Raw genomic sequence first — 234,450 nt, 5'->3', positions numbered from 1 at the left:
ACCAATACTTGGAAGCACGTTACCTTCCAAGACTTAGCCAGAATCAACTGGAAATGTTGAAGACTCCAATATCAAGTTCTGAAATAGCATCAACCATACAAAATCTCCCTAAAAAGAAAAGCCCAGGACTAGATGGCTTTAAATCAGAATTCTACCAAACCTTTAAAGAGGAACTAGTACCTATATTACTCAAACTGTTCCAAAATGTAGAAAAAGAAGGAAGACTACCCAACACGTTCTATGAAGCAAACATCACCCTGATCCCCAAACCAGGAAAAGACCCAATAAGAAAAGAAAATTATAGACCAATATCACTAATGAATATAGATGCAAAAAATATTCAACAAGATCATAACAAACAGAATCCAGCAACACATCAAACAAATTATACATCATGACCAAGTCTTTTTTATCCCAGGGTCTCAAGGCTGGTTCAATATACGTAAAACTGTAAGTATAATTCAGCACATAAATAAATTAAAAAACAAAGACCATATGATTCTCTCAATTGATGCAGAAAAAGCTTTTGATAATATCCAGCATCCCTTCATGATCAGAACACTTAAGAAAATTGGTATAGAAGGAACATTTCTTAAACTGATAGAGGCCATCTACAGCAAACTCACAGCCAATATTGTATTGAATGGAGTTAAATTGAAATCATTTGCACTCAGATCAGGAACCAGACAAGGCTGCCCATTGTCTCCACTGCTCTTTAACATTGTAATGGAAGTTTTAGACATCGCAATTAGGGAAGAAAAGGCGATCAGGGGTATCCATATAGGGTTAGAAGAGATCAAACTTTCGCTCTTTGCATATGATATGATTGTATATCTGGAAAACACCAGGGATTCTACTACAAAACTCTTAGAAGTGATCAAGGAATACAGCAGCGTCTCAGGTTACAAAATCAACACTCATAAATCAGTAGCCTTTACATATACCAACAGTAGTCAAGTTGAAAAAACAGTTAAGGATTCTATTCCATTCACAGTAGTGCCAAAAAAGATGAAATATTTGGGAATTTACCTAACAAAGGACGTGAAAGATCTCTATAAAGAGAACTATGAAACTCTAAGAAAAGAAATAGCTGAAAATGTTAACAATTGGAAAAACATACCATGCTCATGGCCGGGAAGAATTAACATTATCAAAATGTCCATACTACCCAAAGCAATATGCAATTTTAATGCAATCCCTATAAAAGCTCCACTGTCATACTTTAAAGATCTTGAAAAAATAATAGTTCGTTTTATATGGAATCAGATAAAACCTCGAATAGCCAAGTCATTACTCAGAAATAAAAATAAAGCAGGAGGAATCACGCTACCAGACCTGAGACTGTACTATAAATTGATAGTGATCAAAACAGCATAGTACTGGCACAAAAACAGAGAAGTAGATGTCTGGAACAGAATAGAGAACCAAGAGATGAATCCACCTACTACTTACCGTTATTTGATCTTTGACAAGCCAATTAAAAACATTCAGCGGGGAAAAGATTCCCTATTTAACAAATGGTGCTGGGTGAACTGGCTGGCGACCTGTAGAAGACTGAAACTGGACCCACACCTTTCACCATTAACTAAGATAGACTCTCACTGGATTAAGGATTTAAACTTAAGACATGAAACTATAAAAATACTAGAAGACAGTGCAGGGGAAACCCTTGAAGAGATCGGTCTGGTCGAGTATTTTATGAGGAGGACTCCCTGGGCAATTGAAGCAGCTTCTAAAACACATTACTGGGACCTGATGGAACTAAAAAGCTTCTGCACAGCCAAGAACAGAGTAAGTAAAGCAAGCAAACATCCCTCAGAATGGGAGAAGATATTTGCAGGTTATGTCTCCAACAAAGGTTTAATAACCACAATCCACAGAGAACTCAAACGTATAAGTAAGAAAAGAACAAATGATCCCATCACAGGCTGGGCAAGGGATTAAGAGAAACTTCTCTGAAGAAAACAGGCTCACAGACATGAAAAAAATTGCTCATCATCTTTAATCATCAGAGAAATGCAAATCAAAACTACCTTGAGATACCATCTAACTCCAGTAAGATTAGCCCATATCACAAAATTCCAACACCAGAGATATTGGCGTGGATTTGGAGAAAAGGGAACACTTCTACACTGCTGGTGAGAATGCAAATTAATACATTCCTTTTGGAAAGATGTTTGGAGAACACTTAGAGATCTAAAAATTAATCTGCCATTCAATCCTATAATTCTTCTACTAGGTATATACCCAGAAGACAAAAAATTACATTATAACAAAGATATTTGTACCAGAATGTTTATTGCAGCCCAATTCATAATTGCTAAGTCATGGAAAAAGCCCAAGTGCCCATCGATCCACGAATGGATTAATAAATTGTGGTATATGTACACCATGGAATATTATGCAGCCTTCAAGAAAGATGGAGACTTTACCTCTTTCATGTTTACATGGATGGAGCTGGAACATACTCTTCTTAGTAAAGTATCTCAAGAATGGAAGAAAAAGTATCCAATGTACTCAGTCCTACTATGAAACTAATTTATGGCTTTCACATGAAAGCTATAACCCAGTTATAACCTAAGAATAGAGGGAAGGGAGAGAGGGAGGGAGGAGGAAGGGCAGAGGAAGGGTGATTAGTGGGATTACACCTGTGGTGCATCTTACAAGGGTACATGTGAAACTAAGTAAATGTAGAACGTAAATGTCTTAACACAATAACTAAGAAAATGCCAGGAAGGCTATGTTAACTAGCGTGATGAAAATGTGTCAAACGGTCTATAAAACCAGTGTATGGTGCCCTGTATGATCGCATTAATGCATACAGCTATGATTTAATAATAAAAAAATAAATAAAATTAAATAATAATAAAAAAGAAATAGAGAAAACTAACTGGGCGTTGTGGCGGGCACCTATAGTCCCAGCACTGCAGGAGGCTGAGGCAAAGGGATTGCTTCAGCCTAGGGAGTTTGAGGTTGCTGTGAGCTGTGATGCTAGAGCACTCTACGGGGTGTCAGAGTGAGACTCTGACTCAAAACAAAGAAAAAAACAAAATTTCTGTCTCAATTCTTGAAATTAGTGTGACCCCCCCCCAATCTTATGAAATGTAAAAAGAGACCCATCCCATTTATGGTCCATAACCTTTTGTCTGCAACTTAAAAGTTTCCAAAGCACTTCATAGATCTGCTTCAGAACACTCATTATATTGCATGCAAATGTCTGTAAAACCCACTCCGCTCCCCAGCTGACTAATTCTTGGAAAGAAATAAGTAAATGTTTCTTATTTATATTTATAGTCTCACCATATTTCCGTGTCGTTGGCCGCCCCAGCGCAGGGGCGCGCACTCAGGTGCACCTGCCAGGCGTCCCGCCGCCGGCGAACTCAGTCGCCGCAAATGACATGCCCGGAGCAGGGCGACGCCTCCGCACCCGCGCTGGCGCCTGCGCTAACTCTGAGCCGACCCGGTCGCCCCAGCCGGTGGCTCTGCCGTTTACGCGCGCTTCGGTATATTAGGACGCTAATCAAAAAAATTTTTTCAGGCCAACCGTGAGCAGGGATCCAAATTTTAACGCAACAGTCTAAGCAGAACTTTTTTTTTTTTTTGTAGAGACAGTCTCGCTTTATGGCCCTCGGTAGAGTGCCCTGGCATCACACAGCTCACAGCAACCTACAACTCCTGGGCTTGAGCGATTCTCTTGCCTCAGCCTCCCGAGTAGCTGGGACCACAGGCGCCCGCCACAACGCCCGGCTAATTTTTGGTTGCAGTTCGGCCGGGGCCGGGTTTGAACCCGCCACCCTCAGTTAAATGGGGCCGGCGCCTCACCGACTGAGCCACAGGCGCCGCCCGTAACCAGAACTTTTATGTCTCTCTTATAGACCCTCCACGAGAGGAAGACGGGCTATGCGAGAGAAAACCAGGAGCTTGGAGAGCAGCAGCTGCGGCCGCCGGGTCGCTGCCCCGGAGAGAGGCCCAGCAGGGGCGGCTGGGAGCCCACGTGACCCGGCGCCCGCGGCCCCGCCCCCCTGCCCGCCGCCCGGGGCGCATGCGCAGCGCCTGTCAGCGATGGAGGAGAGAAGATGGCGGAAGCGGAGTGAGTGACTTGCTGGGACTGATGTCGTAACCGGGGGTGGGCGAGAGGGGCCGCGACATGTTCCCCTGGGGCAGAGCTCAGAGCTTTTTCACAATCAGTGCGGGCAAAGGGAGACTCGAGAGTCACCTTGTCGCGGAGGAGCCCGCTGGGCCCGTGTCAGGGGGCGGGGACGAGCCGCCAGGGCTCGGCTGCCTCCGTCGGGGCTCCCGGGCGCCGTCGGCCCGGCGCGGCGGGACCTCCCGGAAGCGTTCCTCGGCGGGCTCGCGGGCGGGCCGTGCAGCCTCCCTGCGGCTGGGCAGGGCCGGGCAGGGCCGGGCAGGGCCGGGCGGGCGCTGGGGCCTCCTCGCCCTCCCCCGGCGCCGCCCCTCCTCCTCCCCTCCCTCCTCCCTCCTCCCTCCCTCTCCGGCCCCCCTGCGCCCCCCGGAGGTTGGGCTGGGCGGGCCAAGGGGCTGCCGGAAGCGCCGCCTTCGGAGTCGGGCCTTGCCGCCTGCAGCGGGGCCGGGTCTGAAGTCTGGGGCCTTGGGTTTCGGCCACTCGGTGCTGCTGGCGGCCCCACTGCACAGCCGCGGCCGCGTGCGCAGGTTCCGAGGTGCATAGAGCGCGGAGTTACCGAAACTGCTCTTTTGTGCCAGGCCTCAGATGCAGTGCGATGGCTTGGCCGTTCCCGGTCACTGATGTCGAGGCTCATGCCTGGAATTTGGTTTCTCCGTGACCCTTTTTGGTTAATAGTTAGGGTTCGGAGGTTGTTTGAGCAGGGTAACACTGTAAAAACACTGAGGTTGAAGCCGGCGTGCTGCGTGTCGCGGGTACGTGGCATGGAAGTGCCGTGACAGCCAGTGGCTCGGTGAAAACTTTACCTTGTCTGCCACTGGGTCTGTTGGTGCTGGACAGGTACCGTGGGGTGCTGCGGTGTGATGACTGCAGGGCCGCTTGAAAAAAACACCAGAGCTGCATGAAAATGGACTAATTCAAAGAAATGAGTCAGCCCCCTGCATTTTCCTTTCAGTTTTCCTCTTATTAAATGGACAGTTTTTTTTCACATTAGTTCCTCAGAACATACGAATAACTGTTTACATACATGATCTAGAACAAAGAAAATTTGTCCATAAAAGAAACCCTGTGGTAATAGTGTATGTGTACCCAGTTGGTGCCAAATTCCTTTGTGTCTTTTTGTAAAATAGGAAGTGTTCTTATTACATTCTTAATGCTCTAGGGAGAAATGGGTGGGATTTTGTTTCTCAGAAGAAAAGAATGATAAGAAAAGGCAGATAAGACTAATATCTGAAGTGTGCTTTTCACCATTGTGGGACATATCTGACCCTACAGAAACTACTGTTCTCATTTCTAACAATATTGAGACCCTTAGAGTTAACTAAAAATGTTTCAATTTATTAAAACACAGATCATGTATTTAGTTGAATTTTGTACTATATCTCAAGTGAAGTGAGATTGTAATATGGGTGGGAAAAAATCACACAGTCTGGTACAAAAATGTATTTTATTGGCCGCACATGTTTCAATTTATTAAAACACAGATCGTGTATTTAGTTGAATTTTGTACTATATCGCAAGTGAAGTTAGGTTGTAATATCGGTGGGAAAAGATCACAAAGTCTGGTACAAAAATGTATTTTATTGGCTGCACATGAGGAAAGTGACATAATTATGCTGTTTTTAAAATTTGGAGCAATTCTTTGTGAAAAAGATTTTGTAAGGATGTAGGAGGTTGCCTCTCTGTTTCCGATATCAGAGTAACTTGCTCATAAATACAACTCAGTTTTCAGAAGCAGTAAGGACAATGTAACTAATTAGGGGGAAAGGCAGTGCAAGTTAAAAACATTTTTTTGGCTGGGAGTGATGGCTCACGCCTGAATCCTAGCACTCTGGGAGGCCAAGGCAGGTGGATTGCCTGAGCTCAGGAGTTTGAGACCAGCTTGAGCAAGAGGGAGACCCTGTCTCTTAAAAAATAGCCCAGCATTGTGGTGGGTGCCTATAGTCCCAGCTACTTGGGAGGCTGAGGCAAGAGGATCGCTTGAGCCCAAGAATTTGAGATTGGGTGGTGCCTCTGGCTCAAAGGACTGGGGCGCCGGCCCCATTTACCGGAGGTGGCGGATTCAAACCCAGCTCCAGCCAAAAACTACAAAAAAAAAAAAAGTTTGATGGGCGGCGCCTGTGGCTCAGTGAGAAGAGTGCCGGCCCCATATACCGAGGGTGGCGGCTTCAAGCCCAGCCCCGGCCAAACTGCAACCAAAAAATAGCCAGCACTGTGGTGGGCGCCTGTAGTCCCAGCTGCTCGGGAGGCTGAGGCAAGAGAATCGCCTAAGCCCAAGAGTTGGAGGTTGCTGTGAGTCCTGTGACGTCATGGCACTCTACCGAGGGCGGTAAAGTGAGACTCTGTCTCTACAAAAAAAAAAAAAAGTTTGAGATTGTTGTGAGCTATGACACTATAGCACTCTAAGTTGGACAAGAAAGTGATAACTCTGTCTCAAAACAAAACAAAAACAAGGCTGGGCGTGGTGGTTCATGCCTGTAATCCTAGCACTTTGGGAGGCCAAGGTGGGTGGATTGCTTGAGCTCACGAGTTTGAGATCAGCCTGAGCAAAGGTGAGACCCTGTCTCTGTTAAAATAGAAAAACTGAGACAAGAAGATCTCTTGAGCTGGAGGTTGTTGTGAGCTATAACTCCAGGGCACTGTACTCAGGGTGACAGCTTGAGACTGTCTCAAAAAAAAGCACTATTTTTTAATTTTATCTTTTTTTTTTTGAGACAGAGCCTCAAGCTGTTGCCCTGGGTAGAGTGCTGTGGATCATATAGCTCACAGCAACCTCAAACTCCTGGGCTCAAGCGAGTCTCCTGTCTCTGCCTCCCAAGTAGCTGGGACTATAGGCGCCGGCCACAACACCGGCTGTTTTTTGGTTGCAGCCATCATTGTTGTTTGGCGGGCCCGGGCTGGATTCGAACCCAGCTCAGGTGTATGTGGCTGGCGCTTAGCCACTTGAGCCACAGGCCCCCAGCCTAATTTTATCTTTTAAGATAATTTTTTAAAGTATATCAGGTAAACAAAACCAAGCTGGTTAACTTAAGTCCTTAGATATTCTATTTTAATATATAGATCAGAATGACTTTAATTTGTAATTAGTATGGTCAAAGAATGTAAAGAAGTGTTTTAAAGTACTTGGATATTGCTTAAATTTTTAGATAGTTTATTATTAGACTTGCTGATTATTTGTTTGAATTGAATATTCCTTAAAGCTCATAAGGTAGTACTTTTACCAATGTAAACCTTTTGTGTTATCTACCAGATTTAAGGACCACAGTGCAGCTATGGATAATGAAGCAAACCTTGGAGCATCTTCTGTGTCGACAACCACCAGCAGCAGCACAACCACTACGGTCACCACTTCCTCCTCTCGCCTGCAGCAGCCACAGCTCTCTGTGTACAGTGGCTCAGACCGGCATGCTGTGCAGGTATTTCAGCTGTGATGACAAATAGGCTGAGGCTGAGGATCTCATTACTTTTTGCTTAAGCTGTATTGTTTCATATCCTGAAATGTATAGTTAGCATTAGTTTTTTTTGTTTTGTTTTATTTGTTTATTTATTTATTTATTTTTGAGACAGAGTCTCACTGTGTCACCCTCAGTAGAGTGCTGTGTGTTGTGTCACAGCTCATAGCAAACTCAAAATCTTGGGCTTAAGTGATTGTCTTGCCTTAGCCTCCCAAGTAGCTGTGACTACAGGCAATAGCCACAATGCCTGGCTGTTTTTTTGTTGTAGTTGTCATTGTTGTGTTTTTTTAGCAGACCTGGGCCAGGCTTGAACCCGCCAGCCCTGTTGTATGTGGCTGGTGTCCTAACCACTGAGCTATGGGTGCCAAGCCAGTTATTTTTTTTTTTTTTCTTAATTGAGTCAAAGTCTCAGTCTCACCCTGGGTAGAGTCCCTTGGCGTCATAGCTCACAGCAACCTCAAACTCTTGGGCCTGAGTGTCCTCTCACCTCAGCTTCCCCAGTAGGTGGGACTTCAGGTGCCACCTCTACACCCAGCTAGTTTTTCTATTTTTAGTAGAGATGGAGTCACTCTTGCTCAGGTTGGTGTTGAACTCCTGAACTCAAGCAATCCACCTGCCTCGGCCTCTCAAAGTGCTGGGATGACAGGTGCGAGCCACCGCACCTGGCCAGCATTGTTATATTGAAACAACTGTCTTAGTTCATTTTATGTTCCTATAGCAGAATACCATAGACTTGGTAATTGATAAAAAAAAGAAAATTATTTTTCACAGTTCTAGAGGCAGGAGAGTCCGTTGTAAAGGTGCCAGTATCTATCTCATAGGGTCTTTGCTGTAACCTTCCACGGAAGAGTATGAGAGAATAAGAAATCAAATTTGCAGCCTCACGCCTTTTTATAATCTCCATTAATCCATTCATATGAGTGGAGTTATGGCTTAACCACCTTTCAGGGGTCCCAAGTATTTCTACTGTTGTATGGGAGACTGGTGATTGGAAGTGCTCTAGGTGTTGCTGCGATGTGAAGACACTCAACTATGAACTCTAATGTGCAAAATGCCTCTAGGTTTTTGTATTTTATATTGCAACCCAAAATACAGATGTAGGGACATCTGTTAAGGTCTGTAGATATGTTCAGAGGTTCATTTTAAACCCAGGTGACCTAAGAACTCTCAGCAGGAGGATTTGTTCAGCTGGGGAAGGAAATATTTAGTCCAGAAAAGGCTTAAGCTAGTCACTTAAGAAAGTAAAATTTAGTTATTTAGCCTTTATGATAATGGATGTTAGGGCAATATGGTATTATATAAAAAGTGCCTGGAACTTGCAGTCTGATGCCCTTTGTTTGGATGACAGCAGCCTCGGGTAGGAGGCAGAATCCCCTGGAGCCTCAGTAAACTGTAAAATGAGGAAGAGACTGCCTGCTTCATTCGTTTCTGTGAGGTTTGAGTGAAGTATCTGGAAGTGTGTGGGACACGTTACAGGTTTGCAATAAATGATGATAGCTAATACCTGTTGAATAATTGCTCTGAGCCAGACATTTGAAATTGCTTTACATGAACTATCTCATTTAATCATTAGTGCCCCTCTATGAAGTAGGTACTAATATTATGTCCATTTTACAAATGGGAAAACAGATGTTTTAAATATGTTAAATAATTCTCCCAAAGGCATATAGCTAGTTTTTTCACTTCAAAATTTGTGCCCTAAGCGCTCTGTGAGTTCTCTTGCACCTGATTTCTTTTTGTAGAATCCTCATAAATGTATTTTACCCTGGAAATAACTCAATGGTATAAAGTCCTCTGTCTGCTCCAGTTTTCTATGGTGACTGTCCCAGTGTAATGGCTGTTAACTGTTTTATGGTTTAGGATTTGGTTTTCTGAAGTCATCGTGGAGTGGAATCAAAACTATTGTGACCCAGCCATTTTCAGCAGAAATTCGAACTGGAATGCAGGGTGTGCTTTTAATGTTTTGTTTTTTTTTTTTTTGAGGCAGAGTCTCACTATGTTGCCCTCAATAGAGTGCCATGGCATCACAGGTCACAGCAACCTTGGTCTTAAGCGAGTCTCTTGCCTTAGCCTCCCAAGTAGCTGGGACTATAGGCACCTGCCACACAATGCCCGGCTATTTTTTGGTTGTAGTTGTTGTTTTTAGCTGACCTGGGCCGGGTTCGAACCCGCCAGCCTAGGTGTATGTGGCCGGTGCCCTATCCACTGAGCTATGGGTGCTGCCTTTTAATGTTTTTTACCTTTCTCTGAGGTGAGGGTATATCGCCTAAGATGAGTATCTAGATCTTTGAGCATACAAATGATATGATATTTTATTTTTACTTATTTTATTTTATCTTACTTTATTTTATTTTTTATTTATTTATTTTTTTTGTAGAGACAGTCTCATTTTACCGCCCTCTGTAGAGTGCCGTGGTGTCACATAGCTCACAGCAACCTCCAACTCCTGGGCTTAGGCGATTCTCTTGCCTCAGCCTCCTGAATAGTTGGGACTACAGGCGCCTGCCACAACACCTGGCTATTTTTTTGTTGCAGTTTGCCGGGGTCGGGTTTGAACCCGCCACCCTCAGTATATGGGACTAGTGCCCTAGCCACGGAGCCACAGGCACCGCCCATTATTTTTTATTTTTTGAGACAGAGTCTTACTCCCTCACCCTGGACAGAGTGCCCGTAGCATCCACAGCAACCTCAAGCTCTTGGGCTCAGGTGATCTTCTTGCCTCAGCCTCCCAAATAGCTGTGACTATAGGCGCCCGCCATAGGCCCGGCTAATTTTTCTGTTTTTAGTGGAGATGGAGGGGTCTCACTTTTGCTCAGGCTGGTCTTGAACTCCTGAACTCAGGCAGTCCACCTGTCTTGGCCTCCCAGAATGCTAGGATTACAGATGTGAGCCACCTGCCTAGCCCCTATTTAATTTTTTGAGACAAAGTGTCACTCTGTTGCCCCAGGTAGAGTATAGTGGCATCACAACAACCTCAGAATTGTGGACTCAAGTGATCCTTTTGCCTCAGCCTCCCAAGCAGCTGTGACTGCAGACACAGACCACTATGCCAGCTAATTTTTCTATTTTTAGTAAAAATGGGGGGAGGGGGCTCTTTCTATTGCTTAGGCTGGTCTCAAAGTCCTAAGCTTAAGCAGTTCTCCTGCCTCCCTTCCCAGAGTGTTAGAAATACAGGTGTGAGCCACCATGCCTGGCTGATGTGATGTTTTTAATATGCCATTTTGTTCTGTAGTTTTCACTTAAGCTGGCTATATTAATACAAAATAAAGTGTTAGTAGAGCAATGTACATGTAGATGTATCTCACAAATAGCACTAACTTTAGTTCTTATCAGACATAGGGTTGGTTTTCCTAAAATGCAGTTAAATCAGTATTTATTGAACTAAAAGTTCTTTTATGCTCTAGCTTTCTTTTTTAGGCCTTCCAGTTGTCTTCACCCTCTGTTCTTGTACAGCGGTGTTTTTCAACCTTTTCATCTCACAGCATACTTAAACCTGTAGTTAAACTTACAAGGCACACTTAAATTATGTTCATCAAACAAAAGGAGTTAAGGCGGGGTGCAGTGGCTCATGCCTGTAATCCCAGCACTCTGGGAGGCCAAGGCAGATGGATTGTCGGAGCTCAGGAATTCAAGAGCGAGGAATTCAATTCAGCCTGAGCTAGAGCGAGATCCCGTCTCTAAAAATAGCTGGGCGTTGTGGCGGGCACCTGTAGTCACAGCTAGTGGGAAGGCTGAGGCAAGAGAATCACTTGTGCCCGGGAGTTTGAGGTTGCTGTGAGCTGTGATGCATGGCATGCTGTGGAGGGTGACATAGTGAAACTCTTGTCTCCAAAAAAAAAAAAGGAATAAAAGAAGAGTATATTTAGTATGCTTCGAACTTCTTTCAAAAATAATTTAATTAATGATCTTCAAAAATTTTCATGGTGGCTTTTTCCTCCTTCTGTATTTCTTTCTGTCTAATAAATCCTATTTTTCCCCTGGGGGCAGGGAGGGGGAGGATTTTCATGGTACATGTAAGATGCTCTTGAAGTAGGCCAGTTGAAAATCAGTGCTGTAGAGGAATAAAATAAGAACATAATGCTCTACCTTTCGCTTGTATTTACTCACTGCCATGAGTGTAACCTTGAATGCTAATGAAAAACTGCTAACAAAAATTACTGCATTTTGATAAAAATATGTGTCAAATAGGTTATTATCTCAGTTTGAGTTTAGAATTTTGTTAGGGAATTAGAAGAACATATACAGATTAATCTGACAAAAAAAGACATACTGTTTTTAGTCTGAATCCCTTAATGCTGATCTGTAGTTCTTACCCACACTGCTTGTGGTAGGAATTTGTAGCAGGTATAGCAGTCTGCAGGGTATCCCTAAAGTTATCATACATAGGGAAAACTCGGTGACTGACATGTAAAGAATAATTTTATAAATACTTTGTAAAATTCTGTAATGAATATTTTGGAAACAAAGGTACATTTAGTTATAATTTCCCTTTTTTTTTTCTGTTTTTGAGGCAGAGCCTCAAGCTATTGCCCTGGGTAGAGTGCTGTGGTATCACAGCTCACAGCAACCTCCACTTCTTGGGGCTTAAGTAATTCTCTTGCCTAAGCCTCCCAAATAGCTGGGACTACAGGTGCCCGCCACAATGCCCAGCTATTTTTTTGATTGTAGTTGTCATTATTGGTTGGCAGGCCCGAGCTGGAGTCGAACCCACCAGCTCCAGTGTATGTGGCTGGCGCCCCATCTGCTTGAGCTATAGGCGCCGAGCCTACAATTTCCCATTTTCTCTGTATATGGGGACTTTATGGATACCCTGTACTCCTCTTCAAACGCAAGCCCTGAATTGATAAAACTACCACTTTTTATCCAAAAAAATCACACCAACATAAATTCTTCTTACAATATGAGAGTGTCTGTTCCTCAGTTAGTTGTAGTATTGTAATATTTATTTATTTATTTATTTTTTGAGACAGAGTCTCAGTTTGTCACCCTGGGTAGAGTGCCATGGCATGATTAGCTCACAATAACCTCAAACTCTGGGGCTCAAAGCAATTCTTTTGTCTCAGCCTCCCTGGTAGCTGGGATTATAGGTGCCTATCACAACACCTAGCTATTTTTTAGAGGTGAGGTCTTGCTCTAGCTCAGGCTGATCTTGAACTCTTGAGCTCAGGCAGTCTACCTGCCTTGGCCACCTAGAGTGCTAGGATTACAGGCTTGAGCCACCATGCCTGGCCTTGTATTTTTTTTAAATCTTTATCATATGAAAGTTATAAAATGGTATCTAGTTCTCATTTTTTTTGTTGGTTTCTTTTGAGACAGAGTCTCACTCTGTTGCCCTGGGTAGACTGCCATGGTGTCATCACAGCTTATAGCAACCTCAAACTCTTGAGCTCAAGAGATCCTCTTGCCTCAGACTCCCGAGTAGCTGGGACTACTATTGGCCACAATGCCTGGCTAATTTTTTTATATTTTTAAGAGAAATGGGGTCTTGGTCTTGCTCAGGCTGGTCTCCCAACTTTTGAGCTCAAGGGATCCTCCCGCCTTGGCCTCTTAGAGTGCCAGGATTACAGGTATGAGTCACTGCGCCCAGCTTGGCATCTTAATTTAATTCGTAAGTTTTTTTACTTACTAGAGATTGATTGTTTTCAAATGCTTATTGGACCTTTTGTGAATTGTCTATGGTATAGTTTTATTTTTTATTTATTTATTTTTTTTGAGACAGAGTTTCACTATGTCACCCTCAATAGAGTGCTTTGGTGTCACAGCTCACAGCACCCTCCAACTCTTGGGCTTAAGTGATTCTCTTGCCTCAGCAAGTAGCTGGGACTACAGGTGCCAGCCACAATGCCTGGCTATTTTTTGGTTGTAGTTGTTTAGCTGGCCTGGGCCAGGTTCATACCTGCCACCCTCCATGTATGTGGCTGGCACCACAAGCACGTGCAATATAGTTTTAATTTGTACAAATAGTGAATCCTAGTGATTTGTAATTAGAAGAGAAATATTTTAATAAGCTTGATAGCATTGTATATTAAAATAGTGAAATTTTAAACAGCTGTTTCTTTTTTTTAAGCTGTTACTTTTTTTATACTTGCATTTTATGGTTTAAGAATAAGGTTAAGATTATGGCTGGACATTGATTCAGTTGACTCCTCACAGGTGATTCAGCAGGCGCTGCACCGGCCCTCCAGCTCTGCCGCCCAGTACCTGCAGCAGATGTACGCGGCCCAGCAGCAGCACCTGATGCTGCACACGGCGGCCCTGCAGCAGCAGCACCTCAGCAGCTCGCAGCTGCAGAGCCTCGCCGCCGTGCAGGTGAGACGGGTGGACGAGGACGCAGGAGACCAGGGTGTGTTATCTCGGATAGTTAATGAAAATTGCATTATTTCAGAGTGCTCAGATGTCCTGTGATTATTGTTTCTGAGGAAAGAATATTAATAGGCTGCCAAATAGAAGTTGAGGGGAAAAAAGAGATAGGTTTTTTTATGTTACTCTATTGTTAGCTTTTGTCTCACTGTTTTTTAATTCAAATTAGAGAAATGCTACACAGCTGCATGGTTCTGTGTATGAAATTCTATGTGCAACAGTGAGTACTTAGGGTGACATGACTTATATTTTAACCAAATGTAAGTTTTTTTTTATTTATGTTAAGTAACTTATGCTCATTTAAAAAAGGGCAATATAACGGTTATAAGAGATAAATAAAGCAGAGGTGTTCTTTTTCTACACCAGCAGCTGTTACCCACTTTTCAGTGGTAGCCACTGTAACAATTTAACATGTATCTCTTCAGAAATTGGCTATACAAAAATATATTTATCCATCTTTCTAAAATCCAATCAAATTATTCCTTCTGATACCAGGACGATCTTATGACTAAATGCTTGCTTTAAAAAGGTTTTTGTAATTATTGTTCTGTCTATTTAAATAAAACTCTGAGATTTAATCAAAAATCTCACCAGACGAAGATCTCAGTAGCCTGAAGCTGAAAAAGGTTTATTTCTGTTATCAGCAGAGTCTCAGCTGTTGCTGCTGCTGCTTCGTAGCGTAATTTTAAGTAACATCATGGTCATGGTGTGAGTTAGGAAACTGAGACCCACACTCTTAATGTAGCTCTGGTTTCTTGTTCATGATGTTGGATGGTAGTTCTCCTGCAGAGATGGCAGAGTGGTGTGGACTGACGCTGACAGCAAGTGCAGCTAAGATAATAAGATTAGCCTTTGAGTCCCTTGTTTTCACAATTTAGCATTTTCTTTTCTTTTTTAAAAAAATCTGAACAAAGCTTTAAAGCCATCTTGACTGTAAGAGTTGTTTAATACGTTAACCTTTTATGATGGTTTAATACATAAACCATTTATTGTTATAGTTTCATATTATGGTACCAGGAAGTCTTTAAGTTTTTACTAAATTCTTATAAGGGTCTTATTATTTTAGGCAAGTCTGTCAAGTGGGAGACCATCTACATCGCCCACTGGAAGTGTCACGCAGCAATCAAGTATGTCCCAGACATCTGTAAGTATCTTAATTTTTTCCTGGATTTAAAAATTTGATTTTTTTTTTTTTTTTTTTTTTTACAGTCTCCCTATGTCACCCTTGGTAGAGTGCCATGGCATCATAGCTCACAGCAACCTCAAACTCTTGGGCTTAAGTTATTCTCTTGCCTTGGCTTCCCAAGTAGCAGGGACTACAGGCGCCCGCCACAACGCCCAGCTATTTTTTCATTGTCATTGTTGTTTAGCAGGCCCAGGCTGGGTTCGAACCCACCTGCCTCTGTGGATGTGGCCGGTGCACTAAACACTGAGCTATGGATGCCGAGCCAAAATGTAATTATTTTTTTCCAGAAGTAAACTGTTACTTTTTATGAAGATGTTGTTGTGTATTTGTTGCATGCTCCTTAAGTAATGAGTGCTTGGAAATACAAATGAGGACGCTCAAGAATTCAGATCTGTCCAGGCATGGTAGCTCACGCCTGTAATTCTACCTTTGAGAGGCTGCGGCGGGTAGATTGCTTGAGCTCAGGAGTTCCAGATCAGCCTGAGTAACAGTGAAACTGCGTCTCTACCAAAAGGAGAAAAATTAGCTGGGCATCATGGTGGGTGTCTGCAGTCCCAGCTACTCAAGAGGCTGGGGCGGGAGGATATCTTGAACCCAAAATTTTGATGTTGCTGTGAGCTGTGATGATGCCATGGCACTCTACCCAGGGCAACAGAGTAAGATTGTGTCTCAAACAAAACAAAACAGTCAGAACTAATGTTAAACTTTACAGAAATCTCGATCTTATATTTTTTTCATTGTTCCATGATTTTAATAGAGGGATTATAGTTTCAGCCATTCATTGAGTAATCATATATGCCAGGCGTTGCAAAATACAAAATATATTTTATCTCATTTATCCCTAACAAAACTCAGTATACCTGCCACCTCCGGCATATGGGGCCGGCGCCCTACTCCATAGAGCCACACGTGCAGCCCAGATTTCTTTTTTTTTTTTTCTTGAGATAGAGCCTGAAGCTGTCTCCCTCGGTAGAGTGCAGTGGCATCACAGCTCACAGCAATCTTCAACTCCTGGGCTTAAAGTGATTCTCTTGTCTCAGCCTCCCAAGTAGCTGGTACTACAGGCACCTGCCACAGCACCTGGCTATTTTTTGGTTGTAGTTGTCATTGTTGTTCGGCAGGTCCAGGCTGGATTTGAACCCGCCAGCTTTGGTGTATGTGGCTGGCGCCTTAGCCGCTTGAGCTACAGGCGCCAAGCCAGGAATTAAAGATTGACTTGATCTGTCTTTCTTCAGCTAAGAGTATGGCTTTTGCTGAGTACATGCTGTGGTCAGCATGTATCTGTAGTTATTCTTTTCTGGCTATTGGCATGAAATTTTTAATTTAAAATATTCTTTTTTAGGGTGGCGCCTGTGGCTCAGTGAGTAGGGCGCCAGCCCCATATACCGAGGGTGGAAGGTTCAAACCCAGCCCAGCCAAACTGCTACAAAAAAAATAGCCGGGTGTTGTAGTGGGTGCCTGTAGTCTGGCTACTTGGGAGGCCTCGGCAAGAGAATCGCCTAAGCCCAGGAACTGAAGGTTGCTGTGAGCTGTGTGACACCACAGCACTCTACTGAGGGCCATAAAGTGAGACTGTCTCTACAGAAAAAAAAAAAAAATTCTTTTTTAGCATGAGAGTATCCTGGAGTATGAACAAAATTAGTTTAAAAAATCTTGATTTGAGCTGGGCACGGTGGCTTTCACACCTGTAATTCTAACACTGTGGGAGGCCAAGATAGGCATATTGCTTGAGCTCAGGGGTTTGAGAACAGCCTGAGCAAAAGTGAGACCCCGTCTCTACTAAAAATAGAAAAATTAGCTAGGCATAGTGGTGCACACCTGTAGTCCCAGCTAGTCTAGGGGCTGAAGCATGAGGATCGCTCAAGCCCCAAGAGTTTGAGGTTGCTGTGAGCAGTGACACTACGGCACTCTACCCAGGGTGATAGAGTTACACTCTGTCTCCAAAAAAAAAAAAAAAATCACTTGGAATGTTAGACTAAAGAAAATGAAAGATTTGAGTTGTGTAATGTAGCTCTAAGCATTAATACTGTAGTTACGGTTATTGAAGTTAGATGTCTTTGGTTAATACAATGGTAGTTAAGGAAGGGAGTGGTAAATATTTTTTGGGCTACTGAGATAGACAAACTTTTTTTCTTTCTTTTTTTTTTTGGAGATAGTTTCATTATGTTGTCCTCGATAGACTGCTGTGGCATCACAGCTTACAGCAACCTCAAACTCTTGGGCTTAAGCAATGCTCTTGCCTTAGTAGCTGGGACTACAGGCACCTGCCACAATGCCTGGCTGTTTTTTGGTTGCAGTTGTCATTGTTGTTTAGCAAGTGTGGGCCGGGCTGGAATCTGCCAGCTTTGGTGTATGTGGCCGGCACCCTACTCACTGAGTTACAGGCGCCAAGCCTGTAGACATATTCTTTATTCTGTGAAATACTGGAATAATGTGAGGGCATATACGTATAGATAAATTTTACTGAATTTTTTTTTCCTTCACATTATTTAAAGATATTCTTTTGAACAGTTTTGCCTCATTATGATTTCATGTCTGTGACATTCATGGAAGTTATTTTTTTATTTTTTATTTTATTTTATTTTTTGAGACAGAGCCTCAAACTGTCACCCTGGCTAGAGTGCAATGGCATCATAGCTCACAGCAACCTTCAGCTCCTGGGCTCAAGCGATTCTTCTGCCTCTGCCTCCCAAGTAGCTGGGACTACAGATGCCACCACAATGCCCGGCTATTTTTTTGGTTGCAGCCGTCGTTGTTTGGTGGGCCCAGGCTGGATTCGAACCTGCCAGCTCAGGTATATGTGGCTGGTGCCTTAGCCTCTTGAGCCACAGGCACAGAGCCTATGTTTTATTTTTTATTATTTTTGAGACAGAGTCTCGCTGTTTCACCCTCAGTAGAGTGCTAAGGCGTCACAGCTCACAGAAACCTTTAACTCTTGGGCTTAAGCGATTCTCTTGCCTCAGCCTCCTGAGTAGCTGGGACTGTAGGCACCTGCCACAATGCCCAGCTATTTTTTTGTTGCATTTGTCATTGTTGTTCAGCTGGCCCGGGCTGGGTTCAAATCCACCAGCTTTGGTGTATGTGGCTGGTGCCACAGCCACTGTGCTAAGAGTGTTGAGCCTTTTATGACATTGTTAATGCTACTTGTCATGAACCAGGCAGCATTGTACCATGAAGTCTTCTAGAACCTTTGAATGGGTAGTGGGGAAAAGAAGTTAAATAGAGAAAAGTGGAAAAAAGGAATAGGATCATATTTGTTTTATTTACTCTAGGTGAGCTGCTGCTCAAGGGAGTTAATCAGCAGTACAAATTATAATGCCCAGGGTAGCTTAGTATATTTAAGTAAATGTTCAAAAGAGGACAGAGCCAGGTAACAGAAATCTCTTTAAATGATAGGCCAGGCACTGTGACTCATGCCTGTAATCCCAGCACTCTGGGAGGCTGAGGCCGGGTGAACTGCCTGAGCCCAGGAGTATGAGACCAGCCTGAGCAAGAGTGAGACTCCATCTCTAAAAATAGCAGGGCATTGTGGCATGTATTGGTAGTCCCACCTACTTGACAGACAAGAGAATCACTTGAGCCCAAGAGTTTGAGGTTGCTGTGAGCTATGATGGCACAGCACTCTACCGAGGATGACAAAGTGAGATTCTGTCTCACAAAAAAAAAAAAAAAGTGATGATAATGAGCTGTCAGGTGGTAGTCTAGTATTTTGCAGTTTTGGTTATTTTGAGGTGGTTTCCAGATGACAGTGAAGCCATAAGGACAGGTCTTGCCTCTAGGAGAAAAAAGGGCTCCACGGTCACCTGTCAAGTAACCAGCCCAGTAGTTTGGGATTTAAAGCAGGAATGAGATCCCAGTAGGGAAATGAAATATTAATTTAAAATCAAACTAAAAGTTGAGTTATCCTTTCTGGGGAAAGTATGTACAGGTTGAATATCCCTAATGTAAGAATCTGAAATCTGAAGTGTTTCAGAATCTGAAATTTTTGAATCCTGATGTAACACACAAAGGTCCCAAGTGTTTTGGGTAGGAGATGCTCCACGTGTGTGTGGTTTGGAGGAAAGCCTTGGTAATTGAGTGTGCAGGTGACTGGTGTCAGCATCCTCTTCTTTCCCCCAGTTAGGACAAGATGAAAGTTACCAGTAGCAAGTGTGGCTCAAAAACTAATTGGTACTGAGCCTTTAGGTTTGTCTTTGGTATTTCACTTCATGGGGTGAAGATTTAGTTAAATTTGAGTTTGCTGAAATGAAATTTAAGCCCATTAAAAACTCTGTTACTGTCGGGGTGACGCCTATGGTTCAAAGGAGTAGGGTGCCAGCCCCATATACCGGAGGTGGCGGGTTCAAACCCGGCCCCTGCCAAAAACTGCAAAAAACAAAACAAAACTCTGTTACTGTCAAAAAAAACCAACATAAGCAAAGTTAAAAAATAAAATAGGAGAAAATATATTTCCATCATGTATGTCAAATGGCCAATATTTCTAAAATACCAAAGGTTCTTTTATTGTAAGGTGAACAATGAGTAATTGCAAAAGACCTTAAGTGGTAATTTTTTTGGGGGGTGGTGAGGTTTGCAGTTTTTTTTGGCCGGGGCTGGGTTTGAACCCGTTACCTCCGGCATATGGGGCTGGCACTCTACTCCTTTGAGCCACAGGTACCATCCTTAAGTGGTAATTTTTAAAAGAAGGACTATTTTTGGTTTTTAGATACATGAAAATACACCTACCATTTAATAATAAAGAAATACAGGGTGAATATAAAGTTCACCCACAGTTTACTATGTTAAACTACTTTAAATTGTACATGAACTTTATGTCCACCCTGTATATGTAAAAATAACAATGATGAACCATTTTCACTGGTCAAATTAGAAAACAAGGAAAAACATTTAGCAGTACTTGTTGGCAAGGATCTGTAAAACTAGGGACACTCACATGCTGTTAGTGGGAATGTAAATTGGAACAGCTTTTTTGGAGGATTATTTGGCAATGTGTGCATGGCATTTCACATAGCACTCTAACTTTTAGTGATATTAAAAATGACACAAGAAGGGGGGCAGAACCTACCCTACAGGTGTAATGAACACTCTCTGGGTGATAAGCACACGCATAGCCACGACTCAAGCATTACACTAAAGATATTTGTTGGTCAGGTGGAGCGGCTCACTCCTGTCATCTTAGCACTCTGGGAGACTAAGGTGAGTGGATTGCTTGAGCTCAGGAGTTTGAGACCAGCCTGAGCAAGAGCAAGACTCTGTCTCTAAAAAATTAGCCAAGTATTGTGGCGGGTGCCTGTAGTCCCAGCTACTTGGGAGGCTGGGGCAGGAGGATCTCTTCAGCCCAGGAATTTGAGGTAGATGCCATGGTATTCTACCTAGGGCCACAACGTGAAACTGTGTTGCAAAATAATTTCCACATCTTATTTTGTTGCTGAGATTTTTTTCCATTTGTTTCAGGTGTGCTCATAACTTCGTGAAGCATTTTATGGTGGCTTTAAGATTTTGTCAGAAATTCTAAAGTATTTGTCATCTTGGTGTTGACACCTTTTGTCTTTTTTGTTCAGTTTCAGTTTTTCCTGGTTCTTGGTATGATTGCTTTTTAGCTTGAAATCTGGACATTTTTAGTATTATGTTACTTAAACTTTTTGTTTTGGCTGATTTCTGAATGGGAGGGTGTGTCTTCTCCTTACTGCCAGAGTGGGTATGAGCCCAGGTACCCCATTTGGCTTCCATTGATACTTGAAGGGATGTTCTTCACAGTTGCTGAGTCACTACTCCACGTGGTTGCCTCTGCTGTGGCAGGTGCATTGGGATGGTGTGGTAGTCATCATGTGACCGGGAGGCAAGTCCTGGCTCTTTTCCTGGTCTTCTCTGGCACCAGCCCAGTGGAGGAGGGACTGGAGTGCTCCAATACAGCCTGATGGAGTGAAAGTCTGGTTCTTCATAGCTGTGGGTTGTAATGTTTGGCTGGAGAAATTTTCTAAAAGTTTTCTGTGTTAAGCTGTCTGTTTCCTGGTCCTTTGGATAAAAAGAACAGGGTTTTGTTGGGGTTTTTTGTTTGCATCTGTGGTGTTTCTGGGTTGTTGACTTTTTCAGTTCTGAGTGTGGCTTACAAGAGAGAAACCCCCTGGGGGACCTACCACCATAGTGTTTGCTGGGTCCTAAGGTTTCTAGCCAGTCTGCTTTTCTTCACTTTTTGGGGTCGCTTATGTTTATTTTAACATGTAATATCAGAGTGTTAGTTGTGCTTAGCAGGAGGAATAGGGAAAAGCATGTCTAGTCTTAGACATGCTTTCTTGTCTTTCTGGAAAAAGAACTCTTGTCATTTAACTTATTTTTTAAAAGTTACACCTCTATCTGATTATGCAGTCAGAAAACCTGTGATGATAACACTGCGAACTGTGGTCAGTGGTTATCTCTGAGGAAGGAGTTTAAGGAGAATTATTAATTTTTATATTTCCTAAGTAAACTGAGACAAATGTATAGACTGAAAGTGACCATCACCCTTCAGCAATTCCATTTGCACTAATAGAGTTTTGTGTGAAGCTTTCCTATCCTATCCTATGCATTTCTCTCTGTAAATGTAAATAGGCCTGTTGTTAAACTTGTTTCACTGTAAGTGAAGTGCCATCCACACACACGTGTATACATACTTTCTCTGTAAATTTTTGGGCATTTTGAGCTGGCAAGAGTTATGTGGCTAGAAACTACAATAATAAATTTTTAAGTCTATCAAGGGCTACTTGTATCTTGTTTGCTTTCCTTAGTGCATGTTGACCCTGGAATTGCATTAATCCCTCGTGTTTTGACTTTAATTCAAAGGCCAGTTAATTTTATGACTTATTTATTCATATGTTCATTTGGTCATCATATAGTTGACATTTAATAAATGCAAATGCCTTTCTAGGTGTTGAGGGTACAGGGTAACAAAAATCTGTCCTCATGGGGTTAGGGATAGACAAACACTGAACAAATAGGTGATCAGACAGAGACAAGTGTGGCAGAAAAGATAAAGCCAGGCAGGCACAGGGGTGGGGAGGGAAAGCCTTGGTAACAAGGACGGCCTTGTTGAGCAGGGGAAGGGGGTGGGCATGCAGAGCAGAGGGCAGTGTGGCTGGAGTGGGATGAGAAAGGGAGTGTGAGTTAGAGATGGCCTCAGAGGGACCTGTAACCCTGGTCATGAGGAGATAGTAAGACCTTTGGTTTTTACTCAACACAAGTTGGGGTGCTCCTGGAGAGCTGTCTGGTAGGGAAGTGAAATGATCTCACGCTGGTTTTAACACCACTGCAAGATTGAGAGTATGTTCTAAGGGGGCAAAGACAGAATCATAGAAGTCAGTGGTTCTTGTAATAAGGCAAGTGAGAGATATTGGCATTTGGACCATGATGGTGATAGTAGAGGTGGGGAAAGGTGGTATGAATATTTTCTTCTTGAACATTTCATTATAGAAATTTGGATATATTTTTGAAAGTAGGACTAACGGTATATTTGATGCCATTGAATATAAGATGTGAGGAGTCGAGTACTTTTGGCCTCAACATCTGGAAGAATGGAGTAGTTAGAGGAAGTACCGGGAAGAAAATGAAGAGTCTGGTTTTGCGCATGTGGAGTCTGTGTGGTAGATATCCACCTGCCAAATAAACATTGGACATGAGTTTGTGTTGTGTGAGAGGTTTGGTGATGTCTAGCTCAGGTCACGGAAAATCTATTCACAAGGACACCTGATGGCTCCTCTGTTATGTGTCCTGAGTGTGGGGTTGGTGCATGGAGGTTAGGAGGGGCCTGGGTTATAGTCTTAAATTCTGAGACTGGTAATGTGACTTAAGGCAAGTTGTTTAACTCCCCGTGCTCCAATTTTCTGTAAAATTAAGTTGACTGAATAAATGGTTTTCAGTATTTCTTGTGAATGTCTCTTGATCAGGGAGGTTTTATAAGTGGTGCTGTAGACTAAATTGTGCTCCCTGCCCCCCAGTTCATATGTTGAAATTCTAACCCACGGGACTGTATTAGAGATAGGGCCTTGGAGGCGGTGATTGGAGTTAAGTGAGGCTGTGGGAGTGGAGTCCTAATCTGACAGAGTGGTATCCTTGTAAGAGAGGAAGAGACAGAATCATCTCACCGCCAGGCGAGGACACAGTGAAAGGTGGCAGTCTGCAGGCCAGGAGGAGAGCTCTCGCCAGAAACTGGGTCTCCCAGCACCTTGTTTGGCTTCCCAGCCTCTAGGACTGTGAGAGATTTGTCAGTTTGTGTTTTACTGTGGCATCCTAAACAGAACAAGACGGTGGGGGTTCCCTTTGGGCCTTACCTGGATAAGGGCCTTACCTTGAACTTCAGCTAGTCAGAGCAGTTCTGTGATCTGCTTAAGTCTGGAATTCTGAATAAGATTGGGTATGAAGAAAGGGTTCTATTGAAACAAAGGTTTGCAAACTGGTGGTTTAGATGTTAATCTAAGATTCTGTCAGTGTTTCTTAAATAGTTTGTATTATAAAAATACATGTGCCTCTCACGTAGTAGGCACATAATATTTGTTGAAAGATGACTTGGTAGGAGTCATAAGAATATACAGAATCAGACTGGGCATGGTGGTTCATGTAATCCTAGCACTCTGGGAGGCCAAGGCTGGTGGATTATTTGAGCTTTTTGAGACCAGCCTGAGCAAGTGCAAGACCTTGTCTCTACTAAAACAATAGAAAAAATGAGGCAAGAGGATCACTTGAGCCCAAGAGTTGGAGGTTGCTGTGAGCTCTGACGCCAAGGCACTCTACCTAGAGTGACTGCTTGAGACTCCGTCCCAAAAAAAAAAGAATACATAGAACGAGCTAGAATGTATAAACGCATGATATTAATGTTAATTCTTGATTACTGCAAGTGGATTATCTTTAACGCAAAGAAACATTTTAGAATGTGTACTGACTGCCTGAAACCGGGTTGTAGAAGAGAGTCTCATCCTGATCTCAGCCATGAGATTCTTTGTTTGCCACTTATGAGAAGGCTGCCGGTCAGCAAGTATATTGGCCAACGTTGTGCTGCTTGCCCCCAGCGCACAAGTCAAAGTCCCTTCCCTTGGGCAGTGATGTTCATTAGAAAAACTACTACTAGATGTGTCAGTTAGGAAATACCAGAGTGAGCAATTAAGTGATAAATACCATAGGAGTTTACAGAAAAGAGGCCTTCCAGGATTCCAGTAGTGGAAGGCTTCTTGTATGAGACTTTAGGCTAAGCTTTGGAAGATAGTTTGCAGAGAAAAGGTCTCACTGGCTTGTGACCCAGAAACAGCAGAGGTTAGTTTCATGTGTCATCATAGGATTTTGTGCTGGTCTTCTACACTCTGAGGATAATCTGTGCCCATATTTTTTGGGTGCCCACTTTGCATTAGGCACAGTCATGGCTGCCAACGATTCACAGTGAAGAAAGGTTTTAGACTAGAGCAGAGGTGTTCAATCTGCAGCCTACTGGGTGCGTGCGGATTTTTTGAGGCCTGTTTTGCATATGCGTGGTGTCAGATGTTGAAAAATATGCACAGACCTTTCCTTTTGCTCATCAGATGTCGCTTGTGTGTGTGTGTGTTTTTGAGACAGAGTCTCACTCTGTCATTCTGAGAAGAGTCCCATGGTATCATCACAGCTCACGGCAAACTCGAATTCCTCAGCTCAAGTGATCTTCCTGCTTCAGCCTCTTGAGAAGCTGGGACTAAAGGCGCCTGCCACCATGCACAGCTAGTTTTTCGGAGAGATGGGGTCTGGCTATTGCTCAGGCTGATCTCAAACTCCTGAGCTCAAGGGATCCATGCGGTTGCCTGAGTGCTGGGATTATAGGCATGAGAGTTGTTTGTGTATTTAATATGTGGCTCAAGGCAACTCTTCCAATTTGTGGCAGAGAAGAAAACAGATTGACATCCCTGCACTAGAGTATGTGTGTACAGTAATTAGAGGACAGTATGATAGAAATTTTGTTTTGCTGGAGTATCTTCTTTCCTTTTTTTTTTTTTTTTGTGGTTTTTGGCCGGGGCTGGGTTTGAACCTGCCACCTCCGGCATATGGGACTGGCACCCTACTCACTGAGCCACAAGCGCCGCCTTGGAGTATCTTCTTATAATTTTCTTCCGAAGGGTATGTGGAGGATAAGCTCAATCCTTATAGACCTGCAGATGCAGATTTCTTCTCCATATGGTTTTTTTGTTTTGTTTTGTTTTGTTTTGAGACAGAGTCTTGCTATGTAACTCTCAGCAGAGTGCTGTGATATCACAGCTCATAGCAACCTCAAACTCCTGGGCTTAGCAATTCTCTTGCCTCAGCCTCCCAAGTAGCTGGGACTACTGGCACCTGCCACAATTGCCTGGCTATTTTTTCTTTTTTCTTTTTTTTTGAGACAGAGTCTCAGTATGTCACCCTTGGTAGAGGGCTGTGGCATCACAGCTCACAGCAACCTCAAACTCTTGGGCTTAAGTGATTCTCTTGCCTCAGCCTCCCAAGAAGCTGGGACTACAGGCGCCCACCACAGTGCATGGCTATTTTTTGTTGTAGTCGTCATTGTTGTTTAGTTGGCCTGGGCTGGGTTCGAACCCGCCAGCCTTAGTGTATATGGCTGACGCTGTAACCACTGTGCTACAGGTGCCAAGCCTGGCTACTTTTTCTATTTTTAGTAGAGATGGGATCTCACTGTTAGGCAGGCAAGTCTCAAACGCCTGAGCTCAGGCAATCCACTTGCATTGGCCTCCCAGGGTGCTGGGATTATAGGCATTAGCCACTGTGCCCAGTTAGTTTTTCAACACTGAACATATTTTAATACCATTGAATATGGAAATGTATCATCCTTTTAATGTCTGAAGTAGTTCTCTGTGTATGATATACCTGATTAATTCTGACCAGTCACACGCTGGAGGCAGCTCTGGAGTCGGCTTTGGCTGAGGGGAGTACTCTGGGCCAGAGACCCTCTGCAACCTCCTTTTGGGGGCACTAAGGTAGTTGGGAGTAAAGTGGCTGTTTCTGGCATACCAGGTCTTCTGACTCCTAGAATTAGTGCCAGTGTGGAGAGAGCTTATAGTAATAGAGTTTAGTGAGTAAATTGCCTTGTGTAGCGGGGCTTAAGGTGTGAGGTGACAAGATCACCAAGGCTTTGAATGTGAGGGAATCAGGAGTGTCGGATGGAACTGACGGAATAGTGGAAACTGGGAAAGGCATCTGGTTTAGGTCAGCAGAGCAGAAGACAGAAAAGGAAAACCTGGAAAAGCTGATTAGACCAGTTGAGTTTTAAGGATTGTTCACTATGTAGGTGGGGATGGACTGGGGCATGGTGGGTGGGAGGATGCCTTATAGTTGTGGAGAGGAAGGGACTTTTTTTTTTTTTTGGTAGCGACAGAGTCTCACTTTGTCACCCTCGGTAGAGTGCTGTGGCATCACAGCACACAGCAACCTCCAGCTCCTGGGTTTAGGGGATCCTCCTGCCTCAGCCTCCCCAGTAGCTGGAACTACAGGCACCCGCCATAATGCCCGGCTATTTTTTGTTGCAATTTGGCTGGGGCCGGATTTGAACTCACCCCCCTCAGTATATGGGGTTGGCGCCCTACTCATTGGGCCACAGGCACTGCCCGGGGAAGGGGCTTTTTTTGTTTTTTTGAGACCGAGTCTCAAGCTGTAAACCTGGGTAGAGTGCTGTGGCGTCCTAGCTCACACAGCCTCCAACTCTTGGGCTCAAGTGATTGACTTGCCTCAGTTTTTTAATTTTTTTTTAGTAGAGACGGGGTCTTGCTTTTTTCTCAGGCTGGTCTCAAACTGGTGAGCTCCAACAATCCACCCACCTTGGCCTCCTAGAGTGCTGGGAATACAGGGTGAGCCACTGAGCTGGAAGGGACTTTCTAGACCAGCTGGAGAGAGATTTCTTGCCCAGGTGACTACTGATCTCTTGGCCCTGGGGAGGGGGGTGAGTGAGTATTAGTAGATAGATGCCTGAAACAGTGCTTTTTATGTGGAACTTAAAGCAGATGTGACACTTATTCTTTGACCTCACAACTTAGGCAAAGTATTAATAGAATACAGGTGGCCGGGAAGTTACTGTTCAGCCTTTTTCCTCTTTTCTTTTTTTAGAGAAAGAAAAGCATTCTGTTTGTATTCATAATTAGTGCTCTGCTTCCTTAAGAGGCACTCCTAGGCATTTTCGTTAGTAGCCAGTCAGCTTTAAGGAAGGCTTTGTGTAGATATCTTTAGGAGTGTCTTTAAAAAATTCAGAATATTATGGAGGTACAAATGTTCTGTTCACATGAATTGCTTTTGTACAATTTGAGTCAAAGCTATAGGGAGCCCTCACCCAGTAGTGTGTCTTGTACCTATAAATGTGGATTTACTTATTTCTTTCTTAATGTTTTTCAAAAGAATTGATAACTGAGGCTCAGCACCTGTAGCTCAAGAGGCTAAGGCTCCAGCCAAACACCAGAGCTGGGGGGTTGGAATCCAGCCCAGGCCTGCCAAACAACAGTGACAACTACAACCAAAAAATAGCCAGGCGTGTAGCAGGCACCTGTAGTCCCAGCTACTTGGGAGGCTGAGGCAAGAGACTTGCTTAAGCCCAGGAGTTGGCAGTTACTGTGAGCTGGGACGCTATGGGCACTTTACCCAGGGTGACAGCTTGAGGCTCTGTCTCAAAAAAAAAAAAAAAAGAATTGCCAACTGAAAAAAGTGCTAAGGCATTATTATTGCATAGTGACCAAAATTAGGGAGAAAGCAGGATATTTTAAAAAAAAGTATCTTGCATGCTAACATACATGAGTCCGAGAACTTGGGTTCAGTTTTACTTTGCTATAAGGTTTAATCTTTGTTTTTTTTTGAGATAGAGTCTCACTTTGTCACCCTCTGTAGAGTACTGTGTCGTCACAGCTCACAGCAACCTCCAGGTCTTGGGCTTAAGTGATTCTCTTGCCTCAGCCTCCCGAGTAGCTGGGACTACAGGTGCCTGCCACAGCGCCTAGCTATTTTTTTGTTGCAGTTTGGTCAGGGCCGGGTTGGAACCCACCATTCTCAGTATAGAGGGCCGGTACCTTACTCACTGAGCCACAGGCGCTGCCCCGTACATGGTTTAATCTTTGGAGCAAGGAGTATCCATAATGTCCCTATGTAGATGGTACGGGAACATTCATTTTTTTGAGGGGCTTATTAATAATTGATTATGCAGCACATCAGAAACAGGAGTTGCGCTGTCACAGCCTCCCTGCACGGGTGCCCTGCTGTGTCAGGTGCTGCAACAAACTGTGTTTTCCTCTTGGTCTTATTCTCTCTGAGTTGAAATATTACATGAAAACTCTGAATTATCTTTTTGTTTGTTTTGAGACGGAGTCTCACTATGTTGCCCTTGGTAGAGTGCCCTAGCGTCATAGCTCACAGCAACCTCAAAACTCCTGGGCTTAAATGATTCTCTTGCCTCAGTCTCCCAAGTAGCTGGGACTACAGGCGCCCAGCACAACACCCAGCTGTTTTTTTTTTTCTTGTTGTTGTTGTCATTGTTGTTTGGCAGGCCTGGGCCAGGTTCGGACCCGCCAGCCCCCATGTATGTGACTGGTGCCCTAATTGCTGAGCTATGGGCACTGAGCCACTATGAATTATCTTAACATGACATGCATTAACTTTAAAAATTTTTCTTGAATGAGGTAGTTTCATAGATATTGGATGTATAAAGAGGGAGTAACACATGGTCCCCACACTTAAAGAAATTACCGTTTAGAAGGATGAGAGAGATACATGCTAAAAGTATATGGGCAATGACAATTAGGCAAAAAGGAGGGGAAATAGTTTTACTTTGGGTTATAGGATTGCCTGGAAAAACCTCCTAGAGAAGGGGTCATCCATTAGGCAGGGGGGTAGGGAGGGGCTCAGTGGGGTCAGCACCAATGCCTGTGCCATGGATCCCTGGGACTTCATGACACGCAGGTAGCTGGCATGGCTTATCTGAAGGGTAGGAGGAGGTGTCGCACTTTAGAAGATTCTTAAATGGGTAATTAATATAATTAATATTAATAAAATCAGGAAAAGATTATCTACCAAGTAGGAGGAGGCAAGATTCCAAGGAGAGGGATCAGGTGGCGCCCGTGGCTCAGTGGGTAGGGCGCCACCCACATACACCAAGGCTGGTGGGTTTGAACCCAGCCTGGGCCTGCTGAACAACAATGACAACTGCAACAACAACAAAAAAAATAGTCTGGTGTTGTGGCAGGTGCCTGGTGATGAAATGCCACCAAAACACAAAACAGAAACATAGTCCTATGAAATAGTTTCCATAGGCAGCGTCCATAGCACAGTGGTTAATGGCACCGGCCACATACACTCAGGCTGGCAGGTTCGAACCCAGCCTGGGCCTGCTAAACAACAATGACAACGGCAGCAGAAAAATAGCTGGGTGTTGTGGCGGGCACCTTTAGTCCCAGCTACTTGGGAGGCTGAGGCAAGAGAATCGCTTAAGCCCAAGAGTTTGAAATTGCTGTGAGCTGTGATGCTACTGTTCTCTACCCAGGGTGACAGCTTAAAACTCTGTCTCAAAAAAAACCAGAGCAAGGGATCGTTCGCAGCTGTTAAAGTAATCTAGCTGAAAATGACCTGGGCCCAGGGTCTCAAACCAAGTGGTTAAAAATCAAAGTGGAAACCAGCAGACTGGAAGGTATAGAAACAGTAAGACCTGGGACTATGTGTGTGTGAGAGAGGAATCAGGGTGATTTCTGGATCTGTGTTGAGGGCATTTCAAAAAATGCCAGAGCTGTAATCACTGCTTAAGTATGTTGAGTTTGAGCAGGGAAGAGGCATCCAGAAGTGTGTTGTAGGTATTTGGAATTGAAATTCCAAAGAAGAGTTTATAGTCAGGAATCGAAGCTGGCTGCAGTGGCTCAAGCCTATAGTTCCCAACACTCAGGGAGGCCAAGGTGATAGGATCCCTTGAGCTCAGGAGTTCGAGACCAGCCTGAGCAAGAGTGAGACCCCATCTCTCCTAAAAATAGAAAACTAGCTGGACATTGTGGCAGGCATCTGTAGTCCCAGCTACTCGGAGGACAGGGCAAGAGGATCCCTTGAGCCCAGGAGTTGGAGGCTGCTGTGAGCTGTGTTGCAACAGCACTCTACCCAGGGTAACACCGTGAGACTCTGTCTGGAAAAAAATATAATAATAGAAATTTAAGAAAAGTGTTATGGATGAAGTATGATCATTTTGGGGATGGTCAGAGAGAAGAGCTGGTGAAGACTTAGAGGAACAGTCTGAAAAGAATCCCCTGAGTTTGTGTCAGAGTTGCTGCTGCTGATGGGGTTTCAGTGTTGTGTTACCAGTAAGATCTGGGTTGCAGAAAAATTCCTTAATTTTTTTTTTTTTTGAGACAGAGTCTCACTTTGTCACCCTCAGTAGAGTGCTGTGGTATGACAGCTCAGAGCAACCTTCAGCTCTTGGGCTTAGGCAATTCTCTTGCCTCAGCCTCCCAAGTAGCTGGGACTACACCTGCCACAACTCCCAGCATTTTTTTTGTTGCAGTTTGGTCGGGGCCAGGTTCAAACCCGCCACCCTCGGTATATGGGGGTGGCACCCTACTCACTGAGCCACAGGCGCCGCCTTTTTTTTTTTTTCTGTAGAGACAGAGTCTCACTTTATCATCCTTGGTAGAGTGCTGTGGCATCACAGCTCACAGCAACCTCCAACTCTTTGGCTTAGGTGATTCTCTTGCCCCAGCCTTCTGAGTAGCTGGGACTACAGGCGCCCGCCATAACACCTGGCTATTTTTTTGGTGCAATTTGGCCGGGGCTGAACCCGCCACCCTCGCTCGGTATATGGGGCCGGCACCCTACCCACTGAGCCACAGGCACCACCTTTTTTTTTTTTGTAGAGACAGAGTCTCACTTTATCGCCCTCGGTAGAGTGCCGTGGCGTCACACGGCTCACAGCAACCTCTAACTCTTGGGCTTAACGCGATTCTCTTGCCTCAGCCTCCCGAGCAGCTGGGACTACAGGCGCCCGCCACAACGCCTGGCTGTTTTTTTGTTGCAGTTTGGCCAGGGCCAGGTTTGAACCCGCCACCCTCGGTATATGGGGCCGGCGCCCTGCTCACTGAGCCACAGGCGCGGCCCTATTTTTTTTTTTTTTAACAGAGTTTCAAACTGTCGCCCTGGGTAGAGTGCCGTGGTATCATCATAGCTAACAGAAACCTCCAACTCTTGGGCTCAAATTATCCTCTTGTCTCAGTTTTTCTGTTTTTTTAGAGATGAAGTCTCACTCTTGCTTAGGCTGATTTTGAACTCGTGAGCTCAAGCAGTCCACTCACCTTGACCTCCAGAGTGCTGGGATTACAGGCGCGAGCCACTGCACCTGACTAAAAAATTCTGTATTGTATTTATGTATTGAATTATAGATTTATATATTTTACTAAAATTATGAATACTTAAAAGATACATATATAAGGGTTAGATAACCAACTCTTGTGTATTATGCAATTTTAAAACTTTTTAAAAATTATAGACTCGTAGAAAGTTATGAAAATAGTAGAGCAGTCTACTTATGTAACCTTTACTTAGCTTCCTACAATAAATATACATCTTAACAAATGCCCTGGCACAGTTCAGATGCCCTGGGATGGATTATAGAACCACACAGGGAGCATAAATCTGGACTATGGCAGGCACTGTGGTCTTCAACTGCAGTCCCACCACTTTGGGAGGGTGAGGCAGGAGGATTGCTTGATGCCAGAAGTTTGAGACCAGCCTGAGCAACATGGTGAAAAAATATGAGCGGCATCTTTAGAAAAAACAAAAGCTTAGCAGGGCATGGTGGTACACACCTGTAGTCACAGCTACTCAGAAGGCTGAGGCAGGAGGGTCCCTTAAGCCCAGGAGTTTGAGGCTATAGTGAGCTATGATCTTGTTACTGCATTCCACCTTGGGTGATAGAGCAGCACCCTATCTCAAAAAAAAAAAGAGAGAGAAAGAAAGAAAGAAAAAACTGGATCTGTATCTCCTTGATGAGGCTTTGGAGTTTCATTTCTCATAGGGACCTCCCAAGCCCCTCCAGAGGCAGCCGGGTAGATGCAGGCTCCTTTTCGCTGTTCAGGGTATGTGGGTGGAGCTGTTCCAGCTCCCTTATCTTATATTGAGTAGCCCCGTTTAGGATCTTGGCTCAAAGTAAGGGTTTCACTTACAGCCCTCTCCTGACATAGGCTCATAGTTGGGTCTTGTCTATAATAGGTCCAGTATATGCCTCTTGTCTGCCTTGGAGTCAAATGGAGCTTATTATATCTCTGGTTTTGAGTTTCTCCCTTTCTGGCACCTGAGACTTTCCCTCTTCCCAACCCCCTTTTGAGTTCAGCTGTATAGTCTCATTTTTCATATTGATCTAGCATTCTAGGGAATATGTTTGGGCACTGGAATTCTAGGGAGTATATTTGGGCACATAAATGTATTAGCCTAGTTTGCCCTCTGCTTGAATCAGAAGTCTAATGATTTTTACTGTTTCTTTCTTTTTTTTTTTTTTTTGTAGAGATAGAGTCTCACTTTATGGCCCTTGGTAGAGTGCCGTGGCATCACGCAGTTCACAGCAACCTCCAACTCCTGGGCTTAAGCGATTCTCTTGCCTCAGCCTCCCGAGTAGCTGGGACTACAGGCGCCCGCCATAACACCCAGCTATTTTTTGGTTGCAGTTCAGCCGGGGCCGGGTTTGAACCCGCCACCCTCGGTATATGGGGCCGGCGCCTTACTGACTGAGCCACAGGCGCCGCCCTACTATTTATTTCTTAATTTTATTCTGTTTTGTTCCGCAAAAAGGATTTGAGGTCAGATTATATTCTCTCTTTAAAAATGTTTATGTCCTGGGTGTTGGCAATGCCACCACACAAGTCACAAAAAATTATTTTTAAATAGATAATACATGCATGTGACCAGAAATTGGCAAGATTTTTTTTTAATTGTTTTTACTCTTTGAGGGTACAAAGACTTAGGTTACACTGATTGTTTGTTAAGTAAAGTCCCTCTTGTAATTGTGTCCTGCCCCCCAAGAGGTGTGCCACACACCGTGACCCCCTCCCCTCATTCCCCGGCTCCTCACCTTGTATTAGATCATCTACTGACTTCATATTAGAAGTGAGTACATCGGGGAAAGATTTTTTTAAAAAGGGATATGCTTTTCCTTTCTCCTGTTTCTCTACCCACTCCACTCCAGTTTGTTTTTATAAATACAACCAATTACTGGTTTTGCATATCCTTTTAGGGATCAACTGTGCCCTAGTTCTTATTTCCTGTTGAGACAGGGTCTTACTCTGTTGCCTTGGCTAGAGTGCAGTGGTGTGATCATAGCACACTGCAGCCTCAAACACCTGTGCCTCTGTATCTGGCCTAGTTTATTTGTTAACAGCAGTTTAAAGTTACATTTATAATTTAAATTTGTGACCAGTATTCACGATTTTTCCATTTGTTTGATAAGTAGCAACTACATTTTCTTCTGTGAGTGCTTTTAGGTCAGAACTTTAATTATATGTTACAAGTATGTCTTTATATGTGGACAAATTTTATATGTGCTTTAAGTTTTATTCACAAACTCCTCAGAATATGACAGAATGTTAGCTAAATGTGGTGGCTCTTGGGAGGCTGCAGCAGGAGGATCACTTGAGGCCAGGAGTTCCAGACCAGCCTCTGCAACATAGTGAGACCTTGTCTCTGCAAGAACTAAAATAATTAGCTAAATATGGTAGCACACATGGGCCATACCAGCTACTCACGCTGAGGCAGGAGGATCACTTGAGCTTAGGAGTTTGAGGTTGAAGCGAGATATGATGTCACTGGGCTCCAGCTGGTGCTTCAGAATGAGACCCTTTTTCCATAAAAGTGATAGAATAACAAAATAGTGTAAACCATTGGTTAGAATATTTCAAGTTATGTGGAATACAGTGAAACATTAGCTCTATTTTTTATTATAATTCTTTTTTTTTTTTTTTTTGTAGAGACAGAGTCTCACTGTACCGCCCTTGGGTAGAGTGCCATGGCGTCACACGGCTCACAGCAACCTCTAACTCTTGGGCTTACGCGATTCTTTTGCCTCAGCTTCCCGAGCAGCTGGGACTACAGGCGCCCGCCACAATGCCCGGCTATTTTTTTGTTGCAGTTTGGCCGGGGCTGGGTTTGAACCCGCCACCCTCGGCATATGGGGCCGGGGCCCTACTCACTGAGCCACAGGCGCTGCCCTATTATAATTCTTAATTGATAAATAATCATCCATATTTAGGGGTATAGCGTGACTTCAGTACACATATACTATGTAATGATCAGATTGGGGTAGTTAGTTAGTAGGGTGTGCCTCCCCCGCCCTCACAGCAAGCCAAGCTCAAATCTTTCTCCGAGCTCAAATGTTAAGAGATGATCTACCGGGCGGCGCCTGTGGCTCAGCGGGTAGGGCGCCGGTCCCATATGCCGGAGGTGGCGGGTTCAAACCCAGCCCCGGCCAAATAAAAAAAAAAAAAAAAAAAAAGAGATGATCTACCAAAATATTTTAGTGTTTAAGGACTTGAGAGAACAAACTGTCTTGATAAAAAGATAAATGTTTGAGTGTTGGAAATATTCAAAATCCTCTTAAAAATATGGAATGCTTCATGAAGGTGCATGTCATCTTTGTGCAGGGGCCATCCTGATCTTCTCATCCAATTTTATTATATATGCTGCCAAAGTGAGCACGGGCTCTACTGTTTTTAGAGGCAGTGGAAATGATATTTTAAGATACTGGAAATCTTCCTGAAACACTTTGTGGATAGTCTTAAAAACCGTTCTACTCACCTGTCCATGCTATCATTTGCATGTGTGCAGATAATTGCCCTGAAGTTCACAGTGTCAAAGACAAAGGCATGTCCTTTGGGTTCCTTAGCACACTCTGTACCAGGGGTGGACCACCTGCACCCTGGCGTGAAGCTTAGTAACATGGAAGCCTATGACCTAATATGTTTTCTTCCTTAGATCAACCTCTCCACTTCTCCTACACCTGCACAGTTAATAAGCCGTTCCCAAGCTTCCAGTTCTACCAGCGGCAGTATTACCCAGCAGACTATGTTACTAGGGAGTACCTCCCCCACCCTCACGGCAAGCCAAGCTCAGATGTATCTCCGAGCTCAAATGGTAAGAGATAGCTACCAAAATTTTTTAGTGTTTAAGGATTTGAGAGAACAAACTGTCTTGATTTGATGAAATAAGAGGCATTATTAATATTTAAGAAATGTTTTATTTTGTGTCTATGTGCTTCGCTGTTGTTACATTTACAAAAATTCTTTTAATAGGGCTTCTTGGTATCAAATAGTAATTTTTAAACATTGGGAAACTAATAGAGATTCTAGAAGTGAATATTTTAATATTAAATTTCATCTATGTCAAATTTTTTTTTACATTTTAAACTGAAATTAGGATGCATTTTATAATTAATGGCATCTTGTAATTGGTGCTTACAGCGGTACATAAATTCATTGTATAATATTTGATAAGTTAGATTTGATGAAGTAGAAATGTTAAAAATTAAGTTAACTATAAGTTAAAATTTATATCCTGGGTTCTTCTGAAATCTGGATTGGAATCCCTGATAATTTCTCAGATGATTTTTAGCTTTAGTCATTCACATCTCAAGAGCTGTAAGGTTGTTTGTATTCTTATGCTCATAACGTTACTTTGCTTACTCTGTACATGTATTTGGGAAACTGCTGACTAATTAATTGTTGAGCTTCTTTAAGGAATGTAGAAATTAGCTGACATTTATTTTATTTGATATCTTCATAGGAAGACAAGCTTTGTCCCTAACGTAAATCGACTTACATTCTTGCTTGTCCAGGGAACTGAAGATATACGTGTGTCTGGATCCCTAGCTCTCTAACATTACCAAGAAAGTTTCTAGTCATATTTATAATGGGAAATAATGACATGACTCACCTCTTTTTCACAGATTATTAAATAGACATTATCATAGTTCTGGATTTTTTTGTTATGTTATCATATTTAGTAATATGCTTTAAAAATGAGGTCAAACCCTTTGAAATGGTTGCTGTTGGCCATTTGGGACATCTAAAACCAGTTTCAGGTGGTTACAGATAGGTGGAATAGCTTCTCTTCAGGCCCAGTGCTTTCCGGGTGTTTGTGTTGGAAGTCACCTTTTCATGACAATAATGGCAGCTGTCCTCCCATGTCCATTGGGGAGGGGGGAGTCCAGAACACATAGAGGCACACGGTGGACACCCAAGTCCAGAGACGCACAAACCTCTTAGCAGTCGTTGCTTATACCATCTTACCTGCGTGTGGAGTTGATGCACATCCTTGTGCACGCTTTAAATCATCTCTGCGTTACTTATAGTACCTTAGATAAGGCAAATGCTATTTAAGTTGTTGTTACACTGTATTGTTTAGGGAATAATGACCAAAAACATCTATACGTGTTCAGTACAGACACAGTCATCTATTTTTTTCCCCTAATTTTTTTTCAATTCATATTTGAACTCCCAGAAAGCTGACTATATTTTGTTATTGAATTTGCCTGTTTAATGAAGAACAAAAGTTTAAAAGAGTATTTCAATTCTGGTTTTTGTGGAAAAAAATTAATAAAGATCACTGAGTTGATCATTTTACCATTAAGTTAAACATCAATGAGGAACTGAATACTTGATATAATTTTGAAATAGAGTATTGACATGTTCTTTGAAACACAATATACTAAGTTGATTTGGATAATCTGAGTGGATTGCATTGCCTTAGAAGTTAATGGCATTTGTTTCAATATGGAAAAAGAAATTGAAAGTTATGAGTATGTCTGTGCTTTTTTTGGTTGTGAACCTTTTTTGCACGCTCTTTTCTTGTTGAATTTTGACATGTTTTAGTATAAGGATGAGTATTTCTTTACAAATATTTTTAAAATCAAGAGCAGCCCGGGTGTGTCCCGTAGATGCTTTGTAGCTGAGTGAAATAATGTGGAGTATTATGTGACGTAGTCATCCTATGGTAAAGGAGACTGAAAGGCTTTTTGGTGTTTCTTTTTATGTTTTCTACTACAATTTAATTTGTGTCCCAAAATAGTGACTGTGCTTTCCATTTTGGGAATCCTACCACAGTAAGATCCTGTGGAACTAGGAAAAATTTAAGTATAATAGCTTATTTGGGACACAGTTTCGTCTGAGGATTTTATTTCACCAAAATATATTTTCTTTTTTGGGCGCTGATTTATTTTTCTACTCATCAGAATCGTGAGCTGTTTCAAAAATGTTTTTAATTTTTTTTTTTAGTTCTTTATTATCAGAAACTTCTTCGTCGTGTAAAATCTTTTGCTTAAGAGACAGTCCTAACTGCATTGTCTTTCTGTCAGATTTCAGTCTCTCTCGCCTGCTATACATTGTGTGTGGGATGTGTTCTTTTTGTCTTAGGGTATTTTTTTGGTTTTCTGTCTGTACAGCTGATTTTCACACCCGCTACCACTGTGGCCGCTGTACAGTCTGACATTCCTGTTGTCTCGTCGTCATCGTCATCTTCCTGTCAGTCCGCAGCCGCGCAGGTGAGCTTGTCTGGTTCATGATGTGGGACTTGAGACCCGGCTCTGCAGGGCTCAGATAAGCATGGCGCTTGCTGAGGTCACCAGTGGTGCCAGTGCTCCCTGTCATGTATTTCAGATTGAAATTTAATCAAATACAATGAGACCATCAACAAAAAACTTATGTTCTGTAGAAATTATAATACCATTAAACATAGTATTTAAGCATCTGACGTTGGTCAAGGTTAATGAGAGCTGCTAATGACATTGTGTGCTTAGTTTTGTTTTAAAGCAGTTGCTTGAGATATTTTGAGATATTTTGCATCGATTCCTTTGTAAGCATTTATGTAATAATTAAATTAAAATGGATCTTATGCTTGAATATGAATTAGACAAATTTAAAATATAAAAAATGGAGTAGGATACTACTTTATTTTGGTACTATGGAAAAGAATAAAACTTAACTTTTCCTAATACTGGTCACAAAATTAAATTTAAGTAGAGTATATACCTAAAGGTAAAACTATAAAATATCTGGAAGAAAACATAGGAGGCTATTTTTGCAACTGTAGGGTAGGCAAAGCTTTCTTAGGGCACAAAGTGCACTAATCGTAAAAGAAAATAATGGTAATTTGGAGTTTGTCAAAATAAGTTGTTCTTCAAAAGACATATTACAAAAATGAGTAGGCCAGCTGCATATTGAGGGAGAATGTTCAAAATACGTATGTCTGGGAAAGGACTTGTACCCAGAATATGTAAGTTACGCTTACAACTTAGATCATACGCAGTTCAATTAGAAATGGGCAAATGAATTGAACAGACACATCAAAGAATGTACTGAAGGCCAATAAATACGTGAAAAATGCTCACCAGCGTTATTCATTATAAAAATACAAGTCAGAACCACTGTACACTCCCCAGAATGGCTAAAATGAGGAAGACTGATAATAGGTAGGTTGTTATGAAAGTTTTGAGACTTTGTTATAGTCCTTTACTTCACTTACAGGAAACACAGTTGACAATGTCCTCATTCATCCAACCTGCTCTTATGGGTGTTGCTGGGAGGCTTCATTTGTTTCTGGACAAATTTCACTTTTCTTGATTTTTGTGTAATGACCCAGGTACCATTTATTGGAGAAAATGTGGAGCAGCCAGACTTCCACACATTGCTGATGAAAGTGTACAATGGTACAACCACTTTGAGGAACAGTTTGGCAGTTCTTATAAAGTTAAACACACACTTAACTTGTGACCCAGCAGTTCTTTGTAGGTTTGCTGTGAGACATGTGTATAAGGATATACACATCCATATAAAGACATGTAAACCGATGTTTACAGCGGCTCTATTCTGAACAGCCCCACATTGGAAACAACCAGATGTCCTTCCGCTGCTGAGCAGATAAAGTTTAATACACAGTAGAGTACTGCCCTCAAATAGAACAAACTACTGATACATCTCAAACGTGTTTAGCAAAAGAAGCTACCCCTGAGGAATACATACTGTGATCCCATTTATATGAATTTCTGGAACTATCCATAGTGAAAAAAATCTGATGAATGGTAGCTGGGGCAGAAGGAGGGGGGAGATTGATTGCGGAGGGGCATGAGTGAACTTCTAGGGTGATGGAAATATTCTGTATCTTGACTGCGGGGGCAGTGGCATTTGGTATGCATGGATGTGAAAACTCATTGAACTGATTCGTTCATTTTATGTAAGTCACACCTCAGTGAATCTGGTAACAATGCATTAGATTGAGTGAATTTTAAATAAAACAGTTGAGTAGAATATTACATACTTAGCAACATACTACTATATATTTTTTCATAGTACATGTTTTAGACTGCACATAGCAGAAATTGGCATATCTTAGGGTACATCCTTGGCTTCTTTTTTTTAATTTAATAATACCAATCTTCTGGTAAAAAAATAAAAGAAAATAAAAAATGAGATAGTAATATTCCTTGTTTTTTTCATAGAACCTCTGTGTATATTACTTCATTTAATAGAGGTACATTTTATGCATGAATATGTAAAGATGGTGGCAGTTAAACTAGGGTTTCTCCTGACTTGCTTGTTGACCTTCCACTAATCCCTTAACTTTATTAGACTTTTCTTTCCATATTTACAAAATGAGACCTTTATGTTTGTTAATGTTAAGGTTTTTTCAGCTCTAAAGCTTTATACTATCTTTGTAGGTGGATTTGTTGAAATGATGATCTTCCTGTTCTCTTTAGTTTTGGTTTTATAAAACCTAATAGAGCTTGACCATAACTTTCAGAGTATTTAATTTAATTAATTAATTTATTGAGCCAGGGTCTCACTTTGTCACGGTTGGTAGAGTGCTGTGGCGTCCTAGCTCACAACCACCTCACATTCGTGGGTTCAAGAGATCCTCTTGCTTCAGTTTTTTCATTTTTAGTAGAGATGGGGATCTCACTCTTGCTCAGGCTGGTCTTGAACTCCTGAGCTGAGGCAGTCCACTCGCCTCAGCCTCCCAGAGTGCTGGGATTATAGGCGTGAGTCACTGTGCCCCACCCAACTTTCAGAAAATTTTAAATTTTATTTTTTCATTTATACTTTGTTATAAGATTTTAGTTTGCAAGATGCATACAATAAAACGTGGTAAAATAAATTGAAGGCGTGTAAGAAAAAAGTATAAATAAAACTGGGAAAGTGGCCTGTAGGTAGGAGTGAGATTGCTGCTCCACTGACGTCCATGAAGCCCTGTGTGGCTGTGTGACATCAGGCAAGTCAGTAAATGTCTCATGTCATTCAATTTTTAGGGTAAGTTGAAAGGTGAGTAACATGTATATTTAGTGTTTTGAACATTATAAACAGTTTTTTTGTTTTTGTTTTGCATAGGCAGGGACAGGAAGGTTTAAATGCTGATGTTAGCTACAACACTTGGCAGCTGATTTTTTGGACAAGGTCATAGTATAATGTTTGTAATAAGTATGGACTTTGGAGCCAGACTGGGGTCAAATACTTGCTTAACCACTTTCTTGTACATCCTTAATCTCTTACTTCAGTTTCAACAACATACAATAAAATAAACATGTATAACTTATACTTCCTAGGGCTGTTGTGAGGTTTAAATATGTTAATATGTGTAAAACAGAACAGTGATAGTTCATGCTCTCCAAATATTAGCTCTTGTCCTTGCTAAGCTTCAGTTTCTTCACTGTAAAGTGTAAGTAACAGCTCAGAGTTAAAAGGAATAAATGGGACAGTAATCAGAGTAGTTAACGCAGTGCCTGCCACATAAGTTTTTGTGCCCACTGGTTACTTTTGTTATACCTGTTCTGAAGATGAGGCACAGAGTTGGTTCTTAGTTTTCAAGTAGCTAATAGTAAAGCAAGAAACACAACCATTATCAGTTCCTTAGGAAAATACAGCTATTTCTAACATTTACTCTACAGCTATGGTCCCATGTCCTGGGGACCTGTTAGAACAGCTCAGCAGCAGGTGGTGAGCAGCATAGTTCTCCGTGTCACAGCCACTCCCCATCACTAGCGTCACCGCGTGAGCCCCACCTCCTGTCACATCAGTGCTGGCTTAGATTCTCACGGGAGACCTACCCCTCCTATGAACTGCCCTGGGGAGGGATCTGGGCCATGCTGCTTAGGAGAAGCTGGTGCCTGATGATCTGAGCGGGGCCGAGGCAGTGACTTCAGCGCTGGGGAGGGCTGCAGGTTCAGGATGGGACCATCTAGCTGCAGAAGACAGGCTCAGGGCTCCCACTGATTCTGCATTATGGTGAGCTGTATCATTATTTTGTTATATATTACAATGTAATAATAGAAATTGCACAATAATTGTAATGCACTTGAATCATCCTGACTCCTGCCCCCAGTCTGTGGAAAATCTGTCTTTCAACTGGTGCCTGGTGCCAAAAAGGCTGGGGGCCTCTGCTCTGGAGTATGAACAGCTGTAATGGGTATGGCATCGAAGTAGCTTGTAAGAGTGGACTTTGGGGTCCAGTGTGATGTGTTCAAGGCCCGTGGCTCTGTGATCTGACTTAATTCAAGGATGGATTTTTGAGGAACTAAAGGAATAGGTTGACCTTTCGGAATTTCTCTGTGAATGTTACTTTTCTTTACTGTGTTTTTTGAAGTGGCAGTGAATGAAGCTGACAGGGGTGGGTGATGCTAATACTTTGTACACTCTAGTGGTAACTTTCCTCAAGGTCAGGACTATTAATTTTGAAAAAAATTCTGCCTGGGCACAGTGGCTCACATCTGTGATCCTAGTATCCTAGAAGGCCAAGGTGGGTGGATTACCTGAGCTCAGGAGTTCAAGATCATCCTGAGCAAGAGCAAGACTTTGTCTCTCAAAACTAGCTTGGTGTGGTGGGGGGCACCTGTAGTTCCAGCTATTTAAGATCTCTTGAGCCCAAGAGTTTGAGGTTGTTGTGAGCTATGATACCATGGCATTACCCAGGTGATAAGAGTGAAACTCTATCTCAAAAAAAAATTTTTTTTTGTTTTTCTGTTCTACTTTGATTTTTAAAACCACATTTGCACTTTAAAAAACTTTGTTAGTTGGGGAGGTGCCTGTGGCTCAAAGGAGTAGGGCATTGGCCCCATATACCAGAGGTGGTGGGTTCAAACCCGCCCCGGGCAAAACTGCAAAAAAAAAAAAAAAAAAACTTTGTTAGTTATTGGGAACACCAAATTCGAAATTTTATTTTAATACTCTTTAAGGTACAGAAGTCTATATATATATATTTTGGTTAGTATTGAACTTCTTTTTTTTTTTGAACTTTTTTTTATTAAGTCATATATGCATAGATTATGAATACATTTATACCTTTGTGGGATTCAATGTGTTGATTATTTTTAAGGAAATGAGGTGAAAGCTATGTTAATTAGTAGGATGTAAGCACTCCAATTTGTACAGGTATTGAACATTTTTAATAGCATACTGGAAAAAATAAGTTTGGAATCTCTTACCCCATACTATTTGAAATGCTTCATTCCTTTTCTTCACCATGCCAAAGCAAAACATTTTCAGAAAGACGTTATAGGACATTATGGAATAGTAAGAAATCTTACTTACCAAGTCAGTCTGGACAATGTTGTTAGAATTAAGGAAAAAGCCTCTTGGTTTTAAAAGCTGGACATTTCCTTGTACTGCCAGTGACCGGCTGTTCACTCTTCCTCACCACATGCGCCAACAGCGGGTGCTGAGTGACTTCCACAGTGCGTTAGGTTCCAGTTTGGTAACTGATGTGAGAGTGTGTTGGCGTGGTGGGACTCACTGTACAAAAGAGAGGTGTGACGTTAGCAAAAATAACTCCCACAAAAGCCAAAAGTTCTTATAATTCAATCCTAGGAGAGGTTCATATGACATGAAAGTTGGCCATTAGTGTGCCCTTATAATCTTTATCATAGAAAGGATGAGTTTTCTCTCAAAGGGAAGCTCTGTCAAGGAAATCTGAATATGTGATCTTTCCATTAAAGGCTAAATTAACTTTGTAATACACTTTGTCAGCATAGTTTACATATTTGGAACTTAAACCATGTTAAAATTTAAGTCAAGATGACCATAGATAGAACAGCCGTATTATAAACTTAATATATTCATATAAATAATATGCGTGTTTATTCATATGCATAGTTAACATATGTAAATATATACACATTTCCTTCCAGAATCCCAGAAAATAAAATGAAAATTAGAAAAAGAAGTATATTCTGTAGAAAAAGGTGTGCTGCAGGTCTTGTGGTTCATTGTGTAAATCCTTTTATTGTGAATATACTTTTCATTTAAAGTAACACTTTTACATTATCGACCTATGATTATGATTGTTATAGATCAGTTGTGGCAAATGCTGAATTTTATATTTCTCTTGCTTCCTGGGAGATTCTAAGGTGCCTTGTCAGATGCCTATTCAGAGTTTTTGGATAGATATGAACAGATTTTAATGTTGGCCTAAGAAAGCCAAAATATAAGTACCTACCAAAAACCCATGTAATGTATTGTATCTTCAACAGTTAGATATAAGAGAATACCTCAGACTTGCAGGGTTTCTGTGTTTGCAGGACTGAACTGCAGGGAACACAGAAATGAACAGGAATGTTAGGGCTGGCAGCTACCAGCAGAGTCTGTGTTCCACAGACACAACATGTGCTCCTGTCTCTAAACCAGCTAGACATTGACAGTGCTGTAGGGCTGTGTGACCCAGCCTTTATAGGAATATTGTTGTAAGTGGTCTAGGTTGGAGGGAGGGTGCATGGGCCTCTACCATGGCCTTTCCGACTGTTTCTTGGGGAGGGCGCATGGGATTTTACAGGGCTTGGAAGGATGGATTGGGCTCCAGGAGACAGCTTTGGGGTGGCACTGAGGCAGAAGAGGCCCTGGGCTGAGGGCTGCAGTGAGGGAAGCACAGCTGGGTCAGAGTGAGCAGGACAGTGTGGTCAGAGCGAGGGCTGCAGTGAGGGAAGCACAGCTGGGTCAGAGTGAGCAGGACGGTGTGGTCAGAGCGAGGGCTGCAGTGAGGGAAGCACAGCTGGGTCAGAGTGAGCATGACGGTGTGGTCAGAGCGAGGGCTACAGTGAGGGAAGCACAGCTGGGTCAGAGTGAGCAGGACGGTGTGGTCAGAGCGAGGGCTGCAGTGAGGGAAGCACAGCTGGGTCAGAGTGAGCAGGACGGTGTGGTCAGAGCGAGGGCTGCAGTGAGGGAAGCACAGCTGGGTCAGAGTGAGCAGGACGGTGTGGTCAGAGCGAGGACTGCAGTGAGGGAAGCACAGCTGGGTCAGAGTGAGCAGGAAGGTGTGGTCAGAGCGAGGGCTGCAGTGAGGGAAGCACAAGCTGGGTCAGAGTGAGCAGGATGGTGTGGTCAGAGCGAGGACTGCAGTGAGGGAAGCACAGCTGGGTCAGAGTGAGCAGGACGGTGTGGTCAGAGCGAGGGCTGCAGTGAGGGAAGCACAGCTGGGTCAGAGTGAGCAGGACGGTGTGGTCAGAGCGAGGGCTGCAGTGAGGGAAGCACAAGCTGGGTCAGAGTGAGCAGGCCGGTGTGGTCAGAGCGAGGGCTGCAGTGAGGGAAGCACAGCTGGGTCAGAGTGAGCAGGACGGTGTGGTCAGAGCGAGGGCTGCAGTGAGGGAAGCACAAGCTGGGTCAGAGTGAGCAGGACGGTGTGGTCAGAGCGAGGGCTGCAGTGAGGGAAGCACAGCTGGGTCAGAGTGAGCAGGACGGTGTGGTCAGAGCGAGGGCTGCAGTGAGGGAAGCACAGCTGGGTCAGAGTGAGCAGGACGGTGTGGTCAGAGCGAGGGCTGCAGTGAGGGAAGCACAAGCTGGGTCAGAGTGAGCAGGCCGGTGTGGTCAGAGCGAGGGCTGCAGTGAGGGAAGCACAGCTGGGTCAGAGTGAGCAGGACGGTGTGGTCAGAGCGAGGGCTGCAGTGAGGGAAGCACAAGCTGGGTCAGAGTGAGCAGGACGGTGTGGTCAGAGCGAGGGCTGCAGTGAGGGAAGCACAGCTGGGTCAGAGTGAGCAGGACGGTGTGGTCAGAGCGAGGGCCGCAGTAGGGAAGCACAGCTGGGTCAGAGTGAGCAGGACGGAGTGGTCAGAGCGAGGACTGCAGTGAGGGAAGCACAGCTGGGTCAGAGTGAGCAGGACGGTGTGGTCAGAGCGAGGGCTGCAGTGAGGGAAGCACAGCTGGGTCAGAGTGAGCAGGCCGGTGTGGTCAGAGCGAGGGCTGCAGTAGGGAAGCATAGCTGGGTCAGAGTGAGCAGGACGGTGTGGTCAGAGCGAGGGCTGCAGTGAGGGAAGCACAGCTGGGTCAGAGTGAGCAGGACGGTGTGGTCAGAGCGAGGACTGCAGTGAGGGAAGCACAGCTGGGTCAGAGTGAGCAGGACGGTGTGGTCATAGCGAGGGCTGCAGTAGGGAAGCATAGCTGGGTCAGAGTGAGCAGGACGGTGTGGTCAGAGCGAGGGCTGCAGTGAGGGAAGCACAGCTGGGTCAGAGTGAGCAGGACGGTGTGGTCAGAGCGAGGGCTGCAGTGAGGGAAGCACAGCTGGGTCAGAGTGAGCAGGACGGTGTGGTCAGAGTGAGGACTGCAGTGAGGGAAGCACAGCTGGGTCAGAGTGAGCAGGACGGTGTGGTCAGAGCGAGGGCTGCAGTAGGGAAGCATAGCTGGGTCAGAGTGAGCAGGACGGTGTGGTCAGAGCGAGGGCTGCAGTGAGGGAAGCACAGCTGGGTCAGAGTGAGCAGGCTGGTGAGGTCAGAGCGAGGGCTGCAGTGAGGGAAGCACAGCTGGGTCAGAGTGAGCAGGACGGTGTGGTCAGAGCGAGGACTGCAGTGAGGGAAGCACAGCTGGGTCAGAGTGAGCAGGCCGGTGTGGTCAGAGCGAGGACTGCAGTGAGGGAAGCACAGCTGGGTCAGAGTGAGCAGGACGGTGTGGTCAGAGCGAGGGCTGCAGTGAGGGAAGCACAGCTGGGTCAGAGTGAGCAGGACGGTGTGGTCAGAGCGAGGGGTGCTGTGAGGGAAGCACAGCTGGGTCAGAGTGAGCAGGACGGTGTGGTCAGAGCGAGGACTGCAGTGAGGGAAGCACAGCTGGGTCAGAGTGAGCAGGCCGGTGTGGTCAGAGCGAGGACTGCAGTGAGGGAAGCACAGCTGGGTCAGAGTGAGCAGGACGGTGTGGTCAGAGCGAGGGCTGCAGTGAGGGAAGCACAGCTGGGTCAGAGTGAGCAGGCCGGTGTGGTCAGAGCGAGGGCTGCAGTAGGGAAGCATAGCTGGGTCAGAGTGAGCAGGACGGTGTGGTCAGAGCGAGGGCTGCAGTGAGGGAAGCACAGCTGGGTCAGAGTGAGCAGGACGGTGTGGTCAGAGCGAGGACTGCAGTGAGGGAAGCACAGCTGGGTCAGAGTGAGCAGGACGGTGTGGTCATAGCGAGGGCTGCAGTAGGGAAGCATAGCTGGGTCAGAGTGAGCAGGACGGTGTGGTCAGAGCGAGGGCTGCAGTGAGGGAAGCACAGCTGGGTCAGAGTGAGCAGGACGGTGTGGTCAGAGCGAGGGCTGCAGTGAGGGAAGCACAGCTGGGTCAGAGTGAGCAGGACGGTGTGGTCAGAGTGAGGACTGCAGTGAGGGAAGCACAGCTGGGTCAGAGTGAGCAGGACGGTGTGATCAGAGCGAGGGCTGCAGTAGGGAAGCATAGCTGGGTCAGAGTGAGCAGGACGGTGTGGTCAGAGCGAGGGCTGCAGTGAGGGAAGCACAGCTGGGTCAGAGTGAGCAGGCTGGTGTGGTCAGAGCGAGGGCTGCTGTGAGGGAAGCACAGCTGGGTCAGAGTGAGCAGGACGGTGTGGTCAGAGCGAGGACTGCAGTGAGGGAAGCACAGCTGGGTCAGAGTGAGCAGGCCGGTGTGGTCAGAGCGAGGACTGCAGTGAGGGAAGCACAGCTGGGTCAGAGTGAGCAGGACGGTGTGGTCAGAGCGAGGGCTGCAGTGAGGGAAGCACAGCTGGGTCAGAGTGAGCAGGACGGTGTGGTCAGAGCGAGGGGTGCTGTGAGGGAAGCACAGCTGGGTAAGAGTGAGCAGGACGGTGTGGTCAGAGCGAGGACTGCAGTGAGGGAAGCACAGCTGGGTCAGAGTGAGCAGGCCGGTGTGGTCAGAGCGAGGACTGCAGTGAGGGAAGCACAGCTGGGTCAGAGTGAGCAGGACGGTGTGGTCAGAGCGAGGGCTGCAGTGAGGGAAGCACAAGCTGGGTCAGAGTGAGCAGGACGGTCTGGTCAGAGCGAGGGCTGCAGTGAGGGAAGCACAGCTGGGTCAGAGTGAGCAGGACGGTGTGGTCAGAACTAGGGCTGCAGTGAGGGAAGCACAAGCTGGGTCAGGGTGAGCAGGATGGTGTGGTCAGAGCGAGGGCTGCAGTGAGGGAAGCACAGCTGGGTGAGAGTGAGCAGGACGGTGTGGTCAGAGCGAGGGCTGCAGTGAGGGAAGCACAGCTGGGTCAGAGTGAGCAGGACGGTGTGGTCAGAGCGAGGGCTGCAGTGAGGGAAGCACAGCTGGGTCAGAGTGAGCAGGACGGTGTGGTCAGAGCGAGGACTGCAGTGAGGGAAGCACAGCTGGGTCAGAGTGAGCAGGACGGTGTGGTCAGAGTGAGGACTGCAGTGAGGGAAGCACAGCTGGGTCAGAGTGAGCAGGACGGTGTGGTCAGAGTGAGGACTGCAGTGAGGGAAGCACAGCTGGGTCAGAGTGAGCAGGACGGTGTGGTCATAGCGAGGGCTGCAGTGAGGGAAGCACAGCTGGGTCAGAGTGAGCAGGACGGTGTGGTCAGAGCGAGGGCTGCAGTGAGGGAAGCACAGCTGGGTCAGAGCGAGGGGTGCAGTGAGGGAAGCACAGCTGGGTCAGAGTGAGCAGGACGGTGTGGTCAGAGTGAGGACTGCAGTGAGGGAAGCACAGCTGGGTCAGAGTGAGCAGGACGGTGTGGTCAGAGTGAGGACTGCAGTGAGGGAAGCACAGCTGGGTCAGAGTGAGCAGGACGGTGTGGTCAGAGCGAGGGGTGCAGTGAGGGAAGCACAGCTGGGTCAGAGTGAGCAGGACGGTGTGGTCAGAGCGAGGGCTGCAGTGAGGGAAGCACAGCTGGGTCAGAGTGAGCAGGACGGTGTGGTCAGAGCGAGGGCTGCAGTGAGGGAAGCACAGCTGGGTCAGAGTGAGCAGGACGGTGTGGTCATAGCGAGGGCTGCAGTGAGGGAAGCACAGCTGGGTCAGAGTGAGCAGGACGGTGTGGTCAGAGCGAGGGCTGCAGTGAGGGAAGCACAGCTGGGTCAGAGCGAGGGGTGCAGTGAGGGAAGCACAGCTGGGTCAGAGTGAGCAGGACGGTGTGGTCAGAGTGAGGACTGCAGTGAGGGAAGCACAGCTGGGTCAGAGTGAGCAGGACGGTGTGGTCAGAGTGAGGACTGCAGTGAGGGAAGCACAGCTGGGTCAGAGTGAGCAGGACGGTGTGGTCAGAGCGAGGGGTGCAGTGAGGGAAGCACAGCTGGGTCAGAGTGAGCAGGACGGTGTGGTCAGAGCGAGGGCTGCAGTGAGGGAAGCACAGCTGGGTCAGAGTGAGCAGGACGGTGTGGTCAGAGCGAGGGCTGCAGTGAGGGAAGCACAGCTGGGTCAGAGTGAGCAGGACGGTGTGGTCAGAGCGAGGGCTGCAGTGACGAAGCACAGCTGGGTCAGAGTGAGCAGGCCGGTGTGGTCAGAGCGAGGGCTGCAGTGAGGGAAGCACAGCTGGGTCAGAGTGAGCAGGACGGTGTAGTCAGAGCGAGGGCTGCAGTGAGGGAAGCACAGCTGGGTCAGAGTGAGCAGGACGGTGTGGTCAGAGCGAGGGCTGCAGTGAGGGAAGCACAGCTGGGTCAGAGTGAGCAGGACGGTGTGGTCATAGCGAGGGCTGCAGTGAGGGAAGCACAGCTGGGTCAGAGTGAGCAGGACGGTGTGGTCAGAGCGAGGGCTGCAGTGAGGGAAGCACAGCTGGGTCAGAGTGAGCAGGACGGTGGGGTCAGAGCGAGGGCTGCAGTGAGGGAAGCACAGCTGGGTCAGAGTGAGCAGGACGGTGTGGTCAGAGCGAGGGCTGCAGTGCAGAGCACTGTGGCAGTCTGAGAAATCGTTAATATATGTATTTTTTGTACTAACCTTTAGTAGTACAATGATTATTAGCCCATTTATATTAATACTGATAGGAAGTTTCGGAGAAAAATCAGAAGACAGCTCCTTGTGGCTTTACTGTTCTAAGTGACTGAAAGAATTTTTTGTGAAAACTTTGATCTGAAATAAACATTTGTTTGATATTTGCTGTTGGCTGAAAATTGTACTTGTCATTTGGAGAAATGTAGCTTTGGAGTGAGAGTCACCCTTGTACTTGCAGAGCAGCCGTGACCCTGAGAAGCACTTAGAAAGCAGCAGCTCCCCTTGACCTCGCCACCTGGGGATCCTCACAGTCCCAGGCAGCGTGAGCCCCAGTGCACTCGGGGTGCTCTAGAGGGGCCCGAGGGGGGCAGCTTCTGCAGAAGCACTTTCTGCCCTTCTGTCTGGAAACATTATAAATTTCGGGTGAAAGCGATTGGAATAATCCCTGTTCTGTCCAAACTGGTGGTATGTTTAAAGTTCAGAGAGGGGCCACTTCACAGACCCCCTGGGGGCCACAGGTGCTGGTGCTGGTCAGTTTAAGACCCAGTTTCTGAGGGGATGAGTGTCCAGTAACAACAAAATTCAACTAAATTAAAGCTGGATCTTTTTGAAATGCTTTTTACACTTGTCGCAGTAGGGTAGGTAATTTGAATTTTATTACAAGATTAGTGTCCTGTGTACAGTCTCTGCAGTTAGCTGTTAGCTGTCAGAGGCAGGTGCTGCAGGGTGAGGTTTTAATGCTCAGTCCATCTGCTCTAACATCGTCTTCGTGACCCTGTCCCTTCCTAGCCCCTCTTTTCTTTTCTTTCCCTTAATGTCTTTTTTTAAGACTGTACTTAATATTTAAGATGTGATTACTTAGACTGATCTCTTTAAGAAGTAATCAGTTTCAAGTGCTTGTAACTTTTTGTGTGAAAAGCAGCATTTAAATGTGTTATCACTATTGTCAGAATGGTAATGATCACTATGTCAGTTAAAACTGTCTCTTTCATCCTATTTTCTGTTATGTGGTTCTTAGGTTCAGAATTTAACCTTGCGCAGCCAGAAGTTGGGTGTGTTACCCAGCTCACAGAATGGTCCACCAAAAAGCACTAGTCAAACTCAGTCGTTGACAATTTGTCATAACAAAACAACAGTGACCAGTTCTAAAATCAGCCAACGAGATCCTTCTCCAGAAAATAACAAGAAAGGGGAAAGTCCAAGTCTGGAATCACGAAGCACAGCTGTCACCCGGACATCGAGCATTCACCAGTTAATAGCACCAGGTGGGATGCAGTTTTTGTTAAATAGTTGCATTGTTCATTTTCTTAAGAGTAAAACAAAGGATGTTTGTTACTTGAACAAGAACACTTTTAAAGCATTTTGAAATGCAAATCTCTTAAGTTAAAACAAAAGACCATCTTATATGTAGCCTGTAAAAAGAGAAATTTTTTTTTTTTTTGAGACAGAGTCTCACTTTGTCGTTTTAGAGTGCCCGGCGTCACAGCTCACAGCAACCTCAAACTCTTAGGCTCAAGCAGTTCTCTTGCCTCAGCCTACCCAGTAGCTAGTACTACAGGCACCTGCCACAACGCCTGGCTATTTTTTTTTTTTTTTTTTAACAGATGAGTTCTCGCTGTGGCTCAGGCTGGTCTGGATCTCACCTGCCTTGGCCTCCCCAGAGTGCTGGGATTACAGGTGTGAGCCACCGCACCTGGCTGCTTTCCTTCTTAAAGATTTGTTTTATGGTACAAAGTCTTCTTTATTTGACTTCACCCTGTTTTACTTGTCATACTCACTCTCTTAATATGCCAACATTCTCTACGTGACCAAGTGTCAAAATCTTAGCACTGATTCTCCTAGTTAGAAACTTTTTCTCTGAATTTCTGTAGCATTTTATGGTTCTTTTCTTTCTTCTTTCATAGTTATTTATGAACTTTCTGATCTTAGCTTCTCTACTAAACAGTAAGTTCCTTGAAGATAGGGTAATGAGCGTTTCTGTGTGTGTCAGTCACTGTTTCAGCACTTTAGTTTATTAACTGTAAGTCCTTTTTCACATTCAGCTTTTTATCCTTATATCTTGGCACCACTAAGGTGGGCAGTATGTATTTATTGGATTAATGGTTCATTTTTGTTCATTTCAGTTTTGAAAATAATAGCCTTTCTCATTAGCACTAATTAGACATCACTCTGCTTAGAATTATTAAATCTGAATCTTAGATAAGTAAAGGCTATGATAAAACGTATGAATCTTCATGATATAGTTAGATATGAATTATTGTGTGAACATATGTTTGCCAGGCTCTGCTCTCTATATGGCTCCTAAGCTGGGTTTTGGTTTTGTACTGTCAGGCTCAAACCAGCCTCTGGTCAGTGTTGGCAGGGTCGCTGTCGAGCAGCAGTGACCCTCTGCTTGGAATGACTACATAGGGGACAATTTCTAATAATTCCTATAGTTTAGATTACAGTGAAGGGCAGGTTAATTTCCTTCTAAAGAGAATGTTACTTTCAGAGAAGGCTGGGGAACTCTTTGAGGGATGGCTCAAGCAAAGAGATCTAATTTTGGATTTTCAGTCCCTCTTAACTCCCAATATCTGGTTTCAAGTTGCAACTTACTCTTCCCTCTTTCCTTCATGTGTGACAATATCCTTATAGTTGGCCTTTCTCTGATGGCCAGTGTTTTATGTAATCATGGTGGAGACCAGTAAGCCAGAACCACCAAAGACCTCAGGTGAATTTTAATTCCAAATTCAGATCTTACATGTGTTACTGAAACTCCAGTTTTCCACAGTGGTGTTGATTAGAAACACAACCATGCAGAGCAGCCTCCACCACGTGAACTTTAGTAGCTGTCAGGCTTTACCTGCAGTTATTCAGAGCAATTCATATTTTCTAGCAAGGCCACAGCTGTATTTTTTATTCTTTCAGTTTTTCTGCTTTTATTGGTGGGAAGTTAATCTGAAGCTATTTTGGGACATTCTATAATTAGTAGTTTGTCCTTTTCCTCAATTAGAAAAATGTTTTTTCAGGTCATTTAAAAACTTTTTTTTTTTCTCTCCCTCACACCCCAGATGCTCAGGCTGGAATGCAATGAACTCCACTTCTGAGCTCAAGTGATCCTCCTGTCTTAGCCTCCCAAGTAGGGGACTACAGGAGTACACTACTGCACTTGGATAATTTTTCTGATTTTTGTAGAGATGGGGTCTAACTATTGCTCAGACTGGTCTTGAACTCCTGCTCTCAGGTGACCTTCCTGCCTTGGCCTCCCAAAGTGCTAGGGTTCTAAGGTGAGCCCCTGCACCTGACCCTTTCAATTCATTTTTTTTTTTTTTTTTTTTTTTGTAGAGGCAGAGTCTCACTGTACTGCCCTCGTGTAGAGTGCCGTGGCGTCACACGGCTCACAGCAACCTCTAACTCGTCGGGTTCCGCGATTCTCTTGCCTCAGCCTCCCGAGCAGCTGGGACTACAGGCGCCCGCCACAACGCCCGGCTATTTTTTTTTTGTTGTTGTTGTTGCAGTTTGGCCGGGGCCGGGTTTGAACCCTCCACCCTCGGCATATGGGGCCGGCGCCCTACTCGCTGAGCCACAGGCGCTGCCCCCTTTCAATTCATTTTAAATGTAAAAAAATCTACTTGTACTGTAGTGTAGTTTAATTATAATAATGGACATGGCTATTGTTTCCTTAAATGTATTTTTAGGCTGCTGATTTTTTTTTTTTTTTGTAGAGACAGAGTCTCACTTTATGGCCCTCGGTAGAGTGCCGTGGCATCACACAGCTCACAGCAACCTCCAACTCCTGGGCTTAAGCGATTCTCTTGCCTCAGCCTCCCAAGTAGCTGGGACTACAGGCGCCTGCCACAACGCCCGGCTATTTTTTTTTTTTTTTTTGGTTGCAGTTTGGCCGGGGCCGGGTTTAGAACCCGTCACCCTCGGTATATGGGGCTGGCGCCTTACCAACTGAGCCACAGGTGCCGCCCAGGCTGCTGATTTTCTTTATCCTTTCTCCTGGAAGGTAAAGTTTTCACCTGATACTTAGTAATTCTATTTTGAATACATGAACTACAGGCAAACATTAACCTTCACATATCTGGAAGTAATTATGGACTGCATTAGTGCTGAAATTTTTAAAGTGGTTTTTAGAGATTTTATGAAACCAGTCTCAGTGAAAAAAGTTTCTTGGAGACATAAATTTAGTGTGTAGTTAAAGGCCCAGCTTTAATCAGTCTGCTCTGGGTGCCATGATGAAATACCATTGGCTGGGTGGCTTAGAGCACAGAAATGTATTTGCTCATGATTCCGGAGGCCCACAGGGCCAGTTTCCGGGCTGTCTTCCTGCTTGCAGATGTCTTCATGTGGGTGTGTGGGGCAGAGGGGAAACTTTCTACTGTCCCTTCTTCAAAGGACATAAATCTATCATGTCAGGGCCCCACCCTTAAGATCTCATTTAACCTTAATTTTTTACTTGGAGGTCCCATCTCCAAATACAATCAGTCACATTATGGGTTAGCGCTCCAATATATGAATTTTGGGAAGTGGCACAAAAGTTCACAACAGGGCCCTAGAATCAGGGTCCTGGGTTCTTTAGACCCAGTAGTGACCTGGATAGCTAGATGATTTCAGGTGGGTCACTCAGCTACTCAGTCCTTTAGTACCCTGTTTGTCCAGTGTGGTGGTGGTTGTAACTATTGATTGAAACACGTTACTATAAATAATAGTTATGCATATGTGAGATGATGCTGACCATTAGTTCTCCAAATATAAAGTCAGTGTGACTTTTTTGTAAAAAAAAAAAAAAAAAAAAAAAAAGTCTGTTTTTTAAAATCAGAAACTGGCCCCTGTAGAGCATGCCTGTCATCCCAGCTACTCAGGAGGGTGATTAGAGCCCAGGAGTTCAAAGTGTCAGTGAGCCATGATCATGCCACTGTAGTCCAGCCTAGGCAACAGAGTGAGACCCCATCCCTAAAAAAAGTAAAAATAAAAATAAGGCCAGGTGCAGTGGCTCATACATGTATCCTGGTGCAGTGGCTCATACTTGTATCCTTGCATTTTGGGAGACTGAAGCAGGTGGATTGCTAATCTTAGGAGTTGAAGACTAGTATGAGCAAGCTTGAGACCTGAGTGCTTGTGGGTGCTTGTAGTCCCAGCTACTCAGGAAGCTGAGGCAAGAGGATCACTTGAGCCCAAGTTTGAGGTTGCTTTGAGCTATGATACCACGGTACTCAATGACTCACATGGCAAGTGACTGAGACCCCCATTTCTTAAAAAAAAAAAAAAGAATTAAAAATAAAAACAGAGAAGTTAACTCACATGATATTCCCTAGTGCACTGGGGCTTTTCTTGTACTGAGGGTATTGTTTCAAATATCCTCATAATTTTTCTTTTATTTATGTGTTTGTCAGTTAGACTTACAGACTAACATAAAGTAAGTAAACTTAGTTTGATTTCTGATTCAAGAAATGTTTAATTTAGGTGAAAGGATAGACTATTAATCTATTCAAATATTAGCTCTAGAATATCAAAACGTTGCTTACTAGCTAATGCACAGAAAGAATTGTTACTCTAGTTATCTGTAATATCCATTATCTCAAGACTATGATAAATATATAACTTAGAAAATTAAATTAAGGCTCGGCACCTGTAGCTCAAGTGGCTAAGGGGCCGGCCACATACACTGGAGCTGGCAGGTTCGAAACTAGCCTGGGCCTGCCAAACGACAATGACAACTACAACCAAAAAATAGCCAGGCGTTGTGGTGGGTGCCTGTAGTCCCAGCTACTCGGGAGGCTGAGGCAAGAGAATCACTTAAGCCCAAGAATTAGTGGTTGCTGTGAGCTGTGACGCCACAGCACTCTACCTAGGGCGACAGCTTGAGACTCTGCTTTATTTTGTTTTCAGAATATTACAGGGATAGGCTGGGCGCGGTGGCTCACGCCTATAACCCTAGCACTCTGAGAGGCCAACATGGGTAGAATGCCTGAGCTTATGAGTTCGAGATCTGCCTGAGGCAGAGCGAGACCTCATCTCTAAAAAAAGCCAAGTGTTGGGGCAGCACCTGTAGACCCAGCTACTGGGGAGGCTGAGTCAAGAGAATCACTTAATCCCAAGAGTTTGAAAAAAAAAAAAAAAAGAGTTTGAGGTTGCTATGAGCTGTGACGCCACGGCCTTCTACTGAGGGCGACATAGTGAGACTCTGTCCCCACCCCCCAAAAAAAGAATATTATGGGGGAACAAATATTCTGGTTATGTGATGAATTAAATTTCATTTTTTTATATTTTGCTTTTTTTTTGTTTTTATTTCTTTGAATTAAATTTTATAAAAAATTTCTTTTCCTGGGTTAAACAATGCAGACTCTTCATTTCAGCTCAAAGTTGGAAACTCATTTAGGAAGCTTTGTAAGTAATTACCTTGACGGTTAGTTTGGAAGCATGTTTAACATAGATTAGAAAGGATGAGACTTACTTTATGAATTTTAATACAGCATTTTTATGATCCATCTTTGTATACATTGAACTTGTTTAATGATGATACTTTTCTTCTCCACCAAAAAATAAATCTCAGTGTATAAACTTTGCTAAAAGTTAATGTAGACACTTTAGTGACCTATAAAATGTAGGAAGAATAAATCGTGTAGATTCAGATTTGTGAATCAATTGTCTTAGGCAGTTTAGGTACTTACCACAATACAGCTTATTTTATGAAATTTTTAGTTTTCTGAGGAAAGTATGTTTGTTACTAAGTTTTCAAATCACTGTGTGGAACTCTTTATTAGAGTTCTTAAGATTGTGACCTTCTAATGTGAAAACTTTCCTCCATTAGATATTTAAGATTTCTGATATTTTTGAAATTAATACTAATTGTCATTTTTTTCCTCTCACAGCTTCATATTCTCCAATTCAGCCTCATTCTCTAATAAAACATCAGCAGATTCCTCTTCATTCACCACCTCCCAAAGTTTCCCATCATCAGCTGATATTACAACAGCAGCAGCAGCAAATTCAGCCAGTCACACTTCAGAGTCCAAGTCAAGACCCACCCCCGTCCCAGCACTGCCTCCCGCTCTCCAACCACGGCCTTCCCGCAGCTCCCAGCAGTGCCCAGCCGCAGCACTGTTCTCCGATTCAGAGTCACCCTCCTCCTTTAACAGTGTCCCCCACTCAGTCACAGTCAGCACAACAGTCTGTGGTGGTGTCTCCACCACCCCCTCATTCACCCAGTCAGTCTCCCACTATAATTATTCACCCACAGGCACTTATTCAGCCACACCCTCTTGTGTCCTCCGCCCTCCAGCCAGGGCCAAATTTGCAGCCGTCTGCTGCTAATCAGGTACAACCTGCCACACAGCTGAATCTCCAATCCCACCTTCCACTCTCGGCTTCCCCAGTCGTGCACATTGGGCCAGTGCAGCAGTCAGCCTTGGTGTCCCCAGGCCAGCAGATCGTGTCTCCAACATCACACCAGCAATATTCAACCCTGCAGTCCCCTCCAATCCCAATTGCAACCCCTCCGCAGATGTCAGCCTCTCCTCCAGCTCCACTCCCACCTCTGCCCTTGCCGTCTATGCAGTCCTTACAAGTGCAGCCTGAGATTCTGTCCCAGGGCCAGGTTTTGGTGCAGAATGCTCTGGTGTCAGAAGAGGAGCTGCCGGCTGCAGAAGCTTTGGTCCAGTTGCCGTTTCAGACTCTCCCTCCCCCACAGACTGTGGCGGTGAACCTGCAAGTGCAGCCACCGGCACCTGCTGGCCCACCAGTGGTAAGCCCTGGGAGCTCTTTGACTTTCTTCTGAAATGGAAGTAAAAACGGTTTTCTACCACACTGTTACAATTGCTAAGATTGTTTGAATTTAAACAACTTGATGTTTCCGTATGTCAGTATTCTGACAAACATGCTGTATGGGCAAAAAAACCTGCTGTCTGTCTAGTCTTGTTGCATGCTTGATAACTTGTGATGGTTATTAAAGTCCCTCTTTAATTTTATTACTATTTAAACAAATCCATCTGCTATCTTTACAGAGTTGATTTTTTTTCCCCAAGGGAATGCATTTGAACCAGTGTCATCTGCACAAAGTTTTTTCTCTTAAGGTGATTATCCTTCATAGCTCCCTTCTGTCGGCTTGTGTGTTCTTAACGTACGGTTTATGTAGCCTGACCTTTTTGGTTTTGTGCATTCTGAAGTCCTGGGCCTTTAGGGGCTTTTGTTTTGAGGTGGAGGGGTATGTTTGTATGATTTGGGTAAAATTGTAGTTTGTAAAATATTTTGTAAATTAAGTTTTTTGTAAATTAGATTTTATAAATCTAATTTTATGAACTTTTTTCTGGGAAAAAGTTTAACTTTGCAAAAATAATTAACTCTGGCGGGGATGTCCAAGGCTTTTTTTTTTTCCTCTGTTACACATTGGAAAAAAAGAGTTGTCTTGGGCCACACATTAAATACACAAACACCAACCAAAGTTGATGAGCACAAAAAGTCCGTGCACACTTTTCGTGATACCTGACACCACAGATAAGCAAAAAAGTCCTCACAAAATCAGCATGCAGCTGTCCCTGCAAGGTGGACAGTCTGCAAGGGTAGACCATTTTAAAGAATTATTAAACTTACACTTCTTTATTTCTACCAAGAGAAAATATATACTTAAAATATTTCTCATTTAGGAAGCTGAAAAGTCTCAGTGGATAAATTTAATACTGAGGATAAAAAAATCCACTGAGGAATAAAAGTTTTAAATTACCAAGATTGTAGTGAAATTTGTAAAAATAAAGCTCTAAAAATGGTTATGTTGCCTACAAAGGAACATTATCTTGAAAAATATTTTTCTTTAGACAGTCTGTAAGAGACTTCATAAAACTTATAAAATAACTTAGTATAAAATTGAAATAAGGTCTCTGGCTTGGCACCTGTAGCTCAGTGGCTAGGATGCCAGCCACATATACCGGGGCTAGTGGGTTTGAACCCAGCCCAGGCCCGCCAAACAACAATGACAACTACAACCAAAAACTAGCTGGGCATTGTGGCAGGCACCTATAGTCCCAGCTACTTGGGAGGCTGAGGCAAGAGAGTCGCTTAAGCCCAAGAGTTTGAGGTTACTGTGAGCTGTGATGTCACAGCACTCTACTGAGGGCGATATAGTGAGACTTTGTCTCAAAAAAATAAAATAAAAAGTCTTCTATATGCCTTGTATTTTCCTAGTTGTTTTTGTTAGGGGAAATGTTGGAGGAACACATTTGGGATTAAATATCAAAAACATAACACTTTAAAAACTAATTAAAGCTAAAAATTTTAAGATCCTATTTTGTTGCTTCTTGCCATAATCCCATTTGAGACAGAGCCTCAAGCTGTCACCCAGGCTAGAGTGCTGTGGCATCACAGCTCACAGCAACCTCCAACTCCTGGGCTCAAGCGATTCTCCTCTTCCACCTCCTAAGTAGCTGAGACTACAGGTGCCCGCCACAAAACGCCCAGCTAATTTTTGGTTCTAGCCATCATCGTTGTTTGGCAGGCCTGGGCTGGATTTGAACCCGCCAGCTAAGGTGTATGTGGCTGGTGCCTTAGACTCTTGAGCCACAGAGTGGCTTTTTAAAATTTTAAAAGATTCCATTTTGGGAAGTTTTTCAAAAAAAAAATGAAATTGATAACTTTCTTTGCTGTCCCTGGTGTGGTCACTGTGCTTATTCTCATGTTACCTTCAAAGAACTTTTACCATTGAGGAATAAAGCTCTAATTATTAAACTGCTGTATCTTATCTTTCACCAAATGTATTATTTTTTTTTTTCTATTAAAACATTTCTTGGGCGGCGCCTGGGACTCAGTGAGTAGGGCACCTGTCCCGTATACCAAGGGTGGCGGGTTCAAACCCAGCCCCGTCCAAACTGCAACCAAAAAAGCTGGGCATTGTGGCAGGTGCCTATAGTCCCAGCTACTGGGGAGGCTGAAGCAAGAGAATCGCCTAAGCCCAAAGAGCTGGAGGTTGCTGTGAGCAATAAAGTGAGACTCTGTCTCTAAAAAAACAAACAAAAGAAACCCATATATTTCTTTACAAATTTTACTTTCCTGATTGTATCAAATACTTAGTAGTGGAGAGATACATTTATTTCTTAAGAGATGTGAAATTTTGAAAGATACAAGTGATTGTCAAGGTAAAAATCAGTATTTTTTAAAAAGATCATTTAAAAAAATGAGTTTTTTTTTTTTTTTTTTTTGAAACAGTCTCACTATGTCACTCTTAGTAGAGTGCTGTGGCGTCACAGCTCACAGCAACCTCAAACTCTTTGGCTCAAGCCATTCTCTTGCCTCAGCCTCCCAAGTCCCAAGTAGCTGGTACTACAGGCACCCACCACAATGCACGGCTATTTTTTGTTGTAGATGTCCTTGTTTAGCTGGCCCGGTTGGGGTCTGAACCCACCAGCCTCGGTGTATGTGGCTGGCTCCGTAACCACTGTGCTACAGGCACAGAGCCAAAAAATTTAGTTTTTTTAAAAATTAACATTGGGTATAAATATGTTGAGGGTAGCCTAATTTAGAACTAATGAGCAGATGTTCCTCAGTTTATTTAGGAAAGGGAGACATGGGGATAATGGACTTTACGGAGGTAAGTGTGGCAGTCTTTGCTACTTTAAGAATAGGTACCGTTCTGAGCTGAACAGTGATTGTAATGTGCAGTTTCCTAATGATCTAATGAGCCAAATCTTTACTACTCTGCTTTCTTTCAACATTTTAGTTGTTGCATTTAGTCTTTTTTATGTGGATCCTGCCAGAAGTGTGTGACAGATTTGGTTTTGCCCACTTCTGTTATTCTTTAACTTATCTTGTCTTTACTTGAGAGGTTTGAAAGTATGTGTTGTTAGCCTTTTTTGTGTGTGTGTGTGTTGTTAGCCTTAACTGTGAAGAATGAAAGTATTTTATAGTATTTCTTGATAGGTCATTTCACAATATGCTGTTTGTGTTATGGCGATTAAATGAAATTAAGCTCTTCCATTATTTTTTAAAAATTAGAATTCTATGCCCAATTAAGCTTTGATTCCTTAAAAGATACTGTAGCAGATACTGGGATAACATGCGACTGCATTAAGATTTAAGAGTTTCAGCATTTTAAGAAAAGGTAATGTTAAAAAAAAAAAAAAAAGGTAATGTTCTTTGGAAGACAAGTAACATCTACTAAAGGAATGCTACTCAGATAATTGAACTGAATTAACGTCCCCATACGGCAGGCATCTCACCATCATGACCCCTGCAGCAGCTGCCTCTGGGCACTAGGTTTTTGGTTTGTTTGTTTTTTTCTTTCCCCTCCAGACACTTTTGTAGAGGATTTTCCCTATATTGGGCATTATCATGACCATACCCTAGCAACTATACAATTGCTGCATTATACAATAACAAACGTCCTTCACTTCTGAGACCCAGAACTGAGACAGGGACTCTCTCTTGGTGAAGTCTTTTCCAAATGCAAGGTTAGGGTTGTGAACAAATAGTTTAAATATTTTGCCTGCTTAGTAAAATTATGAGTTAACAGTAGGATTTTTTTTTTTTTTTTTTGTGGTTTTTGGCTGGGGCTAGGTTTGAACCCGCTGCCCCTGGCATATGGGACCAGCGCCCTACTCCTTGAGCCACAGGCGCTCCCCAACAGTAGGATTTTGAAGTGGAAAAAAGGGCAAAATAATCTCCCACATTTTATTCTTAGAGGCTTGCAAATATTTTTGTTGCTTTTCAGTTATCATTTGTTAGACCATCTTGTAGATGAACCTCATAGTCTCCTTTATGACACATAGTTTATGTAGATTTCAGAAAAAAAATTTTTTTTGAGACAGTCTCTGTTATCCGGGATAGAGTATGGTGGCATCATCATAGCTCACTGCAATCTCCAGCTCCTGGGCTGCAGTGATCCTCCTGCCTCAGCCTCTCAGGTAGCTGGAACTGTAGGTGTGCACCACCATGCCTGGCTAATCTTTCTGTTTTTTCATGAAGGTGGGGTCTCACTGTGTTGCTCAGGTTGGTCTCAAACTCCTGGCATCATGGGACCCTTCAGCTGTTTTCTCCCACAGTGCTGAGATTATAGGCATGAACCCCTGCATTTGGTCACTTATATATATATAATTTTATACACTTCAAATCATCAAACTTTGGCTCAGAGTTCCAGATATTATATTTGTTATAAAATTATATTTTGATGTAAAAATACATAGAACATTAGATGTCACTGAAAGTTCTTTTTGTGAATATTGAAAGGTTTTTTTTTTTGTTAACGTTTACTAGAATATTAATTAGTTTAGTTAACTAATCTCGAAAAAACTCTAATCTTTGTAAATTTAGGTAATGGGTTTTGTACATTAAAGAATGGAGATGAGCTATCTTGTGACTTTGTTTTTAGAAACTTATCTTGATAATGGTTAAGTAAAATACGACAAATTAAAATGCCTGCATCAGTCTCTAGCAGTGTACTTTGAACATTAAGCCTCATTGAGGATCAGTAGGATTGAGTTACTTCTGGTTGTGGAGCTCCTTTCAGAGTGCCTTTGATTCCTTCTTCTTAAGTCTAGTCTTTATAATGGGATGACAGTGGTTAAGTTAAAGACTTAAAGCTTTCCCCCGTAAGTATGGAACAATATTAATGAAATTAAAAATATGTCAGATGACTTTAGGGTATGTGTATTTCAAGGAAATATATTCTGTTTACATATTAGGTTATAAAGATTCATTAGATTCTTGAGTAAGGCAAAAGGAAACAGATAAAGTTGCATACATTTTTTTGTAGATTCTTAGACATACCCTTCATAATTTAGTCTTTAATTCACATGATCCCGATAGGGAAGAGCCGGGGGTATAGGCCTCTTCACAGTTCGTGTCCTGATGTAGTGTGTATCATTGTGGAGATTTATTTAATGTGTCCGTGAGAAATAACTACTATCTATTTTGATTTAAGACAGACGTTAGCAAAAACAAGTTTATAATTCCTGAGATAATTGTTTGAATGTGTAAATTAAAACTTTTTTTAATTCTCAAAATTGTGCCCAGACGGAACTGTCATCTTTTAGAAACTTAACGAACTTTGGCCTAGATGCTGATCCACAGCTTGCTTTACTGAAATATCATCAAGTATTATGAAAAATTTCATTTTAGTAATTTTGAAGTTTTACAAATTGCAACTTTTCAGAATAGTCATTTTGCTTTGTTTTTAAATGTAATACATTTAGATTTTTCTTAAAACTAAGGTAAGAACACCTTGTAAATGTACTTTTGGAAATGTCAGGGCAACGTGGCTTGTCATTGCAGGTGTATCAAGTAGAAGACGTGTGTGAGGAAGAGATGCCTGAGGAGCCCGACGAGTGCGTCCACATGGACAGAACGCCTCCGCCACCCACTCTGTCTCCAGCAGCCATAACGCTGGGCAGAGAAGACTTGACTGAACACCCTTTGTTAGGTGAGGAAAGGGCCAAATATTGGAGAATTTTTCCATTTGATATGTGCTAGTAATGAGAAAAGTTTATTTTTTCTCTGGAGACCACAAACTAATTTGTTACTATAGTTAACTGTAACAAAAGATATATTAAAGGGTTATTTTAAATGAGGAACAATTAGTTTATTAAAGAGTAAATAAGAACTTCTTGCCTTAAATTCTTTAATAGCAGGGAGCGTAGTAGGTTATAAATTGTTCAATACCACCTAATTGAAAACTTATTTTAAGTCTTCTGACATTTAGTGGTTTATATAGATGTGTTTCTTGTGTCTGTTCCATTTCATGTATTGAACTATTTCAGCCTTAAAAATTAAAATAAATTGGCCAGGTACAGTATCTCCTGCCTATAATCCTAGCACTTTGAGAGGTTGAGGTGGGAGGATTGCTTGAGGCCAGCCTGAGCAAGGGTGAGACTCCCGTCGGGTTGATGACTTGTGCCTATTGTCCCATCTACTCCCGAGGCTGAGGCTGAGTGCTACTTATGAGTTCAGGTAAATCTCCTGTAAGCTCTTCATCACAATATCAAAGTTACTGTGTACTCTAGGCATTTTACTGAAACATTAGGATAACTGAGAGCCTAGTGCCTAGGTCTTGAAAAAGGTTTGTTTCGTGTTATTTAAATTTACGGATATTTTATTTAGGTCAGGGATTGGAAAACTCCTATTCACTTCCTTTCTGCTGCTTATTTTTGTATAACCCAACCTAAGGGTGGTTTTAAAATTTTTGAATAGTTGGAAAAATATTGGCTGGACACCCATAGCTCAGTGGTTAGGGCGCCAGCCACATATAACCGGGGCTGGTGGATTTCAACCAGGCCCGGGCCTGCTAAACAACAGTGACAACAGCAACAGGAAAAAATAGCCAGGCATTGTGGCAGGCACCTGTAGTCCCAGCTACTTAAGAGGCTGAAGCAAGAGAATAACTTGAGCCCAAGAGTTGGAGGTAGCTGTGAGCTTGATGCCACAGCACTCTACCAAGGGCAACATAGTAGGACTCTGTCTCAAAAAAAAAAAAAACAACAAAAGTTGGAAAAATATCAAAAGAAGGATGAGAAGGATGATAGTTTGTCATGAAAATTACATAAAATTCTAACTTCATCATCTATACAAATAAAATACTGCGGGACATAGCCATGTCTGTTTGTTCAGATATTATCTATGGCTGCTTTTGTGCTAATAACCACTAAGTTGAGTAATTGCAGATGATATGGCCTTTTATTGAGTTCTTTACGAACCCCCAATCTAAATAATACCATCTTAGTGCAGGACTTGTTTTAAATACAGTAGAATCTCCATAGTTGACCACCTCCTTAAGCTGACCCAGTTTTCATGGACCGGACAGGCACCACATGTACTCAATGGAAGAATAACCTCTATGTATTGACCGCTTGGACTGTGAAATACAATATCAATTAACCCTCTATAACTTGACCAGTTAAATGCACTCCACACCAAGGGTGAGGAGGTATGGGCTTTGCCCTTAGTTGTATTTTTTCTTTAGTATAAGTTCTTTTTTCCTGTTGTTGTTACTGCTGTTGGATTAGGCCTAATACCCTCTTATTTATCACGTGTTGTAGAAGACTTTTTCAATATGAAGGACTGGTCTGAATTGTAGGTACATCCTACAGTATTGAAAAATTTTACAGTTGATGGAGACATGATGGCCCAAAGGAAAGAACTCAAAGAGCTGACACCTAAGGAAGAGGTTGACCTTCTACATTTTCTGGAAAGCAGCAGATGAAGAAAGATGGAGAAACATTTTGGTGTTAGCAAGACCACAGTCAGCAACACCCAAAAACGTAAACATGAGCTCCCCGAGGGATATGGTGAGGAAAGCAGAGACCTACAGCAGAAAAGGAGGAAAACTTCCTCCATGAATTCAGTGAAGCCAGTGAAGCTGGTTCAGACAAATGAGTGCAGTTAACACCTGAATCTCCAGGCCAGTGATCCAACAAGTTGCTGATCACTTTGGGCTGGGCCTGGTGGTCTCCTCACTCTGGGAGGCCAAGACAGATAGATCCCTTGAGCTTAGGAGTTCAAGATTAGAGTGAACAAGAGTGAGACCTCAACTCTGCTAAAAATAGAAAAACTAGTCAGGCATAGTGACAGGCACCTGTAGTCTCAGCCACTTGGGAGGCTGAGGCAGGAGGATCACTTGAGCCCAGGAATTTGGGGTTGCTGTGAGCCCTGATGATGCCATGGCACTCCACCCAGGGTGATACAGTGAGAGTCTGTCTAAAAAAAAGAAAAAAGAATCCGTCACTTGGAGATCAAACAGATGGGAATGGATGACTGGTGGTCTATTTGAGGATTGGGTAATGGGTATGGACTGAAGGTTATTGTGAAGATTAAATGAGAATAAATACAAAATTCTTAAAACAGTTTTTGGGAAAGAACCAGATATGAACTACTGTTGTTAGTGTTTATTTTTGAATTATCTTTTATTTTTGCCTGAGCAAATTGCTAAAAACTTAAAATGACTTTTTTTCCCCCAGAGCAAGTGGAATTACCTGCTGTGGCATCAGTCAGTGCTTCAGTGATTAAGTCTCCGTCAGATCCCTCACCTGTTTCTGTTCCTCCGCCCCCACTTCTGCTCCCAGCAGCGTCCACAAGGAGCAGCAGTGCGCAGGGGCAGGGCAGCACGCCCAGCACGGATGGCCGGCCGCCACAGGCCATCGTCAAGCCCCAGATCCTCACCCACGTCATCGAGGGCTTCGTGATTCAGGAGGGGCTGGAGCCATTTCCTGTGAGTGACAGGCATGTTTTTGTGTTTGTTACTCACATAATATTATTTCTAAAATTGTCTATTCTCTAATGAAAACCTTGTAATTTTATTTCAAAAAAGTTGTCAGTTTTTATCTAGAATTTGTATATCTATATCTTTATTTAAAAATGTATATCTAGCATTTTACTCTAGCTATTTAGGTATATAAACTAGGGAAAAAGTGAAACAAATCTAAAGATTCAGAGGTAGTATCAGTTTTATAATTTTTGGAGAAAGGTAGTTGGAAGTTTACTTCGATGAAGAAAACATTTCTATTTTTTCTTTGTAGGGAGACTGAAATGACCCTTAAAGTGCCATTTAAAAATAGTGCTTCAAAGTGTGTACTACTTTGAATTTTAATTTGAGAGCAGGAAAAGTAACTTCCCAATGACCTAATACATTTATAGTCATCCAGTTGATGGTTTATAATTAGCAAATAGATTTTCTCATTATTCCTAAATTCCATCCTTCAATCAGATTTCAAAAATGCTTTAAAATGTTCACTTCAAAATGGAGAAGATGTTCTATGACTGCAAGTCCTATAATTTGAGACTAGCTGTACATAATTTTAGAATTCTTATTAGAAATGTGACTTTAGGCTCGGTGGCTCAAGTGGCTAAGGCACCAGCCACATACACCTGAGCTGGTGGGTTCGAATCCAGCCTGGGCCGCCAAACAGCAATGACGGCTGCAACCCAAAAATAGCCAGGCATTGTGGCAGGCGCCTGTGGTGCCAGCTACTTGCGAGGTGGAGGCAGGAGAATTGCTTGAGCCCAGGAGTTGGAGGTTGTTGTGAACTGTGATGCTATGGCATGCAGGGCAACAGCTTGAGGCTCTGTCTCAAAAAAAAAAAAAAAGAAGAAGAAGAAATGTGACTTTAACATACATCCACAAGAAACTGAACACAAAGGCAATTGATTGGGTAACCATCTATCACAATGTAAGATTTTAACCCATGAATCTGAAAATTCACTTGATTCAAGGCCTTCAAAAGAAATAATTTATATGGTAATACTTAGAGATGAAGATTTTTCCTTAGAAAAGAAATCAAAGATAGGTAGACATAAAGACTGTACAACTAGTCTCAAATTATAAGACTTGTAGTGATAGGGGACCTCTGTTTTGAGCTAAATGTTTTAAAGCATGTAAAAAAATCTGATTGTGATTTTCCCTCTCTGACTCCCTGCTCTTTGCTCCCTCTCTCTCATGTTCTCATCTCTTTCCCCCCATGCTCTTTTTTCTCTAATATAAAATAAACTTAGACTTTCATATCCAAAATAAAATAAAATAAATCTTATTGAAGCTGGGTGCCCTGGCTCATTCCTGTAATCCCAGCACTCTGGGAGGCTGAAGCAGGCGGATTATTGAGCTCAGGAGTTGGAGACCAGCCTAAGCGACAGTGAGACCCCATCTCTAAAAATAGCCGGGTGTTGTGGCAGGTTCCTGTAGTCCCAGATACTCGGGTGGCTGAGGCAGGAGAATTGCTGGAGCCTGAGTTTGGGAGTGCTGTGAGTCATGACACCATGGCACTCTGCCATGGGTGACAAAGTGAAACTCTGTCTCCAAAAAAAAAAAACCTGATTGAAGGCTGAGATTTAGGAACAGTCTTTTTCGCCAGTCACATCCTGTGTAACTTTTGTCATACTCAACCCTTCTGGTTTTCGTTTTGCTCATCTCGCAGAGATGATACTTTGCTTCTTAGGGTTGTTGAGAGAATTAAATGTGCATGAATTATTATGTGTAGTGGCTGGCACTTAATAGCTACACTTGTTGCTATTTGTTATCACTACTGATAACCATAACTTTGGTTTTTGCAGAATAGAAAAGTAATACATGTTCTAAATGGAGAATTTGGAAAATATTCAGAGCAAATAATCCACATTAATACCATAATGTGTGTGTTCACGCATTTTCACATAACCGAGATCGTTGTATACAGTCCTGCTGCCCTCACTTAACAAACTCGAGCATTTATTCTCCCACATCATTACTAGTGTTTTGGAGACATTATGAAAAGTAATGTAATATTCTGCTGTATGGACATTTGTAACTTATGTAATCCATTTATTACGGTTGGACATTTAGGTTTCCGTTTTTCATTATTCAAATAGTTCTGAAAGGAATGTCCACACTTTAAGTATGTTTCTTAGGCCGAATCCCCAGAAGTAGAGTTATATCATGTGCATATATCCCTAAGACTCCTGATACATACTGCCCAACTGTTTTTAAAACTATTACTATTCATTCCCCAGAAGTATATGCCTTATAACATTGAATATCAGCTTTTCAAAATAACTTCCACAAATTTTACTTGAAGCATATTGAATGTCTAACTGAAATGAACAAAATTAAAATGTTTGTGGGTGGTTATATCTAAGGCTAAATGTAGAAATTCCAATAAGCTGTTGTCCCTGTGGCAGAAATCAGAGACTTAACCAGCACTAGAATAAGAGGCTCTAGTCATCCTATCCCAGGGCCTTGGCAGTGATTATATAAATATTTTTGGGCTGCGTTGTTTCAGCTGAAAAATTGTTTTGTTTTTTGCAGTTTTTGGCTAGGGCTGGCTTTGAACCTGCCACCTCCGGCATGTGGGGCCGGCACCCTACTCCTTTGAGCCACAGGCACCGCCTTGTTTTTGTTTGTTTTTTTAAACGCACAACACCCAGCTAATTTTTCCATTTTTAGTAGAGATGGGGGTCTCACTCTTGCTTAGGCTGGTCTTGAACTCCTGAGCTCAGCAATCCACCCGCTTCAGCCTCCCAGGGTGCTGGGGTTACAGGCTGAGCCGCCTGTCTGTTTGACTTTGGAGCAGCCATACTGCTGGTGAACAAGAAACGGAGTACTCATGCCAGCCTGCCCAGCCTTCTCAAAGGGCAGAGCACTTAATGAGCAGATATGATTAGCTGAACAAGCAAATTATCCCCAGATAGCATTCATTTTGAGAAGCTTTTAAAAAACTAAGTTATTTCTGAATATCTTTTTAGATAATATTTAATTAATATTCTCTCCTTTTTAAAGGTGAGTCGTTCATCTTTGCTAATAGAGCAGCCTGTGAAAAAAAGGCCTCTTTTGGATAATCAGGTGATAAATTCGGTGTGTGTTCAGCCAGAACTACAGAATAATACAAAGCATGCTGATAATTCATCTGATACGGAGATGGAAGACATGATTGCTGAAGGTTTGTGGATTTCGCTCAAGACACCCTTTAACTTTGACTTTTACTACTTGGATCAGGATGTGGATTTTTATTCTGTAGATTTTCACTTGGACATACTTTTATTCTCATATAGTACATTATTTCACTAAAATCATAGAAAAGCTAATTTAATGGCCAGATAACTAAAATAACAAAATTGGTGCAAGTTTGTACAGTGTTTTATTTTTAAGGTAGTATGATTGGGAAAGTTCCAATATACATAAGATGAGACAGTTCAGAATTTGAGCATCAAAACAAGCAAGTCTTTGTCTTCATTTTCTTGAGTGGACTAACAAACAACTGTTGTACTGAATTTGCTGAAACATTCAGAACTTCTGGGTTGTTTGGTTTTAGGCTTTCCACATTCTGATGTTTGATGTCAGGTGGGTATTACAGTTACTCACATGAGGGATGAGCCACCGCCCCCAAAAGCTGATTGCATTTGTTCAGAGAGAAAAATGACTAAATCTCAATGTCAAGTAATCCTTTCTTATGGGCTTTATTCTAATGGTGACTATTAGAAGTCAAAGTGTTGTCTCGGTGCCTGTAGCTCAAGCGGCTGAGGTACCAGCCACATACACCAGAGCTGGCAGGTTTGTATCCAGCCTAGGCCCGCCAAACAACAAGGACAACTACAACCAAAAAAAAAAAAAAAACTAGCCGGCCATTGCGGTGGGCACCTCTAGTCCCAGCTACTTGAGAGGCTGAGGCAAGAGAATCGCTTGAGCCCAGGAGTTGGAGGTTGCTGTGAGCTGTGATGCCACTGCACTCTACCCAGGGTGACAGCTTGAGGCTCTGTCTCAAAAAAAAAAAAAAAAGAAGTCAAATTATTATGCTAGATGACTGAAGGAAAAACATGAACATGAAAACAATGTATTTTATATCTTAAGTTTGCTATTTAAAAATCAGCCAACGCTTGTACTGTTTTTTTGGTGAGGCTCTAATATGTTCTATAGGAGCGTTTTGTGGACTATCCATGATTAATGTTGATTGTCACCTTGTAATTGATGTGGTTCAGTTTAATGCTGTAGCATTTAGTATAGCTAGGGGCATACAGTAATGAATTAACATCGATGTCTAGATAATTATCAATCTATCACCATATTTCATCTACATTTTATTCATCTTCAAAATATTTTTAAAGCATATATCATGTACCTTTGCTTTGCTAAATTAAGCAAACAGATGTTGTCTTTGCCCACAGGTTTTCTAACTCTTGACAGGTTGGCCCCTCTGATAGTGTTAGTACTTTATAAACTGTTGCAACGTATGCATCACTGTTTGGCTTCTTTGAACAGCAAAGAGCATAATGCTGGTATAAACATCGATTTTTACTGCTAACTTATATTACGAGCTCAGTTTCTTTTTTTTTTGAATTTAAAAGAATATTAACCATGAAAAGTTTCAAAGATGTGTACAGTTAGAATTGTATGATGAACATTTATCCTCAGATTCATCCATGATTTGCTCTGTTTTGCCACATTAGCTTCATTCGTTTTCTTCCTTTTTTCCTCCTTTCATCCTCTTTGAAAATCATAGCCCTGATTTTATTTCACCGATATGTCCTTCAGTGTGCATCTCTAAGACTATATATAGTTTCTGGTAACTATAATGCCATCTCACACGTAACAAAATAGTAATTCTTGGTCCATATTCAGATTTTCCTAATTGTTTAAGAAAATGTCCTTTCATAGTTAATTTGTTTCAAATCAAGATCCAAACAAGGTTTATATTGTGCCTTTTATTACGTATTTCATTTAATTTCCACATGCTTTCAGTTACACGTATTTTATCAGACTTTTTTTTTTCCTGGATTCAATATATAATTTATTCAGAGAGTGAAACATTAAATTTTGTGTCCCAACTGAATTAATACATGATTTTAATACAAATTAATTGAATTTTTCTTCTATAAGAATATGAAGAGTTTATATTCACCTGACAGACACCTGTAGACTATGTCCCACTGGGGATGGAAAGCAGCCAAGAGGAAGGGGAAGTGCTCTTCTCCCTGTCACTGTCTCCATGTGTCAGCCAGCTGCAGCCAAGCCGTTAATGAGGTGCCCTCGTGTACACACGTGTGGGCATAGGAGTCTTCTTAGGAAACGTCACTACAAATTTCATAGTGCTCAGACCGTAATGGACACAGCACATGCTAGGCTATTCTGGGACCAGAGGTACATATTAAACACAATCCTTCCCCATCTCAAGGAGCTTTTAATCTAGTTTAGAACTATAGAAATCTCCAGGATAGCTAAGGAACAACAAATGGTAGATTTGCAATGAATTACACGGACAGTAAGAAATTAGAACTTTAAAACTAGCCAAGACGACTTCCCGTCTGGTAAATTTCCTGTAAAGATGAGATTTGACTGGGGAGGCTGGGCGTGGGGGCTCACCCTGTAATCCCAGCACTCTGGGAAGCTGAGGTGGGTGAATGGCCTGAGCTCACAGGTTTGAGAGCCTGAGCAAGAGCGAGACCCCCGACTCTAAAAATAGCTGTGAGTTGTGGTGGGCCCCTGTAGTCCCAGCTATCTGGGAAGCTGAGGCAAGAGAATCGCTTGAGCCCAGGAGTTGGAGGTGGCTATGAGCTGTGATGCCATGGCACTCTACCAAGGGCGGCAGAGTGAGACTCTGTCTCAAAAAAAAAAAAAAAGATTGGACCTGGGTCTTGGATAATGATGCATAGATTTAAAGTAACAAACAGGAAGAACATTTCAGGTTAGATACCATGAGTAAGTGCACAAAGGATGTGTAAGTCCCGGGTTACTTCAGGAGGCTTAGACAAGAGGTCTGGGTCAGAGGTGGGAGGAGACACTGCAGAGCTGGACTCTAGGGGCTGTGCTGTCAGGAGGCCGGAGGTACTTTGTTGTCAAGGGAATGGTTACCAAAGATTTTTAAGCAAGTGATAGAAAAAAAGAGCGTTTTGGGAATTGCTGGCCATCCGTAGGATGTGTGTGGAGGTTCGGCAGGTGGGGTAGGAGGCAGGAGGGCTGACGGGAGACCAGGTGACACAGTGAGGAGGGTCTGGGAGGTGATTCACTTCATAGGGAAGAAATGTTAGCGTATGTTTTGAAAATATTTTATAATTTAATTTTCCAAGGTAATTTTATAATCTTAGTGTTTCTCTTACTATGTACTTCAATGTTTATGGGGAAAATGGTGAGATCACTTATTGAGTGGCTTTGGTTTTAGTAGCATATGTGGGGATACAGTTTTAGTGTAAAAAGTTTGTGGTAAGGAGTATTTAATGGAACCAAACTAGTTCTGTTCGGACTGGTGTAGTTTCTGGTAACTATAGGTATAGGTTCTGGTGTGTCAGGACCTTCCTGTCTTCCTTGGTGACTCCCTGCTCACTGCTGCTGGTCCTCACATTGTGCCAGGTCTTTGGGGAAATTAAAAAGTAACTCCACCTACAGGGACCCGTGTTAGTCAGGACGAAGGTTTGGCCACTCTGGTAGAGACCCAGAATTAGGGATTAAGACAGGAGTTTGACCTCTGACGTAACCACAGGTCAGCCGCCTGGGATCACTTGGCAGCTCCATGGTGTTGGCCCCGGGGTCCTGCACTGTCCCTGGGGCTCCCCAGTTGCTGTGTTCATTTTAGGACGGCTGATGTTCATGGTCACATTCTGACCAGTGAAGCAGGAGGGCGCCGTCTGGAAGGTGTGCACAACTCTTCATCCAGTGGGTTGGACTTAGCCACACCTGGGGCAGATGCTGCCATTTACTCTGGGCAGCCGTGTTGTGGGTTCTGTCCTGGTGGGAGAAAAGCAGAGACGGGTACTGGAGGATTCCAGCCATCTCTGATATGGAGTTCCACTTTTACTAGCTAAATTAGCAAATTTTTAAATTTGTTTGCTCTGCAATTTCTCATTCACAAGATGTAAAAGAATAACTTTGGTAATATTACTGTATTTGTACTTAGGTACATTACAACAGGAATTTTTGAATCTGTTAATGTTGCTCACTTCTATACAAGAAGTTAAACTGACATCTTGTTTTTGTTAGGCTGTGAGCTGTGAACCATCCCTGGTATTTGCCTTCTCTTGCCAGCAAAAACATCTCCTCTCCTTCATAAGATACCCTAAGCTATTATCAGGTGTTGTACCATGTCTGACAATTGAGTTTGTGAATTCATCCTAGAAAAAGTGCTACAGACGTGATTGCTGAGTGTCACTTCACTGTGGTCACCTTCTAAGTGCTCCCCTTGAGAAGCTATGTCCATGCCAGTGCCCAGTCCACCCTTCGACCGTTCGAAGCAATGTTGGAAGTCTCTGGAATGACCGAGTTGTCATCATATTACCCTTGATGTTCTGAATGTCATCGAAATGTCTTCCTTTCAGTATTTCTTTTATCTTCAAGTAGAGAAAGAAGTCATGGGGGCCAGATGAGTTATTTGTTTCCTGGCTACAAACCCCCTTGGGGATGGTGCCCCGCGAGCTGGTGCCGTTGTCGCAATACAAGGGCTGCAGTCGGCCGAGTCTTCAGTCAGGATCTTCCAACTGCTCTGCCTGCTTCTCACCGCAGATGACTCTGATGCAGTGGGAAGTTTGGCAATGTTTTCCTCAGTTTGCTTGTTCAGTTCTGCTTGTTACTGGGTGCCCTGAGCTGGCTTTATCAGTGACACTTTCTCTCCCTCAGGAGAAAAACATTTAATCCATTTGTACACTGCCGTTTTTTTCGTGTACTAACATATTCCTGTTTCACTGCCAGTCTTGCTAAATTTAACAAGAAATTTAATGTTTTTTATTGCTCTAATTCAAACTCTGCCATTTCTTGTGATGGCACACATGCTGCACGCCACTCAGCAGGACACCACCACAGGTCAACACTGACACAGCTGTGAGGCACTGACACGGCTGCGAGACGCTGACACTGCTCTGAGATGCTGACACGGCTGTGAGACACTGACACTGCTCTGAGACACTGACATGGCTGTGAGACGCTGACACGGCTGTGAGACACTGACACGGCTCTTAGGCGCTGACACGGCTGTGAGACGCTGACACGGTTCTTAGGCGCTGACACGGCTGTGAGACGCTGACATGGCTGTGAGACGCTGACACGGCTCTGAGGCGCTGACACGGCTGTGAGACACTGACACGGCTGTGAGGCACTGACACGGCTGTGAGGCACTGACACGGCTCTTAGGTGCTGACACGGCTCTGAGACACTGACATGGCTGTGAGGCACTGACACGGCTGTGAGACACACGGCTGTGAGGCGCTGACACGGCTCTGAGGCACTCACACAGCATGTCCGCACATGCTGCCAATGTAAGCACATGGTGGCAGGTTTGTGAACTTAATTGTAGGCCTTGTACATTGCTATGTTAACGGAAAACCTTTGAACCAAAGCTGTCAATACACATTTCGCTGGGACAGCTTGAGGAGTGGGCCCTTGAGGGCTGAAGCTGTGGCAGTGGTGGCTGAATGGGAGGTCCCTGTGTATGCTTTTCAGAGTCACGTCGGGTTATAAGCATGACACAGTAGTAGGAACAGTGTCCTGAAGTCGTAGCAGGTGTTCTGAGTGGCTGCACCTCTGTGAAAGCCACCCGAGGTTATCGGAAGGGGCAGTTTATAGTTTACTTGTTTTGAGGCTGTTTCTTCCTCATTGCTACTAAATTGGTGATTTTTGCTTATGAAGACAGTCCTGAGAATTTCCTTAAAGTGGTTGCTGGTTAGTTCACCATTCTGTTGGTCAGGGCATTGTGTTTGGGTGTCCTGCCATTGTCAAACACGACTTCGCAGCTTGTTCTCAGTGGTCCTTCTGGCCTCACTTGGTGGAGCATTTTCCCACCTGCTTCTCCAGTGGAACTGGGATACTGTGAGTGGCGGGGCATACTAAGCACCTGCCTCCCGTGTCTGCACTTCCAAATGCTAAGACACTAGAGGTGCTTTTCTTCACGAATCTTGGTTAAGCAGGTAACAAAGGGCACATACAGGCCTCACAGCCAAACACTCGAGTTAGTAAAGTGCATTTGCTGCGTATTTTATGTGACTTGGCAAAGGAATTTTGATGATGCAAGAACACGGCAAAACTTAAGAATTTAACAGGTCTACCGAGGCTTTCTTAGGAATTTCTTACATGTCATGTACTCTTAGTTCCATTCCCTGTTTTCCATATGAGAGCTGTCACTTCCTACGCTTACTCCCTGCTGGGCACTGCCTTCACCTTTGCTTCACTTCTGTGGGGAAGGTATTGTGAGCCCCATGCAGTAGAAAACTGTGGGTCATGAAGATGAAGGTGCTTGCTTACAGATGACCACTCCTGAGAGCTTGAGGATTTAGGGTGGAAGTTTCTTTGGGTTCTGTGCTATTGCCTGAAAACATTAAGAGATGTAGGGGTAGAAAGTGGACATCCCAGCTAACTCACAGGGAGCCTTGACAGAAGGGTCAGAGGCCGGCAAGTACAAAACTGTTTTGTGAGTTTTAAGACTAACCTAAGTTATTTTTAATAGAATATAAATAAAAGAAACTGTTTTATAACTATAATAGATACACCTTTACACTGTGTGTTGTCATTAACTACAGATCTTTCAGAGAGTTATTTTAGGTGCTTCTCTAAAATCAGATTTATCAAAATTTCACCGTTTTGAAGACATCCTTATTCTTTCCAGTTAGAATTAAGGGTTCCCTGCTATGTGTTTCCACAAAGCAATTTACCACATCCCGTGCCCCACGTGCTGCCTTTGAAAACCTTCCTCTTGGAGAATAGTGACTGTGTTCACCTGCATTTCTCTTACTGTTCATAAAATTTGCACATTTTAGGTGGATTCTAAGCAAAAGAACCTTTAAAAATGTTATGCTTATTTATCTAGAAAGAAATTCATATAATTTATACGCAGCAGAAGTACGAGGGAAGTTGCAGAGGTGGTTGTTGGAGACCTTTGCCCTGCCAGAGTAGCTGTGTGTTGCACAGCTCGCTATGTCCAGCTAAAGGGGAGGCTCAACATTTGCTACAGTTAAAATTTTGGAAATTTTTTGTTCCCTTCTTTTTTAGAGACATTAGAAGAAATGGACAGTGAATTGCTCAAGTGTGAATTCTGTGGGAAAATGGGATACGCTAATGAGTTTCTGCGGTCAAAACGCTTCTGCACCATGTCATGTGCCAAAAGGTATTTATGTGCCCTTGAGCTTCCGAAGGACAGACCATCAGTCACTGCAGCAAAATTTAAAAAATACCCTCTGCAGTTTACCAGTAGTCAAACCTAGATTATATATAATGTGGAAGAATGATGTTAAGTAAGCATTATCTGGAACAATCATAATATAAAATCTAATAATACATATTACATAACACTTAAAAATCAGTTTTACAGTATAATCTAATATTAAAGTCACATTCTCCTGGTGGTAAGAATATACTTAGAAGAATCTCTTTAGTGAAATGATCAGGATATTATGGAATACTAGTCAGGATATTATAGAATACTAATTAAATACTTATAGAATATTATAGAATATAGATATTATACAGTACTAATTAAATACTAACTTAAAACTGTGAAGTTCCAGGGCGGCGCCTGTGGCTCAGTGAGTAGGGTACCAGCCCCATATGCCGAGGGTGGTGGGTTCAAACCCAGCCCCGGCCAAACTGCAACAAAAAAATAGCCGGGCGTTGTGGCGGGTGCCTGTAGTCCCAGCTGCTCGGGAGGCTGAGGCAAGAGAATTGCATAAGCCCAAGAGTTCCAGATTGCTGTGAGCTGTGCGACGTCATGGCACTCTACTCGAGGGCGGTACAGTGAGACTGTCTCTACAAAAAAAAATATATATATATATGTGGAGCAAAACTGTGAAGTTCCTGTGAGCTGTGAGTCCTAGTAGTTGGGACTATAGGCACCCACCCTAACACCTGGCTAATTTTTTAGAGACAAGGTCTCGCTCTGGCTCAGGCTGGTCTTGAACTCCTGGGCTCAGCCAGTCCACCTGTCTCAGCCTCCCAGAGTGCTAGGATTATGCGTGAACCACTGCCCCAGGCCCAGGTTCATTATTTTGATATTTTTTTCTCTGTTCAACAGAATCATTATTCTAAGAATTTAAGGTCTTAATTATGTAAATCCAGAGAATTTCTTGCTTGAATATTTTCTTGAATTTCCTAGTTTGCATGTACTATAAGAGCAGTGAGTCTCTGATTCTCAGTATTAAAAAACTCTGGGGCAGCGCCTATGGCTCAGTCGGTAAGGCACCGGCCCCATATACCGAGGGCGGCGGGTTCAAACCCGGCCCCGGCCAAACTGCAACCAAAAAGTGGCCGGGCGTTGTGGTGGGCACCTGTAGTCCCAGCTACTCGGGAGGCTGAGGCAGGAGAATCGCTTAAGCCCAGGAGTTGGAGGTTGCTGTGAGCTGTGTGACGCCACGGCACTCTACCGAGGGCCATAAAGTGAGACTCTGTCTCTAGGAAAAAAAAAAAACTCTGAAAACTTGGGAAAAAGACTGCTTTTCAGGGCATTTTAACTTTCTTGACTGTTTAGAAGTATTTCAGGACATTTAATGCTGTCTGATTTATCACAGTAGTATTCCTTTAGGCGAGCCTGGTTAGCAGGCTGGGTGCTGACGGAGGTGTGGATGAGAGGGAAAGGTGGGCAAGAGCTGCTGTTGGTAATGTGCTCAGCTGTCTCAGGTAGCTGATTATTTAGGGATTAAATGCCACATGTAAAGCTGTTTTCCTCTCAGCTTGTTGGATTGCCACAGAGTCATAGAGGAAAAGGAAGTGGCCTTCAGGACACTGACTCTGTCCTGGGGAAACAACCTACTCATTCCCATAGTACTCCTTATTTCTACCTCCTGATATTTTCATAAAATAGTTGAGGAAGAGGCATTTGGTATCCATATGCTAGTCCTAAAATAGGTGTGAGCAGCAATGTTAATTGGGATGTATTTGTGTATTTCTCTTACAGCAAAAGAGTTTTTAAAATAAGAAGTTACAGAGGCGGTTTCATATGTGCAAGTACAGAGAAATTGCATATATTTTTCTTAGCCGTTCCATAGCTTCTCAGAAGATCATTACTTAGATAATTTCTTTTCACTTTTCTTTCTGTGGAAAGGTTGGCATGCTTGCCCAGGTTGAATCTTTCTTGCTGCTTATTTTTTGTATAACCCTTGAACTAAAGGTTCTTTTTAAATTTTTAGGTTGTTGGGGAAAAAAAATCAAAATAATATTTTGTGACATACAAATTGTATGAAATTTGCATTTCAGTGTTACTGAAAGTTTTACTGGAACACGACCATGTTTGTTCAATATTTTCTTTGTTTTTCCCACCTCAAAGGCAGAGTTGGATAGTTGTGATAGAGTCTTTCAGCCAATTTAAAAGAAGTATGTACTTCTGAGTTTCCTCAGAAGTGAGTGGGAGTAACAAATTCCTTTGTATTTTTACTCTTTAATTTTAGTAATATTTGAAAAATCTTTTACAAGCTGCTTGAGATCTTCCCCCTACTGTGTTAACTTGTTTTTATTCTTTCTTTGAAAATTATTAATCGGAAAAACACAAATTTTAACATTTAAATCATTACTCCATAATTTCTTTTCTTCTAGAACCCTGAATATTTTTTGCTGCTATGGAAATGGTTATCCTCTATATTTTGCAGAAAGATTCCCACTGTCATGGTGTAATCAGGATAAAATATCAATACCTCGTTACAGGTGTGTAGTGTTGTATTGAGAGAGACATTGTGATATGCAGAGAGGCCTCTTTTGACCGTTAGCGTAAGTCAATACACTCAACAGTCTAGTGCACCGTGAGGCGTCCCTGCCCTTGATGACATGTTCGGTTCTTACTGAGTCACAGTTAAATACTAAATGGAGTGTTCCATATATCATTTAATTTTTTTTTACTTGAATTTCTTAGGTACAATGTTAGCTGTTCTAAAAAATTTGCACTTAGTCGTTGGAATCGTAAACCTGATAATCAAAGTCTTGGGCATCGTGGCCGTCGTCCCAGTGGCCCTGACGGGGCAGCGAGAGAGCATGTCCTTAGGCAGGTCTGTAGAAACCTTCTTCACTGTACAACTCCCTCTTCAGAAATGCAAGGCAAGTGCAATGCTGTGTTTTACTTGTACTGCGTTTTCCAGCTTCCAATTACTTATCCATCTGCAGAAGAAGACGTGGCCTCTCATGAAGACTCCATGCCGGCTGCTGTGACAACTCGCCTGCGTAGGCAGGGAGAGCGGGAGCGGGAGCTTCGTGATGCAAGGATCCGGAAGATGCCAGAGAGCAAGGACCTGCTGCCAGCTGCACAGAGCGAGCCCTCTGTGTGGACGGTCGACGATGTCTGGGCCTTCATCCGAGCTTTGCCTGGTAGGTAACTCAGCGCTGCGGCCTTCTGTCTTCGTTGTGCGTCCACACCGAGGAACGGTGCCACCCGCAGCTCGTGCGCACCATCGAGTGCTGTGTGTTACACACGAGCTGGGTGGCCTCCGCTGCTGAAACATGATCTGTTTCCTCTTGTTTATTCCCTCAGCACAACTGTGTATTTTCTCAGCCACCCCCACCCACTGCCAGTCGATAAAAACTGACTAGTCCTGTTTCTGCTGTGACAGCTCAGCCAGTGAAGAGACTGGTGGGGCTCTCCTCTCTCCAGTCTGGTTTCTTTCGAGAAATCAGTAGAGAGACTGAGTCAGATACTTCTTCCCTTCTGCTCTTCAAGTTTTCTATTCTGTTGTCTCCTTGTTTGCAAATTTGATCTTATGACTATATTTTATATTTTTGAAAGCCAATCAAGACCTTTTAAAATATAGTAAGCGTTTCATTTCTTATTTTAAAATACCAAGCTAGTTCTTTTAATGGTAGTTACATTCTTTGATTCTTTTCAGTAAGTAAACATCAAGAGCCCTTCTGAAATTTCATTTTTTAAGTAGGCAGCTTGAAATATCAGTTATGATAGTCATTCTGATATTGAGGTAACTTTCTTAGGTTTTCCTATTCTCTGATTTTGATACTTTGTGCATCAACTTTAGTGTCTTTTTTCCTTAATTCAACAATTGTCTTTTACACCCACTTTGTTAAAAGCGTGGCACCTGGGCAGCGCCTGTGGCTCAGTGACTAGGGCACTGACCCCATACACCAAGGGTGGCAGGTTCAAGCCCGGCCCCAGCCAAACTGCAACAAACAAAAGTAGCCAGGCATTGTGGCAGGCACCTGTGGTCCCAGCTATTTGGGAGCCTGAGGCAAGAGAATCGCCTAAGCCCAGGAGTTGGAGGTTGCTGTGAGCTGTGATGCCATGGCACTCTACCGAGGGCGATAAAATGAGACTCTGTCTCAAAAAAAAAAAAAAAAATGTGGCACCTTTGCTCATGATGAGACCCACACTGGTTATGTAGGTTAAAATGATACATTTTTGTAAATGAGCATATCTTACTTTGACCCTAAGAATATGGAAAATGAGGAGTTAAAAATTTTCTTTCCCTTTGATATTATTGTAAATCATACCATTTCTCTTGGTAAAGCTTTCCAGAAGAATATATCCTATGTGAGCTTATCTACCACACTTGCTAAAATTAAGGTACTTAATTATGTTGCTAATTATTCTTTCTGTGAAGGTGACTAAAATTTTAGAAACAAACTTGTGCAAGAAAATATTCAGAGGCTGGGTCCCTATAGCTCAGCAGCTAGGGCGCCAGCCACATACACCAGAGCTGCAGGTTCAAATCTGGCCCAGAACGTTGACAACTACAACCAAAAAAAAAAACAAAAAAAATAGCCAGGCGTTGTGGCGGGTGCCTGTAAGTCCCAACTGCTTGGGAGGCTGAGGCAAGAGAGTCGCTTAAGCCAGTGGTTCTCAACCTTCTAATGCCGCATCCCTTTTTTTTTTTTTTTTTTTGTTGTAGAGACAGAGTCTCACTTTATGGCCCTCGGTAGAGTGCCGTGGCGTCACACAGCTCACAGCAACCTCCAACTCCTGGGCTAAAGCAATTCTCTTGCCTCAGCCTCCCCAGTAGCTGGGACTACAGGCACCCGCCACAACGCCCGGCTATTTTCTGGTTGCAGTTTGGCTGGGGCCGGGTTTGAACCCGCCACCCTCAGTATATGGGGCCCGCGCCTTACCGACTGAGCCACAGGCGCATCCCTTTAATACAGTTCCTGTGGGTCACAACCCACAGGTTGAGAACCACTGATCTAGACACTTAATTTTGTTGCCAGTTGTTCCAAGAACATTACATACGCAGAAGACTGCAGTGGTGTGATTTAGAGTAACCTGCCTGCTTTAGAGTCTAGCACAAGTTTCTCTTTGATGATGAAATGAGTGTTTCTCAAGTGCTCTGACGGCCAAAATAAGCTTGCTTCTGTTATCAGTTGAATACCTTTGCCAAAATAAGCTTGCTTCTGTTATCAGTTGAATACCTTTCAAAAAGTTTTCTCCAGGACGGCGCCTGTGGCTCAGTCGGTAGGGTGCCAGCCCCGTATGCCGAGGGTGGCGGGTTCAAACCCGGCCCCGGCCAAACTGCAACCAAAAAATGGCTGGGCGTTGTGGCGGGCGCCTGTAGTCCCAGCTACTTGGGAGGCTGAGGCAAGAGAATCGCTTAAGCCCAGGAGTCAGAGATTGCTGTGAGCTGTGTGAGGCTACGGCACTCTACCGAGGGCCATAGAGTGAGACTCTGTCTCTACAAAAAAAAAAAAAAAAAAAAGCCCCTTCTCCCAAAAAAAAGAAAGTTTTCTCCGAATAATACCTATAGCTCGAGGCAAACCCTATCAGAATCTGCCTTGTATGCATTTTTAATGCTCATTTGGACTCTGTAAATTTCTGTGGGAGCTGTTTTCAGCTCACTCAGGGCCTTTTGTTCTCCCTGAGTAGTCCACCCCTGAACTTTCCCCACAGAAGGAGCTGCTCGTAGAGTCTGTACTTTGTCCCCTGTTAGGCGTCCTGCGCTCTTTAATTAGGATACCTGGGTTTACTCCCCCAGAACCCCTTCTCTCTGTGTGTCATCCTGATGGACTGTCTTGGAACTTACATGCAGCACACTCAAATCTCAAAGCCGCTACCAGAATGAAAAATTACTGCCTTGTAATTGTTCGTTCATTAAAAAGTTCTCAGCAGGAACAGTTCTTGTTCCCAGTCACCTGCAGGTGTCATCTATAGTTCTTCCTTGACGGGAAGATCAGTTTACCCTCTGTGAGTCCAGACTGCTCTGTAGGTATATAAAGTGGGAATTATTCTTTAAAATATAGCTATTTAGGCTTGGTACCTGTAGCACAGTGGTTACACGCCAGCCTCATGCACCAAGGCTGGTGGGTTCAAGCCCAGGCCAGCTAAACAACAATGACAACTGCAACAAAAAATAGCCAGGCGTGGTGGGCACCTGTAGTGCCAGCTACTTGGGAGACTGAGGCAAGAGAACTGCTGAAGCCCAAGAGTTTGAGGTTGTTGTGAGCTGTGATGCCACAGCACTCTACTGAGGGCAACATATTGAGACACTGTCTCAAAAAAAAAATATTTATATGTATACACACATACACACACACACACACACCTGTTTACTGGTTTCAGGGATAACCACTATTGGGACTTGTTTATTCACTCATCTTGACTGGCTGGCAAGTGATGCCTTTTTACCAACTTACGTCAGTTTTTGTGCGGGGTGTTTTAACTGTGGAAGTGACTCTGGACACTTGAGACGTTTGGGTGGGACCTGTATGCAGAGAGGTCCATGTCCAGGTTGAGAGCTACCCTGCACGTGTTTCTGGGGTGATGCCGCCGCTGTCTGACGGCCGCTGCAGTCCACGTCCTGCCCGTGTCCCTGGGCTCCTGCTGTTTACAGTAGGTGTAACCATCAGACCCTACAGAGTAGGGTAGGTAGCTCTTAGAGCACTAAAATTATTTTTGAAATGTTTTTCTCTAATGAGTTTCTGGAAGCACACTTGTTTTGCTTTTTTTTGAGACAGTCTTACTCTATCGCCCTCGGTGGAGTGCTGTGGTGTCACAGCTCACAGCAACCTCCACCTCTTGGGTTTAGGCAATTCTCTTGCCTCAGCCTCCCAAGTAGCTGGGACTACCGGTGTCTGCCACAACACCTGGCTATTTTTTGTTGCAGTTTGGCCAGGGCCGGGTTCGAACCTACCACCCTCAGTATATGGGGTCGGCGCCCTACTCATTGACCCACAGGCACCCACCGCCCTTGTTTTGCTTATTTATTTATTTATTATAGTTTTTGTCTGGGGCCAGGTTTGAACCCACCACCTCCAGTATATGGGACCAGCACCCTACTCTTTTGAGCCACAGGCGCTGCCCTGCTTTTTTATTTTTTAAGTCACTTCATTTTCTCCTTTCAGTGCCTGTTCTGTTGGTTAGCTTTAAAAAGTTATGATGTAAAATTCTGAAGACATACATCTTTTTCTTTTTCTCGTTAAGCCCCTTCCATTCTTGGAATTACATTCTCATGTGATCCTGTTATTTTCCCCAAAATGCTTCTGCTCTCCATTTGCTGATAGACTTAGTGTCCCCCTGCAAGGAGACATTTGAGGGCCTCATGGTGGGAGGAACGGGAGCCCCCGTGTGCTCCTCCAGCCCCTTGTTTCTGTTCCACATGGAGCCTCACCGTCCTTGTCACTTTTCATTGGTCCTGTTTTCTGAATCCAAGTAAGTCCTACCCTCTTTCTCTCTCTTCTCTTCTTTCCTGTGTTCTTATAAGTAAGACTGAAGAGAGAAGAACATTAGTTCTCTCATAAAAAGAAGGAAGAAGTCACAACTAGATGCAAGATTAGTCAGTTTTGTCCGCCCAGTTTTGTTGAGAGCTGCCTCTGGGAAAGAAAAGGGGCTTTTCTGTGGTGAGTAATCTCATTTTAACTATGTCATTGCTTTTGTATGGTAAATGGGCAAAAGCATAAAAAATTTGTAGAGAGTATTAAAATGTCCGTTTTTTAAAGTCTAAGAAATTAGTAAAATAGAAATTAAAAATCTGGGTATAGGAAAACAGTAAAGCTATACTAACAGAGGACATGAGAAAAGACATAACCAAGAAAAAGACTGCCAGGTGGCTGGACATACTCGTTTCTCACAGATAGCTCTTCTGTAGCTTCACTTGCTCATGGGGGTGTGTGTGGCGTGCACAGTGCTCTGGGCTTGGATCTGGGGCCATAAGGCAGACATTATCTTACGTAAACATGAGTGTGATACATTTGCAGTAGTAAGGATATTCACCCTACCAGTATTGGGAAATCCAAGGTATAATATAGCCATTTCTGTTTTTCATTATCTTTTTATATTTTCTTTCTTTTTTTTTTGAGACAATCTCACTCCGTCGCCCAGGTGCCCATATTGTCACAGTTCACAGCAACCTTAAACTCTTGGGCAAGCATGCTGGGACTACAGGCATGAGCCACTGCACCCAGCCCATTAGTTTTTATTCTTAAAATAATCTTTACAATTTTATTGTCTCTTAAAAGGCAGCCTCCATGTTTCTGCATTCTTCCTCCCGTGGTTCCTTAATTCATTATCTTCCCTGTTGGTTTCTCTACTCCTAATTTTGAAGTATATTTGAGTGACTTGGGCCTGCAGAATTTGGTAGACAGCAAAAAACATTGGAGGTTCAGGTAGATGCAAGTATTGTTACCTGCTACAGCAGCTGGTTTGGGCTGGGAATTTAAACACTGTTTATTTGGCAGGAGATTGTCCATCAAGCTCCTGATTTCAGTGAGAAGTTTTCTTTTTCTTTTTCTTTCTTTCTTTTTTTATTTTATTTGAGACAGAGTCTCATTGTGTCGCCCTTGGTAGAATGCTGTGGCATCACAACTCAAAGTGATTCTCTTGCCTCAGCCTCCCAAGTAGCTGAGACTACAGGTGCCCGCCACAGTGCCCAGCTATTTTTTTGATGTAGTTGTCATTGTTGTTTGGCGGGCCTGGGCTGGGTTTTAACCCGCCAGCCATGGTGTATGTGGCCGGCACCCTAACCACTGAGCTATGGGTGCCAAGCCCAGTGAGAAGTTTTCTTACCAGAAGTGGAGACAAGCTCAGAGACACTAAGCTCTGAGGAGCAGCTGCAAGTTGAGCAGCATGGTGCGTCCCTCAGCAGCACTGTAGACTGACACCATGGTCCAGAGGGCATTTTTTGTCGTGAGTGAACAAAAATATTTTAGATGTGCTTGGCATTTCAGGGTCATAAATTAGAACAAGGTACAAGTGATACTGAAAGTCATACTCTGATGCTTGAGAAAATATTTCTAGATAATAGCAGAGCATTATATTTTATTCCTCTGTGCCTGTATGTTCAGGATGTATTATTGAAAGATAAGTTCACAAGACATAATACCTAGTTAATCCAAACTTGGCACTCGCGTGGCATGCTTTCAGACGGCCTGTAGACCTTTTCACGAAGGAAATGTTCCACCTAGACCAGCAATTTTCAACTGGTATACTGCAGAAAGTTTTAACAATCATTACTTATTTTTGAAAGAAATTCAAAGCATAGTAGGTATATTCTTATTTTTTACTTTTTTAAAATCAACATAATTTAAGTGTGCTGCAGAAGTTTAACTATAGGGCTAAGTGTGCTGTGAGATAAAAAAAGGTTGAAAAACATCTATCTGACTCTTACTAATTATTTCTATAGTATTTTTTTAGAGCAGAAATCCCAAGCAAATTGCTATACCTGGGATTTTTTTTTTTTTTTTTGAGACAAGAGTCTCACTCTGTTGCCCAGGCTGGAGTACTGTAGTATCACAGCTCACAGCAACCTCAAACTCCTGGGCTCAAGCAATCCTCCTGCCTTAAGCCTCCCAAGTAGCTGGGACTAGAGATGTGTGCCACAACACCCAGCAGTATTTTCCTGTTTTTAGTACAGACGGGGTGTTGCTCTTGCTGGGGCTGGCCTTAAGCTGAAGTGATCACCCACCTCAGCCTCCCAGACTGCTGGGATTACAGGTGTGAGCCACTGTGCCCAGCTGCTTTACCTGGGTTTTGAATTCTTTTCAGAATGCCAGCAGGTACTCTCTTCTTTAAGAGTGAACTTAAGATTACTATAAATAAGTTATATTTGTTTCTCAGCCTATATTTTGGATTGTCAGATCCAGTGAGAGCATACTGTGAATATTATGATTAACATCTGATTGTTACGTACTTAATTCTAATTTCCTTCTTCTGATCGAATTTCAGGCTGCCAGGATATTGCAGATGAGTTCAGAGCACAAGAGATTGATGGACAGGCCCTCCTCTTGCTGAAAGAAGACCATCTCATGAGTGCAATGAATATCAAGCTCGGTCCTGCCCTGAAGATCTGTGCACGCATCAACTCTTTGAAGGAATCTTAACAAAGACACGGAGCTGTGATAGAGCAGCAGCTTTACTCCTTTCACACTGGCTTGTAAGGTAGAGGCCCCAGTTGGCCTAGAATGTTCCACTTACTCTGATGGATGGCCAAGCACATTGGGATGTCTGCATTAAATGCTGATGTTTCTGCTACAGAAGAGAGTAATTCATCATTTTCATAATTAACCAACAGTGATAAAATTAATTTTACAGGTTACATGCAACATTGAAAGACTTGTTATAGAGGGCCATGATATTTTTCAAAGAAATGTGTTATGCTAGATAATTTTTTTAAAGGTGATGTTTATCATTAATATAAAGGGTCCTTTTAAATGTAATGATTTACATTTCTCCTCTTTGATTTGGTTTTCTTACACATTTTTCTATCCTACTAGTTTTCTAAAGGTTGTATGAGAGATATGGAATAATTTAGGAGTCCAGTGACAAAATGGTTTGTCATAAAATCAGTGTGCATTTTTTAAAAAGTTCTTGTAGACAAATATGTTGTCCATAAAAAAGCTTGTGTTCTCACGTGAACAAGGCTGATTTGGAAGTCTGAAGAGTTGGTCTCTGTTCCCAGTTTGACCAGGAGTTTGGTTGAACTGAGGAGGTCTTCCTCTCAGTTTTTGTACATTTGGAGCAGTGGTTCTCAGTGGAGACCAGTTTTGCTCCCCAGGGGCAATGCCTGGAAACATTTTGGTGGTTACAGGTCAGTGTTGGGTTCTGGGGAGGGTGCCGGTGGTGTCCAGTAGGGGAGGTCAGCGCTGCCCAGGATGCTGTTCCTCTGAGTTGCTCAGCCCGAAGCGTCAGCACCAAGCCAGGAAGCCCTGGTGGTACTTGTAGAAGTGATAAGTGTTGTTCCTTTTCACCCAGAGGGATCTGTTTAAAAGATGAGACATAACAAGGAAAACATACACAATTGAAGTATTATTCAGATAGCATTAGTATTCTGCTGATTTGTTTTCCATTTTTTTGCATATTAAAAAAGAACCCCACAAAATTGGCCTGCCAAATAAGGATGAATCTTTATTTAACAGATAAACTCTCAGAAAGTGCTGATTCACATTAATTATCTTCTGTATGTCGGTGCCCCTCTGCTCTGACAAAGGTGCACTGCAGCTGGTCCTGGTGAGCAGCGGCACGGGCTGCTCCTGGATGCTCCAAGGCAGCACCCGCCGGTCTAGCTGGAAGGCACATTCCTTTCTCCATTGTCAACCCTTGCATGCTTCCTGCAAAGCACTTACCAAGTGATTTCTCTTGGATAGTCTGATCTAATTTTTTACGTACATGTTTAAGGGGAAAAAAATTAAAAGCGGAACCTTTCACTGAACAGTGTTCATAGAATTACAATGCTAAAACAAAGTAATGGGAGCTCTGAGAGCAGTATGGTCCTGGACATCAAATGTTCTGTTTGAGAGGATTATGTAGGTTTTATTTTAATCTTATGTCTTAGCTTTACTGTATGATTGAGGTATCTTAATAATTAAAGGCACATACATACATGTCTAGTTGGAGAAGTTCAGATAAGTGGGGAAGAGAGGCCATGAGTTTGTCATTTTCACTGCTCTTTTCAACAAGATTATGTTGAGCTAGTAAAGACTAAAGATGTCGCTAAAGGCATCACAGATACTATATTTATCTTTTGGCTTTGTGTACATTAGAGAATGTTGATTATTTTTATATAAAAATAACAGCGGGTAATTTTTTTAATCTTTAGACACCTCTCATTTGAATGTATGCTTTGTGGGATTCTCTGTGTAGTGTTTTTAAAAAGATGTTTACTGATAGTTAGGTGTAGGGTTAGAATGTCATTTAAGGCTCACGTTCCAGACCTACAATAGCTCGTAGTCTATGTTACATATCACATTTTTAATTATTGGATTAAAGTTTCAAGGAAAGCTAGGTATTCTATAATCAATTTTCATTTACTAGCAGTTAATCATCGTGACACTGTGTTGTATGCTTGACTTATACCCTCACCTTGAAATTTCACAACACAAATATAAGCTAAGTCTTAATAAGAGAGGCCCACTATATGAGGGGAGGGAGGCACAGAGGGAAAGCTCCCCTGGTATTAAGGCTTCTCAGAGGTTAGCCACCATTAATACAGTACTGATTATTTGAGGATAGACTCTAGCAGTAAGAATTCCTTCCCACGACTGTATTATCTGTGGCCTTTGAGGTATTAATTTTGAACCGTTCTGGGTTCTCCTTTTGTTCACTCCCTCTTCTGATGTTTTGTGCTTCTGGAAGGCCCCTGTGCCTAGCACTGTCTTAAATACCCAGGAGGTGCTTACAAGAGGGGTTTCTATCAGAGAATACTTTGCAACCTTAAATTTTACAATCTTAAAACTAGCACAGATCTCCTGTTGTCCCCACTCAAAACATACCCAGAAAATGCACTTACTTTCCTTAAGTGAATTGTTTTCTTTAGAAATGTCTCATTTGCTATTACCTGGTAGTTCTGCTAACGTAGCTGTTTTCTTTCTAGGTGATTTACTCATCTTAATCTCAAAGCTTACATGATGTATAATGGTTATATTCATAACACTAGGTACCCGCCTCTCTCCTGAGCTTTAAGCACGGTGTTGGCATGATAATAGGCGGGGAGAGTATATTACTAATTGTTTCAAGATGTTTTGATTGGGTGAGAGAATGACAGGCAGAAAGGGAGCATGGAGGTTCTACCTAGTTTTATTATTTAAGTTCATATTTTCTGACTTTAAACTGTTGCACTCTTTTTCCCATTGAGGAAAAAAACTGTAAGTTTGAAAATTTATTTGCTTTCAGCCTTATGTTAAACCAAACTGCGAATTGGTTTATAAAATTTTTTATGTGACATTAATACTCATGAAGCCTTGTGCAGGCATGTGTAGGGCACAGCTATGCAGCTTTGAGTAATCAGTGTATTTTGAGACAGAGTTGTCCTCAAACCTGTCACCTTCTGTTTCCAGTAGTTGTGGCGTGTAACTGTTTACCTGGTGGCATTTTAATCTGCTGTGGAATCCTCGTACTCTTCTTAGTCCTGGCTCAAGAGCTGTCACCCAGGAGCAGAAGGCAGACTGGGGGCAGAGATGTTCGGGAAGCAGCTTGAAGACAGGAAAGAGGCAGATGCAGACCTTCCACATGGTTAGTGTAGAGCCCACTTCACCCCTGAGCAGGTTTCTGCTCTTCTGAAGTGAATGTCCCTTTTTTACCTAGTTAAGAATAGAAGTGACTTTTTTATTAGTTATCCCACTATTTGTTTCTTGGTGTGTTGTAACACTAAAACTGTATGAAACAAGTATTATTGTGACCAGACTTCTGAATAGTTTCTGACATGGTTACTCTTCGCGTGCCAGTTATAAAGTTATGATCAGACATTTAGTCACAAATGTAAGCCTTAGCCTGAAGTCTGGTGTAGGGCCCTCTCACTGTCTTGTTCTGGTAAAGGTGTCAAAGTCCATTCTTCTTATTTCAGGTTTCGGTACCACCATGGCACAAGGATGGTCCAGGGCAGTATAGATGCACAGTCTTAGGCTATGTGCCTGTATTTGACGTGAATGGACGTATAAGCAGTTTTTGAAAGAATAAACCATTATAGATTAATGTAAATGATGCTGAACTCACAGCCATAATCTGTGAATGTGTCTTAAAGAAATGTTTTCAACCAGAGCGGCCTGGTTATGTTGTGTAACTTAAAGACTCTAACCCTTGGGGAGTTACAGGAGCATGACAGCCTGCTGGCCTTGAGCATGAGCTAAAGGGGCTGGAGGGGCCTCACCCCAGCACCTCCCCTAAGGCCTCTGACAGCTCCAAGAAAATTTCATGAAAACTTTCTTCTTTAGAGACCTTTTCCTGAAAACCCTTAGAGAGGATTTTGTATTAAGGCTAATTTTAGGGAGGGAGGTAGCTGGGGCAGGACTGTCTAATCATTAATACCTAATAGTCATGTTTCAGTAAAATCTGTAGGCAGTGGGAACTGGCCACCTGTGCAGAATGTGCTCAGACGTGGCTTGTGCACCACGTCTGTAACTAGGGGGGCCTGCTGGAGGGGTTCTGGGTGGAGACCAGAAGCAGGAGGAAGAGCCTTCTAGGTCCAAGAGGAGCAGGTGAGCTAAATGGAGCTGAGCAGTGTAGTTGGCGCCTCTGCCAGCCATGCAAAGTAGTGACTTACACAGCAAGAAACAGGTTATAGGTCTCACGTGTCAGGATTGACCTGTCCTCAGACTCATCCCTTTGCTTTCTTCATCAAGAGGCCTCTCCTCAGGGATGTGGGTATTAATAGTTCCAATGATACAGAAGTTACTGATTTTTGATTTCTGAAAAAGTTTGACAATTATTATAGTTGGAGAAAATTTGTCAAATTCAAAAGTTGTAACTGAGTTGTCAGAATTGCACAGAGTTTCCATTTTCAGATACCACAGTTGAATCAATCTCGTAGATTGTTTTAAAAAGGCATTTTAAGGTAGTGCTTTGTTAGGCTGTGTTAGAGTCCGAGACTGGGGTGACTGAGAGCTGCGGGGTTTCTCTGCTCTCATCCTGCCATCAGTGGAGTGCAAGTGTTCCTCTGCCTTGGGTGTGGGCAGTGTGGATCATCAAGAGAACTGTTTACCCTCCTGCATCAAAATTGGTATTTTATAAATCTGTTTAGCTCATTTGATTTCATCTCAAAATTGTGATTCAACTTAGATAAGCACAAATACATTGTTAGGAAAAGTAAATATGCAATCTTAACTAAAGTTTAATTTCAACTTGTTAAGATGTGCATCTTTTAAAAACTGGGAAGATACTAGAAGTTTGTAAAATGCATCACTGTAGTCTCCTTCGCATGAGCTACAGTATAAGGTACTTCATTAAAAAAAATTTTTTTTAATTTAAAATTAGATTACCTTCTGTGGAAAAAATGTTTCCTAAATTTAAGAATTTTTAAAGTTTTGTATATTAATTTTTAGAACTTAGTGTATTTCAAAATTATACTATGAGAGAAAGCCTTTTTTGGATTTGTCAAGCACTAATACAAAGATAATTATTACCATAATATTGCAAAGAAAACTGTTTGGCTTTTTGTGAACTTTTTCCTAGTGAACATGTGTGAAGAGGGAGCCCAGGCCCTCCCTTTAGACTGGAAGCCCAGCTCCCCCATCAGGCACAGGACAGACCCCCACAGGCGTCCTCTCATGGAAACTTTGTTTTGTGAAGACAGAATATTTCCCACAAATGTTTTGCTTTCTCCTTTTTGTATAGCTTGTGGATATTTCATTTTATTTAAAGACAAGAATTTTAACCTGAAATGTTAAAGAAGTACAAAACCAAGTTCCAGCAAAAAGCTTCGCACCTTAACAACGTTTTCCTGCTGCCTTTCAGAGGGCAGGATTGCTGTCAGTGAGGGTGGCAGTGCTCAGCAGAATCCGCATAAGGAACACAAGATGTGGTGTTTAAAAGCAGCATCCTAAAGAATGAATTTTAATTTGGAAAAAAATTACTATACTTTTAAAACACTATTATGCTAACATGACGTGATTTTCTTTAAATCTGAGTAAGGTACTAAGTCCTTCTAGATTACCTGTTTGAATCGACTAAAGTAACTGTCTTAAGGATTGATAATTGCCAGTTTATCCTCCTTTATGGAACATCAGTATTCCATCCATGTGTTGGTGGAGCTTTAATGGGCAGTGGGGAAAGACAGTGTAAGAATGCTGGGACTTCTAGTCACTAGTGAAACACCAACTTATTTTAGAAAGAATTTTTTAGTCTTGCCTCAAGCACACCAGAAGTGTCCAGAAGGCTGTTTTTTGTTTTGTTTTGTTTTGTTTTAAAGACACAAGGTCTTGCTGTGCTATCCAGGCTGGAGCGCAGTCCTATGGTGATCATAGCTCACTATGGCCTCAAACTCCTGGGCTTAAGAGATCCTCCTGCTTCAGCCTTCCAAGTAGCTGGGGCTACAGGCTCCTGCCACACTTAACTAGTTTTCTCTTTTTAGTAGAGACAGTGTCTCACTTTCTCAGGCTGGTCTCAAACTCCGGAGCTCAAGGGATCCTCCCGCTGAGGCCTCCCAGAGTGCTGGGATTACAGGCATGAGCCACCATGCCCAACCTATAATGGGGTGTTTTTTTTTTAAAGTTGCTCCTATTTAGTTCGCTCCTTTTTAATGGTTCATTTTATACTTAAGAACTTTTGCTGAAAGGTAATTATTTATTAAGCATCCATTTCCTGGGTCACCTACATTGTTCTCCTGAGGATGGAAGTGGAACATCCGCATACAAAAGGATGTGAAGACGTCCTAAGTGCTGCTTGTTAACTGCTGAACACACAGATGCAGACACTGTCACCCGGGCACTTCACAGTGCACACGACTCAGGGGCTGGCCAGTAGGGTCTTCCCAGAGGCCTCTGTGACTTGGTGTGGACAACTCAGCTACCAAATGCACTGACCACAGACTTGGAACTGAAGAGGCACTTTTTATGCATTGGGTAAGGATTAGGCTCTATGAATCTAAGGGGTCTGCATCATGTTACAGTCCCCGCATTTCAAATCCTGCTGTCACTTGACCATATGCTAGGTTATAAAATTAAGACCACCCATTACAGTTTGAGGCCATGTGGCGGCCTGTATTCCCAGCATTGCTTTAACGCTTGAATCTCTCCGCTTGCTGCTGTACAGGGTGTGTGGCAGATGTGGCACCTCTGTGTACATTTGTAACTACGCCAGCTGTTTGCTCAGTATTGGTAGTATAACAACTTCCCAAAACTGGTATCTCTCAAAGGAAAGCACTAGAACAGGTTTCCTGTTTGTTTTTGTTAAAGCAAGAAAGAGTAGACAAAATAAATTTTATTATATTTTAAGGCTATTAAAATATCCACCTTTTAAAGCTGTGTGAGGATCAGGAGTGGAAAGCACATGTGTTACATAGTGAAGGTGCATCCTTCAAGATGCAGAATCCGTGAGCAGGAAACACTCCTCGCTGGGCTCCAGCAGCACTCGGGGAGAGGCCTCGTTAACTGGGTGAAGGGCCCTCCTCACTTGAGGATCTGTGAATCACACTGTGATTCCTCTGTTAACATAGCTTTAAATATTAACTTCAGTTGATACTAACGTTCTCCATAGAAATATAAAATATTAAAACTTTTATACATCATAGTTGCAGGTTTTTAAAGTAGGAAAATGTCCCAATAACTGTTGAGTTAGAGTCTATGTTGGAGTCTTGTAACTAATTGAAAACAGGAATATTAACATCTAAGTAGTCGAACAGTCTTGAGTTTTAAAAAATTCTTCCTGGGTACTGATTAAAATTACTTTTAAAGTGTACCTAATATCATTTACATACTTTTTGTGTATGTATTCAGTTTTAAAAAGTCAACTGAGTATGTAAAGATGGTATAATTTTGGAATTAGAATATTTAAATTGTTTAAGCTAGATTCCTAGTCATCTTATACACAAGCTTGATCTTTATTTTTCCCATAAGGAAAAAAGAAGTCCCAGCAGCTGTCCTCACAGTACGGGGGCTTTGTGCTTGCAGCAAAGGCTGATTTACCACAGCAGTGGGCAGGGCTGGACACTGACAGTGGAGGCGGGGCTGGCATTGCAAGCGTCTTTATGAATTAGTACTTTTATAGTTTTTATCGTCTCACTAAAAAAGTATTTTTTGTTGGTATTTTAACAAAAGCAAATTATTGTGATAAACTTATTTTGTGGGTGCACCCAGTGCACATTAACTGATTTTTTTTCCTTCCTCCTTTTGATTCCTCTCGTTGTTCTAAAACAAGACTTTTCATATTATTAAAACCTCAAAAGGTGGTCTACCCAGGATGAAAAAAGCATCACCAAGGGGAAGGGAAATTTTATCTTTACAGAAAACAAATGTTAAGATTATACAGATGTATTCTTTACATTGGATATTGTATTAAAGTCCTCCTTACAGGAAATAGTTTAGTACTCTTAGCATTAGAGCTCCTAGATTGGTGTTGATAGCTGCAGTTTTAAAATGTATAACCTGAGATGAAGTTAATTTTGCATTGTAAGAGCACATCTGATCTATGTAAAAAGTGTCCATTTGGTGTATTTTTTTTTTTTTAAAAAGCAAGCACTTTCATATTAACAAGTAGCATGTGTATGAATTAGCTTTTCATATTTGTTGTGTGTATTCAGTGAAGTAAAATTGAGCATTCAAATGTTTGTTGATGGCAACATTAACTATTAAAGCACCTTATATTCTGCTGCTTAAACTTGCTTGTAATTGCACCTTTGTTACCCACACATTTTCACATAGAATATTGTTGTAACATTGCTTCATGTGGGTTTGGAAGATGAGTGGGCCTGCAGGATCATTTATTTATATTGTTTGTATTACAATAATATATTGTAGACCAGTTGTAAGTTCTTTTCTTTACGAATAAAAGCCTTTTCCATTTGACTGGTCTATTGAATAATTTCTTTTTTAAAAGCTTGTGAGACATGGAGAATCCTCTGAGCAACGAGCAGCCCGTGGGGCTTGCGATAGTCTCTTTATGTAAAATCCTCAAAGAGTCTGAATCTGTACTAATTTCAGTTTTAACAGGTTTTGGTCCTGTGTTGTGGCCAGTTAGAAGGCAGCACCTTCAGAGCACACAGCCGCTGAGAAGGGAGGGGCCAGGTCTAGCTGCACCACTCAACTGTCTGAACATGCCCGCCCTGCCCTGGAGCTTGGGGTTATTCTGCAGAACTTTGGATACAGTTGGCTGTCTCTGCGCATGACGTTTCTATAGAACGAGGTGATTTCCTGTTTTTTCTAAGTTTCTCTTTAATATTGTGACGCTCATGACAGTGGCTTCTCTTCTCTGCAGTGTTCTTCTGTTAACAGACCTGATAATAGTGGTGTACGGTTCCAGCAAGGCCAGCCATTCCCTGGGATTTTAGATTTGAAGTTAGATTAAGTTGGAATGAAACAACTGTTGAGCTGTTGGCAGCCAGAATGCCCACCGTGTGTGAAGACAGCCTGGAAGCCGGTGTCCTGCAGACTCTCCTAGTAGTTTACCAGCTCATTAGAGTGGCTCAGGTTGGTGTTACTTGCAACTCCGTTCCTAATTATTTCCCAGCTTATCTTTGTAGATGGCTGGTGCTGACTAAAAGACCTGTATGCTCAAGTAAATGAGTTTCTTCACTGCAGGACTTTGAAGCCTTGACATGTTCACAGGCATTATACATTTTCAAGTGACAAATAGTTAGGAAACAACTTTTTTTTTAAGACAGAGTCTCACTTTGTCACCCTTGGTAGAGTGCTGTGACGTCATAGCTCACAGCAACCTTGAACTCCTGGGCTCAAGCGATTCTCTTGCCTTGACCTCCCCAGTAGCTGGGAGTACAGACGCCTGGCACAACCTGGCACAGCTGTTTTTAGAGATGTGGTCTCGCTCTAGCTCAGGCTGGTCTCAAACTCATGAGCTCAGGTAATCTGCCCACCTTGGCCTCCCAAAATGCTAGAATTACAAGGAGTTAACATTCTTTACATTTGACTCGGAAACCATTTTTTTGAGAAATGAGTGGGACTGATGAAAGGCAGTGCAGCAGAGAATGTGGACACTGGGCAGCTTATCCCAGTGCAGAGAGTGTGGACATTGGGCAGCTTATTACCCCAGTGCAGCAGAGAGTGGACGCTGGGCAGCTTACCCCAGTTACCGCACTAGGTGGGACTGAAGAAAGGCAGTGTAGCAGAGAGTGGACACTGGGCAGCTTACCCTAGTGCAGCAGAGTGGACACTGGGCAGCTTACCCCAGTTACCGCACTAGGTGGGACTGAAGAAAGGCAGTGCAGCAGAGAGTGGACACTGGGCAGCTTACCCTAATGCAGCAGAGCGTGGACATGGGCAGCTTACCCTAATGCAGCAAAGAGTGGACACTGGGAAGCTTACACTAATGCAGCAGAGAGTGGACACTGGGCAGCTTACCCCAGTTACCGCACTAGGTGGGACTGAAGAAAGGCAGTGCAGCAGAGAGTGGACCCTGGGCAGCTTACCCTAGTGCAGCAGAGAGTGGACACTGGGCAGCTTACCCCAGTTACCGCACTAGGTGGGACTGAAGAAAGGCAGTGCAGCAGAGGATGGACACTGGGCAGCTTACCCTAATGCAGCAGAGAATGGACACTGGGCAGCTTACCCTAATGTAGCAGAGAGTGGACACTGGGCAGCTTACCCTAATGCAGCAGAGAGTGGACACTGGGCAGCTTACCCTAGTGCACCAGAGAGTGGACACTGGGCAGCTTACCCTAGTGCACCAGAGAGTGGACACTGGGCAGCTTACCCAGTTACTGCACTAGGTGTGTGGTCTTGAGTTTCTCAACCTCAGTGTTTTTGTTTTGTAGAATGCCTTGGTGTCATCATAGCTCATAGCAATCTCAATATCTCGGCCTCCTGAGTAGCTGGGATTACAGGCATCTGCTGCAACATCGTCTGTTTCTGTTTTTAATAGAGACGGGGTCTCACTCTTGCTTAGGCTGGTCTAGAATTCCTGAGCTCAAGGGATCCTATCGCCCCAGCCTCCCGGAGTGCTAAGATTATATTTCTGAGCCACCATACCCAACCTCAGTGTTTTAATTCCAACTGTAAGGAAAGGGTACTAAGCACTCATAGTTGTTTTGAGGATTCAATCAGTTGCTGCATGTACAACACTGAAGACAGTGCTTGGCTCACGGGAAGCACTTCCTGAATCTCGGGTATTATCAATGTTCCAGCACACTAGACGGTGCATGGTGCACGGGAAGCACGTCCTGAATCTTGGGTATTATCAGTGTTCCAGCGCACTGGACAGTGCATGGCGCATGGGAAGCACTTCCTGAATCTCAGGTATTATCAGTGTTCCAGCGCCCTGGACAGTGCATGGCGCATGGGAAGCACTTCCTGAATCTCGGGTATTATCAGTGTTCCAGCGCACTGGACAGTGCTTGGTGCACGGGAAGCAGGTCCTGAATCTTAGGAATTATCAGTGTTCCAGCGCACTGGACAGTGCATGGTGCACGGGAAGCACTTCCTGAATCTTGGGTATTATCAGTGTTCAGCGCACTGGACAGTGCATGGCGCACGGGAAGCACTTCCTGAATCTCGGGTATTATCAGTGTTCAGCGCACTGGACAGTGCATGGCTCACGGGAAGCACTTCCTGAATCTCGGGTATTATCAGTGTTCCAGCGCACTGGACAGTGCATGGTGCACGGGAAGCACTTCCTGAATCTTGGGTATTATCAGTGTTCCAGCGCACTGGACAGTGCATGGTGCACGGGAAGCACTTCCTGAATCTTGGGTATTATCAGTGTTCCAGCGCACTGGACAGTGCATGGTGCACGGGAAGGACTTCCTGAATCTCGGGTATTATCAGTGTTCTAGCGCACTGGACAGTGCATGGTGCACGGGAAGCACTTCCTGAATCTCGGGTATTATCAGTGTTCCAGCGCACTGGACAGTGCTTGGCTCACGGGAAGCATTTCCTGAATCTCAGGCATTATCAGTGTTCCAGTGCACCAGACAGTGGTTGGTGCACCCGTCCTGAATTGGGTATTATCAATGTTCTTTTGCACTGGATAGTGCTTGGTGCACAGGAAGCACTTCCTGAATCTAAGATATTATCAATGTTCCAGTGCACTGGTTTTAGGACACTTTTCACGTAAAGGAAAGTAATCCATTTGTGGATCAATTATCTGTGCATTGTGTAAGGGTAAGTACTGTTATATACTCACACACATGCTTGTGGTTAAATGAATATGTGGGTCATGATGTAACAAACCTATCTTACTATAAATGTCAAAGTTAAAAGCCAACAATTTAGGAAAAGCTAGGTTTAGATTATGCAACATTACTATTTGTAAATGATCAAAATCTATGTAGCTTTTTCAAAAAGTGACTTCACATCCCTTTGCCACTTACATTGCTTTATTCCAGTGATCAACCAGGCACGGTGCCGGGCAGATGGAGACCTGGCCTTGTCTGGAGATGGTCACTGCTGGTGAAGGAGGTGCCCCAGGCTGCTGGTGGGCAGAGGGCCGAGTGCTGCTGAAAACTCTGTAATGTCCAAGGAAGCCCTCACCACAGAAAGTTACCCAGATGTCCAGAGTGCTGGAGATGAGAAGCCCAGCTCACACAGCACAGGGCACCATTACTGTGACTCTAAGTTACAACTAAAGATCTGGCATGTCATGGAAAGCACCTAGTCACTCCCTATAAAGTGCACTACTAAAACCCTTTTATTCCAGGAATATTTGCATTAAAAATTAACTAAATTTATTTTTTATTTTTTTGTAGAGACATAGAGTCTCACTTTATCGCCCTCGGTAGAGTGCCATGGCATCACACAGCTCACAGCAACCTCCAACTCCTGGGCTGAAGCGATTCTCTTGCCTCAGCCTCCTGAGTAGCTGGGACTACAGGCACCTGCCACAATGCCCAGCTATTTTTTGGTTTGCAGTTCAGCTGGGGCCGGGTTTGAACCCACCACCCTCGGTATATGGGGCCGGTGCCTTACTGACTGAGCCACAGGCACCGCCCTATTTTTTATTTTTTAATGGATTTATTTAAGCTTTATTCAAATAAATATGAGGGTACAATTTTTAGGTTATATTGTTCTGACTTCCAGGGTAAAGTTCTATTTGTAGAAGAGCCCCTCACCCAGGGGGTGTGTTATACACCCTCACAATGTGCACATTAGGTGAGATCCTGCCCCACGCCCTCCCCCTCCGCTTCCCTCTGCCCTGGAATTGGACTATAATAGTGTTTTATTGTTCTTAGGAACATGTAATTGTTTATTAATTTCATGTTAGTATGGAGTACATTGGATATTTTTCCATTCTTGTGATACTTTACTAAGAAGAATGTATTTCAACTCCATCCAGGTAAATGTAAAAGATACAAAAGTCTCCATCTTTTTTTATGGCTGAATAATATCCCATGTTATACCACAGTTTGTTGATCCATTCATGAGTTGATGGGCACTAGGTTGCTTCTTTTCTTTTTTTTTGTAGAGACAGAGTCTCACTTTACTGCCCTCTATAGAGTGCCGTGGCGTCATACGGCACAGCAACCTCCAGCTCTTGGGCTTACACGATCTCTTGGCTCAGCCTCCCGAGTAGCTGGGACTACAGGCACCTGCCACAATGCCCGGCTATTTTTTTGTTGCAGTTTGGCCAGGGCTGGGTTTGAATCCGCCACCCTTGGTATATGGGGCCGGCGCCCTACTCACTGAGCCACAGGTGCCACCCAAGGTTGCTTCTATGACTTGGCAATTATGAATTGAGCTGCAAAAAATTAGCTAAATTTAAAATGAGCTGATGTTCTCCTTACATTGAACCTTGAAATATTTTTTATTTCCTTGCTGGATATGATAAAACTGTCTCAAGTCTGTATCTTAAGGTTGGCAGTGAAATCTCAGATTTACCACAGTTTACATTCAGTAGTTTTGGGGGTAACACAAGTATAAGTATGGCCAATGTTGACTCATTTCATCTTTGTGTTACTAACAAATTTTTGTAACATGCAGTGTTCTTGAACAAGTATAAAACTTTTTGGAATTTCGTTTTAAAAGAAAACTTTTTTTAATAAATATCAAAGCTCCAAGAGATACATTCTGAAAAGGTAGGGTAGCTTCAGTACATTTCTTTACATGTCCTGAGTTCTTCCATTGTAAAATCTTAATTTTTACAGTTTTAATTAGTTTTAACATGGCAACATATTAAATTATTATTGAGATGGGCTGTTCCATTTGCCCCAAATTAGGGATTATCAGTGGAATGAAGCAGCACTTCCAGCTGACGAAGGGATCCACAGGTAATGTGACGTGTATTAAATTAAACTTGTGACAATTAAACCAATAAACTGTGGCAATGAGGAAGCTGTTGACAAAGTACAACCAGGGAATGTTCATCTCAACATATGCTGGAATCTGCACTTTGAGTGAAAGAATGATCACCTGAAGCAGGACAAATGGGGACCAGGTACCAAGGAAACAGATAAGGAGCTTAGACAGGAGAATTTTTTTAGAGCTCACTGTGTAACGAGAGTGGGACGAGAAAGGAAAATACAAGATCGTCTCACTCATATAGGACGTTATCCTGATAGCCCGTACCAGGGTGATAACTTCTGACCAGGAGGTTATCAGAGCCACAAATAAAACCCCCAGCATGGACCAGGCCAGCCAGTAACTCTGATTGCTGACGTAGAAAGGACAGGGACGGGAGTGAGCACTCTGCACCTCGAGACTCCGGGAGACACCCGGGTCTCTCAAAACGTAACCCAGGACTGAAATCCAAAGTAAAACTATCGTAAGGAAATAAAATAGTGTTTGACACTTAAATGAAAGCTTGATGGGTTTAGAGAAATTCAGGTAATAATCCACACAAGCTATCAGGATAACTGGGAAATGCAAAAAGCCATAAGTAAAGGAAATAATTTGAGTAAACAGGCAGATGTGGTATCTAGTGAACCTAATGCCTAAAAGTACAAAGTCCCTGAAATAGGATATAACGGAAATGTTTACTAAAAGTAAAAGATCGACAAATGCCAGTGAAATGCAAAAATATTCCATAAAACTTTGACAGGTGTTTTTTCTTCTCAGTCCTAGCGTGAGGATGTTCAGTATTATTTTCCCAAGTATGATCAAGAAGAGCAGACAGTTAATGTCGAGGGGCTGGTGTGTTTGACGTAACTGGTATGTCAAAGAGCAGTTGTCAGAAGAAAGAGCAGTCATAATTTTAGCTAAAATTCAGAAGACCTGCTGGAATACATGTGATGAACACTGCTTTGCTTTATTTTCCATCCCTGCAAAAAAAGTGGCAAAATCTTGATGTTATCTCTGTTTTCAAACTTTATAAAGCAAGCATCTCTAGTCGTAAAAATCTAGTTTAATTCATTTTCCCAAATAGTTAAATAGGAATTATATTGTCTTACTTACAGAATACAGAAACGATGTGTACACCCAAATGGTCCAGAACTCAGATTTTTAAACCAGAATTTTATATATTACTAATGTTTATAAAAGGATAGGTTTTAATAACTTGTAAAAAGAAAAAAATACTTTCATCTACTGGAGCTAAAATCCATGCCAAAAATAGCAGCTTACAGTAATACTCCAAACAACCACTGATAGCTTAAAACCCAGCCCCACCCCACCTAGACAGTGTTGCCTCAACTCCATTTCCGTTAGTGAAATTTAGAGGCTATACTTACTGGGTCCTTCAACATAGCAATTTTCAAAGCTTTTTAACTGCAGGAGCATCCGCATAAAATCTTCTTTTCTCTGAAGCTTAAAGGCTTAAAACAGATGATTCAGCTGAAAATAAGAACACAGGTAAAGGAAAGAAAGATAAGTTTTTATCTTCGGTGTGTATCTTTCAGGTTGGGCCCTTGGAGAGATGAGGGAAGGGGCAGGACAGTCCGGAAACCTGAGAACACTGAGGTGTGGGAGGAGCTGGTGCTGGAGTGACAGATGGATTTGACAGCAAGACAAGGACATGAAGAAAGAGGTCAGAGAGGAGGAGATCAGGAAACAAAGGAAAAGGCAGAGTGGGCCCAAAGTTACTTCTGCAACACTGTTCCGTGTTCATAAATAGCAAAACAAACTCAAAAACTGGGAAAGGCTTAAAAATGATAGAGGGTGAGAGTTGGGCACAGGGGTTCACGCCTCTGATCCTAGCACTGTGGAGGGCTGAGGTGGGAGGCTGTGGTTGAGGCCTGGCAACAGTGAGATGACCTCACTGCTAATATGAGAGCCGGGTGTCATGCCGGCACCTGCTGTCCCAGCTACTCAGGCCGAGTGGGAGGGTCACCTGAGCCACGGAACTGAGGGTTGTAAGGAGCTGTGATCCACCCAGTGCACTCCAGGCAGTGCAAGAGTAAGGCCTTGACTCCTAAAAAAAAATTTAAGAATACAAATTATTACTTATTTGAAATGGACTAAAAATATTTCAGATTTTGGATTTTTTTAGATTTTGGAACATTTGCATTACATCAGATGAGCATCTCTAATATGAAGATCCAAAATCTGGAATGACCCAATAAGCATTTCGTTTGAGTGTCATGTTAGTGTTTAACAAATTTTGGATTCTGAAAAAAAGTTTTGGATTTTAGAGCATTTCAGATTATTGGAGTAGGGATGTTCAAGTTGGAGGTGGGGTACATCCTTATGATACCCTTTTACGCAGCACTTAAGAATGTCTCTTAGGGGCGGCACCTGTGGCTCAGTCAGTAAGGCGCCGGCCCCATATACCGAGGGTGGTGGGTTCAAACCTGGCCCCGACCAAACTGCAACCAAAAAATAGCCGGGCGTTGTGGCGGGCACCTGTAGTCCCAGCTACTTGGGAGGCTGAGGCAGGAGAATCGCTTAAGCCCAGGAGTTGGAGGTTGCTGTGAGCTGTGTGACGCCACGCACTCTACCGAGGGCCATAAAGTGAGACTCTGTCACTACAAAAAAAAAAGAATGTCTCTTAGAGCCAGCTGGCAGCTCACACCAGTAATCTCAGCACTCTGGAAGGTCAAGGCAGGTGGATGCCTTGAGCTCAGGAGTTCAAGACCAGCCTGAGCAAGAGATGCCATCTCTACTACAAATAGAAAAACTAGCCTGGCGTGGTGGCAAGCACCTGTAGTCCCAGCTACTTGGGAGGCTGAAGCAGGAGGATCTCTTGAGCCCAGGAGTCTGGAGTTGCTGTGAGCTGTGTTGCCACTGCACTCTACCCAGGGTGACAGCGTATCCAAAAAAACAGTCTTTTAGGACAGGAGGAACACAGGATTTCACTCTGTCTTTTCTATACTTGTTAAATTTTAAGCCTTGTGAATTTCTTACATGTTAAAAAAAGTAATGTTATTATAAACTTCCAAATATGTTAAGTGAAATGTGGGTTACAAAATTATGCATGTCATCTAACTTTTGTAAGAAATTATACATACATGGAAAAAAACTAAAAAGGTACATATCAGGGTACCGATACCGTTGTGTTATACTTGTGGGGTTTTTTGTATTTCTCAAACTTTAAGGAAAAAAAAAGTCAAAAGCAAAAATGTATTTGTCTAAAAGCAGATAACTGATGATTGAATAATTTCTAGGCAGTACTGAGGAGACTGTCTGAGGGTAAGGAGTTCAGGGTGAGAACGAGCTGTAAGTTCTGTTGACACATTCATGGCCATGAGAGTAAGGGCTCAGGCTGTGTGGTGGGTACTTACTAAGGTGCACAAATCAAGGCCAGGTGTGACAGCTAATGCCTGTAATCCATCTGGGAGGGCAAGGCAGGGGGTCCCTTGAGCTCAGGAATTTGAGACCAACTTGAGCAAGAGGGAAACCCCATCTCTATTAAAAATGACAACTGAGGCAAGAGGATCACGTGAGCCCGAGTTTGAGGTTGCCGTGAGCTACAATGCCATGGCACTCTACCCAGGGTGACAAAGTGAGACTCTGTCTAAAAAAAAAAGCACACACAAAAATAATGAATCTATTTATATACACATGTTGTGTTCATGTAAAGATAGTAATAAAAATGTAACTTTTGATAACTATAAAAGACCCAAACAAGTGCTTACTATGCACATTTTTTTCCTACACTCTACAGTTTAACTTAACTCTATCCAAAAAAGGTCGATCCAGATTTGAGGATGTACAAGTGTGCAGAGACATAGCTGCCAGCCTGACGGATGCTGCCAGCTTGGAAGTGGTGGTGCTCGGAGCGGGAGCCAGGGTGGAGCAAGACGGCATGAAGGCCCCTCGTGCCCAGAGAGAGGGGGAGAGGGGCAAAGAGCTGACGGTCTAAAACAGAATGAGGAAGGAGAATTGTGTGGTGCGCGTTCATAATGACATTTTTTTTTTTTTTTTTTGAGACAGAGCCTCAAGCTGTTACCCTGGGTAGAGTGCTGTGGCATCACAGCTCACAACCACCTCCAACTCCTGGGCTTAGGCAATTCTCCTGCCTCCGCCTCCCAAGTAGCTGGGACTACAGGCGCCTGCCACAACGCCCGGCTATTTTTTTTTTTTTTTGGTTGCAGCCGTCATCATTTGGCTGGCCAGGCTGGATTCGAACCCGCCTGCTCAGGTGTATGTGGCTGGCACCTTAGCCGCTTGAGCCACAGGTGCCGAGCCCATAAAGACATTTTAAATTTGTCTTTAGGATAAAAGGAATAAAATATCTGTATCAAATGATATTCTCCTTTTTGTAACTCATAGATTGAGTAAGAAAAGCTGAGTAGGTAACATCCAAGGGATGGTTCCTAATTTCCAGCTTCCCTGCTGACTCAGGCAGAGCTGCGTGGAGGGCGGCTGCCTGGGAGGGGAGCAGGGGAGGGAGCAGCCGCAGCCACGAAAACAGATGGGTCTGAAATGGGCACATGGGGAGTCACAAAGCTGGGAAGAAAGTGAGGCCTGGGCAGAGACCTGAGGAGATGGAAGGCAGATGAAGGAACTGGAACACAAGGTCCTGGTGGTTTTAATGGTTCCTGAATAGCACGATCATGGAAACCAGTCAAGACTTTCCTAGTTGAGACTGTTTACATATTGCTTAAGCATCCAAACTTCCAATAGAGTAGAGCCTCTTGTGAGACGACCACCCTCAGGACTGCAACAGGCTGGCCACCACGCAGAAGGAGGCCTGCTGTGCTGACCACCACGCGGAAGGAGACCTGCTGTGCTGACCACCACGCGGAAGGAGGCCTGCTGTGCTGACCACCCACAGGACTGCAACAGGCTGGCCACCACGTGGAAGGAGGACTGCTGTGCTGACCACCCACGGGATAACAACAGGCTGGCCACCACATGGAGGCGGCCTGCTGTGCTGACCATCCATGGGACAGCAACAGGCTGGCCACTAAGTGGAAGGAGGCCTGCTGTGTTGACCATCCACAGGACTGCAACAGGCTGGCCACCACATGGAAGGAGGCCTGCTGTGCTGACCACCCACGGGACTGCAACAGGCTGACCACCACGCGGAAGGAGGCCTGCTGTGCTGATCACCACGCCGAAGGAGGCCTGCTGTGCTGACCATCCACAGGATTGCAACAGGCTAGCCACCGTGCGGGAGGAGGCCTGCTGTGCTGACCACCCATGGGACTGCAACAGATTGGCCACCACGCAGAAGGTGGCCTGCTGTGCTGACACACACAGGCTACACATCTGGTCCATGACGATCAGGCCAGCCTGAGGCGGCTCAGCTACAGGGCTCTACCCTACAAACACCTCCTCTCCCCTGCGCTCTGCAGGCTGCTGCTACAGCTCGCCTGTCCCCTCCACGCATCTGGCCCAGTCTGGAAGCATCGGCAGGGCCACTATGGTTTTTCACCCCCCACACCCCCATCTCTGCTTTCTATTTACAACATGATTAGCTCCGGCCAAAGTTACTCTCCATGGACTCTGTCTTAACTGATGATTTTCCTATTTCGGATTTACTGCCTTCAGTAATGTTACGTGGGGTTTCTTGTATTTCATTTTGCTATACCAAAATGTCTCATAAGCGAGCTGTGTGTGAAAGAAAACCAAAATAACCATTATTACGTGGTAACAGTTCAGTGAAACTGGCTCCGAATCCTGCTTAGCAAACAGTAGCTTTCTGCTGGACTGAAACAAGTATTAGATTGAGTATGAAATGTCCAGTTTTCTTAAGTCCTAAGTTTCACAGTTGATACCCGACATTTCACCTTGACACTTCGACTGTTTTGATCATGAAGGCACATCCTCTTTCTTTCAAATTATACATCTTTTTTGTGAAATGGTTAAGTCAAAAACTCTTGTTAGGTGGTGCCTGTGGCTCAATGGAGTAGGGCACCGGCCCCATATGTAGGAGGTGGCGGGTTCAAACCCAGCCCTGGCCAAAAACTACAAAAAAAAAACAAAAACTCTTGTTATTTTTGCATGAGTTCTGTCATGGAACCAGTGCAGCACAGTTCAGAGTGTCAGTGAGGTATGTGGGAAGGACGTGGCTAATGAACACACAGCATGTTGATGTTTTGAGAAGTTCCATTCTGATGAGTTTAGTTGAAAATGAGCCATCTGGGCAGCCTGAGCTCCCAGTGGATAATGAGCTGAAAGCTGTAGAAGTGAATCCATCTTAACTTACCTGTGAATTAGCAGCAAGGTCTCATGTTACTGTTCCAGAATATTGGCCCATTTGAAACAAATTGGCAAGACACAGAAGGTGGACGGATGGGCCCACATACAGTGTCGCAAGCTTGCCCTTCCTTGCTATCATGACATAAAGGCAAACCATTTCTAGGCCATATTGTTATGTGCAATGAAATATGGATTTTGTTGGCTAAAAGCGTTTGGCTCAGTGCCTGAGTAAAGATGAAGTGCCAAACACCATCCCAAACCAAATGTTCCTCAAACAAGCTAAGGGTGTCTGCCTGGTGGTCATCCACTACAGCGTGTGAAACAGGACACGAAACCAGCTGAAGGGATGAAACGCTGAGTTTGCTTGCGGTCAGGCGGCCAGCACTGGTTAGCAGACACGGGCCAGGCCTCTCACCAGGCAGTGCCCGAGCCCTCACCACAGGAGCACTGCTCTAACCAGGGCAGGACCTGGACACGGTCACCACCATGGTCACCAGAGCTCGTACCAACTGACGACTTCTTCCAGGCTATGGACCACTTCTTGTAAGGAAAAATATTCAAGTCTCAAAAATACTCAATCCCCAACCATCTGTGGAAAACGCCCTTTGTGATTTCACCCCCACTCACTCTCCAGGCATCTTCACTGCTGCCGTAAAGACAGCACAATGGCGTCGATGGTTTAGGTGCACACTTCAGCTGCACTCCTCCTCGTCTGAGGTATAATAAATGACACTTTTGATTCAGAGTTGGGCATTTCCATATTTAATAACCACCTAACAGCTTACATTCTTAGTTTTTCCCCAGCTCAGGTTTAAAGTACAGGTAAGACAGGGGTGAGGGACACTCACCAGGCATCCACTCACCTGGTGGTTTCCAGTTTTCACCCACAGGCTAACAGGTTTGGCCTTGGGACCCTTGACACTAGTTGCAGGATAAGATAAATGTTTTTTAATGAAAGATTACTCTACCAGACAAGAATTTTAGGTAAGCAGTGTTTTACAAATTGCTGGCTTAACAGCAGATAGCTGAATTCTCATCTACATTTAATCTGACACCTTATGTAGCTCCTGAAAGTCCTCTGTGCACTCAGGAGTTGACAGTAAAAGGTTAATAACTTTATTATAATGAGAAGTTGTATCGCACAATCTCAGAAAAGTTTAACAAACAGAATGGGAAGACGAACACAGTTAACATCAACTTAATTGACCTAATTTTCAGAGACTGGATATGCACACGTTTGCCATCAGTCCAGTAGGCCTAGTGCCTATGTTGACCCTCCGTACGTTGGCCAGCTTGTCACAGTCCCTTGGGTGGTCACCTACAGAGGTTCTGTGTTTAAGTGACACAGTGTTAAATTCTAGAAGTGAGAGGAAGCTGTGTGTGCCAGGGCTGCTCACGGGAAGGAGGAATTTCCCCACCCCACCCCCGAGTCCCTCCTTATCACTCACCTGTGTCACTGAGGGAGCCTGCTCTTGCCCTCAGATAGGCTCTGGCGCCAGGCCTGGGCAGCTGAGAATCAGTGGTACACATAACATTACCCCAGTGTTTGGTAATCAGGAAAAACTATGTACACACACAGATCAGAGGTAATTCCCGCCAGGCCACCCATGACTGATAAGGTGAGGGCCTTTATAGACCAATGCTTCTCAAACTTGAATGTGGATCTTGTAAATTAACAGATTCTGACTTGGCATATCTGGGGTGGGCCTGAGATTCTGCATTCTGACAGGCTCCCAGGTGGCAGCCCATCAGCCACACATAGTGAAGACTCAGATGGCACGTCTTCCGGAGGGACTCCCGGGTACACGAGCCATCTCTACCGGGTGAGGGTACGGGGCATATTGCACCCTTTACAGTGCCATCAGAAAGGAAACGTGAATGTTCAGAATCTTTGAGTAATTATTCCTATAGGAACTCACCTAAATGTGAAATGGGATCGAAAGTTTTGGTACATTCAACTTAGAATGATTTACAGTATAGAAAATAAGCATTCTTGGCTCGGTGCCCATAGCTCAGTGGTTATGGTACCATGACAGGTCCAAACACAGCCCAGGCCAGCTAAACAACGATGACAACTGCAACAAAAAATAGCTGGGCACCTGTAGTCTCAACTACTTGGGAGGCTGAGACAAGAGACTTGCTTAAGCCCAAGAGTTTGAGGTTGCTGTGAGCTGTGATGCCACAGCACTACCGAGGGCGACACAGTGAGACTGTCTCAAAAAAAATAAAATAAATAAAATCCTCTTACGTTCTCTTGTTCTCTAATATTTTAAGGGAATGACTAAGAAAGTAAAAAAGCATGCACTCATTCAAAATGATATTTATAGACAAAAAAATAACAAGTTTTAATTAGTATGGCAAGTATATGTTAAAATGCTAACCAATGTTTACAAAAGGCTAAAATTTATTAAATTTGTAAAAAACAAAAGCAAAGCAAAACAAAAGAAAAGGGAAATATGCAAAATGTCCATGTTGTTGGACCCTGGAGGGGGGGTCATAAAGATTTCTTCAGCATCTCAGTGGCTGCCAGGCAGGCACCTTGGATGGGGTGATGCCGTTTGTGAAGGGCTCACTCAGGCTGCCTGGAAGAGGTACCAACCTGATAGAATGCCAGAAGGTTGCCATGATGGGATTCATGGCTTCTTTGTGACATTGACCCATATCCCTATGATTGGCATCATTCCTGGGGGCTGAGTGAGTACGTCTTAGAAGTGTTTTCATCTTAGGGACTAGTGAACAATGAGAGTTTAAAAAGCTCACAGAGTAAAAATTTGCCTATGTAGGGCGGCGCCTGTGGCTCAGTGAGTAGGGCGCCGGCCCCATATGCCGAGGGTGGTGGGTTCGGACCCAGCCCCGGCCAAACTGCAACAGAAAAATAGCCGGGCATTGTGGCGTGCGCCTGTAGTCCCAGCTGCTCGGGAGGCTGAGGCAAGAGAATCGCGTAAGCCCAAGAGTTAGCGGTTGCTGTGAGCCGTGTGACGCCACGGCACTCTACCCGAGGGTGGTACAGTGAGACTCTGTCTCTACAAAAAAAAAAAAAAAAAAAAATTTGCCTATGTATTTTGTCAGTTTTTTCTCCCAAGATGTGTTCTAATTTTGAATCAAAGTAATTGTGAGTCAAAATAATTCTGAAGTTAAAGAAGACTTTTCCCTGTAAACTTTCCAGCATACAGTAAAGTTGAAGAGGCTCAGTGCCTGTACTCAGTGGTTAGGGCACTGGCCACATATACCAGGGCTGGTGAGTTTGAATCCAGCCCCAGCCTGCTAAACAACAACAACAACTATAACAAAAAATAGCCGGGCGTTGTGGCGGTCGCCTGTAGTCCCAGCTACTTGGGAGGCTGAGGCAAGAGAATTGCTTAAGCCCAAGAGTTTAAGGTTGGTGTGAGCTGTGATGCCACAGCACTCTAACGAGGGCAACATAGTGACTAAATAAATAAATAAGCAGGATCTGACAAGGGTGGCGGGTGGCAGGTGACCAGGGTACCCACGTGAGGGATGAGCCAGGAGCACAGGCAAGGGGCCTTTGGGACAGCTCCCAGGCTCCCGTGGGCAGTGTGTGAGTGTGGGTGGAGGTGGCGAAGGGCCAGGAGAAGCAGGCTGTCTGCACCCGGGGTGGGACCAGGGACCACGCACAGCCTACCTCTGTCCTCCTCCTGGACCCCCGCAGAAGGAACCTGGGCAAGGGCTGTCAACAGGGGACACCCGCCTTAGGGAGGATCTCAGGAATAAGAGCCCACGTCACCCTCTCCAGTGAAGTAAAATGGAACCCACTGCATGTCCCCATGTCTGGCCTCCTTTCTGGTCTAAACCTCAGTCACCCTTGTACCTATGACAGGTGGCAAAGGCAGCAGAAACAAACGCAGACAGAAACCTGCATCTGGGTGAAGGCCACACTCCACAGCCCTTTCAGAAACCACCAAGCTGACTATCAGGTAACAGTGTAGCACTCTCCCAGGGTGAGAGTTAACCTGCCAACCCAGGAGCTCTGTGATTTCAACACGGCAAGCTGACAGCGCCTCCCTGCACAGGGTGAGGACTCAATGCTGGTCTCTCACCCCCTCCAGATCTGTCTAACAGGTGTGTTCGGCCCAGAGGACAGGCACAGATGCCCCAAGACCCAGCCTCAGACCCTGCCAGGTGGTGGCACCTGGTCCACTGAGGCTGGGCTGCCCTTTGCCTAGGGGTGGGGGTAGGGGCTACTCCCACAGGAATGCCAGGGGTCGCCGTCCCCTCTCCTGTGGGTGCAGTTTCTAATCCATGAACACGGGACAAAGCCCAGCTCTGGCCCAGTTCCCATCGCTGCAGAGTGGCTGCGGCACCTAACACCCTGTGAATGTCACGAGAACATTTCCCTAAGGCCACGTGGCAAACAGATGAGAACCCACAGCTCAATGAAAAGAGGTCAGAGCCAGAAAGAATTTCCTCCCCCCACGTGTGGAAAATCTCCCCCAAATGAAAGTGCAGGTAAGAAGCCTGGGACCCAACAGCACAGTGACCCACAAGGACCCCATTCCTGCTAGGCGCTGTCCCAAGCACCTGGAGAAGTGGGCATGATCCTCACGTCCACCCTGCCTGGAGGGACTCAGTCCTCTAGGCCTGCAGGGTGGGTGTCATCCACACATCCACTCTACCGGAGGGACTCAGGAACAGAGGTTAAAAAGCAGATGAAGGTCACATGGTTAGGTGGTGGGAGGCCCGGGGCCACACCCACTGGGGCTGACTGCTCACCAGGCTCTGGGCCTCGCCTTTGTTTGCTCTGGCTAATGATCAAGCTACTTTCCCTCAGCCAGCCAGTTAGGGACCACAGGAGGGCGCACCCCCCAACACTCTCACCCTGGGTTCGGAGAGTGCCCAGCCCACAGCCCAGCATTCACTAAAGGCTGAGCCTCTGAACCTGTTTCTTGGGGACACACGGGAGCTGGGAGCCCCCGTGTCCTCCAGCCCCTAGTGCCTGGCACACATCAGGCCTTGCACCACAGCTCTAGCAACAAAAACCCAGAAAAAGCAGCACCTCCAAGCCACTCTCCAAGGCCTCTTCCCATTCTCCACCCCCCGCCAAGCACCTCCAAGGCCGTGAATACTCAGAACTCTGGGAAGAAAGCTGAGATCTAGGCGGCGCTTCCTGTCACGAAGCTCCAGACACAGGTGAAGAGACCAAGCCACCTTTGGACTCCAGTACAGAAACCCTGGAAGGCTGGGGGCACATGGGCACCTCCACCCCTCCCCCCTGCAGCGCTTTCTAGGGGCCACATCTAAGCTGTGAGTGGAGAGCAGACTTGTCCTTCTGATGAGCAGAGAAGTGGAGTGGGGCCTCTGCACCCTCAGCGAGGCCAGCCCAGCTCAGAGCGAGCACAACCTCAGCCCCCAGAATCTTTGAGGCAGGGCTGCCTGGTGTCCTGTCCTAGGACCCCCTTCCTGCCCCAGGATTAGTGACCGGGGAGGGGTTTGGGTGGCCTGCCTGCAGGTGAGTTTTGCTGCTGTAGCCCTTTGGCGTGGCAGACTCAGTCTGCGCAAATGAGAAACCAGGAAGGACTCAAGAAAAAGATGCAGAGCTCGGATTCTGACGTGAAGCCTGCACAGCAGGCTGGGGACCGTCCCTTCCTCTAAACAGCACTTTCCCCTCGTCCTTCAAACAAGAGCCCCTCCAAGAGACAGGCACAGGGTCATGAGAGTGCGGCAGACAGCCACTTGGGCCGGTGGGAGCACCTCAGGGCTGGGCAGGAGACCTAGGGAGCACCTCAGGAGGGACACTGAGGCTGGACCCACCACCCAAAAAAAAAGCTTCACTAGAGCTGCCTCGAGGGATTCTGGGGACAGAATACTTGAATCTCCCCATTTTCACAGTTGGCTCCATTTTTTTCTTTTTAACTCTTGCTGGCCTGACAAAACACCTCCATGGGGTAGATGAGGCCCATGTGCCGGTCTGTCACCAGGGCAGCAGGGCGTGGATAAAGGACAGTTTGCTGGGACTCCCCCGGGGTGTGTCCCCTCCTGCCTGCTGAAGATAGTGTGGGGCAGTCAGAAATGGCATAGACGCCAAGTCTGAGGATGGCAGGTCTGAATCCGGCTCCCCCCTTACCGGCAGCAAGACAGTTACCCTCCAGCCACAATTCCCATCTGCAAACGAGGCTGATGATACCCAGCTTGGATCTATGAGAATTACAAATTGAGTGTGTGAAGACCGCATGACTCTTAATAGAACATTTCCACCCAGTCCCTTAAAGAAATGGCTACCCTCGGGCGGCGCCTGTGGCTCAGTGAGTAGGGCGCCAGCCCCATATGCCGAGGGTGGCGGGTTCAAACCCAGCCCCGGCCAAACTGCAACAAAAAAATAGCCGGGCGTTGTGGCGGGCGCCTGTAGTCCCAGCTGCTTGGGAGGCTGAGGCAAGAGAATCGCGTAAGCCCAAGAGTTAGAGGTTGCTGTGAGCCGTGTAACGCCATGGCACTCTACCCGAGGGCCATACAGTGAGACTCTGTCTCTACAAAAAAAATAAAAAAAAAAAAAAAGAAATGGCTACCCTCAATGAATCCCCAACAATAAAAAAAAAAAAAACATGTATTGACTAGAAAGCCGATATATATGTCTTGAATATTAATGCTTAAGGAAAAAGTCTTATTTAGACGATGGAAAAAAAGCAAATTCTAGACGAATTTGAAGAGAACTTTCGGATATTTTCAGAAGTTTGAAGATTCTTTATGCTTTTGATTTCATTAAAATGTAATGACTTCAAAAAAAGAAAGAAACGGCTACCACAAGTGTTAGTCTCAGATTTCAGTGGGCTCATCTGCTCAGGGCCAGCATGCTCCAGCTCCACCACCCTCACCAGTATAGGGGCGGGGGGACTGTTGTCCCGATACCAACACCCTTTCCTATCATTTCTACCCAACAGAGGAGCAACGTGCCTTCCTAATGCGTTTCCACCCTCAAGAACACAGAAGACAGCCACACTGTGGTAATTCCTTCAAATGGTTGTCAGCGACCAACTCTCCAGAGTCCAATCTCCTCTACAGAGGACAGTTGGAATGAGGTCACTGCCTGGTCCCTAAGGGCCCTGCAATTATTTTTCCTCTTTCTATACTCTTTTTTTTTTTTTTTTGTAGAGACAGAGTCTCACCTTATCGCCCTCGGTAGAGTGCCGTGGCGTCACACAGCTCACAGCAACCTCCAAATCCTTGGGCTTAGGCAATTCTCTTGACTCAGCCTCCCAAGTAGCTGGGACTATAGGTGCCTGCCACAACGCCCGGCTATTTTTTTGTTGCAGTTTGGCCGGGGCTGGGTTTGGGCCAGCGCCCTACCCGCTGAGCCACAGGCGCCGCCCTCCTCTTTCTATACTCTTGTTTTAGGGAACTAGACAGGAAATTGAGGTAGAAAATAAAGTCACTTAACAGTTCAAAAAAATGGAACCACAAGCCAATTTCACTTAAGTACCATCAGGAAATCACTATATTTTCCAACCATAAGTAAAACCATCCTGATGATGGGGTGGAAAGTGAGAACTACAGTAAGGACCCCCAAACTCTGTGAAGGGACAGGCTTATTAAAATAAGAATAATCAGCCACTGTCCCCTCCTTTGACAGCAGCCAGTGTCCCCTTGTCTCTCTATAATGGCTACTTCAGAGGGCAGAGCTGGTAGTTGTAAAGCTTTCTTAACTCTTCTCCAAAGGAAACATCACCTGTTTGGAACCGAGGATAGTTTTTAAGACAGTTTTCAGGCCCTGCATTCCAGTGAACTGGATGACCCACCTGGGCAGTGGCTGATGGTTCTGCCTGAAACCAGCTGATTAGCAGACGCTGATCGCCTGGCCCTCTGTCCACCAAACTCTTTTAAAACCCTGTCTCCCCAGATCTCAGAGCTGCGGTTTGAGAAATTCCTCCCCTCTCCCCACTTCTCTGGACGTCTCCTGGGCAGTGGGCAGAGGAATCTCCGTGGGTGGCAACATGGATTTTGGTTAGTTCTCTAATTACTTTGCTACATTCTGGCGTTAATCTACATGGGCAAGGTGCAGAGTGAGGCCAAGGGGGGTTCAGTTAACATTTCAACTTTTCACTGTCAACCAACGTTTGGCTCTTTTTCTCTTTAAATCAAAGAGGCATTAAAATTCAGTTGCACTGAAGCTACTAAAAACTCTGGGTTACCTTTCAGGAAGTAACCGCAACAGCTCTTCCAAATTACTAAGCAAGCATGACGGGACAGAACAAGTAGGAATTAATTACAAGATAAATCTGGAAAAGACAGTAAAGAGCAAGTTAGATGAACACGTTCAGCGGTTCTCAACCTGTGGGTCGGGACCCCTTTGGAACTGCATTAAAGGGGCGCGGCATTAGGAAGGTTGAGAACCGCTGATATAGACACTACTCCTCTCCCCCGCGAAGCCAGGTTGTTGAACAGAACCGTGTCCACACTGCGCAGAATTTCTAGAGTTGCTCCTTTCCTAGATATTTACGTGTGAACCCCAAAGCAAACAAAAAGGCCGTGCAACACGGATCTCTTTCAAGTAATAAGTAGATCTCCACTCATCTCCTGCTTTGTTTTTATAATGTAAACCCTGATGTAAACAAAGTTTCCAAACATGCACAAACCCTAAGTATACACACGGTGTATTCACTAACTTGAACTCTGGGCAATGTGGAAAAACTGCTCACGCACTTTACACGGCCCTCCCCGCTGCAGGCGACTCGGCCCCCCAGGCTCGCTAATGCCCTTTGTGCAAAAAAAGCTGACGCAGCCTCCACCTGCATCAGCTTGATCCGCTCAGCTCTGCGGCGCTCAGCAAACCCCAGGCCTTCTGGGCAAAATAAATGGGCAGCCCCAGAAGGGAAAAAAGGACGGGTTTAGTTGACTGCAGTCTGGAGAGGCAGCCCTGACCCTGGAGTAAGACTCGCAGGGCGGGCGGCAGCCCCGGGTCTCGCCTCCGGCAGCGCCGAGCGCCCCCTGCAGAGACGCCCCGGGACGGCGGCGCCGCGCGGAGAGAAACCCGCAAGGCGCAGCAGCAGCCACAGCGCGGGGACCGCCACGCCCGCCGCCCGCCCTATGGGTCCTCCCACACTTGTCAGTAGCGTTCCCCAAACTGGATTATTTTGAAACAAATCCTCAACCTGTGTTTTAATTTCAGTCTACACCTCTACAAGGGTTTTAGAAACCATCATCATGACTCCATTACCGAAAGTAACTAAACTGAGCTACTATCCTTAAGTCTATCAAATAATCAATACAAACTTCCTTCACCATCTCAACTTTCTACAGAACATTCCTTCACCGAATCAGGATCCGGGGCCCGCACGCCGCCAGCCGCAGAGCGCCCCCCACTCGCGTTAACCCCCGCAGGTCCCGCGAGGTCACCCAGCTGGGCGATGCCCGCCGCAGGTCCGGGGACCTCAGTGCAGACAGCCGCGCTCGTGGGACCACTGACCACGGCAGGGAAACCCCGCCAGCCCGGGAGCAGACACCGCGCCTCTCCGCGACACCCGCCCTTACCCGAGGCGCCTGCACAGCTCCGGGGCTGCGCGGCCCGTGTCCTCCCGACCCGACGGAACGCCCAGGTCGCGGGGCCGCCCGCGCGGGGTGCGGAGGAGCTGCGGCCGGTCCCAGGTCGCCTGGGCGGGAGGACTCAGCCGGCAGCGCGGGGTCACCCCAACTACGGAGAACCGCCCGGCAACCTCCAGCCCAACCCCGGTCCGGGCGCCGTCCGCAGCGCGCCAGGCCGGAACCGGGAGCACCTGAGCGCGGCGGGGGGACACCGCCCTCCACCCGGAGCCGCCCCGGCTCGCGGCCTGCCCCACCCCCCTAGGCCGCGCGGCTACCTGCCCGACGCAGGAGGCCCCAGGTTCCCGGAGGGACGCTCCTCCCCTCCCAGACGCCCAGCGGCCGGCCGGGGCGGCTCGGGGGCTGCTGCCACCCCGGCCCCGCGGCGGGAAGGACGCGGCTAGCCCACGCCCGCACTCACCGCCGACCGCAGTCCGCACCTGCCGAGCTGGCCCAGCCCGGCGAGCCCGCCCCGCCCGCGCTCGTGGCAGGGGCCCAGCGGGCTCCGGGAGGGGAAGCCCGGGCGTCGCTGGGCCGGGCCGGGCCGGGCGGGAGGGCGCCGCCTGCCGGCGGGGGAGAAAGCGCGGCGCGCCCGCGGTCGGGGGTGGGGGCTGGGAAACGCACCTGGCGCTGCTGTCTCTGCCTCCTCCTCCTCCCCCCTACCCTCCCCCTCCGTCCTCGCCCTCCCTCCTCCCTCACCCCACCGCGTCGGGCAGAGCGGACCCGGGCACTTTGCCGCCGCAGGCTCCGCCCTCAGGGTCCCCGGCTGGGGGTCATGGTGAGGTCGGAGGGAGAGTCCGAGAGGAGCAGCTCCCACCTGGGGCCGCGGACTTCGCACTGGGGGGCGAGGACGGCCCTCGCTCCGGCTCGGAGTCCACGTCGCTGGGGGTGGGTCGGGGACGGACCCCGCCGCTGCTCGGTCTTCGGTCGCGGGCGACAACGCCCGCCGGCCCCTCCCCCACGCGGCGCGACAGGTGCGGCCCTTCCCGAAGGAAGCCTGGAAACCAGTGCAGCCAACCGTGCGGGTGCAGGGCGTGGTGTGAGTTCCAGACCGTCCACCGAGGGCAGCCGCGGGCCTGGGGCCACGCTGGGGAGCTACATTGTGTTGAGAAGTCAGCAGTTGTTTTGTAGTAAAGACTAGACGTGCAGTGGACCCTCCCCTGCCCATCTGCGGCCTCCACCACGCGGGTCCCTGAAGGTTCAGAGTCCCGCGTTCGTCTCAGCTTTATCCCGGCACAAGTCTTACTGTTCATTCAAATTTTGGATGCTTTCTAACAGCAAATTCAGTTTAAAAGCATCTTGTTTCTTCTTTTCATAGACTACATCTACTCCACCAAAACCTAGACGCGAGAATAAAAGCGTCAGCTCTGCGTGGGCCTAACAGGCCAGGTGCACCTTCCATTTGGCATGGAACTCTTTTATAAGCAAGAAACGCTTATGCCAATGCTTCTAGTTTGCTTTTTTTTTTTTTTTTGAGACAGAGTCTCACTATGTTGTCCTCAGTAGAGTGCTGTAGCGTCACAGCTCACAGCAACTTCAAACTCCTGGGCTTAGGCGATTCTCTTGCCTCAGACTCCCAGTAGCTGGGACTACAGGTTCCTGCCACAATGCCTGGCTATTTTTTTGTTGTTGCTGTTGTCACTGTTGTTTAGCAGGTTCGAACCCGCCAGCCTCAGTGTACGTGACTGGCCCCGTAACCACTGTGCTACCTACGGGCACCGAGCCCCAGTTTGCATTTTTAATTGTCAAACAAGATATTTTAATGGTCCAGAAACATAATTTTGTTGAATAGCATGAATATTCATCTAATTTAAAAAATAACACATTTCAGCCAATATAGAAGTTTTTAAGTTAAAAAAGTGGATGTACCATAGTATCTTTAACCCATTTCTAGTATTGGATATTGAGGTTGTCTCTAATTTTTTTCAGTTACAAATGACAGGCCTTGAACATCTTGGTCCCTAGGTGTGGTTTTGCTCCCTTGTGTAATCTGACCATTTCTTCCCTCTACTAACCCCTGTTCCCCACAGTCAAGTCCAAGCCACCATCCATCTCTTGACTGAATTATTGGAATAGCCTCCCGAATGGCCCTCCTTCAGCGCATTTTCAGCACAGCTGCTAGACTAGTCATGTTAAAATGTGGGTCAGAGGCTACTCCTCTGGACTCAGAACCTCTGAGCAAGTGCTTCCCACTCATTCAGAGTAAAAACCAATGTTCTGGCCTGATGCAGTGTCTCACACCTGTAAATCCCAGCACTTGGGGCAGCTGAGGCAGGAAGATTACTTGGAGGCTAGGAGTTCCAGACCAGCCTGGGCAACATATCAAGGCCCTATCTCTACCAAAAAATAAAATTAACTGGGTCTGGTGGTGCATACGTGTAGTCCCAAGAGTTTGAGCTGTGGTTGCGCTGCTGCACTCTAGCTTGGGCAACAGAGTGAGACCCTATTTCTAAAAAGATATATATAATAATAAATATATATATATATATTTTTTTTCCGCCAGCTCCGGCATATAGGGCTGGCGCCTACTCCTCTGAGCCACAGGCATCACCCAATAAATAAAAATTTTAAAAATCAAAGTTCTTGCAACGGCCAGCAAGTGTCTGTCTTTATTGCCCTTGACTGTCTGGGTCTCCCCCCACGTCTCTTCTGTATTCTGCCCCAGTCACACCAGTTTCCTTGCTAGTTTTAATGTCCTGGGCAGGCTTCTGCCTTCCAACCTTTGCCCTCGATGTTTCCTTTTTTGGAACTCTCTTCTTCCAAACACCCCCTGACTCAATCCTTTACCTCCTTCCAGTCTTTACTTGCACAAAATTCTTCCCTGACCCCTGACCCCGGTTATGATGCACCTGCTCCCTCCCAGCCCCTCCCCTTGTTTTCTGCCCCCAGTTAGCACTTTCTGTGTTCTGACATAGGTGCCCTGTGTGTTTCCCTTCTTGGCTGCCTTCCCTCCACTTTCCACCCCAGGGTGCCACTCCACCGAGTGTAGAAGGTTTTGTTTATTGCAATGTCTCTAGTACCTTGCACAGTGCTTAAAAAATACTTGTTGAATGGATGAAAATGTGTTTAAATATGTAAGGTAAATTCCTAGAAGAATTTCTGGGTCATAGGGACTGCCAAAAATTTCCCTTTCAAAAGGTGGGAATAACATTTCCTACACTTGGTAGGAATGTTATCCCAACCATATACTTAATGCTTTGACCACACACATCTTCCTTAAAGTTTATTTGACCGGTTTATCAGTCAGAGTCTTAATGATAAACAACAGAATCCACTATAGCTAATTTAAGCAGAAATTTTTTTTTTTTTTTTGTAGAGACAGAGTCTCACTTTATGGCCCTCGGTAGAATGCCATGGCATCACACAGCTCACAGCAACCTCCAACTCCTGGGCTTAAGCGATTCTCTTGCCTCAGCCTCCCGAGTAGCTGGGACTACAGGCGCCCGCCACAACGCCCGGCTATTTTTTGGTTGCAGTTTGGCTGGGGCCGGGTTTGAACCCACCACCCTTGGTATATGGGGCTGGCGCCTTACTGACTGAGCCACAGGTGCCGCCCAAGAAAAATATTTTTTAAAGAGAAGTTCACGGAATCTCTGGGCAGAACAGGGAGCGGGAGCAATGCTGCCCCACACCTTGGAGGCTGCTCCAGTGAAGGCCTCTCCGCTGGTGACTTGGCCCAAAGGCCCAGCCAGCCTGCCGCTTCCCCTGCCTGTTTATATTTGTGGGTTTCAGCCCTGCCCCTCATTCACTCTGCTCTGCAGTTATAATTCTTGCTATTGTTACTGTAGTTCCATATTTAAATAGAGTCAGTACTCACCAACAATCCTTTAAGTCAAAGTCTTCCCGGTTCTGAATTCTTTACTTTACACTGTCTCTGGATGTCTAGAGTTTACAAGGAACTTCCACTTGGAAGGATACCAGGCCTCCTGAGTCCTTTTTCCCTTCAGCTATTTCTTTCCTGGCTAATGCCAGTTTACTTTGTTTTACTCCCAGATTTTTCTTAATCTCTTGAAGCTCTTTCGTAAAGAATATATAGGTTTCTTTTAAATTCTTTGAATGAAATATTTTTCTCAAATGTTCTTCAATGTCTGACACTAAGTTGTACTGTGTATGTGACCTAAATTGCATTCTTTCTGTACTTATCTCTATAGGTGAAGGATTCTATCTGCTGCTTTTGTTCAAAAACAATCTGGAGAGGCTCGGTGGATTGCCCCAGGACACTCCTCCCAAGTCATTTATGTTGTTGTTTTTCTCAGCGGGATAATTGCCCTCTAGTTGAGCAAGTTGCCCAAGGAGGTACTTGTGGCCAAATTTAAAGATTCCTAGATAGTAAATGTTTTGTCCTGGGATTTTGTGTTTAAGGAGGACTAATGAGGCTGCCCGAACTCAGGCTCCCAATAGCTGGGACTACCACTTCACTGAGTCAGAATCCAGAGCACAGAGGGAAAAAAATATGAATTCGGTTGTATCATCAGCCCCACCTTCCCCATGCTCACTTCACACTTTCCTCTGTGTCTGCCCACAGTTCTGTTGCTATTGGATATGCCTTGTTTTGATTTTTAATGGCTAACAGTTATGGGGAGTTAACATGGACGAGGCTTGGTTCAAAGTTTTTATGCGTATCACCTCATTTAATCCTTAAAACTATCCCAGATTTTATCATCCCCATTTTATAGACGAGCCTTAGGCACAGATAGATTGAATATCTTGCTCAAGCCACTCTTTTGTAAATAGCAGAACCAGGAATTGAGTATGTAGAGCCATTCACTCCACCATGGTGCAATAAAGAGACCCACGTTCCTCACGGCGTGACCAGGGCCTGGAAACCAGGAGCAAGAGCCAAACAAACGCTCCTTTGGTTACAGTTGTCCTTTGTTACCAAGACTCAGATTCCCTGTTAGAGCAGAGTTCTCACACCCTCCCCAAAGCCACTGTCTTCACCCACACATCGCCTCATCTCCAGCTGCAGGGCTCTCGGTCACGTTTCTAATCTGTCCACATTTTTCTTCAGCCCAGGGTCTTGACAGCCTTCGTGGTGTTGGGAACATCTGATAACTACTAGATCAGGCACTTTTACAGCCAAGGGGCGGAGTGCTGAGGCTACTCCTCCCTTTACGACAGCCTGGCTGAGGATGTTGTAGCTCTTTCCTGGTCTGGTCTTTTTATTGTTGTCATTATTATTTTTTTCCTATCAGTGGACTTCCTGGAGAAGCCCAGGATGTGCACACTGTAATTCAACTTCTGCCAGAAGTCTTTAATAGTGTTGTTGTTATTATTATTGTTATTTTGAGACAGAGTCTTACATTGTTGCCTCCAGTAGATTGCTGTGGTGTCATAGCTCACAGCAACTTCAGACTCTTGGGCTCAAGCAATTCTCTTGCCTCAGCCTTCCATGTGCCTGCCACAACGCCCGGCTATCTTTACAGGCAGGGTCTCGCTCTGGCTCAGGGTGGTCTGGAACCTGCGAGGTCAAGTAATCCACCCACCTCGGCCTCCTAGAGTGCTAAGGTTACAGGCATGAGCCACTGTGCCCAGCCTTTTAATAGCATTATTTTGAGATTTAAATTGCAAAGTAACTGTCAATTCCCCCACCCCGAGTGCGCTGGGCTGTCTGTCCAATGTAGTGGCCACTTCTCACAAGACAGCTACTAGGCCCTAAAAATGTCACTAATCCAGGGTGGCGCCTGTGGCTCAGTGGGTAGGGCACCAGCCCCATATACCAAGGGTGGCAGGTTCAGGCCTGGCCCCGGCCAAACTGCAACAATAACCAAAAATAGCTGGGCGTCGTGGCGGGCGCCTGTAATCCCAGCTACTCGGGAGGCTGAGGCAGGAGGATCCCTTGAACCCAGGAGTTTGAGGTTGTCGTGAGCCGTGACACCATAGCACTCTACACAGGGCAATAGAGCGAGACTTAGTATCAATAAATAAATAATCAACATAAAATAAAGGAAAGTTGCAGGAAAGTGGGGAGCCCAGTCTGCTGGGTGGGAGAGATGCTTGTGAGTTTTATCTCTGGCCACAAGCTGGCTCCTCCTGGGTGAGGCACAGTATTGGAAACTGCTGAGGGTGACTGAGCCCTGCTTCTGGCCTGAGACAGTTAAACTTCGGCTGGAAAGTGGGCGCTGAGGTGACACGGCCCTGTCAGCACCAGCTACGGTCCCCTATGCCCGTGCAGTGGCAGCTGCAGGGTGATTATCGACCACTGGGGAGTACGGGGTGGTGTCTTAGAGATGTGGGAGAGACTGGTGGGAAGCTGGGGGAGCTGGGGGAGATGACGGGTGGGGGGGTCCTCTCCCCAGGGGCCAGACAGTTGGACACCGGGGAAAGCAATCACCTTCTCTCACTTCAGTGACCTGTGTCAGAGCTCCCTTCAGGCCTGTGGAGTGGGGGTGGCAGACTGTGTCCAGGAGGAACAAGTGTCCTCCATCCGTTCTCTGCCTCAGGACATGCCCTCCACGCCACACTGGGGGAGTGTTCAGTGTCGGGGTGAAACCTCCTCGACACCGAGGTCTTGGGTTGGGGGAATGTTGGCAGGCAACGTCATCTTCAGTGGTGAGATTTTGGGCCAGGGTGATGCTATTTGGAACGTGAGTGTCCACCCAAGTTACGTGGGCTTCAGCGTTTTTCTTTTCTTTTTTTTTTTTTTTATTGTTTGGGATTCATTGAAGGCATAAAGAATTAGGTTACACTGATTGAAATTGTCAGATCGAGTCAGCATTTTTCTTTCTTTCTTTTTTTTTTTTTTTTTGCAGTTTTGGCCAGGGATGGGTTTGAACCCACCACCTCTGGTATATGGGGCCGGCGCCGTACTCCTTGAGCCACAGGCGCCACCCATCATTTTTCATAATTGGTTGAGACAGTGGCCTCCGGAGGGTCTGGCCTCTGGCTGTAAACCCAGGACAACCCCTGCCCTGCTCTCGTGATGGCAGCAGCAGAACCCAGTGCACCTTCCCCGGCGGGGCTTGTTCTGGGCGAGTTTGGGCTCAGTTGGCACGTGGGATGAGCAGGAGCCGGGCCTGTGGTCCTAAGTTCCCAGAGACTGTGTTCTTCACTCACTTCAGCCTTTGGGAGATGAGGGTGAGATCAAAAGTTTATGAAAAACAGGGTAAGGCCCTGGGGCAGCTAGTGGCCCTCAGCAGTTTACCTTTAGGCAGAACTTAGGGAGGTGAGAGCAGCGTCTGCCTGTCAGGTGTGCCCGCCCTTGTTCTGTGTGCCTTGCTGATGGGCTGAACTGCCAGGACTCTGCAGGGGAATAAGGCGTGAGCCAGCCAGGCCTCAGTTGTGGCCTCAGTGCACGGGGAAAGTGGCCTTCTGATTTAGTTTCTGGGTGTGTGTAAGGCAAGAGATTCCCAGAATGTTTTACTTTGGAGGGAATGGAAAAATGTTTAGGTTTGGCCAATAGTTTATAGTAAATGTGAAGACAACGTGTTTGCTGACTGGGACAACCAGAGCTAAGGTGACTGCCTGGAGATGGGCATGTGTGCTGAGTGGGAGCAGTGCCATGCCCTGTCAGGCCACTATATTCAGCCAGTCCTGTGGGGCTTCCCAGGGGGCCAACGGGTCGGGTGCAGAGACAGCTTTCCCAGCGCCCTGGAACTTGGTCAGAGACTGAGGACAGAGAGTGGGGGGCGTCCCCTCCTGAGGTGGGATCTGCCAGACCACCCAGGTTTGGTCCATCTTGTCTTAGGGAGGCCTGCACACCTGTGCTGTGCTAGTAAAGTGCTGTAACCACCACCCAAATCACAAGGGCCAGCTGGGTGTGGAGGTCACAGGCTGGGCTCTATGACAAGCCTCCATACCCAAGACAGCTGGGAGCAAGCCACTCGCTGTTTTAGTGGTGGTAGCGTGAGGTCTGCAGGGCAATATTTGCTATTAGAGTGCCTGGAGCAGCTGGTGGCCATTGTAAGTGGTCCTGAGATGCCAGGAGGCATCACAAGGATTGCTAGAGCCTCTATAGTGAGGGTGTTTGGGGAGCACCAGCAGAAGTACCTGTTTTGTTTTGTTTTATTTTATTTATATATATTTTTTGGAAACAGGCTTTTGCTCAATTGCCCTGGCTGGGGTGCAGGGGTGTGGTCATACGTCACTGTACTCCGCTCCTGGCCTCAGGTGATCCTCCTTCCTCATCCCCCCAAATGCTGGGATTACAGGTGTGAGCTACCGTGCCCCGCCCTGTTGGTTTTGCTTTAGAAGTAAAACTTGTAAAAAGTGAAATAACCTAACTTTGATAGACCAGACATGAGCCACAGGTAGGCACCAGTCCAGCAGGCCTAGTTCCCGTGTGACCAGCTCATGTGTTGGCCAGCGTGTGGCAGTCCTGTGGGCGTCACCTGCAGAGCTTCTGCTGCCTCAGTTGCTGACTGTGTCAGCACATTTGCGCCCAGCATGGGTGTTTTACAGCAGAGGTATATGATTTGCAGATACAGGCCAGGGCACAGCTCAAGTGAGGCATGCTCCTGTTTAGTCACCCTGTCAAGATCACAGGGCAGAGTGTTTAAACTTAGTGTGATTGCAGTTATAATTTGAGCACAGGAATGTTAGTGCATTTTAGTACAGTGGTCAGGAGGGCAGTAGAAAAGGAGACCCTGGCCTCGCAGCACCAACCCCTGTGGGGACGCAGGTGAACTTACCTGGGGTCAGCCCATGCAGGTGAACTTACTTTGGGGTCAGCCCAGGTGATGGTTCCAGCCTGGCTAGGAGTCACCAAAGCAGTAAAGCCCCACATCGCATGGTCCTTGCTGACCAATATGGGGTCCCCTGCTCCCCTGGAGGCCGGAAGCAGGCCCTCTCCCTGGCCAGCTCGCCCTGACAGTGCCAGGCTTACCTCTTACAGCTGATCCAGAGCTGACGACTAGAGAGGCCCAGGGAGCTGGGCCAGCCGTGCCTGGCTCAAGGGGCAGCATGCTCTTCAACAGTGATCGACTGCTCAGGTCCCCACAATCCTGGAAGGGCAGCGGGCAGCACCAGCAAGCGGTGGTATTGTCCCAGGTGCACAGGGCCATCGGTATGAGAAGCCAGCTGTGCACTGGGAGTGGACCAAGCCACTGCCACAGTCCTACCAACTAGGCCAGTGATAGTGAAGTGGGGTGTGGTACTGCCCCGTGACCCCAGCACTTTGGGAAGCTAAAGCAGGGATGGTGGCTTAAAGCCAGGAGTGCCAGACCAGTCTGGGCAGCACAGTGAGACCCTGTCTCTCCACACCTGGCCCGAGGGAGGGATCCATGGGTGTTATTGTCTTTATAGCAAACCCCTTTTTACTCTTGGTTGTTTTGACACTTCACAGATTATCTGGCTAATTAATATTCTGGCTTCTACATACAGCATGAGAAATGACCAGTTTTCAGGTAATTAAATTATTGTCTTTGTCATAGACCTGACTCTTTCCACCCCCCATCCTCCTACCCTCTCCCTGCTCCCTTGTTCCCTGTCCCCAACATTGAGTTGAATTGAGTTTTTCTCTCATGTGGGTATTAAATCATCTTCTGCGTTCATATTAGTATTGAGTACATTGGATTCTTGCTTCTACATTCTTGTGATACTTTACTAAAAAGAATGTACTTCGATTCCATCCAGGTTAATACAAAAGATGTAAAGTCTCCATCTTTTTTAGTGGCTGAATAGTATTCCATGTATACATCTACCACAGCTTGTTAACCCATTCCTGGGTTGGTGGGCATTTCACTTGTTTCCATATTTTGTAAATTGAACTGCAATAAACAGTCTAGTGCAGATGTCCTTATGATAAAATGATATTTTTTCTTCTGGGTAGATGCCTAGTAGTGGGATTGCAGGGAGGTCTGATTTGAGTTCTTTGAGTTTTGAGTTTCTTTCTCTATACTTCCTTCCAAAGAGGCTGTATTAGTTTGCAGTCCCACCAGCAATGTAGAAGTGGTCCCTTCTCTCCACATCTGCACCAGCATCTTACCTAACTCTTGAGGTACCTAACTCTAGGGTGTATGTTGTCCAATAAAAATTATAGGTGCTATTGTTATGGGCTAAGCTTCTCCATTGAGCCCAACAGATAAAAATGGAGTCACCTGTAATAAAACTCCATGTCACCAAGCCCAAAATTATGCTGTCCAACATTCAGAGAAATCAGGAGAGAGAGAGAACAGCCAATTTCCCTAACAGGCCAGTTTAAATCCTCAGTAAGGAAGTTCCCTCTGCTTTAATGTTTATACAAAAGAAGTAGCCTGCAGAAACCTGGTCTTAGTTCATCAGCTGTTTTCTACTAGTCTGCCTCCATCTGCCTGTCCTTGCCTCACTGCTAACACCTTCCTCCTCCTCTGCTGCTGTTTCCTTCCGCTCCTTTCTGTCCATAAAGCTGACCTCTTTTCAGCTCACTGGAACACTTATTTTATATTATAGAGTGAAGTATTGCCTGATCTAGAATTACAAATAAAGCCACTTGAGATCTTTAAATTTGTTGTAGCTTTGTGATTTATTTATTTCTTTTAGCAATCCTTTTCTAACCAAATAACTGGGGGATTTTGGTTTGGTTTTGTTTTTTGAGACAGAGTCTCATTTTGTTGCCATGGGTAGAGCGCCGTAGGGTCACAGCTCACAGCAACCTTAGACTCCTGGGCTTAAGCGATTCTCTTGGCTCAGCCTCTGGAGTAGCTGGGACTACAGGCGCCCGGCCACAAGACCCGTTTAGTTTTTCTATTTTTAGTAGAAAAAAGGCACAGTTGCCTGAGCCTGAGGCCCTTGAGAACAAGACTGCAGAGTGACAGCAGGAACAGGAACAGTGAAGGTGGGCTTTCTGGACATCAAAAAGAGCCTGAAGGCCTGAGCAGTGGACAGGATTACACAACAGGCTGATTTCACCAGTCTGGGCCTGGGGAGTAGCAAAATGGGATCTGTAGTTGGAGAAGCCAGCAGAGACCAGAGCCCCTGGGCCCCTGCAAGCTGTGTGAAGCATCAGAATTCCATTCTAAATACATGAAAGGACAGCACCCCCCATGCCATGACTTCTGGAATTTGCTTTGAATAATCCAAGAACGTTGAGGAGAACAGATGGTGCATGTATGTAGCAGAATTGGCCGGTGGTTGATAATTGTTTTTTTTTTTTTGTAGAGACAGAGTCTCACTCTATGGCCTTCGGTAGAGTGCTATGGCGTCACACGGCTCACAGCAACCTCCAACTCCTGGGCTTAGGCGATTCTCCTGCCTCTGCCTCCCGAGTGCTGGGACTACAGGCGCCCGCCACAACGCCCGGCTATTTTTTGGTCGCAGTTCAGCCAGGGCTGGTTTTGAACCCGCCACCCTTGGTATATGGGGCCGGCGCCTTACTGAATGAGCCACAGGCGCCGCCCTGTTGATAATTGTTGAAGCTGTATGATGAGGACATGGGAGTTCATTATACTCTCAATTTTTGTAAATATTTTACTTTTCTTTTATTTTTTTTATTTTAGAGACAGAGTCTGACTCTGTTGCCCTCAGTAGAGTGCTGTGGTGTCACAGCTCACAGCAACTTCCAGCTCTTGGGCTTAGGCGATTCTCTTGCCTCAGCCTCCCGAGTAGCTGGGACAACAGGCTCCCACCACAATGCCCAGCTATTTTTTTGTTGCAGTTTGGCTGGGGCCGGGTTCAAACCCACCACCCTCAGTATATGGGGCCAGTGCCCTACTCACTGAGCCAGAAGTGCTGCCCAATATTTTACATTTTTCATAATTACTAAAAAGGAGAAACATCCCTCCAGCTACTATGAAGAGAAAGGACTGTAAGGGACCAGCCCTCCAGTTAGACCAGGTCCTGGGGAAGTCAAACCCTGGGCTAGGACGGCGACTGCAGAATTTAAGGGATGGGAATGGACCCAGTGATGCTGAGAATGTGAACAGATGGGCTTGGAGGTGTGAAGAAGAGCAGTGGGGGAGTAGTGAATGGCCCCTGTTCTCTGCCTTGAGTGGGTAGTTGAGTGACCTGCCAAGGATCCCGATGCATTCTCCCCACTCAGCCGAGGGTCAAGTTCATGGTCAGTGTCGTCTGCACGTCTTGCTGTGTGCTCAGAGTGGGGCGGGCAGGCTACAGAGGAGTGGGCGTTACAGACTTAGCAACCCCTCACTGCCTGATAGGAGAGACTCACCTGCCTGTGACCTCACAGCACCTGCCTGTTACCTCACAACATCTGTCTGTGACTTCATAGCACCTGCCTGTGACCTCACAACACCTGCCTGTGACCTCATAGCACCTGCCTGTGACTTCATAGCACCTGCCTGTGACCTCGCAGCACCTGCCTGTGACCTCGCAGCACCTTCCTGTGACCTCATAGCACCTATCTGTGACCTCACAGCACCTGCCTACGACCGCATAGCACCTGCCTGTGACCTCACAGCACCTATCTGTGACCTCACAGCACCTGCCTGTGACCTCATAGCACCTGCCTGTGACCTCATAGCACCTACCTGTGACCTCATAGCACCTGCCTGTGACCTCGTAGCACCTGCCTGTGACCTCGTAGCACCTGCCTGTGACCTTGCAGCACCTGTCTGTGACCATCACAGCATCTGCCTGTGACCTCGCAGAACCTGTGACCTTATAGCACCTGCCTGTGACCTTGCAGCATCCCTGAAGAATAGACATCATGCATTTCAGAGGCAGGGACATGGGACTGCTGAGGTTATGGGCGCGCACCAGGGCAGAGGCGGAGTCCAGTTGGTTCCAAGGTTCATGGCCTTTCCCCTGTGCTGTGCTGGCCCCAGCGAGTGCCAGAAAGGCAGATGAAGGATCCCAAAGGTTATGTCCACTTTGCAGTGGTTTTCCTTGGATTTGCGCCAAGGCTGAACCCCACACAGCCTAGTCCTGCCACGTTTGTGCTGCTGTGTCGCCTGGGAGCCCCTTTGTCGTCTCCTGTTGCGTGACTGGAGACACGAACGAACAGCAGCTTTGCTGTGGGTGTAAACTCACTCCTGTAATTATTAAGTCAAGAAACAGACTACACAAGATGAGATGGCGTGTAGCAAAGATCTTTATTTAGGGGTTGGATTTTATACCTTTCTAGTCACGTACACACTTAATCTATTATCTGTTATTTTCACCATTACCTCAATTTAGCTATCTGAAATCAACTAAAAAGGAAATATCCTGTTACCACATCCACACAATCACTTTTGCAGTAAACATCTTCTTCTAAACACTGACTAATCTCTGGGCAGGTGTGTAAACAAAATCATAAAGAAGAAAGTAGCCACAGGGGAACAGAGTTAATGGAAGAATATCTTCAAGCATTCACTCAGTTTACTCAGTATGAAGTAACGACTGTGTCTTCTCCTCAGGGCAGAGTACCCATAAACCTCTGACAATATGTTGTTAACATACGTCAACCCTCTGGCCCGTATCTCCGAGGAAGGGCGGCATGCCCTTTGATCTCAGGCTTCACGGGGTGTGCAGTGTCAGAGAAATGGCTTATGGAATAACTCCAGGGAAGCCAACTCTGCGTGTATCCCAGGGGGGTCCAGGTCCCTTAAGCCTCTGGAAGAAAAGCAAGTCATTTTAAACTCACAATGAATTCACTTTGTGTGCTTGATGTAGGATATGTTTATTTCTAAATATTATTCTACACCTCCATCACAAACAGCCACAGCCTCGCTTCCTCAAGTTAAATTATTCTTACCCAGACGGTCTGTGTAACCCTTTAAATCTCCCTACCGGAATGGTGTTGGAGAGTTTTGTGTCTCTTCTAGATAGGGCCAGACCGTTGCTGTTCCACGGGAGCAGCAGTCAGAATAGCGAGTTCCCTTCCCTGCTGCAATTCCAGGGATGCGGAAAATGACTGTCCAACATTTATATACCGACATTTATTTACTTATTCAAATCTAAGCAAGTGTTTAGGTAGTAAAGATATATTCAAATGATAAGTTTGTTTCAGTGACATAAGGTAAAATATAGGGATATTCCCCCTTAACTTTTTTTATTATGGAAAGTCTTAAATGTGTAAAAGAAACAAGCAAAAACAAAACCAAAAGAGGAGACCAGCACCCTGGCCCCTGAGCCCCGACCCGCAGCTTAGACCATTACTAACCCCCAGGGGTCTTGCTTCACCCGCTTCCTCCCACCTGTTGGTCCCCAGCAAATCCCAGATGTGGCATCACACTTCTGTCCACCTCTCTTGGGAGCCAAGTGTTTTGTCAAGCATTTCCTGAGACTAATTTGTGGGAGGATTGCCAAGAAAGGCAGGCGTCTTGCCGAAAGCTGTGCTTCTGCTCCCTGGGGAGCACGGCCACACGTGACAGGGGCCCACCTGGGGCACGTCGTCCTGCTCCAGCTGTGTCACGTCGGGGCTTCTGGGCCCCACTCTCCGTGTTGGTGACACTTCTGATGCTTCCTGCTGAGAGTCTCAGATGGTGTTTTAAGGACCCCAGGTCAGAGACTCAGCGGAGGTGGCTGTGGCAGTGTCCTGTCTCCAAGGTTAGCTCCTTTTAATTCAGACCAGTAGCAAGGTCATCCAGGAAAGCTGACTGTTAATATTACCCTGAGGGCCAGAGTCTGGATACTGGCTGTGTCCCCACAACACCAGACAGCAATTAGTGAGTTAGCCGAGTGGGTGTTCCGAGAACGATTGTTGAATAAAGGGAGGCAGGGAGTACAAATCAGAAGAACGCCAGAGATTTAGAAATGGCTGAATGTGACAAACAAGACAGCAAGGGGAAAAAAAACACAGGAGGGGACATAACGATGCCCCCCAGCTGTCCCTATTTGGACCCGTGCCTGCAGGTGGGGTAACTGAGCGGTAAGAGGGCCCAAAAGGTCAAGGGAGCAAGCCGGGTCCTCGGATGGGCTTGCTCTGGTCACCGAGTCCTTGTGAGTGGAAGGGGCGCAACAGAGCAGAGCAGAGCAGAGGTGATGGCACAGCAGGAGCTGGAGTGGTGCCCGTGGAGGCAGGCGGGGAGGGGAGGCTGCCAGGAGAAGCTGGACGGGAGGAAACTGCTCGCCCCAGAGCCTCAGGAACCTGAGAGATGCAGTCAGGCTTTGGTGCGCATCCACCCCCAGAACTGTAAGATGCTGGGTTTGTTTTGCCATGGGCACCTTGTAGCACTTTGTTGCGGCAGCAGTGAGAGACTGACGCGGAGGATGGACACCTCGCTACAGTCCCTTTGCAGGGTGAGCGATGGCGTAGACTCTATCAAAAATGACGAGAACAGTTCCTAAGGTCCTGTGGTCTCTGCACTTGACACTCGTCCCAGCCAGTAGTATAAAGGAATATCCAAGGCTGTGTAATGTATAAGGAAAAGGGGATTATTTGGCTCGTGGCCCTGCCGAGGGCTTCCGAGGCTCTTCCTGCGGGAAGGAGAAGAGGAGGCGAGTACAGGTGGTGGTGACGAGTGGGTGCCACACTCCTCTCAACAAGCAGCCTGGGGGGCGGCGCCTGTGGCTCAAGGAGTAGGGCGCCGGTCCCATGTGCCGGAGGTGGCAGCCCCGGCCAAAAATCACAAAAAAAAACAAACAAGCAGCCTGGGGGGCTCTCAGAGGGAGAACTCAGTCACTGCGTGAGGGTGACACCTGGCTGTTCCTGAGGGCTCTGTCCCTGTGGCCCAACACCTCCCATGAGGGTCCACCTCCAGCAACGGTGATGACATTTCAACCCGAGACTCGGCAGGGCCAGATGAACCAATGCAAACCAGGCAGCCCTGACCTGTCCTGACCCTGAGCAAGTGGCACTGAACTATTAAGGGATCGGAGGGGGGTTTGCATAGTTTTGAAATCACCCTTTATAAAGTTAGCAAAAGGTCACAAGGCGAGAACTGAATCAGGGGCCTGAACTCTGCCAAGTTACGGGCATAGTTTAATATGTGTGTATGTGTATATGTGTGCATATGTGTGCATGTGTGTACATGTGTGTATGTGTGTGCATGTGTACGTGTGTGTATATGTGTGTGTATGTGCGTGTATGTGTGAATGGGTGTGCGTGCATGTATGCGTGTACGTGTGTGTGTGTGCATGTGCCACTGTTACCAGCTTACTTTGTTATGAGTCTTCTCTGCTTAGGAGTCACACAGCTGATGGTCACGAAGCTTTCTTCATTGCTCCCATAGATAATATCACCATTCCAGAACCTAAAGCTGGTCCTTGATCTCCCAGGCCTTGCATTCTAGTGGACCCACTGACCCAACCAGACCAGTGGTCTATACGAGCAACTGACCCAACTGGTCTTGTGACCTGGGAACCTAGCCAGCACAAGAAAACAATTTCTGCTTTCCAACCCTATGAGTTCATCCCCAGCCCTTTGCCCCGCAAACTATCTTTAAAATTCCTGCCCCAACACTCTCAGAGACATTCTTGAGAACTGCCCCCTGCCTCCTCACATGGTGCCTGCAATACTAACTCTTCTCCACGTGGCCCAGGCTTCCTCCCATGCGCTGGGCCCTCGGGAGCAGTGAACCTGGCTGGGCGGTGATGGTCTGACCCAGAGATGTGATTTGTGTGGGTCCCCGGTGCCTGTCTTCTCCTGACCACTGCTCTCTGCTCTCCCAGTGGGGGCTTCTCCCTAAGGCCCGTCTGGACTGACATCTCCCACACAGGTCCTGGAACTTCTCTGATCTGACTCACTTGGGAATAACTTAAAATAGAAAGTGATGGCAGTGCCCGTACCTCAGTGAGCAGGGCACCCACCACATGCACCGAGGCTGGCGGGTTCGAACCCAGCCTGGGCCAGCTAAAACAACAATGGCAACTGCAACAAAAAAATAGCCAGGCGTTGTGGCAAGCACCTGGACTCCCAGCTACTTGGGAGGCTGAGGCAAGAGAATTGCTTAAGCCCAAGAATTTGAGGTTGCTGTGAGCTGTGAAGCCCCAGAACTCTACCCAAGGTGACAGCTTGAGACTCTGTCTCCAAAAAAAAAAAAAAAAATAGAAAGTGACATTTGAGCTGGAACTTAAAAGAAGTGTGAGAATGGGTGAACAGCAGGCCACGTAGAGGATCTGCCTGGGCAGACACAAGGACGTGTGAGAGCCTCAAGTACTGGGGAGTCCAGAGCACTAGAGCACTAAGTCACCAGAGACACATTTGGTGACACTGGGGGAGGTAGACAGTGGAGTGGCTCATTTTTATCCAGAAATTCCAATGGCATCCACGCCAGTCTATGGAATTCTGGCAAAAAATTTCCTTCTAATCTATCTACCTCATTTCTAATTCTTTTTAAGAGCTGCAAATGTCACATAAATTGTAAAAGATTAATTCACAGAGATACCACCTCCAGAATTACCAAGTTATATCAAGTTCTTAGGAAAAGTAACCAATGTCTGGACACAGCAGCCAGAGGCCAGGGCAGAGACAACGGCCTTTATGCCCAATAACTCCCCGCCTGTTTCTGTTTCAACTTTAGCAGGCCCTGGGTAAGGATTTGAGTTCACATAATTTGTAGGCTTATGATCTCAGGAAACACCAACTGGGTAGTGGATCAGAGATGCAAGGAAGGTCTCCCCCCCAAATCGGTTTGTTGAAGTCATAACCCAAAGTACTAATTTTAGAGATGGGGTCTCACTATGTTGCCCAGGCTGGTCTCAAACTCTTGGTCTAAAGATCCTCCTGTTTCAACCTCCCAAAGTGCTGGGATTATAGGTGTGAGCCACCATATCCAGCCACGATGTCCTTAGTTGGGTTAGGGTGAGGTCATACTGGACTGGGGGGCCCTCTAATCCATATGACCAGTGTCACAGGAGAACCGTGTGAAGAAGGCAGAGACTGTGGTGACATTCCAAGCCAGGGAATCCGCAGATTGCCAGAAATCCAACGGCAGTTAGAGGAGAGGCAGGGGACAGACCCTTCCTTCACCTGATCAGGAGGAGGGAACCCTGCTAACATCTCAATCTCAGACTTCCAGCTTCCAAAACAGAGAGACAATAAGTTTCTGTGGTTGAAACCACTTGGTCTATAGTATTTTGTCACTGCAGACCGGAATCAATGGAGAGGCTAAGCACCGGTAAAGAACCCTCAGCACACAGATCTGCATCCCACTGAGGACCTCTGACCACGGAGCATGCCCCACCCTCAAAATCATTACCCAACAGGAAAAGACAGCCTGCAGAGATTTGAAAAGCTATGTCTCCAAGGGAGATATGCAAATGGCCAACAAGTGAAAGAAAAAAAATGCTCCAATCACTCATCATTTCAGGGAAGTGCAAATAAGGCATGGTGAGCTGTCACTTTACACCTGCCAGGTGACCAGAATTAGAGGATGCTAGACAAGTGCAGGTATCCACTTGGGGGAACTGGGACTCTCATTCATTGCTGGGAGGAATAAAAAGGGGTTTGGAAAAAGTTAAACAGAGAATTACCCCATGACCCAACTATTTCACTCCTAGTTGTTACCCAAGAGAATTGAAAAAAATACGTCCACACAAAACCTTCATGCTGATGTTCACAGAGCTTTTCTAGCAGCCCAGAGTGGAGACGACCCAAGTGGCTGAGCAAATGTGGGGTGTCTAGACTAGAAAATCTTATTCAGCAATCAGAGGAATGAATTATTTATATATAATACAACATGAATGAGTCTTAAAAGCAATTTATTAAGTGAAAGAAACCAGTTATAAAAAGCCATGTATTATATGACTCCATTTATATGTAATTTCCAGAATAGGCAAATCCATGGGAACAGAACGGGGCTGGTGAGAGGGTGGAATGGGGAATGATCGCTGATGGGAACGGGGTTTTTTGGACTGATGAAATGTTCTAGAATTAGGTAGTGGTGATGGTTGCACAACTATTTTTAGTGAATATACTACAAACTACTGAATTATACACTTTAAAAGAGTTTTGTGGTATGTGAATTCTATCTCAGAAAGACAATGAGGGATAAAATTTTTTTTAATTATCTGTCTAGATGGGAGGGAGTTGGAGTATTTGGCTTGAGGCCGCTCTTGGGGTGTCTGACTTCCCTGCAGCCTCTGGCCTGATCTGTGTGTGGCCCTCAGTAACCTGCAGGGAAGATCTGCAGTGTGGGCCCTTTGGGGCCGGCGCTGCGAGTCTGGTGGAGGGTGAGGCAGGACTTTGAATCCAAGGCTACCAGGGCCCAAGCCTGTGACATACTTTCTTCTGTCCCTATGCCGTTTCCTATGGGGAAGATGGACATGTGATGACAGAAAGATAGTGAATAATGACTCCCCAGGATTTGGACGGTGTCCCTAAGAGCCAGGTGCTGTTTCAGTGGTATTACTATAAAATGTAGCCGGGAATTGCAATTGTATCTGTGTCTCAAACAACTAATTGCTGAGGTTGCCAAGCAGTAGTGTTTGCCAGGCAGACGGCCGGCTGGAAACAGGTAAATGATTCACACCCGGGGCAGTGTCCTGTAGCCCTCCCTCTGGTGCTCTCCCACTCAGATTTTCATCCTGCTGTCTGCCTCCATTGATAAAGCCCTTCCTTCACCCTCTGTTTTCGCCACATGGTTCTGGGTCAGCACCTCGTCCCCTTCGGCAGTCAGCTTCGTCAAGGAACTTTCCAGGCTCAGCTGCTCTAAGACAGCAGCTCTCGCAATCTGTGGTCTCAGGAAACCTTAACTAAATATTATTGAGAATGCAAAGAGCTCTGTCCACATGAATTGTTCATGTCAATATCTACTGCATTTGAAATTAAAACAGAGGCATTTAAAGTATTAATTTAAAATATTAATTTAAAAACAATAAAGGAGATTTGATGTTAATATAGTAACATGTATTGTAAAGAATAACTATTTTTCAAAACAAAATTTTGTGAGATGAATGGCACTCCGACTTTTCTGTTTGTTTTTTAAGACAGAGTCTCACTTTGTCACCCTGGGTAGAGTGCTGTGGTGTCATAGCTCACAGCAACCACAAACTTCTGGGCTTACGTGATCTTCCTACCTCAGCCTCCCCAGTAGCTGGGGCTACAGTTACCTGTCACCACACCCGGCTAGTTTTTCTGTTTTAATAGAGATGGGGTCTTGCTCTTGCTCAGGCTGGTCTCCAACTCCTGAGTGCAGGCGGTCCTCTGCCTTGGCCTTGAGAGTGCTGGGATTACAGGTGTTTCTTTTCTTCTTCTTGAGTTTTAAGAGCTCTTGGCATACTTCAGATGCAAGTACTCACTCTGTCATGTAGGTGCTTTGCAAATATTTTCTTCTAGTCTACGGCTTGCATTTTCATTTTCTTCTCAAGTATCCTTTGGAGAGTCAAAGTTTTGAATATTAATGAAATTTACTTTATCAAGTTTTTTCTTTCATAGATTGTGCTTTTGGTATGGATCTAAAAATTCATCTTCAAATCTGAGTTCCAGGCCGGTTTTTTTAAAAACCACTGAATTGTGAATGATTGGTTACACAGTATTATTGTTACAGTAGCTAAAATGGATACATAATCATTTAAACTTAATCAAAGCACAAAATCCAATTTAAATAAATCTTTTCTGATCAAAGCATCTCTGGGGTGGCCACTTACTATATCATTTCATAGATGCTGTGGCTTGTTGGAGGTGAGACATCTCAAGCCGGGTGGCTGGGCTTCCACTCACCCTCCACCTTGCAGAAGGCAGCTTCCACCTCTGTGGCTGCTCTCAGCTAACCGTCCCGTTTCCTGTGGCCTCAGCCTCCCACGTTCTGGAGTCTCCGGTCAGCTGCGCAGTTCTGCTGCTCTCCTGCTGTTAACCCAGAGAGAGATTTCTTCACACTGCCCCCATTCCCCCCAGCTGGGCATTTGTTCTGAAATGTGGCAGCATCCTACCTTCTCATGTGCAGCAATAATTTTTGATGTTTGTTTGCATTTCTGTTCCTCTTATAGGTGAGTGGGAATATAGAAAAGACCAGAACTGGTCAATATCCCAGCAAGTTGTCATCAAGCCTACTGCACTGATTAAAGATGCAGGGCCTGGGCCGGGCACGGGGGCTCACCCTGTAATCGCAGCAATCTAGAAGGCCAAGCAGGTGGATTGAGCTCACAGGTTCGAGATCAGCCTAAGCCAGAGAGAGACCCTGTGTCTAAAAATAGCTGGGCATTGTGGTGGGCACTGTATGACTAGCTACTGGGGAAGCTGGGGCAAGAGGATCACTCGGGCCCAAGAGTTTGAGGTTGCTGTGAGCTGTGATGCCAGAGCACTCTACTGAGGGCGACAAAGTGAGAGGCTTGGTCTCAAAAAAAGCAGGGCAGCCCCTGTGGTTCAAAGGAATAGGGTGCTGGCCCCATATGCCAGAGGTGGTGGGTACAAACCCAGCCCTGGTCAAAAACTGCAAAAAAAAAAAAAATGCAGGACATTTGCTGTGGTGACAGGCCGTTCAAGCGGGAGGTTAGGACAGACACCCCACCACAGACTTTCAGGCATCAGGTCCCCGGCCCCTGAGGGAGAACTATGCAGCCAGCCTGCTGCTCTCCACACAATGACGAAGATGTCTTGCTATCCGGACAAGTAACAAGCAGAGCAAGGGTCTAGGATGTTCTGGATTGTAAAGGGGTCATTGGAAAAGGGAATGAGTATAAGTAAGAGTTTACAGTTGTACTTTAAACTCTGGAAGGGGGTCATGTTGTGGGGAACTAGGCAGAGGGAGATTTCTACCTTTTTAATTTTTGGTTTTTAAACCATGTGAATATAATAAAAATATGAACGTTAAAAAAGAGAAAGTAAAAAAAAAAAAGGGAAATTCTCCTGAAGACCCCTGAAATGTGGATGCTGCTAAGCCCTTGTGCAGCACTCTGGCCTCCCTCCTGCCTGCCCCTCTGGGCTCCATCCCACTGTCCAGTCGTCCAGTCCCTCCTCCATGTCTCGGGACTCTCTGCTCACCTCCCGCCCCCCCCTTCTCTCTGAATCCTGCTGTCTGTCACTTCCCTTGAACCTCTTTCTCTTCCCATCAGGTCTCAGCGCTCCTGTGCTGGTGCTGTCTGGCCCTCTCTCAGTTCTGGCTAAATGCCTCCAGCCCTGCTGAGCCCCTCCACTTTACAAAGCAGTCCCTGCTGCACTGACCACTGCTGGTCGCCTGGTATGGCTGCGACTGTCCCTCCCTTGGTCTCTGTGTCCTCCCTGCCCCACTCTGACCTCCTGCAGACTTTCCTCCCAAACTACAGACGGGCTCCCCCTTCTCTGCTCTGAAACGGCCATGTCCCCATTGTCTAACTTAGGCTCAAGACGCAGGCGTCCTCAAACTTTTTAAACAGGGGGCCAGTTCACTGTCCCTCAGACCGTTGGAGGGCCAGACTATAGTTAAAAAAAAAAAATACCAACAAATTCCTATGCACACTGCACATATCTTATTTTGAAGTAAAAAAACAAAATGGGAACAAATACAATCACACCCCCTCATGTGGCCCGTGGGCCATAGTTTGAGGACCCCTGCCTCCCTCTGTTCCTGTTGTTAATCTCACCTGTTTTCATGATTTTACATACCGGCTGATAGTTAGTGGATAATCAGATTCCTCCAGAATTGAGGACTCTAATTCTGTCCTTTCTCCCAATATTCATGTTATTATAACAAGGGCCTGGAAGACGTTTCCACCTGGATGTCTCATCTCAAATATAACATGTTCAAAACTGAACTTTCTTGCCCTACTTTCCAAAGTAGATGATCTTCTAAAGGCCCATGGTTTTCTTTTGGTTTTTCTGTTGCTCAGGCAGAAACCTGGTCTTGTGCTCGCCACCGTCTTCTCTCTGTCCACGGTCCACCCTCGGCCTTCATCTTCTCAGTCATCGGTGTCCGCGCTCTCAACTGCTCCTATTGCCACCGTCACCCTGAGACCACACAGGCTTGAGCTGCCTGGGAAGCAGAATGGCAGCATCAAGAGACTTGTTAAATGCTTCAGGAGTGAAGGGGTGATTACAGGTGGAACCAATAGACTCTGGGGACCAACACACCGGGCCGATGATGACGGGGTTTCTGGGCCTATTGTGAGTTGGGGTCCGGAGGGGAGGCAGTGCTGCTGAGTGGATGGCACGGTGCCTGTGGGACTCAGGACAGTGATGGGAGCCAAGGCTGGGGCAAAAGGTTTGGGGTCGCTGCTGAAGCTGCGGAAATGAACTTGGTGAGACGCTGGTTGTGTGTGTAATGAGCCTGGGCCCAGGAGGGGGTTTCAGAGCTTCAACATCTAGGAAGCAAATAAGGGGAAAGAGTGACAGAGTGGGAAAGAACCAGGGAAAGCTCTGTCCTGTAAGGAAGAGAGAGTTTTAAGAAGGTGCAGGGTGCGGCCGGGTGTGGGAAGGAGTGACTGGGAGATAAAGCAGGATGAAGGCCAGAAAGAGTGTCTGCCGGCACTTCCTGAGCCACTACTGCGGCCTGCTCTATAACAAGGAGGCCCCGGGGTTCTTTTGTTCCTTTCCTGTCTTCTTTAACAGTCAGTGGTTGCTTTCCAGCACCAGAGAGGCTGTACTTGCTGGAACACGCAATGCTGGGGGACTCTGTATCCACCTCACACCTGGGGACTCTGCACCTACCCCACACTCAGGGGACTCTGCGTCCACCACACATCGGAGGGACTCTGTGCCCACTACGCCCCTGGGGAACACACGTCGGCAAGAACTCTTAAAGGTACAGAGTTCTGGACAGGAGCAGTGCGGATACAGGGACCAGCTTGCAGTGGTTAAAGTGAAGTGAAAAATAAGGATTCTTAACAGACAAGCACCAAGGCATGGTGGGAGGGAGAAGACAAGGGAAGCAGCGGACACAGGGTGGACACAGGATGGACACAGGGCGGACACGGGCAGAGACGGCTCCTCCTGACTCTCCTCTGCTTTGGTCTGTCTGACGGTTGCACTGGTGTGTCCACTTTGGTTAATGCACTAAGTCACACACCATCTGTTCCCTTTTCTCTAGGTATGTCACATTTTAAAGTGTATTTCTTAAAAGGTAGCTATGCATGAGTCATGCCCTAGAAAGATTGTAGTCAAGGACAGAAATCGATGTGGTGTTTCACATACTTAACTTTGAACTTCTGTAAATGTTTTAAGGAGACAAAATCAGCACCCCTTGTATTTCTTTTTTTTTTTTTTTTTTTTGTGGTTTTTGGCCGGGCTGGGTTTGAACCCACCACCTCCGGCATATGGGACCGGCGCCCTACTCCTTGAGCCACAGGCGCCGCCCAACCCCTTGTATTTCTTAATTATCCCCTCTGGCTGTACTAGCAACACAGCATTAATGGCGACGGGAAGTCTGTTGCTCACAGTGCATAGCAAACTGCTCTCTGCACCATTCCTGGCTACCTTGATTTGCAGAAGGATCTTATGCTAATACATACTCAGGGACTGAGTTTTATAGCACAAATCTTTGTAGAATTAAAAAAATCCGCATGCTTCCATATTGTATCGAGAGGAAACAGCCAACAGGAAGGAGATGGGATTGTCCTCAGCACAGAACAGAGCATGGCAAGTGGGGCAGGGTAACCAGGGCCAGCACACGGGTACATTTTATTTTAAGCTGCTCCCGTTTAACCCTGACAAACACAAGATGTCTAAAATGCAAATGGAACGCTTGCCTGTACTGCGCCACACGTCGGGGCTGTGGCCGGAAGCCTCTGTAACAGTGGTTCTCAACCTTCCTAATGCCGCGACCCTTAAATGTAGTTCCTCAAGTTGTGGGGACCCCCAACTGAAAGACTTGGGGCAGAACCCCCCACTCAGCCCGGAGCTCTGACCACCCCAATCAACCGCAGGAGTCGTCTCTTGATGCAAAAACGCAAGAGGATTTTTATTCCTGTATATGGGGACTTGATTCACAACTCCTTTAGGAGCTGAGAAATAAAGTCCCCCACAGCAGTTTTTTACAAGCTTATAAAGGCAAAAACTACAAAGTAGGCGGGAATAGCAGACATGCCAGGGACTCTAATAAGAGAGAATACACACACCTGGGATTCTAACTAGATAAGGAGAACTCTAGTTCACTATTCAACTGTCTTAAGACAAGACTAACAGTCAAATATTTACTTAATAGTAAACATTTGCTGAAGTTCCTGGGGCTATCTCCTGGAACAGTTACAAAAGGTCACATTCCTATGGTAGGGAGCGAGAAGTGGTCACATTCTCAAGGTAATATTTTCTTTCATTCCCCCATTTGTTTTTTTGGGAAGTTCTAATCATGGAACTTCTGGCTCTATGTATTCATTCTCATGGCTATCGTCTCGGCGGAGAGACTGGTAATGCTGTCTGAGCATTAATACTTGTACAGCACTCACTCTCTCCCGCACAAAGGTGACTATACGGTTGAGAATGTAGGGCCCAAAGGTAAGAATTAGAAGCAGTATAATAAGAGGGCCTATTAAACTGGAAACGAGAGTGGTGAACCAAGGTGATCGGCTGTACCAACTTTCAAACCATCCTTGATGGGCCTCCCGATCTCGTTGTCTTTTTTCTAGTCTCTCCCTGAGTTTAGACATGGAGTCTTTTACCATACCAGAGTGATCTACATAGAAACAGCATTCTTCTCTTAGTGCAGCGCATAACCCTCCATCTTTTAGGAACAGGAGATCGAGTCCCCGTCTATTCTGCAATACTACTTCTGATAAGGATGTTAGTGACTCTTCTAATTTTGTGATCGATTGTTCTATGGCTTTTAGGTCCTCATCTACAGCTGCTCTCAGTTCTTCGAGATACTGTGGGGTCTGGACAAGCACAGCCGTTCCTGTTCCTACTCCGGCCGCCACCCCTATACCCATCAGGACAGCTAGAGTAATAGAGACTGGTTCCCTCTTCTGTCTACGGGGTCTGAGATAGAATTCTGCCTCGAAGGAACTCGCCTCATGATAGATAACTCTAGGTATTAATTGTACGAGGATACAGTAGTCTGCAGTGGAGTTGAACACTGATGAGGAAATGCACGGGGTTAGCCCGGTGCTGCAAGCCCACCATCCTCCTTTAGGGGGCACTAGATAATAATTGATAGTGGTTGATGGGCTTTTAATGGTCTGATTACACAGATGCTGGCGATTTTCGGGGATCGTGCCTAGGCAAATGCCTCGCCCAGAGACTGCTGTAAGGGTGATCTTGGATCCCCAGTCACAGGAATTATGGGAGGTGGTATTTTGGAAGATACTTGAGAAGGCGATTCCTTCATAATAGGGCGGGCCTGAGGCTAGACACAACCAGCAAGATTCGGTAAGATTAGGGTTGGAAGTATTGAGGACATTGAAAGCCCCCTGTATTAAGTTAAGAAGTCTCTGCCCGGTGCTTGGAGTCTCCGGGGATGTTACCTGGGGAGACAGTTTCGCAGGCGATGGGGCTGTGCTGGCCTCAGTAAATTGGGTGCTCCCCGGAGTCTGGGGCATACGGGGAGAAATAGGCGGCCTAGCTGGCGGCTGCTGTCCTGAGAGTACGATGTTGGGTCCTATCTGGACAGCGACGGGGGTCTCTATTTTTAATTTGATGAAGAAGGTAAATCCTTTATCCCACCCTGACATGTAGAAACGGAATCCCCATGTTCTTCCTTTTATCCAATCTCAGGCTTGTTTCCCCCTCTCCGTGAAGGAAATATTTAGGGGGTTTGACCCTGCTCCGGTACTGCTCCTCTTTACGGTTATTAAGTCCCAAGAGGAGAAGGGGTGCCAGAAGGCCTGCCCAGTCATCTCACATCCCCATTGTTTACAATAGAAATTTTCTACCCCCCCACATCTGTTGGCTTGGCTTCTCGTTCTCCCGTCCCGGGGACAGATATAGAACTCCGTTTGTCGCATCCGGTGCTGGGCGGGCAAGTTGCCACAGCCAGGGGCATCTGCAACGTACTGGCCTTGGGATGTGGAGCCTTGGGTAAGTGAGCGCTTTGTTAAATGGTGATCAAGGCTTGATGGAACCTCTTTAAAGGTCTCATCGGAGATATCCCAATTATCTAGCCCTGCTTTTAAGGCGCAAATATCTGGGGTGAGGGACGGCTACCAGGTCCAAGGAGGGTCTTCTTTTGTAGTACTCCATACTACATCACCAGTCTGAAAGAGAACCTGCCAGGTTAACCTCTGCGGGGCCTGGGGGTTGGGACCGGAGCTACTTATCACCGGGAGTTGTATCAGCAGGAGCAGGGCTACTGCGGCGAATGCGGAGCTTGAGGGGGTTGTCTGTCTTTTCCACTTTCCACCCGGAGTCTGGCCAGCGGTGCTGGTTTGACATGAGATGCGTGGATCCAGGCTGCGATGCCATCGACTTTTATTGCCATAGGGGTTGTGAGCAGCACCAGGTATGGTCCTTTCCACCGTGGTTCAAGGTTGGCTGTCCGGTGGCGCCGGATGTACACCAAATCTCCAACCTGGAACTGGTGAGGTATTTGCAGATCCCCGGGCTTGTAGGCCTCGATCAGCTGGCTCCACACCTCCTTTTGCACGGTTTCAAGGGCTTTTAATCTGGTGTATAGAGATTGAGAGGAGTAAGATTCTGGGGAAGGGAGGTGCTGCATGGCAACAAGTGGGGGGTGAGCTCCATATAGGATTTCAAAGGGGGTCAGCTTGAGAGTGCTAGGGGTGTTGCGCACACGGAACAGGGCAAAGGGAAGGAGGACTGTCCAGTCAGTAATGCCAGTCTCTAAGGATAATTTAGTCATGGCCTCTTTTAGGGTTCTATTCATCCTCTCTACCTGCCCTGAGCTTTGGGGCTGATAAGCACAATGTAATTTCCACTCAAGCCCCAGGATTTTGGCTAAACCTTGATTAACCTGGGCAACAAAAGCGGGACCGTTGTCGGATCCGATTACCTTGGGTAGCCCAAATCTTGGAAAAATTTCTTCTAATAATATTTTGGCTATGACTTGAGCAGTCTCCCTTTTTGTAGGAAAAGCTTCGACCCATCCTGAGAAAGTATCTATGAACACCAGCAAGTACTTGTATCCGTATTTGGCCGGCTTAATTTCTGTAAAATCTGTTTCCCAGTAGCTCCCAGGACGATCTCCTCGGAGTCGTCTACCCTGAGGTAATGTGCTAGGCTGGGTGTTTACTAATTGGCAAGGTCTGCACTCTTTTGCAGCTGCGTCAACGAGTTTACTTAATTCCATAATATAGTATGGGGAGGACTGAACAATAGTTCTTAGATGCTTGGGGCCCAAATGAGTTAATTTATGAAGTTGTCTGAGAAAGGTGATCGCCTGCTCTTCAGGGAGGATGATTTTTCTTTCCAGAGTTTCTCGGATCCCCTCTGGGGATTCTAAGTGGAGGCCTAATCTGTTCATTCTCTCGAGATCCCGCTCCAAATATTTAAAGTGTTTGACAAGTGGGGGTGCTATTTCTTTAAGGCTAGGCCTTAAAGTGTTTTCATATAGCGGCAGGATGTTGAGCCTTTGAGCTGCTAGCTTAGCTTCTCGGTCGGCTCTTTGGTTTCCCTCGGCAACTCTGGACCCCCCTTTCTGATGCCCAGGGCAGTGGATAATGGCCACTTTCTTAGGGAGGTGAACAGCCTCCAGTAGACTTAGGATTTCTTCCTTGTGTTTAATTTCTTTTCCCGCTGAAGTCAGCAGTCCTCGCTGCCTGTAAATGGCCCCATGAACGTGGGCCGTAGCAAAAGCATACCTGCTATCGGTGTATATGTTAACTTTTTTCCCTTCTGCCAAACGTAAGGCCTGGGTCAAGGCGACCAGCTCTGCCTTCTGGGCCGACGTCCCTTCAGGCAGACTACTTGCCCAGATGGTCTGCTTATCGTCCACTACCGCCGCCCCAGCCACCCTTTTACCTTCTATTATGGAGCTGCTCCCATCAGTGAACCAGGTCAGCTGGGCATCCGGCAGGGGCTGATCACAGAGGTCCTTCCAAGTTCCAGTTTCCTCAGCCAGTACTTCTTGGCATGTGTGTAATACATCTTTCTGGACAGAAGTATCAGGTAATAGGGTAGCTGGGTTGAGGATGACAGGCGGGCCAAACTGGACTCTGTCTCCGTTTAATAGGAGACTCTGGTAATGTGTCATGCGGGCATTAGACAGCCACCGGTCAGGGGGCTGTCTGATGATGCTTTCTAAAGCATGGGGGGCAATGACTGTCAACTTCTGCCCCATAGTCAATTTGTCTGCATCTTTTACCAGTACCGCTACTGCCGCCACAGACCTCAGACAGGCTGGCCAACCACCAGCGACGGGGTCTAATTTCTTGGAGAGGTATGCTACCGGTCTTTTCCATGGCCCTAAAGGCTGCGTCAGCACCCCTCGGGCCACTCCTCTCTTCTCATCTACGTATAGGACAAAGGGCTTTGTTACATCTGGTAGAGCCAGGGCCGGGGCTGATAATAAGGCCTTTTTAATGTTGTCAAAGGCCCGCTGTTGGCTGGCACCCCACTCGAAGGGAGTGCCTTCCTTGGTCAAAGGGTAGAGGGGAGCTGCCAGAGTAGCAAACCCCGGTATCCATAAGCGGCAGAACCCCGCAGTTCCTAAGAATTCTCGCACCTGGCGGGGCGAGCGGGGAACTGGAATCTGAGTCACAGTATGCTTCCTGGCTTCCGTTAACCATCTCTGCCCTGCTTTTAAGGTGTAACCCAGGTATGTTACCTCTTTCTGGCAGATCTGGGCTTTTTTGGCAGAGGCTCGATATCCTAAGCGGGCTAGTTCTTCTAGCAATAGTTCTGTGCCCCGATAGCACTCTTCTTTTGTTGTTCCAGCTAGTAGTAAGTCATCTACATATTGTAGGAGCGTCACCTGAGGGTGGGTGGCGCGAATGTGAGCTAGGTCTTGGTGGAGGGCTTCATCAAAGATGGTTGGGGAGTTCTTAAACCCCTGTGGGAATCAGGTCCATGTCAATTGCCCCGTTGTTCCAGAGTCCGGGTCTCTCCATTCAAATGCGAAGATGTTCTGGCTAGAGGAGTGTAGTTGGAGGCAGAAGAAGGCGTCCTTTAAATCCAGGACAGTGTACCAGATATGGTTTGGAGGGAGAGAGCTTAACAGATTATAAGGGTTAGGCACGGTGGAGTGGATGTCTTGCGCCCGCTTGTTTACTTCTCTTAAGTCCTGCACAGGGCGATAGTCTCCTGTGCCGGGTTTCTTGACTGGTAATAAGGGCGTGTTCCATGGTGACTGGCATTTTACTAGTATGCCCAGCTGTAGGAGACGCTGAATGTGAGGCTTAATTCCTTCCCGAGCTTCCTTAGTCATAGGATGTTGGCGCACTGCCACAGGAGTAGAAGTAGCTTTGAGTTCTATGACTATAGGCGGCCTTTCTGCGGCCAGTCCCATTCCAGCAGTTTCGGCCCATGCCCCGGGATATTTTTCTAGCCAGTCATTTACGAGACTAGTCCCTTTCTCCCGCTGCTTTTCAAAGAGTCTATGTTCATCCTCTAAACGCATGGTCAGGGCTGTTACCCTCTTATTTTGGGTTACCTCTGGGCCATCAGGAGTAAAAGTGATTTGGGCTTCCATTTTGGTGAGTAAATCTCTCCCGAGGAGGGGCGCAGGGCACTCAGGGATAATTAAAAATGAGTGGGTTACCCATCCCACTCCCAGATCTACTGATCTTCAGGTAGTCCATGAGTACTGCTGATGCCCTGTGGCCCCTACAACCCAGGATTTTTTCTTGGAGACGGGTCCTGATGGTTCAAGTAGGACTGAGTGTTGAGCTCCGGTGTCTACAAGGAACTCAACTGGCTTCCCCTCCACCTTAAGTATTACCCTAGGCTCGGGGAGGGGTTCCGAGCCCCGTCCCCACTAATCTTCTTCTTCCTCTAAGGCCAGTACTTTCTTGGAGAGTTCTTTCTTCTTTTTTTTAGGACATTCCCTGGCCCAGTGCCCCTTTTCCTTACAGTAGGCACATTGATCCTTATCTAACAGGATGCGGTTATTCAGACTACCTGACTTCTTAGTTCTACCTTGGGTCTGTTCCTGCCTCTTCTCCCCTACTACTGCGGCCAAAATCCGTGTTAAGTTTTTCTCCTGTCTTCGGTCTCTCTTATTTTCCCTTTCTTCTCTCTCTTTCTCCTTTCTCTGCTCTTTTTCTTCCTCAGTTTCTCTTTTATGGTATACTTTCTCAGCTTCCTTAACTAAATCCTGCAAGGTATAGTCCTGCAATCCTTCAATTCTCTGCAGCTTTCTTTTAATGTCTACAGCTGACTGCCCTATGAAAGTCATAGCCACGGAAGCCCTCTGTCCTTCAGAGGCAGGGTCAAATGGGGTGTAGCGCCTAAAAGCTTCCATTAGACGCTCAAGAAACACGGAGGGGGGTTCCGTGGCCCCCTGTATTACTTCTCTTACCTTAGTCAAATTAGTGGGGTGTCTTGCCGCCCCACGGAGGCCAGCCACTAGAGCCTGGCGATAGACTGACAGTCGCTCCCTACCTTCTGCCGTGTTGAAATCCCAGTCTGGTCTGGAGAGGGGAAAGGCAGCCTCGATGATGTTGGGGAGCTGGGTAGGACGCCCGTCCGCCCCGAGTACATTCTTCCTAGCTTCTAATAAAATCCTCTCCCTCTCTTCAGTAGTGAAGAGAGTCTGTATGAGCTGCTGGCAGTCATCCCATGTGGGCTGATGAGAGAACATCAGGGACTCTACCAGCCCAGTCAGGCGTTGGGGGTCTTCTGAAAAAGGGGGGTGATTAGTTTTCCAGTTATACAGGTCTGCGGAAGAAAATGGCCAGTACTGGAGGGGCTGGAGAGGAGGTGGTCCCTCATCTGTTGCCACCGGCGGGGGGCCGTATGCCCTCAGGGGTAGGGCAACAGTAGTGTCGGGAGACACTCCTCCCCGGCGGTGACTCCTGGTACCTTGTGCGGGCCCCAGTGAAGGTTCCCCCGGGGGTGCAGAGGGGGCAATCGCCGGATCCGGCGATGCTGGTCCTCCCTGCCCCCCGACAGGAGCCAAGGCGGGAGGGTATGGGGGAGGAGGGGGTGGAGGGTGGAGGAGAAGATGATCAGTCTGGATTTCCGGGTAGATCTTCTTAGGGGGGTCCGAACTGTCGCCCCCTTTTCTGGGACCGGAAGATTGGACAGCGAGCACCTGAGGATTAGACGGGGGCCTGGATGTGGCAGTCCACGGCCGAACCCAGGGGGGCGGATTCTGCACCAGGTCCTGCCAGACTATGATGTAAGGTTGTTGATCCGGATGAGCTCCCAGTCCTCTCTGAAAAACAATCTCTTTAATAGCAAAAATAAGAGATAAGTCAAAGGTTCCTCCTGAGGGCCAGCTGACGTTAAAAGTAGGCCACTCCGAGGAGCAGAAAGTCTGCCATGGGCCTTTTTTAACCTCTACTGACAGATCACGACCTCTTCTCTTCACTTCAGTCCAATGATCTAGAGTTAAACTCAGAGGGGTTGTCACAGTCTTTCCCATCATCAGTGGATATGTCAGAAACACAAATAACAGAAATAACAGAAATATTACAGGTACAAGGACCCACCTACTACACTTGGTCCTTCACAAGCCTATAACAGAATCAGACGGGCGCGTTTCCCGTAATTTTTGATCGAACAACCAGACTCGACCAGCGCCCTTACAGCAGGAGACAACCAGGCGTCCCTGGTTCTCCTCAGTTCCTGGGGCGTCCCCCAGGGTTTCAGCCTGTGGTCCTCTGGGCACGTCTACTGACCACTGTCCGGCCACTCTCACAAGGTGCCGAACGGCTGCGAAATCGAAAGCGTGCACACAAAGTCAAACAAAAGGACTGAAGACACAGACTAGACAGTTTTTGGGGTACCCCTTTCTTACCTCCAAGGTCGACTCTGCAGGTGAGGGGTGGTCGTTATATCCCGGACGAGCCCCCAAATGAAAGACTTGGGGCAGAACCCCCCACTCAGCCTGGAGCTCTGACCACCCCAATCAACCGCAAGAGTTGTCTCTTGATGCAAAAACGCAAGAGGATTTTTATTCCTGTATACGGGGACTTGATTCACAACTCTTTTAGGAGCCGAGAAATCAAGTCCCCCACAGCAGTTTTTTACAAGCTTATAAAGGCAAAAACTACAAAGTAGGCGGGAATAGCAGACATGCCAGGGACTCTAATAAGAGAGAATACACACACCTGGGATTCTAACTAGATAAGGAGAACTCTAGTTCACTATTCAACTGTCTTAAGACAAGACTAACAGTCAAATATTTGCTTAATAGTAAACATTTGCTGAAGCTCCTGGGGCTATCTCCTGGAACAGTTACAAAAGGTCACATTCCTATGGTAGGGAGCGAGAAGTGGTCACATTCTCATGGTAATATTTTCTTTCACAACCATAAAGTTATTTTCGTTGCTATTTCATAACTGTAATTTTGCTTCTGTTGTGAATCATAATGTAAATATCTGATATACGGGATGTATTTAGGCGACCCCTGTGAAAGGGTTGTTCGACCCCCAGGGAGTCGCGACCCACAGGTTGAGAACTGCTGCTCTGTAACGAGGAGGCCCACGGAGTTCTTCTGTTCCTTTCCTTTCTTCTTCAACAGTTAGTGGTTGCTTTCCAGTTGGATTTGAAAATCCTGGTAGACAGCATTCCAGTGTGGGAAGCATTCCTGTCAGTGATAAAAAGGAAACAGGAAATGAGGTGACAGAGCGCTGTGAAGTCCAGGCTGGCTGGGCGAGCTCTCCCAGTCTTCTGTTCTCTCCTCCGCAGTCTCGCCCCTGATCCCCACTCCTGTTTTCTAAGCAGCAGCCACACATTGTGTGTGTATCTGCACACCCGGGCTCTGCTCTGCGCCTGCTTCTTCCACAAGCCCCTGGGCAGACGCTGCAGGTGGCAGAGACAGCAGCTCTCTGCAGCTCTCAGACAGCAGCTTAAACTGTGGTCTCAGGGTGTGGGGGCCTCTGAGACTGTGCTGCTAGGCAGGGCCCACGGGTTCCTCATGTTTGTGTCTTCATCGTTTGCACACAGTAGTGGCTCAGGAAGTGCTGGCTGACAGAAGAAAGGAAGGGCTGGTGGGTCACATCTTCCAGTTTTAAGATGCTTCACATGGCCCGGGCGCGGTGGCTCACACCTGTAATCCTAGCACTGTGGGAGGCCGAGGCATGTGCATTGCCTGAGTCCAGAACTTTGAGGTTGCTATGAGCTACGCAGATGCCACGGCAGGTCCCCGAGCCATGTCACCAGTCTGTACAGGGTAGGATGAGGAATGTGACGTGGTAATAGGGCTGAACATTGGAGCTGGTTTTCAAAAGTTGGTTCCCTGCTATACAGAATTTATCTAAGTGAAACCTTTAAAACATTCCATGCTCCCCCTCAATGCTGTTGGTTAATAAGATTACTAAGAGATTTTTGTTGGAGGCTGAGGGGAGCAGTGGACATCTCCCGAGAGCTCTCAAACTTTATTTTTTGAGTGATGAAATCCAATCAATTCAATCTGATCAATTGAATTGAATTTTTTTTTTTTTTTTTACATTTTTTGGCCCGGGCTGGGCTTGAACCTGCCACCTCAGGCATATGGGGCCAGTGCCCCTCCTTTGAGTCACAGGCACCACCCAATTGAATTGAATTTGATCAGTCCTTTGGAAGGAGACCAAGTTGGGAGTGGGATGGAAAGTGAAGCAGAAGAAAGCATATGAGAATTTGGGAAGTGGAAAACTCTGAGAATTCTTTTATTTAAAAAGGCCAATAAGAAAAAGCTGTTAGGAGCAGGGCTTTGGCTCTGTAGGCCTTGTGGAGTGCACACAGCTGGGGGTGGGAGTGGCACCTGCTCTGCTCTGGCAGTGTCCGTGCGCTCCCCGCTCCCGGCCTCAGTGCCGGCCTATTTTTTCCTTGTAGCACACTGTGCCAGAACGGCCAAGGGTGAGGATGTTTGTTTGCGGATGTGCAAGTTCGCCATAAAAACTTCAACTTTTAAATCCCCTGAGTTGACCACTGAACACACTGTGATCTGAGTCAGTCTGTAACACTGTTTGGCTGATATGTAGTCTAGGTTGACAGGAACTCACATAAACTGGAGCAGAAATACGATTTGAAGTTATAATCTGGTCGATGATTTGTTCTTCTGGAAAAATGTGAAGTCTCTGGTGTCACACAACACGTTCTTTTCACAGATCATTGATTTCTGGATATTCTTAGTGAAGTGTGCAGGTGGGATCCCGTTTATTTAGTATCTCTTCTCACCTCAGTGAGCACAGACACACACCTCACACAGCTTAAACTGTGGTCTCTGAAGAGTACCTGCTATTGTTTAAATGTCCCCTCCAAAACTCAAATTGAAACTTAGTTGCCATGGTTACGTGTCACAGGTGGGACCTGTGAGAGGTGACCAGGGCCCAGGGGCTCCTTGCAAGGGTGAGCTCGGCGTCTCATGTGCTGGCTCCCCTGCTCTCCGCCCTTCTTCCTGTGAGGCAGCAGCAAAGCTATTGTCAGAGGCCGGTTTCGGGCTCCAGAACCCTGAGCCAAAGAAGTTGCTTTTCTTCATAAACTACCCAGTCTGTGGTCTTGTCACAGTGACATGGTGAACTAAGACAAAATTGGCATCAAGACATTAGGCTGTTGCTGTAACAGATACCCTGGGATGTAGAGGTGGCTTCAGAGCTGGGTAATGGAGAGGGTGGAAGGCTTTGGAGGAGCAGGCTAGGAAAAGCCTGGATTGCCATGAATGGAGCATGGAGGATAGTTTTGGTGAGGGCTCAGAAGGAGACAAGCCATGTAAAGACATTTTGGAACATTTCGGAGATTAAATGATTGTCACCAGAGTGTTGGTAGAAATATGAAGAGCAAGGCTGGGTGCAGAGGCTCACTTTGTGATCCCTGCCCTCTGGGAGGCCGAGGCAGGTGGGTCGCCTGAACTCAGGAGTTGGAGACCAGTCTGAGCAAGAGCCAGACCCTGTCTCTAAAAATAGGTGGGTGTTGTGACGGGCACCTGTAGTCCCAGCTATTCGGGAAGCTGATGCAAGCGGATTGCTTGAGCCCGTGAGTTTGAGGTTGCTGGGAGCTGTGACACCAGGGCACTCTACCGAGGGTGACAAAGTGAGACTTTGTCTCAAAAAAAAAAGAACCCAGAGAGAAAATAAAAGAAATATGAACCGCAAAGGCCATTGTGATAAAGTCTCAAGATGCTAAGGAGGGCACTGTTGGGAGCCGGAGTCAAGACCATCCTTGTTATGAGGTGGCAAAGAATTTGGCTGAATTGTGTCCTCACTGGGAGCTTTCCGGAAGGTAGAATTTGAGAGTGAAGTGCGATTCCTGGCAGAGCAGAGCTCTAAGCAGAGTTTTGAAGGAGCTATGTGGCTACTTTACTGCGTAGAGATGAGAGAGAGAAGAAATTACTTAAATGGAATTTGTAATTAAATGAGGAACAGAACATTAAGATTTGAAAATTTTCAGCCTGGCCATGTGAAGATTTAAGAAGTGTGCCTGTGGCTCAGTGAGTAGGGCGCCGGCCCCATATGCCGAGGGTGGCGGGTTCAAACCTCAGCCCCGGCCAAACTGCAACCAAAAAATAGCCGGGCGTTGTGGCGGGTGCCTGTAGTCCCAGCTACTCCGGAGGCTGAGGCAAGAGAATCGCTTAAGCCCAGGAGTTGGAGGTTGCTGTGAGCCGTGTGACGCCACGGCACTCTACCTGAGGGCGGTACAGTGAGACTCTGTCTCTACAAAAATAAAAAATAAAAAAAAATAAAAAAAAAGAAGTGTGTACGGGCCAGGGGCGTGGCCCAGGGACCATTTGCTGAGGAGATTGGTGGTGGAAGGGTCATGACCTGAAGCATCGCAGGTGCTCCCATCACAGACACAGATCTGGGGAGGGAAGAGTGGTTCTAAGGGAAGAGTATGAGGTGTCTGGGGTGAGGTGTCTGGGGCCTGCTGCCTGGAGCTGCCCCAGTTCTCTGCTCCTGACTCCTGCAGTGCTCCTTATCTGGCCCTGTCATGGCTCCAGGGAGCCCAGGGTGGCCTGACTGACCCCTCTAGAAGATGTGTTTGACCCTGTGTTGCAGTTTCTACTGATGTGCAGAATGCAAGAGCTATGGGGCTCGGCCTCCTCTGCTTAAGAGTTCAAAAGATGTCGTGGACAGCCTGGGGCTTAGGCAGAGACTTGTTACAGAGACAGGCAACTCCAGAGTCCCCACAACGGCACACCTAGTGGAGTCATGGGAGTGAGGCCATCAAGACCCCACAACTGCAGGGCCACTGATTCCCAACTCCTGCCTGGGAGAGCTGCGGGGCCACTGGTTCCCAACTCCAGCCCAGAAGAGCTGCAGGCTGCAACTCCAACATAGTGAGACCGTCTCTACAAGCAAAAACAATAGGTGTGGCACAGTCCCAGCTACTCAGGAGGCTCTGGTGGGAGGATCAATCTGCCTGAGCCCAGGAGTTCAGGGATGCTATGGGTTATGACAGTGCCACTGCACTCCAGCCTGGGCAACAAAAAGAGACCCTGTCTCTTAAAAAAAAAAAAGAAAAGAAAAAAAGTTGCTATAAAGTATCTTGGGACTTATTTTGGATTAAGATACCATCTATCTTAAAATCTCACACAACATGCATAACTTACTAATTCTTTGCTAATGAGGTGGGTATAAGCTGTGAATACTATTAAACACTAAATTATGCTAGATTAAGTATCACTGGCCTTGGAATATGATGTCATAGTCCTGTCTGAAACCGGTGGAGCTGACTGGTCAGATCAGGAGTCTTAACCTGGAATCCAGACCACTAAGGTAGAGATGTCCAACCCATGGCTGCACCCTGATTCTGTGCGGGCTGCTTTGCTTACCTGAGGTGTCGGGTATCACAAAAAGTATGCACAGACTTTTTTTTTCTAATCAGCTTCTGTTGAGTGTTCGTGTATTTAATGTGTGGCCAAGATGACTCATTCTCCGATGTGTGGCAGGGAAGAAAAATAAAGTTTGGGCACCCCTACATGGGATTGAAGGATACAATTCAGAGGATAAAAAACTTGGATGAAAAAAAGGTTTCAGGCCTGGTGCGGTGGCTCATGCCTGTAATCCTAGTGCTCTGGGAGGCCGAGGTGGGTGGATTGCCTGAACTCAGGAGTTCGAGACCAGCCTGAGCAAAAGCAAGACCGCATCTCTACTAAAAATAGAAAAACGGAGGCAAGAGGATCACTTGAGCCCAAAAGTTGGAGGTTGCAATGAGTTAGGATGCCATGGCACTCTACCCAGGGCAATAGCTTGAGATTGTTGCCAAAAATTTTTTTTTTCACTAGACTGTAATTTTGTATTGCTTCCAATTACATATAAATGGAAATGATATGGTTGTAGCAGTTATGACTGTGACTTTTATCGATAATCATCAGGTAGTATCACACTACAGTTGTTGCAGAGATCTCTATTTTTTAAATGCATATCTATATATTTTGATAGTTTACACTTCAATGTAATTTTGTTTCCTTTGCAATCCCATGAATTTCATTTTCTGCATTTAACAATATCTAAGGAGTCCATGGTACAAAAAAAGTTGAAATGACCTAGGGGAACCACTTAAAATGGAATGAAACCAGTGATAGATCTGGCTCCCCAAACTCACCCTACCCTGCCCTCCCTCTAAGGTGAAAGCACGGACCTCTGGACAGTCCTCAAGTTATAAACCTGAGAAAAGATGTCCTTTCTCATGGTCAAATTCTAACTGCATAGAAAGCCATGCCATTACAGTCTCTTTAAAAAATGGAGTAAATGCATTTGGACCTATTCAAAAACTCCCAACTGAAATGTTGCAGCCACCTGCATGAGTGAGGCTTTCAGCAAAGGCAACCTGAGTTCATTTCCTTGTGTGGGAAACTGCACAGATGACACTAGGTTTCCGTCATTAAAACTTGTAGGACACGCACTCTCATGTTTGGGATACTTTTAAAAAAAAATTTTTTTTTTTTTTGTCTCACTTTACAGAGTCTCACTTTACTGCCCTTGGTAGAGTGCCGTGGCGTCACAGAGCTCACAGCAACCTCCAGCTCTTGGGCTTATGTGATTCTCCTGCCTCAGCCTCCCGAGTAGCTGGGACTACAGGCGCCCGCCACAACGCCCGGCTATTTTTTTGTTGCAGTTTGGCCGGGGCTGGGTTTGAACCCACCACCCTTGGTATATGGGGCCGATGCCCTGCTCACTGAGCCACAGGTGCTGCCTGGGATACTTTTTAATAATGTTTGGTGACGAGATTCTGACACAGAGGTAGACTCCTCCCTGGAATTCTCGCTCCCTAGGAATTTCTCTTGGTTTATCAGTCTTGGTTCCAACAAGAAACAGACGGTTCTTTAGAGGACTCTGAGGAGATTCTACATCAATGTGTGGGCATGGAGGAGCTCCCGCAGCTCCAGGCTACCAGTGCAGAACTGACACATCCTTTGCCAGGGGAGGGGAAGCGTAAGGGGCAGCAGCTGGGAGCCAGGTGGGAGGAAGTCAGAGAGGGCTGGCGGCCTTCAGAGGACAGACACCCCTGTTGTCTTCTAATCTCGGGCCAGCACACTCCTTGGCCCAGCCCATCCAGGAGCCAGGAGGCTCAGGAGTTCCTGGCTGTGGTCCGTTCACATCAGCTCTGTGGGAAAGAGCAGATTGGATCAGGGAGGGAGGCAAATAAAATCCCCACCCTTATCAGAAACCCTGCCACAGCACCTGTCACACGGTGTGACAGCCCATGAAGGCTGTGCCTAGTGAAATTCTGGGACGTGGTAAGTTTTCAGATCACTGAGTGAACAAAGACCTGAAGTGTCAGGGTTAGTCACACTCCAGAGAAGAGACAGTAAAATGTCAAACACTGGAGCATGGTTCAGCAATGAATCCTAGTCTGTGGACCAGGTGGATAAACGTCACAGCTTTAGACTGGTGCTCGCTTCTTGTGGGTCTGACATTTCCGTGGTGGCTTTGTGCCACAGGCAGAGCAGTGCTAGGGGAACCTGCTGAATGCGCATGGCCTCGGCCTCAGCTGAGCAAGGCCCTCCTGTTTCAGCTCTCATCATGCGGACAAGTGTCCTTTTTACTCTACTTAATGCCATAATTTTTGCATTTTTTCTTTGTTTTTTTGAGATTTCATTGCTGAAAATGGCTTGCAAGCATCATGCTGATGTGTGCATCCTAAGTGCAAAATAGCTGTGGTGCACCTTGTGGGGAAAACACGCAGACAAACTCCATCCAGGCTAAGTTACAGGGTAGTCAGTTTTGAGTTCAGTGTTAACTGGTCAACTATGTTAAACAAGGTATCTTGGACAGGCCCCTGAGACGCCTGTGTACCAGGAAGTGGGGCGGAAGCCCGGCCTGCACGTCCAGGAGCAGCGGCTCCGGGCTCACTTGCTCAGTGAGCAGTGACCACGGAGCTCAACTACCTCAGAGCACAACGATCAATCCTGCTCACTGTTTTCCATTCTAGCAAAGATTTAAAAAAGAAAATCCAATTTACAAGACATAAGATCATTTGCTTGTCAGTAGCTAACTGGTACTCGTGATGTAAAACCAGAAAGAGAGGAAACACCAACACTCATGCCGGTGCATAATTTCAATGATATATGAATATTTATTACTTTCTTTTTTTTTTGTAGAGACAGAGTTTCACTTTATGGCCCTCGGTAGAGTGCCATGGCTTCACACAGCTCACAGCAACCTCCAACTCCTGGGCTTAAGCGATTCTCTTGCCTCAGCCTCCCCAGTAGCTGGGACTACAGGTGCCCGCCACAACACCCGGCTATTTTTTGGTTGCAGTTCAGCCGGGGCCAGGTTTGAACCTGCCACCCTTGGTATATGGGGCTGGCGCCTTACTGACTGAGCCACAGGTGCCACCCGAAAATTTATTACTTTCTGAATATTCAACCACATCTGTATTACTTCAACTTAAGTTGTCTGAAAGGCCTTAGAGTCTAAAAAATAAACAATTCAGGAGGGAAAAGGAAAAACACCCTATTGGACATACTGACTTTAAGAACCATCGAGTATGTGTTATTCTTCCTACTCAAGACTTAGCCTCTTGTTAATGATTCAGTCCTGCTTAGTTGGGACAATTTATACTCGCTCCACAATAGACCCTATGTTATCCAAAAACTATATACTTCTACTTTCATAGCATAGCAAATCTTTTCTTTTTTAAAGATCGCCGTTCTATTGGGCGGCGCCTGTGGCTCAGTCGGTGAGGCGCCGGCCCCATATACCGAGGGTGGCGGGTTCAAAACCGACCCTGGCCAAACTGCAACCAAAAAATAGCTGGGCGTTGTGGCAGGCGCCTGTAGTCCCAGCTACTCGGGAGGCTGAGGCAAGAGAATTGCTTAAGCCCAGGAAGTTGGAGGTTGCTGTGAGCTATGTGAAGCCACGGCACTCTACCGAGGGCCATAAAGTGAGACTCTGTCTCTACAAAAAAAAAAAAAAAAGATCGCCGTTCTATTAGCTACTGTGAACAGTTCTCCGTGCTGACACATCTAATGTCAGCCAACAGAAATAGCCACCCACTCCCTGAGAGGCTTTCTAATTGTTGTATTTCACAGTACACAGTCCATGCTGAGCTGCGATTACTAGCCCACTTTCCAGCCATGGTGAATGATCATTTCCCCCAGGGGTCACCAGGTATTTATAAACGTTTGTACTAATACTCTGTAAGAGTCCACACACATCCTGAGAAGCTGACTCCCCTGCCTGCCATGCTCCAATGTCTTTAAGAGCAGACACAGCATGCACATTATAAACAAATCAGGATAAATACCGAGTGCCTGGGTATTATAGTAGTCAAGATTAACTAAATCGTTATTTTAGAAAACCCACTCTCATACCCCAAAATTGATACTATGGTACTGGTGATTAAAAAGCTCAGAAACTATGATAATTCATCCTGACTGTGGAAATAAAGTAGCAGAGCTCTGCAAACGCGAGGGGAAAATACCCAGGCACTTAATCAATGCAAAGGTGCTAAGCAGCAGCTCTGGAAGTGATGGCACCTGACAGAGCTGTGTTGCCATCAGACAGCACGTGTCTCTCCACGGCAGGGGCACCTGGCCAGGTCTCACGGGGTGGGTGATACACAGAACATGCTTCTTCACAGTAAGAAACATTAAACATCTTTAGTCCGACACTTAGATGGGGAAAAGCCTAAAGAAAAATAAAAGACTGACATACAAACCTATTTCAAACACAAAGCAAAATGCTCTGGCTGTGACTGAGGAAGTCATTTAATATCGATTCATTACAGTTTGTAAAAGTACAACCCCAAGGAATGATTATGCTCACAAGTAGGTGAGATTTTTCTAAATGATTTGTAACTCAGGTATGCAAAAATCAAACTGCAAAAACTAGTTCAAAACAATTAGAGTCCAATGGTTCTCTTATGTTTTCTTTTACATTCTTTATTTTCAATCGGTATTTTAGAACAGTAAATTATCTTTCATAGCTGTGCCTCCTGGTCTGATAATACAGTACCCCCTTTCTGAATGTAAAGATTTAAAATAAATCAAGTGAACATTAAGGCATACAAACAGCTAATTCAAGCCTGCCCTTATTTAATACAGATCAGTTTTTACTCAGATTCAAATACATGGAATGTTGGCACAGAACTGAGGCTGCTATAGAAAGATCACAGATGGTCTCTGGGTTACGGAAACTTCCACTTCTCTAGAAACATACCCTTATATGGTCTTAATTTTACAAATTTACGTGTTGAGAAATGTCTAATAAGTAACAATTAAAATAAAATGTTTTATTTGTAAATTATGTACAGAATACACTTTATGTTACGACAAGGAAATGGGGACGAGCCACCACGTCCCGACCACACTGCTCCCTCTGTGCTGGAGACGACCGTCTGGATTTCCTGCAGTGGAAGGGGAATTTGTAGCTAAACTGAAGGGGCTGCTCGGTTGACACTACTGGCTTGTTTCCACAAAATGCTTCTAACCCTGCTAACTAAGACTCTTAAAAGAAATTTCCTGATATAATTTTATAATTGAAGAGAAAACTTACCTATGAAGAACAATGAGTTTTAAGCATCTTAAAGAAACTGTGAAATGGCTACATAACTATGCATAATCTGAAATGTTGGAGTTTCTTTATTCCTTTTAAAGTTATTTGATTAGTTTAACAGTAAAAAGCCATTCAACTATCCAAAATGCCATTAATCTAAATGTCATCATAGAAAATGCATCTTTGATAACTGTCAAAATGAATGAGACCCATTTACTGTAAAATTATCAAGTGAATAAAACTCATTAATGGCTTTAAACTGTACCAGTAATAGTACCAATATTCTATACAACGAAAAACTGAATATAACTTCTTGGATGTCAAATACATTTCAGTAAACAGATTTAAAGGATGCTACAAATGCCATGTGTACATTATGACGGTCACCAACGCAGAAACTCAGCCTCTTGTGTAGATCCGTCTCTGCCAGCCCGATTACGACTTTCCCTGTGAGGACTCGGGCGTCTCCTCGGCCTCCTCCTCCTCCTCCTCCTCCTCCTCGCAGTCCCCGTCCGTCTGCTGCTCCAGCTCCTCCTTTGTGATCATCTCAAAGTCGTTCCCATTCCCACTACTGTGCTGGGACCGGTCGTCCTCCCTCCTGTCACTGTCTGTGTCCGAGTGCCGCTCTCCCCCCGAGCCTTCTGTCCCGTGGCTCCCTGCTCCGACTTTCCCTTCCTCGTCTTCCTTTTTCTCACTGTCTGACTTTTCCTCACTGTCGGACTTCTGCTGCTTTCTGGGTTCCGATTTCTCATCTTTCTTCAAGTCTGCTTTTGGTCCTTTGTACTCGTGTGTGTACAGGGGCCTGAAGGAGTCAATGAAGCCCACGTCAGCAGTCAGGTTTGGCAAGAACCAAAAGTGGTGCCTTCCTCCAGTTATGAGCCAGATGATGAGGAACAGGATGCAGCGGGCTGTGGGGAGAAAGCCTCCAGGTGAGTAATTCTAGCCTTGACTGAGGTGCAAGGAAATATTTATTAGTAAAAAGCTGAGAAAAGGCTGGGTACGGTGGCTCAGGCCTGTAATCCCAGCACTGTGGCTGAAGAGGGAGAATTGCTTGAGCTCAGGAGAGCAACACTGAGACCCCGACTCACGAAAAAATGAAACACCCGGCCAGGCACCGCTGTGAGCTTCTGTAATCTCAGCGGCTTCCAGAGGCTGAGACAGCGGGATGCCCACAGCTCAAGTCTGAGGCTGCAGTGAGCTATGAGCCATTGCACTCTGCTCAGGGCATACGGTGGGACTCTGTCTCAGCCAAAAAATAAAAAAAGGCTGAGAAAAGTTTTATTATTTGCACATTCCATACACCTGAAATATGAATATTTAAATCCTGACTAGTATAGCAGCTCTCCCAGTATCTAGAAGTAGAGAAATGTGAAATTACAATGTGATAATGCCAATCTCAGATTACTTCTGGGGCGGCACCTGTGGCTCAAAGGAGTAGGGCGCTGGCCCCAAGCCCAGCCCCGGCCAAAAACTGCAAAAAAAAAAAAAGATTACTTCTGTTTCTACCTGGGCACTGTTCTGTAGAGACACATTTAAGATTCATACACTTTATGGTGTTACAGATCAGAAAACACAGCAGTCATCTGGAAGTTTAAGTATTCATTACGTAGTGTAAGAAAGGAAAAAAAAAGTCAGGGGGCTGATGCCTGTAGTCCCAGACGTGGGAGGCTGAGGCAAGGACCACTGTGCCCCGGTGCACAGCAACAGTGTGCCCCAGCCTGGGCAGCAGGGAGAGGCCATGCTACCAAAAAAGTAGAAGAAAACAAGCAGGACTGCTCCCTGACTGGCCCACGTGCTGTGTACTTCTGTCTTCGTAGGGCACTTCCTCTATAAGAAATACTACAGAATATACATTATACACACATAATGCTTACGACTGTGGTGGCACAGAGGCAGACACAGCACTGTACGGGTTTACTATTCACAGATTTAACTGTTTACACACACATCACTGCTTCTGACCTTGTGACGTGTAAATGAAAGCCACACCCCCTGCACTGCACCTCTGGTGCACCTGCCCTGCCTGAGGACAGGCTGGCTCTGGGTAAAGACCCAGATTAGTGAGCGTCCACTTTCTGATTCTTTTTTTAATCAATTAGGTACATTATATCATTTTTGCTTATTTAAGGACCAATCCTCTCAAAAGCAGGAAACAATACAATGCTTATGACAGCAAGATCACTTAAACAAATAAAGTTAATGAAGTTATTCTTTTGAACATTATATTATGACAAAACTGTGGAATAATGAAATTTGAAGTTTAAAATTTATAATAATAAGTTATCACAAACTCCAGTATTTCAAATAGTTTTCTCTAAATTTACCAATTATATAGAGCTGATTGATTTTTCTCTTGTTTTTTTTTGGGACAGGCTATCACTGTGTCACCTCAGCTAGAGAGCAGCGGAACGTCACAGCCCACTACAACCTCCACCTCTTAGGTTTTAAGTGATCCTCCTGCCCCGGCCTCTCGCACAGCTAGAATTACAGGTGTGTGCCACCACACTTGGACAGATGTTTCCTGTTTCAAAAGGTCATAATGATCATATGAATGTTAGAGACTAATCAATTTCTTTTTTTTTTGTAGAGACAGAGTCTCACTTTATGGCCCTCGGTAGAGTGCCGTGGCCTCACACAGCTCACAGCAACCTCCAACTCCTGGGCTTAAGCGATTCTCTTGCCTCAGCCTCCCAAGTAGCTGGGACTACAGGCACCCGCCACAACGCCCGGCTATTTTTTGGTTTTTTTGCAGTTTGGCCGGGGCCGGGTTTGAACCCGCCGCCCTCGGTATATGGGGCCGGCGCCTTACCGACTGAGCCACAGGCGCCGCCCGAGACTAATCAATTTCGATAGGTTTGGTGTTTTTGCTTTTGTTTTCTTTATAGATAATTATATCACTTTTCATATAAAGTCAGAAAAAAGCTCATCTATGCTTTTTTTCTTCCATTATTTTGCTTTGGACAAATAGAAGAAAATGATTATAACCTTTTTATTTCACAAGAATATAAATATTCTGCAAAACTCCTGTATACTCAGAAAAGGTAAACATGTTGGAAGTAATGATTTTAAGAACAAATTCACTGGCTGGGCTCTGTGGCTCATGCCTATAATCCTAGCATACTGGAAGGCCGAGGCAGATGGATTGCTTGAGCTCACTGGTTTAAGACCAACCTAAGCAAAACATTGAGACTCCGCTGCTACTAAAAAAAATAGAAAGACTGGGTGGCGCCTGTGGCTCAAGGAGTAGGGCGCTGGTCCCATATGCCGGAGGTGGCGGGTTCAAACCTAGCTCCAGCCAAAAACCGAAAAAAAAAAAAATATATATATATATATAGAAAGACCGAGGCAAGAGGATTGCTTGAGCCTAAGAGTTGGAGGTTGCTGTGAGCTATGACACCACTGCACTCTACCCAGGGCAACAGCTTGAGACTCTGTCTCAAAAAAAAAAAAAAAAAAGAATAAATTCACTGGTGGATAAAAAGAGATAATGAATAACTTTTAAGGAGGCTGCATGTTTTTCTACAAATATAATTATGATGCTTTAATAGTTTTTATAGAATTGTTAAGACAGATGGTTCATAACATGAAATCTTGTATCAAATCCAAGAAACAGCAACACAGAAATGGCACAAATAAAACCTAATTTCTTACCACATATGAACTAGGCTTGGCAAAATTCTAACATGCCTTATAGGTTTTTTTCTATGTGGCATGAGATTAGAAAGGGCAAAAAGGGAAGAAGACTCATGGGAAAACTGTGATAAGTATTGTTATACTGTTTCCAAAAATTCTTATTTCAAACGGCAGTATTAACAATGCATATTTGAAGTAACACAAAATATGACTGTGATCAATCTATGACTTCATAGGGTAATACGAAAGAAATATCCAATTTATAAGCGGCCTGCAGATCAAAACTATTTGGAAGTATATTTGGAATTGCCTTTTCTAAAAGAATTCACATAAAATGTTGGGATTGTTCTCTGGTTTAATTTGGAAGATTATTTGACCCATAATATTAAAATTCACTGCATATTTAAAATAAAAAATTATAAAAAAATTACTGAAGAAACAGCATTATAAAGAGCAAAATTATATAACCACAAATTACTGTGAATACTGGTTTAATTAAAAGACAAGCAAGTATAATAATTCTGTTCAGTGGAGCTAACCTTTGCCAAAAGTTTTCAAGTTTTGAAAAGCTTTTTTTAATCCCTTTAAATTTCAGGGATTTGAGAGGCAGAAGGCATCAGTTTTATTCTCATGTCAGATCAGTTGCTGGCTCTGGCCCTTCCTAATGCAGGTGTCAGCATCGCACTAGCCACCTGCTAATGTCACAGTGTTCTCTGTTGGCCAACAAGTGTGTACTGTGCATGCAGAAGCAGCAGGGACTTTCTCAGGGCGCCCACACTGGAGTGGACAGAGCAGGTCTCACTCAGTCAGGGGTCACACAGCCACAACTGGCTGAAGGAAGACACGAGCTCCCGGCACCCACCCTGTACACGGTGAGGCCACTGTGAAGGATGTACATGCAGAAAGACTTCGTTAGGGACACAGGAGAAATGCCTGTAAGTACCTGTCACACGCACACATTAAAAGTTCAGATAATCTTGGTCAAATCATGTCCTCTAATAGGCTTTAGGGCAATAATGCAGGTTTTTTTTTTTTTTTTTATAAAAAAGTATTCCTATGTATTGGTGGAAAAGTTTGTCATTTGGGGAAAATAATCAGAACTTCATACCATATACATGTGCCAACATAAACCCTAGATGAATTAAGGAATTCAATATAATTTTTTAAAATCACTAGACAGCTTTATATATGCTAAGAAAAATTCAAAGTGAAAAATTGAGCCGTCCAGTCTATATGGGAAAATACTCAAAGACTAAGATTATTATTATTTTTTTTTGACACAGAGTCTCACTCAGTCCTCCTGGGTAGAGTGCCAAGGCGTTATAGCTCACAGCAACCTCTAACTCCTGGGCTCAAGCAATCCTGCCTTAGCCTCCTGAGCAGCTGGGACTACTTTTACTATTTTTTTGTGGAAACAAGGTCTCACTCACTCTTTCTTGCTCAGGCTGGTCTCCAACTCCTGACATCAAGCAACCCTCCTGCCTCAGCTTCCCCAAATGCTAGGATTACAGGCATGAACCACCACGCCTGGTCAAAAACTAGGATTTTAAGTAAAATAATATTTGTTGGTTTGCCTTCTTGATTAAGTAGTACTTATTCTGTAATAATTTTCCATTATTGTAGAAAAATACAGACAAGTATAAATGAGATAATTTAAATCATAACTACCACCATTATTCACATTTGGATACATTTTGGTCCAATCAAACCCTGCTCGGCATTTAAATATTACCATTTCAAAAAAATGTTCCCGGCTTGGCGCCTGTAGCTCAGTGACTAGGGCGTCAGTCACATATACTGGAGCTAGTGGGTTCAAATCCATCCTGGGCCTGCCAAACAACAACTACAACCAAAAAATAGCTCGGGCATTGTGGTGGTTGCCTGTAGTCCCAGCTACTTGGGAGGCTGAAGCAAGAGAATCACTTAAGCCCCAGAGTTTGAGGTTGCTGTGAGCTGTGATGCCACGGAACTCTACCGAGGGCGACATAGTGAGACTGTCTCCAAAAAAAAAAACAAAAAAAGTTCCCAATTAAGTAGGATGAAGATATCTCATTATCTTGTTTCACTGTCTGATTACTAGTAATGAGCATTTTTATATGGTTATGAGTCATTTGTTTTTATTCCTTCTATGATGGAATGGCAACCACCATTGCCAAATGATGGAGGAGTGTTCACGTCCTTCGGCAGTTTAGTATTTGGAAATTCTTTTCTAGTGGGGCAAGTGAGTCAGAATTTTAAACTTTTGCCTCTCATGGGAATCTGGCAAATCAATTGTTTAGAAGCACTTATTTAAAATACGTGCATAGAATTGAAATATTTAATACATGTTTCATTCGTCATAAGTCAAAATATAAAAATGTTTTATTGAAATTATGTCTAATAAAAGATCAACCACTGCAAAAATATTAAAACCCTTGCTGTGGCTAAATTTTTTTTTTTTTTTGTGATTTTTTTTTTTGGCAGGGGCTGGGTTTGAACCCGCCACCTCCGGCATGTGGGACTGGTGCCCTACTCCTTGAGCCACCGGCGCCACCCGCTGTGGCTAATTTTTAAAGCAGATTTATTTGCAGATTAAAATATAATAATGTATGGTATATTTCAAAATAACTAAGAATAAATTTCAAATATCCTGCAATAAAAAATGATTAATGAAATGATAGATATGTCAATTATGTTAATTAGTTGATTTAAATATTCTGCATTGTATGTATATCAAAACATCACATCCTATCTCATAAGCATGTACAACTATGATTTATTAATCAAAAATAATACCAATAATTAAAAAAAACTTTAAAAGATGCATTAAACTCTTTTCTTCAGATTAGAACAAATCTAATTCAGCCTGAGTCAGCTTTGGGAGTTGACCTAGGAAGAAGGACCACACACTTCTGAACTTTATTGAAGTTGCAGAATACAGCCCGGACACTCAATACTTACCTGCCTGAAGGGAGTTTTTCTGATAAAAATACTTACCGACAGCGAGGAGGAGAATACTGGCCACGAAGCAGCCTGCACCCACGCTGAGGTAATAGACTCCCACCCTCATCTCTGCTGGCCAGAGAGGGAAGAGCGTGGCGGCTATCACTGCAATTACTGGAAGGAGAAACAACATTATGTAGATAACGTGTGGAAGAACAATTTAAACTGAACGGTTGCGGTAACAGTGAACATATTTCTAAGAGAAAAAATATGAATCATAAACATATTAGAATATAAAATTGCCATTTTATGGGTAAAAACCAGCCAATTTTGAGCAATTTCATATTGTTTAACCTAAATTTCATAATGTTCCTAAATGAAGTTGATTTTTTTTAGTATAAATTATATAATTAGGAAAAAAAGCTATGTAAAACTGTTGGCTCCTTAAGTTATTAACTACGGGCATTTTCAAGCTATGTTTATCTTATTTTTTAAATATTAAAATACCTGCCCACTGAGTAGGAGAGCTAAAAGAAATAACAAAAGAACTTAACCAAAAATGATTCCAAAGATCCTTTCCGGGGAATCTGATTCTGGGATGGAGCTCGGATTATTCACAAACTAAAAGATGTCCCCAGGTGATCCTGCTACAGACGGCTTTTAGTACTTAGAGACATAGCATACTATCATCTCCAGTTTTTTGTTTTTGTTTTTTTGGTAAGGAAAGTGGGGTCACATTAAAGAATTGTAAGAAATTAGAAATGTAGTGATTAGGTCGTTAGTGTAAAACCAAGATTCAAATTCTAGCTCTATCATTTATAAGCTAACAAACCCTGGGCAAGTTCCTGGACCTTTCTGAGGCTAAGGCACATTGTAAGTAATCAATAACTATTAGCTACTTGGGTTGGGTTTAATTGAGTTTCAACTCTCCTATAAAAAAGTTATTTTGAATGAGATCCTATGATATCATATTGATTGAGCTTACTTTAACTGCTATTTTTTCCTGTTTTTTTAAATTGTTCTTTCCTGCAAACTCTTGCCCTGATTTACAGAAATATAAACCCACATTTGAAAACCAAATCAAAAATAAATTAAAAGGTATAGCAAAGATAAGTCTCTCACCCCACTCCTCAGAGGGAGTAACTACTGGTAAGATTATTTATATTCCCAGAGACTGCCTATATATAATTAAAACTGGATACACAGAATTTTTTAATCCAAATGGGTTTATATTCTTCTTACGCTTTTGTGACTTTTCTCATTTAATCTATTCTAAATTATCTTTCCATCAGCAGATGTTCATTACTTTTTCTTTTTTGAGATAGAGTCTCACTTTGTCAACCTGGGTAGAGAGCACCATGACATCCACAGCTCACAGCAACCTCAAATTCTCAGGTTCAAGCAATCCTCTTGCCTCAAGTAGCTGGGACTAGAGGCACACCCCCCCCCCCCCCCCCCGGCAAATATTCAGCTATTTGAAAACAGTCACAGACTGACGGGGGGGGGGGGGGGGGGCGCATCTTGGAGACATGAAAAACAAGCAGTCCCCTCCCCCCTCTGGTATGTGAGTGGTGCAAACTGCCTCATCCCCACTGGGAAGCTGAACTGTAACTTACCCACCATTCTCCTATCCAGAAACCTGCTCTTTTATCCTGCTACAGGTAACAGTGCAAATATTCTTGTGTGTGTACACTTGTGAAAGTATTAGGTGAAAGAGTAAAAGCATTTCAAATTTGAAAGATATTTGCTACATTATCCTCTTAAGTACTGTATGAAGAATTTGGATTAAAACAGGTAATGAGTCAATGTATACACTTTATGCAACTGTAACAGCTGAGGGATAAATTCTCAGAAGTGGAATTGCTGGGTCATTGTACATGATGAACACAGAATTAGACACTTGCCAAACTGTCCTCCATACAAATTAAAACAATGGGACAAATCTATCAATCATTAGTGAGGGTTGATTTTTTCTAAGACATTCACTTTCAAACTCTGTAATCCTTTTAATCACTATTGGTCTAATTTGTATTTATTATGAGTGTGACTGAGTATTCCTTTGTCTGTGAGCTACCTTCCCCATTTTTCTACTAGTTTATTAATTTCTTTTTTTTTTTTTTTTTGGGACAGAGTCTCACTCTGTTGCCCCTGGTAGAGTGCTGTTGTGTCATAGCTCACAGCAACCTCAAACTCTTGGGCTCAAGTGATTCTTTTTCTTTTTTTTGAGACAGAGTCTCACTATGTTGCCCTCGGTAGTGTTTGGTGGCTTCACAGCTCACAGCAACCTCAAACTCTTAGGCTTAAGCAATTCTCTTGCCTCAGCCTCCTAAGTAGCTGGGACTATAGGCACCTGCTACAATGCCCAGTTATTTTTTGGTTGTAGTTGTCATTGTTGTTTGGCAGGCCTGGGCTGGGTTCTAAGCCACCAGCTCCAGTGTATGTGGCTTGGGCCCTAGCCGCTGAGCTACAGGTGCTGAGCCTCAAGCAATTCTCTTGCCTCAGCCTCCCAAGTAGCTGGGACTATAGGCGCCTACCACAACATCCGGCTATTTTTTTTCAGAGATGTGGGTCTCACTCTTGCTCAGGTTGGGCTCGAACTAGTGAGCTTAGGCAATCCACCTTTCTCAGCCTTCCAGAGTGCTGGGATTATAGGCATGAGCCACCGCACCCTGCTGTTAATTTCTTAAAGATCTTTGTTTTAATGTGTTACGAACATTTTCCTTAAATTATTTACCATCTGACTTTACTGAAGAGTACATTTTTTTTTAAATTTCAGCTGGCTTTCACTCTTCTTAGTTTGAAGTTTTTTTTTCTTATTTTCTTTTTTTTTCTATTCTTCCTTTAGCAATTCTCTTGCCCTTTGCCTCCCAAGTAGCTGGGATTACAGGCGCCCGCCATAACGCCCGGCTTTTTTTTTTGGTAGAGACGGGGTTTCACTCTGGCTCACTCCTGCTCATACTGGTCTCGAACCTCCGAGCTCAGGAAACCCACCTGCCTCGGCCTCCCACAACGCTGGGACTATAGGCGTGAGCCACCACACCCGGCGGTACATTTTAAACAACAGCTGTACAGCTATTTTAAACTTAGAAATATTTTTTTATGTCATCTCCGTTTTCTTTTCTAAATTTCAGATTTCACTTTAAAGCCACTTACATCCTGCTACTTACCAAGAATCAGTCCCATGACAAATGTTTTAAAGTGAACTGGGTCATAGATCCACACGTACACCTAGAAGAGTCAAGAAAGGTCAGGTTAGACGGCAGGCCGAACTCCTTAGTTTAGGTCACCCTAAGGCAGCCACCAACTTCTTAATACATGGGAAATACATCTGTTGACTACCCCAGGGACTGTGCCAAACTGGTCGGCATAGGGAGGTGGTCAACATTGGGAACTAGGCCCACTGTGCTGATACGTACATGTGGCAAGTCCAGTCTCTGAAAATTAGGTCAGTTTCAGGAGGTGGTCAGTGTGCGGAGGGTCAGCTATGGGGGATCTACTGTGGTTTTTTAGGGAAACAAATCCCAAAGACCTTTTCTTTCAGGAGTAGTGGTTCTCCTGGCATCCATTTAGTTAGAAAACGGTTGTTGTAAGAAAACTATAAATTCTGTAATGAATTTAAGTAAATTTGTATACATTTACTTACATGCATTTAACAATTTGTTCATGTGTTTTAATCATCATCATTATTTTTTTTGAGACAGAGTCTCACTTTGTTGCCCTCGGTAGAGGGCCATGGCATCACAGCTCACAGCAACCTCTAGCTCTTGGGCTTAGCTGATTCTCTTGCCACAGCCTCCCGAGTAGCTGGGATTACAGGTGCCCGCCACAACACCTGGCTATTTTTTGTTGTTGTTGCAGTTTGGCTGGGGGCCGGGTTTGAACCTGCCACCATTGGGATATGGGGCCGGCGCCCTACTCACTGAGCCATAGGTGCCCTAAATCATTATTTATTCCAATGAAAGACAGGGAGCTGTCAACCTTTTCATCCCTCATGTAATGATGTTTGGGCTAACACGGTTAAGACAGATTCCAACCAGGTTCTACTATAGCTCCACCAGCTCTCAAGTCTACCCTTTCCTCTCCCACTGATAAGATGTGAAGAACTGTTTTTAAAGATCATGCTTGGTGAACATAAAGATTCTATGACAACCCAAACTAATCTCACTGTCCCCTTCCCATGGAGGGCCAACAGCTCATAAGCTAGGAACTGCTGCTTCAGAACTGTATTTTCAGAAAAATACTGATTGTATTTTTACCAGGCTGTTGTTTTATACAGCAGAAATGTACTTCATCCCCCAGACCAGACTCTCGTTGGTCATCCTCCACGAAGCTCTTGTTCATCCTTCACTTTCACTTCTCAGTTGCTGTGACTACTAGTCCCCTTCCCTTGCCCAGCCCCACACTGACTGGAACTCCTTACTGTCTGTCTACCCAGGTACTTCTCTTCCCAACACCGGGTTCCTATCAACCTCTGCCCTTCCTATTTCACTTTGCTCATTTCTCTGGTTTAGATTCAATGACATTACTTTTGCCAGTTTCCATTCTAAAAAAAAATGTTCTTTTAAAAAAATGTTCCCAACTTTAGAAGTTTGGGAGTGCATGCTGCTTTCCACAGGATAAAATCTAGCTTTCTTAAGACTGCAAACACCATGCTTCTGCTCAGGCTGCTCCTTCCCCTAATGTGTCTAACTCCTTCCTGATGTAGCTGCAATCTGCCCATCAGCCTTCAAGGCTCAGTTCCAGTGTTCGGGATCTCCAGACACTCCTTATCCTTTCAGGTTAAATTAATTGTTCATAGCTGGTGTTCTCATACTATGACACCTGGCACACTGTAATATACTAACATGTTTAGATCCTTGTATCTCTGCTACACTATAAATGCTTTCTAGCAATGCATTCTATTGAATTTATCATGCTATTCCCAGCATCCATAAAAATGTCTGGCATATAGCTGATACTCAATGTTTAACTGAAGGTATCTGAGTTCCCATGTTAAAGAAGGCCTACAGTCTTCTACATGGTGGCCACAAAGTTTGTGTGCAATGTAACTTTATGGACACCGTGTACGGCAGCAGTTCTAAACCAGTTCTTATAGAATAATCACCTGAGGACACTTATTACAGATACATACCCTTCTCTCATTCCACTCTGGATATTCACAAGTACATATGTACATATTTTTCTTTTGAGACAGAGTCTTCCTCTGTTGTTCTTGCTCTGGGTAGAGTGCCACGGCATCATATCTCAAAGCAACCTCAAATTCCTGGGCTCAAGCCATCCTTCTGCCTCAGCCTCCCAGTAGCTGGGACTACAGGCACCTGCCACCATGCCCGGTTAGTTTTTCTATTTTTAGTAGAGACGGGGTGTTGCTCTTGCTCAGGCTGGTCTCAAACTCCTGAGCTCAAGAGATCCTCCCACTCAGCTTCCCAGAATGCTGGGACAACAGATGTGAGCCACCGTGCCCAGCACGGAACACATGTTTTTGAAAAGCTGTCCTAGAATTTCAAACACAAAGCCATAGGAGCCACAACTTTACATGTGTTTCTTTTTGTATAGCAAGAAAGAAAATGTCTTGAAATTCACAACAGTTTAGTGGCTGCTATATACTAGTTTATGTAATGGTTAAGTGAGTAAATTAAGTAGTCTTCACGGAAGGCAACCATCACACAAATCTCTTGTTACAAAAGACACAATAAAAACCATCTCCTTGAGCAAAGCATTAAGTAATGCTGAAAATTTCAGGTCTCTCAAGTGACACCTGGCTATATACTGTACAAAGGACAGAGACCAGTTTGTGTTCCCTTTTAATCATTCTGCTCATTTTCTGTTGCTAATAAGGGAAACTCTACATTTTAGCTGGGCAAATAATCAGCATATAAAAAGCACATATCCAAGAGTTTACTTCAAGTGAGCATGACATGGTGACTAGGTTCTGGACAAGGGAAGCCAAACACAACAGAAACTGCAGGATACCTGGGCAGTGTCCCTAAGATGATCTCTGTGAAAAGAAGAAGGCAGGTTCCTTCCCCCCCTTTCTTCTTTAGGATGCAGATATGAGGTAGGCAGTCAATGGGGATCACCTGGTAACCTCACCCAGAAGCCTCAGGCAGAGGAGAAAATGAAGGAAGAGCGTGGGTCCACCACAGAGCTGTCCACCTGAGCTCGCAACCTCTAATTCCACTAATAAGAGAGCTATCTGTCTGCGCTCCCTACCTCTATAGATTCTGCACTCCCTACCTCTAGATTCTGCGCTCTACCTACCTCTGGGTTCTGCGCTCTACCTACCTCTGGGTTCTGCGCTCTACCTACCTCTGGGTTCTGCGCTCTACCTACCTCTGGGTTCTGCGCTCTACCTACCTCTGGTTTCTGCGCTCTACCTACCTCTGGGTTCTGCGCTCTACCTACCTCTGGGTTCTGCGCTCTACCTACCTCTGGGTTCTGCGCTCTACCTACCTCTGGGTTCTGCGCTCTACCTACCTCTGGGTTCTGCGCTCTACCTACCTCTGGGTTCTGCGTTCTACCTACCTCTGGGTTCTGCGCTCTACCTACCTCTAGGTTCTGCGCTCTATCTACCTCTAGGTTCTGTGCTCTATCTACGTCTAGGTTCTGCGTTCTATCTACCTCTAGATTCTGCGATCTATCTACCTCTAGGTTCTGTGCTCTATCTACCTCTAGATTCTGTATCTAGATTTCATTGATAAGAAAGCTGTCCACCTGCATTCCCTATCTCTAGATTCCACCGATAAGATAGAAAGTAGTACCTATTTTGTATTAAAGCACTGTTATTTCAAGTTTCCTATCATTCACACACAGCCCAATCTAATTCTGACTTTTAAAAATCTAAAGTCAGAAAAATCATGGACTTTTAAAAAGAGTAACTCTTATATATGTAAATGCACATTAGATTTATATCAATTACTTTACTCATGAAGGTACCAAACTCGTCTGGAAAACTAGATTTCTAATTATAGGCTAAATACTCTCACCTCATTTCCATCCAGAAAAACTTGATCATCATGTGGCTCAAGTTTGAATTTTTTCTTAGTTTCCTTCTTTTTGGGAGTTCCTGGAGTTTCTTCCTATAAAAATACAAGATACAAGAAGTAACAAAGCAAGCCCCAACATGACATTCATAGAGTCAAAAAATGTTCACTATTTTTAACACAGAAATAAAACTTCTCAGCCCTGGTATTTATAACAGCCCTAATATAGTTATGTTAAGGGGCTGCTGTGCAGTATTCTAAATGTGCTCTTATGTCATAGTGATAATGTGTGCTAATGGTTTTTACTGAATTTTAGTTGAACTTACTTTTTTTGATTCTTCTTTTTCACCATCTTTTTTTTTCTCTTTTTCCTTTTTTGTCTTTTCATCCTTTACACTTTCTTTCTTGCTTTTTTTATCTTCTTCTTTTCCACTTTCAGCTTTTCCTTTATCTTTTTCTTTCTTTATGTCCTTATCATACTTCATTTTCATTACTTTTAGTGCCCGGTGAAAAAACTGCTTCTTTAAAAGCCTTTGGGAAAAAAAAAATGTATGACATTCCATTCCCCAGAAATTGGCAACTCATAAGAGAAAATACAACTAGTGAGCCCACGGGAAATAGTCAACTCCACCAATAATTAAATAGTGAGCCCACGGGAAATAGTCAGCTCCACCAGTAATCAAAAAAACCTTACAGCCAATTATATAAAACTTAACAAATCAGCAATATTTAATTTTCATTTTTAGCTGTATGATTTAGGTATAAAAGAGATTATACATTTGAGATTAACCATGCAAAGCTTCTCTCTGCGTTCCATACGAGCAATCCACCTGGAACAGTGATGCATACATGTAGCCCCAGTTAGTCAGGAAGCTCAAGTGGGAGGGTTGCTTGAGGCCAGGAGTTGGAATCCAGGCTGGTAAGATAGTGAGACCCTATCTCTCTCTCTCTCTCTTTTTTTTTTTTTGAGACAGTCTCAAGCTATGGCCCTGGGTAGAGGGCCGTGGCATCACAGCTCATAGCAACCTCCAACTCTTGGGCTTAAGCTATTCTCTTGCCTCAGCCTCCCAAGTAGCTGGGACTGCAGGTGCCCACCACAACACCCGGCTGTTTTTTTTATTGTTGTTGCAGTTGTTGTTGTTGTTTTAGCTGGGCTGGCTGGGTTCGAACCCGCCAGCCCTCGGTGTACATGGCCAACGCCCTATCCACTAAGCTACGGGAGCCCCCCAATGAGACCCTAGCTCTTAAAAAAAAAAATCCAGGTGTGGTGGGTGCCTTGTAATCCCAGCTACTCTGAAGGCTGAGGCTAGATGATCACTAGTGCCAGGAGTAGGAGATTACAGTGAGCTATGGTCACGCCACTGCACTCCAGCCTGACAACTGAGACTCTTGTCTCTTTAAAAAAGGGAGGTGGGTAGAAATAAACAATTTAAGAAATATTAATAGATTAAAAGTGTTTCCACCATGTGATTGATCCAAGTCATATCTTTTTAGCTTTTTTTTTTTTTTTTTGAGACACAGTCTTACTTTGTCGCCCTCAGTAGAATGCTGTGGCATCATAGGTCACAGCAAACTCAAACACTTGGGCTCAAGCGATCCTCTTGCCTCAGTCTCCCTAGTAGCTGGGACTACAGGTGCCTGCCACAACTTCTGGCTATTTTTAGAGACAGGGTCTTGCTGTAGCTCAGGCTGGTCTTGAACCCATGAGCTCAGGTAATCCACCCACCTTTACCTCCCAAAGTGCTGGGATTACAGGAGTGAGCCGCTGTACCTGGCCCCAGCTGTCTTTCTTGATGCTATTTTTTCCTCCATTTCGTTATTCAGTATGCCACCATAATGAAATATCTTCAAGCAAGAAATAATGAACTATACTAAAGTGAGATTTCTAGACTTCTGAAAAGGACTTTAACATCAAATTAAAAAATGTGCAATGTATGTGGCAAAACACCACGTTATTTCTAATTTTACTAATTTCTCTCTAAATAGAGAACTAGTAAGAGAACTTACTAGAGAACTTTTCCCTTTTTAGCAGTTATTATTTTCTTATACTCTCACTGACTGATCCTTTCACCTAGAATGCCCTTCCCCTGGATAAACATGCCCTTTTGTTCACACCCTCATTTCCTCCAAGTTTTCTATCAACCGTGACCTAACCTGTTCACAATCATCCATTCCCATCCTCCAGTTTCCTGTTATCCTATCCAGGAAGGATAAACCCTATAGAGTGAGTTATCTCTTAACTCACTATAATTTGTTATTTAATTTCAGTCCTTCACTAGAAGGTAAACTCCTTAAGGGTGAGATCCTTGCTTTATTCTTTTTTTTTGCGAGAGAGTCTTAAGCTGTCACCCTGGGTAGAGTGCCGTGGCATCATAGCTTACAGCAACTTCTAACTCTTGGGCTCAAGCAATCCTCTTGTCTCTGTTTTTCTATTTTAGTAGAGACAGGGTCTCATTTTTGCTCAGGCTGGTCTTGAACTTGTGAGCTCAAGCTATCCACCTGCCTCCCACAGTGCTGGGATTATAGGCATGAGCCACCACGCCTGACCTGCTTCATTCAATTTTTAGCCTCACTCCAAATTAAGTCAACCTTTCCTCTTTAACTTTATAATCCTATTCAAGAAATCATACTGCCCTTACACCTCAGTCATCTAAAGTATACTTACAAATCTCATGTTCCAGTTTCAGAGTTTCTGATTTGTTTCTTCCTCCCTGCCTTGACAGCATATAAATACCACAACACCGCCTAGAAGCGAGGCCTCACTACCACCGTCTGCCTGCTACAGTGACCGTCCATTCCTCACAATGCCTGCTCCTTCACGCCACGACACTTGTTAGCTACAAGCTTCCTTCCTGCCTGAATAATCCCTTTTTTTGTTATTGTATTGGGCCTTTGAAGGACCTGTGCTTTACCTGCCTGGCTGGGCTTACACCTGCTGCCCAACTAGGTCCAGGCCACGAGCGTTTCCACAAAGCTAATTTCTAAGTTTCTTCATTCGGACCACTCTGCTTGCCTGGAAGACCTATCAAGGATATAATTACATAACTGTTCCAACTGCCCCCAAATACCATACACCTGTTATTCATATATATATATACGTAAACAAGTCTGAAATGAGACCTTAATGATTAATTATTTATAAACAGAAAGTGGGATTTAAGAGTAGTAATTGGTGCTTGAATATAAAGCAGAGTTTCTACTTCACTTCAGAAGGTCTTTAAAATTTTTATAATGAAAAAAATTATAATTTTGTTTAAAGCACTTGTATCATTTCTAGATTTTCTGCCAGAAAAAATTTTCCCCTCACTTTAGGAGTATTTATTACTAGTCAGTATGAAAACAAAAACATATCCTGTTCATATGTTAACTGAAAAGCCAGCATTTTCTGTTACAGTTTATATTATAGATGCCCATACATTAAGAGTACATATGTATATACATATATAAATACACATGTGCTTGAAATATGTATGTACTATATGATGTGTGATAACGTGGTTATCCTCAAAGCAATGTTATTAGTAATCTGAATTTTCTCCTAAATCATTCTCTACATTTTCAGCTTTCTCAAATTCATATTAGTGGAAAAATTATTACTATTATTATTATTTTTGAGATAGAGTCTCACTTTGTCACCCTCAGTAGAGCGCCATAGCATCACAGCTCACAGCAACCTCAAACTCCTGGGCTCAAGTGATTCTCTTGCCGCAGCCTTCGGAGTAGCTGGGACTACCGGCACCCGCCACAACACCCAGCAATGTTTTTTAGAGACAGGGTCTCGCTGTTGTTCAGGCTGGTCTTGAACCCGTGAGTTCAGGCAATCCACCCTCCTCAGCCTCCCAGAGTGTTAGAATTACAGGTGTAAGCCACTGTGCCAAGCCAAAAATTCTTTTTTTTTTTTTTTGTAGAGACAGAGTCTCTATGGCCCTCGGTAGAGTGTCGTGGAGTCACACGGCTCACAGCAATCTCCAGTTCCTGGGCTTAGGTGATTCTCTTGCCTCAGTCTCCCAAGAAGCTGGGACTACAGGTGCCCGCCACAACACCTGGCTATTTTTTTTGTAGCAGTTCAGCAGGGGCCGGGTTTGAACCCGCCACCCTCGGTATATGCAGCCGGCACCCTACTCACTGAGCCACAGGTGCTGCCCCCAAAATTATTCTTAATAAAGAAACAATTTAGAAAATAAACCACAGAACTTTGGTAGGGAAATAAAATGTTGATGTATTCTGTAACTGTTAAATGAGAATGAAGATCTTGCCCATAGGAGTAAGGGTGAGAGCACGTGTGTCGTACACTGTGCTGAACCGTGTCCACGCTTCTTTAATCCTGAAACCAGCCTCCAAGAAACAACTCTGAGACTAAGTGACTTCCCAGTATCACCCAGTTAGTTAAGGCGTAGAGCTGGTGTTTGAAACCATCCACCTAACTGTGACATTATTTGATTGAAGTTAAATCTATGTTGTGTTCGCGGGGGTGGGGCGGCTTGATTGAAGTTAAATCTATGTTGTGTTCGCGGGGGTGGGGCGGCTGAGGAGGACCATCTGCTCTTGTCAACCTTCCCGCACAGCTGCCCCACCCCCATGAGCAGTTGCTCTCACCCTTACTGCTATGGGAAATCTTCAATCTCATTTAACAGTTACAGAATACATAAACATTCTATTTCATAAATCACTACATTATAGCATTATTCCATTATGTAGTAAGTAGACTTGTTGACTTATTCCCTGGCAAGGCTTTACAGAATGTTTTAACTCATTCTATGCCTAGAAAAATGACACTGACATGAGTTAACCTCCGCAACAATACAGAGCTTTCATTGATTTGGCCTCAAACACACGACACAGGACAAAGCACTAACATGGATCTCTGATATTCTCACAGAACTACTCGTACCTCCCATGTCAGTGTGTTCTACACCCTTGTCTGGATAAATTTTCTTTCATCTCTTGTTTGTTGGATAATCACCTATTTATGTTTCAAAATTTGATTAGAACATTTTCCCTGTGAAGTCATTCTTGACAGTTTCACCATCTGTGCCTTCCTCAGAGTTCACTGCACTGTGATTAGTTATAAACCTTCCCTAACAGAAGAGAGTGAGTGTTTTAGGTAGGGACCAACTCACGGTTACTGGATTCTTGGGGCCTGGCATATAATAAGTATTTGATAAATATTTGCTGAATAAAGAAATGATTTTAAAACAGCTTGTAAAATGTTTTAAAATTGCTTCTGTATTTTCTCACCTCTTAATTTTTCTCCCCAGATTTAAGAAACATTCATCAAATGCCACACACGTGGGGGAACTCCACCAACATGGCAATGGCGAGTATGTCTTAAGTGCCCATATTGTGCTGCCAAGTGACAATAAAACATGGAAAGGCCCTACCACTGTTTCCAGATGTAGCTGGCAAGAGATCCAAAACTCTAACGCACATGAGACGATGCAGAAACTCTACAATGGTGGGGGGCTGAATACATGATACTCATTTGATAAATTCAGTAGAACTCTAGATACACAGGCTAATGTGGGCTGGAAGACCTTGGGAATGCACCTGCTCTGGTAGGATGAAGAATGTTTGTCACATTGAGAGGCCGAGGACAGAGGAGGGAGAATCATTCAGGGAATGTGGCAAGTCACAATCGAAGAGACTGGGAGACAGAGTGAGCTCGGCACATGCACCAACTGAGGGGGACAACTGGACTGATAGGTATGAGGGGCAAAGTCTTGTGGAGCCCACGTTGAGGAGTTCATACATGATGCAGGCCATGAAGGGCTGCAGATCACATTAGAAAGATTGCTACCACCCTACATTTCTTATTCTTTTGTTTTTCCTCAGACTCCATCATGCCCATTTAGTTGCTTCAGAAAATGACAGTAAAAACCATTAATTCCTTGGTGGTTTTATCTGTTACTGGGCAAGAGCCCATGAGGACCAGCCACCACAAGGACTCGACGGTTGTGTTAGAAATGGCTCTGAAGGCCTCAGGTGGAACATTTTAGTGTGGAAAGGACACAAACAACCTGCCACAAATGGGGTAACACCTAATGACAATCTACGTGTCTCTGGGATATTCTCTGCGCTCAGCTCTTCCTGGAACAAGGCACCAAGGCTCTAGAACATCCAGGAGACATGGGCTGACACTGGCTGCTTCCTCAGAGATGTGGGCTCACAGACTGGACATCTGAAATAAGAGTGCTGGCAGCTGAATCAATTTTAATTTTTGCTCCATTAAATGCATCATCATTTCATTGAAGGAGATGGTGCAGTAGGTCACAGGTCCAGCCTGCTGATTCCAAACCCTAGTCTGCCTCTGCTGAGCTCTATGCCCCGGACAAGGCTGTACTTTCTCTGTGCCCCAGTTTCTGCATTTATAGTATCTCTTAATTTTTACACCATATAAAGCCGACTTTGTGTCCGGTAGGAACTTTTTCACTTTGGAGCTAATTCTAATTAGACAATGTTATAAAAGATAAGTAGGCTGCGGCAGTGGCTCATGCCTATAATCCTAGCCCTCTGGGAGGCGGAGGCTGGGGGACTGCTCGAACTCCGAAGTTAAAGACCATCCTAAGCAAGAGGGAGACCCTGTCTCTACTGAAAATAGAAAAATTAGCGGGTTGTCTTGGTGGGTGTATGTAGTCCCAGCTATTCAGGAGGCTGAGGCAAGAGGATGGCTTGAACCCAGGAGTTTGAGTTTGTTGTGACCTATGATAATGCCACAGCACTCTACCCAGAGCAATAGAGTGAAACTGTGTCTAAAAAAAAAAAAGATAAGTAAATATTGACTGCACCACTGTTAGCTCATCCTTACCCCAACAATGAAACTTGTTTCCAAAAGGTCTGTTAGCAATCTCCAGTCTTTGGCAACTAAGAATTTTAAGAAATATACACTAATTCCTTAACACAACAGCTTAAGAAATCGGGTTATGAAATAATGGTTTTTAAGAGGGTTTTTAGGCACCTAAAATAAGTGTTGTTAAACAAAATGAGTGCTGTTTCATGTGCACCACCTTACCAAACACATAAAATAATCTAAAATCTCAAATTTCCACTTTAGTGTCATGAAAACAAAACTTAGTTAACATCTATTAAGAAACACACTTAGAGGCAGGCATGGTGGCTTGTGCCTGTAATCCTAGCACTGTGGGAGGCTGAGATGGATGAATTGCTTGAGCTCATGAGTTCGAGACCAGCCTGTCCAAGAGACCACATCTCTACTCAAAATAAAAAAACCCAGCTAGGCATTGTGGCGGGTGTAAGCCCAGCTACTTGGGAGGCTGAGGCAATAGGATCACTTGAGCCCAGGTGAGGTTGCTGCGAATTATGACACCCCACCACTCTACACAGGACAACAAAGTGAGACTCTGTCTAAAAAAAAAAAATAAAATAAACATACTTAGCAAGTACTACATAAATCAAGGATATGAATAGAAAGAAAATCTAGCATATTTCCGAGAAGAAGGTGATTTTGTCTTTTAGGAACACTACTCACCATCAAAACTTTTTTTCAAAAAAGAAAAAGTACCTACTATAAAAAAAGCGTGTCACTGAGTTGTCTGTACTTTATCTTGAAATCCTCAAAAAAAAAAAAAAAAAGGACAAGGCAGATGCCGCAGCTATCTGGATCTCATGATACCACACTAGAGACTCTCAACAGCACAGCAGAGGACGTCTGGCTGACGGCTCTGCCCGTCACCACCACACAGGGACAACAGGAATCCCTCCAAGGGTTTTGGAAAAAAGACCCCCCCCCCAACCATTTGCAGGCTTTTTGTTCACTGCAGGCACTAGTGTATGATTTTTATTTATTTATTTTGAGGCAGAGTCTCACTATGTTACCCCTCGTAGAATGCCATGGCACCACAGCTCATAGCAACCTCAAACCCTTGGGCTCAAGCTATTCTCTTTCCTCAGCCTCCTGAGTAGCTGGGACTACAGGTGCTTACCACAAAGCCCAGCTATTTTTAGAGATTAGGTCTCACTCTGGCTGGTCTTGAACTTGTGAGCTCAGGTGATCTACCTGCCTTGGCCTCCCAGAGTGCTAGGATTACAGGTGTGAGCCACTGTGCCCAGCCTATGTGATTTTTATCACTTTTTCCTTCAGTAGGCCTGGTAAATATATAAAAAATAATAGAACATAAAAATATATAGTTAAAAATTTAATAGTCTAATACCAAACACATTTCCTAGATACTAAAGAAATTCAGGTTACATGTAAAAACTATGTTTATGCCGTACTATTGCTATATTTAATGCCTTAGGGAGAATAATAAAATAATCATTTATATTATCCTTCACAAAAAATGTACACTGTCTGCTGCAGCAGTTCACCCCCAGACTGACAAGCACACTGCCTGCTGCAGCAGTTCAACCGCAGACTGACAAGCACACTGTCTGCTGCAGCAGTTCACCCCCAGACCGACAAGCACACTGTCTGCTGCAGCAGTTCACCCCCAGACTGAAAAGCACACTGCCTGCTGCAGCAGTTCACCCCCAGACTGACAAGCACACTGTCTGCTGCAGCAGTTCACCCCCAGACTGCAAGCACACTGTCTGCTGCAGCAGTTCAACCGCAGACTGACAAGCACACTGCCTGCTGCAGCAGTTCACCCCCAGACTGACAAGCACACTGCTGCAGCAGTTCACCCCCAGACCGACAAGCACACTGTCTGCTGCAGCAGTTCACCCCCAGACTGACAAGCACACTGTCTGCTGCAGGAGTTCACCCCCAGACTGACAAGCACACTGTCTGCTGCAGCAGTTCAACCGCAGACTGACAAGCACACTGTCTGCTGCAGCAGTTCAACCGCAGACTGACAAGCACACTGTCTGCTGCAGCAGTTCAACCGCAGACTGACAAGCACACTGTCTGCTGCAGCAGTTCAACCACTGACCGACAAGCACACTGTCTGCTGCAGCAGTTCAACCGCAGACCGACAAGCACACTGTCTGCTGCAGCAGTTCACCCCCAGACCGACAAGCACAGTCTGCTGCAGCAGTTCACCCCCAGACCGACAATCACACTGTCTGCTGCAGCAGTTCACCCCCAGACCGACAAGCACACTGTCTGCTGCAGCAGTTCACCCCCAGACCGACAAGCACACTGTCTGCTGCAGTTCACCCCCAGACTGACAAGCACACTGCCTGCTGCAGCAGTTCACCCCCAGACCGACAAGTACACTGCCTGCTGCAGCAGTTCAACCGCAGACCGACAAGCACACTGTCTGCTGCAGCAGTTCAACCGCAGACTGACAAGCACACTGTCTGCTGCAGCAGTTCAACCGCAGACCGACAAGCACACTGCCTGCTCCAGCAGTTCACCCCCAGACCGACAAGCACACTGTCTGCTGCAGCAGTTCAACCGCAGACCGACAAGCACACTGTCTGCTGCAGCAGTTCACCCCCAGACCGACAAGCACACTGTCTGCTGCAGCAGTTCACCCCCAGACCGACAAGCACACTGTCTGCTGCAGCAGTTCAACCGCAGACTGACAAGCACAAGGTCTGCTGCAGCAGTTCAACCGCAAACTGACAAGCACAGTCTGCTGCAGCAGTTCAACCGCAGACTGACAAGCACACTGTCTGCTGCAGCAGTTCACCCCCAGACTGACAAGCACACTGTCTGCTGCAGCAGTTCAACCGCAGACTGACAAGCACACTGTCTGCTGCAGCAGTTCAACCGCAGACTGACAAGCACACTGTCTGCTGCAGCAGTTCAACCGCAGACTGACAAGCACACTGTCTGCTGCAGCAGTTCAACCGCAGACTGACAAGCACACTGTCTGCTGCAGCAGTTCAACCGCAGACTGACAAGCACACTGTCTGCTGCAGCATTTCAATCGCAGACTGACAAGCACACTGTCTGCTGCAGCAGTTCAACCGCAGACCGACAAGCACACTGTCTGCTGCAGCAGTTCACCCCTAGACCGACAAGCACACTGTCTGCTGCAGCAGTTCACCCCCAGACCGACAAGCACACTGTCTGCTGCAGCAGTTCAACCGCAGACCGACAAGCACACTGTCTGCTGCAGCAGTTCACCCCCAGACCGACAAGCACACTGTCTGCTGCAGCAGTTCAACCGCAGACCGACAAGCACACTGTCTGCTGCAGCAGTTCACCCCCAGACCGACAAGCACACTGTCTGCTGCAGCAGTTCAACCACAGACCGACAAGCACACTGTCTGCTGCAGCAGTTCACCCCCAGACTGACAGGCACACTGTCTGCTGCAGCAGTTCACCCCCAGACCGACAAGCACACTGTCTGCTGCAGCAGTTCACCCCCAGACTGACAAGAACACTGCCTGCTGCAGCAGTTCAACCACAGACCGACAAGCACACTGTCTGCTGCAGAAGTTCAACCGCAGACCGACAAGCACACTGTCTGCTGCAGCAGTTCAACCGCAGACCGACAAGCACACTGTCTGCTGCAGCAGTTCAACCGCAGACCGACAAGCACACTGTCTGCTGCAGCAGTTCAACCACAGACCGACAAGCACACTGTCTGCTGCAGCAGTTCAACCGCAGACTGACAAGCACACTGTCTGCTGCAGCAGTTCACCCCCAGACTGACAAGCACACTGCCTGCTGCAGCAGTTCACCCCCAGACCGACAAGCACACTGTCTGCTGCAGCAGTTCAACCGCAGACCGACAAGCACACTGTCTGCTGCAGCAGTTCACCCCCAGACCGACAAGCACACTGTCTGCTGCAGCAGTTCACCCCCAGACCGACAAGCACACTGTCTGCTGCAGTTGTTCAACCGCAGACCGACAAGCACACTGTCTGCTGCAGCAGTTCACCCCCAGACTGACAAGCACACTGTCTGCTGCAGCAGTTCACCCCCAGACCGACAAGCACACTGTCTGCTGCAGCAGTTCAACCGCAGACCGACAAGCACACTGTCTGCTGCAGTTCACCCCCAGACCGACAAGCACACTGTCTGCTGCAGCAGTTCAACCACAGACTGACAAGCACACTGTCTGCTGCAGCAGTTCACCCCCAGACTGACGAGCACACTGTCTGCTGCAGCAGTTCACCCCCAGACCGACGAGCACACTGTCTGCTGCAGCAGTTCACCCCCAGACCGACAAGCACACTGTCTGCTGCAGCAGTTCAACCGCAGACCGACAAGCACAAGGTCTGCTGCAGCAGTTCAACCGCAAACTGACAAGCACAGTCTGCTGCAGCAGTTCAACCGCAGACTGACAAGCACACTGTCTGCTGCAGCAGATCACCCCCAGACTGACAAGCACACTGTCTGCTGCAGCAGTTCAACCGCAGACTGAGAAGCACACTGTCTGCTGCAGCAGTTCAACCGCAGACTGACAAGCACACTGTCTGCTGCAGCAGTTCAACCGCAGACTGACAAGCACACTGTCTGCTGCAGCAGTTCAACCGCAGACTGACAAGCACACTGTCTGCTGCAGCAGTTCAACCGCAGACTGACAAGCACACTGTCTGCTGCAGCATTTCAATCGCAGACTGACAAGCACACTGTCTGCTGCAGCAGTTCAACCGCAGACCGACAAGCACACTGTCTGCTGCAGCAGTTCACCCCTAGACCGACAAGCACACTGTCTGCTGCAGCAGTTCACCCCCAGACCGACAAGCACACTGTCTGCTGCAGCAGTTCAACCGCAGACCGACAAGCACACTGTCTGCTGCAGCAGTTCACCCCCAGACCGACAAGCACACTGTCTGCTGCAGCAGTTCAACCGCAGACCGACAAGCACACTGTCTGCTGCAGCAGTTCAACCGCAGACCGACAAGCACACTGTCTGCTGCAGCAGTTCAACCGCAGACCGACAAGCACACTGTCTGCTGCAGCAGTTCACCCCCAGACCGACAAGCACACTGTCTGCTGCAGCAGTTCACCCCCAGACCGACAAGCACACTGTCTGCTGCAGCAGTTCAACCGCAGACTGACAAGCACACTGTCTGCTGCAGCAGTTCAACCACAGACTGACAAGCACACTGTCTGCTGCAGCAGTTCACCCCCAGACTGACAAGCACACTGTCTGCTGCAGCAGTTCAACCGCAGACTGACAAGCACACTGTCTGCTGCAGCAGTTCAACCACAGACTGACAAGCACACTGTCTGCTGCAGCAGTTCACCCCCAGACCGACAAGCACACTGTCTGCTGCAGCAGTTCAACCGCAGACTGACAAGCACACTGTCTGCTGCAGCAGTTCAACCGCAGACTGACAAGCACACTGTCTGCTGCAGCAGTTCAACAGCAGACTGACAAGCACACTACCTGTTGCAGTAGTCAACCACAGACTCCCGGGTTGTGAACAAAGCTTCCTCTCCTTTCTTGGCCTTTGCCCACTTTGAATCCAGAAGGCAATCCACTGCTTTTGAAGCTAAAGAAGAAATTCATTATTTTTAATTTAGTAAACATGGCGATTTATGTCTGTCTCAATGATAATATTTTATAAAATTTCAAGATTCTGGCAGAGAAGAAAATCTACCTTAACAGAAAATTAAGTCTGATATGATCATGGTAACAGCTCCTCATAACCTCAACTTGTGAAATACATTACCTTTTTCAAGTAATACTGGGAAGTTAAAGGCATTCAGAAATACTAATTAAAGCAAGACAAAATCATGAGAAAGTGTTCAAAAATTCAACATATTTATATTTCTTATTAACTAATCATAATCAAATATAGGATAAATCAAAAATCTTCAACCTCTAACCATAAAAATTCTCATCAAGGTTTACTGTAACCTGCTGAAAAATATACTCCAGAAACAATTTACTGCTTTCACGAGAAGTAACTAAATATATTATATACAAGGAGATGACCATGTCTTTTTTCTAAACTTTTAATGAACGCCAAAATCATTAATAACACTAAAGAAAGAGAAGATAAAGGATTTTTTTTCTATATTGGCAATTCAATTTTAATTTATGAAACAGGAAAATTCAACCACTATTTATCAGCTACAGGGCTATATCATAAAGATATCAGGCCATAGTATGGTGTTGTTTAGATAATGTACAGAACCAAAGCTCTCAATTAGTTTCAAGTACATGTACTAGGTAAACAAAAGGCAGTACACTGAAAATAAATCCTATTTTTAAAACTTCTAGAATATACTGTTAGAAAGCACTTTATCTTTTATTATAGACATTCTCATTCATAAAAAGAAGAACAGAATAATTAACTGGCATGTCACCAGCTTCAAGAATCATACTTGGAAAGCATTTTAAAAACTTGTACAACACCCCAAATTTAGGAAATGTCTAAGACATGCACACTAATATGACCGTACTGACACAGCCCTACCTATAAAGTAGTCCACGCGGTGACCCATCATGTTGGTGGATTTCGTCGGACAGTTGAATCGAAGATACTTGGCTACGGCCTTCTCTTCCTTAGACGGTTCACCAACTTCCTGCAACACAAAGGCACTGCTTTAGTGCAATTCTTCTCCACCTGAGAAACCCGTGTGCGGAAGAATAACTTACAAATCTGTTCTGGTTTTGAGTGGAATAGAGGCCTTGCTTAGCAGACCTGGTAGTGTACAGAAAAGACCAAATGGAGACTTAAATTATGTTTTTCAAATACAAGTTAAGGAGGCGATTCTTGTCCTCCACCATCAGGCATCTGAGTTGTTTCTCCAGTGTGGCAACTATTTTGTATCAGTTCACCTTCGCTCTTGTACAGACTCTTTACAGTCCACAAGAGAATAATTAAAAAGACAACATGTTGCCAATAATGAGTGCCCAAATGTCAAAGTAAATAGGAACAGGTACCATGAAAGTTGAAATAACAATTGAGATGTGGGTCCTAGACAGTGAGCCACATAGGGAGTTCAAAACCAGCCAGGACAGGCTGCCCCAGCTGGTGAGCCAGGCGAGCCCTGAGATGTTTACAGTGTCCCTTCTCTTCCCTGGTGGCTGCAGATACTGTCTGGGCCTCACTTCCCACTTTGTGGTTCTTTTTCCCAGTAAGGGTGAGGCAAAAATAAAAACATGCAAAAACAGAGAAACTACCATCTAAGGTGAAGAAGTGACTGATGGAGTAAACTGACAAGGCAGCTTTGGGAAGGGTGCTTTCGTTGTCCCCTGGTTTCTTCTAGACCTTTCCCAATTTCCCATTACTTTTTCATTGCTCATCCTGCCCCATTTTCCCTTTATTCTATTTCATTCTGAACTTCCTAAATTCGACAATTCTCCATGTGTAACTTATTCTCCCCACCTATGTACTGAAGAAAATGAAGGCAGTCTACATTTGTACACATTTTATTATAAACTTTTAAAAGTGTCTTATTGCTGTAAGCTATTTGACAAATGCACTACATTTAAGCACTGTTTTTAATTACATGCTTAAGCACAATGCATAGAACTCTCAGCATTTCCAGCTGTGTACATAATCTAAATGTGAATGACTCCAAGAAGGTCTGTGTCTATAAAGAATAAAATGTCAAATATTAGCAAAGAATTATCTGTAAGAATCTAGGATGCTGAGAAGAATTATGCTTAAGTGATTTTAAGCAATAAATTCTAATATGCAAAATAGAAAAAATAATCTACCTAAATTATCTATGTTTATGTCAAATTTTTCTAAATTTCAGGTAAGTTTGAATTCAGTTATTTTGGAAGAAAATAAGGAATAATCAACAAACAAAAGGAGTGATTTGTTACATGAGGAGGCTAAAGCTTGTACTTGGCCGTGGAGCCCACCTGACAGCTCCGGCTCCCATTCTTCCTCTCCCTGGTTCCAGACTATTTTGCTTTCAGTGGCCCAATTAACAGTGCGTGATTCTTACAGTCTGATACGACCAGCTGTGGACTGTTTGTGGCAATAAAAATTAAAAGCACAAACCAAGTATTTATGAAATAGAAACCTTTATATTTTATATATAAAAATATATACCACAAAAAGTCTTAAAGAATTCCAAGTTTAAAATTTAACACTCCAAATTCATTAACATCAACAAAGTTCATAATGATTTAATGAGGCCTAACTACAAAATATACTTTCTAAGTAGTAAAAGGTGAAAATTCCTTATCAAAATTTTTGAAACCATGCTAAATAAAGTATGTTAATATGTCTTGGTATCATATATGTTAAATGAAAATATTTTTGTATAAATATACTGACTTCTAGGACCCTTATCTATTAGTAAATACTTTGTCTATGGATTTATATACCTGAAAATGTAATACCATAAATAGTTGAAAATACTATATGTGGTTTATAGAAATCAATTCTAGCTTACAATCACTTCCATATATGCTCAATTTTTTCCTCACACATCTGTTGTCAATTTAAAACTTATGTAATTAACTCATAACTTGTTACTGGGATATGCTTATTTATAAATTGTGGGGGAGAAGTCTGAATAACTGTAAACTGTTCAAATACACACTTACAGAATGCTTACCCTATAATCTCTGGATGTTACAGTGAATACAAAGATTGGTTAAGCATGATACTAAAGCTTGTACTTGGCCACTGAGCCCACCTGACAGCTCCAGCTTCATACACTTTGCTACATAACTATCAAAAGCAGCAATTGTTATTTTCCAAAAGGAGTGGTAGAAAAAATATTTTAGAAGTTCATAAAGTAGGACTGAGGTTATCAATGTGGATGGAACAGCCAGAAAAGACCTCTTGGACGAGGAAGCTGGATTCTGAAAGACGAAGAAGTTTTGAGTAAACTGAATGAGGAGTGTAAACACTGTGGCTGAAAATCTGGCTCTAGGAGAGGCAAGATCAGAAGTGCTAGGATGTAAAGTACGGTTAAGTAGAATACAGCAGAGATAAAGAGCCTGCAAGGTAGGTGGAGAAATTCTGACTTTACTCCATACGTACCAGAAAGACTGTTAGTAGGTTTTGAATAGAATGACATAATTAGAAAAACGATTTAGATGTTGTTTTGGTGGCTGTACATAGGATGAACTGAAAAAAACAAGGTCTGAGACAAGAGCACTGATTAGCAGAGTCCTGAAATATGCAAGTGAACTGGGAGGACACTGGACTAGGGATGGGGAGAAGTTTAGATGCTGAAACATTTCTTTTTCTTTTTTAAAAACAAAGTTTCGTTTCGTCGCCCTCCTTAGAGGGCAGTGGCATCACAGCTCACAGCAACCTCCAGCTCTTGGACTCAGGCAATTCTCTTGCCTCTGCCTCCCAAGTAGCTGGGACTACAGGTGCCCGCCACAATGGCTGGCTATTTTTGTTGCAGTTTGGTTGGGGACGGCGCCCTACTCACTGAGCCACAGGCGCTGCCCTAGATACTGAAACATTTCAAATGTAGAACAGATAGGACTCAGTAAAGGATGAGTGAAATGTCTAGGAAAAGATGTCAGATTTCTAACTTCAATGAAAAACAATTTTTCAATAAGAGGAAATTTGTGAGGAAGGAGATTCTGGAGAACAACTGTCAATTTTAAGCATGACACACACTCATACACTCAGTTATACAAGTCACTGAACAGAAACACAAATGCACTCCTCTGCTGACGGCTTACAGAGGCATCCCATGTAAAATCTGATACAATATGAGCATACACAAAAAACTGAAAAGTTCATTCCATATTATGCAGCAGGGAATCTGATACTATATGCATGCACAACAATTTTAAATCTCATTTTATTTATTTATTATTTTTTGAGACAGAGTCTCACTTTGTCACCCTTATCAGAGTGCCCTGGTGTCATAGCTCACAGTAACCTCAAACTCTTTGGCCCAAGTCATCCTTTATGCCTCAGCCTCCTGAGTAGCAGGGACTACAGGCACCTGCCACAATACCCAGCTATTTTTAGAGATGGAGTCTCACTCTTGCTCAGGCTGTTCTCGAACTTGTAAGATCAGGCAATCAACTGGCCTCGGCCTCCCAGAGTGCTGGGATTACAGGCATGAGCCACCACGCCCAGCCTTAAATCTCATTTTAACAACTGACTTTCAAGTTCACCAAACTTGTCCATTGATACTTTCTTAAAGTATCAGTAACTTATAATAAGGTATCCATATTGTACACCGTCTTTAATGACAATAATATAATTTGTTCCATCTGCTGGGGCTTTGGAGGCAAAAAGAAAGACTGTTGTAGAGGACTGCCTTCAGAACAGGAACCCTGAGCCCAGTTAGACAGAAGGGCCTGCATGGACCTTCCCCACACTGCTCCCCTCTGCAGCCCGGGAGGTGTGAAACAGTCTCATCTGCTTTTTGTTCATACCCTGGACTACAGTGCTGTCCTGCTTGTTTCCTTGTGATGTAAACAGGATATTTTTATAACTTTTCTGGAAGGTTTCTAACAAGTGAAGGCTTTCTGGGAACAGCAGCACCAACCAATAAACAGAAAACAACCCATCAGTCTTCAAACAAATGAATGAGCACACCTTTCTTAGAAAGGAAGCTAAAAGCCAGCAAGTTTAGGAGTATAGGCAGGATCCCTTTCTTTGCATCAAAATACCAAGAAGCTGGTTGGGCGCCTGTGGCTCAAGCGGCTAAGTTGCCAGCCACATACACCTAAGCTGGCAGGTTCGAATCCAGCCCGGGCCCACCAAACAACAATGATGGCTGCAACCAAAAAATAGCCGGGTGTTGTGGCGGGCGCCTGTGGTCCCAGCTACTTGGGAGGCGGAGGCAAGAGAACTGCTTGAGCCCAGGAGTTTGAGGTTGTTGTGAGCTGTGATGCCATTGCACCCTACCCAGGGTGACAGCTTGAGGCTCTGTCTCAAAAAAGAAAAATAAAAAAAAATACCAAGAAGCTGGTTCCTGCAATGAGCAATCTAACATTATTTAAATTGAAAGTTTGGTAAGAACGCTCTTATATTTTTACTTAAAATACATCAACACTTGAATTCTATAATGAAACAGAGATAAACATTCCATTATCTCTGCCCATACTTAACCTTTTTGAGAAAAAATAATTGATCAAAAGTAAGGATGCCACAAGCTTCGATCTTATAAAATTTCTGATATAAGCGTAGCTGGCCTATCAACAGTGAATTGAGCAAAAAAGAAAAAGCCTTGTTAATTGTGAATTTGTACCTTTATACAATCAGTATAATGTATTTGTGAAGCTGCAAACAGTAGGTTAATAGAATAAAATCTGAAAGCTGGTGGGATCTCAGATGAATCATTTCTTCCCAGTCACACAGCCTGCTACTAGCTTTACCAGAGTCTGCATCTTGACTACAGCAGTGCCCTTCTATACCACTCCAAGTCACTCTGACAGTATTCCCCATTTTGCAGTAGGTAGGTGGGTAACTGGAAACCCTTTCAGTAAACCTCCTGGGGGGAGTTTTCAGACTTAGGACTGGCTTCCTTGGTTCTCTCCCTTTTCTTCAGAATGTTCTGAGACTCAGACCTGTGTCTGGCTTTAGAGCTGTAACTTTTTTCTTTTCCTCCCTTTCCTAACATCTAGCACATGAACCCATGATATATTAGGATTTCATTGCCAGAGAGACAGATGGGTGCAACAAAAATAACTGATGGAGGTTATAAAAGTCCTAAGAACTAGTAAGTCATTTAAACGTCTCAAAACTCCAGTGGATATTTTACACATAATCAAAGTACTAAAGGAGATGATTCTCTCTAGCAGGGACAAGTCTAAGTACAATCTAATATAAAATTTCAGAATTAAAGTCTTTCAGAGCAACTTATGTTTATCAATGGTGAGGTGAAAAAGAGTATTCAATTTAAAATTAAAAGACCTAAATTTGGTTTTACTATCTTGATTAGTAATCTTAGGTCGAGTCCCATAAACCTCACTGGACCTGTAAAATGAGGGTACTGAGTGAGGTCAGTGAGCTCTGAGCCCACTATTCTGCTTTTATCTAAGAATGAATTTGTGAAAAAGGATTCCAAACAAAGTCTACTGTAGAATTTCATGACACCATGATTCCAGATCAATGCTTCCAGAGTAAGCACTTTGTTAACATATGTGAAGTTACCCATGTCCTCAAAAACGTATATAACTGCATTTATTAAATAACTTAAAACTATTTTCAAATGTTTCATCAATTTGGATCGAGAACAATCTGAGAATCTCACTCATTAACATTTTTATAATATAATGTCAATGAACATGTAGTTCACTTCTGGTTTTCAGTTATCAGTAATGTGAGTTCAAAAAGGGAATATGACAATAATTCTCTTCCTTTAAACTTTGATGGGACACCAGAATCTGAAATTTTGCAGCACTGCAAAAAGCATAAATTAGCTATATGTGTATACACACGTATATGTACATACACGCATATACGCACATACATGTATACACATGTATATACACACACGTATATACACACACGTACTTTTTTTTTTTACACCTTTAACTTACTCAATTGTATCAAACATTTCTGCCCAATTTACAAATTACAGTTCAAGGTCACTGAATCCACTAACCATAGAGATCTTTCCTAAGCATGAAACATTAAGTAACAAGTAGACAGCTCAGTTGATATTGCAGCCCTTTTTGCCTAAAAGTTCTATAGTGGAATCTTTTCTGTCACTTAAACTCTCAACTTTTCATTGCATTTTATCTTTTTATCGTAAGTGATACCAATATTACAGAGTTTCTGATTCTCTGGAAAGATATAACTCTAAGATCTCCCACACTCTATATAGCCATGTAGAAAACTTGCTAATGTTTATCAATTAAGCCTCGAATAAAGAATAGAAAGTAAATGGCTATACTTTATATAACTCACAACCTAATGGTTTATTTGCTGTTAATCTTTCTTCAGCATGACAAAAACCTTCAGCTTAACAAAAACCAAAATAACAATCCAACCTAAATCCTTCATCCAGGGCAAGGCGGGGATGAAGGACGGCTTGTGTGCCAAGCATTTTTAATATCTTTTATAACTTTACATAAGTCATAGACTTACCTATTATTTTCACAGCAATCCCACATCCCTGAAGGTTTTGTTTTCTTTTTTTTTTTAAGATAAATATCTCTTCTTATAAATGCAGTAATTGAGATAAAATGTAACTTGCTCAAAGTTACTCAGCTAACAGCTGGTAGAGCTGGGGTATAAACAAACTATGGGGCTCACATTTAGTGTTGTGTCACTGTCAGGACAGTACCATACAGTACTCTTTACCTATCTGTTTAATAGAATATCACAACTGAAATGAGAGTAGCTATTCAAACAGCGAATTATACCACCTTTACAACATTAAGCAGTTGAAACTCTAGAACAATGCATATGAAAGGACATACTGTCAAGTGTAACTGTAAGGTCTTCAGTAAGCACAAATCTGACAATTCCAATACAAATTCTAACAAAATATTGTATATCCATGTCAGGATAACACTAAATCTTAAAAGATTAGGAATAGTATAATTAGAAACAACTTCTACTGAACTTAAGCCCAGACCTGACCCATCTGAATTTGGAATTTGCCTTTTGCTAATTCCATTCTCTACCCTGTTCAGAACTTTCTTATTCCTACCAAATTCCAAAACTCCAAATTTACTGATTATGTCTATCTTTTTCACAGTACTTAAAAGTTTCCAGGAAAATTTTAACTTGCACCACTCAAAACACCTGTAGGCCCAGAAATCGGTAAACCTTAAAAAAGATGGAGGGATGAAATAGAAGACAAAAAGTCATTCAAGGTACCGACAACCACTTGTGATTAGCATGTTAACGATTCGTGTTTCCCAATTTATAACACCTTAGGCTTCTCAGCACGTGAGCTGATGAGACAACTGAAAAACATCCGGATTCCGAGATGTTCCACATATTTAACCTTCTTGGCAAGTAACAAACATGGGTGGAAAGCTGCTAGGAAGGCACGCACAAGTGCCATGCACACGTTCCGAGGGACGGGTGGTGCAAGTGAGGGGAGTGACACGCTGGCCGGGAAGCTCCGGGCCCCGCCGCCCCGCCGCAGCCACAGGGGCCGGGGTTGTTTACGCCGCGCCCCGCGCTGCACCGACAGCGCCCGGGAGGCGGCGGCGCGGCCCGACATCTGCACCAGCAGAGCCAGACGCTCCCCCGCCACCGTCCCTGCACACAAAGGACCGGCTGCCTCAGGCCAGTCCTCCGCCTCCCGCTATCCCCATCACCGCGGCCCCATTCAGGGACGGCCGGGACAGAGGCTGGGCTGGGCGGAGGGCCAGCGCCTGCACCGGGAGGGGCCGACCTCCGGCTCAGGCCCGGGGCCGGGGCCGGGGCCGATGCCGAGCGCGGCGCCTCCCTGCTGCACGCCGCGGCCCCGCAGCCTCGGCCTGGGTGTCCGCCGCGGCCACACCGCCCCCCCGCGGGCCCCTCACGACGACCCGGCAGCCTCGCGGCGGGACCCCGGCCCGCCCCGCCCGCGCCCCGCGCGCCCATCCGGGAGGCTTTCCCCGCCTTTTCCACTTTGGACCGCGCTGAAACCCCTAACCCGGGGCTCGGCTTTGCTACCTGGATCCGCTTCTTGTGTCGCCTGCGCTCCGCCATGTTGGCCGCTCCGCCCGGTTCCCTCTGACGTGACAGGGGGAGCGAAGTCTCGCGAGAGCGCGCGGCCCGTTATGTAACGCGCGGGCGCCCGCCGGCCTCGCTCGGCCTGGTCCCTCGCCCCGCGCCCGCGGTCAGCGTGGGTCGCTCGCCCGGGCCGGAGGGAGCGCGAAGTGGGTCAGCTTCTCAAGCCTGGCGGAGCGTCTGCATCACCTGCGAAGCCATTCAAATCCAGAGCGGGCCCCGCCCTTCAGCCCCGCTCGCGCTGGGAGCGGCAGCGCCCGGAGTCCCCACCCGCCGCGGGTCCCGTGACGGCCCGGCCCGCCGCGGTTAATGGCGGGACGTGTCATTCGGACCGTGAGGACAGGAGGTGGGCGGCGGAGCCCGCGTTTGAGCCGGCTGCCTTGCCCAGACGAGCGTGGGCTCCCCCGCCCCGTCCTCACGGCGCTCTTCGCGACTCCCCTTGGGAATCCGCGGGTCTGGGGGGCCCGGCAGGTGCAGCGCGGCCTGAGCCGCCGGCGCAGAGGGCTGCGGGCTGCCTGAGTCCCGGCACCTGCGGCGGTCACAACCTGTCATTTCAGGGCCACCTGGGCCAAGCAGAAGGGGCGTGGGTTGCTAGTAAGTAGTTCCCATGGCTTTATGGAGATTTTTTATAGCATTTATGATTGTAGAAAACTGGGAAAATACAGAAAAGTAAGATGAAGAAAGAAAAACTCCCAATTTTGCCACTCAGGTTTCTTTTATTCACGTCCATTTTCTCTTAGTGTTTATTCCTACCGTGTGTATTTCCTTCGCATTGTCCATTTCCCATTCCCCAGGTTGAGATCACTTGCAATACGATAACCTGCTTTTCTCACGGAATGCGTTGTAAACATTTGTTGTGCCATTTAAAAATCCTGCGAGTTTCCTGTATTATGTGCTCAATCTAATAGCAGTGAAATGTGTAATTAAGGCACTGTGGCATCTTGATGCCTGATTTTTATTTTTTATTTTTTGCAGTTTTTGGCCGGGGCTAGGTTTGAACCCGGAACCTCCGGTATGTGGGGCCGGCGCCCTACTCTTTTGAGCCACAGACGTCGGCCGATGCCTGATCTTTTAATAAAGTAAGGTAGCTAAAGTTCTTTTTGGATGCAATTCTGGTCTCAGATAAGCCATTTAGTCTTTCTTTTCTATGATATATAATTTGGGCATGTGTAGTCAGGGAAAGGAAGAGAAAGAAGTAATGATTCTTACTAATATACCCAAAACATAATACAGAATATGACATGGCTTTATTTTACTAAAGTCTCTCTCCTCACCCAGAAAGATGAATCTGTTTTGTGCTGTTAGATTTGGAGAATACTTCTGCATTTAGTAGATGCTGAGTGTCTCTTGATGTCAAATGTTAGGCTAGGATAATGGTAGGGGATGAAAATCTTGTGTGGCCAGTGACTCCCCCTCAAGTAACTGCTCTACCACGTTGTTCAGAAGAGTTTTACTTTAATGCCTCCTTGTTCTCACTACCATTCACGCTGTAGACTACAAAACTTCGCTTTCTATATCCATGTGTTAGTAATAATTGTCAGATCCAGTAACTTCTCTTCCGCTAGCATCTTACTCAGCATTCAACAATATTCTCCATTCACTTCTCTACTTTTTCCTCTTGGTATTTATGGCATCGCCTCCTTCCTTCTGACTTCTCTTTGGCTTCTCTCCCTTCACCCAGATCTCAGATGTTCCTGGCCACCCTGCAGCCACGCTCAGCTTCTGCCTGTCCCTTCTCTGTGTGTTCTGGGGAATTTCATCACGCTTACAACTTAACTCCAGAATCCTCATAAATATTTATTTCTAGCTTTCTTCTGAATGTCTCCTTTGGATATCCAACCAGAAATCACCATTTCCCCAGAAAAACTTGCCCCTTTTAATGTATTTTTGAATTCTAATAACTGCATAATTGTTCACTCAGTTACTCATGCTGGAAACCTTGAAAGTATCCCGACCACACCTTCCTACCAATTAGTCCCCAGTCCTACGGATTCTATAGCTGACAGTTTGGAATTCTTTACTTCCTCATCATTCTTCCTGCCATTGCCTTGTGCAGGTCTTTATCATTAACCTGCGTGAAATGCTGTTGCAACAGCCTCCTGATTGTTCTCCCTGACTCTACTTTCTTCCCACTCCAGAACACCTACTCCCTGGTTTAAAACCCTCCGGTGCCTCCCTGTTGTGTATAGCAACGTGAATTATGGCTAAGGTTCACACATAAAACCAAAGTGGCAAATTTCTGAGTCCCTCTGTTATTAAATATTTAAAAATAGCTCAGACTGCTCCCCAACACCCTATGTGTGACTTTGATGGAGAGTTTCTCCTGGACACTGCTTGCTCCTATTTACCATTAGATATGTAGCCTCACTCCCATCAATTGACTATTACTGACCTCCCAAATAAGGAGCAGGTGAGGCACACTTCTCCACTTTGTTTCTTTTGCCAAAGCAGGGCTAATAGTTACATAAGACTATACTGGTGGTTTCTGCGAAAAAAAAAAAGTAATATTTATTTACTCATTACAGGTGTTTAATGGGGGCTTACTATGTGACAGTCCTTGTTGTAGGCACTGGGAATATGCCTGTGATGAGGCAGCCAAGACCCCTGCTTTGGGGAGCTTATATTTTTTAGAGAGAAGAGAACAGATGGTAAGATGTAGGAAGCAAACCACCTAGCACTGCCTTCCCTGGTACCTGTGGGGTTTTGGCTACAGGGTACCCCTAGGAGACTACACTCTGCAGTGGTCAAGTCTCTCCTACATGAGGTAAAGAAAAATCTCAGCCCTCCCAACTCTTGTGCAAAAGAGAAGGTGAAGACTGGAATCCCCGTGAAGGACTGGGCCCACAGCTCATTCTTTAAGGAAATTCCTTGCTGACCTCCCAATAGCAAGGACATACAAATTGTTACTTTGGGTCTGCAAGCAATGTCTAGCTCCTAAAACCAAAGTCTGTTCCAGGTACACACTAATAGTGATTCACAAGTTTAACTTCAGAGGTGCAGAGGCAAGATAGGCTCAGACGTTCTTGGACCTACCCAGAGAAATCTACATAATGGTTGCCCACTTCAGTCCTTTCTCCTCTAACACTTGCCTCAATTTCTATAAATGTAGATTTTCCTGGGTCTTAGAGAATGTAACAATTTTGTCTCATTACTCTTCCCCCTGCCTTTTTTCTGTATGCCTTTAAATACTGAAACTCCCAAATTCCTCTTGAGAAAAACAGCCACAGCTTTGTTTGTGGTTTGTGTTTTTCCTCGGCACAACTTGAACTTTGGCTTAATAAACCTCCATTAATGAAATCTTTGCCTCAGTCACTTATTTTGAATAGACGCTTCTAATCTATGCACATACTCTCCTGTACTATCAATCCTGTCTAAACTATGTACAGTAACTAATACACTGCAAATGCTGTGTAAACAGTTTTTATGCTACATGATTTTTTAAAATTTGTATTACTTTTTACTGAAAAAATTTTCCCCAATATTTGTGATCTGTAGTGGAATTACATCTGCAGACAGGGAATGCTTGGACACAGAGGGCCCACAGTATATTAAAAGCCTTAGTAGACTTCGTAAACAAAGCAAGGTAAAAGGACTGCTTGCAATGAGAGTTACAGTTTCCTTAATTGTAACTTAATGGCCAAGGCAGTCCTCTTAGAGGGGATTATCTTTGACCACAGATGACTTGAAGGAGGAGAGAAAGTCCAGTGGGTATTTGGGGAACCCTTACTTGTGCTGATGTGAGTGGCATCCACAAAAGTCCAGAAGGGGGAGAGTGCATGTGTGTGAGGAGCAGTAAGGAGGTCGGTGCCTGAAGCAGACCAGAGAGGTGGGGTCACGGGAAAGTCAGACGGGAAACAGGGCTAGGTTGGGAGGGCTTTTGCTGAGGGCTCGTGGAGGATGTGTCAAGCTGAACTGGGCACAGGAGGGACGTGATATGTCTCTGTTTTGAAAGGATTCTGAGTGCTGTGTTGGAGACAGACTGGGAGGAGGTGCAGGGACAGAGGGAGCTTCAGTTAGGAGGTTGTTTCAACAGGTGAAAGAGGATGGTGCCTCCGACTTCAGTGGTGGTAGAGGCAGGCAGTGTGTGTGGATTCTGGATATATAATACGTGTCTTTTGAAGGTAGAGTTAATGAGTTTCAGAATATGAGGGAAAGAGAGGAATTAAGAATAGCTCCAAGATTTTTGGCTCAACCAGCCAGAAGAATGGAATTGCAGCTTACTTAGAGAGGCATGATAAGAGTGAGTAAGCTTGGGTATAGGAGGAACAGGAACTTGTTTTTGGCATGTTGAGGTTGGGAAGCCTGGTGGACGTCTGCTGGAGATGTGGCACGCATAGCTGGCTCTCTGGGAAGAAGGGTTTGGGGGAGAGCTTTGGGCATCAGAATCTGCCACCCAAAGACACCACTTTGGTATAAGGATGATTTGGAGCTGAGGCAATTGAGAAAAAGCGACATAGGAAGAACACTCTGCTCTTTCCTTATCTGCCTGAGAGCAGGGCCTAAATTCTCAGGATGTAACCCTTCGCCAGACCAGGAAGAGGAAAGCAACCCCTATCAGCCAGGGAGACAGCCCCAGGACGAGTCTGCACGAACAAACCTACGGCAGCCCTTACCCACCATCAGTTTCCTCCTCGCATTTGCCTGCCCAGTTTGCCATCCCAAGCCCCCTTTCCTTTATCTAGTCTCTTCTCCCCAATTTATTACCCTTTGTTAGGATGGTTTATAAGCCCCAGGTCTGACTATTGGTTTTTTACTCCTTTTCTGTGAAGCCTTGTAATGGTAAAGATACTAATATTAAAAATTGGTATGCTTTTCTTCTGTTAACCTGCCTTTTATCAGTTTAATTCGCAGGCATGAAAGGATGGAGGATCTTTTTTCTGTCGCACGGGGTCATCAGTGCACAGATGGCGTCTAAGTCCAGGAGCCTGATGTGTGCTGGCCTCCCCCGCCTGTCCCCAGGACAGGCACAGGCTTCTGCTCCTCTCTCTGACTCTCTGATCTCTTCTCAGTCTCCTTTGCCGGGTTCCCATTTTCCACCCCTCCTCCCAGTGCTGGGTGCCCCGTGGCTTCCCTAGCTCTGTGTACACTTTGAACTGTAGCAAAGCAGAGCCCACAGCTTAACTCAGGAGCCTTGGGTCTGGCTACCCTGGGCTCCCTGGCCACTCTCTGGCCACCTCTGTGCTCCCAGACCCTCCATCTCTCTTCACTCTCCAGGGAACTTTCCTCCCTCTGGTCTCCTCTGTCTTCTGGGCTCTGTCACTTCTCTCTGCGGCTGTCTCTGAAATTGATAATGTCTCCTGCTTTAGCCAGTAGAGAAATTGACCTCTTCACCTGATGTTAGATTCCTTTGGGCATAATTTTGTAAATTAAAAAAATTCATTACCGGCTCCGTGCCTGTGGCTCAAGCGGCTAAGGCGCCAGTCACATACACCTGAGCTGGCGGGTTCGAATCCAGCCCAGGCACGTCAAACAACAATGACGGCTGCAACCAAAAAATAGCCGGGCGTTGTAGCAGGCGCCTGTGGTCCCAGCTACTTGGGAGGCGGAGACAGGAGACTTGCTTGAGCCCAGGAGTTTGAGGTTGTTGTGAGCTGTGATGCCACAGTACTCTACCCAGGGCGACAGCTTGAGGCTCTGTCTCAAAAAAAAAAAAAAATTCATTACCATGTTCTGCTAAAAAAGGGTTCTTCAATCTGGATCCCTTCTCTAGTAGACTGGTAAATAGGTGAGAACCTGAAAAACTCAGTTTCCTGGGCTCTAACCATCTCAACAAATGGAAGGAAGTAATACAGAAATATATTCTGACCAGACGTACATGAACTGGAAGCTGATATGTTTAGTTTTTTTGTTGTAAAGATTTCTTTCTCTGGGACCATTCTGTATTTATTTTATTTCTTTTTTCTGTTTCTTTCTTTCTTTTTTTTTTTTTGTACTTGGTAGAGTGCCATGGCATCGCATAGCTCACAGCAACCTCCAACTCCAGGGCTTAGGTGATTCTCTTGCCTCAGCCTCCAGAGTAGCTGGGACTACAGGCGCCCGCCACAACGCCCAGCTATTTTTTGTTGCAGTTTGGCCAGGGCCGGGTTCAAACCTGCCACCCTCGGTATATGGGGCCGGTGCCCTACCCACTGAGCCACAGGTACCACCCAATAATGATAATAATTTAATGCTATTATCACAAAAAATGTATATAAAATATATTTAATGCAAAGCATAGTAAGTACTGGTAACTATTTGAAAATTGAGTTAATATTTCATTTTATTTATTAAATTATTTTTTTTTGGTAACCACATTTGTGAGGCTGAATTAATATTTTGAAATAAACCGATTCTTTAGACCTCCACTCAAGAAATGGTGTAAATGAGACAATGTGTGTGTAACAGTGGAAAACAAACACAAATGCTATGTTTTGAAAACCATGATACATTTTAACACGATCATATTAGACTAAGAACATACAAAGATATCATTTTGTCTTCTTAATGGAAATGCTAATTGCTTTGTCATTTCCAACAGAAAAGTTAGCAGTATCACCTTCACTCCCTACAGGGTTCTCATGATTTTCTTTGTTGTCCAAAAGGCCACCAGAATAGCTCAGCAGTAGAAAGGAGAACTTTATTTACTGGCAGTGTCAGCGTGCACACTGGGAAGAGACCATCTCCAGTACAGGTGGAAGGGGCCCTCTCTGAGGGGGAAGGGGCGGGCTGGATCTCTGTGCCTCCCGGGGTCTGTGTCACATTAAAGCCATTCACGTTCAGTAGGTTGGAGGGAAAGCTGTATATACCCAAGCCAAGTGCATGTGTGATGGATAAACATGTAAGTCACATACAGCCATGTTCACATGGGAGTGGAGCTTGGGCAGGTGTGCAGACGGGGTAGAATTTGACTCTCTGCGTCAAAAGGTGAACTGTAGGACACAAAGACAATGGGTGGGCACACAGCCTTACACACTGGCTGAAACTGGCCCGAGACCGTGGGTGCTGATCAGAAGAGAATGGAGGCCACGTCTGTCCTTCTGTCCCTGTCAGGGTTGTAGCTCCTAATCTGCCTGCTGGCTCCTATTACTGGGAGTTGGGCAGGGGTGTGGCTTTGCTCATAGCAGTAGGAATTTGGAGATTTGCCATGCCAGCCAATCTGGGAAACTTGGCCCGTTGCTAACTTTAGTTTCTTTAACCTGAGGTTCCATCTTAGTTCATAGAGGGGTGTCTAATTTGGTTTGTCAGAACACATCTTATTTTTGCTTTATTGTTCAGAGTTCACAGCAAAGAAAAAAAAAAGTAACTACTAAAGGCATTTTAATAAGAAAGGGGTTTCATTAGGGCAGTTAGATGCTTCCAAATTGTTGAAAGGCTGGAGGAGCAGGCTGCAGGCTGGGCCTGCCTGAGTGCCTGACAGGGCTGCAGAAATGACCAGCCACAGGTACCTCCACCTGTGGGATTCAGGAGGCCACCAGGGCAACCCTGAGCTCAGGAGATGCTGGGGGCTGTGACCAAGCTACCAGGAAGCTGGGGTCAGCAAGGTGTTGGCAGCAGTCTGCAGTTGCCTCTCATCCACAAGGTCAGGGCTGGATATTGAAGGGACCTGTAGACAATGCCCTGTCTCCATGGCCTTGCAGCCATCAGTAGCAGGAAGAGGGCCTCCTCCCCACACAGGAGGGAAACTCAGTTTAATTCCAGTTGTGTGTGAGGAGAGCAGAGAAGGGAAGAGGGGAGGGGACGGGTAGGCTCTCACCTAATGGGCACAGGGGTGTATGGCACACCTCCTGAGAGAGGGTGCAACTGTAGCAGGGACCTTATCCAACAAACACAAGCACCGTAACCTAATCGTTTGTACCTTCATAATCTGAAATGTAAAAAATGATCTGGAAGACTCTATATATCACAAATAAATAACTATGTAAATAAATAAATGAAGGTGGTCTCCTTGTCACGTCCGTCCTCTTGACCCCTGACCCGTGCGTCTGATCAGCACCAGGACTCTGGGAGGGGCGTCTGGGATGTGAAGACTTCAGCTGCCCCTCCAGGGTTCTGGCTGGACAGATTCGACACCACTGTCTTCTCCCTCAGAGTGACCAACCCGCTTCTACCCTTCTCTCCTATACAGCCGTGCATTTTCTCAGGCCACTCGGCTCCTCCACACCCGTGTCTTTTCTGTTTTTCCTTTTTCTCTTTCCCGCCTGGACTGTCCCTCAAGGATCAGGCAATGTGTCACCTCTACAGTCAAACCTGCCTTGAACTCAACCTTCCTCTGTTCTGGGCTCCTCTTACCATTTTGTAAAAGTCATTGCTATGGTATATACATTCCCATAGTAATTTGTTTTTCTTTCTCACAGACTGTGAACCTTTCAAAGGCAGGCCTTATGTCTTAGGCTTCTGTTGTTAGTGTTTAGTCCAAGGCCCAGCTCAGGGTAAATGGGCGCTGATGGAGTGAATTATGAATGATGAGTCCCCGTGCTCTGGAGCTTTAGGGAGAGAAAGATATTCAAAAGGGCAAAGTTCTGTTGGGAAGCCTTCTTTATATTCCCAGGCCCTTATTATCTATGGGATTTGGAGAAAAGTAATTTAACAAGCCCTCCCCTAGATCTCCCCTGGTTGAGGAAGCCCTTCCCTGTGCAGGAAGAGAGTTCCAGAAATCAGTCATTTTCCGAGTTAAGTATAGACTTACCTAAGAACAGACACAAGAGTCCACACTCACCCTCCCTGCAACCCAGATGCCTGATACAGGGTAGGGTTTGGCAAAGCTACCTCTGAAAAAGGAGAAACCCTTTGGGCCAGGACAGGCAGCCAGACCTCACAGAGTGTCAGCAGGCCTGGAATCCGCTTCTGTGCAAAGCCAACATCTATTAGGAGGAGAAGAGAGAAGAGGGACGGCAAGGGGCAAGAACAGAGGCTTGATCAGCACAGAGTGGGTGGAACGCATGGGCTGGGAGAAAAGCCTAATGCTGGCGGTGTCTGATCTTGGCCTCAGCTGATGCCCTGACAGCTCTCGTCAGCGTGCCGTCCTTTGGCTGGGTGTTTAAAATGACCGCTCTGAAATGAGAGGAACGATAGGACAGGAGCCCTTCTGAACTGGATATTTCCACTTTTAGGTAGCTATATAAATAATTTGGTGGAGGATGTTACAAAAGGTAATTATGGCTCCACCCCCAAATTACTTTTCCTTTAGCATTCATATATGAAACTACAAAAATGTAGCCTTAGCCGGGCGCGGTGGCTCACGCCTGTAATCCCAGCACTGTGGGAGGCTGAGGAGGGAGGATTGCTTGAGCTCAGGAGTTCGAGGCTTGTCTGAGCAAGAGTGAGACCCCGACTCATGGAAAAAAATGGAAAAACCCAGCCGGGCGCCGCAGCGAGCGCCTGTAATCCCAGCGGCTTCGGAGGCTGAGGCAGCAGGATGCCGACAGCCGGAGTCTGAGGTTGCAGTGAGCTACGATGCCATTGCCCTCTGCTTAGGGCATAGGGTAGAACTCTGTTTCAACAAAAAAAAAAGAAAAACAAAGCAACTGTGCGCATATGCTCATCCCAACCCCAAAATCCCCTAAAAAAAAAAAAAGAAAGAAAAAGAAACGTAGCCTTCTCATATTCCTATGTGACACTAAGATGTTGTGCTTTCTGTGGCTCCAATTGTTGTTTCTTTGTTTCTGTTTTTATTGAACATGTGTTTTTTAAGTTATGCAATTTTTTTCCTCCCCTGATAAATGAACTCACTGCATTTGAAGCCGTGTATGTCCGGGCAAACGGCAAATTTACCAGGTTCCCTTCCTTGGCTGTACCTTCTGAGGAAGAGATTTGGGGGTGTTGATTTTTCATCTGCCAAATGGAACATTTTTCTTCGACCCATCTTCTGCCCAGGAGGTGAAGATCTGATGGTCAGGGTATTGGGTGCTCAGTGGTCATGATAAAGCAGTTCCCAGTGGCAATCGGTTCATGTTGTAACAGCCATGGACCAATAGACCAGGATTACTAAAGCATTTTCACATGCAATTATTATTCTGACCTTAAACTTTTGGTAATAAAATAAATGCTGAAAGTTTAGAGTGTGCTTCTAGGAAAGCCTGAATAATCCTGTCCATGGCTTGTCAAAGGAAAAGTTTGCTTGCCAGTATTAACATTCAAGAGTGAAGGTAGTTCTTTTAATTAATGCGCAGTTTTGCTTTCTCTGCAAACCAATATTGTAGCAAGTGAATTTTGCTCAGAGTTTTTAAAATTTATTTTTATTTTTTCCAATGTTTCCTCTGAAATATTTTTAGACTTATTGAGAAATTTGTAACAAAAATATGAAGGATTCTCATACACTCTTTACCCAGTTCCCACAGATGCAACCTGGTGTAACCACAGGGCCATTTTCAAACAGGAAACGAGCATGGACACAGTGTTACTGAATCACGTGCAGATCATGTTCAAATTCTGCGGGCTGTCTCTGAAATGTCCTTCCTCTGTTCAGATTCCAATCTAAACTCTCGAATTGCGCTTGGTTTCTGTGGTTCCTCTGTTTCCTCTCACCTGAGACAGTTCTTCAGCTTTTGTCTTTCAGGACTGACTCTTTGAACAGTACTGGCTGGTTATTTTGTAGAGTGTTGCTCAATCTGTGTTTGTCTGATATTTCCTCATGATAAAGTTCAGGTTATGCATTTGGCAAGAATATCTTGCAAGTGATTCCAAGCCCTTACGTCATCCTAGTGGGAGGAGTGCAGGCATCTGCCAGGTTTCACCACTGTAAAGTTACTGTTCTTTCCTTTGAAATTAATAAGTATCCTTTGAGGGGATACTTTGAAACTATGTAAATATTCTTTTTTTTTCTGAGACAGAGTCTCACTTTGTCAGCCTCGGTAGAGTGCAGTGGCGTCACAGCTCACAGCAACGTCAAACTCTTGGGCTCAAGTGATCCTCTTGCCTCAGCCTCCTGAGTAGCTGGGACTATAGGTGCCCGTCACAATGCCCAGCTATTTTAGAGACAGGATCTTGCTCTAGCTCAGCTGATCTTGAACTCCTGAGCTCAGGCAATCCACCCACCTTGGCCTCCTGGAGTGCTGAGTTTACAGGTGTGAGCCCCACACCCGGCAAACTGTAAATATTCTATTTCATCACACATTTGTCCACAGGTTTTAGCATCTCCTACTTATCTCTGCCTGAAATAATCTCTGTTATGGTGTTCCCCAAACGGGGTTTTTCTATCTCCATTCCTTCCACATTTAGTGATTGAGATACTACTGTAGGGACGTTTATTTGTTCATTGACTTATTAAATTGTCAGTTTGTCTGGACTCTCCAGAGACTGTCGCCTGGGAGAGGCTTGTGTCTGAGAGTCAGCATGTGTGACCACGGGTGCCGCCTCTTCCACACCCCCTCGTAAGAACGGCTTCCTTTCATAATATACTACATGCAGCCATGTGGGTTTTTCTGGGGGTGAGCAGAGAATCTGCAAAAGAACTTGTGTAGTTTTGTGGAGAGGACTTAGGGAACATCTGTCTGCCGTGAATCTGTTTTCATCCACTAGCTTATACTGGGGCTGAGAATATTTCTAAGAAAAAGACTTTGACCTTGGTGAAGGCATGTGTGTGGGTCATTAAGAAAGTTTTGAGATACACAAAAATCAAGAAATTTAAAATCTCTACAGACAAACAAAAGAAGCCCTCCTGGCAACACCTATAAACTGAGCAAGTTGAAACTTGCACAGGTGAATCAGAAAGGATGCTGTTGACTGCGTGTCTTGGAAGTGAAATAACGGACCATAAAATGGTGTATCTCAAAACTTTTGTAGCAACCTCCCAATAACATGTCTGATGGACTGGTGTGGTCTTTGTGGTGGTCAGAGTTTTGGAAAGAGCCGTGTGAGGCGTGACAGCAAGGAATATGCCCTTCAGAGGGCATGGAGATTCCAGAACATCACTGTAGAATTTACCTCAATGGAGATGTAGGGGAGTAGGTTGGCCCTTGGCAAAAGTTGCTTAGTGAATTAATTAAAAGAACAGCAACAGAATATGCTTCAACACTTCAGGGCCAGGCAGCTTTCCTGTGAGGCCCTGTATTGCTGGGGCTGAGTGCCGAGGGAGTATTCTCCTTCTCACCATGTAAGAGCGTCTGTTTGAACTTTTGTCTTCAAGGACAACACTCAGTTTCAATTCTATCAGCACAGCTGCAGGGCCCCAGCTCAGCAACACCTGTGTTGAGGGAGAGTTGAGTTCCCGCAGCACCAGCCGTGGGCCCAGGGTGGTTTCTGTTCTGGGCGGTACTTGAAGCCCAGCTTACCAGAATGACAGTGACAAGTGACCCATGGGTGCGTGTAAGATTCCTAAAGATTCTAGCGATTTTTTAGAAATAGACACACTATTAAAAATTGTACACCATACGTACAGTTGACAAATAGGAGTGAGGTACTTCTGAGATTTAGATATTATAATTCCTATCACAGAATGCCTCAAAAGTCACCATACGTAAGGAAAATGGGGGATTGTAGCTAAACGTAGTTTTATTTACAAGATATTCATTACAAAATTTCATATTTACAAAGTATTCTATGTGTTGGCTGCCTCTTTCCACACATACAGAGATTTCTCTCCCACTCACGGGGAGCACGTTCCAAGGTATCTCTCCTTTCCCTTTTTCCTATGTGTGGCAACCTTGTAAAATCACATTAAAATGTTTATACCTTGAAAGGCCGTTAAACTAGAGTGGCTCCAGCCCTCTGTGTTACTGTGTGGGTAAACTGAAGCCCAATATAACAGTAAAATGAAACTAGAGATTTTTGGCAGTCAGACTCCTCCAGCCAACCCGTAACCAGGGTCCTTCCACTCGGGCTGGTCTCATGTTTTCTTTGTTCTCTGTGTCCGTGCACCCTGTGGGCGCCCACTGCCCATGCTTCCGTGAGGACCTCTCGGGACCTCTTCTGGTTCTGAGTGCCGCCTGATGCTCACATTGCTGTTTGCTCAAATAAACACTTTAAAATTTTATGCATCTAAGTTCATCTTTATCCTAACACAGAATGGGGTTTTGTTCATGTTGTGACCCTGGTGTCTAGAGCTGGAACAACAATTCCCTATTTGGTTCCTGCAGAGTGTACACTTTTGCTAGTTCATCTGTAAGGTAAGCAGGTCTTCAGGGAGCACCAGCTTCCTGCTGCCGCAGAGATGATGCCTTTTCCTAACTCAGACTTTTTCTTCCTCATGACTCTAACTGCACTTATCGACTGTATCAGAGATAGGACGGTGAACTTTAAATGGTGCATAACTAACCCGGAGGTGAGGATTGCTACGCTGCAGCTGACTGCCCAGCTGCCAGAAAACTTTACATGAGGGGACACAGGGGTAGTCATGCCTGAAATTTTTAGGGCCAAGATCCCGAGTCTTCCTGGAGCCAATTCCAGAAGAAGAGGACTTCCCGTTTGGTGGGCACGTTTGGTGACCCCTGTTTGCCCTCCAGACGCCTTCTCACCCTTCTCTTCTTGCTTTCTAACTGAGAGGTGACCAGGAGTGAGGGATGGCAGCAGCTGGCTCCCTTCACTTCTGGCTCTGTCTGGACTGGGCCAGTGGGAAGACACTGGAGCTGGGAGAGGAGGCCAGGTGTTCCCCCATCATAGGCGGCAATGGTCTGGTTTTGTCCTGGGTTTAGATCACCCTCTTGCTATGTGGCCCTCTCCATTCAGCTCTTTCTGTTGGGGTTCTGGAAATGGTTCTTGGACCCTCAGGGGTTCACTGGTGTGTGGCAAGGGTGAGGGCTGGGGAGAGTGTCCAGGTACTACTGGCCTGAGGAAGGCAAAGAGCCCTCTATTAAGAAGAGTGTCAGGAGAAGCTGGTTGGGCTGAGCAAACATATGTAGTTATGCAGAGCTAGAGGGATTCCCAGCTGGACCCGTGACACTGGTGCCACTGGCTCCCAGGACTTCCTGCCACATGAGGGAACAGCATCCCTGCCTCAGAGCAGTCAGGGCTGGAGTGGGGCGGGCTAGACGAAGGAGACACTGCGTAGTTCTCCTCTGCCCGAGGCAGAAAATGGATAGGTAACCACAGCAGGTGTTTTTGCAACTTCCATCACAAACTAAAGCTGTGCTGAGATCTTTTACTACCAGACTAGCAGAGATCAAAAGTTTTGATAAAACCGTTGGCAACAGTGAGAGGCAATAAGCACTTGGGGCAGCCTCTGTGGAATGCAATTTGCAACATCTGCAAAAATTATAATTGCAGGAGCCCTTTGGCCCAGAATTCCACTTGTAAGAATCCTACAGATGTGCCTGCACCTGTATGAAACTATTGCTGCCCTTTTGCACAGAGAGGAGATTAAAAAGAGTATCTATATATGTACACGGCTTGTTACAGGAGGAAGGGTTTGGATAGAGGTTTTGTGTATGTACGAGGCTTGTTACAGGAGGAAGGGGTTGGATAGAGGTTTTGTATATGTACGCGGCTTGTTACAGGAGGAAGGGGTTGGATAGAGGTTTTGTGTATGTACACGGCTTGTTACAGGAGGAAGGGGTTGGATAGAGGTTTTGTGTATGTACGAGGCTTGTTATAGGAGGAAGGGGTTGGATAGAGGTTTTGTGTATGTACGCGGCTTGTTATAGGAGGAAGGGGTTGGACGGAGGTTTTGTGTATGTATGAGGCTTGTTACAGGAGGACGGGGTTGGACGGAGGTTTTGTATGTGTACATGGCTTGTTACAGGAGGAAGGGGTTGGATAGAGGTTTTGTGTATGTACGCGGCTTGTTACAGGAGGAAGGGGTTGGACAGAGGTTTTGTGTATGTACGCGGCTTGTTACAGGAGGAAGGGGTTGGATAGAGGTTTTCACTGTTGCTTCTTATGCCTGTGACCGTATGTCTTAATTTTTTTTAACTATAAAATTTAAAGAATAAAAAGAAGTAATCCAAGGAGCAGCAGCAGAAGAGGACTCCTTTACAGATGAGGTGGGCGACACGGTCACGCCTCACTGGCGGCTGGGACAGAAGGGCCCTGGCACTCAGCAAATGCCCATCGGCAGCCGCAGCAGTGACAGCTGGGACAGCAGGTCAGGCCTCAGCCCAGGAATAAAAGACAACACTTCAGGCCAGGGCTGGCTGGCATTGTTGTGTTACTTACATAGGGACAAATGGCCCAAACTAGAGGAAAAGAGTAAGCATTGGGGGCATCTTACCCTTACTGGGAATGAAGAAACTGGTTCTGATCAATTGTTTGGAGAAAGCAAACAGTCTGGGGTGGTAGCTCCACAGCCCTGGTGCCCCTGGGTGGATGAGTTCCCTGGGAGCGGGCTTTTCCACGCAGTCCTTGTGGTCCCTCTGGCCGGCTTCACTGCTCTCCCCTCAGGCAGGGTGAACAGGCACCTCAGCATAGCCCAGGTCACGCTGCAGACATTTCGTTTCCTAATACTGTCAAGGAATTGATGCAGGGTTTAAAATGTCTCTGATCTCAAGAAAGAAGGAAGGAGGGGTGGGGAAAGGAAGAGCAGAGAGAGGGAAGGAGGGAGGGGTGGGGTCTTGGTGTGAGCCACACCTTTTGGGGGAAAGACACAATTGCAAGAGGAACTTTGCCTAACAAATGCAATCAGTGTAACCTGGTTTATTGTACCCTCAATGAATCCCCAACAATAAAAAAAAAAAGTGTCTGATCTCCATGGGAGGAAGGAGCAGGTGTGATGGCTCATGTTCCCTTTCACCAGACACTTGAGCTACTCGTCAGTTTGCTGTCTCGACCCGTTCTCGGGTTGTCTTTTGCTTCAGCCTTCTTACAGAATTCACTGTGCACAAGTGAGGGAAGAGCTGTTCTCTGCTTGGAAATTTGGGAATGTTTCAGGAATGACATGATAGAATGTAAACTATGAAACAGAAAAGGGAACAACAACCAGAGACCCTCCCTGGACACTGGTGAGGCAGCCACGACGTGGAGAGCGGGTCTGCCGTCTCTGTCATTCCTTGCTGGGTGTCCTGCTGTCAAGTTTCCCAACTAGATACAGGAAGTGTTTGTGGGCATGAAAAGCACTGGCCGGATCTCCCACAGGAAGAAAGTATGGTTTTTGCCTCTTTTCTTCACTTAAAAAATATACATATATACACATACATATACACAGGTGTGTGTATTCAGATAGAGATTTATGTTACAGAGTATTAACTGCCAGGGGTCTTCTAGGTCACAGACAGAGGGCTTTGTCTCACAGATTAGAAATGGAGGCTTAAAGAAGTGAGTTGAGAAATAAAACGACCCCACTGAAATTCAAACCCGGATCTTCCAGCTCCAAGTCAAGGGTCCGTTCGCTTGTGAAGCACTGCCGCAGGCTTGGGAAGCCCTCTCCTTTAAGGGACTTAATGAGGATAGCACTGGGCCTGTCCCTCCCCCCTCCCTCCGGCTCCCTCCCCCCTCCCCCCTCTCCCTCCCTTCCTTCCTTCTTTTTTGGACAAAGTCTCACTCTGTCACCCTGGGCAGACTCCCATGGTATCATAGCTCACAACAACCTCAAATTTCTTATATGCTGAGTAGCTGGGACTAAAGGCGCCAACCACAATGCCTGGCTAAAGTTTTCTATTTTTAGTAGAGACAGGGTTTCACTTGCTCAGGTTGCTCTGGAACTCCTGAGCTAAGTGATCGACTTTCCATGATCCACACCTGGGCCTTCCAGAGTGCTGGGATTACAGGCGAGAGCCCCCTGCGGCCAGTACTGTGGATTCCCCATGGTGTAGCGATGTCCTCAACACGCAGGTGTGTGGAGCAGAACGGTACAGCAGTGGACTGCTATGGATAGCAGCACAGGAGCAGAGATCTGGTCTGCATGTCCAGTTATTCCTCCTTTTCCTGAATACTTGCTTACACAGGTAAGGACCTGTGTTTGGGACTGCCAAACAATGACAACTGCAACCAAAAAAATGGCCGGGCCTTGTGGCGGGTGCCTGTGGTCCCAGCTACTTGGGAGACTGAGGCAAGAGAATCGCTTAAGCCCGAGAGTATGAGGTTGCTGTGAGCTTCAGTGCCATGGCACTTTACCCAGGGTGACAGCTTTAGACTCTGTCTCAAAAAAAAAAAATGTGCACAGTCTAAAATCTTTCACATTTTTTCAAAAAGGTGCCTGGCAATGTTCTGGAGAGCTGTTCCTTTCCTTGAGGTCAGCTTCTCACAGCTGCACCCAGACATCTCATGGCCATTATCGGACACACCAAGCCCTTGGGACTTGTGCTGACTCGTGTACAGGGGGGTCACCTTACTGAAGATAGGCTGTAAGTACAGCGAATTGACCTTTCATGTACCTGGGATGCCATGTGAAATATCAGTGAGCATGTTTGCCATAACGAGAAGCTGCATTTGCTTGAAGTAGTACATTTTTAGCATTAGTGGGCAGGGTAAAATAGTCCATGTGTTGTATTCATAGGCAGTAAAAATTCATTTGCAGATACTCTTTTTTTAAACATTGGTATCCACACTTATTCTCTGTAATAAATAGATTTTGTAAAAACCTTTAGAAAATGGAAAATTTCAGACATGTGCCAAGAGTGAATAGCATAGTGAACCTCATGGCTCACAGCGAGTTTTGGCTCGTGAGCAGACTGGTCTCGCCCTTGCTCCACTGACTCACCTGCACCCGCCCCTCCGGATGGAGTTTGGGAGGCACGTACCTGTCATGGCAGTGTCAGAGGTGCTCTTCCTTGGGGCTCTTTTTCTCCCCACTCATCTCTCTGGATTGACTAGCACTGAAGGCTCTGACTAATCTTTTACCAGGGCCACTCCTCAGGGTCAGTTATGAAAGCAGGTGACATCTCTCACCCACTCCTCCACAAAGAGCAGGCTTGGTTGCCGCTTGCTATAAACTCGGTAGCTTGCCTAAGTTTGGGGCTCCTCTGCTGGGAAGCAAACCAACTTCAGGGCAGGCATCCTCTGAGTCCTCTGTGCTGCTACAGTGAACAGTGTAATGACCTTCGTGTACTTGGAACCCAGCTGGGACTACAGGCGCCTGCCACAACGCCCGGCTACTTTTAGAGATTAGTCTCACTCTGGCTCAGGCTGGTCTCGAACCTGTGAACTCAGGCAATCCATCTGCCTTGGCCTCCCAGAGTGTTGGGATTACAGGCGTGAGCCAATGCACTGTGCCTGATTTTATTACCAGTTTTCATTTGAATCCACTGTGGAATAGGAGAATTTTGTTTTTGTTTCTTGGGCAGAAGCCACTTGATTGCTAAAAGTCTTGTGAGAGGCCGCGGTGAGAAGTGGAGTTAATCTCACACCACGATGGCTGAGAAGAGGGAGGTAGTATCACATTTTAAAAAAATTACAAAAATTCTTTAATACCATCAAATGTCCTTAACTATGTTCAGATTCCTCTCCAATTGTTTCATTTTTTAAAACTGCGTATTTGAATAAGGATTCAAATTAGTTTTATGATTATGTTGGGTGATTTGGATTAACAAAATTTAAAAATTATGGTTACATTTAATATAAAATTTGTGATTTTGATGTACAATTCAGTAGTATCATTACATTCACAATGTACAACCATCACCACATGTAAAGCTTTCACATGTGGGTGATTTGAATCTTTTTTTTTTTTAATTTTCTCTATAGATGTACATGTGTTTATTTGGTTTCCACTTTTTGCCTTCACAAAATTAAGAAGACTTAAAATTTAATAACAATAACAATGTTTAAGATAAGGACTAGAAATAAAAACCTCGTAAAAAACGAATGAAGATAAATACAACTGGAAAAGAAATCAGATGACTGCTGCAATGAAATATTGAGCAATAATAAAATAATGATGCAAAAAAAGTAACATTCACATTGTCAGATGAAAGTATGTCTACCATAGAATGCTTTGACTCTGAGGTTCCGTATGGAGTCATCATTAACCTCTTTTTTCCAAAGTCAAAAAATAGACAACTAATATTTATAAATAAAAATAGAAGATAATTTCAAAAAACAGATCATGCCAAATCTTATAGACGATAGAAAAAGAGGAAATACTTCAAATTCATTCTACTTCATCTGGATATACCTGATATTAAAATTGGAAAAAATGTATTATCATAAAGGGAAATTACAAACATATTGACTTATAAATGAGGATACAATATCCTAACCAACATATTAACAAGTTGAATTAAATATTATTGTTCAAATAATGTACTCTGGTCAAAATTAAATCCAATTTATGTGAGAATTAGTCACTATGATTTTAATCTTGAGTGTCCTTTATAAGTTTTCCTTTTCTTCTTCTGTTTCCCTTATAATTTACCTGTTGAAAAAAACAATCAGCTGGGTGGCGCCTGTGGCTCAAGGAGTAGGGCGCCGGTCCCATATGCTGGAGGTGGCGGGTTCAAACCCAGCCCCGGCCAAAAAACAAAAAAAAAGAAAAAAACAATCAGCTTATTTCTATCATACGGTTTCCCACAGTCTGGAATTCACAATTTTCATAACTGTGATATGTTTAACATGTTCCTTGGACCCCTGTATTTCCTGTCAATTGGTTTTTGGATCTAGAGGTTTAATTAGATTCAGGGTATTTATTTACTGTTTTGGCAAAGCTACAGGCCAGGTGTTCCATGGATTTCCATAAAGCAGCAGGTAATGCCTGCTTGTTTCTCTTTTTGTGATGTGATTATGCCTTGATTGTTTGATTCTTAGGGGTACAAAATAGTGATACTCAAATTCTACGATTTCTACTTATTGGCTAAAATAAGAGGATTCCCTAGAGGAAAGAGGAGCACAGGGCTCCCTTATATGGAGTTTACTCGATCAGTCTGAACAGAATATTTCATCCGTAACAGTACCTTATTTATCAAGCAGAATTTTATTTTATTGTGATTTATTTTCAAAGAAAAGAGAGTTTTTGTGCTGGTGTAGCTATCTGCTTTTATGTTCATATAGAGTACAGAATATGCTGTATTTGAGAAAGCGTTAAAAACTATTTCTGTATGATAATGTAAGTAAAATCTTCACTGTCCAAAGTCATCTGTTAGTAACATTCCCTTTTGCTGAAAGGTACTCAGGAGTCTTCATCTGGGAGCAAATCGGTCTGAGTAAGGACAAGACTTTCAGCTTTTTTTCTTCCCCAGGGAAGAGTTTCAGAGCTGGTGAGAGCCCCTCACATGTGTTCTTGTGTATATATGTATTTTTAATGCATGAATCTAAAATTAAGCACAGTGCCTTTTTTGGTGACAGTGTCTGCCGGGATGGGGTATCAGAACCTTTTCCTTTAAGCAACGCTGAGATGCATCTGTTCAAATCAATCAGTTACCAACAACGGGCTCACGTAGTAGCAACACAGAATCAAAAGTCATCACCTAATCTCTTCACCACTAAAAATAGTCATTACTCTATTCTTTTTATCCTCCACAGCATCTATAAACTCACACCCGGCATTTTGCGAAACTGCTACATGCTGGGAATTATGGAAGGTGAAAGTTCATGGGACCAGGCATTTCTTATGCGCAGTGGGGATCAGATGGATGGAAAGAGGTGGGGAGAGAGTGGGATATTTTTCAAGTTATTTTTAGTAAAAATCCTGACACTTGGTAGTCATCAGCTCATTGCCTTCTTAACTTATACAAAATTAATACGTTTTTGAAATTTGGGGGACACTCTCTCTTTCTTAGTAAAGGGACCAGGACAGTAACTAGCAATTCATGAAAATATTTAATGGTATGATTTAGTTTTATGTCAGGAAAAAAAATATCTTGTCTTCTCTTGTTAAAATCTTTATTTCTTTCCTGTACAGGCTGGCCAAATATAGTTAATTGTGCCGCCCAGGAGCCACCTAAGACCAGTGGGGCCACTTGCAGCATTGATGACCCACTGTAATACCTTTGCTTTCTACTCTGTTCAGTATGTTAAATAGTATGCATCATCTTTAAATGTAACTCAACTAGATTTAGCTTCTGATTGTTGGTTATGTTTACAACTCCGACCCCCATATTATGTAGAAGTAGGCAAGCAAGACTCAGACCAAGAGTCAAGGGTTTGACTCGGACATAAGACCGGGGGGAATGTTAGGCCCCAACTCCATCTTGCTAAGGGCTTTCGAAACTCCCCCTTTAAGATAGGAAGCTCAGCCGAAAGAGTTAGTAATAACTACAAAACCCCAGTGTCCCCTTCTAAGGGCTCCCCTTACCAGGTGTTGGCTCTTGTCAAATTTGGCTTACATTAAGGATTCCTCCTCCCCTACCAAAAGCCTCTTATGAAAGGTTTCCACCCTGCTTTTAGGTGTCGAGAGTTTTTGAGGCATGAGCCCACTCTCGGCCCGGCCAATCAATAAATGACCCTTGCTTAATTTGGAAAAAAAAAGAAATGAAAAAAGCAAACCTCAACTGAATTAGCATGGGTTGCAGGAAAATGATTTCAAAAGCCCACTTGCCAAATCAAACAGTGAACACAGGTTGTTTTGTTTTCATATTCCATTGCTGTGAAACAAATCTCTGCAACATATAGTGGCTGAAAACAGCTCACATTTATTGTCTCACAATCCCTATGGATCACAGATCCCGGGGTGGCTTAGCTGGGGAAACTGGCCCAATTGGCCAGGCCAGAGCGTAGACCTCTAAGCCATGGCCCCGTACTGAGCCATGGGACTCAGAGGGTCTGTCTGGGACTTTGAGCAATAGGGAGCGCTGGGCACAGAGGCCAAGGAGGGGACATCCATCGCCTCTCCTTAGAAAATATCCAATGCTCTGGTTACCCTCAAGGGGAGGGTATTACCCATGGCAGGGTGCCTGGGGGCCATCTTGGAGGCTTCCCACAAGATCTGTTCATTTTAAATGCATGTTTAAAATGGAAAAGACACTCATATGGTTAGAATTTCATAAAGTATACTCAGTGCTTCGGACTTGGCCACATGCACTGGGGCTGGCAGGTTTGAACCCCGCCCGGGCTTGCTAAACAACAACTACAACAAAAAATAGCCAGGCCTTGTGGTGGGTGCCTGTAGTCCCAGCTACTTGAGAGAGTGAGGCAAGAGAATTGCTTAAGCCCAAGAGTTGGAGGTTGCTGTGTGCTATGACGCCACGGCACTCTACCAAGGGTGACATAGTGAGACTCTGTCTTAAAAAAAAAAAAAAATAATTTTTTAGACATCTTCCTCTACCCCTTTCCTAGCGTGTTCCTTTCAGACACATCCAGCTGAAACACTGGGATTGCAAGGCCCCTGTCCCTGTGTCACCAGCAAACCTGTGTAGAGGTCACTCCCCACCGAGGGCGACATCTCAGGTGGGCACCTGACTTTCCGCCCCCTCTCAGAGAATAAGGGATTCTCCAGTCTTCCTCAGAAAGTGTCTAGTCCCAAGTAACAGTCAGACTTGGAACTTTAAGGTTAAGTTTCTCCCCATCCCTCGCTCAGGCCTGCTTTAGGCTGGACGTCTGGGACCGGACAAGGCGGAGGCCTGGTGGTCAGCTTCTCCCCCTGGTCTCCCGCCCTGGTCCCACTGGGTTGTCTTGGTCGCTTTTAGGGGTGGGAGGTGGGTGAAGAGAGGTGTTGACTTCTCAATGGATTTCCTCATTAAAAAGGAAACACATGCCACTAGAGCTTTCCCTCCTTCCAAGGACACGCAGCCTGGTGCAGAGGGGCATTCAGCCCGGCAGGAGGCCTCTTGGGTGATCACCGTCCACCTCTCGGTGGCTCCCTCCACTCCCTCGCAGCCTCCATCAGGCTTGGGAACCTCACACTGCCTTTGTAATGTCCTCCGCTCTCTGCAAAACTGGTAAAGACGCCTCCTCCTCGAGGGTGTTAATTTCTCATGCTGTCTTGCTCGATTGCTTTAGGAAGGATCATGTCCCGGGAACAAGGAATGCTCAGCGTCTCCCTCCAGGAACTAGACTCCAAAAGAGGAGTGGGGTCTGCTGCTGGCTCTGCTGCTGGTCTTGCCTGGGCAGGGAGTGGGAGGCTTTTCTTGTAGAACACACTTCCCAGGTGCTGAGACACCTTTGAAGACAAAATAATTACAGTAATTGAGGCTGTGAATTCTTTCAGTTACCTTCATTAAACAGGAGGGTGGGAGGCTGAGATAATCCCAGGACAGAGCGTCTGTATGGTGAAGGTCACACTGGCTGGGATTGTCCTTTCTTTCAGAATCATGCAGAGTTTACAGCTGTAAAATCCAGGGAGCACCACCTGCCCATCCTCTCTGGTTCTGCAGTGGTTTGTTTGTACCCACAAGGACTTCAGTCCAGGCCCATCCATCTCCTTCTCCAGGGCCCCACAAGGCGCCCCGTGGACACCTCTGCATTCCCACCTGCAGCCTGTGGTCCTCTCCTGGCTGCGGCTGGAAGGCCCTAGGCAGCCTCTCAGTAGGGGGCTGGTGAGTAGTGAGACAAATGCCAGGCTACTCTAGGGATCTGGCGTCCCGACCCTAATCGTGGGGTCCCTATACTGGGCTTCCTTTGCTCTTGCTACAGACCTGACCCTGGAGGGGATCTGGGCCACACTGTCATAGCGAAAGTCCTCAGCTGCCTCCTTCCTGGTAATATGATCATACATCACTTAACGATGGGGATGTGTTCTGGAAATGCACAGTCAGGCAGATTCATCATTGTGGCAGCATCGTGGAGCGGCTCATACAGACCTGGGTGGTGCGGTGGACTGCACCCCGAGGCTGGGGCAGCCTGTCACCCCCACCCGCACAGTGCTCAGTGTGTTCTGCATTGAATTCTGGGGGCAGCTGTAACACAAGGATAAGGACGTGTGTATCTAAGCATAGAGTGCTTATCACGAGAGGAGCTCGCAGGACTGGAAGATGCTCTGCGTGAGTCAGTGAGTGTGAGTACGAGTGAAGGCCAAGGACATCACTGTATACTACTGGGGACATGATCAACGTTGTCAAAAGTCTACACTAAATTTACAAAAAATATGTTCTCTCTTCAATAACCAATTAATCTTAGCTTGCTGTGACATTTCAACTTTATAAAACTTTTTGGCTTTTTAACAACATTTTGACTCTTTAGTAATGACTTAGCTTAAAACACAAACCCATTGTACAGCTGTACAAAAATATATTATTTCTTCATATCCTTATTCTGTAAACTTTTTTCTACTTTAAAACATTTTATTTATTTTTTTACTTTTTAAACTTTTTTGTTAAAAACTAAGACAGAAACACACACATTAGCTTTGACCTACATAGGGTCAGGATCAGTGATAACATTTTTTAAAAAAAGGTGGCTAACACTTAGAGAATATTTTATAAATACTTTGTGAAATTTTGTAATGAATGTTTTGTAAGCAAAGGTACCTTTAGCTACAATTTCCTATTTTTTTCTATGTGCAGCAACTTCAGGGGCAACTTTTGGGACACCCTGCAATCCAAATAGACAACACTGCGCACACTGTGCACGGAGACCAGTCACACGGTTGACTGTTCCTGTCTGGCCACTGGGCACTCACTGCACATGGCTGTGGAGGGGTGCCGGGTCTCCCCTCCACCACCGCTCCCTGGGTCTGCTCACAGCCGTATCAACGCCAGCACTGAGTTGTGCTCTGACATTAGGACAACCACTACGTCACCAGTGACGGAGTCTTTTAGCTCCATCCTAATCTCATCATCCCACTGCTATGTGAACAACCTGTTGTCGCTGGACATGTCATTATCAGCACCTGCCTGTGCGTCTGAATCCCAAAGCCCAGGAATGTTTTCTTTGTCTCCCGCTCTCCGGGTAGACAGGAGGAGGACACAGAGGAACAGCACTCCAGGCAGAGTGGACCAGAGGTCAGCAGGCCCCCAGTGCTCCAGTGGCATGGGTCGGGGCATGAGCACAGCGGTCTCTCAAGTGAGGAGAGTGGATGGTAAGCGCAGAAAGGTGGGGCGGGGGGCACAAAAGATGGAGGACTTTGTCTTTGACTCTGAAGGAAATGGGGATTATTGCAGGTTTTGAACAGAAGAGTGTCATATTCTGCTTTGCGTGTTAAAAGGACCCCATTTTACTGTTTTGTGAGTCCACTCTGGACAGACTAGGGCAGATGCAGAGACAGCAGGTGGAAGGCGAATGCCGTCATCTGGGTGAGGACGGTGCCCAGACCAGGACAGAGTGGTGGAGCTGGCAGGAAGTGACCAGTTGTTAAACATGTCATCATAAAAAATTAAATAAAGGCTCAGCGCCCATGCTCAGTGGTTAGGGCATGGCCACATACACCGGGGCTGGCGGGTTCAAACCCGGCCTGGGGCCTGCTAAACAACAAAGACAACTACAACAACAGAAAAATAGCTGGGTGTTGTGGCGGGCACCTGTAGTCACAGCAACTTGGGAGGCTGAGGCAAGAGAATAGCTTAAGCCCATAGTTTGAGGTTGCTGTGAGCTGTGATGCCACAGCCCTCTACCCAGGGTGACATAGTGAGACTCTGTCTCAAAAAAAAATTAAATAAATAAAAATTAAAATTAAATGAAATCAATTTATAATTAAGTAAATTAGATGGAAAATACATGAATAAATTCTTGAAACTCATCACTTCTTGTTTTTACCTAATTATTTTACTAGTTTTATCATTGCCTCTGGCCTTCAGGTTATTTACATCTATAGACCTGAGATACAATATGCGTATCATGTCTGGTGAAAATGACTCTGAAATGGGGGAGGGGGTCCTGAGATACAATATGCGTATCATGTCTGGTGAAAATGACTCTGAAATGAGGGAGGGGGTCCTGAGATACAATATGCTATCATGTCTGGTGAAAATGACTCTGAAATGGGGGGGGTCCTGAGATATAATATGCCTATCATGTTTGGTGAAAATGACTCTGAAATGGGGGAGGGGGTCCTGAGATACAATATGCTATCATGTCTGGTGAAAATGACTCTGAAATGGGGGGAGGGTCCTGAGATACAATATGCTATCATGTCTGGTGAAAATGACTCTGAAATAGGGGGGGTCCTGAGATATAATATGCCTATCATGTCTGGTGAAAATGACTCTGAATTGGGTGGGGGGTCCTGAGATACAATATGCCTATCATGTCTGGTGAAAATGACTCTGAAATGGGGGGGGTCCTGAGATATAATATGCTATCATGTCTGGTGAAAATGACTCTGAAATGGGGGGGGTCCTGAGATAATAATATGCCTATCATGTCTGGTGAAAATGACTCTGAAATGGGGGGGGGTCCTGAGATATAATATGCCTATCATGTCTGGTGAAAATGACTCTGAATTGGGTGGGGGGGTCCTGAGATACAATATGCCTATCATGTCTGGTGAAAATGACTCTGAAATGGGGGGGGTGGTCCTGAGATACAATATGCCTATCATGTCTGGTGAAAATGACTCTGAAATGGGGGGGGTCCTGAGATATAATATGCCTATCATGTCTGATAAAAATGACTCTGAAATGGGGGGGTGGTCCTGAGATACAATATGCCTATCATGTCTGGTGAAAATGACTCTGAATTGGGTGGGGGGTCCTGAGATACAATATGCCTATCATGTCTGGTGAAAATGACTCTGAAATGGGGGGGGTCCTGAGATATAATATGCCTATCATGTCTGGTGAAAATGACTCTGAAATGGGGGGGTGGTCCTGAGATACAATATGCCTATAATGTCTGGTGAAAATGACTCTGAAATGGGGGGGGTCCTGAGATACAATATGCCTATCATGTCTGGTGAAAATGACTCTGAAATGGGGGGGTGGTCCTGAGATACAATATGCCTATAATGTCTGGTGAAAATGACTCTGAAATGGGAGGGGGGTCCTGAGATACAATATGCCTATCATGTCTGGTGAAAATGACTCTGAAATGGGGGGGGTTCTGAGATACAATATGCCTATCATGTCTGGTGAAAATGACTCTGAATTGGGGGGGTGGTCCTGAGATACAATATGCCTATCATGTCCGGTGAAAATGACTCTGAAATGGGAGGGGGGTCCTGAGATACAATATGCCTATCATGTCTGGTGAAAATGACTCTGAAAGGGGGTGGGGGGTCCTGAGATACAATATGCCTATCATGTCTGGTGAAAATGACTCTGAAATGGGGTGGGGGGTCCTGAGATACAATATGCCTATCATGTCTGGTGAAAATGACTCTTAAATGGGGGGTGGGGGGTGCGGCAGCTGTGGCTCAGTGAGTAGGGCGCTGGCCCCATATACTGAGGGTGACAGGTTCAAACCCGGCCCCGGCCAAACTGCAACTAAAAAATAGCCAGGCGTGGTGGCGGGCGCCTGTAGTCCCTGCTACTCAGGAGGCTGAGGCAAAAGCATCACCGAAGCCCAAGAGGTGGCGCTTGCTGTGAGCTGTGATGTTACAGCACTCTACTGAGGGTGACAAAGTGAGACTCTGTCTCTTAAAAAACAAAACAAAACAAAAGAAAATGACTCTGAAATGGGTGCTGGTCTTCTACTTCTGTATCTAGTGGCATTTGAAGCTTGTCAGCCATAGTGGGGGTAATTTATACCACAGAAGTGGCAAATGCTGCAAGGCAGGGTTCATTCGCTTTTAAGGAGACCTAGTTTTAAATATTTACCAGCACACCACTGCTTGCCGGCTTCCCAACTGCACATAGACACGTGGTCCTCCCCATTCAACGTTTTTTTGGATTCCCTTATTTCAACGTGTTCCCAGCGGCAGAGGAGAAAAGCTTAATAAAGCAGTTAAGTGCACACGTGACTTATCTCACAGCAGGATAAAGGTAATATGTTTCTTTAAGCTCTGCGCCACTAACACATATTTAGTTACCTAAAGTCCCCATACCTGTGACTGAATTTTTAGCGCCGGCCCTAGTTTTAATCCCATAGTTCCTCGAAGATGCTCTTCTGTGAGTAATGGCAAAGTTTCTCCATCAATTCCATGGTCTTTGAATACCTTAATAAACACAAAAAGAAATTTTATCAAATGTCTTTAAAAAAAATTCTTGTACATCTTGTAGTTTTGGAGGAGACAGTAAGACTGAGGATGGCAGAAACATATTTGAAATTTCTGTTCAGTTGCTGTCTTTCCTGTGCCCTAAGAGCTCACCTGCTCACTAGCAATCCTTAGCACAGACTGCGATGCCTGTTTATGGGACTCAGCGCCAACCTCACACACATGTTTCTTGCATCTTATTTCCCAGGGTTATTTACCCAGTGGCTGATGTGTGGTAGCAGATGTGCATAAACACCGCTGGGTCACTCGGTGAATGAGAGAGGAAACACTTGGGGAAGGGGAGTGTGGGTGGAATCCTCTGCAGACAGATCCCATCTCTCACGTTCACAGGCGTGGCCTTATCTGCCCACGGCCCTGGATGCGGGGAGCAGGGCAGGAAAATGCACGTGTGTCAAACCGTCTCCCAGGGCCGCTTTGTGGGATGCCGGCGGCGGTGGCTGGCTGCTCTCCCGTCATTAAACAGCCAGAAGGCAAATGTGCACACTCCACCTCCAGATGCTGCCTGTGTCTGCCATCCCTTCACAGCCGACCCCTGGGGAGGGTTTGACGCCTGCACCTCCCTGAGGTCACCTTTGCTGGCTCCAGTTTCTGTATCAGTACTTAGGTGTTAGAGTTTCTCAGGCCTTTCCCCTGGCCTGCCTGGTCCTCCTTACTCATTTCAGCCTCTCACTCGGCTTCCACGGCTGCCTGTACGCGCTGGAGGTTCCTTGATGTGGGTCTTTAACTAATTTGTGCCAATTTCACCTCTTAGGTAGGGATCTGTCTGCTCCCACTGCTCCCAGCTGGGGTCAAACATCCTCTCTGCTCATCTGAGGAGCTTTCCCTCTGATCTCTTCCCCTTCAAGCTATTTTTATAAAAGCAACTGAATCATGAAACTCGTCGTGTTACTTCTGCTTCATGTTACCAGTCACAATCCTATAAGGGTCTTCAAGGCCCTCGTGACCTTGCCCTTCTGCCTCTTCCACCTTGCTGTTCTCACCTCTCCCCCCGTGGCCCCTGCCCCCTGTGCCATCGGAAACCCCTCTCAAAGTCCCAAGTTCTCTCTGGCTTTTGATGTTCCTTGGAAATTCCTCCTTTACCTCCCTCCTGCCTCCAGGTCTCACTTCAGAGACCTCTTCCTTCAGTAGATTGAAGGTCCCTCCTGCGGGTCCCCACGACGCCCCCAGAGCACCTCACACTGACGTGGGATTGCTGATGGAGCCCCTTCTCGGGACCCCAAGCTCCCTGAGAAGAGTAACCATGTGCCTTGTTCCTGCCACATATCCCAGGTCTCAGCACTAGCCAAAAGAGAGAATCTTCTCACACCCTCCTGTTCTAGGAAGAGCCTCGTGTTCTAATAGATTCTACTCATTTATAAACTAAATTTGCTAATTATTTCTTTTCTTGTTTTAGTTAAGCAAATCATAGAAAATGCTAATATAACTTCATTTAGGCCAAAGCAAAAAGGCTGGCAGTCAGAGTTGGTCTATGTAGCCTTATCTTGGAAGACTGTATGATTTCTTGTAAATGTTTCCACTTTTGAGAACTCCCAGGAGCCATAGCTGGAGATGCACAGTTCAGTCTCCACCGTGCAGAGTCACTGTGGCTGGACCAGCCAGGTCTGCGTCACATGCACTTTTTTCAAGGACTCGCTCTTTTAGCTGACTTGATGCTCAGTTTCGCTCAGTTGCAAAACTGGGTTTAATGTCTTTTTTGCAGAATTATGGTATAAATTACATTTAAAAGATAACCTAAATGATGCCCCTACCATGGTGCCAGGTCCACATCCATGCCTCACAAAGAGGAGGTATCATTATCAATAGCAGTTTCTATGAACAAGAGAGCCAACACAGGAAAAGTTGAGTTCCTAAGACACACAGCTGGCCAGCCAGACATGTTACCAAGAACATAGTTTGTGATTCTCATCCAGGGTGTCCTGTGCTCTGTCCTATTGCTACTCAGAAAGGGAAACCTCATGGAAATAGTTCATTAGATTTATGGTGGAAATCGTACCTCACCTCTCTTGCCTTTGTAGGGTTTCCAGTGAGGGGTGAAGACACCATTCCTAAGCCTCCAATGGAGAAGGAGCCATCTGGGTAAATTTTCTTTTTTTTTTTTTCTTTCTTTCTTTTTTTTTTTTTTTAGAGACAGAGTCTCACTTTATCACCCTCAGTAGAGTGCTGTGACATCACAGCTCACAGCTACCTCCAACTCCTGGGCTTAGGTGATTCTCTTGCCTCAGCCTCCTGAGTAGCTGGGACTATAGGCACACACCACAAGACCCGCCTATTTTTTGTTGCAGTTTGGCTGGGCCAGGTTTGAACCGCCACCCTCGGCATATGGGGCTGGCGCCCTACCCACTGAGCCACAGGTGCTGCCCATCTGGGTGAATTTTCAAACAAAGGTAGGCTGGGAGTCAGGGACTGAAACGTGCGAGGACTTACTTCTCAGCCTTGGTGGATGTCCTGGGGGCCCAAGGCTGGACATCCCTGTCAGTGGGATGCTGTCTTCACTCTCTCCAGAGCAGTCTGAGCAGTGTGTGCAGTGTGACTGTGCATGTATGTTTAGGAATATTTATTGATTTATTTATTGAGACAGAGTCTCATTATGTTGCCCTTGGTAGAGTGCTGTGGCATCACAGCTCACAGCAACCTCAAACTCTTGGGCTCAAGCGATTGTCTTGCCTCAGCCTCCTGAGTAGCTGGGACTACAGGTGCTTGCCACAATGCCTGGCTATTTTTTGTTGTTGTTGTCATTGTTGTTTAGCAGGCCCAGGCCAGTTCGAACCCACCAGCCCTAGAGCATGTGGCTGGCACCCTAACCACTGAAATACGGGAGCCCAGCCATGTTTAGGGGTTTTTAGAGAGAGAACATGTTACCTGATAAATTTTTTGACCTAGACATTTACTTAGAGCAAATAAAATGGGTTTCAGGGTCTCTTGTATGTCCCTAAACAGCTGAGCCACCAGCCCTGTCTCTACATCTTTTTAAAAGAGCACGGGGACTTTGGGTTTTCATTGTAGTTATTTTTTTCTGAATTTCTTTTCTACCTGCAGGAGGTGACTGGTTGGAGGTTGCTGAGTAGGCACCTGCGGCAGAGGTGAGGAGTGACGGGACAGAGGGGAGGACAGTGGGCATGACTCCAATTGGTCCCTGGGGCTTGGTCTGACCTGTGTGGAGAGGGGGATGTAAGACCCATGGGATGTTTCAGACAAGGGTCCTTGTGGGAGCTGCATATAGGAGATGCTGTTTTGGGGACACTACACTGGATCGGGGGGGTCTGTCTCCCCATTTCTACATGGAGACATGTGTTACACCTCACAGAGAGGGGCAGGATGTGCATGGCAAAGCAGTGGCACGTTTCAGTTGATGTCACCTGCAGTTGCTCGGTGGAGCAGGCTTCAGTGAGGACTTGATCCTAAACTCATTTGAGATATATCTAGAAAGAATTGGTACCACTTCTTGGGGTGCTGGAGGGGCAATGATGTCCTGTCAGCGAGAGATAAAGAGTCAGCAAAGTTTGTTCACAAAACAGTTTTTAGCCCAGAATTCTGTCTTCTTCATAAACTAAGCTTCAAAATTGATGGAGAAACCAAATCTTTTGTGGATATACAAACACTGAGGAAATTCACCACAACATGACCAGTTCTACAGGAAATACTTAGACCTAGTCTCAACACTGACCATCACAATGGACCACCACCAAAGTAAACACCAAGAACCTAAAGGTCAAAACTTAGCTTCCACAATGGTGGAACAGATAAAACTACATAATGCACTTGCACAAAATAAGATGAACAGAATCCCACTACACTTATCAGTTCTCTCAGTAAATGTCAATGCATTGAATACTCTACTGAAGAGGCACAGGCTAGCTGATTGGATAAAAAAAGAACAAGCCATCCATACGCTATCTCCAGGAAATGCACCTAGCCTTGAAGAACAAATTAAGACTCAGGGTTAAGGGATGGAAAACAGTATTTCAAGCAAATGGAAATCAGAAGAAAGGAGGGGTTGCGATCTTATTTTCAGATACAAATGGATTTAAAGCAACTAAAAAGTTAAGAAAGACAAAGATGGACACTTTATACTGGTCAAGGGAACAATACGATAAGAAAACATTTCAATTTTAAGAATTAATGCACCCAACATAAATGCTCCCAGATTTATGAAACAGACCTTGATTGATCTGAGCAACATGATATCTCATAACACCATAATAGTCAGGGGCTTTAACACCACTCTGACAGAACTGGAGATATCCTTTAACAGAAACTAAACAAAGATACAAAGGACTTAAATGTGACCCTAGAACAAATGGGGCTAATAGACAATACGCTATCCCAAAGCTAAAGAATATACATTTTTCACATCAGCCCATGGAACATACTCCAAAATTGATCAAATTCTAGGATGCGAATCAAACCTCAGCAAAATTAAAAAAATAGAAATTATACCTTGTATCTTCTTAGACCACAAGGCAATTAAGGTGGAACTCAACTCCAGCAACAAACTGGAGTGGTCATCCCACCACAAAGGTATGAAAATTAAACAGCCTTGTGCTGAATGATGGCTGGGTTCAGAAAGAGATAAAAGAGGAAATTATTAAATTCCTCAAACATAACAACAATGAAGACACAAGTTACCAAAACCTGTGGGATATAGCAAAAGTAGTTCTAAGAGGGAAATTTATTGCATTAGATGCCTACATTTGAAAAACACAAAGAGAGTGCATCAACAAACTCATGAACCATCTTATGGACTAGCCAAAAAGAAGGACAATCTAATCCCAAACCCAGCAGAAGAAAAGAAATAACCCAAATTAAATCAGAGATTAATTAAATTGAAAATATAAGAATCATTCAGAAAATTCACAAAAAAAAGTTGTTTTTTTTGAAACAATAAATAAAATTGTTAAACCTTTGGCCAGATTAACTAGAAACAGAAAAGTAAAATCTCTAATAACCCCAATCAGAAATGGTAAAGGGGAAATAACAACAGATGCTACAGAGATACAAGAACTTATCTATGAGAACTGCAAGAAACTCTACATTTGACAATGTGGAGGAAATGGATCAATACTTAGAATCCCACCCTCTCCCTAGACTTAACTAAGAAGAAATAGATCTCCTGAACAGACCAATTTCAAGCACTGAGACAGAAGAAACAATAAAAAATTTCCCAAGAAACAAATGCCCTGGTCCAGATGGTTTCACAGCAGAATTCTATCAAACCTTCAAAGAAGAGCTTATACTCATACTGCAGAAATTATTTCAAAAAAATAAGAGGGAACAACACATTCTACAAAGCAAACATCACTCTGATACCAAAACTAGGAAAAGACCCAGCTAAAAAGGAGAACTTCAGACAAATTTCACTAATGACTATAAATACAAAAATTCTCAATAAAATCCTAGCCAATAGATTATAGCTACCCATTAAAAAAATCATACATCATGATCAAGTAGGTTTCATCCCAGGGATGCAAGGCTGGTTTAACATATGCAAGTCCATAAACATTATTCACCATCTCTACAGAAGCAAAAACAAAGACCATATGATCCTCTCAATAGATGCAGAAAAAGCATTCAATAAAATTCAGCATCCTTTTCTAATTGGAACACTTAAGAATATAGGCATAGGTGGCACATTTCTGAATCTGATTGAAGCCATCTATGACAAACCCACAGCTAATGTTATACTAAATGGAGTAAAACTGAAAGCTTTTCCTTTTAGAACTGGAACCAGACAAGGTTATCCTGTATCGCCACTAATATTTAACATAGAGCTGGACGTTCTAGCCAATAGAAGCAGGCAAGAGAAGGAAACAAAGGGCATCCAAATGGGAGCAGAGGAGGTCAAACTCTCACTCTTTGCTGATGATATGTTCTTATACTTAGAAAATCCCAAAGACTCAACCCTAAGACTCCTGGAAGTGATAAAAAAATACATTGATATAAAATCAATGCCCACAAATCAGTAGCCTTTGCATATGCCAACGACAGCCAAGATGAGAAGCTAATCAAGGACACAGTTCACTTCATAGTAGCTTTAAAAAAAAAAAAAAGAAACACCTAGGAATATACCTAACAAAAGAGATGAAGGATGTCTACAAAGAAAATTATGAAACCCTAAGAAAGGAAATAGCAGAAGATATTAACAAATGGAAGAACATACCGTGCTCATGGCTGGGAAGAATTAACATTGTTAGTCTTTGATAAAACAAACAAGAGCATACACTAGGGAAAAGAATACCTATTCAATAAATGGTGTTGGGAGAACTGCATAACCATATGCAAAAGACTGAAGCTGTACTTGCATCTCACCACTGACAATAATTGATTCAATATGGATAAAAGATTTAAATCTAAGGCATGAAACAATAAAAATCCTCAAAGAAGGTGTGGGGAAAACCCTTGAAGATATCAGCCTGGGCTTGGGGAAAGATTTTATGAAGAAGACTTCTATGGCAATTGCAATAATGACAAAAATAAACAAATGGAACTTAATTAAATTGAAAAGCTTCTGTACAGCTAAGGAAACAACAACCAAAGCAAACAGACAACCTTCAGAATGGGAAAAGATATTTGCATATTATGAATCAGACAAAAGCTTTATAAATAGAATCTGCAAAGAACTCAAATTAATCCACAAAAAAAGAGCTAACAATCCCATATATCACTTGGCAAGAGACATGAATAGAACCTTCTCTAAAGAAGAAAGATGAATGGCTAACAAACATATGAAAAAAAATGCCCATCATCCCTAATTATCAAAGAAATGCGAATCAAAACTACCCTGAGATATTACCTAACCCCAGTGAGAATGGTCCACATCACAAAGTCTCAAACCTCCAGATGCTGGCATGGACGTGGAGAGAAGGGAACACTTTTGCACTGCTGGTGGGACTGCAAACTAATACAACCTTTTTGGAACGAAGTATGGAGAATCCTCAAAGAACTCAAATCAGACCTCCCATTGGATCCTGCAATCCCATTACCAAGCATCTATTCAGAAGAATAAAATACCATTTTATCATAAGGACATCTGCACTAGACTGTTTATCACAGCTCAATTTACAATTGTCAAATTGTGGAAACAACCTAAGTGCCCACCAACCCAGGAATGGGTTAACAAGCTGTAGTATATGTATACCATGGAATACTATTCAGCCATTAAAAGAGATGGAGACTTTACGTCTTTTGTATTAACCTGCTTTGGTGTAGAACACATTCTTCTTAGTAAAGCATCACAAGAATGGAGAAGCAAGAATCCGATGTACTCTATTCTAATATGAAGGCAGTAGATGAGCTAATAATACAAGGTGAGGGGTAGGGGAAGGAGGGAGTGGCGAGGGGGGAAAGGGAGGAGGATGGGGGTCATCATGTATGGCACACCTCTTGGGGATGGGACACAATTATAAGAGGGACTTTACCTAACAAATGCAATCAGTGTAACCTAATTCTTTGTACTCTCAATGAATCCCAAACAATTAAAAATAAAGAGTAATCAGAGTTCAGACAAGTCCAGTGCACAGGAGTCGGCAATCCCATGCTTACGGTACAAGGACTTGTCTGTTGCCTGTTCCCGGCTGTTGTCAGAAGTTAGTAACTTCTTGTGTCAGTGGTTGACGTAGCACTCAATAAGTGGTAAAACAGATTTAAAAAGTGACTTACCTATGACTAATGATTCATAATAAAATAGTAGGTTATGGGCAGCGCCTGTGGCTCAGTTGGTAAGGCGCCGGCCCCGTATACCGAGGGTGGCGGGTTCAAACCCGGCCCCAGCTGAACTGCAACCAAAAAATAGCCGGGCATTGTGGTGGGCGCCTGTAGTCCCAGCTACTCGGGAGGCTGAGGCAAGAGAATCGCTTAAGCCCAGGAGTTGGAGGTTGCTGTGAGCTGTGTGACGCCACGGCACTCTACTGAGGGCCATAAAGTGAGACTCTGTCTCTATAAAAAAAAAATATAAATAAATAAATAAAAAGAAAAAAAATAATAAGTTATATTCATTGAACTGGGGACAATAGGACACAATTTTTAAATCAGATTCTACAAAAAAGACGAAAATGGGTGACTTGAGGAATACAATTTGCCTAATAAGTAACTTGAGGTCCTCTTCTCTTTAGGTTATAATGATGAAATTAGTATCTATTGAAGAGTTACAAGGTGCCAAGCACCCTTTAATGCTCACAACAGTCCTTTGAAAAGGTATTGTTTTTATTTTCCTCATCTTACAGATAAAACATCGAGGCACAGACAAGAGAGGCAATGTGGTCTATGTCCCACGTCCAGAAAACAGAAGGCCAGGGTTTGGATTTGTGTCAACATCTGGCTTCAGAAGCCATCGTCTTAGTTACTACTCTACACAGCATTCCTGTATGTCCCTTAAACAGAGCCAGAGCAATAATAATAAAAATGAGAAAGAACTAACCATATCGCACTGTAGGAAAATGTTTCACAAAACTGACATCTGAAAAAAGTTGTAGCATCAGTTAATTATGTCATTAAACCACAATGTCCTTTTCTTGCTTTCTTTTCCTTTAACATGTAAAGCAAAGATAACGATACTAGATTTAATAGACACTTTGTGGCTTAGAATTGTTATTACCCACTCAACAAAGTAAACTACAAGCATGAAAATGTAGCACATACACTTCCAAAATGTACCAACACACGACTTTTGTCACCAACTTTCCCATACGAGTGAAGCCAGTTTTCTAACTATCCTGACATTTTATTATAATTCTGAAAGATAATATTTATCTACGAGATTGAATATGTGTCCTGCATTTTTATATGGTCCCAACATAACTATAGAATTTACGAATAATTCCCTACTTTTCAGATCTGTTGAGTTATTCTCCTTTTAGAATGCAGTCTATACTTCCACTATTTAGCACAAGCAACCCCACAGCTCTCAGTACAGAGTATGTGCTCAAAAAATGCTTGCTATGTGGACAAGGAGGGGATTTAGTGACATTTTCATTGTTTTTGGATGGTTAGCCTCTGCATTTCCTTCTAATTTTGGGAGAATTCCCACTTTTTAGGAGACTCGACGGAACAGAAACTAAAGCCAGATACTGGCTCCCCCAGCCTGGCTGATGCTGGGCTGACCCAAGCTCCACTGGTCAGAGGCACCTGTCCCAGGTGAAAAGGGGAGGAAAGGGGAGGTATGAAAAGGGGAGGATGGTAGGAATCCTCTCTAGGGGAAAACTGCAAGCTTGACAAACATTATACTCATTTCAAACAGTCTTACTTTGAAAATACTCAAATATCCAGTCACCTGAGCACAGTCTGCACAGCCCGGAAGGCGTCTGATGAAGCTGTGTACGTCCCCCACCGTCCACTTCTGAATATCTCCATCCAAGGAAAGGTTTCCCCCAGCTGTGACCAGTGCGCCAGGCCCTTTGAAATGGAAAGGAAATTATTTTGTGGTCTAACATGTCCAGGGAAAAGAGGACCATTTAGAGCTGAAAGGATCTTTAATGATAGGATTACATTTAAGCAAAGAGGTTCTGGATTTCCCGCTTCTCTCGGATTCTAACAGAGGGCCCTGCGAGTTAATTCTCCTGATTAATGCTTCTGTGTTCGATTATACGATTGTCAGGCTGTTTAGGTGAGGCAGGAACTTTAACTGTATCTTCACCCAAATGGCAAGCTGACACGTTGCAGGGAGTGGTGTGGTGCCTGTGCTTTAAAGTACTTTTATTTAAGGATGCTCTAGAAAGCCGCGTGTGTGTTCGGGGTGCAGTGCATTAATACTTGTAGATCGGAAGGTATCACAACTGAGCCACGGACGCTGACCTTTCCCCCCTGCACTTAGATAACGGGGGAGATAGAATTCACAAGTTTAAACAAGAAGCCCCTCTTTTTGTGTTGAAGCAATTAACGGTAAGTTAAATTAAACATTTACTTTATAATTCTGGTAGTTTTCCCCCAAATCACTTTGTTGAAGTTTCTCTCTATAGCGATACAGACTAGTTTCGCTAAGATAGCTTATTGGAACAGATGTAAAGTGACTTCAAGAAGAAAGGATTCTAAACAGGACTGCGGAAAAGGATGAAGAGCTGTGCCGGCTGTGGCTCTCCGTGGCCCCCCGAGGTCGGCCGCGGCGCGCACACCCACCTGGCGGAGGCGACGGAGCAGCCGGGGCGCACACCGCGCGCTTCTCACCGCAGGCTGCGGACACCTGCTCCGAGGGCTCCTCCCTCTCCGCACCACCGGCCTCCGTGTCCTGGGGCGCGGCGCGGTAACCCCATGCCTCCCCCGCGGCGGGGTCGCGCTCCCCGCAGGAGCCGGGCCGGGCGGTGGGCGGCGGGGCCACGGGCGCGCTGGACGCCAGGCCGGTGAGCGCTGCGGTCTCCGCGCGAGGAAGCGCGTGAGTCCGGCGTGGCAGCAGCTCTCCTCCTGCTGGACTCTTGGAATTCTCGGTACCGCGGTCCAGGACCTTCAGATTCCCTGCCCCTTTCCTGAGTCGACGGCATTTCTGTCCCCAGCTCTCGGTCCCGTGTGTTCCAGTTGCCACCAGCATGGGGTTTCCCTGCAGGCTCCGGAGGGCGCTTCTGGGGACGCGCAGGTCGCCGGCGGGGAGCGCGCTCGGGGCGGGGCAGGCGGCGGGGCCCGCGGGACCGCAGAGGATCGGCACCCCCAGGCCCGCCAGCCCCTGGGGATGCACTTTCTCCATTCTCCTTTGCTGGTAAATGGCAAACATTTCCATTTTTGTCCTGAAAACAAAACAGCCTATCTTATACATCCTGAGAAAACCACTAGAAATATGATCAGTGTCCCCCTCGAACCCCCGCAGCCTTCCCTAAAACAGCAACTCTGCTTCTCCCGTGTCCCCTCGCGGTCAGCCGAACGTTGTCCAGGGGACAAGCAAACCTGCCCGGAGCCACCGGGAAGGCGCGTGGAGCACGACCGCGGTGGCGGCGGCGTCTGAAGTCGCACTCTTCACAGCGGGACAGGCTAGGCGTGCAGGGAGGGAGGTTACCCGGAGCCCGCAGCTTCTTGCCCGAGACAGATTGATTCTCAGAGTAACTGAGGTACCGGGAAGAGGCTTTGCCACTTCGCAGAACAGTCTCAGTGCGACCGAAGAAAGGGACCAGGCGACGCAGGTCCGGGGCGGGGGGCACCCGCTGGTGTCCTGTTCGCTTCTCTTTGCTGACCGGTCACCCCCTGGACGGTGTCCCCTCTCCCTGGACCCCCATGCCGCCACCACTGCGGAGCTGTACTCCCCAGACGCTGCCGCCCAAGGCCAGCGGGGGGCGGACCCGGCTGGCTGGGCTCTGAGGGCACCGGTTGGGTGAGGGTACGGGCTCTTCTCCGAGGGTAAAGTTGAAGTCCTTGAAGACAGAAATGCCAATGGGAAGCTCCGAGAAATCACAGCTGGGCACTGCATTGATAGCACGGTTACCGTCCGCGGGTTAGTGCTGCTGCGATTTCCAATCTTGCTTTTATCCTTAACCAACTACACAAGAGGAGGGAATAAATGACCTAGTGAACAGTAAACAAAGAAATCAACCCGTGAGGTTACCTGGCGGTGTGATGCCTTTGAATCAACTCATTCCTTCTGGCCACTGCCTTTATAGACTCGGGTGGTAAAAGGCCCCAACCTTAAAAAAAAAAGGAGGAAAATAAACATCAGTTAAAAAAAAAAATAAAGCCACCATCACACCCCAGAAACAAATTAAAAACATGTATTTAAAAATAACAAAATGTAATGATTTAAAATAGTATTTGCACCAAAAAAACCCAAACCACCAGTTGAGCACAAAGTTGGAAATGGATTGCTGTTCAGAACCTGGGCAGGCTTTGGAGACCGTGGGATAAACACTAGGTAACTTTTTGGTTCTTTTTTTCCTTTTTTTTTTTTTTATTGTTGGGGATTCATTGAGGGTACAATAAGGGTTCTTTTCTTTAATCGCTAGTCTCATCATTGGTGACATTTCTGCAGGATTCAAAAGGGAAAAGATGCGGGGCAGTGCCTGTGGCTCAAAAGGAGTAGGGCACGGGCCCCATATGCCAGAGGTGGCGGGTTCAAACCCAGCCCTGGCCAAAAAACTGCAAAAAAAAAAGGGAAAATATGAAATGATTTGTGAACCTCTTGGCTCTTGCCCTTTTGGTCTTTTTATTGTACATATTTATTTATGGGATACAATTAGATGCCTGTATATATGTACACTGGAATGATTAAATCAAGCCAATTATCATATGCCTGACCTCACTTATTATTTAATAATGACTTATTATTTTGTTGTCAAAAGATTTAAAATCTGCTCTCTTAGCAATTTTCAAGTGTACAGTATGTTGTAACTAGCTGCGGTCATGTGCTATACAGTAGATTCTAGAACTTATTTCTCCTGTCTGAGACTTTGTATTCTTTGTCGCCCTTGGTAGAGTGCTGTAGTGTCATAGTTCACAGCAACCTCAGACTCTTGATCTCAAGCAATCCTTTTGACTACAGGTGCCCGCCTGTCTGGATATTTTAAGTAGAGATGGGGTCTCTCTCTTGCTCAGGCTGATCTTGAACTCCTGACCTCAGGCAATCCACCTGGCCTCAGTCTCCTAGAGTGAACTTCATATTCTTTGACCAAAATCTCCCCATTTATCTATCCCCACCTTGATCTTTTGCTTTTGAAGTAAAAATCAATTATTTTTTTAAATTATTAAATCATAGCTGTGTACATTAAAAATCAATTATTTTTTAACAAGAAGAATCAGTTGACCTTATTATTTTTTTTAATAAAAGTACTTCGGAAAGAGAATCTCGCATGTTCTTACTTATATGTGGGAGCTAAATGTTAAAGCAATTTATTTCCTGGAGCCAGAGAGTAGAATGATGGTGCCAGAGGCTGGGGAAGGTAGCAGGGAATGGGGGTAGAGTGCAAATGGGTAGTGGGGGCACATATATCATCAGAGTGAACAAAATGATAGCACAACAAAGTGCGTATAATTCACAATGAGTTATGATACACTTTAACCAGAGAAGTGGATTTGGAATGTTCCTAACACAAAGAAGTAATAAATGCCTGAGGTGATGGACACCCCAGTTACCCTGATTTAATTGTATGCCTGTATGAAAACATCACATTTGCCTTATAAAGACATGCAACTATTATGCAACCATAATAATGAAATCTAAAAAAATTTTAAAGTGCTTCTTGATGTACTGAAATCTCAGAAAATAAACGCAATGGGGATTTAAGTGTATAAAATAAATTTATATTACTGCCTCTGTATAGAGTTTTCAGTGTGTTTGAGGCAAAATACTTTTTCCACTCAGTGGAGTTGGGTAGCTATTACATCCTGAATGTCTTAAAATTCCCTCCTGCCTGGGGCAGCACCTGTGGCTCAGTTGGTAAGGTGCCGGCCCCATATACCGAGGGTGGCGGGTTCAAACCCGGCCCCGGCAGAACTACAACAAAAAAATAGCCGGGTGTTGGGGGAGGCACCTGTAGTCCCAGCTACTTGGGAGGCTGAGGCAAGAGAATCGCTTAAGCCCAGGAGTTGGAGGTTGCTGTGAGCTATGCGATGCCATGGCACTCTACCTAGGGCCATAAAGTGAAACTCTGTCTCTACAAAAAAAAAAAATTCCCTCCTGCCTGAATATCCAAATATTGTGATTTCTGGAGTCGTCATCACCAAGAGTGAGTCAGCAGTGCACTGCACCAATTGATG

The 234,450-nt window shown here is 45.0% G+C and overlaps 4 protein-coding genes and 1 pseudogene across 13 annotated transcripts in view; 1 reads left to right on the top strand and 4 right to left on the bottom strand.

Moving 5' to 3' along the window:
- The first annotated feature begins 4,047 nt into the window (after positions 1-4,047).
- Positions 4,048-94,239, top strand: PHC3 (polyhomeotic homolog 3). Of its 5 annotated transcripts, XM_053600170.1 has the most exons (15): positions 4,048-4,090; positions 7,392-7,557; positions 13,750-13,905; positions 15,023-15,100; positions 35,087-35,245; positions 37,551-37,649; positions 50,245-50,491; positions 56,084-56,955; positions 62,466-62,613; positions 65,144-65,394; positions 68,431-68,590; positions 75,613-75,727; positions 78,458-78,590; positions 78,681-78,906; positions 85,694-94,239. In XM_053600170.1, the coding sequence occupies exons 1-15, from the start codon at positions 4,077-4,079 to the stop codon at positions 85,846-85,848; spliced, it is 2,979 nt and encodes a 992-aa protein (XP_053456145.1). In that variant the 5' UTR covers positions 4,048-4,076; the 3' UTR covers positions 85,849-94,239. The 5 variants fall into 5 exon arrangements, with proteins under 5 accessions (XP_053456145.1, XP_053456146.1, XP_053456148.1 ...); XM_053600171.1 differs by lacking the exon at positions 37,551-37,649; XM_053600173.1 differs by lacking the exon at positions 85,694-94,239 and having other exon boundaries at positions 78,706-78,882.
- LOC128592938 (uncharacterized) lies at positions 34,711-34,810 on the bottom strand (annotated as a pseudogene).
- Positions 94,240-98,525: 4,286 nt separating the features above from the next.
- Positions 98,526-116,225, bottom strand: GPR160 (G protein-coupled receptor 160). Of its 4 annotated transcripts, none has more exons than XM_053600191.1 (3): positions 116,207-116,225; positions 101,007-101,109; positions 98,526-100,598 (listed from the first exon to the last, which is right to left on the bottom strand). In XM_053600191.1, exon 3 carries the CDS (start codon positions 100,525-100,527, stop codon positions 99,514-99,516), a length of 1,014 nt encoding a protein of 337 aa, XP_053456166.1. In that variant the 5' UTR covers positions 100,528-100,598; positions 101,007-101,109; positions 116,207-116,225; the 3' UTR covers positions 98,526-99,513. The 4 variants fall into 4 exon arrangements, with proteins under 4 accessions (XP_053456166.1, XP_053456163.1, XP_053456165.1 ...); XM_053600188.1 differs by lacking the exon at positions 116,207-116,225 and adding an exon at positions 115,811-115,993; XM_053600190.1 differs by lacking the exon at positions 116,207-116,225 and adding an exon at positions 115,668-115,793.
- A 41,154-nt stretch (positions 116,226-157,379) lies between these two features.
- On the bottom strand, positions 157,380-193,113 carry SEC62 (SEC62 homolog, preprotein translocation factor). Its single transcript, XM_053600187.1, has 8 exons — positions 192,930-193,113; positions 184,839-184,947; positions 183,803-183,908; positions 171,878-172,082; positions 171,555-171,647; positions 167,736-167,796; positions 164,623-164,742; positions 157,380-158,921 (listed from the first exon to the last, which is right to left on the bottom strand). Exons 1-8 carry the CDS (start codon positions 192,963-192,965, stop codon positions 158,449-158,451), a joined length of 1,203 nt encoding a protein of 400 aa, XP_053456162.1. The 5' UTR covers positions 192,966-193,113; the 3' UTR covers positions 157,380-158,448.
- Positions 193,114-212,393: 19,280 nt separating this feature from the next.
- Positions 212,394-234,450, bottom strand: part of SAMD7 (sterile alpha motif domain containing 7) — a 26,115-nt gene continuing 4,058 nt past the window's right edge. The window contains exons 3-8 of one of the 3 annotated variants that reach the window (XM_053600180.1): positions 232,307-232,385; positions 230,899-231,497; positions 230,057-230,178; positions 220,621-220,731; positions 216,503-216,598; positions 212,394-215,862 (exon numbers count right to left, since the gene is read on the bottom strand). In XM_053600180.1, coding sequence (XP_053456155.1) covers positions 215,668-215,862; positions 216,503-216,598; positions 220,621-220,731; positions 230,057-230,178; positions 230,899-231,497; positions 232,307-232,385 — 1,202 coding nt within the window. In that variant the 3' untranslated portion in view covers positions 212,394-215,667. Of the gene's footprint in view, positions 215,863-216,502; positions 216,599-220,620; positions 220,732-230,056; positions 230,179-230,898; positions 231,498-231,819; positions 232,142-232,306; positions 232,386-234,450 lie in introns of those variants that run through there. The other 2 variants (XM_053600183.1, XM_053600182.1) reach the window with 2 other exon arrangements.

This window comes from Nycticebus coucang, chromosome 8, assembly GCF_027406575.1.
Source record: "Nycticebus coucang isolate mNycCou1 chromosome 8, mNycCou1.pri, whole genome shotgun sequence".
NCBI lineage: Eukaryota > Metazoa > Chordata > Mammalia > Primates > Lorisidae > Nycticebus > Nycticebus coucang.
This window is presented reverse-complemented; position numbering and strand designations above follow the sequence as displayed.

Excerpts from the sequence above, each read along its gene's own strand:
- GPR160 (XM_053600191.1), bottom strand. The coding sequence starts at position 100,527 with ATGACTGCTCTTTCTTCTGACAACTGCTCTTTGACATACCAGTTACGT.
- SEC62 (XM_053600187.1), bottom strand. The coding sequence starts at position 192,965 with ATGGCGGAGCGCAGGCGACACAAGAAGCGGATCCAG. Across the intron at positions 184,948-192,929 it reads GACACAAGAAGCGGATCCAG|GAAGTTGGTGAACCGTCTAA; the intron begins GTAGCAAAGCCG and ends TTTGTGTTGCAG. Across the intron at positions 172,083-183,802 it reads GTGGTTGACTACTGCAACAG|GCTTTTAAAGAAGCAGTTTT; the intron begins GTAGTGTGCTTG and ends TTTTTCCCAAAG.
- PHC3 (XM_053600170.1), top strand. Across the intron at positions 35,246-37,550 it reads TGTATCTCCGAGCTCAAATG|CTGATTTTCACACCCGCTAC; the intron begins GTAAGAGATAGC and ends CTGTCTGTACAG. Across the intron at positions 78,591-78,680 it reads GAGAGCATGTCCTTAGGCAG|CTTCCAATTACTTATCCATC; the intron begins GTCTGTAGAAAC and ends TGCGTTTTCCAG.